The sequence below is a fragment of the Achroia grisella genome, unplaced genomic scaffold (assembly GCF_030625045.1).
Source record: "Achroia grisella isolate CSIRO2021 unplaced genomic scaffold, CSIRO_AGI_Agris_v1 utg821, whole genome shotgun sequence".
Lineage (NCBI taxonomy): Eukaryota > Metazoa > Arthropoda > Insecta > Lepidoptera > Pyralidae > Achroia > Achroia grisella.
Window position 1 is genome coordinate 3,627,854 of NW_026713035.1, and position 258,598 is coordinate 3,886,451.

The following is a 258,598-nucleotide window of genomic DNA, read 5'->3' on the forward strand; positions in this document are numbered from 1 at the left end:
TTACTTCTATTGGTGATAGTGTGATGTTATATAGCCTATATCGATAAATGGCCAGGCAGGAGTTAGCCTTCAGCCGCTCCATAATTCCTTCCGCGGGTTTGAAGTGCAATCTGCACACGTCCCGTATCGTCCGGTGAAGCTGTAAAAACCGGCTGCGACCAATAGCATTACAATATTTAAAAAAAAATATCAGGCGGGCCTTTAGCTAGGCTGTCATTAATGTTTCTTTTAATTCTAAATTTGTGCGCGTTTGGCAGCAATCTAACCTGATGTTAAATGATGCTATGGTCTGAGACACAGTTTCGAATAATGCCCATTCACTCTTGACTTGAAATTCCAATAAAAACCATAAATGGGCTATCCAACAGTAAATATTTTCTTCAATTCGCAACATTAGTTCGTGAGCATTCAACCAAACAAACAAACAAACTCTTCAGCTTTATATTAGTGTAGATTGTACGTCACAGTTACATTTTGTTACAATATATTCAGAGAAAATCATAAATGAGATTACATGTTATTACTATTAGTGCAACTGAAACTCGAACGCATTTTTCAACCTCCTTCAAAAGGAGAGATTTTTTATAAGTCCTTTATGTGTTACCTTTTCAACAATCAAAAGATCCTTTAGAGCAGTGTTTCCCAATCTTTTTAATGCCATGCCCCACCTTAGCCGTTCTAAATTTCTTATGCATTTTATTGCATGGAAATTGTTAATGAAATAGTGAGTAAATTTTAAAAACATACTGAACAACATTAGTAAACATTGCTTTAGAGGTTCTTCTTAAGAGGCCTTCACGGTCTCGGTGGTCTACTGGTTTAACACACTGCTTTACTCCCGATGGTCGCGGATTCAATTCCTCGTACAGTACGAACTATATATATTTATAAAAAAATATCTAAGTATTTATATAAGTTATCTAGTACCCATAACACAAGAACTGCTTAGCTTGGGTCTAAATGGCGCTGTGTGAATTGTTCAGGTATATTTTTTACATGTGTCTAAGAGTGAATTACTTGTTTCTACGTTAACCGATTTTGATAACATTTTTTTACTTCAAAACTTGTACTTCTCGTATATGTATGTAATCTCTCGGTCCCATATATATATATATGTAAATTATTTGAACAAGTCTGATGAACATTTCAATTATGTGTAATTGCTAAATTTCATGATAATTGTTTACGTTTTCATAGCATAACCGTTTTACTTATTATTTCTGACATTTAGCATATAGAATAGACAAAGACAGGCTACATACTGTTAATCCCAGTCAATCATAGTCGTAGGCAGAAGTTAGTAAACAAATACACATAAATGGTCCTGCGCAATAAAAAATATCTACATATCGTAAAAAGATACAAAAGCTTTATTTATTATGGACTCTGCCCACCCAACCTGGAACCCAGGCGCGTCCCTGAATGCCATCGGTTAACTTAAAAAACCAAAGGTTATAATTACAATACGAAATTAAAAGATTCGATAATTTGATAGCATTCTGACCTAGTGAGTAATGACCTATAAGATACAATGATCGTAAGTTCAAAGATGAAAGACATCAAAACTGTACCCCAAATTAAATTTCTGACCAATGTACTGAAGATGGTAAACAACATTGATAATTCTAATGTTCAGAATTGCACATTATTAGAATACGCAAATAAAAACTGCCTGATACTATCAAACATTGTAAGATCAAAATTACCATGTAGCAAGCAAATAAATAAATTATTATTATTATTATTATAAAAAAAGATCGATAAATTTAATTACTATTTTAATTTATTAAAGAAAAATTAACATAAATTAAATTATTAATATCGGTAAAATATTAACGAAATAAATATAGACACTACCCGTTTACTAACTGCAAGAAACCTGCTGAAAAAATATACTACCTGAAATTGGCAGAATATTAATTGGGTTAGTAGATGCAAGATTCTTTGAAATGAATACAAATTCAATTCAAAGAAGAATTTCACCAAGTTCCAACTATTAATGCAGATTCTGAGAATACCAAAACCAGAGTACCATACCGCTTTAGGTTGATATCTACCTCAGAATCATATCCATTTAAATTGATATTTTTTATGCATTTTATAATGAACTTTCACAAAAATAATCTTACAACAGTGTCATGAAGTAACAATGTAAATATTAATAATAATTGTGTTAGATGAGAATTGTGAAATAAAATAACAATAGCAATAAATTATATTATATATCTGTCACAAATAATGGAGCAGGATTGAAGTTTCTTAAATTAAAACCTTTGTTTTCTTTGTGTTGATAACACATTTTATAATGGATAGGTAGCCGATTTTAGTGATTATTTTCCAATTGTAAGAATTTTGTTCCTTATTGAAATATTCTGTTTGACGATTGAAACTCGGTTACTTAAATTTTTTATTTATAAGAGTATCGACAATGTTTTATTTTAAATTTACTAACATTTTTTTTCCTTTTAGAATCTTCACCACTCACCTAAAATATATGTATACTATATAACTTATTATATGTCATAAAAAATAACGAAACATTGTCTCATACTAACAGTATTAGTTAGTAGATTGTTTATCTAAGCGGTAGTGTGCCCTACCTACCATAGACAAGAGAACTCTAACTCGAACAAAACTCGTGATACAACTCATAAATACAGTTGCAATAAGTAAGACAGAAACAATGGTAATTCATAAAGTTAAACAATAAATACTTACATAAAAGAGAAGGCTGCATCGTTATCAACATACGGGTGACACCGTCACCTTGGCACGGTTCCACGGTTCCGATGAATCTTCCACAGACACGATGGTGGCTATCGGAGTTTAAAAAAAAAACAAAAACACAACCAAGGCCAAAATATGTTTGTCTAGACAATAGTAACACTATTTCGCTGGAATTTACCTCATATCTGACCCCTAATTCGATTAATCATATCTGGAAGTTTCCTAAGATAAGTTTAGAGATGTAAATAGGAAGTTGTTATCTTAGTTTTGCCCTTAAAATCAATGTTTGTTTGTTCGTCATTCACATCTCCGTCATTAGGCAAGGTCTAAGAAAAAGGTAATTAAATAAAAAATCTGATATTTGGACAGAGACAACATATTTTACTGATATAATGTCTGATTTAAAAATCAGAATATGTTTTTCAGTACATGTTTCAATGAATAAAATTCAAAACGATAAGAATCCTTTTTATTTACTATTGAAACAAAAGAACTATCACAAAAGGAAATAGGTAGTAATATGAAATTTATTTCCGAATAGTATCTATAATTGCCATATCGTATAAATTTTAACCTTGACTTTGAACTTAATAATATCTATTAAAAATTGAATAATTTCCTCATATTCGTATACATAATTACAGTCTCTTGCTGATATATGTAGGTCTAACAGGAAGTATGCCGAATAAATAGTTTCTACAACATTAAAAAAAGTATATTCAAAGTATATAGGTGTTAAGGTTAGTTGATTAAAGATTATTTCTATCTCTGTTAGCTCATCATCATTTTTCAACCACATAGCATTCCATTATTGAATATAGATCCCTTCATAGACTTGACAAAGAACGGTCAAGTATCTCTGCTATATATTTGAACGTTTTGCTCCACCTTGCTGCTTTCTCGCTTTGTAGTGGTTTTGCCCATAAAAATTGTAGCCCCAAAATCTTTTTTCTACATTACTTTAAAATTATTTTATATAAATGATGTCTCATCATTTTCTTCCCGTGAATCTATACATATAATAAAATTACAGAGGTAGAATGTATGTACATAGAAAAAAAACACAATAACCGAGTCTGAGGAATGGTAGAAGTGAAATTGTAATAATAATATCTGAATGTGCTAACCAGATTTTTATCATATATTTTGTTTCTCTATCTGTTTTTATGGGCTAATCTCCAAAATTGTTGGACCGATTTATATGAAATTTTGCGTGGTAGGTACATGAAATTTTGCTTCTTGCACTTCTAATAATCACGGATAATTAAAGAGTTCCCGTGGGATAGTTAAAAAAGTACAGTAATCTATACTTTTAAGGATGTAGATCAAGTTCACTACAATAAAGAGATTAAAAATGTTAATCGAAGGAATAACAAATACCACGCGGACAGAGTCACGAGCATCAACTAGTTCATAACTTACTGGTAGAATATTGGTACGGACCTCTCAGATTAATGCTAGTCGAATACGCTTATAAATAATGATCATGTTAATTGATGTGTTGCGCATGTAGTAATTTAAAAAAACTTATTACCTGCAGACGTTATAAAATAAGAAAGTAGAATGGCGCCGCGTTAAATTTACTGTGGCAGTCACTATTCCGGTAGGTCAGTTCAACTGCATTATGTTTGTTCCGAAACACAGAAAAATTGCAAAACATTAAGAGCGACATTTTAATCCTTGCGTTATGTAAACTGTTGGGCAACTATATCCAAATTTAACCGAATTAAAATTGTTCCATTCAGATCATCCGGTAACCGAAGAATTACACTTGTCGACATTGTATTATTAGTACATTTGGTATAGATTCACCATAAAGGTCCCATAGCGATTTACATTTGGAATTTGTGTAACTGATCGGTATTCATTTGAGTAATTAAGAAGCATGATTTCAAATAATTATATCCAAATATCAAACAGAAAAAAAGAATTAAGTAGAAGCAGATTAGAATGAAAATTTAAGACTCTTTTACATCCAAAAGAAATCATAAGAGACAGCTGAAACAAAACACAAACGCATCAGTAAAAACGATGGAAATTTCAAAATAAGCCTGGCCAACAGATTTTTAAATAAAATATACTCAATAGATATAACCTCGTCAAATTCTCAGTTTAGTAGAGAAAAGGTGTGCCCTTTTTTAGACTGTCTTTCGTCCTCATAATATTAGTATGGAAATAGATACGGGCCAAGGAGTGAAATGATAATGGTTTGTTATTGTTACGAATATAAAACTATAAAAAGAATGACACAGTTCGGTCACAACATATTATAAACATTTGCTATCACACCTCCCTTTCAATATTTAAATTCGGTAGTCAAATGTCGAATATCTTTGTTCACATTCCACGTTTGGGCGTGTTTCTGTTATATGTATGCTAATCTGTGAACCTAATGACATATCTAACTGCGGCAGCAATTTGCTATAGACGTGAATTCGTGGACACGTGGTAATATAATAATTTTACAATAAATTATGCAGATTTCACACTTCCTACTCTACTCATTGTAAAAAGTGTTATTTCTTCTTAAAAACTTTTTTTTATTTAATTATAATAACAAACAAACTTACGGCCTACTTGATGATAAATGGCAACCGTTTCCTATATACATGAACAATACTACATGTGTAGATGTGACCGTGGTACTTATGAATTTCCATTTCAGAGGATTAAGATGTCCTACCTCCTTACCGTGTATTTTTTTTACACTACCATATGTATATAATAGCATTATCAATATTATGAAAAGTGATATAAAGGAACGGGAACTAATTGTAACATCATTTCTAACAATCTTCTATCAAATTCTCCAATATGTGAACCCTATGTAAACCACCAAGAAAAATTCCTAGTCAGTTATAAGAAAGCTTTCAATTCAGACAATAATTACATTTCAATCAACTTACTCATAATTTTTTCTGCTTTTAATAAGTCTGTTTGCGTTTTGACAGAAGCCTCTCCCAACATTTTTCATTCTTGTCTTGTCCTTGTAATATTTTGTGCCATGTTTTATTTATTATCATATTTGTAAAATCGTAATCCCATCGTCTCAATACTCCTCTTTTACGTTTATCACCTCTTGGGAACATCCCACTATAGTTAGATTAGCCCATTTTAATGGTGGAATGGCACTATGGCGTAAATTACTCTATTGGTTTAGTGACTCAGATAGTTTCATATTGAGATTCATAAAATTTACGTAGGTACACGTAAATTTATTTAGGTACCTCCAGATGCACTTCTGTGTTAAAAAAATGACAATATCATTCACAGTTTAATAATAAACACATTGGTCCTCTATTCTTCAACCACCCCTTTCTCATTATTTCAAGTAAAAAAAATATAACTATATGAATTAAACAATTTACACAACTTACCTATACCGAATATAAGTAAGCAAGTATAACTTAAATTTATATATTTATATGTACTAAAAACATTCACTTTTCACAAAAAAATCCATTTAAATGGTCATGAAATTAATATGGGACTAATATGAGACTAATATAAACTCTAATGTAACCATTACAAAAAGAATGACCTAAATCGGTGCGATATTGTCGAAGATGTTGCATAACACAGCATATAGCCGAAACGAGAACATCCTTGTTTTTGATAAGACACATTCAAGGTCATTACCTAATCCCCCACATCCTCGCACAATCCCCAAATGCCGCTAAGCAGTGGGGTGAGGTGTGGCACTCCTACTACCGTCACTCGCTCCGTAGTCGCGTTGCCGTGAACTTGCCCTGCTCCGCCGTCACCCTGGCCCCGAGGCGTTATCGGAGGCGCCGCCGGCGGCCTATAATAGCTCAGCCGGCGTCTCCTCCTGCCTCCAGAATAGCCTGTACCTTCGCCAGACATGTTTCGCGTTTTGTGCATCCTCGCTCTCGTAGCCGCAGTCCACGCATGCAAGCCCTGCAGTGAGTGTGTTCTGAATTATGTTTGGTTACAGATCTTCGAATGAAGACCTTAATAGTGTACGTGTAGTGATCATTATTTACAATTTAAGTATTTATAAAAAATAAATCTTATTTGTGGTAAGTGATCTACATTTAGTGAAAAGTGTCTTAAACGTCATGACTTAAAGTTGTTAATAGCTTAAATAACACTAATTAGGTAAGTAGGTACACTTAAGAAGTATTCGCGACGAACGAACTTAAATTTTATTCGCGTTTCATTACTAATCATACAAATTTTGGTTATGTCATATAACTATTGCTAATAAATTTCAAGTGCTTTTAGAGAGCTAGAACGCATAACTCTTACAAGACAGTTGCAATAAGTTAGATACTCACAAGTATGTTAAGAGTATAGTTAAAGAAAACATACTCTATATGTCGAATTAATTATTAGTCGAACCAATTAATGGAATCAGAGAAAATGTTACAATGTTATGCTATTAATTTGTAAGAATCGAATCTAGAGCTCAAAACCAAAGTTACGATACACTCGTAGCTCTGGCAGACATTGACAGAAAGGTGGAAATTAGTACAAATAAAAAAGACAGTACATAGTAAAGTTCCCATAGAAATTGTTTATTCAGAATTCAGTATTAAGTAATTTCAGTTTCTATTAAGTTTTACAAAATTAAATGGTTTTTTATGTCTGTATATGAACTATATTTGACATATCAGTCAAAATTAAGTTAATAAGTAATATCAAATTAAGCAGTAAAATCAAGTATTAAAAACTTTCTTAAACCAAGTTTAAAAATAATTTATTATCGTTAGTAATGGATTGCAGGAAAGATTAATAAAGTAAGAATTTTATTTACAGTATCATACACATATAAATCTTTAGTTACACGCGAATATAGGGATATAAAAAGTTAAAATATTATATAGGAAGTTCTTATTAAGGATTTTCTCATTAAATCTATAAATCTTATGTATAAAATCCTCGTATCACGGTATTAGTTACCATACTCCTCCAATACAGCAGTTTCCTGCTTGACCGATTATTATGAAATTTTATATGCATATTCAGAGTAGGTCTGAGAATCGGCTACTATCTATTTTTCATACCCTTAACTGTGTTGTTCGCCCCCAAGATTTATGTTTTATTTTTTGGACAATGTATATTTTTTAATAATGTGGCATTAAAAAATACATACAACCCTAAATTTTCAACCCCTATTTTTATATGACAAAACAACGTTTAGTTTCTTATAATATTAATATTAGATATCTTCCTCAGATTACTCATCTAGAGTTTTCAGTTTGTGTTGTTGCGCACATATTATATTTGCATGTACATAGAGCTATCTTTATCGCATATAGATCGCCAGTTACTCTAGTTCTTTGACAATAAATTACAAAACACTAGTTACATAGATAATATTTTTAAACATACCCACGCACGTAGGAATATTACAGATATGTCTAAACAAATACATATTATAAAGAGGAAAAATTTATATTCTGTTTATAATGTTTCATACATCTTTTTTACGAAATAAGTAAAAAAGTTTCACATTTTTTGTTTTTTCACTCTTAAAATTTTGTTGTCTACATGACACGAATTTAATGCTTCATGATGTTATAATTCAAGATTATTGCACATACTATAAATCTTGAAAAACTGTCAAGTTTTTACGAAAAGTTGATGTTCTAAATATATATATATTAAATGGATATACAAGATATTTTTACATTTGTAAAATAACGTCAGATTAACGAGAGGAAGTTTAAGACATGCTGTGACAAACTCCAGAAATTAAATGAAACATCATTAAATTCTTGTAATAAGACAGTCCAACCTATCCAATTAAAAAAAATTGTCTGTAATTTTAAAATTTTACTAATTACATATGAAAGTATATAGGGTACTTAAATCACAAATTAGTTTTAAACATGTTGCAATCTGTTTGTTTTTCCTAATCTCTGAAAAGGCTGGACCGATTTTGACGGGACAGATACCTAATGTTATAAAGAGTAACTTAACCTACTTTTGTTTTAGAAGTTTTATTTGTTTACTAGCTTTTGCCAGCGGATTCGTCGCGTTAATTTATCCCCTTAGGGATGGAATTTATCAAAATCTTTTCTTAGGGGATGCCTACGTCATAGTAGCTTTATGCATGCAAAGTCTCAGCCCGATCGGTTTAAAATTAACAAACTTTCATCCCCTATTTTATTCCCTTGGGGGTAGAAATAATCAAAATCCTTTCATAGCGGATGCCTACGTCATAACATAACATCTACCTGCATGCCAAATTTCAGCCCGATCCGTCCAGTGGTTTGGGCTGTGCATTGATAGATCACTATGTCAGTCACCTTTAAGCTATATATATATAGATTTTAAAAAAAAGATCAAAACAAAGAGTCGGATACGTTTACATGATAGCCCTGGCATTTCAGGTGTCCATAGGCTATGGTAACTATATGGTTATCTGCCACCATTGCAATATAAATAAATAAGGTCTTGTGTTTCTGATGAACAGCATGTGGAGTGGCACGAGGTGGCAGAGTAGTCGGTGGGGTGGCAGTTTCCCCTGGCGAATTCCCCTGGCTGGCGGCCCTCCAGAGAGATGGCAAAGTAATCTGTGGGGCTACAGTTGTTGCGAGGGACCACTTAATCACCGCTACACATTGTATTTATGGGTAAGGTTTTTTTTATGAATTTAATATACCAAACAACCTAGGTCTACCCTAATGTTTTTTCTCTTTTTCTTTCTTTCATTTTTATGGAAAATAAATAAAGAAAAAAAATTTAGTGCTCTTATTTACATTAAAAACAAAGATATTGGGTGTACAGGTTTGTTTGAAACATCGTCTATATTTAATAAAATTACAGGATAATAGTCATGACACTTTAGTTCTCTGGAATGGCAACGCATGAGTGATATCACGGGTGTCACATGATAACGTGATATCCGTAGTGCTGCTCATGTTTATAAGCATATTTGTTATGCTATTCGATGAAAATTGGAGCAGGTACTATTTGTAATGAGAGCATAATATTGTAGAAGTATTATGTGTAGTAAAACTACATATATAATGGATATTAAGCGATCGGGCAATTTTAATCAAATAATAGAATAATAATATCTCTAGACAATGCACACAGCGCCATCTAGCCCTAAGCTACGCCGAGCTTATGTTATGGGTACTAGACAAATCGTATTTATGACTCTGACTAATATATTTCCTTTTGTAAAAACAACCCGTTCATAAATCATAAACAATCATACTTATGGATACTAACGTTGGCACGGAAATTTACCTGCGACCATTGTAAGTAAAGCAGTACGCTAAACCACTAGACCACCGAGACTATCAATGATTTTGGAGGCGGTACCTTAGTTTTTTAGTTAAATGTGTAAATAATATTATAGTTAAATAATATTTTTAGACAAAGTTAACTTTAAGATGTGTCATAATAAAAAAGAAAAGAACTTTTGCCCTATTTAATTGTTATATCAACTACAAATTAATGTACCCATTAGCGTTGCCAGACGTCCCGTATTTCCCGGGACGTCCTGTATATTAGGCTTAGTGTAAAATGTCCCGGCGCGGCGACCCTGACTCTGTCCCGTATTCGAATCGTGGTCAGTTTTTTTATTATCAAACCGATCGATCTACACTAGACAATTTGTCCCGAGTAAAAAACTAAATTCCCGTATTTTTTGCTATTTAAGCGTTTGCCCCTTATAGGCTGAAAAAATCTGGCAACTCTAGTACCCATACAGTTAGCAATAAAGATATATTCCATTCTATTCTATTAATAACATTCAATTTGCCGTCATGTAGGTACTTATTATATGTTATGTTATATGTTTTTCGGACGGTAAACAAAGCCATCCGATATACCTGTTTTAAAATTAAAAAATATTGCATATGAAAGTTTAAATTACCTCCAAAACTAACGCCAACACAAATATTAATTACGTAACCACAGACACATATACGAAACAAGAAGTATATTATGACACTCTAGGATATTTACTTTCTATATAGAAATAATAGGAATCAATGCCATACAATTAGATAACGAACTTCTGAGGCCTAGAAACACATAGTTATCCGTCACATCCTCATATTAATATCACCATACGAACCTCATTGAAGCTCGGGGCAAATGACGATGCCGAAATTCAACAACCACTTTCAAAGAATTGAACCCGGGACTAGGGGCCGTCGTTTGCCCCTAGTGCCGTCATTTGTCGAATTGAGAAACAATTTTAACCTAAGCAGATACTATATATATGTATACTTAATATTTGTATGTTTACGCATGTATATAGTGTATATTTATGTGTTGTATATCTTGTTAAAGAATAGTTTAAATCAAGCGTCATATAAAATATGTCAGAGGACTAGGTTACGTAAAAAAATAAACGGCCTCGGTGGTTTAGCGGTTTAACAAGCCGCTTTACTTCCGATGCTCGCGGGTTCGATTCCTCGCACGGTGCAAGCATTTATATTCATGAGTATGATTGTTTGTATCGGACTGGGTGATTTTTATGTATGTTATGTTTGTATTTACAAAAAATATATCTAAGTATTTAACAGATGTCTAGTAACTATAACACAAGTTCTACTTACCGTGGGATTTTTTTTTGTGGGTGTTAATGGAAAGGAATACCCGCCTACGCTAACGGTTTACGCTAGCGGGGCACCAGTGGAGGATGATAAGATGAACATGAAGTCAGATCAGTTAGCCCAAAGTGACAAATTCACCGGGAATTTATCACGACGGTTTCCAGGGGGAACCGCGTGGAGGTCGACCTGACATGTTACATTGCTAGCAATGGGATCATTAGTCCACATTACTAACAATTCCCTCCCCCCGCTTACCGTGGGTTTAGATGCTTCTGTGTTAATTATCCAGGGTTTTTTATTATTTATAATTATAGTTACGCAAACTACCATAATGAGAAGGTGATGGTGAAATTAAATTAAAGTATAGGCCAAAACCTAAACATAATTTCTTGAAAGACCGCGTGGGGGTCGACGTGACTATTTCTACCTAACATCCCCCGGACGTGATTCGTTGTACAATGACAGATAAACTGGGTCTATGTAATTGTTATCTAACCTTGGTAACCTCACGTGTTGACATTGATGCCTACACCTCATAAGGTCAAAGTCATATAAACAGAAACCATAACTAACACCATTGTGTAGATAAGACGAAATTATACCTAGTAGTTAGTCCCTTATTTTGTCTGTCATTGTGTCTACTGTACTATCTCCTACACGACATATTAGTACAATATTTATACTTTACTAGTGACGTGTCCCGGCTTCACACGGATGCATTATATATATTTGGATTTCTCTGCTTGTACTATACATGCATGTATAATATATATAAACCTTCCTCTTAAATTACTCTTTCTATTGCTGAAAACTACTAGATATATACGAACAGACAGCGGAGGTGACTTTGTTTTACAATATATAAAGATTCTGTACTAGATAAGTCGGCGGTTTTGTACCTGTATAACTTTTTTTATTCTAAATTGATTGAAATAAAACGCTTAGTGATAACCATTCTCAAATCGGTTTAGCCGTTTCTGGACTTAGAACCAATATTTTTTTAGGTATGTATTGTAGTCAATCTAATAATGTAAAAGGAACAATTATATTATATATATATATATACATATATACCTACATACTGTGCTCCAGAATAGGTATAATGTAACCTGTTTCCTTCTTCCAACCATTTGCTAAATATTTTCCAAATTTCATGATGAGAAATTAAGGCGGAATAACATAACAAACAAACAAACCTCTCTTTGCTTTGTCGTCGGTAGTATTAGTTAGAAAAAAAGAGAAGGACATCTGTTTATATTTTATTCTCTAATTCACGAGTCCTGAATGTGTGAATGAAAATTTGTCGTTTGATTTTATAACAGTCTGTATGTTTAGAAAGATCGCACACACAAAATATTGATTAAATATTTGATCGCTCCACATTTTACAAGGGGCGGTAGGAAATTTGTAATATACACAATGTAAACAAAGCCACGTCGGCTTAATGATATTTTAATATTTGCACACTTGCCAAATATCTAGGCACTAATAATTAGAGACGGACTGTCGCTTCGTACATCAGATAAGCAAACAGCGTATTATTTGTGGAACTATGTGGGTGAGGTGCGAACATTATACTTAAAGTGAAAGCTAATCATTATTTATCCTCTAAAGGTGTTATTAGATATACATATGTATATAACTATGTTGTACCGTCATAACTGCATACCATTTAGGATATGTTACACCTTTACAATTCTTTCTAAATTACAATAAAATAATTTACATAAATAGGGGGACAGACATTTTGAGTACTAGGCACTATAATAATAATAGTAATAATTGTATTTTAAAATATGTTATTGCTGGGAATGTAATGGTTTCCAGGGGGATATTAGTCACGTTGGGCTTGACCAACTGGGATCAACTGACTTAATTCATGCTAATCTTATCATCCTCCACTAAATATATCCTATAAAAGATTATATTTTAGTAAAATAGTACTTAATTTACTTTAGTAGTATAATAAGTACTTAAGAAAACACCTAGACCGATATTATTGAATACAAATGTTTTTGTGGTACAGGGAATTGAACCCGCAACCATCGGATAAGGCGGTGTGCTAAACCGCTTGGTCTAGCGAGGACGTCAAATAAAGTTGTTGTGTTCAAAGATAAAAGCAATATATGTATATATCTATTAATATTAAGTAATGTAAAATTATATTTAAGGTGATATTAATTATTGTTTGTTACAACACAGATAATTCATTTATCAGAATACTGCACACTATTTGCCGCGAAAATATCTGTCATAAACTGACCTACATTTTCGCGGCATTTCGCACTGTCTTTTTAAATTTTTATTTAATATATTTTACGGCTTTGGATAGATGACATTTTGAGCCCAACTGTAACAAGTACACTAAACTCGAAGTTTTGTAATACCAATTACAAAAACCTGAAGGTGTTATCTGCCTATTCAGAGAAACGAATTCTGTGCTAATGTCATGCATGGCTTTAAAAATCAGAAATATCCAAACGTGAGGTTGCAGTAAAGACGTCATAAAACGAGGTGAAATGAAATTATTTCTCAATCTCATTGTCAGTACCTATGCCCTTTGGGGTTGTGACCCAAATTTTTCATATTCGACCTTTTCGACACACTTTCGAGTTATGCAATGCGCATCTGCTCATTGGGAATGCAGATATTGCATATATGTGCATAGACCCTACAAATTAAACTAAAATGAGGCAACGACTTCAATAAGCTATAAGATGGCCTCGATTTGTCGTATGTACTGAATAGAAATTATTTAATTACCACCGATCTCAATACTCTACTATTCATATTAAATATTCAATATGTTAAAATAGAGCATAAATAAATGTGAGCGAGGCTATCACAACGCTATCTAGTCCCAACCAAAGTAACTACTACTACTAGTAGTATAATAATACTACTACATATGTTATCTGTGAATTGTACTACCTTACTTGATAACAGATAAATTCATTTTACTTAAATTGTGTCTTAAATATATATCTTTCCAATAACATATACATAGAGAAATCGCAAACCAATACTAATAAAGATATATAATAAATTTAAATGTTTGCATCGTACGGCGATCGAACCTACAATTATGTCCTGATATACGCGCAAGGTCATTATGATATGTTTGTGACGTAATAAATTAAATTGATGCAAACCGGTGGGGGCGTGGTCCACCGCCTGCGAATGGCAATCAATCGTCGACCCAAAAACTAACAACGAAAAAAGCTGAACAAACATATCGTCAGATGATTCCTTCCGTAATGCAACTGAACACAAACTCGGGGCGAATAATGAGGCAAGAAAAAATAAGAAATGAGGGTATAAATACTTGTACCTAATATTTCAAGAGGCACTAAAACGTCATAAAGTTAGAAGAATATAAAATATCTGCAAATATGCTAACCGTAATTCGTGGAAATTCGTTATTGATATTCCTAGACAAATATGTCTTATAATCTCATCCAGACGCAAATTTAATCACTTCTTTCTATACTAAGGTTGCTTAGAAGAGATCGCTATTTTGGCGAAAAAGCCGCTAATAGTCTTGCTAATAATAAAAAAATATTTTTATCTTCCTGTTTTTCTGTGAGAGAAGCAAATATGAGTTATTTATTAACTTATAGAACGTAATTAGCTATTGGATGATGTGCTTACATATCTTCGTATTGCTTTTCTGTTTATTATTACGAACTCATGTAACGCTGCTGGCCGCAAATGGTCAACTTTTGTAACCATGGGTATGATTGTTTGTATTAGTCATTTAATATATTATACATATTAAAAAAATGTAATTTGGTATTTCACTCAGATATTTAGTTCATGAAACAAGTCTTCCGCACCCTGCGCAGGGCGGTCGAGGTAGGGCATGTCGAGCCTCGACCCCCTTTGCCCTGGGATCGACTCAGGGGGCAAGAATGATTAGACATTTAGTTCATACAAACCAATGGTTTGGGAACTAACAAACTCTGCTTAGTTTGGGACTAGATGGCGCTTTATGCATTGGTCCAGAGTCCAGCGTCATTTTTATTAATCTACAAATGTTTAAATAAAGCAAAATCTTTTCTAACTACCCAATTACTTTCAACTTTACAGACTAAACTATTGTGATATTTATAGAAGCATAAAAAATATGAACTACAATATTTGCATGATCGAAAGCACTCAACAACTTATGATTGGTGATTATTAAACTTAGTTGAAGACCGTTAATCATATATTTAGTTACATTGTATTAGGTACACGAACTTGTCGACCTGACTTATTGAACCGGAGTATTGTTCTTGAAGCAATCCAACAAGTGTGTCAGTGGTCCATACGAGTCTTCAATTTCGTATCACTTACCCATCACTATTGCTAACGAACTATTGACCCCAAACCTCAAAAATTCGCGAGTCTCTCTACCTAAATAATCAATGCATAATACTAAAATAACTATGTAATTGAGGTTCCATTAGAATGGTGCATATTTATAGAATTTTAATTGACACAGTAAGTTTTTTAGTCTGCCATATTTGAACTCACGACCTTGATCAGTAAAAGTCCAGGGTAATAAGCCACTAGGTCACTATGTTCTCCTGTATATACATTCTTATCAGATGATATATGATATTTGAGCCCGTCATGGCCTAATGGCTTACTCCTCAGAGAACAAACACAATGGATAAGAAAAAACAGAACGGTCCTCGAAAAAGTTTGAATTAGGTCGACATTGGGTGAGAAAGTATGCCAATTTATATTTCTGACTGACATTCTAATAATAAAATATAATCCAAGATACACCCAGTAAAATGTGGGCAGCCCCGGGGGAACACGGGCGACAAGTTCTGGGAGCGCCAACTTAGCAGAAGAATACACAATCATCTTAACACACCTCTGATAACTTGACCACTGCGACGTCAAGCAAATTATTTTTCGCAGAGCACATACAATCTATTCGTATTTGTGGTCAGCTCCACCAACAAGACCGTGGCTCTTAAATTATGGATGAACAAATGGTTTATTCATATAAAACAATATAAATTAACAGCAATACTATTTCGACATATTATATGTTAATATATATATTGTAAAAATATTAGGCGGGAGTTAGGGAGGGCGGTATTTTACAGTTTTGGTTCCGTCTCGAAAAAAAAAGAATATTAAGGGCTGAATGTGGGCATGACCATGATTAAGTACATCACAACGTCGAAGAAGTCACTCTGAAGCTTTTTTATGAGTACAGAGAGAGAATACAACAAAGAGAGATACAATCTTTACGTAGTATAAACAAAATCCCGCCAAAGTTTGTTCGGTTATATCTTTTAAATAACGCAACGGATTTTAATGCAGTTTTCAGCAATAAATAGAGTGATTCAAGAGGAAAGTTCATATATAAATTACATACGTGTTATATTATAGAACGAGTCGAGAAATTCAAATATTTGTAATGCATCCGTGGTAAGCCGGGATGGGTCGCTACTATGTTATAATTTCTACTTCAAAGACCATCTCATTTACCGGCCTGCACCTTGGCCTAAATAAAAACGTATACATTCTAGATTCTAGATGTATGTATTCTCATTTAAATTACAATAACCTTTTCAAGTTGTATCGATTTAAAATTCATATCGTGGCGAATGAAACAATCGCATAATCGCGCGGCACGTAGCAGTGACGCGGGAACAAATGTAACAGAAGCGCATCTAACCAGTATGATCTTGACACATTCTAAATGACCTCTTGATTTGCATACCGCCACAATATGTTACTTTGTTGTTAATCTGTGACACTGCATGTTTTGTTTTCAATTATCTAATTATTCAATACGCATCGTCGGCAACAAGGGCGAGGTCAAAATAAGTAACAAAACATTGAATAACAATAATATTTACTGTGTAAGGTCATTAAGATGCTTTTATCAATGATGTAGCTAGCTCCAATAGATGCGGATTCGATTCTCGCGGTATTCAAATTAATTATATTTTTTTATAGAATTGTTTACCCAAGTACATAACAATGTTGTATTTTTGAACGTGAATATACTTTAAATATCAGCCCATATAGAAAATTTCTTCAACCAGATTAGTTTGAAGAAATTCTCTGACTATTCAGCATGAATTTAGCCTTCTGTACTTGGCTATATATATACTAAGTGGCAAGTTCAGGGTATTTATCGTTGTTGCATCTGTTTTGGTATGAAACCTGTAGTTGAGAGGTCGATTGGGACTATTATTACTATTTGTAAGTGCCAGAATCGGGTTATTTTATTATTATTATTATTATTTACAGAGTGGAAGCCACTCGTCTCACGGTGTTGGTCGGCGAGTACGACGTGAACAATACGCGCTCAGATGGCATCCAGGTGTCCCACGTGACCCAGCATCCGGACTTCAATCGGTACACATACGACAACGATATAGCAGTGCTGCGACTGGCTGAACCGCTGCCTGACAACTTGTACAGACCTGCTTGTCTACCTGGTGAGTGAATCTTGAATTGTGTATACTAATATTATAAATACATAGATGTGCTAACGTACTGGCCACATACTTTTATAATTCATATACTAGCTGTGCCAGCGATTACGCCCTCATGAAATTTATTGCCTATATATAAGTTTCATCAAAATCCGTTCCGTAGTTTTTGCGTGAAAGAGACAAACATCCATCCATACTCACAAACTTTGGCATTTATAATATTAACCAGGAGTGCCCGCAGTTTCACTCGCGTTAAATTTTAATATATAAATTTGAATAAAAAATATAGACTATGTGTTATTCTGATGCATAAGCTACTACTATAAAGTTTCATCAAAATCCATTAAGTAGTTCTTGCGTGAAAGAGTAACAAACATCCATACCTACTCACAAATTTTCGCGTTTATAATATTATATTAAGAAACAAAGGAACTACCTTCCTCGTACACTTGATAATGAAGTACTACCTGCTGAGGTTTTCCCTAGTTTTCAAGAAAAGTTCTTAAGAAGTTTCTTAAGAATCGGCAACGCGTAATAATATTAAAAATACGAAGGTGTATCTGTCTATTTATCAACCTTTCAAGATTAAACGAATGTTAATGAAAATAGACATAGGCTTCAGATTTATTATGTAACGTCACAATTTTACATCTATAAATCATAAAACTAACAAAAAAGTGCTTCTTAACAATTTAGTTTTATTTCCTTTTAAAATGTAAATCATTAAAGTAAAGTAAGTACATTTTGAAATGTGACGTCACTGAATGTATGATACCCTCCCTTAGCATACTTCGTCGATCTTCTCCCCGTCCCTATATATTGGACATCCCTAAAGAGCAAGAAATAGATATCCACCTGAACGACCAACCGTCGCCTATGGATAAACTGAAAAAAATATACCATATGACCGCATTACTAAACACACATATCATCATACATAATCACTCCAAATCTGTATAAAGGTATAAATGACACTGAACTTGAATACAAGTTCAGTGTCATTTATATGTTTTTCATTAATTGTTTCTAGATGATGACGATACACTTGAAGGCGAAGATGCTGTTGTATCAGGATGGGGAAGCACTGTCGAAAAGGGACCCGCATCAAATATACCAAATAAAGTAAGTGTTGTTTTTATATGTATTTTGAATATCGTACAAGCTGAATGTTGACCCACCTGATGATGGTACCTGTCATGTGTTGCCATTCGAGAGGATTATGGTATTATAGTTTGTAGTGTATGATTTTACTATATATACTTAATATGCCAAGACTATTTACCCAGTTAGGGTACAGAGAGATTCATTACCATCTTGTTTACGAGTAGTAGTTAAAATAAAAAAACAGAATTTTAGTGAAAATTGGCTTTAAAATAGGTTATCTTACGAGCTAGTAAATAGCCATTAAATTATTTTAAAATTACACTGCATGTTTTTAAAAATAGAATGTCGATCATACTATAGTTATGCGATATTCTTTTGCTTTTTTATCAAAATTAGACTTAACACCTTCTTTTTGTACATTCCACGGCGTCACCAATAAAGGTATCAAGTGTACAACATCCAAATATTCTATCTTTTATCTCTAAAAAAGCAGATATAGTCGCGAGTAACAGCTATTAAACTATACCAGTGGTCGCCTAATAGTCGACCATTCAGATCATAATTATCTTAAAATATAAATTTCAACAATGAATTAATTTCAATTCATAATTTTAAGGGTTCTATTGTCAAAGACTATCTATCTTCTATGTGTGTGTGTGTGTCTCAAATACATGACAGTATGTGTTTCTATACTACTATTATTTTGAAGTATTTTCTAAGCAATATCTATAAAAATATAAGTATTCTGCAGTATGCGAAATTTCAGACTCCTCCATTCGCGCACTTTGCGTAAAAAGGCTTACAAAGTTTTTGTTTTGTGTATTATATAATAATATTGATAAATAAAACTTGCATTTTACAGGCGAAGGTACAAATTTGGACCCAAGATGACTGTAGTGGGGCTGGTTATGGCCGCAGGAAAGTGACTCCCCGCATGCTGTGCGCTAACGCCCCAGACCGTGACGCTTGTACTGGTGACTCTGGTGGTCCCTTACTAGTTCCTCAGCCACACTTCACTATTGTAGGCAAGTTACTTCCTAATATATTAATTTTAACTAGATATCATTCTTATTTTATGTTACTGGAATGGCTTAAAAGCTGACGACCACCCTTATGGTAAGTGGTAGCAGTCGCTTATATGTAAGGGAAGCTATTATTTGTAATCGAAGCTAGTCATCTGCTAGCGATGTACCCTAACAGGTCATCCTCCATGCAGTTCCATCTTGTGCAGTATTTGATAAAAATCACAAAACAAAACCACTAGCAATTAGTTGCAGTATATACATTGATATGACAAAACATTGTGGAATTCTATAATCAATATTAATTTCGACATAAACATTCCTACTTACAATACTTGTATCAGTCTACTGTAGGTAGTGGCCATATTACATACACTATGAACATGACATGAAACTATACTAGACTAGCTAAATAATAATAATCATAGAAATAGCAATAATCATTATTCAAATAAACTAAATATAAGCACTTTAAAATAATACTTTTTTTTTAATTCTACCACTAATTCGGAAAGCAAACTCATCACAGGAGAACACAAAAAAACTTGCGTGTTGCTCTTTTAATAAATGCTGTTCAGAATTACATTTTTAGGAATTTTGCGTGAATACAAACTGCTAAATAGCGAAATATTTATAATATTTGCAAAATTATCACATACCAAATTCACATACATTTTAAAGAATATTGTGTGAAGTATTTGAGTAGAAAATATTTTAAAAAATTACTAATTGTCCCGGCAAACTTTATTTTGCCATATAAATAAATATTGCTATTAAAAGGTAGAAATTTTTACCTATCTAAAAAAATTAAAAAAAAATTGACGACCCACTCTTAACACTTAGGGGTATAAAAATTATTACAATTTCATCAAAATCGGTCAAGCCGTTTCGGAGGAGTATAAACACGAAAGCTGTGACACAAGAATTATATATTAGATTAGAGACGGATGTCGCGTCTGCATCTAGCATTCAATAGGTTTTTTTATAGGTGTTGTGTCATGGGGTCGAGGCTGCGCAAGACAAGGTTATCCGGGAGTTTACGCGCGTGTGGACCGTTTTCTGCCGTGGCTTCGAGCAGCACTCCGGCACGCGTGCATGTGCACTCCGCCTTCTATATTTTAACCATAGATTTCTCTTTCTTCCTCTTTCCCATCTCTTTCCCTTTCTTCCTAGCTATGTATCCCACATTATGATGGCATCAGCTTTCCTTGTTTTTCTCTGTCACATTTCCCTCTCCCAGACATCGTCTTCAGAAACCTCGCACTCCATCATGTCTCCAGCAATTACAACTTCCCATTCCTTTTTAAACATAGATAACTCATATAGATAATAATAACCTAAGAGAATTCACACAGGATCACTAGTCCTAAACAAAAATGGTTATCGAACATTGATAGAATTATTCAATTTTAGATACATAAATATTATGTAGTTACATATAAAAACACCGAGACAGATACAAGTATATTAAAGTACCAATAATAATATGGACTAATCTTTACAATTGTTATACTGTATATATAGGTACCCTAATTTTGTCGAAAGGGTTTTATGCATGTAAGCTAGATACAACATCGCCGAATAGATCATATTTAGAACTGAAATAGACTTTGTTATAGATGCTTATTCAACAGTATTAAGTGTATTAACATAAAACGTTACTGTGTACATTACTATTTATTTTATGTAGTAAATTGTATGTATAGAATAAGGTATAGAAATAAAAAAACTGGATCTTATTTATTCTTACGGTTTAGACTAAAGAACCGTTGTATAATGCTTTCCAAAAAAGTTACTAAAGTAAATATAATCAAGGCTGTGAATTTGTATAAATTAGAATAGTAGATAAAGTAGTTTGTACAATATATGTAGGTAAAATAAAATACGACACGGTATAACGGAAAGACAGAAAATAATAATGGCCCGTGACAAAACCACAGATTCTTTTGGAACATATTCCTCTGTTTGGGTCCTCGGGGACTATAAATTAACTAACTTTTCCCCTAATATAGCTCAAAATTTGAAAATGTTATATATATAATACATATTATATATTTGGTAATGTTTTTTTTTGTAATAACTTTGTTTTATATTCATTATAAAGATTATTTTCACATTTCGACTGATACACAGAAGAAGGATTTTTTTTTATTTTATTATTATTACTGGGCTTATTACCGTTAAAGCCATTTCGTTATGACTGTACCGTATGTAGTATTTATTTGTTACTGTAATTACATAAGCGAGTGGTATTGTTAGACTTATAATAAAGATATTAAAATATTGTTTTATTTTTATTTGTCTTATTGCCTAATGCATACTAGCTGAAGGCTCGCCTAATGGTAAGTAACAAGAATAACCGACACCTAGAATTATATGGATATCCGACAGCGAACAACAACAAAATACATTGTGATATCCTGATATCATCATATGGGCTATGTGCGCAGTGCCTAAAATGTAGTAAGTATTAATAACTAATTATTATGTATTTCATTTTTAATTTGATATGGGCATACTTAAATTAAGTTCTTTACGATATTCAATAATTTTGATTTCATTATGAACTCAAATTGATCTAAATTTCCAATTGATTACATCCATAACGGCAATTGTATTTAAATATGTGTGAAAGAGACAGAATGCTTGATGGACTCATAATCATAACACACATTTCCTTATATGGTAGACTGAGCTAAAATGAATTGACACTTAAAAGTATATATCAAATTTATCTTACATTCTGTACGTGTCATGTCTGTACTTATTTCGACTTAGAATTATTGTTTTTCTTTTTTATGGGTTGGCACTTCTGTGCATTTGCCAATATACAAAATTTGGGAAACAATGCTTAAGTTATAAAGAAATCTTGGACGATAGGTTTAAAGGATCAGTTAAGTTGACAAAATTATTAAATATGAGGATATAGGAAATAAAATGTTAGTATATTATTATTAGGTACTAATTAACTCTTAAATATCAGAAGTCATATTGTATTTTTATATTTACAATTTTATGGTATTACTGCGTAGAAAAATCGAAATACGTTTATACAATATCAATAAGATATCATTAAGATATAATAACATTGGAACATATTTTGTGCAGTCATGAAAGTCTATCGATGTCGATGTCAATTACTACCATTTCCCGCGAAAATGTTGACATTTGAACATTGACGTTTGAGACGCCACTGTCAGCTGATATGAATCGTTTAGTTCTAAATTAAATTAATTTACTTATGTTTTAAAATAGACTAATATTGTATGAAACTTACTGTACTATTTAGTTAAATTGTGACAATTTTCGTTTTTAGTAAGACTGAATATGAATTTTTCGGATAATGAAGCTGTAAGTTGAAATATAACCATGCTAAAAAAAGACCATGTGATCTGCCTTCGTATCATAATATACAAAAAACTGACACTAAAAAATAATAGCACAATTATTAAATAATCTAATATTATTATTACTGACGTAGGACGACACGTCGAGCGTTGAAAGCACCTCAAATACAGACAATACATCGCGTAGTGAAACTCCAACCAATTCCCGCGTGAAGAAGCGAAGACGAGGCAAGAAGAAAAGCACAAAACAAGTCAAACCTCCTTATAAATTTAAGTAAGTTTGAAGTGATGATTTCTTAGTGTTTTTAATTTGTTACTTTAATGAAACAAGAATATCCTTCATTTTTTTATTCGACTGTCAAGTCTTTGCTCTCTATTAAAGTTGCTTTTTACAATCACTAGTTGGTAGGGTATTAAAATTGATAAATTGTTTAGAGAAATTTAAATATGACATTAAATTTCCCTAGTAATACTGAACACCTTGTTTATCAGCATACTTAATTAGTATTTATTAATGTACAAAATAATAATGAATAGTGAATTACCTAGTGTATATTAGAAGTAATCTTTTCATCCCAAAGGCTGACTGGTGATAAATTCCTTTGAGCATTACATCCACCTTCTGTATATTCTTAGAATTTTGTGTGGATATAATCTAGCAAATAGGTCCAATTCATATAAGTAAAATAATAAATGTATATTAGTTACTTGAGTAACAGAATAGTAGTCATAACTGTTAGAGCAGACTTGGTACTGTCTGTATTTGTACTTTATCATCCATTCACAAGTATAATGGAAATTCTAAGCACAAGACTCTAGAATATTTTTTATTAAATGTTTTCAAGAGCAAAAGAGAGGAGATTCTTAAGTTCTCAAGGTAAATTAGCACATTTCAGTGACTGAAATGAATTACATTTATGGTTGCCATTCTATGATTTTTATGAAAACAATGATGATAAATGTCATATTTTAATAACACAACAAGAAACTGTATATAATATTATTACAAACAAATAAACTACATAATCCTACCTACAATTATAAGCTATTGGAAGTTCATTTAAAAAAGCCAATATTAATGACTGAATGAATGCCAATAATAACGCAATAATAAATGCTTTTTGTTGACTATCTTAACATAATTGCTAAGAATTAATGTTAAGATATTGAACAAAAACTCCATCCTGGATAGTATTGGGCTATATTCCCAACTAATCTACTCTGCTAACTAATTTCGATCCAATGATGAAATGCTCCAGCAACATATAAATTTCTTGTTCAATAAAACTATTAACCGACATTATTATCAACTTATTCTGTTCACTGTAAATTATATTTCTACATTTATATATATTTATGTATAAAAGTTATTGGAATCAAATTAATATTATAATTCAATGAATTATAAATTTTAGATGTAAAATAATTGATTAAGAAGTCAACATGGAGCTAACATGCTCACTATTGTGCTAAGCTCCTAAATATATAAACAGAAAAAAAATTATATTGAGATTAATTGTAGGATAAGCATGATATCAGAGTACTTAGAAATAGCGGAATCAGAATTAAATCATTGTAGGCATCATATGATATTGTTATGTACATAGTGCTGTTCATCAGTTTGTTTGCCATTCGAATTGCATAGAGAAAAAAGAGAGTCCTTGATTTTGGTATTAATTTTAATGTTCTTAAACCAGCGTGCACAAGGGAACATCAGAGACATGGGTCAAGGGACGTGAATATATAAGACTTCTGCATCTACCTGGTACTCCCTTTTATTTGATTTTAGTGCAGCATTGCAATACTTACTAAGAGTTTTTTCACAGTTGTAGTGCCAAAGAAGATCATGGACAACCATTATTTGGTTGCCAGTTCAACCACCACTTGGGTGAGGCTGAGCCATTAATATTTGCCGTTGTTGGCAGCAACAGGGTCTCTATATATGAGTGTCCAGAATCTGGAGGCTTCAAATTCTTGCAGTGCTATGCGGATCCTGATGTAAGTCGAATAGTAAATATTTATTTTTATCTTTATCATGCCATCAGTCATCCCATTAGTAGATTCACTAATAATAAATAATAAAATATTGATGTGAACATTATCCTTTATGTGGCAGTTATAGCAATTTTCTACATGACCAAATTGGATTAATTATTTTTCTGGATATAATTTAATACAATTTTGCGGAGGGCCAATTGAGGACCTGCAGTCTCTCCGATTAATATTTAATTTTTTATCAATGTTTCTTTCAGTAAAGAGATATATATATATAATAACTCTATTTGCACCATATCAAGCTACTGTTAATACTTTTTTATTTTTTGTGTCGTCAAATATAAGCCTCTTCACTAATAATAATTATATACAATAATTACAATTATTAAGAACAACCTAGACATGCCTAGGAATAGTGACTGTTTTTATAATATAAGGTCTGTAGATGATAATTATGGGTCTTCAGAAACTTAATAACTGTAATTTTTTTATACTGTCTCGGTGTTCCGCCGCCTTACTTCCGATATTACAATACTTCGCACGGTATAATATTGTACTCATGAGTATGATAACTAGACCATTATGTACATATGTATTTCAGTATTTCTACCAGTTCATTTTTTTTTTACAAATAATAGTACAAGCTTTGTGTATCGACATTTCTCAGGTTGACGAAATATTTTACACTTGCGCCTGGTCTTATGAAGAGGAATCGAATTTGCCACTATTAGCTGTTGCTGGATCTCGAGGAATTGTTCGGATATTCCAACCCGCCACACAGACCTGCATAAAACATTACATAGGTCATGGTCACGCCATCAATGAGGTCAAATTTCATCCCCGAGACCCAAACCTACTACTCTCGGCTAGCAAGGACCACGCACTGCGTTTATGGAACATCATGACTGATGTATGTATAGCAATCTTTGGAGGTGTCGAAGGACACAGAGATGAGGTGTTGAGCGCTGACTTCGATCTCAAAGGAGAGAGGATCATGTCGTGCGGCATGGACCATTCTCTCAAGTTATGGAGACTGGATAAACCATCTATGAATGAAGCCATCAAACAGAGTTATAATTACAATCCACATAGAGCGCTGAGGCCGTTTAACTCATTAAAAGAACATTTCCCGGATTTTTCGACGAGAGATATTCACAGAAACTACGTAGATTGTGTCAGATGGATGGGTGATCTTATTTTGTCAAAGGTTAGTTGGAATTCAAATTATAGCTTAAGAAAAAAATCTCTGTTTACCGCATCTGGGCTCATTTACCTCTAAAGAGCAATTCAATTTGACATTTTTTTTGTTGTGCCATATTATTAAGTGGTAAATCAATACCATCCAATTTTTCCGACCATAGCTACAATCAAAACGTGATTAGATATTTTCTACCATGCGTTTTTATAGCATTTTTTTAGAATTCACTTTTCACTTCACTTGAATGATCTTCCAGCAATATTATTTCCAAACTGATGATGATATTGATCACTTCAAGAAAAAGCTTATTCCTTCTTAAAAGGCCAGCAACAAACTTGCAATTCCAATTCTCCTGGTGTCTCGGGCAATCACTTACCATCAGGTGGCAAGGAATGGCAAGTTTGTTTATATTGCCTGTCCTTGCCACCAAATGTGTATATTATAACTATAAAAAAACAAAGTCTTGTTCTTTTTTCACACTTTTTCAATGTATTATTGTTGTGCAGTCTTGTGAAAACGCCATCATCTGCTGGAAGCCCGGCCGCCTGGAGGACACGGAGCTGCGGCCCGGTGACAACACCGTCACCATCGTACACAGATTCGATTACAAAGAGTGCGAAATTTGGTTCATTCGATTCGCAGTTGATTACAGCCAGAGAGTAAGTAAACGTTGGTTATTTTTAATATAATAATACTGAATACTTGTTGCCTAATAATTGGGTCTTAATAGAAATATCTTTATGGTAAATGAAGGTATTTATTTACCTCTGTCAACTAGCTTACACTAGCTATGGTCATGAATTGGTTAAGCTCGAAACCGCGCGTGAAAGAACAGGTTGTGTAAAGATAGCTAGTTGATGAGAAGACTAGTGTGATGATGATGGATGACGCAGGTGATCGCGTTGGGCAACCAGTGCGGTAAAACGATGGTGTGGGAGCTGGGCAGCGTGGCGGGAGGCTCGCGCGTCTCACAACTCGTGCACCCTCGCTGCGTGGCGGCCGTCAGACAGGTACTTACTTCATTTTCTTATAATACGTCTGTTGCGAGTCTATTTTCAGAGGACTTATTATCAGTGCGTATGAGACCTAAACAACTTCCTAAAAATCAGTGTTTTAAAAATGCTTGATTGATCTTTTTGTGAATTAGTCTATCTTTAGGGAGTAAAATTGTTAGTCCAATTGTTCCTTAAAATATATATATATTTATAATAGTTATGATATAATCCGAACCGATCAATTAATTTTAATTAATTGGTCAGTAGATTGTTCGGTCCGGATTGCTTTCGATTTTCCCATAATATTTACACAGTATTTATCTGGTGGAATATGGATTCTAAATAGAATAGATATCTAATTTATTTTTTTTGTACTCCATATTGCACCAGATAAAGAAAGTAATTAAAATAATATTGAATAAATTAATAATACAAAAATGGGTCTATCGCTAAGCAATCTCTTCCAGAGAAACTTTTATCGTGTTACGACCTAATTTCAAACACTTCTGTGGGAATGTGTCTCTTCCGGCAACATGTAACAGTATGATTATTTGTTTTCAAATATTTGTGTGTCCTACAATTATTAATTTACCACAGAGTCATAAAACTATTCTATATACCTCAAACGAACCAGTTACGGCCACAGATTAGATTATTGCCTTTCGACAAAATTGCAATAACATGTGCACTCTAGTCTTCCTAACTTGAATTTAAAAATGAATCTGTATTTTGTAAACATGTACAAGTTCATTTGAAAAAATAAGAGCGGAGTTTCATATCAGTTCTTAGCTCGAACGCTCTCCGAACTGACACTAGACTTTGACATATCATAAGAGTAATAAACCTGCATGAAAAAAGATATTTTGATATTGAATTAATCGTGAGAAAATATGTTTATAAATATATGTTTCGCAGGTGACGCTTTCACGGAACGGCAAAGTTTTGCTCGCTTGCTGCGATGATGGCACAATCTGGCGGTGGGACAGGGTCAACAATGTAAACATTTAGACGACTAGCATTCCTCGAACTGACTCTTATTAACCTTTAGTTATTTTTATGTAAGCCTTGCCATATTATACACAAATCCACTAGCTACCATTACACGATACGTTCTTTCGCGCGTGATCTAGATGCGCCATTGAACGGATGACAGTGCTCGTATAAAGGAAGTAAAGAAAAATATTAATACATAAAATTTGACGTTCATAAGCGACTAAAATGTTCTAGATAAATAAATTATTTTAGATCTGATTTTACTTTTTGTGTACTCATTTTCGAGCGCGATTATACGTGTCTTTCTCATTCAGAGAGGAAAGCGTGTAGTATGAAGGCCAACCGCGCGCGATATAGTACGGGAAACATCTTTAATGCACGATGGTCTTTATCTAACATTATATACACATTTTCTACATGTGCAATCGTAAGTGACTATTATATACTTTTTATGTGCTCAGTTTCACGCGCGATTGATTATATGTTTTCATTCAGAGATAAAAGCGTGTCATATAAAGGCTAACTGCGCGCGATACAGCACGCGAAATGTATTTAACGCACGATTGTCTTTTTCTAACTTTATATATACACATTTTTACAAAACAAAAAATTTACGTGAAAGAGTGTACGTGTAAAGGCAGCTTTTGAGAAATTGTAATCTCCCCATTAGAAGAGTATTTATATCTACCACTACACTTAGGTAACTTGGTGTAGGGTTTTATTTTGAATTATCCTTCATTCTGGTCTTATTCTCTCTGGTATTAATGCTTGGTCTCCCTAATTGATTTTTACAATACCTTGTTGTTGAAAAGGATTGTTGATGTAATGCCGTAACCACATGTAAAGTAGGTCATGGCAATAAGTATTTAGAAATAGAAGTTGATTTTGATGTGATTAGTCTGGGATAAGAAGAAAGAATGACGACCTCCAGAAATGTGTTCAGAAAATTGATCGATACAATGCTCAGAACTACTCCTTATGTCAGTGTATGAAGGGGTATATTGAATGGAACATAATAATATAATTAAATGTTTCATGTATAGACATCTCAATTGAATCAATTGTGTACAAAGAAAGAAAAAAAAAATCTGAGAATGGAATAAGAGATCTCGGTACGAATAGAATATGCGAGGGCACAATCTGTACTCTCTGGTTTAATTTTAAAATACTTAATGAAATCGATCTTATAAATACAAAAATATTTCTTTTATGAATATACTTTGGAGTCTAATAATAATCTAAACCACTTAGATACTGTTGTTTTGAAATGTAATAAAGACTAAACTAAATTCATTTAGGTCAGAAAAAGTCATGGTAGTGGCCTAATTAAGACAAGAAATTTTTGTTTTAAACTGAAGTGCTGTTGGCAAAACATTTTAATGCTCTGGAATAGCAATGTATACGTAGGGGACGGTTACCGTTTACCGTCAGCTTATTTGCCATTCCAATTACATAAAAAACTGTTATAATAGATATGAAATAAAGTGTTCTGAATGATTGAAATCAATAATTATGATATTGAGATGTTGAAGTAAATTTTATAATTTGGATAAAAGGATTCGGTTTATAGGAGAAATTAATGGTTAAACGAGTATACCAGAACCATATGTAAATACATTCCTTAACTGTATCTATACCCGATGTCAACTTTATCTTAAACGGTTGCTACTTACCATCAGGTGGACCCTGAACATGTTTGCCGTTCTAGTTACATAAAAAACTTTAATTTAATTAAAATAACCGCTGCACTAATTCAAATAAGATTCTAAAATATATATTTACTATTACGAAAAAACGTTATACTGCAAATAAACGGAAGAGATCTTTGTAACCTGCATACATCACGGAAGTGGAATATAATTCCATTACCATCTATTTTAAAATAGTAGGTTTAAGGTATCATCTGAACAGGCTTTTAGTCAGAGATTGTTCCAGAGAATCTTATTACGAATTAACAGTGGCTTTATTAGACCTAAAAAATAAAAGTGTTCTTTTTATTTAAGTAGTTACGTTTCAAGATGACATGTGAACTGAGTCTTGAAGGTCTGACTTTAGAATATTAATGACGTATAATAACCGATTAATTATAGATTATTAAAATAAATATATTATAATTCTGTATTTTTTATACAAATACAATAAAAGACTGCCTTTAGTCAAATTTCTATTTGTATTGTATTATTTATTCAATTTTATATCAACGAGAGTTGTGGATGGTCTTCAATTAGTATATACTGACTTATGACCACACAGAGAAAACATCACAACCTACTCGCAAACTGGTATATCGCCTTTATGGTTCCCAAAGACATCAACTTTAGAACGGGGTGTAAGCTGTAGGTCGCAGTGCTAAGTATCAAGATTTAGCTGATGATAATGATAATCAATAAGAATGACCCAAAAGGTCATCTTAACTATAATCTCAAGTTATAATCTTGCCGATGTTACCGTGATACACACCGAGATTACCAATTTGACATTAAAAAAACATTTGTGTAAAGCACTGCTTTGTAACCTGTCTTTCGGTTAAAGGGTTAAATATAGTAGTAGTTCCTGTTATGAAATCTTAGTCATCCAGAATGGCAATGCTTGAGAGCATCTTACTCGTTGAGATTTATATTTATAGTGTTATTAATTTATACACGCCACTTATCATGAAGAAGACAATCATCATGTTATTCCAAAAAAGTGTTCTTAAATATATTGTTTGTTAAATAAAAATACAGGTTTTTTTAAAAAATTTATTATGACCAACAATACATTCTACGTTTAACAAAATGAATCACAGGGGCGAAGGTGTTATCTCGTGTCACTACTCCAGCTAACGTACACTGTTGCTTCTAATTACGTGTCTAAAGTAACATTACAGCGTTCACATTTTTTAACAAACCAATGCTGCTTTTCCCCCCTTGACCAAACGAGAAAAATCTAAAAATGACTAATGTCAATGAAAAACTTACAAAATCTAAAGTGGTTTATAAAAAGAAACTTTAATGTGAATACGTTCATTATGGGCCATTCACAAACTACGTCACACCAATTTGAATGATTTGTACCACCCCTCTCCATCCTGTCACAGTTGGTTACACCTTAATAATTAAACTTTCGTTTTCTAACACTAAAATTGAAACGTGACGTCTTAGAGATTTTCACAATTTTTTACTCTAATTTTCTGACCCCAACCCCTTATACAATGTCACACTATTGCGGCCTCCTCTCTATGATGTAATTTATAGATGGCCCCTTATGGCATTATCACAGGTAAATATTTAACTATATTTTTTATGATAATACCTACTAGTATACATTTCGACCAATGTTTCTTGAGAATTTTGTCCTCATCCACGAACATATACGTCACGATGAGAGTACTAACCCCGAGTTTGACCAGACATACTTATCTACATTTTGTGATCCACCCCGAATACTAAGATGGTCAAAAATGTTTTATAGCACTTCAAAATTTAATTAATACTAACTATTTTGTACTTTATTCTCTGAACGAAACAGTTATATGGGAATACAACCCAAGAATCATTGGTCCAGCTATTTGCATGATAATTTTGGGTCACCGTAACTTTAAACGCCTTAAAAATGAAGATTGGGAGGAGCGACTAGTTAAAAACTGTCAACGCTGCATTATCCTAATATCTAACACCAATATCAACGACCCTATTCTTCACTACGGCGTAAATATATATTCAGTACCTATATACTAAATCTAACACCAATGACAGCGTAATTGAATTTCAATTATATTCAGTCTTTAAATTTTATAATTAAAACGAGCAATAAAGACTGGCGTAAAAAACAACCAATGTACAAAATTTTAACATTTAAATTTGAGTTTATTTATTACAAAAGACTTTTTTATATATTAATATTTATATCAGATTTACGTCATAATTGAGATACATGTAATACTTTACGTAAAGATAAACTTATTAATATAAAATAAACTATTAAATAGGGAAAGCGACTACACAAAACATATTCACAACATATACATTGAGCTAATGTTTAAACAAAGAAGATCCACAGATATTATAGACAAATAACATACAAAATTATTATAATTAAATGTAAAATATGTGTACATAATTAATATCTATCAGTCGCACGCCATAGAAATAAATTAATAAACATTACAAGAGTTCGTTGAAACATACATGCCTTGGTATAATAGGAGGTAGGACAAGTATTGGCATCATCACAATGGCATAACACAACATTCATATCCTATACCTAATTATATGCGACTGATCATAAGTGAATAATAATTAAGTAATAAAAAGTGAAATACTGAGATCTTTATAAATAAGGGGCCATCCATAAATTACGTCACACATGGGATAGGGAGGGGGTCGACGAAATCTTACATGTGACATGAGGTGGGAGTCGGTCTATGTGTGAATCCTACATGTGACATAAATGTCGTGATGTCACATTTTGAACTACGTATTATTTTCTTAAGCAACTTCGATTTGCTTGTTATGTCAATCTTTTCTAGATGTAAAATATGTGGCCGCACACTCTGGAAGTATAAAAGGACGAAGGAGGGGAGTTAATGTAATGTAATTTACAGACGGCACCCAAGAGAAAGCATTATAACACCAAAACATGGCAACAATCAACAATAAACGTTATTTCAACATTGTAAAGGCACATAACTATAAATAAACCATTCAAAACAATGGTGTATCAATAAATTTTATTACGTTCATCAGTTTATATATTACATTAATTGCTTGTCACATAACCGACGTGTTCTCAGTCGTTAATCCTAAACTAAGGTCCACCAACAATAATCTAATTACTACAATTTCAAAACCGGACGTTTCCGCACTAGGTAGAGAAATTGAAAATTACAATATACTTGCATATGAATGAATGATATGATAAACAGCAAGCAAGATATATTGACGATTTCTTGTTAGACCGCATAACTGGTAAGCTGGAATTGACTATTAAATCTTGTTTAATTTCTTTTAAAGAGTTCACTGTCCAATTATCTAATTACTTTAATAATCTAATATTACAGTTGTGCGACCATATTCACGTTAAATATCTTTAAGTTTTAGCATGTTTAGTTATTGATATGATTAGCAATTCTCCTACGGCTGGGTGACAAGAGAGACCATTCAGTATTATAGTAGCAACCATATTGTATGTATGTACCATACTGTATGGAGCTGCCAACCTAAATCGTTGAATGATTAAGAACAATATAAATTCTTAGAGTTTGACTGAGTAACACCATTTAAAACAAATATACAGAGCTAAAGGTGCTCGAATCGAGACTCCATACAGCCTAACACTGTTTAGACATTCTTTACGAAATGGATTTATGAAGAAACTATTTAGCAGCGGATGGAAATATAACTTTAACGTTAGTAATGAAACCATTATTTTAGTCCAACGTCTATTATAGACCACTATTACTATTATGGTATTGATGGGCACTAGCTTCTATGGTGCTTTTACATAAGTATGATGCGTTATTAATCAATTGTATTGTCATAACTATTGGTATTGGTAATCAGGCATTATCTGAATATTATATTTAAATGCAATATTATAATCATAACACAGATAAATAACACAAAGAAATAATATAGACGCCGCAACTACAAGAACTCAAATTGTAAGAAAATCAAACGTGTCAACGTTTGATTTAACAAATGACTTGCTTTGATTTTTTTTTTGTATCTAACTGGAAAGACATCCTATCTGCCAGTCCAGATGGTATATTGTAACTGTCGCCAACATACATAAAAACCTCTGCTGGTATTAATCTAATATTAATTCTGCTTTGCCATTTGAGGACTACTCAGATATTATGCCTTTGCAACTACTCTAGAATTGCATTTGATGTTAGACATTTAATTTATTAATTGCAAACCACTCTCTATCTGCCACTACAAAACCAAGTAGGCAATATAGTTTTTATCAATCATTCAAACTTTGAATATAGAATATTAGGTTCTAAAGATCCCAAAAAACAATCAAAATTGTAAGGCAAAGTACTTGTACGTGCGACATCTAAATATATCCGTGACAATCAACCTGACTAAGGATATAACGGATACAAACTACTTTTCTACCAGATTACAACTATACCATCACGTGTTTACGAATTACTACAATTGGGGCGGTTGATGCTTACATACTAAGTGCTAATCTTAAAGTGAAGAGACATGAGCATAATATCGTATACAAAATTAAATAACATAAAAAAATCACGTGGGTTTTGACAAATCATACGCACGCACGTTTATCGGGCACGTAATCTTGCGTGCGGACGCCAAGGGCCATTTCACACGAACGTACCGAAAGCTCAATGGGTATTTTAAATAATATTAACTTAACACGCCATATAGCAAGTGGTTAATGTTTCATCGTTAATGTACCTAATTATAGTGATTCTATTACTGTTGATATTATTTACAGAACGATAAACAGAATAATAGGTATCATTAATAGTTTAAACTGACTGCAGAAACATAGTACGTTCAACATATTAAATACATTTCTAAATAGTTAATAAGGTCGCAGTGTGTTTATGTGTGTAACTGGACCGTCAAACAAGCTGACCACCAATCTGCATGAACAACAGCATTACGTTACGCTATTGGTACATACTTCATGGGTTGCTTTTCATGAAAACTAAGGTCTCCGTACAATTGTTGTTCCGTTTAAAGTGTGCCATGAATTTTAATGCCATATTATAATCTATGGTATGGCACACAATTATAGGTAGTGGTTTTTAGATATGATTAATGGAAATTTTAATTTTGTACGTACTATAGTTATTTTTAATGTTGTGTAGGTATACATATATGTATATTGATTATAGAAAAGTATATTTCGAATATATCTTATTCAACCTGAATCGAGACACTATTTATAACAACCCTTTAATGAATGCGTCATTACCCAAGATTCGCGTTTACCCTAAAGTTGCTTGTGCGTGCGTTGCTTATGTTTAATAACGTTAAGACGACGAGATTATAAATTAATATATGGTAAATAGTACGAGATTTATACTATATTTACCCTGACTATAGAATTTGACTAGTTTCAGATCCTTGACTTAGAATCATAAGCATTCCTTACGAACCATTAAAGGTGTGAAATATATTATCTTTGACAGTAACATTTATACAGTATATATTTATTAATTGTTGCAATATTTTTTTTTCTTGATCGACTTATTTCCTTACGTCTTGCAAGAAGTCGATCAAGAAAAACAAACCTAACTTTTTTCATTCCGTTATCTCCACATACAAACATTTTCATATTTAAATAATCTATTATTTCACGACTCTCTTCGTCTAGAAATACCAAATACACATGGGATATTTAAACATAGTCGGATATTATTTCTTAAATTTATTTATATTTCCATACCTTTAAACATCCGTAAATACTACACTAACGCTCTACAAGAGTAACAACATCAAGAAGAAATAGCTTATACATACTATATATAGATAAGAGTGCAATATATTAGTGATATTTCATAAGAAAATAAAAATGATAATTGAAGATTATAATAGTAGAAGAAAGGAAAGAGATAGCACTAGTTTTTCTCTATCTACCCCATAAGAAATCTGGAATTAAAATACAGATATATAATTTGAATTGTAAATTTACAGACGTAGATTTGGACAAAGAGTTGAGGTCCCAAATAATTGTAGTCAGTCGAGTATGAGCATAAGAAATTGAAGTTATCTTAATGTTATATTACTCCATTTATATATTAGTACTATTTCCATATATACCTTTTCATTGAGCTAAAATATAGATAAATTTCAATAGTCGGTAATTTTAAACATAAAAATTTCATTAAAACATTCTCCTATTTAAATTTCTAACGAGATCGTAACAAAAAGTATTATAATATATAATTTAATTATACACATTTTATGACATACATTAACAACGTAATATGTGTTGATTATATTTATTTAAACATATTATAATTTATAAATTTTATACTATTTCTTTATTTCAGAATTTTTCGATTGATCTGCATTTATTTTTAAATACTTTATTACCGATAAATTAATATGATTTATATATTAATACATGTGTATACAATATATAATAAGAAAACATTTCATAGGAAACTAAGATCTACTAACACAAAATCTTTGGTATTTAATATCAACGAATTAAAACGGGCGGGCTGGTATAGTTGCGTGCAGTAATATAGTACCTACAGATATATTGCACGCAAGTATAGCGGGAATTATTTGAACACATTAAAAATTCCAACACAATGCAGGGAGATTCCATTTAACTAACTAACTGCACTTAACAGGCAACTCTCATCGCATGATGCGAGTCATATATGGTATGGTATACACATCACTAAATCATAAGTAAACTACCTATGATTACTGTAAAGAATATTAAATATATATAAACTATTGAATGTTGGTAAATGTTATTTTTAACACAATTCTTTTACAGATCGCCAAGAATAGTATACTCATTGTGGGAGATTTTAAATCATCTAGATAAACTAGCGTACCCAAGGCTAACATTTGCTTCTTGAAATTATTGTCGCTGAATTGTGTACAATTCAATAGCATCCAAAAGACTGCAATAATAACTAATATTACCCAATACGGTTCGTATAAACTAAATTACACCCAACTTTCAGAGTAAAGCAAATTAGACGAAATGCTACGCATAACTCGAGTATTGCAATTCCCTTGTATTATTAACAATTGCTTGAAATTCACGTTTATAATCTGTGCTAGTCTGCGGATAACTTACGCATATCGCCGCGGACAGACAACCGATGTGACTCTATGGTGCGTACTTCGATGTCTTCGGGCTCGCCTGGCGGTCACCTGACACGGCCCGACGGCGACCGTAGATGCGAGCGTATGTAACCCGTACGGTAATCCATTGCATCGCGGTTACGCCCTGAACCGTCGTTACCACGCTGACGGCGGCGACTCCATCTGTTTTGAAAATGGCAGTTTTTTCTACAAGGTCTTCTGTGGTACCGATGTTGTCTGCCGCCGAAATACTTGCTTGCAAGTTATACTCTAGTTTGCCAGGTGACATATGAGTGCGAAGGTAAAATAATGCTCAGGGTTCCATGTTGCTCTAAGCGATGGATATATTATAAGAAGTCGATACTTTTTTCTTTGAAAAATCGCAAAATGCAATTATACAAAAGACTGTTTCTTTTGTATACAATAAACAGATAAATTACAAAATTTAAATTTAAATTAGAATTGAGTATATAGTCGTCATAAAATAGTCTTGTGTAAAATAAAATAATAAAATATTTTTGTGATATAGCAAGCTTCCATGAAATATTCCATATTATTAATACATATAAGTAATATTTTTTATTTATCACTTAGTAAGGAAATATATATAATTCATTGGTTACATTGATATAAGTAACATACAAATCTTTACCTTAAAAGCCTCATGATATAATCAGGCCAGTTATCAGGAAACATCACCAGGAAAAAGCCTATGGTGATCAAAATAACGCCGGCCAACTTCATACCTTCAAACTTCGCGTCATACAGCACTACGTCTAAAGCTGAAAATTAAATTAATTAATATATTTTCTAGAATTACTAGACATATAGGCCTTATATTTAAGGCCCATATGTGTATGGCCCTTATATTTACTAAACAGATTCTGAAAATTATTTTACTTGTTACTATAGTCCCTTTATTGAAGAAAGTTATAAACTATTATAACATCACTCTAGGCCTAATAGAAATGGAGCTGTAATGAAAAATGTAGCTATAAGGTATGAAAACCGGAGAAATGCACGCAGACGAAGTTGTGCGGTTCAGCTAGTATGAAACACGTTTTGTGCTGAACCGCAGCAACTGTATGATGATGAAGAATGTACTATTTTATAAAGGAATCTGCAATATTCCATTTTCTTAGAAATTTAGGGAAATCAGTTACTCATATTTTGTACTTCATAAAATAAAGTAATCTTGTATTCAAAGTTCCAAGTGTCTTGATCCAATTATTTCAACTATACATTGAGACTAATCGGTCAATTGATACAAAGACTTAACAATACCATGGTACAACGCTAAGTATGATCCAACATCAAAACTTCACGACTGTAAGGCCCAATCGTCTAGTAAGAGATGTGAGTCTTGTAAGAATAGTATTATTGTATAGTTATTGGAATATATTAACTAAATAGTGTATTTACCTGCTGAAACTGGTACTGCAGTAATCAAGGCGAGTGAGATGAATATATTGTATGTCACCACATTGCCGAACTGGCATACAAGATGGAACACTGAAAACGAATAATAACATTAATTGTGATACATTAGTGTGAATACATATATATGAATACCATACAGTAGAAGTGGAAAAATGTTGAGGCACTTGATTCGACACGACGAGCTTATTAATATTATCGAAGGAAATATAGATGGCAAGAGAGGAAGGGAGGACCAAGACACAGATATATCAAGCAGATTAAGGAAAAAGTTAAGAGTCGTGTCGTATCAACAACTAAAAAGAATAATAGAAGGTAACGGGAGCTCCACCAACGAGAGCTCGGCTCTTAAATTATGTATGAACACAGTTGGACATATTCCATAAAAAACAATTAAAATAAATAGAAACACATTTTGTTTCGTTTATCATATTATAATTGTATATCGCCACGATGTTTGTCTGATTTAACCTCCGAAACTACTTAATCATTTTTTATGAAATTTGGGTCTCTGTGTAGAATAGATTAGAATAGGAAATCATTTATTCAAATAAATTTAATTTAAGCATTTTGGAATAGACATAGTTATCATTATTTTAATCTAACGCTCATTCGATAAGCTGTCTCATCACAAGAAAAATGGGCTAGAAATTTGCATGTTGCTCTTTTAAATAATCATTGTTGATTGACTTTACATTTTTAATTTGAAACGTTTGAAAACAAACTACCAACTAACACTAATTAAATATGGTTAGATATTAAATACATTAAGATTGAAACAGTCGTAATGATTAGAGTAGACCAATCCCTACAGCCAGCACTCGTTCACGAGTACGACGTATGAGCCAGCCGTCAGTGTAATTTAGTTCAACTTAAAATATATATGTTGTATCTATTAAGTTGAACTAAATTACACATTTATTGATACCAACATTAGGATCGCGTGACCCCCTTAACTAGTATTTTTTTCTAAAAAGTAATACAATACAAGTTTCACTAATATAATATAATATAAGAATATCTATCACAATTTTAAAATTTGAAATAATTAGCTACCAAATAGCTACTAATAATACCTAGAAGTGAGACGCTGGCAACAAGCAGGTGCACCCAAGGCATCCGGTGGGATGGCAACATCTCTGTGCCGGTGAGGTAGAGGGCCAGGCACACCGGCCACAGCAACGACGCACTTACAACGCCCAGAATCGAGAAAAACAAGGCCCGCTGGCCAGAGTTCATTTCTCCCATCACTTTTCTGAACAGCACCTGCATGATATATATATATATATATATATATTTTTCATAGTTGTAATTTTTTTATAAAATTATTATATGTACATTATATATTATTATTACAACATATACATACTCAAAATTGTGATTGATTTGCTGTCTCCGTTTTGTGTATGCTTTCTAAAAAACTTTGTATATGGTATTCACGGTTATTTAATCAGTGTTTACTATGCTAAAAGGAACATACCCTGAAGATAGCATATCCCGCAGCGGCGCACGCAGCAAGCACAACACCGCCGAGAGTGGAGCTGCCAGTGATACCGTCCATATACGCAAGCAATGCTATACCGGTGTCACATAATATCGCTGCCACGATCTACAATCATTACAATCAATTCAAATATATGATTGCATTAAGAAAGAGTACGTAGTGGTTTATTGTCGTATGACTTCTACTTATTAGTGTATATTTACTAAAATAACATTTATCAAAAAAGCAAATAGCAAGTTTCTTACTCTGTCTTCTTGTGACGAGTCAGTGTTTCGAATTAGTGGTAGAATAAAAAATATGACTATATATGTATAAGCGCTTATATTAACTTTATTTGAATAAATATTATTTCTATTTGTAATCAAATCAAAAATAATTTATTAATGTAGGACATTTTAGCAGTTTACGAACACAAAGTTGTATCATACAGTCACAGTGAATTGTTTAGTTATTAGTATTATTACTCACCCTTACACCAACGAACTGCTCATGCAGTATAACCCAAGAGAGCAGATAGACACAGTACACATTGGTGGCAAACAGTGTCACCACATCGGTGGACAGGAGTATCTTCAGTGAATATGTGTACATGTAGATGGTAACCACCCAGAGAAGGCAAAACAATCCACAGCGACTAATAAACCGTGCTAAAATATAATTAAGGATGTTACAGAAATTTATCATATATAAGTATATTTGGAAATGAATTTGAGACCTTTTTAATTTTCTGTCACTATTTTATATAGAATCAAAGTCTGGTAATGAACTATTGTCTTTTTCATAAAGCAGGATTTTTAAGGATTTTCTAATGTCTAAAAATCCAACCATCAATCCAATTTTTTTTATAGTTAATTTCTCTTTATATATTTGGTTTGTTCTCAATAAAGGTCACAATGTAAAGACATATTGTACATTGACTGTTATGAGTAATTCAAGGGGATTACAAAAAATTTGGTATATCAATGTTATTGTAAAAGTTACAATATTTGTAACTTTTACAATGACATTGATATACCAAATTTGCTTAGCACTAAAATGATTAAACAAGCTGACGGTACAGCTAATTAAAAGTAGTAACTATCATCAAGCAAGCAGTCAAGCAATAGATATAAACTGAATCACAACTATGCCAAACATACTGTGTTGTTCGTTATAAAATGTATGCACTGTGAGTCCTACTGAGGTACCTGTAGTGGCTATGCCTAGAAGCATATACCTCATGAATAACATGTGAGCATGTACAATATATTTAAGTTACTTACCAAAAGTAAACCCCTTTTCTCTAAAATCACTGAAGGCATCAAAAACAATATCATTTGGTGACTTGCATTTATTATGTATTAACATAACTATCACATACAATGGATAAAAAAATATTAACCAGTTGGTACAGAACCAAGCCGTGAAGAAAGGTGCGTTGTAGAGATTCTACAACAAAAATAACAACCATTAACATTATACTCTATAAGTAGACGATTAAGATTCAAATTTATATAATTTTCTAACTTACATGTGTATGAACTTTTGATGTTATATTATTGTAGACAGCAGAAGTTGATTCAGTACTGTAGATGTATCCATAGCCATTCAATGGATAATTCTGAACATACATATGCTTGATACAATGTGTAGCGGTGACCCAAGATGCAGTAAGAATAATAGTCATGCATATGCCATAGTAGATCTGGAAGCAACATTCAATTTATTTACTTTTGTATTTCTACTGATAATAATTCTATTAAGTATTCTAAATCAAAAAATATGAGTCATATCAACAATTTTTTAACAGCAATCATTTACTTCTTTGGTTAAGTGCCAATAAATATGCAGTGCTTGCCATGCACTTTTACGAAATAATTTAATTCTACTGTAGAAGACTGTGGCAAGCATTATACGGTAAGTTTTGTAAAATTAGAGTCTAAGATTGCAAACTTTTTTGTGAATAAAATATCAATGTGATGACACCTTCTTAGCAAATCTTGAGCAACAGGACCTAGGGCATTTCTTATCCCGTAACTGCCTCTCTTCATCCTGGCTGCTAGCTGCCGATTCGCTGAAAGCTTGCTGCAATGACGGTTGGGTAGTCAACGGAGGCGCTGAACACACTGACGACTGCGGTGTAAGAGGCGCCCGAGGACTCAGCGGCGTTGGGGGACCGTTTGGACGTTCTCTCTCAACATCACCACCAGTGCGCTCGCTTTCAACCACCTCTTCACTTGTTATTATCACAGAAGGCGCTCTGACACGCTTTGGATTAAAAATAGTAGGCAAGTCACCGTCTCTTGCCATTTTAGATGCCAACATAATTTAAGTGGTCATAACAAAACATATGCATTTAAACTTATTCCTGAATTAAGAATTTAAATTCTAACATCGATAAATGTGTTGCAAAAAATAAAAGTATCAGCTGATTTTTATTTGGATTAAACATATTGTTATTCTGTATACAAGAACACATTTGAAAAACAAAATAATTTCTTTTACATACAAATAACAAGCTTCACAATAACGAAGATAATTTAAAATCTAAAAAATAGGAAATGAAGATAATTATTTATAAAGAAGTGAAGATAATTATTTATAAATAATCAGCAAAGACAAGACAGATCAATTATCTATCAACAATCTATGGAAAATACATCTGAAAATAAAATAAAGTACTCTGCATAAACCATAGACAAAAAGGAAATGATAAGTATTATTGTATCTGTGTATATTGTTTCTTTATCTGTGATTTGTGAAATGTAATCTGTGGATAAATATCTGAATCTTATGCTACTCCACATAAGGAAATTTCTGATTAAAGGAAAGGAATAAAACATGATATTTCACTGTAAGTGATACTGTCCCTTTCACACATTGGTATAATTAAAAAAAGTACGAAAGTAATTTTACGAAAAATACAAGGGTACTGTACTAAAAAATCAAAGTAATTTAATATTAAATTATTAAATTACTTTGTTTTTTTTTTACTAAATTAAAAACTTGTTGAATACACAATATTCTTTGAAGCATTTTCCTTGTAATTATCAAAATATACTTTTTGTTTAGATAACATTTGTTCTTAGAAAATCATTTATTTTTTCAAATCAAATTAATTATATTTTTTGAACTATAGTTCTTTTCAAGTGTCGTTATTTGAAATAGTTTATCCTTAAATTGCGTGAAAATATATATTTTTTTGTTTAACCATATTGTTATATTCAATTTATTTCTCTGTTCTGAGATCTATACAATAATCTCAATTAAAACAAGTGCTTTATTCTATACATGATATATATTGTAGTTCTCAACTTAAATATTAAAAGAATTCTTTTTATCTAAATTTAATATAAAAAAAAAGTTAAGCATTGTGCTCTATTGCTTCTATGGCAAAATTGTACGTTTTTGGAAGTAGATGGTAGCACATGAAGTCACGAAGTTTAAAATTTCTTCGCTAGAGGGAGACTGAAGTAGTTAATTGGATAGGATAGCCTACTTGAAGCATCCGGGACAGGAACTCGCCATCCATAGTAGTAGACATGGCGGGCCACAATCTGGCTAAATGACGAAATAAATCTTGTTTGCTAATATAAAAACGTGTTAATTTCGTAGTAGAAGTGTTGATACTAAGAGACTAGTTAAGTTTTATTGGATTAGGACAAAAATGCAGAATGTTGGACAGTCTGAAAACCGAAATATCGATAAGGTGAATGTGCAACTTGATTTGGTAAAATCGTCCACTCCTCAGAGTTCGGCTTCGAGTCCGGCCAAATCTGAAACCGAAACTTATTCAGGAATACCTGCCAAATACATGACGGACTCATCGGAAAGCGAGGATGATTCTGTATCCGAGGTAAAACGTGTTTTGTTTTCAACAGAGGCGGTGGCAGTGAGGGAATGTGATTATCTGTACCGCTCTAAATACTGCAAGGGACATCTTGTACTTGTCTTGTTTGCCCGTATGATTTATTTCTAGACCTTATAATGATGATATTTAGCTATGTTTGATTAATATCACACAAAGCACACTACAAGAGGCTAATCTATTATACATTTCCATTGAAGTACGTTGCTTGCCAAATATTCCGTAAAACGTCAGAAAGTCATATGTACATACGTACTACTGAGTAATGCATGGAATTATTTATGTCAGCCTCCTCTAGACAGTATTTAATTGATTCTTTGTTATTTCACTATATTAACGGTCAATTTTGCCGTAAGATTCTTTTCATTGTCTATTTGTGTTTTGGTTAAAAGTTGAACCACGGCCATGTTTCTTGGATCACGCATTTTTTCAATGTATAGAGACGATTCATGCATTTAAGCGACGTTGTTTTATACTATATAGCTGATTTATGTAATTTTTGTGTACAATCGGCATAATCCACGACTATACGCTATTGCTTTGACGCGTAATAAGTCGAAATCCATCTACTAGTATTCGCGCAAAAATGATGATCATTGGTGAATTACAAGGACCATTAACAGATATGCCAGCCGTAAAATCGTCCTGATGCACCACATTGTCAGTAGATCTTATATATTTCTCGTTGGTGTTATAGATTTTGCTGGCTTGTTTGTGCCTAAGCAGGCCAGACCTGTTGGTAAGTTGAAGATAACCTTACTGAGTGCAGTGGGCTTCACCAACACCAATTGCTGTTTGAGTGACTTACTCTTAACCTAAATAATAATAATAAAAAATAATAATGTGTGTGCTATGGACAGTTTCAAACCACTCATTTTCTTAATGTTGAATAGTCCTTGTAATTCTAACCAAACCGAGTGCCCGTTCTTACCCGCTTGATCGTGTTTGAGTCTTCAAATGCTTGAATATTAACATGTAACTCGCTTCAAAAGATTTTGGTATGCAACATTTCCTAATTCAAAATTGTTTAATACAAACTAACTGAATTCCAATTAAAATAAACTGAATGTTTTAAGATTACATTGTTATGCCTAGTATAACCTAAATTAATTAAATAACAATTAGATAATGTATGACACTCCTGAATATATACTGATAACTTTATTTTGGCAATACATCAATACAGAATGCCATTGTGATATGTTTTTAACTGACATCTGACCTTCAACCTTTATTGCTTTTGTTTCCATTATATACCATATTTTTATTAGATTTTTGTATTTATCTATGTTAAAATTTAAATTTAGTAAAACCTAACCTCTAATTTAAATTAAGCAAGTTACCTGTTGTCTATCTAATGAATTAATTAGCTGAATAATAATTACTTTTAAGTCTGTTTTATAAAGATTTATTATTAACACAGGAGCATTTTTCAGTCAATTGAACTAAAATAAAATGAAATGGTATATATGAATAGTTAATTCAAATTCAAATATTACAAATAATATACAAACAACTACTACTGCTACTACTACTAAATGTAGTATTATATATAAGTATTTGATACTGATATGTTGATATAAAAATGAAATTGTTTATCATAATGTTATCCACTTTTTGAGATGAAAAATGGCTCACATCGAGAGATACATCCTTATGATACAATCATAATAATTAAATCTTAAATGAAATTTAAGAAATATATATTACGTCAATTTTTATTAGGATTCTTTAAGTTGTTCAGTCATGAAGAGATGACAAACAAACAGACAGACTTATAATGTTATTAGCCTGTTGACATTCACATTATATAATTGCTAAAGTTAAAATGGCAATTAATATTAGATATTTATTATAATTATTTGTTTATAATACTTTCTCATATTGGTTTCAGAATCTTTGTTGACTTGTAATACAAATTTTATTCAAACATTTCAATTGTAACAAACTATATTCGAGTAAACACTATTGATAAAAATGAGAATCATCTAAGTATGTTCGGAATATGAGAATATATTACATAATATGTAATATATTCTCAATGTATGGATGTATATATGATATTATATAATAAAATCATTTAAGTATGGGATCCTCCTTTTATCCTACTGATTAAAATAAAAGTAATAAAAGTTAGCTTAAAGCCCCAAATATTACTATAACGGCCATTTTTTCTTGTCCATATTTCTTATTTTATACATTGTATGGTTGATTTATTCTATCTTATTTATCTTGTTACTCAAGTGACTATTTATTTGTGTCAACTTTGCTATGTAACAATTTATACCACACAAAATTTTTAAAAATGTAGTTCTGAATGACATTTAAATAAAAGGCAATATACAAGTTTCTTGCTCTTTCTTGTGATGTATTCTTGCATTTGGAATGAGTAGTAGTATAAAAAAATATGATTGTTCTAAAGTCCCTATATTAAGTTATATGAATAAAAATTTATGTTTATTTCTATTAAAAATATGCTTTGTGCATATTAAAATTAATTTTAGCAAGCATATTAATTATTTATATTAAAATTGGTTAACATAATCACTTAATTAAATTGCATTCAAATGTAGGTATAGTATGTTTACAACAGTGTAAACAATACATTAATTAGTCACATCCATGCACTCTCCATTTCTGAGTCTAAGATAATAAACAATAATGTTTATACTTTGTAGAAGGCTTCTCATTAAATAAATGTTTGTTGTTTATTGATGAATCTGGTAAATTTGTATTGTATATTAAATCTATCTGAAAAGTAGAAACTGATTGATCAATTCATAGTTGAGGTTCTAGAAGCACTAAATTTTGATCAGATCTTTTTGTAATGCATGATAATAATGAAAGAGTATGTAATATTTTCGTTAGTACAGATAGGTCCACTAGTCTCATCATCTACCACTGGTATAACAATGAAATGCCGTCAGTTAGTTTTTGTGTTTTATTCACGAATTAACTGCTATTGTGTCTAGATGGGATAAAGTGGAGGTTGACCCGACATGGTACATTGCTAGTAATGGGCCCTCTCGACTACCATGTCAAGTCCACCTAGACTCGAAATCCCTACTGCTAACAAGCCCCACATTGTTCCATTTTGATCATATGATAAAGTTTGATGGTGATGATGGAGTATCAACATATAAAGTTATTGCTCCTCTTCATCACCAATATGTTCTACGTGTTAGGTTTACTAAGTACATACACTTATTATTTTGAAACTTTCTCAATTATTTAGATGATTGTTTACAATCACTAGGGTTTACTCTTATATTGGTCATGATTATTATAGTAGATATTTAAAACAAATGATAATGATTATTTAATACATAACTAGATATTCAACTCATAAATATTTTATTTCATTTTACCATGTAAATGGCATGAAAATCTAAATTAAAATATATTTTTGACCAGACTTTATCTTGATTGAAAATGAACAATACTCTCTTGTAATTAGTATTATATTAAGTTTGCAAAACTTATAATCCTATATAATCTATTTATATCTCAATTACAATTTAAGGTTTATATCTCAATGTCTGAATTTATTGTATACTAATATATATGTGCATTTATTATAGTGATAATAATCAATATTTTGTATTGGTAGGCGGAAATGGAAGAAGAAGGTGGTGCTGCAGAGTCATCCAAGTTCCTATTGTCTCATGATGATCCTGAGAGAGCCGTTGATCCTGAAATGCAGGCGAGACTGGAAGCCCTCTTGGAAGCAGCCGGTTAGTAATTGTTTTTATTTTAAAAAGTTTAGGATGTACTTATCAGATTTTTTTTAAATGTGCTACTTAAAACACTCACACTTACTCTTATTATTGAGTAAAAAATACCAACTGCTTAGTAGGATATTCTTAGGAAAATAATAACCTTAAGAATTCATACAGCGCAATCTAATTCCAAGCTAAACTGAATTTGTTTTATGGGTATTAAACAACTGATATAAATATTTTTTTTTGTAAATACATACATAATATACATAGAAAACACGCAGACCAATACAAAGTATCATATTCATGATACAATTATTTGGACAGAATAATCGAATCCGCGACCATCGATAGTAAGGCGGTGTGCGGCGGTGCCATAATAGAATATATCTTTAAATAATTGTTGATATTAATACCAATAATTTTAGTTTTCTTAGAAAACGCCTTAATACATATTCAAAAAGTAACAAACAATAATTTGCATTTGTCTTGCACTTGAATAACATGAATTCGTTATATGCATCAGTAAACTTAAATTAAACGGACCAACGGAACGGATGGATTTTTACTTACTTTGGGACACTATCTGCAAGTGATTGGACCCAATATATTTTTTTAAATAAATAGAATGTTAAACAAGCTTACGGTCCATCTGATGTTAAGTGTTAACCGTCGTCTATATGTATGAACAGCACCACGGACCTCAGTTTATCATGCCATAGCCGTGATACCACTCATGCGTTGTCATTTACAGAGAACTAAGATGGCATGCCTCTTATCCTGTAATTGAAATTTATTAAAGACTAGCTGTGCCCGCGACTTCGTTCGCAAGGAAAAGAGAACGAATGAGGATTTTCCATTTCATCTCCTATTTTATTTTACCCCCTTAAGAGTAAAATTCATACAAACTTTGAATGTAATATTGATAGTCAAAAGCTTAAAAAATAAGTTTCAAGCTTCTAGCTTTAAAAATGATTATACTTATAGAACGTTTCATCTCCCCTTTCAACCCCTTACAACACTTTTTTGGCATTAAAAAGTAGCCTATGTCCTTTCTCAGGATCTAGACTATCTGTATACCAAATTTTATTAAAACCAGTGCACTAGTTTTGGCGTGAAAACGAGACAGACAGACAGAGTTACTTTCGCATTTATTATATTAGTAAGGATTACATACACAGCGAGTGCCGAGAGTCCGTTAATTGTTATACCATTAATGGTAACAGTCTCAATAAATGGCACATTTCCTTGGCAATTCAAAACATAACCTGTTTAGTAATTATGCTTATATATGTATATATAAACTTTCTTAAAAGCTTCAAGAGATATTTTCAAAACCATTTTTTTAAATTTCGTCTTACGACATCTACTTATATTTTTATTGTCACCAATTGTTCCTTAAATTCATGTTGAATCCATCTTCAGTATTTAATGTTCTAATATTTCGGAATGTGGCTGAATAGAATAGATATTATGTTTATGTTAATTGGATAGACTTGTTTACAAACATATATAAGGTCATTTTTTCTATGATTTCTGTCACCGGGTCCGTAATGTAGATAACATTAAGAAAACATAATCAAATCAAAAATAAAAATATAATACAAACTAAATAAATGCTCTTTAGACACTGTTATTTCACATTTCACACTTTAATATCGAGGATATTTGTTCTTCTAGAAGAAAACAATACTACCATAACTTTAGTCACGGGTTCTCATTATTTTTTTCCCCGTGGGAATGTCAGGAAATCGTGTCTTAGTTCACTATTGGATACATACGTATAACGTAATAAGAAATACAAGATCAGACAGATACACCAGTAGGAATTGATAGAACAGCCAGTCAGTAGGCTCTTAGAGTGGGATCACTTTATCCAGTACAGGCTGGACGGCCACCAATTGAACGACGCGTTGGCTCTCAGATCTGAAATTAATAATGTGAACACACTCTTAGAGAATAATAAGACTATATGCATACATAAATTAATTGAATATGTTACTCGGTAGATTTATATTTATATTTGAGTATAGGGCAGTTTATTAATATATTTAAACAGGTTTTAACATGAATATTTCTATGGTACCACTCGCGACGGTAGTTGAACAAACTGCCGATACCTATCAACTTGACATTTAGTTGTTACTCCAGTCAGCTCGTGACCACGGCTAGTGCAACCTAGTCGAAACGTCGAGAGAGGTAGATACTTTTATTTACCCTAAAATGATTCGTGCTAAAACCCGTTTAACTATATTAACTATATATATAACCATACTATTAAACGTTAAAGTTGAAAAATATGTGTGTTGCAGTTAAAATCAAATTCACGTCTTGACCTTATTAACACAAATGCATTCACAAGCGTTTGTCTATGTATGTGAAACAAATCGATAAGTTGAACACGATAGTTCAATTTGCAGAGTGACGCGATACTGTGAGCTGCAGAACTGGAAATATAATCTAAAAACGGGAAAACGTTACGTAACAAAGATTTTTACGGGGTTCTACTTTGTACAAAGTTGCTTTGGTCTTACCTTTGTCTCACCTACTTAACCTGCCAAGCAAATTGATGTAATTTGCTTGGCAGCTTAATCTTAATAATATTATAAACGCGAAAGATTGTGAGTATGGTTGTTTGTTACTCTTTCACGCAAAAACTACTGCGATTTTTGGTGAAACATTACAGTAATATAGCTTATGCATCAGAATAACATATAGGCTATATTTTTTATTAAAATTTAACGCGCTGAAACCGCGGGCACAGCTAGCACTTTATAACAGGTGTTTAGCTTGAAAGAAAAAAAGGAAATTGTAGGACACAGAGGCATAACATCTTGTCCCTAGGAATGGAAACACATGAGTGGTATTACGGGCGTCCCATGATGACGTAATTTTGGTTGGGCTCGCTCATTTACCGTCAGATGGGCTGTCAGCTTGTTGCCCACTCCAATTACATAAAAATGATTGTGATATTGATAATATTAAAAAGAAGTAATTGCTTTTTATATAAAGCACATGTGATTTGTATAAAATAAAAGTTTAGTTTCGAACCTTAGCGTAGTAATTGGTATTCGGTACTGATACATGGCGAAAGTAAACTATATATTAGTCAGATTTAATTATAATAATAATAATTACATAGAATTGAAGTAATGAAAAAATTATTATTATAATTAATTACTTAATAAATAATCTCAGTACAATTCACAGAACACTATTTAAACCAAAGTTAACCTACATAGATTTTTTTCGTAAATACGTACATATTATACATAGAAAACGTCCAGACCGATACAAAGAATCATACTCATGAATACAAATGTTTGTGCCATGCGAGGAATTGAAGCCGCGACCATCGGAAGTAAGGCCGTGTGCTAAACCGCTAGACCACCGAGGCCGTCTAATTGATTTCGATTCCATTGCTTCAAAATCAGCCTGGTGCATGAAGCAGCAATGTGTACGTCGTTGTTTTGATCTGAAGGGTAAAGGTCGTTGTACATACCACTCAGATACACTAAACGACTTGTCATTCAAAATTGAACTTTATTAGTCCTGCTTTAATAATAGTTTTAACAATGGCATGCTATGTTTCCTAACGATGATGGTATTAGCGCAAGTGAGCCATTGGCTAATAATGCCTAGTTATTGTAAAATGTATTATGCTACATACAACTTAAAGATCACATGGAAATGTCAAGTTGCTTACAGTGTTCCCGCGGTTCTCTTATATCGCGTTTTCACTGAAATACATACAAAACATATGGTCACAATAAGTCTAACTGACAAATTTTTTAGTTCTATTAAAGAACTTGTAGAAATATTATTTGAGACAATTTTCATTTTTTAAACAATTCCCATTGCGTCATTTTATCACAAGCTAAGTAAATCTTATGTTATGGGTTCTAGACAATAAATAAGGATATATTTTTTTTTGCAAATACATACGTAATGTACATAAAAAACAACCAGATCAATAATAATCATACTCATGAATACAAATGTATGTACCGAGCGAGGAACCCGCGACGATCGGAAGTAAAGCGGTGCGCTAAACCGCTACCTTAATGTGAAGGCGAATTGAACCTTTCAATTTCATTATGATTTTTAGATATAGGATTTTTATAAAGGACTTGTTCGTTTATATTGGGCGATGATTGCCATTTCATATTATTCGGTCCATTTCCAATAGTGGAGAAAAGTTGCATTCGTGCTTTGAGATTCAGTATTCATTGATTGCATATTCTTAAAATTTTATACATACACACGTTTAAATATTTTATCCTTTCTTTTGAAGGTAAATTATAATCATAGGACCTAATACAGGTCGAGGTTAGGTCCGTTAGGTCGATAGTCTACATCACATTGCCTTGATTTCTTTACGAACGTTAATAAGTTTTGCAATTTCAAATTGTAGTCTTCTATATATATATATATATGTCATTTATTTCTGTACATATTTCACAAGCTTAATGTACTATGTATGTAATGCATTGACTAAAAAACATACTGCCATATTAAGTTTTATCCTTACAGTTGATTTATAAAAAATATTGTTAATAATTAACGTGCTATATATAGTTAATACGTTAATAAATAAATGCAAGTACATAATATCATTTGGTCAGCCATTATTTGAAATATAAAAATAGTTTTTGTTATTGACCGATAATGAAGCATTCGGCTTAAAGCTTTCGAGCTTACTAGGGATCGGCATTAAGCCCATTAAGAATTCATGGAAAAGTTCATAAGCGTAAATGTATATCTATCTCTTTTCACACCGTGGCCCTTATGATTAAATTCTTACTCGAAACGAAGTTTATCGTCATCCAGAAATTGAGACAGAAATATAAATTGACACAGTTTAGTAGACCTCACAGAGGTAGACTGTAAAAAGTCGTCTGGATATTTCAATCCAACCTATTTTAGGCGCCAAGCAGTTTGCCTTGTAAGCTAAAGGGTGAGGGTGGGGTTATAAGTATGAAATTACTGAAAATGGAGGCATGCTATCTTAGTAGTCCTCAATTTGAGCGTATGATCGTTAACACGTCTCTTGAAAACGTTATGATGTGCTGTTCATATAAAATAGGAGACGGTTATCACTACTAGTCTATCATCATATAAACTTGTTTTCTATTCTAATTACATGAAAACATGCAAGTCGAGATAGCAAATCACTAGACCTCAACTATATTTTTATAATAATTCTTAAGTATCTAAATTGTTCACCTAACTAAATTGGTTACATCAGGAGCGGTAGAGCTGGAAACCATCGTGGTAAATTCCTGGTGAATTTATCATTGTAACTAACGGACCTGATTCATCCTCATTTTATCATCTTCCACTGGTGCTCCACCAGTGTAAACCATTGGCATAGGCGGGTGCACCTTTTCATTATAAACCATAAAAAAAAACTTAAAATGTCCATACCAAATAAAGTGCATCCACACCTGACGTTCAAATAACAATTTGTCACAAATGTATCTAAAGAAACTAAATTAAAGCACTTGGCCACCGTGCTTCTAAATAAATAAACGACATTCCAAAGGGTACGTTCCCGGTAAAGCCTCCTCTCACACTTGACCGGATGTTATCTCTTCGTACTCCGACATTCACGCTTTCCTTGACGCGCCGCTCGGACGTTCTCACGGTACAGATTAATTCATTCACTCGACGAAACGAGGCACGATTGTGACATTCGCCCAACTAAATGTAGCCTGACACCGTGCCCTATTTCAGGGATATCTCTTGTCCATAACTAGACTATAGTATAGTGGAGTGACTGGAAAAACACCAGCGAACTAATCCATATGAATTGTGTCAGTGATTTATTGATGTACTTTAAATATATGTGCATATGTTTATACGCTCTGTGACAAAATAAATTTGTTCAAAGTAAACAATTGCATTTTTAAAGTGACAATATTTGTGACGTAGCTCATATCATTGTACAGCGGTGCCGTTATAATTATGTATGCTGTCCAAAGTGTATTTAGTTTTGTTGCTCAGTATCGGAAACTAAACCTAACAATAAACACCATAAGATTCGTTTTAGAAAAACAAAAACGTGTTACCATGCGTTAAATGCAATAATAAAAGTTCAGTCGTTTTTCTGCTTATGTACAAATAGATTTCATATGTATTTTCAATATGCAACTAAGAAAACATTACCTATTTATCAATTTGCCTGTATATTATCAGATTTCCCGCGACTTTACCAGCATATTACTTTAAAAGGTTTTCTTTGTAGCTATGGTTTATCTCTACGAAATTTATTTTAATCCTTTTAGCCATTTAGGTATCATTGATAAGAAATATTCATACATATTTACAAGCTTTCACATTTATAATATTAGTGGGATAAATAATATTTAATTTTACAAAGGAAATAAGATAGAATATACTATAAAAATATTTCTGCATTAATTCAAGTACTTAATTTTCTTGATGTTTGTGACGAAATTGTGAACCCGTAAATTCGTTCGTTTGAATAGATTCTTATATCTCTTTTCTAGAGGTTTTCCTTTTAGAAAATTTGGAACTATTCTATAAGTAATATGGTACAGTAAATATCACAATACTGATAGAATAATTTAACAAGCATTTAATATTGAACACTGTTGGTATGTGCGTCTTAGTATACGTAAATTTAGCCTTGAACTCCTCTAACAGCTGTATGTATGATACACTAAATATGCACAAGTTTTTATTTTTGTAATAAAAATAACATGTGATTTAGTACAATTATTATTTTATTCTACTACACTTATTAAACTCCTATTAATGTATATTGTCAAGTTTATGAGGATGAACTGATGGATATTTGATACTCTTTCATGTGAAAACTACTGGTTGCATTTGTGTGAAATTCGATACACTAACATATAATATCCTCAATTTACACGTAGGTGACGTAGGGTTTCCTTTTACACGAATACACGCTAGTAAAGCTATGCGCGATATACTAATAATAGATACTCTATACAAGTATTTGCTCTTATTAGGATAGCGCATTACGATAAAAAAATATTTTATAAACGCTATTTCACGCTGGATGCTCTCCATCTTCTAAACACTAGAATCCTGAATTTAAGATATTTCACCTGTAGAATATTACATAAACAATGAGTAACATAAGTTGTATGCTTTGTTTTCCGATAACCAAAAATCGAAATCCTTCCAATACTTTCACCAGTGTCGGATTATGTACCAAGAGTAGAAAATGTCTGTAACACACAACAGCAAAAAATAATACAACTTTAAAAATGCTTCTCCTCCACTCACCCCGCAGGGCAATAACAAAAACTAACTTGCCCCCCGCAGTGCCTGCAGGGCCTTGTCGATATTTGTATGTACTTTGCATGTACGAACACTAGTCAATTATTTTATTGTGCGTGTATGTACGGATTGTTTGTTGCATCTGGTTACACGATCACATGACTGCCCGTTGCCATCCTGATGTTCTTCGTGACGTAATGTAATGTAACCTTTGTACCATGCAATCGTAACCATTAAATTGTGTGCTAAACTCTAAACGTTTTTATATAGATAGATAATATACTAAATAAAGTTAGGTATATCTATGTTGAAATGATCGGTACAATAACTTTCGTGGGCCACCTTTGCGTAAGTGAGATTCTAGCTTCCATACTAGGTTAGCGATTTAGGAAATAAACTTTCTGATCTAACTCAGGGTATGCATTGTATGAGTTGCCGTATGCTAGTTGTTTGTTTCCTAATAACACAAAATGCGTAGTATAGTTCTGTGCCTCACAATAATATAATACCAGTTCCATATGTTGGGTTGGCAACTCTTGTTTCGTACATCACTGATTTATTTTTTAGAAAACCAACAGCTTACCAATGCAATACATAGCATCAGAAGTACATTTAAAAAAGCCAATAACAGGTTTTCATAGTTTTATCAAAGGAAAAAACAAAATGTCGTGACATTACGCTACTAAAAGTAAAGAAAATTGTTTCTTTGTATGTATTGTAACTGGAATCGCAAACAAGCTGACTGTCTTCCTGGTAGTAAATATCGCCTATATATATGAACATGAACGAATACAGACATCGGAATATCATGTGACGCCCATGATACCACTCATACTACCATTCCGGAGGATGATGATAATGATTAATGTACCGTACCTTCATAACCTTTTATTTACTGCATTATCTTACCCTTCAACCGAAACATCTTTCAATGCAAGCTCCTTGGTGATTGAAATAGCTGAAGCAGAGGTTGTCGCGAAAACGAATTTATACAAAATCTATCTCGGTCAAAATTATATAGTTGATTTAGTCTAATGACAAAGAGACACTACTACTTTCTGTTTTTTTTTACAAATAGAACATATTCTAAACAAAAAAATTGTCAATGTCAAAAGAAAAAAATTCAAAATGTTTGAAACCTTTGATTATTTTCAACATTCGTATATGGATTCGTCGTTCGAATATTGCCGTGGCGTATCACATTTTAGTACGAGTCACATAATCTGTTTGTTCGTATCATTATTGAGGCCGTTGTTTGATATCTTCACAGCATTTTTTTGCCTTTCATTTCTGATGGCTATATCGATTCTTTTGGCAAATTCGTATTAGATTGATTTCTATAACTCTGCCGATGAAAGTGCGTAAAAGTTATGTTGGAAATTCAACTTGAACTTGGCTAGTATTACAAATCTTAATATAATCTCCGAATAGTTCATGTAATATGTTTTTTTTAGATGATGATCGAATTGTGTTCCCGCTTGCACTAACGGTATACCATTAAAAGATTATACGATATGAAATCGGGAATTTAACACGACGATTTCAAAAGCGGAATGCGTGGAGTTCGAGATGACTTTGTACTTTGATAGAAATGGGGTCACTAATCCTTGCTACTCTATCAATAACCTCCCTTATAACATGTTTAAGTATCTCACTTGTTATAAATTTTACATATTACTTCTATCACATGGTCCATCCGTCTTTTATCCGAGTTGGTATAAACGTTGCAATTACCGGTAATGTATCCATTAACTTTGTCACGATCGCTGTTCACGATCTTAATTGTTAAATCGATCGATTCTGTAAATTTTAATGGATAAAGAGTACCTATACATTAAATTTACTACACTAAATTTCATTGACATTAATGATGTGTGTGAACATGTCATTTTTATATATTATATCGAATTAGGTGTTATTTTGTGGAAGTCCATTTAATTACTTAATTTATTTATATTATTTTGTTTAATTCTGCTACCATTATAGCATGTGTGAAAACACAAATATTCAGTACGGAAACGTACCCACTGCTACTAACGCCGCAAGAAAAAAATACAAAATGCATTAAGTAATAGTATTTCTTGCCTACCCTATATAGTTGATTTTTTAATCCAGGTATATGTTTTTTTATTAGGTTTTACTGTCTTATATTCTGTAATTGTAAAAGGGCAGTAAGATCTGTAAACTTCTCTAATTCTATATTTAAGAGCTTATTATATTACAAGTGTGTTCTTTGCCTTCTTTGTTTTTTTGTTATAACTTCATCTTTTAAGTTTTAATAAGGCCCAGCCTGCGGTTGCCTATTTTTCCCCAATTCCTCTATTTTTATTTAATTTGTTCTCATTTTCGTGCTTAGACTGCGCCTGCGATTTTTATCTGTTTTTCTTGTATTGTCTTTTTAGTCTAATTCACCTTTTAAGTATTTGTCTCTACAATTTATTTCAGTTCAGTTTTCATCTATCTCTTACGATTAGATAACAATAACGAACAACGACCAAGTCTTTTTACGACTATAATAATAGAACCACCCACTGACAAACGCGCCATTAAAGAGATATAAATGTTCAGTAAAAAGTGGCAAAATATTCTCGAAATATATAATACTACACAGATATGCACTATTATAATTCATGATTGCATTGTCCGGATTTTTGATGTACTTTAATTTTTAATAGATTTTTATTAAAATTAATATTTATTAAAAAACAAATTACACATATATTTTAGTAGCTGTGCCCGCGGTTTCACCCGCTTCTATTTTATAGCCTATATGTTATTCTGATGTATAAGCTACATTACTGTAAAATTTCATAAAAATCCGTTCTGTAGTTTTTGCGTGAAAGAGTAACAAACATCCATCCATAGTTACAAACTTTCGCGTTTATAATATTAATAATAAGATTACTATGAATAACCTTAAGTAGTCATTTGTACCCAAAATACTTAGATAAATAAACTACTTTAGCATTTTTAATATATATAAATAAATTATCTCTATTGGTGACTAAATAACCATCCCGAATATGAATAAGCCCTGATTGATTCACCACTATGGGGTCTATTCTCAATTCTATTTTTAAATAACATTAATTTTACGAAGGGCGGCCTGCGGGCCAATAGGCCGTATTACCCATCCGAATAAAACAGTCAGCTCACGCTTTGGTGTCATATTAACGAACTACTACAATTTCATTGGCGGATTATATAGACCTAATATAATAATTCGTGAAAAGAGGCCTTTTAACGCCCCTACTGGACGATAGCATGACAGTATACCCACATCATTATGCTCGTTATGGAATTAAAGTGAAATTGCAGTAACATAATGCTGCGAGTATGATAGATATTGAGCAGTTAATGCGTGCATAGACTTCGTGTCGCCATTCTCGATATAAGTAATGTAGCACATTTTCCATTTTATTTTGCCTCTTCTTAAAAGTACGTTTCAATATTATAATTTTTGCCACAATGGGCGCCAGTATTTTCTATAATGTCACGGACATTGTAGAAAATACTGCGGTTCATATGTAACGACTTTCTCTATCAGATGTACCCTCAGGTGTAATGATAAGTATTACGTTTAGTTTATATATATATATTTTTTTTTTTTTTTTTTTTTTTTTTTTTTTTTTTTTTTTTTTTTTTTTTTTTTTTTTTTTTTTTTTTTTTTTTTTTTTAGGACAATTCACACAGCGCCATCTAGACCCAAGTTAATCTAGCTAAAGCTTGTGTTATGGGTACCAGATAACTGATACAAATACATAGATATTTTTTTTTCTCGTAAATACATACATATTATATATAGAAAATACCTAGACCGATACAAACAATTATACTCACGAATACAAACGTGATTTAAAAAGGTCGTTAGTGGCTTTGATGATACGATTTAAAAATTATAATAGTTTTTTTTTAATACTTATAATGAAATATGGTATCCCATTCCTTATTTCTAAATTTAAACGTAGGCCACAAAATCTAGAAAGCTTAAATTTCGAACATAAATTTAATATGTATTTACGACCTCGGCGATCTATCTAAAAAATATGTAGTACCCATAAAACAGGCTTTAGCTAGCTTAACTTATGTCTAGATGGCGCTGTTTGAATTGTCTTGAAATTATTATTATTTAAGAATTTTAATGTAGTTTTACTGCATAACACAACGTATGCAAAACGGCGGGAAACAACTAGTTTTTATGACATACATCGTTTTGTATAAGATAGAAAATGTATAGCTGCCTATGTGTACAGAGTAGTCTTGATCTTAAGTATGTTTGATGATAGTCATTTGTGGTTGATGTTTTAACTTGCATCATGTATACTATTTCTCAATCGCCATTAAAATAGCTATCAAACATTATAATAAATAATATTCTACATGTGCATAAGTTGGCATAGTCATTACCGCAAATGGTAAAGCGGTTTATGAATTTGATGATCTCTTAGAATTTATTCATTACAAGTACATGTGTGTGTTTTTTTAATTAATGAATATGGAAATGCACGTCACTAGTGAAGAATGGTGTCATGAGCATGAAGTCAGGTCAGGTCGGTCAGCCGTCTACGATGTATTCACTACGGATTAACCACGATTATTTGCAGAGTAACCCGCGTGGCGGTTGTCTTGATATGGTACAGTGCAATAGATTCTATCACCACAAATTTACCACACCCCTCCCTTTGTTCTTATGGATGATAATAGAGTAGTGATATGGCAGGGCACCGGTGAAAGATGATAGATGAGCATAAGGTCAGTTGTTTTTTTTAATGGTTGATAATGGAATGGTGCACCCGCCTGCGCTGACGGTTTACGCTGGCGGGGCACCAGTGGAGGATGATAATATGAGCATGAGGTCAGGTCAGTTAGCCCATCATAACAAATTCAACAATAATTTATCACGATGGTTTCCAAGGGAACTACGTGGAGGTACATTACTAGCAGTGGGGTTATTAGTCCACATTACTAACAATCCCCTTCTTCTCCAACCCCTCCCTTTTTTAGTAGTGGGTATTTGAAGGTACGAGTACCTACATAGAAGAATGACCACTTCCTATTCAGAAGACTAATAACGTAAAACGCGCGCCTTGAATAATAAAGTTATCACAAATAGATAGAACGTGAAAATAGCACGGAAAAATCAATACATTACTTAGACATTTATTATGCAATCTACCTACACACCTAGCAGGCTGTTGCAGGTTTTACCGTAGTCAGTGGCCGGCTGTAACCCCAGGGGTCGTCGCGTTTGGTAGCAATGTACTATACTAATTCTAGTAAAGAATACTAGAACGGAGACACCGTTGCCATCATTGTGCCATGTCGAACTTTGTCCCGCGGTCCCCTTGTAAATCACCGTATTTAATTCGCAAAAATAAACTGACCACCATGTGATCTCCATTGGAAACAATTATATTTAATTTCTGGTGGATTCGTCACGATGGACTAACTGGCTTGTCTTCATGCTCACCCTATCATCTTCTACTGCAGCCGCGCAAGCGTATACCGTAAGCGTATATAGGATGAACTATCCTTAAATTGTCTATAAAAAAATACGTATATTTTGTACGTTACTAATACCCATTATTGGGGGAAAGGGGGTTATTAGTACCATGTCAGATTGACCTCCTCGCGGTTTTCTTTGGATAAATTTCTGGTGAATTTACCAATGGGTTAATTGACCTGATCTCATTCTCATCTTATTATCCTCTACTGGTGCGTATCTTATTATCCTCTACCGCCAGCGTAAACCGTCAGCGCAGACGGGTGCACCATTTTATTGTCAGCCATAAAAAATAAAACATAATGATGCGCCCGCCTGCTCTAACTCCTGGTTTAGACTGGCACCAGTGGAGGATGATAAGATGAGTATGAGATCAGGTCAGTTGGTCAATTTGTCACGATGGTTTCCAGGGCGAACCGCGTGGAGGTCGACCTGGCATAGTACAATGCTAGCAATAAGATCAACAATCCACATTACTAACAACCCCCCCCCCATATTCTGTTATCACCCATAAAAAAAATCTATATGGGGAAAATGGTGTTTATTAGTAATTAAAAGTATAATCTGGTACTTTGATACGATAGCTCAGCTCAGGTTTATCTTGTCATCTTCCACTGATGCCCTACTAGAAACCGCCAGCACAGAAGTTCCATTCCATAAAAATTCCCATTATTGACACTCACCTTCGACAGTCTACAAAACCAACTCCAGACTATATTAATTGCTCAATGTTTAACACAATTGACCCAATGTGTATTTTCTACAGGCATTGGCAAGCTATCCGGCGAAGGCAAACACCTGGCAGATCCTGAGGTGCTCCGGCGGCTGACGTCATCCGTGTCGAACGCGCTCGACGAGGCGGCCGCGGCGCTGACCCGCATGCGCAGCGAACAACCACCCTCGCACCACAGGCACCACCATCAAGACAAGCCGTCAGTATTGTTTTTTTTTTGTTGTTTTTTACTACAATATAACTACTAGCTGACCCTGCCAACGTTGTTTTGCCGTATAAATTAAAATCGCTAAATAGGGGTTGATAGTAGAACGGCGAAAATGTAATGTTGTATGTGTTTTTTAATGCCACATTATAAAAAATAAAAAAAATCTCCAATAAATAAAAAATAAATTTTAGGCGTAGATAACCCTAATCACTTAGGGGTATGAAAAATAGATAGTAGGCGATTCTTCGACCTACTGGATATGCATATAAAATTTCATAAAAAGCGGTCAAGCCGTTTCGGAGGAATATAGTAACTAACATTGTGACACTAGAATTTTGTATATAAATGGTGTGAACAAATGTGCTGTTTCCTCTAGACTTTGTTTTTAAGAATAGAACAATCTATATTGAGATGTAGATTAATAATATATGCGAAGTTGAAACTCATTTATAAAGATAATTAATCTGTGCAAAATTGGCGAAGATATCGCGTGACATTGACAGAAATTGCATTGAAAACCTCTTGTTTCTCGGCTAAAAGTTGAAGTCTCATTCTGCTCAAAAATAATTACATATTTGAATGTATGTACTTCTACTGTTTAGAGTTGATTGTTAGAATGCATCAATACTTATTGGCTCAGTATAGATGGTAAATATGAATAATTCATTCGAATGAATTCGGCATTCAACTGTATGTTGAATGAAAATGTTGTGTACAACATGTGTGTGTGTTGTGTTTTGTTTGTTTGTATGAATGACCATTCAAAGATTCGCTAGTCATTAAAGTAGTTCCATTAGATTTTTATTTTTATATCGCTCTAATGTACATATGTAGTTTAATATTAGCATATCATTTGTATAATTCAATTGTATTTCTATTCAATTAAACCAAACATTAATTGGCTGCGTTGTTGGTCTAACGGCTTAGCAAACTGCCTTCCGAAATTCGCAGGTTCGATTACGATACAGATACAGATACTCGCTCGACATCTGTATTCATGGGTATGATGATTTGTATTGTTCTAGATGTTTACTACATACATTGTGTGTATTTTTTCAAAAAAAGGGATTTTAGCATTTTAATCTGCTTTGAATTCCGCGGTATTGTTTGGTTCAGGAGTAGATTGGGTAACAAATCAGATCTATTGTACAATAGTCATCAATTAAAAAGTAACTCAAAAGAATATGACTTAAAGTAGAAAATAGTTGAATAGTTAAAATAGGTTTAATGAAGGTTTGCTGTTTTCATAAATAAAGGGATTAATAAATATTATATAGATGCAGTGATATCGTCAAAGAATACTGCTGAATAATGATGCTATGACGCACGCTTTGCTCTATAAATTCACATTTGACTATTAGATTTGAATAATACATAGGATTCGGTACACGTATAGACATTTTGTGTAGTTGGTGAACATTACATACGTTTTTCAAGTCGCTCTAATAATGATTTTAAATTTAGTGCGTTAAAATTAATTGACATTTATTTATTTGTAAACTAGACAAGAATAAATTTTTAATACTGTAAATATCATAGATGTCTAGACTATATAATCATGATTTAATGACTTTTAAAGTAAGGCCTGCAAAATCTTTGTTAATAAAGTTATATGGGTTGGTATATATGTACATGAGTACTATATTGCTGATACCACTAGTTAGTAATATGAATGTGGTGTATTTTATGGCTTTTGTAATTTTATTTATAATATAATTACGAAAGCTTGTGAGTATGGATGGATAAATGGATGTTTGTTACTCTTTCACGCAAAAAATACTGAACGGACATTGATGTAACTTCTTACAGTCTTTACAGTAATACAGCTTATACATCAGAATAAAATATAGGCTATATATTTAAAAGATATGTAAATTAGGCGAAGTATAATGATAAATGTCAAGTAAGTGTGATGCAGATGAAGTTGTCAGATAATAAATAAAACAATATTTTAGTATCCTGTTGGACACATACCTACAAGTTCAGTGCAATACTGAAATATAATTTATGCCTTATTGAATTTTGGTAAGGAGAATATGGTTACTTGTTTTGGATATAACATATGTTTAATGTCCAACATTTTAATTATCGTGCATTACAATGCATGTTAGTTTTGTTAATGAATCATTTTTAAACGCCTTCAACGATGGAAGAAATTGTATTATATTTTTTTTTTGTATGTTACTTCGCTAATTTAGTTAATCCCATCAGATAGTTCTTGTGTATGTCATATTTATGTATCTCTATATACCAGTAAAAAATAAATATGGTATCCGTAGTCCCGATAATATGCGATAATTATTTTTCTGTTAATCACTGAAGTTTTAACGATTGTTTTATACACGCTTAATGCTTTTTTTCTATAAATACAAATGCAGCAAATACTTGATTACTCCATTATAATTGAAATAAACTAGGCATAAAGTTTCTTAATGAATCGCTTTTAACTGCGCATATATAGCACTTTTGGGATTTGACCTAATTTCTGTTTCTGTACCTACCACGATTTAATTCCGCATTTTAGTACATATTATTATTATCATTTAAACACAGTTTATTATCGTAAATGCGTCTTTACTGTATTATTACGAATTGTTCGGTTAATAGCGGTCATTTTTATGGACATTGGCATACAATTCTCATGTTTTTAAGACCTTATTAAAATGTCATTATCAATTTTATTGATACTTGTTTTTTTGCGTTGAATTGTATAAATATGGTAGCAATATCTTTATTGGAATTATGTAAGGTCCATTCCGACCCAAAACATGATAAAATCCATTATTGGTCGCGGTCCACCTGGTGTTATGTACTACTAATTGAAGTATCTTCCGTGTTGAAATAGAATTATGTAAAACCTAAATAAACATAAATTGTGTTATCAATATTATTGCATACAATATATATTATCATGATTATATTGGAACGGAATTCTTACAGTGGTAAACTTACTTATTGGAGTTATATCATGTTTTTTTTGTTATTGGAACAGCAAGCTAACGACTAATTTGATGGAAATGGTACTTGTTGTTTATAAAAATACACACAACAAAATAAGTATAACTCCTTCAGACTTCACGCATTGTCATAACTGAGAACTAAGGTGTCATTTCGTTAATAACAAACTGATTTAACTAATATTTAACTAAATGTTTAACTAAAGTTAGTAATTCGTTTTATGGCAATTGCGTAAGGTATTACAACAAAATACCAGAGTCTGTTTTAAATCTGCCAGAAAAAAGATTTAAATGTTATATAAAATACTTCCTTTGCAAAAAAGCTTACTATAAAATTGAAGAATTCGTTAAGGACAATAATGTTTTTATAGAAAAACTTAAAATCCATAGCACTCTATTATCTGATTACACTAATAATGAGTGCGTAGCGTTCTATGTTGATTATCGCATGCCTCTTACTTGTTATACTGCAATTATTATATAAAAAATCATCTATTCAAAAGAGCAACACTCAAGTTTCTTGCTCATTCTTCTTGTGATGAATCTGCATTCCGAATGAGTGGTAGATTCAAAATATGACTATTCAAAAGTACTTGTAATGAGTTTATTTGAATAAAAATTATTTCTATTTCTATATATCAATTTTCACTCCAGTAGAGACAGAAGGTAGGGGAAATTAAAGAAGACAGAGGTGCACACGCAGACCTCTTTGTACAAAGTTTTACTCTGGTGAACATTTTATCTTATTCCTATTGTTTATACATCAATGGTAAAAAGAAAGTGTAGATATGTTTTCATAATGTACTATTTATTGTATTATAAAGGAAAAATAAAACTACAATAAGTAATCAACTGTGTAAATAACAAACCAACCATTTACTCTACCAATTTTATGTTTTTACGAATGATCAATAACACGTTTAAAACTGAACACTTCCTGCGATATTGTCATTCATGATTCAGTGAAAAAATGTTTATGTTATGTCACCTCTACATGATGAATATCCGAGATTGAGTCTTGTGCATCTAAGTCTCTCTTTCGATCGTGGTCGAGTCGCTCACGATTCCCCGTCGACTAGATCGAGCTGCGATGTACGACTGTGATTTTTGAAGCTTTGATCTTATCTGATTATAAATTACCTCTTTTTTTAAGAACCGTATCATTGGTTTTTGTTAATATATATCTTCTTTTTTTAGTACGCAATGCGGATCGACGGCAACGGGCACGACACCGACAGTGGCGTCTACAGTGGGCGCAGACGGTGCGCCGTCCTTAGCCGAGGCGTGCTCCGACGGAGATGTGGGCACAGTGCGGAAACTCCTCACGGAAGGGCGCTCTGTTCACGAGACAACGGAGGAGGGCGAGTCGTTGCTCTCATTGGCCTGCTCCGCGGGATATTACGAACTAGCTCAAGTGCTGCTAGCTATGCATGCAAGCGTCGAAGACCGCGGCATAAAGGTGAATACTTCATAAGTGACATGCGACGTTTCATTTTCATTTTTATAAAAAGTAGAATCTATTACGACATGACAAAGCCTAAGTTTCGAACATGTCTACTTCGATTGGTAACTAATTTTGATTCAGTTTAGTAAATTAAACTATAGTAACTATTTTTATTTCTGAAATGAACCAATGATGACCAAAAAAAGATGGATGGATTGTGTGAAAGATGACATGTATAAAAAGATAGTAAGTTCAAATATGACGGCTGATAGGGTTCAGTGGAAAAGGACATACTGCACTGACTCTAAACGTGATAAAGGCAGTGCAATGATGATGATGTTATTTTCGAAATAAAAATTTAGGTGAACACTATAAAATCCGTTACATTTGTAAATAATTAACAAGTGAACGTTGTAATAATAGGGCGACTGCACACCCCTGATGGAGGCTGCGAGCGCCGGTCACGTGGATATCGTCCGGTTACTGATCGCTCACGGCGCGGATGTGAACGCCGTGTCCGGGTCCGGGAACACGCCGCTGATGTACGCCTGCGCCGGCGGACACGAGGAGTGCGTGCGCGCGCTGCTCGAGAACGGCGCCAACGTCGAGGACCACAACGAGAACGGACACACGCCGCTCATGGAGGTTCGTCCAACATTAACATTGCTTATGACTGTATGACACAAACGAACTGTCTTCAATCGTAACAGTTGCAAATGTAATCATTGAAATCTGGTAGTTTTGACACATATTCTACTAAAATTTAGATTCTTTTTAATTTATTTCTTTTTTAATTTTTCATCATGCAAAATCAAGTCTGAAATATTTATTCAAATATAATGAACCATGGGATGAAAGTAACAATACTTTTATAATGTAAACAAATATATTTCAAACAAGAAACAAAGTTAAAACAACTTTTTAACTTTATTAAGCAAAAGTTTAAAAGCTATAAACATTATTTTGTCAATGTTAAAGGTTTTGTTAATATTAAAGTTAAAGTTAATCGGGTTTCAAAATTTTCTTTTGTTTAAACATATGCTAAATAAACCTTCTTCTATATTAATAATTCGTAGTAAAGACGAAAGTTTAAAAAAAACATTAATTTGAATATTTTTTTTTATGTAAAAATGTTGATATATCTGTATTTCTTATTAATTTAATAGTCATTAATTAATAAGAAATACACTATAGCTATACCTAACCGACTTAAACGTTTAAACCAGGCCGCATCCGCGGGACACGTGGGCGTGGCGAAAATCCTCCTCGAGCACGGCGCGGGCATCAACACCCACTCAAACGAGTTCAAGGAGTCGGCGCTGACGCTGGCGTGCTATAAAGGCCACCTGGACATGGTGCGGTTCCTGCTGGCGGCGGGCGCTGACCGAGAACACAAGACGGATGAGATGCACACGGCGCTCATGGAAGCCAGCATGGATGGACACGTGGAGGTCGCGAGGCTGCTACTCGACTCTGGTGCTCAAGTGAGTTACAATTGACAGTTGCTTCTCAATATATATACTCAAATATTCTATATCTTCGCAAAAATCTTCACGTCTTTTCAAAGAGAAGTCGTATTCATAATACTAGAATTAAATAAAAAAAAACAAAAGGAAAACCAGGACTAACTGTTCACATATTGAACCAATTTCACAAATTTCACAACATTAATTTTGTTAAATTTGACAAAATTACATATTAAGGTGACACAAATCGACTTTATAAAATTATTATGAAAAGAACAAAATTACTGTAACAAATATTGAATTTAAACAAAATATGTTACATATACATGTAAGTATTTTAGATATTGGTTAATTCTGAATGTCTCGACTCTTCGTCTTTATGTAACGGATCGTATCCAGTATAATATAAATTCGATTCTTTATTTGACTGTTTGATTTCAATTATATTTGCTTTAATGTGATTACACAATACGGCGTTAGTAATGGAAGAGAGCGAGCGGCGATGCTTCACTAGTAATGTATCCTGTAACAGTATTAGAAACTTTAATGAGAATATTCTTCAAATTATTATTATTATTATTTATTATTCAAAGATGGGCTAGGTTGTTATAGTAATGTGTTTGGTGCAGGTGAACATGCCGACGGACAGCTTCGAGTCGCCGCTGACGCTGGCGGCGTGCGGCGGCCACGTGGACCTGGCGCTGCTGCTGCTCGAGCGCGGCGCCAACATCGAGGAGGTCAACGACGAGGGCTACACGCCGCTCATGGAGGCCGCCAGAGAAGGTCCGTACTCAACAATTGTTTTAATATTAATCTACGTATACAATCAATCGGAAAGGAATGCGTCAAGCAGGTTCGCCTTCAACCGACCAGCGACGACTGTAACCAGCACTGTTAACCTGTAGGTCGAAGAAAATGTAGTACCGCCTTTAGTCCTTGGTATTTGCAAATGCAAAAAGCAATCACTACTTGTCGACTTTACAGCTCCTTATACCGTTTACTGTTTGCTACTCTTTCTCGTAAAAACTACTGCACGGATTTTGATGAAACATTATAGTAATATAACTTATACATCAGAATAACATGTAAGCTATAAATTTCACTAACCTATAGCCTATATGTTATTCTTGCTAACCGGGGTCACTGCATGATTGAATAAAAACAGATTCTTAAATTTTTTTGGCCAATTGTAGCCTTAATTTTACATTTGGTCTTAGGTCACGAAGAGATGGTGGCGCTACTGCTAGTGCAAGGAGCGTCAATTAATGCTCAGACTGACGAGACCCAGGAGACAGCGTTGACGTTAGCATGCTGCGGTGGTTTCCTTGAGGTGGCTGGCTTCCTCATCAAGTCAGGTGCTGATGTTGAACTCGGCGCGTCCACTCCTCTCATGGAAGCATCCCAAGAAGGTCACCTCGAACTCGTACGGTAAGTAATTAGTCATAAAAATAATCATTTTAGTATTTGTCTACTGATGGATCTAGTCTTTATAGATGAATTTGACGTTATACTGGTAGCGAATGACATCAGTCGTTAAATCCGCCATGTGTATATATTTTTTTATGTGTATATATTTTTTGTATCTGTTAGCTTTTTTATTCTATAAATTGAGTGTATTTTGTTGTAGATTTTAAAACTTTAATATTTTCTTTATTGAGTTTTAAAATACAGTACCAATAATGAGCTTATCCCTAAAAGACATCATTTCTAGTCACTTAGCATAATAACATGTGACCGGGAAGTGGTATTGAAAGTTATTAATTGAAATATTTCAACAACAAAGTAGTATAAATAATGAATGATGCACATTGAATGTAACGTAACGTGTAGGTTCCTGCTGAACAACGGCGCGGACGTACACGCGCAAACGCAGACGGGCGACACCGCGCTCACGTACGCCTGCGAGAACGGACACACGGACGTCGCCGACCTGCTGCTGCGGGCCGCCGCGCTCCTCGAGCACGAGAGCTCACTGTCGGCGGACGCACGCCGCTCATGAAGGCCTGCCGCGCCGGACACGTGTGCACCGTGCAGTTCCTCGTCGGCAAGGTACGCGCCCGTGCTCACTCTCACTGCTCACTGTCGGCGGACGCACGCCGCTCATGAAGGCCTGCCGCGCCAGAGACATCCACATTTCTGATTCTACAATATTGATTGATTTGATGCGTTGGCCGTACACAACATACTGCTTTCACATCGGCCTATTCCTATAGAGCAGTATCCCAGGACTGCCAAGACGTCAATTATTTTCTGATAAACAAAATTTTCAGTTCACGATCCAAAATAAGAAAAACAATGATGTGTGAATGTTTATGACCTAGTTAAGCATAGCAATGCCTGTGTCAGGTAAATCCCGCTCTCCATATCCATTACCATGTGTATGTTTTAAAAAGAAAAATTTTAAACAATCTTCAAATACACCTAAATAAAAATGTCATTCTAACATTGTATTCATATGTTTTAAAAATTTTAGGGTGCAGACGTGAACCGTATGACCGCCAACGGTGATCACACGCCGCTGTCACTGGCTTGCGCGGGAGGGCATGCTGACGTGGTCAAGTTCTTACTGGCCTGTGATGCTGACCCTTTCCGCAAGCTTAAAGACAATTCCACCACCCTCATCGAAGCAGCCAAGGGTGGTCACACCGCTGTAGTCCAATTGTTACTCGACTATCCTCACTCCGTGATGTTGCCCAGAGGTATGTATATTTGTTTTATAGTATAGTGTATCGAACACCATTGTATCATTCAGTATAGTGTATTGAAATTTCCAACACAGTTTTATACTTCTAAGAATGTTATCATTGTTTTGTAATTTTGTACATGTTTCAGTTTTCAAAAATATATAGGTGTTGGAATAGTAAATGATAATGTTAATGTTACAATAATAAATTTTATATCATTCTAATGTTGAAAATTAATAATTATTTCTTGTGTAAATATTATATGAACCCAGGTATGATTATACTTTATGTACGATAGATGTGCGTTCTCTTCATTATTGACTCTATAAATTAATGGAAAATAATTGTATTGTAGATAAACTAAAAAGTATTTGTATTTGAAAAACTGTTTAATTACCATCTATATATCGCCAAAATAGAATTATACCGTTTTCTACATGCTTTGCTATATTCCAAAGTTCGGTATGTGGGGGAAAAGCACTAAAAAGGAATTTCTGAATTTTGTGCGTGGTCATTGCTGCCTTTATACGTACGCTCCTTCACGTGCGAAACGTCTTACACGCAGGAAATATTGTATATGTAAACGTAGACAAAAAGAAAGAGAAAAACCGCAATAAAATCTGGAATAAAAAATTATATTTTAAAAGAAGTGACTTGATTATTGTACTTTTTTACTATACTATTCTACACTATTTGCGTTAATTATGGAAGCGTATTTTACGAGCTTTATATATCGCGCAAACCGGTGAAATAGATATACTTACGAGCGAGTGTGCTGAAAGGAGAGAGTTATAAGACTGCGCGTGTGCGGCAGGTAACGGCGGCGGTGCGGAAGAGAGCGGCGGACTGAGTGCGGCGCAGGCGGCGGCGTTGGGGCTCAGCCACGCGCCCGCGCCCGGCGCACAGGCACGCGCCCTGCTGCCCGCGCACCCCCACCCCGCGCACCCCGCGCACCCGCCGCACCCCGCCGCCGCGCACCCCCCGCACGCCCCGCCGCCAGCCGCGCCCGCGCCCGCACCCGCCCCCGCGCCCGCGCCCGCACCCGCGCCCGCGCCCGCCTCCGCGCCGCAGAAGGCGCCCCTCGACCTCCCGTCTAACTTCGCCAAGGTCTACCACGACGGTGAGTGTACGAGTGCTTTTACGATTTTTTTGTTTTATGATACTCTGTTAGGAATGTGTTATCTTTTCATTTTTACAAATGTATATAAAATTTCATACTTCGTTTCTTTACATGTGTGAATGTTAAATTTATACTGTTATTACTATGGGTATATACAACGGTAGTCCTTTGAAAAGATCGAGTATTGCGAAATATTTACTTACAACGACGTTTATTCAATTCAACACGCAAGTTTTTCGCTCATTCTTCTTGTTAAGAGTCGACGTTCCTAATGAATGGTAGAATTAAAGAAAAATACTTTATTCAAAAGAACTTTTATAAAGTTTATGGAAATAATGATTATTTCTATCTACTCTAGTGCGCAAGAAGTTAACGACGAACAACGGCGGGGCGAGTGCCAATACGGGCGATGCGAACAGCGCGGCGGCGGCGACTCGTGGCAGCGCGGGCCCCGCAACCGGCGGCAACGGCAGCGGCAACAGTAGCGGAAGCGGAAACGGAAGCGGGGGCGAACCGGACGCGAGCTACATCGCGGGGATGATCGCGAGCGCGATGGCAGTGGGAGCGACCACCCGTGATACCAAGCACAAGTGTCCTCGTAAGCAGCGAGCGCCCGCGCCCGCAGACCACCACTTGCCTCCGCCGCCTGATATACTCGACGACCAGGTGAGGAACACACGCACACTCACACATACGTACATGTATACGTCTAATATTTTTGATTTCTGTAATTTCATTGAATGTTAGACATAGACACTTACATAAGTATACACTGTAAATAAAATTGTTTAAAGAAAAATAAATTCAGTTGAATTTGTTGCCTATGTATATATGTGCAGTAATTGAGTTTGTATACTAAACTGGACGGTAGAGAAAAATATTCATGCAAAAAACTTCATAAGTGTCTAAAATGTTCTACATGAATTAATGATTTTTTATTTTATGTAGGTTTCAATCGCGTGAAATTTATATGTTATTCTTATTATTGTAAAGTTTCATTAAAATCCATTCAGTAGTTTTTGCGTGAGAGAGTAACAAATATCCATCCAAACAGACAAACTTTCACGTTTATAATATTGGTATGAATATACTTCTAATCTTCGCTTAGATTTAATCTTATTGACAGTATAGAGAAGACAATTTCTCGAATTGAAAGAACACACGAAAAACAACCTTCTAGCGATTGTCGGAGGTTCGATTCCTCGAATATTTCAATTAGTTTGTTAGCCTTAATAATCCGAAATTGTGCAAGGTCTGCATATCACTTTTATACAAAACGAATCTGTGCTTCTTTATTATAATAAAGAGAGTCATAATCTAGAAACGTGTAAATGTGTTTGCCGAGATGAATATATAATGTTCACTTGCCGTAGATGTCCCATGGGAGCATGGCTAAGTTATCTCTCCCGCCAGGATTCACGTGGAAAGATGTTAACAAGAGAAAGAAAAATAATAAAAAATGCAATGTTGAGAACGACTTCATTGAAGTGAGTTTTCTTCATTAAGTTAGTAAAATCTATGGTAGTCTAATATTAGAATCTGTACTCTGTTCCAATAGAAATAAAATGGTAAAAAACATGGTCATTAACAAGACCATAGACAGTATAGTGATGTCAAAATTAGTATCATTGATCCATTGAGTTTCGATTTGTCTCTACATTGATTATATATGTATATGATAGTATTGTTGAAAAAACAAAATCTAAGATTTGACAGACTAAGTAAAATTTCCTTACATACATATGTTATTACTACTTATTATCATATTTTTTAAAAGTTAATGCAATTAAAGAATTAAGACTATTTCGTATTTAGTATAATATAAACATTGGTTTTTGCTGTATGTCAATGTGAATAATGTTAGTATCACCCGAAATGAAATATTTATTTAACACATTTGAAATATTATTGAAAAAGGCGATTTAAAATTAATATTGTTTATAAAAATTATATGTATATGCAATTAAAATATATATTTTTTTGTATTATTTATTGTATTTATAGTTTCTGATAACTTCGACAAAACTAAACATAGTTTTGTCAAAATTATCAGAAACTTTGACCATTTTAAGAAATGTATTGAAACAGAGTACAGTAAAGTTAATTTTATCTGTAAAATAGATTATAGCTTATATTATTTTGTTTGCTATTGTTCTTTGTAGTTCTAAAGCAGATATTATAATGATTAGGTTCATGTTAATTGAACTCTAATTTATTAAACGATTCAGTTAATTATATGTTGTATGGATAATACTAGTTTGAAAATAATACTAGTCTTGTGCCGTAATAAGACAGATTACACAAAGGATTTTAGAATAAAAAAAAACGAATTTGTTGAAAGCACAAATAGTATCCAAATCATTGATTGATTGAAACTATTCTGATTTATAAAAACAAATAAGTTTCACGTATCAAATTTTACTATTGAAGGAATTATAAAAAAATATTTTAACAATACTAGAAATATTTAGAAAAGATAAAAATATTAATTGCTCCTAAAATAATATATTTTCTGTTGTATAGCATGCCCTATATGGTTACCAAACTTAAATCGAATGCTTGTTTAATTTATTTTGCGTTCATTAGTATTCAGTAATTTCGAGACAGTGCTAAAATTCCAGAAACTTCTGGATCTTTACGGACATCTACAGCAGCTGTCAGTTGATTATTATTTTTTCACATACTTACATTGTTGACTCGTTACAGAGAGTGGAGGCACTCGTGAGCCTTCGAAACGAAGCATTACCAGAGACTGAAAGAAACCTACTCGAATTGGCCGATACCTCAGGTAAGATATCCTATTATATGCAATCTAATATATGTATAAACACTTACATTGTTTTATTGGTGATGATAGAAAGAGAATGAATCTGGATTTATTACCCCACATAATGAATTTACCTGGACAGTGGTTGCTAGGGGGACTAGTTGAAGGGTGTTAAAGTGACTTTATTACTAGCAATGTGATGAATATTGCTAGTCGCTCTTTATTAGGGTCCCTACACCCCATTACTATGAATATTCTCCGATATATATTACTAATTTGATAAAAACAATACTATAAAATTCGGTGGAAGTCAAAGATATAAGTGAGGTGTTGTTGTATAAAGGTCCGCCGACGCTGGCCACGTCGGCTCTACACGCGCTCGACCTACAGTTCTGCGCGCAAGGCAAGTTGTCCTACGGCCCCGTCATTGCATCCCTTCATTTCGTCCCCTAACACCGCATTGGGTGGTACGGCAATATCCAGTTTTAAAATAAAAATGTTTTTATCGTGTTATAATATCAATGCTATTGAGTATTTAATGAATTATTACCCTAATATATATGTATATTGCCTTATCACCCAGTACTCACATCTATATGACATCAATTCGAGAATAATATTTTTATATAAAACTAATTACTATAACCGCTTATGTAAATTCTATATAATACTCACAAAAGGAAGCCAATACCCTTATTACATAATTCCTACTCACAAAAAAAAGTTTTTTTTAATCTAATTTAAATATTTTCAACTGAACTCATTGTTGATCTATGTTATCCTGCATTATCAATTATCTTTACTACTACTGAAACTCTCTTGATATTACTCTTAATACACTACATATCTCATTAATATAACTTCTAAATAATTACAATGTCATATTAAAAAAAAAGCATCATCATTAATAATACAAGGGTAGTGAACCATTTCCCTTAGTAATATCTCAATCACTTTTTATAAAGACATTATTAACTCTTATTAAAATTAAAAGCAAAATTAACGATACTACTACCACTAGTAAATGTGTTAAATTATTTACCATTGTGTTTATGTTTTCTATACAGGCGTAACGACGACCATCCACCCTCCTTCGACCCCACCCTACCCTCCACCGCAGCAGTTATTCCCTGTGCAGCAGCTTGCAAGCAATTTAAATCAGGTACGTGCTAAAGTAATACTATTTTTTGACGTTCTCGGTGGTCTAGCGGTTTAGCACACCGCTTTAGTTCCAATGGTCGCGGTTTCGATTCCTTGCACGGTACAAAATTTGTATTTAGGAATATTATTGTTTGTATCGGTCTGGATGTTTTCTATGTATATTATTTATTATTATATATATATACAAAAAAATAATAAGGTATTTATATCAATTGTTTAGTACCCATTACACAAGCTGTGCTTATATGTGGATCTACATGACGTTGTGGGAATTGTTCAGGATTACTATTATAATTTTTTAATTATATAGACTTTATTTATTTATTATTTCGAACACAAAATTATATTAATGACGGATTAATGCCTGTTGGCATTCTCTGCCAGCCGCGCAGATCAGAAGTAAGGCATATATAGACCGGGGTGTATTAGGATTCTTCTGTCTTGGAAAACGTTACCCTCGCGTGGAGGGGGTAGACGATATATCGCGTTACGAGAGAATGAGAAAGACTAGTTGCGGCGGAGAGAGGACAATGGCAGTTTGTTAAAGTTTCAGTTCTACTGTGTCCTAGCACACAGTCCTTTTTGTAATTTATGTATTAAATTAGCCGTCTCCCATTGCTATAACATAAACCAATAAACTGAGTAAGTAAGGATTTTGCACATATACAAATACAGTTACTTAAACATAAAAAAATAATATTAAAAAATATGTGTTACATATACTGTGTGTCCCCAGTGTTTATTCAGTAATATTTTTATTTGTTGAGTAAATTATTATATACATGAAGTAGATACGTACTTTGATAAAACTTAGAACAGGCTAATTATTATGTTCAGTGCAGACAAATCATATTAACAACGCTGATCTTTATAATCTTTCTCATTCAAGATATTTTGTTAATTGAAATCGTACTAAATCGCTTTTCGCATACAAAAATCAGAACGTTATTATACAAGACCGTGTGAGTGGTAGACCAACACGCAAATACAAGTTTCTGCTGCTGGAAGTGCTTCAGCGGCTCGGGCAGCACATTAGTGAAGTGGGTGCTGTCACGGTAAACTTCGTGACTGTATTAACGACCCATATAACTGTATTTTAGACTGATAGTTCCCATTTGTAATCGTTGAATTCATCGGATATGCTATTGTGATTACCGTCAATAATCGATTAATATCAATACTGGAATACGTGTTGGGGGGCGTGCTTTGAAAATTTTGGAAAAGTCCAATTCAAATATACTCATGAGTGGAATATATACATACTCTGTGCTGACATTCGTTTGTGCCTGGGTTTGGCAGGGTGTCCAGATTCGTCCCTGGAAACTCGACGTCTCCAGTACAAATTTGTTTGGCAGGGTGTACATATTAATAGATCAGAATTAAATATCCGGGTCCGGACTGGTCCAGTCCCACATTTCGATCGACGGTGCAACTACAACGTGTACTCAATATATTTATTTTTGTGTCCCGCTTCCAACAAAACAATCCTGCCTTTTTGTATTGAAAAGGTAGCAAAACCCTGCATTAGATTTAAATATAGCAACGTTGGACACAATATTTTTTAAATATTTTATCAATTTTAACACCGAGTTTATATTTCGAATGGCTTCAGATTATCGAATGGACTTGCATAGTAGACGGATATTGAATCGTATCAATGTCTATCATAGTGCTACAAGTCTTTTAAAATAGTCACACGATTGCTTATGCTAATAATAATCACGATAGCATGTTATATTATAGTCACATAATGTAGAGTAACTATCTTCATAGGCTATTGATGACTAACTAATAGCCCCGAATCCGACCCCGGCTGCGAGATAATCACGCCCAACTTTTTTTTTGTCGTAGATTTAATTTTTACCTATGTATTTATTGCTGAATATATTCATACCAGGTGTGCCTATCAAAATGTGACCGCGTATTTTTAATTAAAGGAATATATATTTATTTTCCGGATGAAAAATATAATACACTTAATGGCAATATAAGTAAAAACTTTATATAGACACCCAGTAAAAATATATTTCAGTATATATAAAGGAGCGTAAGAAATTATTTTTATTTAAATAAATAACTTGGTAATCTCTCGCAGCTATCTCTTACATTAGAATTTGTAAATATTACTGTACAAGATAAGAGATCTTTATCTCACATTTTTGTTTATACATATAATGAGATAAACGTAGGGGAACGTGGAGTACAGTGGTTACTTTTTATCTTCACATTTTCTACCCCAGATTGATTAGTGGATTAATGAAAACCTAGAGGATACATATAAGTTTGAAACAACATTGTAAAAATAGCCGTACAAATACTTAATAATAATATAATCTAGTTTTTTTATTTAAAAGAATATAAAATTTTTCGCTCTGAGTAATTTGGTGTATAATATATATATCTGTGCAGAGTCGTGTTCAGAATATTCATCAGTTTAGCTACAGGTATAATTTTTTACCCTAAGATATTTGAAATATTTGTTTTTCCGTATGCAGACCAATATTGGTCTTTCTTATCCTATATCGTGGCATTTTACCTACAAAAATGCTTTTAATCTGTCACTGTATCCCAACTCAAAACGATCAGCTATACCCCACTGATAGAAATCCGATTGAAAAAATCGCAATGTTTATTTTATTTGGTAAATAAACAAATCACAAATCCCTCTACATTAATCACAGACCATAACAAATAATTAAATCTTGCAAATCTTTGCACACAGAAAGGCAACAAGTTTTAGAAAAACATGTAAAAAATACAGCACATTAGTCGTCAAATAAGATAAAAAGATGTAAAAAAAATTTATCTGACTTGTCGACTAGTATGCTACGACGCAAACTCTATCTCTGAAATGAAGATAGCGACTAGTTAGAACGCGGAAGAAATGTAAAAGCGACAACGTGGCAAGTGTTTTTGTACACTCCATGCAAAGCTACGATGATCTCTCCACTGTACCCCACGCTCACCTAAATATAAAAGAATATTACCATCACGTCATCATAACGTATAGATCTCGACATTATAATTTGTAAATATACTATAGCTTAAAATATATTTATCTAGTCCTTTTCATAAAGTCGTACATAACGTGTATAGTTTTAGAGGCGTTGGGTTTAATATAACCATTTACTAAAATAAGCTTAATATTGCTTTGTAACATTGAAGTCATAGAAACTTTAATATCACAGCACCAACTTCAAGAGCTACAACAACAGCAGTACCAACAACTAGCTGTACAGCAACAGCAACAACAGAAGAAGCAACAACAACAGGCGGTGCAGTACGCACCAGAAATGCAACAGAGGCCCGAAGCATTTGTTCCGCAGGTATGTATTTATTAATACTGGAGTATTTTAAATTTGACGCGGTCATTATTTATACGTACAATTAAGAAAAATCACAGGATTTTACCACATTTTATTTTTATTGAGTTCCTGATATTTCGGCAGTATTACCACCTGACTGACTGAAGATGAGCTGGTGGATGGTAGGTAAAGTATTTTATGGGCAGGCATACTTGTGTCACACGTCATCGTTTGTGAAACTTTATTATTTAATATCTATTATTGAAACTTGCACTATATTTATCTCAGCAAACTATATCGTATACACTATTTTCACTTAATACTTAAACTTAATCTGATCGCGATTTTTGTTTTTGTTTAAAATTAAACCAATTATGGGATTCTAGTCATTATACAGCCATTATAGATACCAGCTAGAGCAATAACTCAGCTGCATCGGAAGCTGGCTCTGCCAATATGCCATGGAATACGTCTAACATATTTTACTTTAGATTTTGGATTATATATTCTCTTTGAATGCGTAAGAAATATATTCCATCTAAATAGGATGAAAAACATCAAATTTGTTATATGTGTATATTATATGTAAAAAAATGTATTGAATAGTGCAGAATAAAAGCTTCTTTATTTTTAAGCAAATTTATTTAATGGACAATAACCGGAACGCTATTTCGTCTATTAATTATTAGTGTGAACCAAGGAATACGAGGATTATATTGTATCGTTTTATACCATATGCTCTTTGACTTGGATACCCATCAAAATATTTTTTCACTCTTTTGTTTTTATACTTGCTTAGTATATCTGAATAATCTGGGTATAGAAGTATACAGTGGCGTTACCCCTTTATACTAGCTTAGTATCTCTGAATCTGGGTATAGAAACTATAATATAGAGAGTGGACGTGTGTAATGGTCAGGGCGGCGGCGTGGGCGTGGGCGTGGTGGACGAGTCGATGTTCACGGGCGCGGCGGAGGCCCGCGAGCTGAGCGCGGTGCTGGCCTACCTGCAGCGGGAGGTGCCCTCGCTGGTCGCGCTGCCGCCCAACGAGCTGCGCTCACTCGTGCTGCAGGTACGATTTTACTATTACTACCACAGCTACAGACTGTTTCTTATCTTCTCTATAGACAAATTTGATATTGTGTTGCCATGTTTTTGCGATTTGTAATTATATTCTAGTTTTTTTTTATTTCGGAGACAAATTTGATATTGTGTTGCCAGGTTTTTGCGATTTGTAATAGGATTGTGGCACTATCAGACATAAATATTAATGACTTATTTTTATAGGTTACTCAGAAATAATATGCGTGTGTATTCAAAACGCCCTTATTCAAATTACTTTCGTATGGTGTCATATTTCATAAATTACTTATTATTTATTATTATTAGTAGTAGATCTACTATCGCTTATTAAGAGTGACCTTAAAGTCCAGTTACATGAAAAAAAAAAATGGCTATGCGCCTCCTACATCTTCTTTTACGACACCATGTCTAGCGGCCAGACATGGAGTAAGCTTCTAGCATTTGTTTTTAATACTAAACCACGATTACTTTGGCAGGTGATGCAACAGAAATCCCACGAAATTCTATCAATGAAGTGCGATCAAGGTTCATGTGACATGGACTGTTGTGAGGACCTCGAGGAAAGACAGGCGCGGCGCCGCATGGCATCCGCCGAGCCAGCGCTTACCACGGACTGGTCTCCGCGACAGGACCATCACCATCATCTTCATCACCACCACCACATGGATCTAACGGTGATCACAGATTTAATATTTTTTCAATTCGATACAATTTCCAATTATGTCTTTAATGTGACTTGAAATTTTCAAAGTTAACCTTTAAATTTGACAGTTTTGCAAATATATTAGACAGTTTTTCTCTAATATATATATAATGTATTTTGGGGGATTACTCCTCGACTAAATCACGCCCGTACTAACGTCGATTGTTATACTAGAATATGGATTGGTGAAAGTTTAAGACCATATGGTTTGTCGCCATATAGGTTCCCAGTGCTTGCCAGTACCGCGTGAGGCCGACGTCGCCGGGCGCGGCCCCGGCGGCGGCGGGCCCCGCGGGCCCCGCGGCGGTCGTTGACCCCGGCGCGGGCCCGCACGCGCGCCCCGACGACCAACAGCCCACGCCTGACTTGCAGCCGTTTGCGTTGCCACCGCCGGGTGCCACCATACCTTTCGAAGACTACAGGTAAAACTACCGCTTCCAACCGACTCATATTTGCACTAACATAGTAAAGACATCTTAAACTTATAGGATTATAAGGAAGATATACAATTTGAACGTATCATGTTTAATTACTAGTACTTCTTAATAATATTTGTCACTGAGTAATTAGATAGAAACTTTTATAAATTATATACAATTACGAAACAATATTTCATAATGTTACAGTCCGTGATTTAAATGTAATACAAAATGACAAGAAATATTGTACATTTTTTCATTATGAATGTGAAGTTTCTTGTAATTAACTGTAATCAAGTGCAGCAGTGTACTCGATTTATGTGGTAGATTCTAGTAAAACTGTATTACATTTGGGCCAAATTAATACATCAACCTTGTCTTTGTAAGCAAAACAACATCCATGGCGTTTTACAGTTGGACCAAATTAATACCACAACCTTACGGTTGTTACGGTTCGGTTAATACTTATATTACTATAGTAAAAGGCAAAACGGCACAGTCTGCAAATGTTATAATGTAATATCACAATTACATATCAAATATTGATTTCACCATACATTGTTATTATATTGTCATTATATAATGCACTAGCTGACCCTCGTAATTTCGTTTGCGTTTCATTTACCCCTTTTGCAATATTTTTCATTACAGCTCCCCTCTCATTGGCCGGCCGTAGCGTATTGTTATATAGCAAGCTTTCCTCGACAAATGGACTATTCAACATAAAAATAATTTTTCAATTCAAACCAGTAGTCCCTGAAATTAGTGCGTCCAAACTCTTTAGCTTTATAATATTACTATAGATTGAACGAAGTAGACGTAGGGGAGTGTGGGCAGGTATGAGTAGAGATGAGGTAGTAACGTGAATGCTCGTCCGCAGGACGGGGGGTCCACTGCCGCAGCCGCCTGCGCCGGCGTTGGTGCCGCAGCCGCAATACAAGCGCGACCAGCACCACCACGCCGCCACCACCACCACCACCACCGCCACCAAGAAAAAGGTAACCGACCGTCTCTATTGAAATTATAATATTAGTAATTCTCAGATAAAGACCCGAGTTCATATTCACAATTAATAACGAGTTGAGCGATAGATGATATATATATTTTTTAAATACATAAACATACATAGAAATCACCCAGACCGATAGAAACAATTGTACTCACAAATACAAATATTATGGACACTAGTTAACTGACATACATAGTTATTTCCTTTTTTTAAATACATACGTAACATACACAAAACAGTCAGTATTACAAATAATTTACTCATTAATACAAATGTTTGTGCTTTATCAGCACTCTATAAACCTGAAGTCTATGATGATAGATAACAGAACATAGGAAACACCCAAACCTATATAAGTAATCGCACCCACGAATACGAATGTTCGTAACGGACCGGGCGGGAAATGTGTCGGAGGGTTACAAGTGCGCGTGTACAGGGCCGGTTCGCGGGCACGGGGCGCACGGCGCGGGGCGCGGCGGCGGCGGCGGCGGCCGCGCCCGACTCGGGCCCCGGCACGCCCGTGGCGCCCGCGCCCGCCGCCTACTCCGCCATGGACGTGGACGGCGAGACCGACTCCAACCACGACACCGCGCTCACGCTCGCCTGCGCCGGCGGACACGAGGACCTCGTCGAGCTGCTGCTCTCGCGCGGCGCCGACATCGAGCACAGGGACAAGAAGGTACGCTATTGTTGTATACTGTACCGCTCTGGCCACTATTTTATTTATTTATCCTTTATTGCACTATTTAATGTTATTGAATGTCGAGGTGGATGTGTGGTGTGACAAGAATGGATAAGATAAAGAATGAATAAATTACAGGAAGTATGAAAGTGGCGCCTGTGTCAGAGAGGTTGAAGAGTAATCGTCTATCACGGTATGGACATTACATTCTTATGCATCGCATATGCATGCATCGCATTACTTATGCGTAGGAATGAGGATAATATTTTAAGGAAAGTGTTACATATGAATGTGGATGGTTATAAGGGCAGAGGAAGGCCGAAAAAGAGATGGATGGACTGTGTGAAAGATGATAGGAAGGAAGGAAATAACGCGATGACTGCGAACAGGGATGAATGGAAGAGAAAAACATATTACGCCGACCCCAAATAAATGGGATAAGGAAGAAGCAGATGATAATATTGCGCTATTTAAAATAATGTACAATTGGCTAGCTTAATGTCATATGGCATTCTCTATCAGCTAACCATTGGTAAAAACAGAAAGCAGTTAAAGGGTAGTAATGGGAAAAGGCATACTATTATATTGCATATTTTGTAAGTACATAGTGTACTCTTTCATTGACAGACTACTCGCTGGCCGACCACAATATCTAGGATAGACAGAACAATTGACTATAGACTGATACGACAAATACAACGAATGATTGAGAATTTAATAAAATATGTATGGTTTTGTTATTAGACAAGATCTCGCTTTTATTTAATATCGATGATTCTATTGTATGGTCTTAAGTATCATTTTTTTATTATTTATGACAAAATTACTTAACTGTTAAGTAACTTATTGAAAGTTTTGTCTGTCACCTGTAATGAATACATGTCACAATATATGTAATGTTCTATTTTTATAATGTTATTAAGAGTTATGACTCAGATAATTACCACTATTTGTTTATTTTTAACATTTCGGAACAAATTTATATCTAATTATATAATTTCTGTTGACATAAAATATACTAAAGATTACTAAATCCTTTTTATCCTAATATTTGCATGTTTAGTATAAAATACATAGGGTTTTATCATTGTCATCATCTTTGAAATAACAATATTTTCAACAATATACGTACATGTTTATAGTGATTATTTAGTTAAGTCTTATCTACTTGCCAAATTTATCTTTCATCTACTGTACAATTATGCAAACAGCATAAAATTAGTGAATACATTTAACTAATTTGATGAACAATTTTATTGTCATGTAAACTGACGTCACTTCATGCTCATTCTATCATCCTGCACTGGTGCCCCGTCAATGAATACCGTTAGCGCAGACACGTGCTTTATTCTATTATATTACCTAAAATACGCTGGCAAGGACTGAAATGTGAAATGTAATCAGTTGGCATTACTAACGATCCCCTTCCCCGTGCGTTCGACAGGGTTTCACCCCGCTAATATTAGCGGCGACGGCGGGCCACGAGAAGATAGTCGAGATCCTCCTGAACCACGGCGCGGACATCGAGGCGCAGTCGGAGCGGACCAAGGACACGCCGCTGTCGCTGGCCTGCAGCGGCGGACGGTACGAGGTGGTCGAGCTCATCCTCAGCCGCGGAGCCAACAAGGAGCACCGCAACGTCTCCGACTACACGCCGCTCTCGCTCGCCGCGTCCGGCGGCTACGTCAACATCATCAGGCTGCTGCTACACCACCAGGTAACTCGCCGGACCACCACTACACGCACACCGAGGAATCGCGCAGCTATTAGCTAAATCAGATGGACCTTATTCTTATCTTTTTTTATACTGCAATGGTGGCAACATTTTAGTATAAAAAAAGCTGCATGTAAATGTAGCATTGTATACTGTCGACGTCGTGGTGAATGTTTGAATTTTAAAAGACAAATTGGTCTAAGGTTGTCGAACGGTAAAGTTAACAAGCCTATAATCGTAGCTTGAATTAATTTTGTTGTTATATGGAGTTATAAGTTTTCATCATCGACGATAGTCAGAAATTTATTATAAATTAATATACAATTTTTTGTAGGTGTAGATCGGATTTGAATTTAACCGATTTAAATTCAAATCCGATCTACTCCTACAAAAAAATTATATATTAATTACCTACCGTAACATACTCGTAATACTTTTTCTATAGTTTTACTGTAACATTTTAAATTTGTTCAAACCAAATTGGACTGGAAAGTTATGCAATGAACTTATATATTTTATAGGCTGAAATAAACTCCCGTACTGGATCCAAACTCGGCATCTCTCCGCTGATGTTGGCCGCCATGAACGGGCACACCGCCGCAGTGAGGTTGCTGCTCGACTGCGGCTCCGATATCAACGCGCAGATAGAAACCAACAGGAACACAGCACTCACACTCGCATGTTTCCAAGGTATGTATGATTTTTTAGACAACCACTAACAATACTTCTTTACAATTAGTCAAATTCCAAAAAAATTCGGTTATTCAATGTTGCATTTGCAATATTGCTTCCATCCAGACCATATTGTTCAATATTTTTCAACCAGATAATGATGTATAACTTCTACAAATGTATACGAGCAATATAAATTGTGCCCACGCTTTGCACTCTTCAATTTTGCAGTTTTTTATACCAGTGACTGCTATTGCTGCATACTGATACGATATTTTCATATTCTTAATTAGCAATGACTATCTGCAGTTACCAAACAGGTAGCTTTTGTGGTTAATAGACAATTACATTGCATTTAGAAATTTTAAAATAAAAATGCCTGTGCTAATGGTATATGCTGACTGTCTTCTTTAACCTCCTTAACCTTTCTTTGTGTATAAACCAGGATTTAACCATGCTTACATTTAGGATGATCCTTGTGTGGTGGAATGCGGCAATTTATAGGTAATTCATTGAATAAATTATCAAGTGTTATTGTTTTTGCATTTGCAGTAATGTACTATCAGTCACTAGTTAATTCTGTGTTATATTACTACAAATGCATAAACGTCTTTAAATCTGATTTGCCTGCATGTTGTAAGAATCCCAATCGGTCCTCTCGTTCACTTCTCGTAATTAAACTTTAAACGAATAGGATTTAGAGAGGGAATGTTCGTAAACTGCACGCAGGTCGGCACGAGGTGGTGAGCCTGCTGCTGGACCGGAAGGCGAACGTGGAGCACCGCGCCAAGACCGGCCTCACGCCGCTGATGGAGGCGGCCAGCGGCGGCTACGTGGAGGTCGGCCGCGTGCTGCTCGACAAGGGCGCAGACGTCAACGCGCCGCCCGTGCCCTCCTCCCGGGACACCGCGCTCACCATCGCCGCCGACAAGGGACACATCAAGTTCGTCGAGCTGCTGCTCTTCAGGTAAGTCACTGCTATCTTAATACCTGCCTTTACACCTATCGGCTTTCACGCAGGAAGCGACTGCAATGTGAAACGCAAACGCTCAACGATAGCGCGCTGGCTTTACTGAACGACGCGCGCTCCTGATCGCGCATGTAATATGTGTCGTGTAACAGCCGCCAACACTACTTTCGAAACAGCGATTCACTCGTTGTAAAGAACTCTAATCTATATATGTAAATAAATAAAACTTATGTAACTTAGGCTACTTCTATTTTAGAAATTTTCAACTGTCATAAAATTATGAGAATGTATTTAATTGATCGTATTTTTTATGTGAATAATAACACCTTTTATACACTTTTTATCTTATACTTATTAAGGAAACTTTGTCTCAAGCCATAATATTATCTAAATCTGTTTTTGTCTATAAAATGTGTTATTTTCTACGCAACTAATTCTCATTGGACTTTGATGAACACAGGCGAGCAGCGGTAGAAGTAAAAAACAAGAAAGGCAACTCTCCACTATGGTTGGCCGCAAACGGCGGACATCTGGCTGTCGTCGAAATGTTGTACGCCGCCGGTGCAGACATAGACTCACAAGACAATAGAAAGGTGGGCTATACATTTTTATGTGTGTATAAATATATATTTACAAATTCGAAGCACCTAGTAGTGCTGTCTTCAGACTAAAGTCATATCCGTCAAGCGAGAGTTAGCCTTCAGCCACTCCATAAGTCCTTCCGCGGGTGTGGAGGGCCATGTGCACTCGCTATCGATTGTCCGCTGCGGCCAACAGCATTACAATAGTTAGAAAAAAATGTACTTGTATTATTTATTCAATAAATCCGTTTTGCGTCTAAGCATAGGTCGATATGTCTCACCTACTTCTGCAGCAATTATGTTTATTAAAATTTGTACAGGTTCAGGAAACAGAGTGGATAAGGTCAATTTGTCTGAATGAGTTTTTTTTCTGTTACCCACGTCTTCTATTTTTTTAATACAATTGATAGAGACTTATAATAAGTAAAACATATTATTTATTTTTATATTAGAGTTGCATTTTTGTGTTTACATTTTTCTTTTCAAATTAAATGTTTGTTTCTTTGTATCACTTTATTGTACAGTAAAAACATTTAAATCTTAAGATATATTTTATAACAATGGCGGACTTATCCCAAGTGACAACTTTTTTGTTTCTTAATTGTAATATTATAGTTACTGAGTGGTTACTTAATTTTCAGGTTTCATGCTTAATGGCCGCTTTCCGGAAAGGTCACACTAAAGTGGTCAAATGGATGGTCGGTGTAGTTACGCAGTTTCCATCTGATCAGGAAATGACAAGGTATGTAACTATATTAATATTACCTGTTTTAAAATTGTCCTGATGTTTTTTTTATTTAGATATTCAACTAGTATCACTATTGTTACTCTTTACAGAAGATTACTGTACATTAATTCAACTTTAGAGATCTTGTCTGAAGTGTAAGTTGACTTTTTGCCATGGTATATTCATAAAAAAGCTATGGAGACGATATTGTTACTATATTTAATTTAAATAGTAATTTTAATGTACCTTACATTATTATATTATATTATTCATTTTGATAGTTAGACGAATTTTAAAGTTTTTTGAGATAATCCTTTTTATCACATTAATTAATACATGTCAAAGTCAAATTTAAATTTATCTTAATGTTAAAGTTTACTATTATATCGCAGGACCACCGGCGCCGTTTGTATAATCAGTTTGTTGTTACGTAGGTTTTTATTAACGTAGTCGCTAATTTATTTGATATAATAAAGAACTAGAAGTGCCCGCCGTTACACCTGCGTTAAATTTCAATAAAAAATGTAGCCTATGTGTTATTCTAAAGTGTAAGCTATATTACTGTAAAGTTTCATTAAAATCCGTTCCGTAGTTTTTACGTGAAACAGTAACAAATATCCATACTCACAAACTTTCGCGTTTATAATATTATTATATTAAGATTAAGATGTATGTAATGTTTGTCGGTGTACGCAGGTACATTTGCACGATATCGGACAAGGAGCTGCTGGAGAAGTGTCAGGAGTGCGTGCGCGTGATCCGAGCGGCCAAGGAGACGCAGGCCGCGCGCGCCAACCAGAACGCCACCATACTCCTCGAGGAACTCGACGCAGAGCGCTGCCGCGAGGAGACGCGCCGCCTCGCCGCCGCCAGGCGACGCGAGCGCAAGAAGAAGAAGAAGATGGAGAAGAAGGTCTCGCGGCTCCACACAGAGGTCGGACCACACATCACTATATATCTATAACCTGCATTTTATACGCGCCATCACGAATAAAGGGGCTTTCCAAGGCCGTAAAACTATTATATCGTAATAGAGTAGTGCGGGAAAGCAAAAATTTTTTTTGTCTGCTGTTTTGGACGTGATGACTGATTCATGTCATATTAGTTTTAAAAATATATATATTTTGAGAGACGTTTAAGATTATAAATAACAATACAATGCAATATAATTAAAAACTCTTTAAATCATTGCATGAAAGGTCCTAATCCACTGAATTGACAAGAACAATAATATAATACGTAGGAAAAATTGTCCCTCAATAAATTACCAATCAATTCTTGTTAAGGTGGAGATTTTATTATATATTTAATGTTATAAAAAATGTTGTTGCACTAACTGGTAGTTATTCGCACAGGAGGAAAGACGCAAGTTACAAGAGGAGAACGACAAGAACTCGATGTACTGCGAGAAAGCGTTAGGCGAATGCTCGGAGGGCGGCGAGCCGGACGACGAGCCCGCCGCTAAGGAGGAGGGAGACTCCGGCATCGATGCCAACTCGCAGGTGCGTATTGAAAGTTAACGCTGATTCAACACGCCTAAATGACGTCATGTATAGGGTCAGACTACTGACACTTGTATATTTTACTCTGTTATCCGCGTTTATCTGTGCCTATACTTGTAATATTTCTGTTAACACTCGACACTCTTCCATTAGTACTACTCCAGATAACAGATTTAAGTTAAGAGTAAACGAAAAAAGTCAGTCCACGTTACAACTCGACGTCGAATTTACGCGTTACTAATAAGCCATGTAGCACATAATCCAAAAAACGTACTAATCATTACATAGTATAAAACAAAGTAGCTGTCACTCCTTCCGTCCCTTGTATGCTTATGTCTTTAAAACTACGCAACGGATTTTGAAACGGTTTTTTTAAAATAGGAGAATGATTCTAGAGGATGGTTTATATATATATATAATACATGTACACCAGTGCGAAGCCGGGGCGAGTAGCTAGTGTACAATATTCTACCGTATACTCACTACTCTAAATACTACAATAAACAATATATTAAATAACTACACCTCATCACGTCATATATAACGCTACAGCGGTTACGTGATAACTACGCTACATACCCTCTCCTTTGGGCCGTTATGCGTGTAGAGCCTAGACTATGAAAACAACTTCTTATAACAGTTATAAAACAATAGATCAAATCTCATTAATTATTAACACAATTAGGGCTCCTGTTCATCTTCTGATGTGAAAGCACCGCCATCGCAGAGCGTCAAGAATAAAAAGAAAAAGAAAGAAGAAAAGACACCACCGCCTGCGCAGCTACCCCCCAAGAAACAACCAGACAAAGTAAATATTATCATTACATACAGTCGTGTCTAGTGTATTCTATATGTCTTTACAAAATATTATCTATGTATTTATAATGTTGTCTAGTAACTCATAACGCAAGAGCTACTTAGCTTAGGACTAGATGGCACTGCGTCAGTAGTCCTGAGTTATTATTAAAATATGTAAAAAGAAAAAAAAAATTACTGAGTGTACAGATTCGAAATTTTAAATAATAATATTAATGTTGCCGTTATCTGACAGTTAGTTCAACATGGCAGTATAACCGATCGGTGGTTGTTCTATGACTGGTTATTTTTTGTTATCAATGGTAAAACTAGAAATTAGTCAGAAATATAAATTACACAACAATTTCTTTGATGTCAGTCAGAATCGAACTCACGATCTTTGGCTGTTATAAACATGTTTTCATTGTAAACACGTTACAACCTCAAAATATGCAATTAACTTTTTATAGAATAAACAGAAGCTGGAGACGAAACCGGAAAAAGAGGCTAAGGTGGACCGGAAGCAGGAGAAGGAGAACGTGGCGCCGGCCTCCCCGCCCGCCGCGCCCGCCCGACCCCCCGCGGCCGCCACCGCGCCGCCCGCACCCGACCGCCGCCAGGCAGACAAGAAACATGACAAGTCAGTCCCATATCAGTACTGTCATTTTTTTTCCACATTGTATGCACTATTTATTTTGTTACATTCAGCCCTTTAGTAGTGAAACCTATCAAATAGGCAGACACACTTTTGCACTTATGAGAGTATAATTTGCATTTGTTTAGGAATTATGGTTTAAGGTTTTTCAAAAAGGCTTAAGTTTTCTTGAAATACACTCGTGACGCCAGATGTTTCAGGCCCTAAAAGCTTATGTAATATAAACAATAGTAACACTCCTTTCAAATTTCTTTCTTGTTAATACTAGTTAAGCCATATGCTTGGTTGTTGATATCACAATAATATAAAATATAGATAAATATAATATTAGCTTGCATTTCTCTAAAAATGCGTCAGACATACAAGACTGACACGGTTTGTCGAGTTCAAAAAAAGTTTTAATCTTGTGTATAGGGCATATAAGTCAGTTTATCGAGAAAAAAGTTTTAATATATGTCAGTAATATATGTGTTACATAAAAAAAAATTTGCTTTTCCGGGAATTTTGGCAAAAAAAATCTGTGATACATTAAGTTCCTTTATTTTTATTACATTATAAATTATGTAATAAAGTTACCATGGCCCATGTCAAATTTTTTCTGATATTATCGTGGCGATTAACGTGTTAAAGTTTCTTGAAGGACAGCAACGCGGATGTTTCAGGCGCCCAAAGACGATATTAACTGCTTACAATCAGTTAGGCCGGCAGTTTGTTTGTTGATATCATAGTGATATAAAATATATACGAATATAATACTAGAATACATTGGGAATCAATTACAATACCATATATTAATCGAATGTAAATGTTTCTAGTTCCTATCACTGGTTGTCTTTCTTGTTAATAGTTGACTCAAAATTTACCAACACTTCTTATGACATGTCAGAGCTATATTATTAACCATATATATTAGTTTTTAACCTACTTAATAATATGTGTATTTTATTTTAAATTATAATGTTGAAAATTACACAGAGATGTGAAGTTAAATATATCATAGAATGATGTTTATATAAAAGTATGTTTAAATATACACAAACCAACTGAATGAATGTGGGGCCAACTAGTTTTTCAGATCATAAATATTTTCGTATATCTTTAATTTGTTTGTAGTGAGTTCTGTGATGATGATGATGATGAGTTCTGTGTGTATACTATATCTGGGATTGGACATAATAAGCAAGCCCTTCATATTAATTGGTTTGGGTTAATTTTTAGTGCCTAATAAATGCATGCATTAATTGTATTTTGCAAGTATGATATGCTTGATTCCACTGTATTTTATTGTTATTTCTGTTTGTAGACATTCAAATAAATAGCGTTAACATCACAAACAACGGGTTAAGGGATAAATATTATTATTGCAGAAAACTTGAAGAGGATAACACTAAGATCATAAAAGTTTATGGCAACGGAATTAGTTTACCGCGCTTGATGCAATCTCGGCCAATTTGGTCGAAAAACGAAGTTGACACATCCGACAAAATTAAAAAGACACACAACAGCTATCAGTAAGTTCAGATCAATGTCAACATACCGTGGCGTCGTTATATCCGCGTGAATATGTCGAATGTGGAACATAATATGGAATCAGTGTCAAAGTTTTGTCCTCAATTGTTCGCTGTTTGCGCTAATGTAACTTATTTGTATTATACTATGTGTAAATAATTATATTCATATTGCATGTTTTAAAATTTTTGGTATGAATTCTTTGATGTAGCTGTTATTTGCATGTATGTATTTCAGTTACCTTAGATTTTTTTGTTTTATTTAAACTGCTATCACCTAAATTGCTGATGCATGACAAAGACTAAACTTGATGACCTGAGTAATGTTACATGATATAACTATATAGAATGAAATACATGAAAAAAAAATTTAGTTGTTATTGTGTGACAAAGTAATCTTGTAATGTAATGATTTTGAATAATTTTTATATTATGTTTATCTACCATTAAATAAATTGGTTTTTGTAATACAAAATATTCAACACTAAAAATTTCGTATCAAACCCACACCGAATTTAGTACAAAACTAATAATTTCAGGTGTATGGCAGCTGTATAAATGTCGCCTTATGTAGACAGCATAAACATATATGTTATATGTATATTTATATATGTACCACATCCATTTTACGAGTCCACTTTTTGTACTACATGGAGAAGCTTATATTTAGTATTTGTCTTATCTGTAGGGATATCTTTCATAAAATTATTTAAAAAGTAGAAATTGTAACACTACTGTCTGTCTAAGTATACCAACATGCACTACTGTTGGTATACTTTTATAGTATCAATTTTATTGTAGTTAAATAAAGAATACAAAACAAAGAAATGTTAAAAGGTGGATAAATGTTGGTATATTAAATTTGGATTAGGTACAAAAGTGGATTTTGCATTTAATATTTTTTATCATGAAACAGAACAGTATATATTATGTATTTGGTCAAAAATGTCTATATTGTATATATGTATACTCGGGATATATACAATGTCTGGAATAGACACTATAATTGCATTATTCATAATATGCTGTAGTGTTATTGGTACCGTCCGTATACTAGTTCCATGTTATAACATATTCTACACAAACATAAACACATTCAAAATTAAATTATTTTGTCTGACATTTATTTTATATATTATGTATTTGGTCAAAGCCATCAGACTAAACTATCTGTCAAGCAAAAGTTGACCTTCAGGCGCTCCATAAGTCCTTCGCAGGTTTGAAGTACCTTCTGTACTCGACCCCATTGTCATCCGGTGAAGTAGTAAAGGGTAGCTGTAGCTCCATTAGTTTAAAAAAGAAAAACATTGTTCACAATTGTGAAATCTTCGAGGCTTTGCTATGAAAATAACAGGGTCACTGTGTTCCCTGGTTAATCTAATACTCGTAAAGTAAACGTACTCGTAAAGTAGTCTCGCATTCTATTCAATGAGTTTATGTAATCAAATTTAATTTCTAAGGCTTTTTATGCTAAATTATTGATTTGTTTATACACAGATGGGAGATTGAAGGCAAAAGCACCTCGCCAAAAGGTGGCTGCGTGGGCGGCAGACGTGAGGAGGGATGGAAGGAAGTTGTACGCAAATCCAGCGTACAGACACTATCTACAGTGGAGCCAGGGTAAGTTACTTTTAATATTATAATCAGTTATCAATATATATAATTAAATTAATTGATAAAAAAAAGTAATATAAATATGTAAGTAAGAAAAAACAATACTAGATCAAACATTGTTCTTGATGTGACAAATGATTATGATTCAAAAATATATTATACAGTCATAATTTTACAGGCTTAGATCTACGGTTTTTTATGTTACATCTAGACTTTTATATCGAACACAGAGATGGAATATGAATGTTCAATAGGTTGTAATGTACATTTATTTAGTGCAACATTTTTTACTTGCCTGTGTATTTATTCAATGTTTTGTTTCATACAAAACTTATTCTGACATTTCTTATATAATATTTAAGTAAATTAGTACTACTGTTCTGAAGTGATATACATATGTACTTACATAGGTACTTTCGTCAATTATTTTTATTTATATTATGTAGATTAATTTTGAAATAAAGGTATTTGAAATACCTTATTAAATACATCTGAACTGGTTAATCTGTAAAACCTCATGTATTTCAGAAATTATTAAGTTTACTGTGACGAGGACTTTGTTTTATAATATCTACAGAAAATGATAATATTGAAGATACAGTATATCCGTTTACAAAACAGTTGTAAATTTACAGTTGCAAGAAAGTATCGGTGGCGTCCCACGCTATATCGCGCGTGATAGGCCGCGCTGGCAGCAACATCAACGCCATCCGCTCGGCAACCGGCGCACACATCGAGGTCGACAAGCAGAGCAAGGGCCAGGGCGAACGGATCATCACCATCAAGTCAGTATACGCACATAAATCACCCACTTGCCTATTGACTATACATTATAATGTAAAAAGATGCATGGGTACCTCAGTTTTACTTATTTTTGCCAGCACGCACCTTTCCTTTGTAACGGACCTTACGTGTTACGGATAAGGTGATGCCCATAGGTATAGTGATGTTTGACTATTGTCGTGTGGTCGGCAGGGGCTCCGCGGAGGCCACGAAGCAGGCGGGCGCGCTGATCGCGGCCATGATCCGCGACCCGGAGGCCGACCTGGCGCAGCTGCTGCCGCGGGCTGCTGCCGCCAAGCCGCCGCCTCCACCGCAGCCGCTGCAGCCCAAGGCGCCCAAGCAGCCGCCGGCCAAGGTAACCACAACCACACTCGGTGATATATATATATATATATATATAGCTCCCTTCAATTTATACAGTTCTTGTGTCACAGTGTTTATAATAAAACTCATCTGAAACGGGTTCTACAATTTTATTATGAAATTTTTGGTAAGTCTAAGTAGTAGTAGTCTCTTTTCTACACATCTAGGTTGTAAGATGGTACTATCAAGATATAATTTATAATACAGAACGACCGGGTTTGCCGAGTCATCTAGTTTTTTTTATAAAACAATTTGATAATTTTGTTTTATTACAACTTATAGTTTGGTTTACATTAAATTATTATTCTTCATTACATTAGCCTTGCGCTACAGTCTACAATATAAAATACAAATAGTAAATAAAGAAAACCAACATCAATATGGGGTATACGTACATCGCTCTAGAGCTTCTTTGCATTAATTATTTATATACAAAGCAAATACTCGCTTACTCATTTATATATGTTGTGCTAATAAAGTCTGTAACCGTATAACATTCGGTTATCACAGCAGGGTACGAGCGGCAACAGCGGTGGACGCGCTACTACGGCGGCGACTCGTACGACGGCTGCGAGCAAGCACGGCGCTTCGCCCGCCCCCGCACCCCCCGCACCAGCGCCCCCCGCACTTCTGGCCACCCCTGCGAGGCCCGCCTCCCGCTTGCACTCGCAAGGTAAGCTTTATATTCGTCCTATAATATGTTTATTTCCTCTTAGTTTTTTAAATTTCGAATATACGCTAAGAGTACTGGTAGACAGCTAAACAATATTTTCTTACAACTCTATATGACCCAGCCTATAGTTTACGAATACTGTTACAGTAATTTTTATTATAATGATGATTATTTATTTGCTGAAATCAGACTAAAAAGATGAAAATTTCGTAATAAAAATATATGTTGTGTAGTACATATATAACAGGGATTTTAAAAAGTTTGTTTTGCATTATTCTATAGGACTAATTTTAGGATTCATTTTAATCCTCCGATGATGTGCACACCCCTAAATGATGTATGGCAAACTCCATCTCGTTATGGGGTCCTATTTCGCCCAAAATGTAACCCACCGATGGTGTGCAGTGTCGACTGGCGACAAGCGGTCGGCGGCTTCTAGTCCGGCGGGTAACAGTGGAGGTAGTGGAGCGGGCGGTGGCGCGGTGAAGTCGTCGCTGTCGTACACGGGCGCCATCGTGTGCGGTCGCGCACACACTTTCGCCGCCAAGCTGACGGCGGCCACTGCCGCCACCCCCGTCCACGACAAGCCCAGACCTGCGCCCCAGGTACACTATATATGAATTATCTATCTATTTAACTAGATGTTTATTTAAGACCAATTTGTTATCCGCTAGAGGTATACTATATATTATTATACATAACTACATATTTATTTAAGACTATTGTTACTCTCGAGATTGTTTTTTTTATTAGTTTTGTTATATCTTCTCCCTCTCGTAATATCATTATCATTATTGTTCGTTTAATCCTGAAAAGGTAACAGGCAGATGAAAAATTATGTATATACGATATTATTCTGTTTTTCTGTCAGACATGTTTATAGTACAGTGAGACTGCACACATTTGTTGCTGCTTATAATTATTCACTATGAAATTTTCGATTGAAATAGAAAATGTACTAGTGTAATGTCGTTTGTGTTGCCATAAAAAAAAAGTTTACTGAAAAAAAATATCACTAATAACTTTTGCCGTATTCAATAGACTCGTTATAGTTAATCTCCATTTTTTTTATGGTATCACTAGTTTAGTATTCTATTAATGTTAGTTTACAAGAATATTGTCATTGACATTTAATTGAATTTTGTAACTGAAAATAAATAATTATTTGAAACAATTTACTATATTCATTCTATAGAGGTCTTTATGAACGTAAGCATAACATTGAATTAAAATGAAATCGGTGTATATAGTTGTGTACAACACAAACAAACTTTCCTGCAGCATTGTACAGTGTTATAGAAACTGAAATTGATGTGTTGTATGTAATATCGGAACAGCTGAGTGCCCCAAGTCCGGCACCGACAGCGGGCGCGAGCGTGTCTCCGCTGCGTGGTGCCCGCGAGCCGTCCCCGGCGCCGGTGTCCGGCGCGGCCGCCGGCCCGGCCCCCGGCCCGGCGACCGGTCCGGCCGCGCTGCCCCCGGGTGCTGCTCCCGACGACGACCTGCGTCCGCACGCAGACTGCACGCTGCAGGTACGCACTCGCGCCGCAATCAGAATACTTTCTGCCAAAGCTCTAAATTATATAATCTTCATACGATATAAAAAGAAAACTGTGTTAAAACAAGTATAATATTCGTCGAGTTGAAACACAGTTTAAGAATTTATAATAAAATAATTATCTTTGGGAAAAGTTGTTCAGTTTCCTGAATTGCAACACTATAACTAGTATTTGAAATAATGTCTAGTACGAATATAATATTAATAAATGTAATTTTATTTACTGTTTTTTTTCTGTTATATTGTGACTGTTTTTTCAGTATACTTATGGTGTTGTCAAGAAAAGATAAAATGTAATTTCTGCATTAGTTATAAATTAGAATGTTATTGGAGTGGATAAAATATTACGTGTTCTGATGTGTGATCAAGTATTGTACTAATAGTAAACATTAATTTGCAGCTAAGTCCTGATAATACAAATGCTTGGAGTTCGAATGAAGATAGCGCGCCCAATCCTACCTCGGCGCTGCATATTAATACCACGCCCCAGGTGAGTTAATATATTTTTTTTACTTTAAAGAACATTTTCCCTACGACTTCGCGTTTGTGTTTCATACATAGGTCTAAGTGCAATTGGCTTACAAGCAATTTCGTTATAAAGTATTATTGTTTCGGCCATATCACGGGTACGAAACCGCAGGTTCAGTTATATAATATAATAAGTAATGGACAATTCACACAGAATTATCTAGTACCTCGTTTTATCAATATCAGAATGTGCGTTGTGCATGTTGGGTTAGACTATTAGGTCTGTTTCTATTGGGGTATGTTTTGTACACATAAAATCTTAATATAGTCTCTATTGATATGTGTATAAAGCGAAGAAACTAGTATTAGGAATTAGGATACTGTTGGCGTCGTACTCGGAATCGAATCCGCGATCATCCGAAGAAAAGTTGTATAAGTTTTCAGTATCCGTGTAGCTAAGCAGTGGTTCGGTTTACAGCCTAGCGGTGGTGGAGCCGGAGGCGGAAGCGGTAGCGGCGGCGGTGCGCAGGAGTACTCTCTGTTCAAGGACCTGTCGGTGGGCGCGGCCGGCGCGGGCATGTGGGGCGGCGCCCCGCCCGCACCGGAGCCCCACCACAACGTGGACCTGCCGCCGCCGCAGGTAAACACTACTGCTGCTATAGATACGGGGCTGCCACTACTGGTCACATAACAACACATTACCTGCCTTTACACTGTTTCTTGAGGAAGTGCCTTTACACGACACATTCATTCACACGCGATCAGTAGAGTGGAAGCGGGAAAGCCATGAGTATTCGAATTGTATTATGTTTTGTGATCCACACTTTCTCACACATTTCGTTTTTGGTATTTTTTCTTTTTTTTATTTGACAGTTTTTATTAACCAACGATACTGTTAAGATTTATAAATTATTAATTAATAATATGTTTATAATTATGTTTTTGTTCCGTAGTCAAATATTCGCCATTTTGTAATGATAATTAATTGTTAAAAAGAAACGCTAATCGCGCGTGAACGACCACACGTGCAAAGGCAGCTTACCGTTGACGTTTGGAACAAATTATGGTCTATTCGACTAGCTTCTGGTTTTATAATAACACATTGTTACTGTTAACGTTGTTTACTTCATAAATATTTTATATGTAATTCATCAATTTTTAATGAGTTATAATATAATAACTGGTGTATCTTTCATGACATTATTATTTATTTGAGTTTTGCCCCTGACATTACAGGGGCATATTAAAGGGTGAGTTTTAGCAGTTAAGTGTATCAAAGCATGACACCTTAGTTCTTCAAAATGGCAATTCATGAAAGATATCACGAGTATCACATGATGACATGTCTGTAATAATGTTCATGTATATAGGCGACTATTATGTTTCTGACAACCTCAAGTTGTTTAAAAACATGTTTAATACACTTTTGTGAATGTATCTAAAATAATTACATATTTTGCTAATTATATTGTCTGATCATTGAAAACATGTTTGTTGACTTTTCTGAATGTATTTAAACATTTTTTTTGGTCGATTACGAGATGTGATCATCGTTGTAGTAACATAAGTGAAATTTTGATACGCTCAGCGAGATCGTAGTTTATACGTGATGGATACAGTGTGTATTCGGTGCACAACTACAGGGTGTTGGGTTGCGTGGCGCGCAGGTGGACGCGAGCAAGGCGCCCGGGTACCGCGGGGCCGGGGCCGGGGCCGGGGCCGGGGGCGGGGCCGGGGCCGGGGGCGCGGGCCCCGCGGGCGGGTGCTCGCCGTGCTCGCGCACGTCGTCGCACGGCAGCACGCCCCCGCCCGCGTACGCGCCGCCGCCGCACGCCGCGCACCAGTACCACCACCAGGTGCCCATAGGTCAGTACGCCGCACACTTGTTGCTTCTACTATGTACGGCTTTATTTATTGACGGCCTCGGTGGTCTGGCAGGTTAGCTCACTGTTTTACACAGTGTTTATTGTGACCACAGATATTATACATTACAAATTTATAATATAATATTTATTCATCATATCATTATTCTTACAGTCTATATTTATAATATGGATCATTGGTAGCCTGAAATAAATAAATTAAAAAAAAATATTCCGATTCGATTCCTTGTATCGGTCTGGGTGTTTTCTATATATAATGTGTATGTATTTATCCGTTACCTAGTACCCATAACACGAGCTTTAGGTAGCTTAACTTGGGACTAGATGGCGCTGTGTGAATTGTCCTGAGATTATTATTATTATTTAATTTCCTAGGCAACAATGTCAACACGATGGATATGAGTGGATTATCCCGGAATGGACCCGTCTATCAGGACAACTCACGGAATGGACATAATATAATGGTAATGTATCTAAAGATATTAATAGTATGCCTTACCGACTGTCGATTTAGCTTCCGAGATTAAAACACAGAATATACTAGAGAAAGATAGGACTAGGATTAAATCAGGTTATTTCCTTGATTTAATAGAAAAATAACATTTTTCAAAATTAGAAGCTTGAATTGTCTGATTTTATATAAGTCAATTAAATTAACCACGCCGTCTTAATCTTTATCTAAATACCTTTAAAATGATATATAATGTTTCTGTATAAATTTTTGTTAAAACTTTAAAGGAAAAAATATAAATTTAATAAGTTTAATTTTGATTTAGTTTAATAAGAAACTTTAAATGCTTGTCTTGTACAAAATGTATATTTTGAATAGTGCCATTTTTCTATTTAACCGATGATTTATCCTTACCTAACGAATACAGAGAAGGAGAGTATGTTAGCAATGAAGCCCTAGTTCCCATTACTAATCTCCTCTCAATATAATAATGACAAAGGCGGAAGGGGATTTATAAAAATAATATAACTCTTTATTGTGCACAGAATAAAGTTCACAATAGAAAGCACTTAAATATGTTAAATTCAAGGTTTTATCGTTTGCAGCAATCTCTTACAGACAACTTGGATTGATAGAAATGGGGACTAATAACACCACTGCTAGTTTTCTGAGTTTCTGCGTTTGACCGTATCCGATCGATCCCCCGTCCAATTAAACGGGGATCGAAATTACGATGGCCTGAGCCTAGGTTCGAACCCCTAGTGGTGCCCTCAGACTAAAGTCGTATCCGTCAGGCAGGAGGTGGCCTTCAGCCGCTCCATAAATCCTTCCGCGGATTTGGAGTGCCATCTACACTCGCCCCCTAACGTCCAGTGAAGCTGTAAAAGCCAGCTGCGACCAACAGCATTAGAGTAGTCCGAAAAAAAAAAAAATTGACCGCAATCCTGGCATGGCGTCAGCATAGGGGGGTATACCATATCATTATCATCTATAAATATATGTAATAATAATAATGACGATGATTGTGTGCAGGTATCTATGTCGAGCGGTGTGAACATGAGTACCACGTCATTGGGGCTCGGTTATGTGGGAAACGTGGGAAGCGTGGGCAACGTGGGCAGCGTGGGAAGCGTGGGAGTGGAGGCGGTCTCGCGCCTCAACCCGCGTGCACCCGACTTCTCGCAGCGGCATCCGCTGCTGCAGCACAAACATAACCCGCAGGCCCAGGTAATACTTATTTATTACTTTTTTTTTATTGAAGTTTGTACGATAGGCAGACTTAATGCAATTGTTATTCTCTACCAGCCTTAGAGAGTGTAGAGATACTCGAAGGCGGTTTAGTTAATTTAATAATGTTATAATGTAATCTATACTAGCTGTGACCGCTGTTTCACCCGTGTGAAATTTGTTATCCTAGTGTAGCCTAATAGATGTGATGAGCTTATATTTATTAGTATAACATGTGTTGATGTCAATTCCAGATGTTCACTACAAATGCAACCACTGCCGGCAACCTGAGCGCGCTGATGCTGTCATACCAACAACAGCAGCCGACCGCCAAAACGATCCAGCACGCGCAGACACCACAACATCCTTACCAAGTAAGTGTTCAATACTAATAAAGTGAGGGATGCACAAATAAATCAGTTTTTTTATGGCATAGTCTTAGGTAGATACGGATCTATTTAAAGGCATTTTGGGGTGCAGCCCAGGGCGTTGTGGATACAAAGACCCTACTGAAAACAATGGATGATATATTGAATTTAAAAAAACTATAATATTAAAACAACCTATCATAAGGTTGGCAACCCTGAGATCAATCAACCCATGCATGTACACGTCTATTGAACAGAATGGGGAATTCCCATATATAATTAGGTATGTAATATAATTAGGTTAGTTAGACTCCTAAGTAGGTTAGCCCAGGGCCCCATAAGTTTCATCCTAAGCTCCAAGGAGGAGAGTGATCAGAGGAGGGTGGGCGCGGATGGTCCCTGCGCCCACATCCGAGCGGCTCCTTCAGTGGAGACCCGCACGGCATGCGGACGAATGCTTCGGCGGACCCGCATGACGGCGCTTTCACGCGGTTGTAAGGAGGAACACCGGGGGGTTTTTTCTTCGTCCAGTCCCACAGTATTCGTCCGCTCCCCTACATAAAGGCGTACGTTTCGGTACTTAAACCTTTCCCCTCGAAAAAAAAAAAAAAAAAGGGCCCCATAAGTTCACGATCCGCCTCTGCACATTGGGAACAAACGAGCGTGCAGCTCACCTGATGGTAAGTGATTACCGCCGCCCGTGAGCACCCACAACATCAGAGGGGAATTGCAAGTGCATTGCCGGTCATTTAAGAAGGAATAAGTTCTTTTCTTGAAAGTTTCAAAGTTTGAAAAATATCGTATAGGAAAAATACCATTACTGGAAGGTGATTCCACAATGTGGTTGTGCGATGCACGACGGAGGACCGCCGTTTATACAGATGGCCACGATGGTATTTTAGTGTATGGATCTCCCCACATTGTATCTGGAATCTATACTAACAAACTTCCACGTTTATAATCCTGGTATGTAGGTGTTTTTTGTTTACAAAGTGTATAATTATGCTTATTATCCCCAGTTCCTACTGGAGCGCGGTATGGGCGTGGGCGGCACCGGCGGCAGCGGCGGCGGGTGGGGCGAGGAAGAAGAACGCAAGCCGCGCCCCATCGGAACAGAGCGCGCCTGGAAACTCACCGGCGGCGACGACTGGCCGCACCTGCACCACCCCTACCACGGGCCCCTGCCCGACCACGACCGGTACCAGGTACGAACACACCCCCGCCCCGCTCCCGACACGGGACACTGACTCACCGGCGGCACCACTGGCCGCACCTGCACCACCCCTACATTTAAATGTATACAAAGGAATTTTTCTCTGCATCACTTATGGTTGACTGGTAGAAAATGTTACATGGTGTTAAGACCGTCAAATGTAATGTACTACCTTTTTATTGCATTCAAGTTAAACAAAAAAACATTCGAAATTAGTTACAGCAGAGTTTCTTGTTACTTGTTCTTGTTAAAATTACCCAGAGACCATATTTATCATAGGGTGTGTAATGATTTGATTCTATGTATGTATGAATGTGTAGTGAATTATTTATGTGTAATTGTAAATGTTTTGTTTGTGAATGTGCAGGGAGTGAGCGGCATGAGCGGCGTGGGCGTGGGCCACGGCCTGGAGGGCGCGTACGGCGCGGTGGGCGCGGTGGGCGCGGTGGGCGCGGGCGGCGCGGGCGGCGCCACGGCGGCGGCGCTGTCGCTGATGTCGCAGGCGCTGCCGCTGCAGTACGTGCCGGCGCCCGCGCCCGCGCCCGACCCGCACCACCACCACTGGGACCAGCCGCACCACCACCCCGACAAGCAGGTCACCCACCACCCCTACACTCGCTCATACTTCCTCGACACGACCCCTTCATTCATAAAAACTTGAGCCTTCAACGAGACGGTTCTTACTTGATTATAGAATGATAACTGTGTGAATTGTCTTGAAATTATTATTTATTATATCTCCTCACAGAGAATGAGCGGTCGAATAAAAAACAATATTATAGGACTAAAGTGCTCATGTTAAGTTTATTTTTATTGTAGTTCACAGACTGATGTTGTGATCTCTTGTCCGCAGACTTGGAGCAAATGGACTCACTAGAGGCCGACCCGGCACTGACGATACTGCCTTAGTAACGCGCGCGACGCCCGTCGACTGCGCGCCTCAACTATCCGACGAGGATTATATATAATTGTAACCCTTGGAAACGGTGTAGATATTAGTGAGAAAGAATTATATTATAAAGATTATCTATATACATAATAGAAAAAATGTCCTATCGAGATGAAAACTACTTATACTGTACGAACGACTGAAGTGAGCATTAAACGATTCATTATAATGAAACTCGTGAGGGGAGTCGGTTGTAGTTTTATTTGTTGCTGCCGCTCGCCGACTCGACACGATTAGATAAATTATAGTAGTTAGTGAGCGTTCGTTTTCATCTGATGTAGATATACGTACGGTGTAATAGTAGGTAGCTTGGAATGTAATTCCGAAGTGCCGCTCGTGTGTTTTGCGTTGCCTTTAGCGCACTGCGCCCCGCCGCCGTTATAAATATTTTACACTATATTATGGCATAATACGATATTAATTTCTATAATTGATATGATTGTATGCTCGCAACTGAAACGGAATTACTATAAACGTGTATTAATAAATTTGCTTGTACATGAAGATTAAATATCATATATTGATGCACTGTATTCACTGGTGTTTTTAATACCACCTGTTTTTTTTTTCAATAATTCTTTTTTTTTAATAGGTTTATTTGGGTAATGTTTATATTTATAAGTAAATTATTATTGAGAACTTTGTCTCGAATATTAAAAGCAGCATATGCGGTAAGTTCTAGGCAAATAAACCGTTGTCAAAATATCATGCGTGTGTTCTTGAGTAGGGCCTTGAATTCAGCTGTTATAACAGCTCTACACAATCTAACATACATACCTATAGATCTTGTAAAATCTTTTTAAATATACTTGGAATTGTATGTACTTGTGCAAGCAAGTTTTTGGAATTATAACTTGTTATTAATATACATTATTTATATTGTTAACTGGGTCTTAACATGTATATATTTTCATTTATAAAAAGGTATTTACCTCTCGTGACGTTAAAACATGTAAGACCCAGTTAACAATATAAATTGTTATTAATAACTGATATAATAACAAGGCAATTCAAAACACTAGAATTGATTTGATGATGATACACCCGATATTTTGATATGTAAGCACCTGAACTCTCAAATTTGCTTTAATAGAGGCAAACTCGTACATATCCTAACGTACCATCAGACTTGTTTGCCACCATTGAAAAATACTAAACAATCTTTCATTTAAATCCTTGAACTGTTTAGTTTTTTTTTATGGGTCCTAACGTCAATATTGATTAATAATATGAGAGAAAGAAACATTAATTTGGCATATACGACAAAGGAGTTTAAATAATTATACAACACAACATTTATAAACATTTATAATTATACAACACTATTTAGACTTTGTTTGCTTTTTTAGATAAAAGAAGTCTACGTCCGCCATCGTGATTTATGGTCACGTCAAATTTCATCAAAACCTATTCAGCATACACACTAGCTTTAATATTAGCAACAATTAAAATAAAACCATTTTAAAAACATATTATATAATTTTAATATAAATTATTATCAATGGAGATTCGTCATTCATAATAATTTCAATAGATATGTAACAAAATATGTACGTTATATTATATAAAAAAAATACAATTTGACAACTAAACTGAGTCAAAAACTGGATACAACATTCATACTGAGACTGATTCTAATATCAATACACTAAAATCGAACTACTTATAGCACGCGTTAGACGTGAATCTTAACACAATTATGTTAATTTTAATTATTGGATTCATAGATTCTATAACCATACAAAACTTTCAATAATTCGTATATTGTTACTACTAATATTAGGAAAAACAAAACGTTTTTGTTTGGTCTCAATAAAATAGTAAACACATACACAGGATATAAATGTAATCTAATTACGAAGCATAACTCTTAGGTATTTTTTTTCCAGTTATGTCTAATCTTAAGTATAATTTCATTAGCTTATAACACTAGTAGATGGATCCAAACTATGGAATTGGCACAGTCAATATAGTTTGAATTGTACAAATGCTTGTTATGTAGAATGTTCCTAAAGTAACTAGTATATATGCATGTAATATAATAAATGCGTGTTGTAACTATAAATTTAAAAAATAAGGGTCTACACAGACGAGAAATAATGTAATGTTTCTGTATAACATCTGGTATTGTTGAAAAATATATATCGTCTGCCTAAGTCTTACCAAAAAGTATATTGAATACAGTAATTTCATAATAGCTGTCACTGAATTTCTTAACAACTATAATTATTTAAAATAGGTATAGTTATAATATATCTATTAGGTGTACAATTTACAATACAGCTCACAGCTCTGAATGACGCTGTAGTATTCTGCCTTCGAGGTCAGCGTGCATCTTCTCGACTTTGCGGGAATGTTTTTTGATCATCTGCTGTTGATCATCGAAGTGGTCCATCTTGTCGCCAGTTGCCGCCACCTAAAATTCATTGAATAAGTATAAAATATACATGGAGATATACAACAATAACAATACAATAATAATTCTTTTATTGGAACTAAAAAATATATAATATTTTACAATGTAGGGTAGTGTAACGATAACAGCCACATTAGTAAGTAATACTGTGTCGTGGCCGTCAACGCCCACCTCCTTAAGACAGAGGCGATAGCGTTCCAGTAGCAAATACAATAAATTTATATAATAAAAAATAATAAAAAGCAAAGCAAAGGCATGCATGATTATATAATGCTCTACTATTATTTATGTAACATGGTTGCAATAATTTCTTATTTTACACGTTAAAATTGATAGTCCGCAAAATTTGTATAAACTGACCACAGTTGGCGATCGCAATTATAAAATTCTACGTTTCATAATCAAAAATGTTTTAATTATAAATTTAAGAAATACCAATGGTGTTATATAATAATTAGGTACTACTACATTTTTTTTTTATTAGAAATATTAGTCCTTTAAAGGCATGTCAGCCTTAGTAGGATATGAGGTGATATTACAATTATAGTTTAGCAAAATTAACTATAAAATAGAGAATCTGTATACAACTAAATTGCCAGAATTTTAAAAACAAAAATTAAATTAGTAATTAAAAATATAATAAGATATATGTCCAAAGGTTATTTATTAGTCTTTCTCATCCAATTCTACCAGTAAGCAGCTTGCTTTGTAAGCTGTATTTTAGTTTACAAGTTCGAAAGTATAACAATTAGTCCTCAGGAAGCCAACACCTGAGATATACAGGCCTTACAATGTATTCTATAATGGGAGTACTAGTCTAGTAACTAATTATTTATCATCAGTAAGTGGGTCGTCAGCTTGATTTCGCTTCCAATTTTATAAAAAAAAAACGCAACAGGGCCATTCGGGTCTTTAAAAAAATAAAAAGAAAATAACCTTGCTCTTATATTTATCTACATTTCTTACATGATCAGCATGCAACGTGCGCAGTTTGAGCAGTCGTGATTCATAGTGCTGCAGCTCCACCTAGAAACAGTCAATTGCCAAATATTTATCCGATGGGTACATTTGGCAACAACAGGTGTATACAATTATATTTGGTTATCTTGCCAATATAAAATCACTATAGTCATTAAAAAAAAGAGTAACTTTTGTAGGAGTTACACCATAGGCATTTAGGCATTATGACATGCTTTATTTAAAAAAAAATGTATTCGTTTATTCCAATCCATATACAAAAATATACAGGTATCTTAGTCTCAGGCTCACATAGTATATTAAGTTTTACCTTCAATGACGCCAATTCATCCACAGTAAAGTTAGACGCAGCAGCCATTGTCCACAAGCCCTGCACCTTTGGTTCTACAAATTCTTTGTTGTTTGGACCTTTATAAAATAATACATTAATTAATACATGTTTATCAATTGTGACAATCTTCAAAACTTTATAGAAAATAGCATAATAATTTAATAATTTCTCCGATACTTGGATAGTAACAGATATGTGAGTATTTTTGGATAATTTAATAAAAAATTATTATGACAATTAATTGCTGTGAGGAGCTAATATAGGCATAATCTGTAATACAGGTCACCAGCCCTCAAACTAAAGTGCATATGATGGTTAGGTTAAATAAAATACGAGATGCTTATATTAAACCTGTTTGCTAATGACACTCATATATAGAAAATATATACAATGTACAAATGCTATTTTTTTTTTATGAATGTGATGTTCAATGCAAATTGTAACTAAACTGTCACTACTAATGATCACTACTACTAACTGTACTTAAATGTCAAACAAGCTTACGGCACACCTGATGGTAAATGGCTACGGTTATTTAACATACATAAATATAATAACAATAAGCAGGAGCTATGCTAAGGAAATTATATTAGCATTCTCTACCAGCCAACTATTAGAAGCGCAGAGATATTCAAAATACTATTTTAAATTATATAATAAGTTATTACCTCTTGCAGTAATTCTTTGCAACCTGTCCATTCCATCTCGGAGCCCTCTATGTTTCTCCCTCACTAAATTAGCTTTATCAAGGTAATCCTTTTTTATTTCATTTGTTTCTAATTGGTTATTAATTTCATTATACCGGTCTATCTCATCCTCATTTATAGCATCTGTAATTCATTATTATAACATGTTTAAACCTTGAATAGTATGTACAAAACTAGGCATGAAGAAACATATTATACATATTAAACGTTATATAATCATGAATAAAAATAATGGTAACAAAAATATATAAAAATCATTACTTTAGATTGAGAAAATAACTAAAAATATTATTAACTAAAGAATATATAGCAGTTATGGGCTATATAATTTTGCATAAAATAAAAGAAAAAGGATGGGTTTTTATTAATACAACATTGATATCTCAATAATAATAAACACAAAATCTTAAAAATTTATGATGGCTGAATGTGCATAACGGATGAATGATAGAATAAAAAAAAAAACTTAAACGAAAGTGAGTAACACCAGACAGTATATGGGTATCATTGCATATATACATGAAGAACATATAATGTTTAACTTTATTATATTAATTATTACACCTGTTTACTCTGCTCTACATTCATACTTCAAATACATTAAGTAGCGACACCTCATCACTTCATATGTAATGCTATAGTTGTGAGGTGATAACCATTGCGCTACAATAGTAGAACAGAATAGAAATATTTTTTATTAACTCAATACAAGCACTTTTGAATAGTCATATTATTTTATTCTACCACTCATTCGGAACGCAGACTCATCACAAGAAGAATGATCAAGAAACTTGAGTGTCTTGAGTAAATATTGTTGTTGAGTTTGCATTTGCATACATACTTTTATACTGATCTTTCTCACCAGCCTCTACGTCCGCCAGAAGGTCATAGTACTGATCAATTTTGTCCTGATGATGAGTGAATTCTTCCTTCAGAGCAGACAGCTCCTCACTTGTGAACCCAGAGGCCTCAGCTTTTGCCCACAGCTGATTCAATTTCTTATCTTTGAATAGACTTCTGTTGATATGATCATCTAGTGCTGAGTTGTAGGCCTAAAATTAATAATACAGATCCTAATAATTTTTATATAAATAGAAATAGAAATAATCTTTATTCAAATAAACTCATTACAAGCACTTTTGAATAGTCATATTTTGAATCTACCACTCATTCGGAATGCAGATTCATCAAAAGAAGAATGAGCAAGAAACTTGTGTTTTGATCTTTTTAATAGATGTTTTTTTTTTATATAATAATTACAGTATAACAAGTAAGAGGCATGCGATAATTAACATAGAAATCGCTACGCACTCATTATTAATGTAATTAGATAATATTGTCAGTGCTATGGATTTAAAGTTTTTCTATAAAAACATTATTATCGTTAACAAATTCTTCAATTTTATAGTAAGCTTTTTTGAAAAGGAACTGTTTTATTTGACATTTAAATCTTTTTTCTGGCAGATTTATAACAGACTGGTATTTTATGGTAAAACCTTACACAATTTCCATAAAACGAATTACTAACTTTAGCCAAACGACATTTAGGTAAAATCAGTTTGTTATTGTTATGTAAGCTTTTATTGGTGCAATCACTAACTCTTTTGAAACTGTCTGTATTTTTCCTGGTATAGATGATATTTTCATAAATGTATTGAGAAGCTTCTACTATACTTCATTAATCTAATATCTAACAACAACATATACAACACAAAAATATTGGGGTCAAAGAATGTTAGTAGTGTGGACTAACCATTGCACCAATACACTATGTCAGGCTGAACTCCATGCAGTTTCCCCTGGAAACCATCATAAATTACTGATAGATTTATCAACATGGGCTGACTGACTTCAACCATTATACTGCACAGGTGCCCTGGTGATTCCACTATTCCATTATCAACCATAAAAAAACACAAAAATATTACTACTATGCCCACTATACATTGCAAAGTACAAACATCAGTATTCAAGAGTATGATTATTTGTATTGGTCTGGATGCTATCTATGTATTTACAAATATTGTATTTAAGTATTTATATCATTTGTCTAATACCCATAACATAAGCTATGCTTTAGAAAACATAATATTGCTACTTTTTAGGCAGCTGATTTGGGTGTAACTACCCAATATTTAATATTTTGTTTTGGAGTTGAGAATCTCCTCTATTACTGTCAGCATATAAAGTTCTTAATGAATTTCCTCTGAATAATAAATGAAACAATAATATTGATATGAACTTGTGTAATAGTTTTACTGTCATAAACTTTTATCATGTAAACAAAGGATGATAAGTATAATTTATTGGTTCCATATGTTTTACATGAAATGTATCTTATCTACGCTTTCATTTGATAGTTAATTAGTGTGGTGTATTTTTCATTTAATAAGTCAATGACATAATAAATAATGTTAATTTTATACCTATAAATTAAAGTTTTGTTAATATATTTGACTTGGTGGTATAGCAGTATAGCCACCTTACTTCCGATATTTATGGGTTCCTACTATCCTATTCCTCCTATTAAAGAGTACGATTGTATGTTGTGGTGTGTGTGTTAAGTCTGTATATGCATTTAAGTATTTTTATCAGTTGTTTAGTACCCCTAAGCTCAGCTTAATTTGGGATTTAATGGCACTGTGTGAATTGTATAGGGTTTATTGATTTTTCTTACAAAGTAGGCATACAGAGACTACTTGTAAGAACAGCTTGTAAGGAATGGTCTACTCTAATGATTATGATGGATTTAATCTTATTGTGTATTTAATATTTTAACTCCAATAAATTAGTGTTAGTATAATTCACACATTTCAATTTAAAAATGTTACAACATTTTATTAGAAGACTAACATAGCAAGTTTCTTGTTCTTTTTTCTTGTCATGAAACAGCTTTTCGAATGAGTGGTAGATTAATAGAGCTTTAAGTTTATGACTTATATTATAATTATATTCTAAAAGCTACATCTAATACAATAAAAAATACATAAATAACATACTGCATACTCCTTTTGTCTGCCAACATTATCTTCAAAGTGTTCCCTCAGGCCATAGTTAGTCATAATGTTTGTCAGTTTGCGTCTCAAATCAGCCTCTTTGAGGCCTTCCTTATCACCGCCATCACTTTTCACTCTTTTGTATGTGATTTCCTCTTTATCTTGTATCATTAAGTCGCTATATAAAGACTTCAACTTTGGTTCTGTAAGTCGCTGTAAATTGGAATAACATTAGTTAGTTCTCCATCTATTTGTTGAGGAAAAAGATAGCCAAACTCCATCCTCTAATATAATTTCCTTGGCTATCTATCTTCAATTTTATATGAACATAGATTAGTCTAGAAAAAGTAACAAAAAAACAGACAGACACACTTTTCGCATTTAGAATGTTGGTATGAAATTTGGGATGTAAGTTGAAAACAAAATATTTTCCTTTTTACATGACGCATTCTATAAAAAATATTTTGAAAATACGCTTACTTGTTGAGCTTTCGTCCATAAGAGATTCAGTTTGTTCATCCTGAAAGGTTTATCCAAAGTTCGAAATTCTACATCATTTTTCTTCTTTTCATTAGCGCTTCGCGTATATTTGTTTTCACAAAACACAGAATTTATTATTAATAATACTAATAGGGGTAGTAAAAGGTTTTTATGAGAAACAAACATTTTAATAGCTTGGTACGTTCAAAGAAACTGTAAAAGTAATTTGATTTCCTTTTCATTCACTGAATTTCAATAAATAATTGTGATGTACGCTTGTCTACAAAATATCGATATATTTTTATATTTCAGTGTATCGATGTAACGACAAATGTCAGACACGTATAAACCAATACTTTCCTATTTAACACCGCTGTCACCAATGACTAATATTGATTAAAACAATTTGAATATACTTATATTAGGTAGATCATTCTTGGCTCTACTGATAGATTGTAAATTTGATTTGAATGATGATTTTAAGTTTAATTAAATCAATATTTCTTTATGGTTTTGTATGAGATGGTAAAAATTTTGTTTAAAATGTAGTTTATATTATAACGAATCTTAAGGAATCTATATTACATTTTGTACTATATTTAATGTATAGAAATAAAATAAAATGTTTGTCATTGTAGACAAACAGAATTTTTATAAGAAATATTTGAAACAAAATAGATTTTTAAAATATCGATATACTCGATTTGACATCCTTATTTTGAGGACATGAAAATGTTTCAGTCAATAAGTAAAAAAAATGAGAATGGTTATATTTGACAATTTGTTATCATTCAAGATATTCATACAACTGTGACTAATTATGCATTTTGCATAAATGTAGAAAATGTCTTAAGTATATCTATGTAATTCTGTTTTCGGTATGTTCCGATTTCGATATTTCATTCATTTATCAACAAGCCGTGCGAGTGAGAGAGAATTACTTATAGCTGAGTATGCTGAGAGAATTAAATTTAAAATTAGTGAATATAATGAAAAATATACTTTAAGCTTAAGTTTCAATAAAGTTTAAATTATTTATGTATTGTATCCTAAGAGCATATTGCAGTTCCACAATAAATAACTTCTGTTACTACATTAGTTTACCTGCGTTAATATTATCGACGTACTATGTCTAAGAATGAACTGTATATGTACATAGTTTATTCATTCAACTATAAGAACAAAATTCTTGTTCTGAGGCACTAATTCTATCCTTTTCTTCCTTTCCAGCAAAGTACTCTGTGTATAACAACCGTTTTGACAGCTGTTGTCTGTTGACCTCTCTGATTTTAGCTTCGCTCGTTCTTTCCTTCGTTGATCGTTCTGTTTAGTTTTATTTTGATAAAATAACACTCGTGTTTTAACCATTGTGTCAGACACTCGTTGTATTCTTATAATTGTACAATTAATCTATAGTTATATTGTCGTGGCGCGTATTTCATAAACCCTAGTTGTGTGATAAACAATGAAAGTTCGTTTTCGTTAACGTTGAACAGCTTTTCTTCCCCACTTGAGGCTGAATCTGTAACGTCTGCTGTAACTCGGCCGCGACCACGTACATACCGTCTGACCATCGGTACTTTCTCTCTGATGCGTTACGGGTCGGTTATTACTCAACACACCGCTGTGAAGTGTTGTGAGCAAATCGCCAATATTTCATAGCGATAATCTGTACGTAATTGGCAGGTGGTAATGTCGGTCGTGTACTCGTGTGACCGTAGTTGAATAGATCCTGCATAGTAGAACAGTGTTAGTGTGTAATGTGTAAGAATTGGTTGTTGTGATGGTGGAACGCGAAGGTATGCGGCGCGGAAGCGGCGGTGGTTGCGGATGGGGCGGCGGCCTGCTGGGCCGCTGGTCTATCCGACGGTTGCTTCTCGACAGTCCTCTGGTCGGCAGGAGGTTCGCCCACTCAGGTACTTGCACTTCCTCTATAAAGTCATCAACAGCTGATTATACATGTATGTCATTAAAGCTTCTGAGAGATAAGATATATTTTATCAACACCAACATTTGACTTGTGTGATCAGTTTTATATGTGGCAACTTTAATAAACAATATTTTTAAGTATTTTTAGTGAACTTTGTCTATTATACAAGATATGTAAGAGCACAATATATGATCATTGGACATAAGAACTATTGTATTCTATCTATGTATTAAACTTTACTATAGTATTATTTTAATAACAAAACTATACCATGATCGTTTAGTGATATGTCACTAATAGAAAATCAGAATATTAGTAATTTATATTATCTCTAACATAAAAATGTTTTTTTTATTGAGGGTCTGTATGATGTTAACACCTGTAGCACTACAACCTGCATATGTATCTATTGTGATATTAGGATGTCTACTGGTATTTCTTCTTCAAAATATGCAGATTGTTATTAAGTTCAGGTCTAAGTTTGCCATGTGTCTATGTAATTGAGTGTCCTCTGAGTATGAATCAAAAAGTTTAGTTAATTTTACAATTGTACAGTCTCTTAAATATTTGTCTATCTTCATATCAAACCTAGTAGAAGATAGGCAGGTACCAACCCATATAAAATGCCACTCATTGTAAATGGTATTATGCCAACCCTACTATTGTTCATATTGTGTTACCTCTTTTCATTATTTCCAATTTGTTCTCCTGTCATTCTGTGAATGGAGTTACTATATCATTATTTTTTTTAACTATATCACTGTCTCATGTTTATTATGTAGCTAACATTAGTAGTTATTCTTTAGGAATATAAAATATATTTAGTATATACATAATTTTCTTTTATTCTCATAGTGTTATTAATATTTTAACAATATATATTCTTCTATAAGGATCAATTTCAAGTTATAACTGTAACAAAGGCTGGAACCTGTGACTTCTCCTTTTAAAAATATCCTCACAATATAATCTATGTCCCCAGCAAATTTTATTAATATCTGTTCAGTCATATAGTTGTGAAAAGTAAACAAAAAGAGATACAGACATACTTTCACATTTATAAAATTAGTAGGACATGTTGAGTAGGATAATTGAAAACATTTGGAAAGTAGTTTTGCATAAATTCATATTATTGAATAAGCCTACTTATCAGGCTTGGCATAGCTTGTTGCAGCGATGATGAAACTGGATGAAATAATATCAAATATGTATATGAATGACTACTGCTTCTATATAATTAATTCACCCATAAATTGTAGTCATAAGTCTATTTTACCATTGCTCCTCTAAATTTGATATAATTAGAAAAACTTGTCTTATTTATCTATGATCATAATTAAGATCATAGATAAATAAGACATGTTTTTTTCAAATACAAATACCAATACAAAGTCATAATTTGTTCTAAAATTGTAGAATAAATTATTTTAAATTGGAACATGAATCTCATGATTACACATCATGACTGTGTACTGTAATCATTATTTTAATAAACAATAAAAATATAATGAAAACATTTACAATTTCTACCTTATATTAATAACTACAAGTCATATTATACCTTGTATTAATTAAATTAATGAAATGAGTTAATATATGTAAAATAAAAATGAAAAAACATAACATAAGATAATTTACATAATATACTTAACATAATGTTACCTACATCACATCTATTTGCTAGCTGCCAATTGTAAACATTAAATCAGTGTTGCCAATAATGTATGGGAGAGCCCACTAAGCAGAACATGAAGAATCCGCTAGTAACCAACCATGTGTTTTAAATATACAATAATTAAACTACTATATAATACTGAATTGATTGACTTGACTGATACCTATAATAATGAATAAATAGACATCCAAATTTTGAAGTAGTTATACTTTAGCTTCATCAATGTTATGTATGAATAATAATAAACATTCAAAAGTGTACTTGTAATTCTAAAAGTATATTTTCCTATCAAAATTATTAAATCTGATACGAAAATGTATTAAAGTTATTTTCACATAAATTTTTGCTATACTTAAGTAAATTATAATTTCATGAACATTTTAAAAAGAAATCTTTATATGTTTATGCCTTGCCGATAATAAGAAGTATATAAAAATGTATACAAGCCCAATATTTGGCTATTAAGAAATCCACCAACCAAAACAAAAAAAATTATTCCAACAAATATAATTCCATATTTGCTGGGAAAAATAAATTCTACCCAATTTAGTGGTGAAACCACTCAGGGGGCAACACTGCTTTTAGTATAAGTAACAAGGCTTCATGAAATATTTATGATCATTTCCAATTGTGAGACATTGAGGCAATATAGAACAGATGGTATCCAATCACAGAGGTCAATGCTGCTAACCTTTGCCGAATGAAGAGTTTATTTTTGCAATTCGAATTCACATCCATATTGTAATGAAATATATAAAGTCTGGATTTATTCTGATATGTTTTTCATAAACACTATTTTATACTTACTAGTCAAGTCGGATGGCCTTTCTAGCTTATAATAGTCACAGGTTTGATTCCATACAGGGTACAAACATTTGTATTTATAAGAATGATTGCTTGGATTGGTCTGGGTTTTTTCTGTGTATATATTTACAAAACATGTTTCTCATGTAGGTATTTACAACAGCATGTATGTATGCATTTATAACAGTTGTGTAGTACCTATAATACAAGGTTTAACTTAGGACTAGACAGAGCTAAATTAACTACTTACATCAAATAAATCACACCATTTAGTCAATCATGATGAATATATCAGAAATTATGCAGATCATGTAGGTCGTACTAATAATGTACAGTACATTATTAGTGTGGAATCAGTATTCATTAATGCTAATAAATTTGTTTTACAATACAATATTTTAAAGCTATTTATAGGCTAGTGTTTATTACATAGTATAAAATAAAGTTGCTACCGCAGTCTGTCCCTGTGTATGTTTAAATCTTTAAAACTATGCAACGGATTTTGAAGCTGTTTTTTAATAGATAGATTGATTCTGGAGGAAGGTTTATATGTATAATACATGTACACCTGTGCGAAGCCGGGGCGAGTAGCTAGTTGCTAATAAGTTCCTTTTACAATACAATATTGTAAGGAAACATACATACATTGTAAGGACAACTAACTTTATTACACCAAACAACAATATTTTCTATATTAATAATTCAACCACGAATATACTTTTGTAATATCATTTCCTTAAATTAAAGTTCATTTGACTGAGTTATTTACTATTCATGAGTACCTAAGAATTGTATGTAAAATGATGTCAATTAATTACAGAATTACTGATACTTTAATTACTGTAATATAATTAAAGTGCTTGTATTTTCCTCATTCATTATAAAGAATTTAAAGGTGAAATATATCAGCATAGATCTACATAATTTCTGCATCTGTTTATGTACCTTGTTTTGATAAATGAAAAAAAAACAACGTAAATGATAAACCTTATATTTGTTTTGAAATAACTGGGTTTTAATCAAACACTCCAATCAACGCAAGTTCTTAAACTAAAATAGGAAAAATATTGAATGTTAATATTTTTAATCCTTATTTTACCTCTTTTCTACTAAAGGTTTACTTCATTTTGTTATCGTATTTAAGAGTTACCATAATGAATATCAACGAAACTTTAGGATTAAGGAAAAGTAAAACATAACTAGAAATATAAGTTTCGTTGATTGGTTTCGACCCTCACAATAATCTGAAAAATCTACTGCCCCTCCACCTATATCTCAAGCGGTACATCATGAACATCCCGTGCCCAAGGAATGTGGTGTAAATGTAGATATAAGGTTTTAAGAAAGTCTTGTGTCTATCTTTATGCTATACTACATTCCTTTAGGACTATACGGAGAGATGTGAGAGAGCGCCGTAAAAACAAACAACTCCTAAATTGGCTTGGATGGTGTTCTGAGTTGTGATTTGCGTCTGCATAAGTTCCTTTTCCTGTATCTTACATAGTACATAGTATTTATAACACAAAGTCGTGGCTACTGTCTGTTAGCTTTATATCTTTTACATTACGCAACGGATTTTAATGTAGTTTTTAGCAATAGATAGAGTGATTGACTGAGAGGAAAAACCTATATAAACCATATGTAAAGTACTTGCACAAATATTAATACTTGTAGAATTTCAAATATTCCTATGCCTTACAAATATTTGATTAAAGAATTTATCGGTTTGTTCTTCCTTGCGAAGCTGGGACTAACGGCTGGTTATATAGTATAAAATGAAGTCGCTTCCGCCGTTTGTTTGCTTAGATAGACTTCGCGTCGGATTTTATTGCAATTTTTAGCAACATATATAGTGATTCAAGAGGAAGGTTTATACGTATCATGTATGTACACCAGTGCGAAGCCGTCGTTGTTAGCTAGTATATTGTATCTTCCACCAAAGCCGTTAATAATAATACACGCCGTTTTATTCCACTTTTATCATTCTCTTCATGAATATCATTTGCAATGCAGTATTGAAGGAATCAACTTTTGAATATGCTCCTGAGAGCGGTGGTCAAAGGTGCGGCTACCGCCGAACATTATATTTCCTTAAACAGCCATTACATACATTTACAATACAATTTTACTAATGCAGACTTAATTCCACACGTGAATTATTACTCGTCGCCAATTTGTACTGTATTTAAATATTTAAATAAATAAAATACTAATTTGCTCTTCACATTTAATTAGGCCGTTCCCGCCATTTTATACAATTCAGACTCTGTCAACTGCACAGAGTACGTTACAAACATCATAGACTATATTTATACTATGTGATATGATTATACCTTAGATTATACGTAAGACTATATATACTACAAAAGTAATAGCTGCACCAGCGACTTCGTCCACGTAACCCAAAAAAGCCGAATTTTCATAAAAACTTTCATCCCCTGTTTTATATAAAGGGTAAAATTCCCCCTATTCATATTAAGGGTAAAATTTTCAATCAACAGCTTAAAAAGTAAATTTCAAGCTCCTATATAGCATTAAAAAATAACGATTTAAAACGACGATACTTCTATACAATCTTGCATATCCCATTTCAACCTTTTTATTGCATCAAAAAGTAGCCTTTGTCCTGTCTCAGGGTCTAGACTATTTGCCATTAAAATCGATCCAATAGTGTTGCCGTGATAGCGAGACAGACAAACAGACACAGAGTTACTTTCGCATTTATAATATAATAATAATATTAGTAAGGATTGAGAGAAACTTCATGTTGCATCAGTTCAACAACAAGTGATGCAATGACCAGTGAGTTGCACATCTCCAATATGTAATGTTGTATTTCAAATAAATATGAATAATAACAATTAGCATTATTCCTAGTGACTCACTGTGTCTACTTATTTACAATTTTGTGGTTTCTTAACAATGGTTGAAGACTTTCTAGTTTAGACGGTTTGACTAAAATATGTTAATTAGGGTAAATGTGCGACCCTAATATTCATCGATAAATATCGACGGACAAAACTGTTCAGTATGTTAATATTAATAATGACCTATGCGTTTGTTATAGACGATTTATGGCATGACGGTCCGTGAACAGCTGTTTTCGTGGCTGTATAAAACGATACGAGAGCGGCATGGCCTACCACAGCCTCGATAAGAGAAATTAATGGCAGTAGTCGGTACTGAGCCGGCTGGAGTGGAGTGGAGAGTCGGAAAGTTTTTGATGATACCTGGCTTCAAAAACTTGCTGAGAAGAGACGGAAACCTCATCAGTATTTTAACTCTATATTATGTGTGCTAAAATGTATTGGATTGATGATTCGTATTGGTTTACCTACTTCTATAAAAAGCACAATTGCCACAAAATGCGGGGTTTATTGCGGTCGGTCTAGAATACACTTATTGATAAATTTATAAAACTTGCGTTCAAAATAGTAAATTAATGTTTTCGGTATTGAAAATAATTGAATTAGTTCTGTCTACATATATCTTTTACTATTTATAGACGCTTGGTGTTTCAGAAAAACTTATTTAGCGAGATAAATACATTGTCATGACTAAACGGAATTTACGCTGTCTTATCGATATTCGAGTCTCTCGAGTCTTGAGTGAGGAGCAGCTGTTTAGAAATACTTGGAGATTGTCTATTGCTTATATTTAACTTTATTAAATAAATGTGAAAAGATATTTATTAATATTGGTATATTTTAAGCCAGTTAACTCGACAGTACCTACTACAAAATTATTTACTTATTAATGTATATATAGGTATATATATGTATTAGTAATGCCAGCATATTACATTCCATATAATTAATTTTCTGTGCTATGTTGTGGGTGTAATGATAATGAATTTTACTGAAGTTTGATAAACGGGATATGCGTTCGAAATCGTTACTTATATTGTAAATATCTTTTTATGGGTTTAAGAAAATTATTTATTGTTTATACATAGGTATTCGTTTCTTTGTTTTTGTAACTCTTGAATCTATCATCATAATAGCATGTAGCATTTAAGATGGGGCAAGCTGTATATACGGTATTTACATCAAAAAATTAATATAAATAATTTTAGGCTGTCTGTCTCTTTAATTCTCTGAAATATCTAGATCGATGTTGACCGGGAATCTCACTCGCAGAGAGCTAATGTTATATGGAGTAACGTGCCTACTTATTTAAAAAAAATATGTACTTTAATAAAAAAGAGGGTTATATTCCACGACTACGAATTCCTGGATAATAGCAAGTATTGTATATACATGCTATTATCCAGGAATTCGTACCATCAAAGGGGCGACAGCCTGTTGGCTGTATATATCCCGCGGACAAAGTCGCAAGTAAAATCTTGTCTAAACTAAATCAATATTATCATCGTCTAATACGGTTAACATGTTCTGCAATACCTCATAAAAGTTAATTAGCTACATATATCACTATTTAATGTCTTCTGTAATACCTACCACCCATTAAATGGATAACGTATCGCTACTATATGCAATGAATCTGCTTATTAATTATCGCTTATTTACTGTTATTTATTAGGAAGTATTTTTTATACATGATACTGGAATGATGCCGCCTGCGCTAACAGTTTACGCTGGTAGGGCACCAGTGGAGGATGATAAAATGAGTATGAAGTCAGGTCAGTTAGCCCATCTTGGCAAATGACAGTTTACCACACGGTTCCCCGTATTACTTTGCTAGCAATGGGGTCATCAGTGCACATTACTAATATCCTCCGGTTTTCTCCAGAATCATAAGTGTAAAATTAATGTGGTAATCCTGTTCATATTTTTTATAGATGATAATGAAATGGTGCACCCACTCGCCTTTGCTAACGGTATACGCTGGCAGGGCACCAGTGGATTATAAAATGAACTGAAGCCAGGTCAGCTAGCACGTCTTGGTAAATGGCAATTTAACACGGTGGTTTCCAAGGAAATCCGTGGAGGTACCTGATATGGTACATTGCTAGCAATGGGGTCAATATTTCACTTTAGTAACAATCCCCTTTCCCCCATTATGAAAAATTAGTATCGGTGGATACTTTAAATGACCAGTGTCTATGTTATAGTATATGTATAAGCAGTGGTCATCACTTACCATCAGATGGGTCGTCAATTTATTTGTCATTTCAATTTTATACAATTTATGTATAAAACAAGAAGAAGCTAATGAACAAGAAGCTATTGGTTTCCACTTTTTACCTATGCATGCAAAATTTTTGGTTATAAAATTACTTTTTTGTTAGTAAATGTTTTTGTATCTTCTATTTTACTAACGATCCGTCCCGTCTTTGCTCGATTGCAATTTTGGATTAGGAATTATTAATTAAAAAAATAAAATGTAACTTACAACCTGACAACATAATAGGGTCTTTTTGAGTTTTAAAATCAAGTAAGCAATACCTGATCAATCAGTTCAATCAGTGATATACGAGTATAAACACTCGCTTTCTCTCGCATTTGCATGATTGGTAAGTAACAATGCCCTTCCTTAGGTTTTGAGTCACAAATTATCTCCCAGTCTATTTTATCTTAATTGGTTCAGTCATTAGCAGTGCAGACTGTAGACAGACATACAGACGCCCACTCTCGCATTTGTAATATTAGAGAGAATCTGGTGTTGTATCTGTAATATAAATAGGCAGTTGGATCTCCGACACGTTATAATATTATGTATTCCAGTTGGTTTTATGATTAATAAATATTTATCGAGAACATAAACGTAATTTTGTGTTATTGGAACAGTATTCAGAATTTAGATTGCCTAATTTGTTCAGTTACTAGAAATACAAGTATTATGTTTGAAATAAATTATGTAAATACCATAAACAAGGTATGGATGTTTTATAATAACTTTTACAAGGGAGAGCAAATAACAGAAGGCAATCGGTTTGATTTGAATTTAGAATGCCCATTGAATTGGACTCGAGTACAAATATGTTCGAGATATTATCTGTGGTTCAGGTATTTTTTTTAATGGACTGGAATGTTGCACCCGTCTGGGCTAATGGTTTACTCTAGCGGGGCACCAGTGGAGGATGATAAGGAACATGAGATTAGGTCAGTTAGGCGTGACAAATTCACCAGGAATTGATCACGATGGTTTCCAGGAGGAACCGCGTGGAGGATTGATGATATTAAATTAAAAGTCATTATTTAATTAATTTATCTTTATATAATTAGTAGATATGAAAAAGATTAATTTCTTTTATATAATTTCTATTGAAAACAAGAAAAGGTCATTATTCAAAATTTTCATATACTTATTTCTTAATTTTTATATAATCAAAACAAGTAGGTACTTAAACAGGTGATTGGTACTACTAAATTGGCCGTAACGTTATTTATAAGACACCATAAACGTCACATGAAGCCACGATATCCATAGTGCTGTTTATATAAACAACAGTTGTTAATTTTCATCAAGGAAATGCGTCCATAGGCTACGGCAGGGATGTTAGGGAGCTCTGTAACCGTAACCGAAACTATCGGATATCCGATATAAAAAAATATCGTAACCGAATCCGAAATAAAAGTTTCGGATAATATCGGATAGGGACGGAGCCTAATTGAGACACGTTATGTAAACATTTTATTAGCTATTTGTATTTTACTTTTGAAATTCCGTAAAAAATAATATCCGTAAGCGAAATTATCCGAAACTAACGGTTAATCCGAAATAATTTCATATCCGCATCCGTATCCGGTATAATAATCATTCCTATATCCGAAACCTATCCGTATCTGAAATTTCATATCCATAACATCCCTGGGCTACGGTAACCGTTGACCATCAGATGGGCTGTAAGCTTCATTGTCATCGTGGTATGAAAAGTAAGGTAGACCGTCAACTTGTTTCCCATTACAGTGACCTCCACGCGGTCCCCCTGGAAACCGTCGTGATAAATTTCTGGTGAATTTGTCACCATGGGCTGACTGATCTGACCTCATATTCATCGTATCGTCCTCTGGTGCCCCTAAACCGGTGCAGGTGGGTACCATGTCATTATCATCCATAAAAATAAAATAAAAAAAGCATATAAAACTGTGACGTCTACCAGAATTCCTTTAAAAGTATAAATATACTATCTGTGCCCGCGGTTTCACTGGCGTGAAATTTATAGCCAATGTGTTATTCTGATGTATGAGATATATTACTATAAAGTTTCATCAGAATCCGTTCAGTAGTTTTGTCGTGAAAGAGATAACAATCATCCATCACGCAAACTTCCGCGTTTATAATATTAGTGAGATGGAAAGAAATATATAATATAATAAAATAATATAAACGTTTGTTTTAAAACGTTTTTTGTAAAATCAATTTAGAAAGGTCGAGGTCGTAATAACATTCCAGTTTAATAAGTGTATGTATTTTATAATGTGACCTTTGCCTAATTTATTAGAATAGTAGAATGGTATACAACAAACAGATTTTTTACTACTAAAATGTACCTTACATTTTAGTAGTTTGTTTAACTAGAAAACACTGCATTAGTAAAAATATTTTACACTGATACTGATCAAAGATATATATATATATATATATATATATATATATATATACATACATATATAATAAAATCGGTCCGGAATTGAAGATCATCATATTTTTTTCTGGACAATTCACACAACGCTATCTAATCACAATCCCAATGTAAGCAGAACTTGTGTTATGGGTACTAGACAACTGATATAAATACTTTGATTTTTTATAAATATATAGTAATAACCCAGACCGATACAAATAATCATACTCATGTATACAAATATTTGTACCGTGCAAGGAATCGAACCCGCGATCATGGGAAGTTAGGCTGTGTGTAAAACCGCTCATCCAGCGAAGCCATCAATTCTGAATGGATTTTTCTGATTCTTCTTCCTATTGATTTTATTTACTTCCATGTTGATACCATATATATATAAATATATACTAATTACGTTTGACCATACGTAGTCCAGCGACTCAGCAAGGAGAGCAATAATCTCATTACTATCCATCCATCATCCATTTCCTATTCTGAAAATAAACCCTACAAATATATACAGCTATACTTTTACCTCTTGATGCTGTTAGAATAGATCTTGAGATATACTTTGAGAGTGCCAAAAGGGCTTGAAACTTTAAGAGAGTTGTCGTTGAGATCAATGAGTTGGCGTCCGTTCTATAAAGACGAGCCAACATCCATTCCCTATCACTATAGACTGCTTTATTAACATTGGGTCAGGGACAAACACTTTCTAACAATATATATTTTTAAAATAATTTCCTTATTTTATTCTCGGACCACTCTAACGCTGTTGACCACAGCAGACCTTTACAGCTTCACCGGACGATAGGGGGTGAGTGCAGATGACACTATAAACCCGCGGAGGGACTTATGGAGTTGCTGAATGCCAACTTCATAAGTCCCGCCAACTCCCGCCTGGCGGATACGACTTTAGTCTGAGGGTTCAGTCCGTCGTAATTTCTATCCCCGTTTGAATCGGGACGGGGGATCGATCAGAGGGGGATGTATAATATACTGGCGCCGATATATGTTTTTCTTCTTCCATTCATCTGTTCGCAGTCGTCTCGGTATTCACTTCCTTTCTCGCAATATCGTCTTTCACACTTATTCCTTTATAACCGTTCATATTCATATACCTGTAACAGTTTCTTTAGAACATTTTTAACATGCAGTAAATATAATAGTTGCAGTGTGAGAGTTTCTTTAATTCCTGTCGAACAGGGGTAATATTTTGCATCGTATTGGCTTCCTAGTTACCCATTTCAAGTGGCATAAATAATACCTATAAGTTACACTTCCTATCATATCTTAATCTCTACCTAAAGGTTATCGATGTAGTTAAATGGGTTTTATAACCAATAATTGTATGGCAAATAAAGCTATTTACCTCTCTCGACGTTTCGACTAGTTTGCACTAGCCGTGGTCACGAGCTGACTGAAGTAATAGCGAATGTCAATGTTGATAGGTGTCGGCAGTTTGTTCAACTTCGTCATTAGATTGTCCGACGAACCTAAAACCTACCTTCTACCTAAACCGATAACCTTCTAGACCGATTATGCGATGAAGTTACAAGAGGCATGGCATTTAGTGGAATGGCAACGTATGATTGATATCACGAGAGTCACATGATAACGGTCATATGAAGTCTAAAGTGCTGTTCAAGTATATAAGCGCTTACAATCAGGCGGGCCGTCAGCATGTTGACTATTCAAGTGACATAAAATAAATTACAATAAATGTTTTGTTAATGCGTTTTCATATGGCAACTGCACGACTCTTCTGCTGACTGCACACTTTTTATATCTTGTAATATTGTATTACAGTCTCGGTTTACATTCTTGTAATTACAACATATGTAATTTAATATTGTGTGCATGGCTACGTAGACATTTTCATTAAATTGCTGATTAGGTAGTTAGGTGGCTAATTTTGTGACTTCTGCTTACAACATGACAACAGCAATACATCCATCTGCTACTATACATCGTTTCCACTTAGTTGGTTCAGCAGTTTCGCTGAGCCGAAAAAAGTGGGGTGAGTCGAGTGAAAATCGAAACATCTATTGGCTGAACAAATTATATCTATTGGAGTATGAAGTTATAAACGGATTAAAAGAGAAGAATTTAAAGGAATATGATTTGATTTTTCTATGGATGCAAAACATAGGATGCACCTCCTGTGGTAATCGTATAACTCATAATGTTGGATTCACCAGGAATAAACCATGACTTCCAGGAACAACTTCGCAGTTGCTCTTGGTATATTGTTAGCATTGGGACATTTACTTTGTGCCTATTAGTAGCCCCTCTCACTTCCTGGAATCAGCCTGGAAATCAGATCATTTTACGTTCTACCGTCTCCAGTGTACCCTAATGAAATATAGGGGAAATTATATGTAATTATATCTGTGTAACAAACTTCTTGTTAGATTTTTATATTATTCTATTCTATTATTAATTATTTCTATTTTAATCATATAATTTTAACATTCTTTTTGTAACATTCTATTATATATCGCTATCGTATTAATCGCATTTTCTTTTATCACCGTATTTTTCTTCATAAAGCCCTCTCACTTATCAGGTAGATCAGATGATTCCACTTCAATCTAAATATCAAATTACTCTTATAAATGTTTACTTATATATAATATTAACAAATGCACTTATACCATCCTGATCAATCCGCTTCCAATTCAAACGGGGATCGAAGGTACGACGATCTGAGCCGAGATTCAAACCCCTAGCGGTGCCCTCAGACGAAAGTCATATCCGTCAGGCGGGAGTTGGCCTTCAGCTGCTCCATAAGTTCTTCTGCGGGTTTGGAGTGCCATCTGCACTCGTCCCCTATCGTTAAAGCTGTAAAGGTCAACTGCGGTCAACAGCATTACAATAGTTAAAAAAATAAACTAAATTTGACATGTGCAATTTTTGAGTATAAATTAGTTAATTCTATTGTACATTACTATAATAGTGCATGCCAAAACAATGGCGAAGTATGTAGGCTATTTTATTAATACTGACATTCTTTTAATATTTATACCAATTTTCATGCAAATAAATACGTTTCATTTCAGTTCCATCGTATATATCTTATAAAGAATTAGATGACATATTTGCATAATGTACCTTTTAGACGTAATATATAAATGATAAACAGACACGATAAATATGAGTATTAATATGTACATATTGAATAGAAATTAGTCGATATCGCAAAAACAAGAATAATCTTCCTTATAACAGATACATGATCACGTAACGAACAGTTATTAATATTAATATATTATATGTTATATATATTAATATAGTTCATGATGTTATTAGGGAGAAGCTTCAAAATAAATCTTCACGTACATACTAATATATATATATCGCTGAGAAAACGCTGAGGAAATTATTGACATTAGAGCAAAGTGATGTACTACAGTTTTATAGAGGACATCAATATTGAAGGGTGTATGTACTTAAAGATATGTGTGTGTGTGTTTGTAAAAAATTAAAATGTTTGTTAATTTTTTCATTCACAATCATAATCTTTCTATGGAAATGAATTATTTGGCTGCATGTAGATTTTGCATTGTTTATTAGCTATAGCTTAATTAGGTGCTGACCAAATACATGTTACTAGAATTGTGAGTCCATATATATAATACAGGTTAAATACTTACCGTCCGTTTAGCATCGACTTTGTTTTGCAGCTGAAGTATTCAATAGCAAACTATTTCAATATTGACACATACTAGTTGTTGCCTCGTAGTCGAAATTCGACCATAATAAAAAAGTGCTTTGAACCTGCAATAACGACAAATAAACAAATGAAAAACAAAATACATATACTTAAGTGTGTTAAATAGATAGTACATGTATGCATATATTTATTTTTAATGCATCATTAAAATAAAATAGCATATGCACTCTCTCCCTATAGAACTATAAATGTGTAAAATTTCATACTTCTCTGACCGCGCAATTTGTTAAAACTTTGAACCACAGTTTTGGCTTCACGTATTAACATAAATATATGTTTAACCCTGGTAAAATTGCTAAACATCAGACAGTACTATATTTTAATATAATTTTTTAAGCACTTGCTACTGAAAGGGAATTGGACACTTGCCGAATTCATTATATTTTATTTATTGTCTGTTACATTATTCGTAGTTCTGCAGCAGTTGTCGTAGTATAAAGCGTTATTTATAGTCATCCGCAAATTATATTAAATGATGAACTTTTTTGTGTCTGCAAAATATTTTTCATTGCATTAAGAATAGTACAGAGAAGGAACTGATTTGACGGCATGGTCTAGAAGTTTCATACCGCTTTACATACAATGGCAGCGGGTTCAGTTCTCGTTCTCTCACTGCACAACCATTTGAATTGATAATTGTTTGTATCGGACTAGTACATGTATATTATGTATGTATTTCAATAAAATAGTACAACCGTAACTTCATGTGGTACTAGATGGCATCGTGTGATTTGTCCTTGGTTATTATTAATAATAATAAGTAAATATAAAAAGTAATAGACAGAACAAAGGCAAAGATTACACACAGCCATATTTCAAGGCGGCGGTAATCCGCTTACATAATTGATTACAAGTATAACCAAGAACACGTATTATCGATTCACTTCCTGCCACGAAGGATATGGACGTGGTATTAAATAATCTAAGGAACCTAGTGTCTTCCTATACAGAAAGTATCACTGTAACTGAGGTGCTATCGTAGAGAAATTGGTATTATATTTTAATGTATTATTATTTTTTTTTATTAAGAACTGCAACGCTGACTATGCAGCTTGGTATAGGGTTTTTCAAGTTTTCTTACTAATTGTTTATAATGTTTCATTTTTACTTTCTGACCTTTATATATACTGATAAAAACTATAACAAGAACTCTATACTCGAAATATAGGTTACTTTTCACTCATTTTAAATTCGAACTCGCGATCTTTGGGGTAGGTTGGTGTAGTATACCACTAAACCACTACACTCTGATTTCGAGGAGATTATATTTTACCTGGTACTCGAAAACAATTTCCGCTTTGACCTCCATTGCGCGTTACGCGCGACATCGTAAATATATGGTTAGCAAACAAAGTTTCTACCTACTTACGACCAATATTGTGTAATTTATTGACATATTTGCCACTTGTTATAACAGCTACGTATCGGTATACTACTTTAAAGGAATCGTAATCTTCAGAGTCAGACAGACAGACAGACAGTACATAATTATTGTATTTAAGAGATGAAACTTAGTACAATGTTGTTTGCCTAAATATCACTGTCTTATCAATTTCTGCTACCAAGCAGTTTGCATTGTAAGGTGTGTTTTGTTTGAAGCGAGACATACAGCAGTCAATGTAATTATTATATTATAATTACGGTAAGGAAAATATTATAATATAAAAAAATTTACGTTCGTGAACGGCTAAAATGTCCTACATGAATAAATTTTAGAATTTAATTCGACACGAGTTTCCCTTTCGCTCAGGACCTTATAAATATAATTCTACATTTCGCTGCCAGATTTAACAAAAAAAGCAAATTATTAAATAATTGTTTTATCACTAAATTAAAATAAATTAATATAGAAAATTCTTAATTAAAGTTATTTGAATTTCATTTTTCATTAGTTTTGATAATTTACTTACTGTTTTTCGTTAATATTTATAAATTTTATAAATGATAATTTACTTGTGCGTGTTTTGTTTATGAAATTCTTAGAGATTTCTACTTAAATCTTGCTATTTAAGTTTATTGAATTCAAGTTTTTAAATTATGTATGTTACATCGGGCACTGGTCATAAGAATTTTAGGAAGACATAAGTGGTATGGCACAAAAAAGACTGGGAAACACCGTTGTTGAATAAGATGACAGTCGCTTTCTATCAGGTGGACCGTTTCATTGCACATTTCAGCACATTTGGGATTCTAGTTACATTAAAAAATATACGAATGCGAGAATATGGTCCAATGTTTTTATCAGTTGAGTAACTCGAGTAAAAGTAGCAGCATGAGTGTAATTAGTCATTATGTCTTATCGATTAATGTACTACGTATTAACGTAATAACTACGTATACAAAGGTTAAAACCATTTTGATATATTAGCATTAAGTAAATAATTTAATTAAAATCTTCAAATACGGATGAGTTTAATAATGTGTTTCCACTTGTACATTTCTGGAATGGCATATTGTGACGTAATTAAATTAACATTCCTAATTGTTGTCGTTTGTATTGAAAACTTTAAATTGATATACGTTTATTTAAATTAAAATATTTTATTGAATATATAATATATATACATAACTGAACTAAAGCTTATTCTTTTTTTACATTTTTAGTGAATAAAAAATATTTGTTAATAAGATTGTAGTTTAGCCACTTCTTACCAGAGTAAGCCTTTATATGTATGTGATAGGTATAAAACTGTATTCAAACTAAACCTGGCACAAAAATGTTTTAATAAATTACACCCGCATTGAAAAATGCCTTTAAAAAAATTTAAAAAATCTATTACTATTACGATATAACTGTTATATATATATATAAAATGTTTAAACAATAAAGAATTTATTTACCAAAATCTAGGTAGTACGTACAAGTGTTATTTACATGTTACTGAGACACGCACAATTACCTCATTAGATTCGTGCTAATATTCTATAAATAGGTGTGTTATTTATAATACGATTTCTGTATAAATTAAACAACTTTACATTAATGTATCAGACGGAATTGAGCAGTGTAGTACCTACTTGTAGTAGGCTTTTGTAATTAACATATTTTAATTATAATGCGTGTAATTAGACAGTTACCGATATTTTGCTGTATATATTTGGCCAGATATAAATAGTGTCAGAATTGTGGAGTACATTGGTACGGAAAATAGAATCTTGCTGATACCAAAATCTGTGTTTGTTTATATTTATGAGTATCTGTGCCCGCGGTTTCACCCGCGTGAAATTTATAGCCTATATGTTACTCTGATGCATAAGCTATATTACTGTAAAGTACCATCAAAATCCGTTCAGTAGTTTTTGCGTTCAGTAGTTTATAATGCGTGAATAGATAGATTCAACAGTATAGATAAATTCAACGTTACATTAATTTGCAGAAATACTACGAAATATGAACATGTTTAGTGTTAAATTTATCGTTATGTTAACACTTTTTTTTAATCATAAATGAGTTTGTGCGTTTATGGAAAATGATGGCGGAAATAAGATAACCACCTAGCAATGCAATCATCCCTCACGTGGTTTCCCCTGGAAACCATCCTGATAAATTCATAGTGAATTTACCACGATGGACTAACTGACCTGACCTCATACTCATTTTATCATCCTCCACTGGTGCCTCGCCAGCGTAAACCGTTATCTCAGGCGCGTGCACCATTTCATTATCATCCAAACGAATGCCTTTGACTGCCACATCTAGAACTGAAGTCGTCAGGACATTTCTAAACAATGCCATCCGGAGAAAGCGTTGTTATGATTCATAACAATTTGTTGGTCATATCTTGACCTTAATTTTCTCAAGTAATAACATAAACTTCTATTCGTAATATGGATGTAGGCCGCGCGTTTCGCGGAGGTGTCATTTGTCGAGTCTAGAAGACGTCCCCATTTACTGCTACTGAATTCGTGGAATTGTTTTCGTCTTAAACTCAACGAGCTTTCGCAATCAAATTCTGATTAGGCACTTCCATTTGTTACAAGTTACAAGCGAAATTGTTCCACGGAATTTTCCAAATGTTTTACTCGAACAAGACACTCGCCTTTTATCTTAAACTAGGGAATTGTCTGTGGGAATTGTGATTGTAACATGTTCCACGGGGAACACGTGTAATAACAAAAAAACAAGTCTGGAACTTTTTACTCTTCTTTACATAAGCTCCAGTTATGTTAAAAAATATCTCTCGAATTGGTACTTATTTTTATCAAGTATTATTGTGCCTGACAAAATGAAGCCAAAGATGTGCCGCTTGGCATACAACACACAGTGATGATATATGATTATTCTATATGTATAATGTATGTGTTAATTACAAAATATATGTAGTACATATAATATAAATATGTATGTGTCTTATGCCAATCGCATTTTCCTACTCCCGATCTGCAAAGTTAGATTTGGTCTTGAAAATTGTGGTGCGAGTATATACACAAGTTACCGTCAAGTAAATTCGATTGCACTATAACCGTTTAAGCGAATTGTTATCACATAAACAGAATAACTTCAATAACACCAACACACTGAATCAAAACAAACATTTTTACCGTATAATTTCATTATATGTATGTATGGTATATAATGAAATTATAGAAATTATAGATATATGTATGGAAGCTAATTTCACAGAGTTGCGACACTTAGTGATACGGTTATGCATTTGGAGTTGTATTATCATGGATTTTAAAGAGAGTAAGAGAGCAGAATTTATGACGTTGGTACATCTAGACCCGCAGCGAGGGTTTGAGATTTTTTTTTACAGTTTGAAAGGTTATTGACATGGGCTATATTTTTGTCAATATATACAAAACTATAAACCTATGATCATGTTTATCGGCAAAATCGATCAGCTCAAATTTAAACTACGTAACATATTTATTACTCATGTTTCAAGAGAATACTTTAGAACTTTTCTATAAAAGATTCCGCTACTAATGGAAAATTGTTGTAGTGAAACAAATTTGAAAACGTCCCTGCGCGTAACCATCTTAGAACCCTCAGCTGTCGCGAAGATAATTAAATCTATTAAGCGGGACAAAGATTTCGTCGCGTTCTTGATTTTCATTTAACTTGAATCGACGGGGCAGCCTTTGCTCTCAAAGTCTTCGGAGTCTTTGCACGTTCCCGCTTGACTGGTTGATTTTGTTGATAAAACCTTTCACTTTGTATTAAAGAGGTTAATTGTGTTTATCGTTGGGACTCTATTTAGGACATTCTTCCTAATATACAAGCGACCCGCCACGGCATCAACCAATTTACTCTAAATTTTTGATGAAATTGCTGGTTAATTTTTGGTACTTTGTTTTGATATTTTGGTTTTTTTACTTTACTTCTTGACAATCCTTCCAATAAATCTCTGATCTTCGAGTATTTTTTTTCTTTTTCTAATGGATACACAGATAAAGTAATTGACAGTACTACTACATACACTAATATGTATAAATATGTGTATGTAGGCAATGTGTGGCAAAAATCGGCAGCTATATCGTAAAATAAGTTATTTTCCTATACATAGCTTATATTATCAATGAGTAACATAAATTGAATTTCGCTCGGGCGTCGTTGCGGTATTCAGCTAGTATTCTATAAATTGATTCGTGGTAAGCATTTCTGAGGATTACCTACAACCTTTTTGATTGCTTTCTTTGCTTCCATTGATTGACGCTTTGTGATCAAAGATACGTGTGTTTAGAAAATTATTTCAGTTTTGTTTTTTACAAATCTGCACTTTATTCGCCTGGGTGCTTTACTTTTCATGACCAGTTTGTTCAGTGACAAACCGGACATAAAAAGTAAAGCCATCTAACTTTATGCCAAATATTTTATAATCCTGCCACGTAAACAGAATTGCGGTGAATTGACTAAGTAAACAAAGTTGGTACCGCTAAGTCACGGTCTAGTGGCTGAGACGCTATCCATAAATTGCGTCACACGTTAAGGAGATGGAAGGAGGTCGACGAAGCGTGACCTAGTGTGACAAGGGTTTTATTTACTTAGATTTCTTGTTTATTTTTCTAATTTTTAATTTATGACTATCTCTTGTCGCGTGGATTTTAACTTATTTTTTAATTTAAATAAAATGTCTAAAATATGAGTAGCCTAAGTCGATAATTATATACATAAACAATCACAAAAAAAAACAATTATTGTAATCCAACGCGGCACATCGAGGCAGCGTACCCAAGATACTGGCAGCGTTGCTTCTTTGAATGGCCAAATGGCCATAACTCCAATGGCAGTAGCCTGTTATTTCTTATAATATTAGCTATCAGCGAATGAAAAATCGGTCAAAATCGGTCTAGCCATTTCAGAGATTAGCAAGAACAAAGTGACAGACAGACAAACTAAAATAGTGGTACTGCTATAGTGTTACTGTAACATGTCGAACATCATAGCTCTATGCCCTCTGTGTCATCAAATTAAAGGCGAGTGAGTAAAAATTTAAATAAATTAACTAGGTATTGGTAAATAATCTATTTACCAATAGATTATCTTGTGAGAATCACGATGAGCGGGCAATTATTTGATTGATAAGTGTTTTACTTTTTTTTTATTTATAAAAGTTTTTATGAAGTTCAGCACATATTTACTATATAATTATAATTATTCATTAGATCTCACCTCTCTTGTTTACCTACTGTGAAGTTCTTTTCTACATATACGTCTATCTGAGAAAACCTAGAAGTAGCTTCTAAATGTAATAATAAACTCTTTATTGTGTACACAGAAGAAACATAATAAAAAAAAACAGTAAATGGAAAAGTAATAACAAAAGGATCACCTTTTGTTATTACTAGAGTTATTATTATCGCTAGAGAAATTGCTTAATTTCTTACATATAAATGTAAATGTTTATTATTGTGCCTGTAAATGGTCTTGGTTACTTGGTTCCAAATAAACATAATTTCCTTTGTCTTTCTTTCTTTCTTAAATATAAGTAAATAAAATAAATATGTGGTAAAATAAATTAGGTGTTTATTAATTTTGTAACAGCATACAGTTTTCTTGAGTAGGTACATTCTAATTGGCAGGCGACCTTTGCAAAATGAAATATGTGTTTTTAGTGTTCTTGAAAGCAAGTTCATATTGATAAAACTGGTAAGTGTCTGACGGCCTCGGTGATCTAGCGGTTTAGCATGTCACCTTACTTCCTATGGTCGCGGGTTCTATTCCTCACACGACACAAACATTTGTGTTCATGAGTATGATTGTTTGTATCGGTCTGGGTGGCTTATATGTATATTATGTATATATTTAAAAAAAAATATGATTACAGTTATTTGGTATCCATAACACAAGCTCTACTTTGCTCGGTGTATTTATTGATATCAGTTATCTAGTACCCATAACACTAGCTCTGCTTAGCCTGAGATATTATTTTAAAAAATGTCATGGCTGTCGAAGACAGTTCCGTGATGTTAATCTGTTTATCAACGTCATTGCTAGTATTATAAATGCGAAAGTATGTCTGTATTTCAGCCTAATACCATTTCGTGACGTAAACGGCTTTACAGGATCCTAATGAAATTTTACATAAAGATTGATTGTATCATAACGTCGGGCATAGGCTATTTTTATCTCAAAAATAGCAGACCTAAGTTACGGGTTAGAACTAGTTTGTAATGAAAATGTAAAATACTGCTTTACTTTACTATATAATGACTAGTCGATCTATCTACTGTGTTTATTAAATATGTATAAAATTAAATTAAAAATATATTTTTTCAGGTAGAACATTTTTAAACGTTTATGAATGTCAAGTTTTTTGTATTAATATTCGTTTTCCCTACCGTCCAATACGCTATGCGGGTTGAATTGAAAATAACGTATAAAAACTATGTATTTAGGTATATCTATCTAGTTATGTATGTATATAGAAATGAATTGAAGTATTTCTATAAGTTGTTTAGTGGCCATAGCCCTGAGTGAATTGTAAGGGGTTTTATTATTATTTATAAAATTGGGTATCGGATATTATTGTTATTTTATAAATAACAGTATTTAATTATAAGTGGTAATATAGTTCATTTAAGATTTTTATTAGGACAAAGCCAACTTTCAAATGAATGGTTCTCTATGCAACTTATTTAACCACAATCGCAATCTACACTCAAGGATAATACTGCCTCATGTGAATGACTAATGAGGTACCTACTTTGTCTGATTAGGCATTATTGAAGAATTTAAAGAATTTCATGTTTTCCTGTCTTACCTATGTTCAAAGAACCGTGGTTGAAATTGTTTGTTAGTGCCGTACAGTGTTGCCAACAGTTCTGTGTTTCAAGGGACCTTCTATATTTCAATGTCCCGCCGGGACTGGCGATGTCGCTATTACGAAAATCTATGGCCACAGACGGATACTTCGCGAGCTGTAAATAAGAACTTAGACTCAAAACTATACTCATCAAGATGTGAAATAAAACGGGTAATAAGCAAAATGCAGTAAAATTTCTTTGCACTGTATGAAATAGAGAAACTTCGTTATTTTTAAGGTCTTGCTAGTTCGTTTGTTACTTTAGCTTTAGAAAAAGTGTTGGCAAGGTTCGAGCAGCATAAATAAAAAACTCTTTAAAATTTATTTATTATACCTGCTGTAGCCGCATTCCCATCTTACTTTGATAAATTTTGCGGTTGATTTCTCTTCGTAACTAGATTATGTGGTCAGTACGGATGAAGGACCAACCACATTTACTCAATAGTAAATCACTTGATTGCAACTATACAGTATTGTAAATTGTACTTTGTAAAGTGAGGATAAAAATGATAAATCCTTTAATGAAGGATTTGCAGTGAGCATACATGTACAAATATGCCCTCACGACTGTTAATATGTCTGTATAACTACCCTATTTATGGTAGTTATACAGTGTAGTGGTGGAAGCTTTGACATGCCCACAATTTGCTGGGTGTATTTTTAATTATCTTATTCTAATGTATAAGCTATATTCCTGTAAAGTTTTATGAAAATCCGTTCAGTAGATTTTGCGCGAAAGAGCAACAAACAACAACAAACTTTCGCGTTTATAATATTAGTAAGATAATGTTCTAACATAATTTGCTTGTTCTATATTTGTCTGATAATAAATTAGTTTTTATTCTGAGAAAAATATATATGTATTTACTATTTGAGTATATAGTAATATTCAATCCTAAGTCATCACCTTTAATCCACTGTTTTGGAGAGTAATTGGGTCACAGCGTCCTACAACTGTTCCAAAAATTACTTTCTAACAAAACCGAGTCTGTAAGAAAAATGTCTGTAACAGACAGACGCAGATGTTCGTAATTGTTGCCTTTACCCCATTTGCTACGAAACTTCTATACAACATACCGTGTGTTTCGGAAACTTGGAGCTTCTTCATACGCGGCGCATTGAAACACTATGGTTAGGTTCCTTACATCGACACTGGCAATGCCTACTTTTGTCTTTAAAATTTAAGTTCTTATTTTGTTGCATTGATGTAACTACTTATATGTAAGATCAGTCAAAAGTTTTTAAGAGCATAGGGGGCACACGAGCTTGCGGCTCACCCGATGGTTTTCTGCTACCTAAATAAACATCATAAAATTAATCGATATCGGTGCAACGAATTGGATAGTTCTTTTAAACAGGACTTCAATTGCACTCGAACGGGTTTATTTGTTATTTTGATTGCATAATCATTATTACAATATGAAACTCAAACAAAATATTTTAACGTTATGAATAATAATGTTAATAAACACTAGAATAATGATTTCATTGTTATGTAGAGCGAATATAACTTTTTAATATATTTTTTTAAGAATAACGCTGTAAATTGTTCAGTCTACAGCGGTCTTTCCTCAAAAATGGATCCAAGGTTTATGAATTTGCATTGGAATTTTGAAACCACAAGTAAGGTCAAGCCGGTAAGCGGACATTATTGCATAACTCTATAAGCCGGTTGCTGTGGATACACACACACTATAATCGTCGTTTCCGTAGGAAAAATACATTTTTAATTGGTATAACGTCATTGAAAGGCATTCCATGATTTAGAACCTTTAATGCCTGACATTGACATATTAAGCAAAGACCTTGCAAAATAATAATAAAAAAATGTATAAACCCTTATAACCTGTTACAGAGTAGTACAAAGTTGATGAAACTTTTTTATTAACCCGCTAGAGAAGTGGAATTGTGAAGAGCAGAACTTCTGACCGCGTCACATTTCCCTGTATTTTTTTTTTATTTTTTTCTTCGTTACAGTTTTGTTCTTATTAGTCTAGGACTAGGAGAAAAAATTTAAATTGTATACCCTTCCTCGATAAATGGGCTATTCAACATTAAAAGATTTTACAAAATCGGATCAGTAGCAGCACCGGAGATTAATCCTAACATCCAAACTCACAAATGGTAATATTAGTATAAATATAAAATGAATGATTTCCTTCCATGTGAATCTGAAAATGAAAATAACAGTCTAAGTGTAGATATATGGAGAATTAAAAAAAAAAAGAGATACAGGAAAATTCTGTTGTTACCCATTAGCTAGATTGCCTGTCTGTCATTGGACAGAGTGTTACAAAACATGATTTGTCCATATGAAGGGATTTAGATAACATTAATAAAATAACTTTCTTTGACCAATCATCACCATTTTACATATCTAAGTATACATAACAATTTTCAAAATTGTATCCCGTGCAACAATTATGTAGTCGAAATCGCAATTAAAAGCTAGTATTTAAAAGACCTACTGGTCAATACGGCAAATGTAAAGTTCAATGACCTACTACTATCTTGTGTAACGCAACAAGCAGTACCAATTGGATTTTCACACAATTTTCTCCGGTGTTAGTGCATACATTGAAGTAATATGTACTTATGATTTGTTAATAATACCATTACGCATATGTGAATAAGGAGTATAAATCCATACATGTAAATATACATAAACAGCATCACGGACATGTTACGTGACCGGCTCGTGCTATTTCGGATGACTAAGATGACATGTTTCCTTACCCTTTAACTTCATGACTGTAATTTAAGGGTATTTCCTCATTCCTCATGAAATAAAGTAAGAAGACACCATATTGCGTTGTAATTTTGTGATATCCGTAATGCTGTACCAGGCTTTCTATAAGCATCGTATAACTCTTCATCTTCATCTCATTTCACGCATTCTAGAGTGGAGATCGCGAATGGGAAATCATAGCGTAAGGTGCCCCGCAGCTAGGTGGAGCGACGACGTAGGGTTGCGGGTAATAACTGGATGACAAAGGCTGAAGATCAAGCCCAGAAGCGTGCCTTGGGAGAGGCCTATGTCCAGCAGTAGCTGCAGTAGGCTGGTGATGATGATGTTGAAATCTTTTCATCAGATGGTCCATCAGTTTCTTTTGCTGTTACAGTTATATAAAGAAAAGTACGAACAACTTTGCTAGTGAAATCTAGTCGTGCATGTTCTCGGCACAGTCAGTGAGTAATACAGATCTATATCTAAACAAACGCGACGGATACTGGGCCAGGCCTGGCTGATTAGCTAACACGCGCAACGTTTTCGAAACGAAACGATGCTTGCTTAAAAGGAGTCACTTATGTGATTCATTATTAAATCATCGGGTTGCGTATACAGTATGCTGTATGACTCTTATTGGAATGGGTGGTTGCTAATGAGAAGTATAGTGATAGTATATGCTAGAAATTTGCTGTTCTATTTGAAATATTATATATTTAGAGCATGGGGGCATGCAAGTTCATTTGGCCCCCATGGCCAAATGAACTTGCACCTCACCTGATAAGGGTGACTATTTTTATTGATGATAATGGAATGGTGTACCCATCTGCGCTAACGGTGGTTAATAAGATGAATATGAGGTCAGAATGGTTTCTAGAGGAACAACTTCGAAATCATCCTGATATGGTACATTGCTAGTCATGGAGTCGACAGTCCGTATTACTAATAATCCCCTTCCCTCTATAGGTGACGATTTCCACTCCATCAGGTAAACCGTATTGTTTGCCATTCAAGTTACATTAAAAATATAAAAAAAAATAGATCAATATTCACGCGGCCCACTTGAAACCAACTTGCTTATTTCCTTGTGCATTCGCCACAATGGGTTAATTGACCTTATGTTATTCTTATCAATTTATAATTTTCTACTGATGTTCTACCAGCGTATACCACAAAATATAAACCCGTTCTTACTCCAAGATAAATGTCGCATATTACTTGCGTATGTGACACGTGTTACAATTTTTATTATTACCACAAATAGGTGGAAACAGGATGTAAAAAAAATATTTCATTATATATATTGCCTTTATCCCATTATTTGGGGTCGTCGCAATTGTCACCTTCTTCCACTGATCCCTATCGGCCGTCATATCTGAGCATACTCTCCTTTTATTCATACCGTCTTTCATATTTTATACATGTATGACAATATCTATTATTTTTCATACCCACCTTGTAGGAAACGTATAGTGTATCATCATCAACATTGCGTTACCTTTATCACATTATTAGGGATTCGGCTGTATATGTAGTTTTATTGTTAGCTTATTCTCCATTAATGTGTATCTTTGCATCTTTTAATATTAGTTTTTTTTTTAATTTTCAGGTACATAACAACACTACCAACCTACTTGTAAACAAAGGTACAATTCCTAATTATATAATTTCTATCTGATAGAAATAAAATTAAATGAATAGAATAGTTTCACAAGGTTTATTACATCGTTATTTTAGATTAGATGTTTATTGTTGCTTACGAGTATCTGCTCCTGGGAATATCGGTGAGGGAAAAATAGATAATGTTATTCAGTGATTCCAAAGCATTTTATTAGAACCAGGTCAGTTGTTCCAGAGACTACAGGCGCGATAAATGACGCACGAGAAGTGCCTGTTCAGCATAAAGTATCCTATGATGTGCATGATTTTAATGTCTAAAGACGACATTTGTTCACTCACAGTGAATAAATTAAATCCTTTTTGCTCTCATCTCGAATTATACTCGGCGGCCTCGGTGGTCATGCGATTTAGCACTCTGCTTTACTTCCGATGGTCGCGGATTCGATTCCTCGCACGGTACTAATATTTGTATTCATAAGTATGTCAGTTTGTATCAATCTGTGTTTTTTATGTATATTATGTATCATTTAATGTCCATTAAATACACGAAATCTGTTAATGTGTTTACTATTTAATTATCATGACTGTGTTAATGTTATCTGCAATCTTTTCCCGTAACACGCACGAAAGCGCAGATATTAATAATCTCCCATTGCAAAACTGCGATTACGTTTGCGCAAGTAAAATCGCGGACGGTCGTCAAACCACTATGTCCATATAAATACATGATTAATATTCCACGCATACATTTCCTAGTTGCAAGTCTTCTTGGTATTTCGATCAACAATGTTACTGTAGCAGCACACAAGAGTAGTGGAACACAGCTACGCGCCAACTGCCGGCGCAACGCGATCGCCGCGCTTATAAACCCGGTGCGAGCGGGAGCGCACTAGCATTGCCTTCTCACTTCATGAATAGAATCACCTGTTTGTATAGTATACTAATGACATGATTTTACGCACATAAGTTGTAAAGCATTCCAAATAAATCAATCCACGGATACTACTAAATTATTGGTTTCTCTTCATCCCATACGAGCCACTACACTGGTGACCCCTACTGGAACACAACCTCACCCGGGAAACTACTTGAAGATGACGAATCAAGAAGCCACTACAAACAGATCAACACTACAAGAAGTCGACGGCATTGCACTATCAATTGACCGTGTGAAACCTGCGTATATTATCAACAATGGAAACAGTGACGTATGTACGCAGCCTGCCGTGCCCGCCGACGCATCTCAGCCCGTCAGTTCAGTTCCGAAGACAACTCGATACGGTCGTGTAGTCAAGCCACCGGTACGCTTCGCTTGAGGGGAATACTGTAGAGCACACAAGAGTTGTGTAATACAGCTACGCGCCAACTGCCGGCGCAATGCGATCGCCCTGCTTATAAACCCGGTGCGAGCGGGAGCGCACTAGCATTGCTTTCTCGCTTCATGAATGGAATCACCTGTTTGTATAGTATACTAATGACATCATTTTACGCACATAAGTTGTAAAGCATTCCAAATAAATCAATCCACGGATACTACTAAATTAGTGGTTTCTCTTCATCCCATACGAGCCACTACATTTCTAAACACTGGGCCTTCAAAAGGGAATTGCTGTACTGCTTTGATTCTCAGCCAATACGCCCTCATAAATATTAAACAATGTGTCGCAGTGGAGTGCTCCCAAGATTTTGATGATCTCTTCCGAAAGTATAATAACAATAATAATAACTGTAGACAATGGACACAGTGCCATATGGACTATATGGCACTATACAAGCTAAGCAGAGCCTGAATTATGGGTACTAGACAACTGATAGAAATACTTAGATGCATTTTTATAAATCAAACAATTATACTCATGAATAAAAATATTTGCATCCTGCGAGGAATCAAACCCGTCATCATCAGAAATAAAGCGATGTGCTAAACTAGATCAACAAGGCCGTCACTGCCATATTTCACCTTTTAATCGAAACACAACTTACAAAACATATGAAAAAATTATATAAATGAACGCACACAGACGACTTTGTATAAAGTCGTATTTCAATTAACAATAGTTTTATATTTTTATTCATAGTTCTAACTAGAATTGCGAACAAGCTGACAGGCCACCCGATGGAAAGTGGGGTCAACTTGCTTCCGTTAATTTTATGTCGCCGTCGTGCAGTTTTCAAGCACAAATTGTTTTTACAAACTTTCACATTTGTAATATTAGTACATCAGTTATACAGATACACCGATAGTAAAACTTGATACTTCACGACTGCTACAGCTTACAAGAACGCTATGTGTCATATAAATATTGTTTTATTAACCGAAAGAAATGTCGATTATCGTCATCATCGTAAGAGTTCGTTGGGAGTTTATGCTTGGGAATCAGCACCATCATCTTTCCCACTCGACCTTTCTGAAATAAACATGGTAGCAGGTTCAGTAGTGGCTGGTAGAGAGAAAAGACATTATTTGTCGAACATTTCCTAGTTATAAGTTTTTAGATCTACAATGTTTCTCAACTTATCTTCAGAACTGACGGTAGATTTGTTATATAAGAGTCTGTAATAGATTTACATAAATAAAGATATTTTGACTGGTGTAAACGCTCATAAGGTGAACAAGTAAGTCTCATCAACCAATTTCTGGTAACTAAACGTAATACATAGGTATCAGGTGTAACCACTGCTTAGAAATAAGGTGTTATACCTTCATATTTAGCGATATTAATTCTATATATTTCAGTCTTGAAAAAAATTACATGCTAGAAAATCATTGAACAATAGCATACGTAGAATCTTTTGTTTTCATTATACCTACATTAGTTCGCGTATAATCAATAAGCGGGCAAGGCTAAGCGGACCTTGTTACAAGGTAGCCATGCAAATACTTGGCCGCAATTACCTCTAATTTATTATTACTTAATTGACAATTCTATTACTTTTCACGAAGACAATTAAAACTTAATGAGATTTGTTCAGCTCACGCTTCACGCAGCTGAGTCACCGTTGGTAAAATTAAACTAGGATAGCCCGGACACATGTTAGACTTCGACAGAAGAATAGTACGCAAAAACGGTGTCAAATATAGAATATAGTTCTACAAACCATCGATCACCAGCCACCACCAGCTGGTTACACGAAGTGCATGACAATGATACAGGATCGTAAGTCATATTGAAGTGGAGATGAGAGGAATTCGATACTAGAAGTCAATAGGTGATATGAAAATGCTTGAGTGGTGTTGGTGGCACGGGTGTCACATGCTAACGTAATGTTCATAGTGCTGTTCACATAAATTGCACTATATATTTGATTTATTTAATTCAGGGTACATGGCCCATATTATAAATATCTTACAGACTTTACAGACAATACATAAGAAATAATAATAAAATATGAATTTAAGTTTTTATGGCCACGGCACTGACGACATATACCATACCATAGACTTTAGATATACCATGTATAGATCATTTGTTGTACGTAATGCCCACGGCTAACCTTTTACCGCACCACTCGCCATCGACAGGGAATTCATCACTCGCTGGGACCTAAGTGGTTCCGGATACTGCGGTTTCTGAGGAGCTTCCTCCCGCGTACACTTAGATTGTCTAATGAACTATCTGCTGAGGTTTTATCGAGAGACAATAGCATGGAGTTTTTCTAGAAATCTAGTCTAGTTTTTAAGGGTCGGTCTGGCGTCCATAGTCTATGGTAACTGTTTACCATCAAATGGGACGTATGTTGGCTTGCCACTTACGTTGTATAAAAAATAAAAGTATATTTTTACACCTCATAATTTACAATTTCGCAGTTATTTGTGTGCTAGAAGATTTTCTGCACATGGTCGTGTAAATAAACTATTTTGAGTAACTCGGACACGCCCTCATTTTGTAAGTTTTCTAAACTTGCTTCATCTGTATGTCTGTCCAGATCAACATTTGTAATACACATTTAAAACACTTACTGGCAAACGATTGAGATGAAATTAAGTATACTACAGCTAAACATATATCTTATTTTGATGACATTGCAAGAAGGTGAAAGTCCGGCGTAGGAACTTACAGAGATGGTAATCAAAGTTTCATGGAGACTCCAGATTTTCACAAGATCTATCTAAAGTTTAATATGACCTACACTACAAATACGTACTATAAATATAATTAAAATACTTCCTGTATCTATGGAAGATATCTATGAGAAAAACGATTACTGGGTAATTTCATCAACGCAAAATCCTAAAAAATGATTGTTAGAATTTTTGTTTGTATGTATGTATGTTTATCTTTAGGTTTGTGCGCGCTCATCCCATAAACGGGTTAACCCAACACAAATAATTGCGGTTTCATTTAATTTCAATAGGTTTATAAACAAAAGGCTAATAAAATGTTATTCTGAATACCAGTGGTACGATGTCGCTAGGTAAGTACGTATATAAATTATGACCCCATTCAAAACCATTCCTCATTCGTTTTTATATTACAACTAGCTGTTCCAGCGACTTCGTCCGCGTGGTATATAACTTTATTTTTCTAAAATAAAAGTAGCCTAAGTTACTCCTTATTACATCAGATACCTGCCAAAAAAAGTCCCGTCAAAATCGGTTCAGCCATTTCAGAGATTAGCCGGAACAAACAGACCGACAGACAGACAGACAAAAATTATAAAAAATGATATTTTGGTATGTGAACCGTATATACATTCATATACATGTAGTAAAAAACGGTTATTTCAATATTACAAACAGACACTCCAATTTTATTTATATGTATAGATGTATAGATTACACAATAATTTATACGGCTTTGGATACTGCAATGTTCATGGACATGCATACGTGTGATAATCTGTGTATTATGTTGGACGTGTGACAAGAATTTTAATGTTACACTTTAATTTGTTATGGGACGTTTAATATGGAATGGCCATAATTTTATATTTCAGAATAAAACTTGTTTTTGTGATGGAGATGCTTATTAATATATTTAATCGGGTTTTAACACGTATAATTTTCCGGTAAATAAAGTTATTTATCTATCACGACGTTTCTATGAGCGACAGAACAGAATGTATGATTATTAGTTCAGTCCTAAATCGGTTAAGACGTGTCTGAGATAGATCTGAGATCTATACTTCTGTCGGTCGTGTATTCGATTCCTCGCACGCTACTAACTTTTGTATCCTTGAGTCTGGGCGTTTTCTATGTATAATAAGTATGTATTTACAAGAAAAGATGTCTATGTATCTATATTAGTTGTCTTAGTACCCATAACATAAGTTTTGCTTAGCTTGGGACTATATTGTCCCATAACTTATGCCATCTAGAACTCCATCTAGATGGCGCTGTGTGAATTGTCCTGAGATACAATTATTATTTCAGTAAAGTCCTATAAAAAAGAAATGCAACAAATACCTACTATTATTACGTTAATAAATATACATTAAATTAGCCTATTATGAATACTCAGGTATTCATAATAGGCAGTCAGACTGCAATAGCAGATTGTAGCTATTTAACTAAGGTCAAGTGCAATAAATCACGCAAAATACATATATATTTTCAAGTAATATAATATATAACAAGGTGTCCATATACATTATAAAATGTTTTTTTTTAATTTTCAGGGTCGTTTACAATTGCACATTTTATAAAATCTGAACCATCATGTAGTTAGTTTAAAAATGTCTGTTATAATTTCTAATTTATAATATTAAAGTATGGATATATAAACGAGTTATTCGTTGTGATTAAGTTGTTTATGGAATTCGATGATTTATATTCTATGATATTCAGTGTATATCTACTTAATTATTTTAATATTAGTGTATAAAAGTATTTAATAATTTAAATACAGAAAATCTGCACCTCATATCTGTTCCTATTGTGTTACCAAATCTTCCAGGAACCCACTGAAATATACGCACCTAGTCTCATCCAAATTTGTTCAGCGGTTTCAGAAAAGTTAGGTGACAAACGCACTTACAGATGAATTGTATATATTGAGATTGTTTTTATATTTAGATGCTACTACAGTCTACTAGTCTACTAGTCGATTGATTTCATGCATAAACGAAATATCTCTTTTGAAAAGTTTACACTATTATCCTGAGGAACCATCGTTCCTAAGAATATCCTTCATTTCTTGTCACTGACGGCTCTAGGTAGCGAACTCGGAAAAAGGGCGAATACAATAGATCAATGTAGATCATAGTACTACAGGTCTAAGCACCAGACAATAGCCCAAAATCCCCCATAAAAAAAATCAAGTGCATTAGGATGTTGGGAACAGCGTCAAACTATCGGTAGCGCAAAGACAACAAAATCACGTCAAATATCACGTTTATATAAAGTGTATCTGCAACAATTTTTTTGTTCAGATAGCAGCAATGACCCAAGTGTCAATGTATCTAGAGAGCGAACGTTGTGTGAACGAACTCCAGATTCTCACAAATTGCTCTGTGAATACAAATTTTATTCGTGTTTATTAAATACTAAAGAAAGAGGATAGAGGGATCTTTTTCTTGGCAATGATATCCAGCGGGAAACGCAGGGCTGTTAACATTATAAGATTCAAGTCATTTCGGGTTTGTTGTACTAATCTCGTCATTCACTACCTTTGGGTCTCGGTCTAGTGCAGACAATTTCAATAACTCTGCCCTATGCAATCAGAGGCAGAGAGCGTGAAGAAGGTTTGCTAAGCAACAGATTGTGCAAGCATTATCATTATTCTGGAACGGTCCTACCTTCTATAGGTTTAGTTAATTTCTTAACATACCTACGTCCTTAAGTTTTATAAAGATTGTGAGTGTCATGTCTCTATCACTCTTTTATTGGATAAATAATAATTTGTATATATAATATTGTTCCCATTCGATGGTCAGACCTGAATCCTGACAGCTAAATATAACTCTCAGTGCTGCATTACACTAGATGTCTGAGCGCAACTGTTGGCGACAGCTGGTCGAGAAGATCGTGTACAGTCGCGATCCTCAATAGTGGGAACGATCAAAAAGACAGAAGAGAATTGTTCAAACAATTTAATCAGAATCAATTTATAGTAACGAATCTTCTTTCTTTCCTCCAATAACATCAAATTGTTAGTTGCCATAAAACTTCGTCGTGTCATTACTTCATACCTTGAATTCAAGATAACGCCCACGAGCCGCCTGCACTTTTCCATGAACGACATCAATAAAAAAAATATGCTTTGTCTATAGGATCAAGTGACGTGTGCAAACAAACGACTCGCGTAACAAATTGCCGAAAATATGCGGCGTGTCATTGTAGTGTAGGTGTGGCGTGCCTTTTAAATCTCCTCAGTACACGCCGACGCTATCTCATTAACTGTAATTTGTATGAAGACGCGACGTCTGGCGATGCTTTTTTATTTTTTCGTTTGGGTGATAATGTTTACGCTGGCGGGCACCAGTGGAGGATAAAATGAGCATGAAGTCAGGCCAGTTAGGGAATCGGGGTAAATAGCAACCTACCACGATGGTTTTCAGAGGGAACCGCTTGAAGTTCAACCTGATATAGTATACATTGCAAGCAATGGGGCTATTAGGCCAGTCGAGGTTTTCTCGAGAGACTACAGCATGGGGTTTTACAAGGATACATGACACTCCCGGAGTATCAGGCGTCCATTGGCTACAGTACCATCAGATGAGCCGTATACTTGTTTGCCATCTTCGTACATAGTATATAAAAATACATTACTAACAATTCCCTACCACTCCCCTACTTTTTTTTTTGGATGGTGCACCCGCCTGCGCTATCTGTTTTCGCTGGCGGGGCACCTGTGGGGGATGATAATATGTGCATGATGTCAGATCAGTTAGCCCATCGTGACAAATTCACGAAGAATTTATCACGATGGTTTCCAGGGTAAACCGCGTGGAGGTCAACCTGACATGGTACATTGCTAGCAATAAGATCAATACACAACAAACAACCCTCCCCCTGCTTTGTCGCGACAGAATTGTAACAAAAGAAGGTTGTTTGCATTTGATGTAATAAAGTACCACCATAAGTCATGGCATTTATAGGGTAGAATGTAATTTGATGTGTTGTATTATTTATTATTCGCGGAGCGATGTAAACAAGTAAACAATAAATAGGTTTTATTCCATAAAAACTGACTTCATTTATTAACACAGATTAATCTGAATGTTAAATTATTGATGAATCAATCATGACATGCAGTTTTTGTAGAAGATAGATCTGTTACCTATTGTCATCATGACAACCCACTTATGTTTGACGACCACGATGGTCTAGCGATTTAGCACACCCTTTTACGTCTGATTGTTGCGGGTTCAATTTCTCGCACGGTACAAACATGTATTCATATCAAAAGTATCTAAGTATTATATCAGTTGTCTAGTAAGTACGTAAGTATTAGCTGAGCTAGGGATTTCGTATGTATCTGTAGAACCTTCTTTTTTTTAAACTTATTGGTATAAATTAAACATTATAATTTAAATGAAGCTCTCCATAATACAATAGGGAAAATCACACCGAAAGCGGTTAAGCCGTTTACTTAGATTAGCGCGCTTAAATGCACAAACAAAAAATCTAACAATCATTGTTTTTTATTCTATTACGTTAACAGAGTCCCCAATAATACTTTTTCCTCATATAGCTTCCGTGTACAGATAACGATCGACTTTATTTTACATACATATACGGGCGAGTATACCACTTCACTAACAATCAAAAGACCCTTTTAAGAGGGTAAGAAATTTTTCTCTATTCATGTACATAGGTCTTTGTGCGATGTCGAAGTATCTTACGTGAAGTTAAACTGAACCTTATTTATTAGCGTAATGGTTTCAAGTTCCGGAATCAGGTTCCAGACCTGTTTCTTAATGGGCGTAATACACAATATATTCTTAGAGATGAAAATGATCGTAGCTGAGAGTCACTCAATGATACCAATTACTAGATCCTCAAGGATGAGGTTTTATGACAAATTTGAATATACACGGGATTTTATCACGATTTGAGACTTGAGTTCCTGACATTTCAACCGCCATAATCACGGGTACACTGGTTGAGACACTGACGAACTCAATAAAAAAACGTGGTAAGATACCGTGATTTACTAATTGATATAAATACTTTTGAATGACCGCGTCAAAATTGAAACAGTATATAAATTTGAATATATATTGAAAAGTTGATACTTCTCTCTATCCTAAAAGATAGACAGGCATATTCGGCAGTTAGGCCACCCACTGTTAGCTCTTCGCCTTGATTATGATAATAGAACCGACGGTAGATTTGATATATCATAAGAGTCTGTAATAGACCTACATGAATAAAGATATTTTGAATTTGAAAATGAATTGAAAATTCTGATATTCTGAAAAAAGATTTAAATGTCATATAAAATACTTCCTATGCAAAAAAGCTTACTATAAAATTTAAGAATTCGTTTAACGTTAACGACAATAATGTTTTTATAGAAAAACTTAAAATCCATAGCACTGACAATATTATCTGATTACACTAATAATGAGTGCGTAGCGATTTCTATGTTGATTATCGCATGTCTCTTACTTGTTATGCAGTAATTATTATATAAAAAACATCTATTCAAAAGAGCAACACACAAGTTTCTTGCTCATTCTTCTTGTGACGAATCTGCATTCCGAATGAGTGATAGAATCAAAATATGACTATTCAAAAGTGTTGTAATGAGTTTTTTGAGGGGAAAAGTAAATAGTTCATTCATTGATTTGGAACCACAACCCTTCAATGAATGAGATGGAAGTTAGTTGATAAATATAACACATTGTCCTCGTACGTTGTAATTGAAATGATCAGTATATTTACGTATAAACCAGTTAAAATGATGTCATAACAACGGCCAAGCCGACACCAATCGGATCATCTATGAATTGTTTGACAATGATGAGCCTGTTTTTTGCACTAATATTGACGCAATACCTGTCGTATGGTACAGTGATTAATAAAAATAGCTATGTAGCTATTTTTATTAATCATTAACTGATCCCGCGACTTCATCCGCGTGGAAATAAACGTTATTTATCATGAATAAAAGTTTTTTTCTAAACTAAAAGTAGCCTAAGTTACTCCTTATTATATCAGCTACCTGCCGAAAAAAGTTCCGTCATAATCGGTCCAGCCATTTCAGAGATTAGCCGAAACAAACAGACAGACAGACAAAAATTGTAAAAAATGATAATTTGGTATATGTACCGTATTTATATTCATATGCATATAGTAAAAAACTGTTATTACAATATTACAAACAGGCACTCTAATTTTATTTATATGTATACAACACAATACTCTCTGACCGTGCAATTATTATATTAATACGTGCATCAAAAACTTTGTACCGCTTTTTGAAAAAAGTGCGCGTACCGAGGAGGCGTATGAAATTTCTAACATATAGTTTATATAAAGAAAGAGTACAGAATGCTAATATTATTTTATAATTATGCATAAAAATGCATTGAATCAATAAATAAAACATCATTACACTCACTACTATATGTGTTTAATAATAGCCAAACTTATAATTTAAATTAATTATATTCGAATTTCGACTAATTGGCGACCACTAGTATAGATAAAGATGTGACGTTGATTACTATATGTAAACTGTACTAATATCATAAAGAGGAAATATTTGTTTGTTTGCATTAAACAAGCGCCGAAACTACTGGGAGGATTTGAATAATTGTTTTACCATTAGAATACTAAATTGATGCTCCGGTCCGATTGATCCCAACGTAATGTTATATATGCCTATAGGTTTTCATCAATGCTCTATTAGATAATTTTTTTTTCAATCAATCATTTATCTATCTGCTTTAGTATATTATTCTAGATTTAAGACCTCAACCTACTAATTCAAACGACCGAAACTGTAACTAATCCTAACAATTGTTATGAAATTGAAATTGGGGTTTCATGAATTATCTATAGAAATAGTATCGTAATGTAAATTTATTTAATTAAATTAACAGTTTCTGTGGTGAAATCTGGTATATCGCTAAAATCCTTGCACTGTCAGCATTGAAGTCGTTGCTAGCCTAGTTTCACAATTACGTTTGCACGATGAAATTAAATACATGGCACTACTCGTGGAAAAATAACTGGTGAATCTGATACTTGTGTTGCGAAATTAAAGGAAATTGCGAAATTAATGAATTCACTAGAATTCATATCACTAGTTTCGTAATGCTTTATTTATGGCTTTGACTTGAATAGTAAGAAGACCATGATTGAAACGTAATCAAGTTCTAATATTGAGTAATTCTTACATTTATCGAGTGTCGTAGCTTAGTGATTTGCCAGCCCGACTTATGGAGCCCAAAGGTAAAAAATACGTATTCATTTACATTTCTCACTAACTCTTGGGTGAGGTAAACACCGATAACAAATAAAAGAGATCCAAGATTAACAACTACAACGTAGATAGATTCGCCCCTGTTACGTTGAATTCAAATATACTCAGCGAAATTTGGGCATGTCATCTCAACCTACATTTAACTATACCTGTATTATAATCGTTGTATATTATTTCATTTATACCAGTTACCCGCCTAGTTTCGTACGGGTGTACTGTACATGTATTATACATATAAACCTTCCTATTGAATCACTCTATCTGTTACTAAGATCTAGAATAAAATCCGTTGCCTAGTTTAAAAGATTTAAGCGAACAGACAGCAGAAGCGACTTACTTTTATAAAAATATTAAAAAATATTAATTACATATAATATTTTTTTTATAATATAATTATAACTTTAATGTAAAAGGTGTTGGAAACGTGATTATTTAATTAGTGGGTACACGAGTTCTATTTTAGGTGGGCACTACACATATAAGTTTTCCTCGTGTTTTGATGACCTTCTAATAATGATTATGTAATTTGCATTCTGCATATCTACACATACATACATTAAGCATTTCCGCGCAAGCACGAAGTAAACAAGTCATTTAGCTCTGTATTCATTTTTAAACAATCTGTGTTTATACACTTCATAGAGACGTCAAATGTAGAATAAAGTTGTTTATGCAATAATTCTATCTCTTTCTTTCAATTTTTTTATATAAATGGAATGGCAAACAATCTGACAACATACCTGATGGTCAGCGGTAACAATCGCCTATATTCTAGACGAAATCACAGTGCTTTCTATTCCCAAGCTAGGAATAGCTTGTGTTATGGGTACAAGCTGATATGAAAACTTAGTTAATTATTTTTGTAAATATATCCTAATATACATGGAAAATAACCGTAAAATAACTGTAATTTTGCAATGGTATATCACCCTTAAAGGAAAAAAACAGCTTACAAGTGGCATAGCATTTCAGTATGGGAACAGAGGCTATCACGCTGACGACTTTGTAAAAAGTACTGCAAAGTCGTCTTAGTCTGATGCTACTTAACAGCAGACAGACATAGCTGCATGCAAATACGTTTAAAGTCTTACGATTGTCTTAAATCTCGATTAATATGTTTGTAAACCGTTTTCCTAGTAGATAAAAAATAGTCTACGTTTAATAAATATTTGAAAGCTGTCCTCTACGCAAGATCAGCAGATGATTGTATCTGTATATGACTTTATACAAAGTCTTTCGACCGTTTAAATCAAAATTATTGTTTTCGTAACCATTTTTCCTGTAAGCTAAGAAAATTGTCTGTGTTTAATAAATATTTCAAAGCCGCGCACGACTGGGGAGTGTAAACAGCCATAAGGAAAATGATTTTATTATAATTAAAAAAAAACGAGAGCACATTTCATCTGGTTCAAATGACGGCTTTTAGTGTTAAAAAGTGATTTTCGCCTTTATTGTAATTCAACACGTCTCAAAATTATTCAATGAGTTTTGTTGGTGTTCGTATGTATTGGTTTTGAGTTGCGATATATCTTGATATCATGATACGACTAATGTATAAATCATTTGTGTATTTGAATAATTACTGCAAATTGCTGTATAATGGTAACCGATCACGAATGCTCGTCTGCTGTATTATGTGCCCTTGTGAATGACCACTCTTTTAGACTATTAAAGTTCTTATTTATATGACCGTAAAGCTGAAATTAGTGCAGTAATATTCAATGTGCAATATAATGAATTGAGCTCCTCTGTAAACTGCATGATTATCTATGTGGCTTGATAGTAGAATTGATCATATCATAAAGTTGTTTACTATTTCATATACCTATATACATACGAGTATAGTCATATATTATTGGCCATATAATATAGTGTCCATATTATTGTAAATAATTATAGTTATACGAATGCAATACAATGCCCTTAGTGGCTATTGGTTAGACTTATGTTCCGTTAATTGCGAATTCAATCTGTAGTACAATCTCTCTCCGATAGATCTTCAATACTATTACAATAATAATTTAATTCCAAAATACGGCCTCAGTCTAAATTCTAATCCCAAACTCTCAGAGTCATTCAAGCCGTTACGCATATGTATGCTTAAGTCGCTTCCTAAATCCATCCATTTTGTCCGGTGAAGCTGTAACGTTGCGATAACAGCATTAGAATAGTTCGAATAAAACATATTTGTAGCTTTACTTAGTTAACGAATGCATAGATATGGTGAAGGCGGGAGGAAATATATAAAAAAATCAAGTTTGTAGTTCAACTGATTCTTACAGATTCAAACTCCCAAGTTCTAAGACTCATTCTAGCAGTTAGGTAGATGTTAGCCTTAAGCCGCCTCATGAGTCCATTCAGTTTTGTCCAGTGACGCTGTAACCACCAACTCCGACTAAGACTACTCCGAATATCAGCTCTACTTAAAGAATGCATAAAAAGAAGGAGATATATAAAAATTTCGAGTTTAAAGTGATTCTTGGTAGATTAGTCCGGACAAGTCTCGTCGTGGATGGAGGAAAATCATTATTTATCATCACTTGATCATCAATGTCGATCGAAGTCAAGCAACCTTCATTGTGTATAGATAAACGTGTACTAGTATGTTACAGTAACGTTTTCCCGCTTCCTCTAATTTGGAGTTGTCATCCGTGTGAAACAATATATCCTGGTACATACTGCGTGCTTAATTATATGTAATGATTTTATCTTGATTAAGCTAGTACGGCTAGAATACTAGAAACACGATCTTTTCAACCGGTATCAAAAAGGAAAATGTTCTACATGTTGGTACATTTTTTATGTATTGCTGCTGATTTTGATGATTCTTATTACAGTCTAGAGTACCGAGACAATCGTGTTTTTTTACCCTATGATGGTGGCAAACAAGCATACAGCTCTTTGATGGTAAACAATTAGCGTAGCCTACAGACGACGAAACACCAGAGGGAGTCATGTATACTGACGGGGCACCAGTAAATGATAATAAATGTAGCAGGAAGTCAGGTCAGTTTGCACATCTTGACGAATTTATCAGAAATTGACCACGATGGTTTCCAGGGGGACCGCGTGGAGGACGACCTGACTATATTGCTAGCAATAAGGCTACTATTTTCTTTACTAACAGTCCCCTACCACCCAACGTAGCTTCCAGGCGGGAGTTGGCCTTCAGCCGCTCCATAAGTCCTTCGTTCCATAGGTTTGGAGCGCGATCTACACTCGCCCCCTATCGTCCGGTGAAGCTGTAAAGGCCAGCTACGGCCAACAGCATTAGAGTAATCCGAAAAAAAACCAACGCAGGTGTATTGAAATATGACGTAATAATCATTCTTCGAGATCGGTAATACGGCTTTGATGAATCTGCCTTTGGATTATATAATTCACTTCGCTAAACTGTCAATTTCAGAGTGCTTCAAATGGGATTTCTTAGTTCCAGATTTACGTAACATAAGCTCTGTTGCAGGCCCCTGTAGACTAGGGTCAGTGATATATTATTTTCTAAACTACTAGAGAAGACACTGGGTACAAAGAGCGTTATTGTGAAATATAAAAAATATATTAAAAATACGTGCAGCGCGTATGTGCGTGCTCCTTTATATTACGTTAATGGATTTTTATTAGAGAATCGACACCAGTAGATACGCAAAATGAATTCGTTTGCTAACTGGTTCTAATTAGACGCCACGTATCATACGATTGAAATAAATAGTAACAAGTAATTGACGGCTTCGGTGATATAGCGCACACCGCTTTATTTCTGATGGTTTCGAGTCGATTCCTCTCACAGTGCAAACATTTTGTATTCATGAGCATGATTGTTTGTACCGGTCTGAGTCTATTATGTGTGAATTATGTATGTAAATAAAAAAATCTTGTAAATACATACTTAATAGACATAGAATCTAATCTAAGTATTTTTATACGCATAGTCTAGTACCCATAACAAGCTCTGCTTACCGTGGGACTAGATGGCGCTAGGTTTATTGTCCAGGGATATTTATTTATTTCGTGAATTTCAGACTCAACAATGAGAGTAATAGAATCTACTTATAAAACGACGAACTATACACACCAATGTGCCGATTTGATATTAAACAAATGTATACTGTATGGCAATTAAAGTGTACAACAATCTTCAAAAAGAATTTTCGAAAACTGACTTCTGACTGATTCTTATCCTGTAATCGTCGTCCTTCTACTGCAACATATCTTACAAAGTAAGCAACTTGACGTTAAATAAGTCAGACTGCCCTCAGTTATATGCCCACGCATAGGTACGACATATCGTTTTAAGCTATTTGTTCATTACCAAAGTCACAACGTCCATAAATACCAATCAGTATGCAAATAACAAACAATTTTCAATATTTTTAAAAGATCACTTAAAAGGTTAGTATTGGAACGTGTAGCAAATAAATACTGTATTTATTTGCACCCATTTCGACTTTAAAATGTAAAGTTACCATGATTATTTAAAAGAGCAACACGCAAGTTTCTTGCTCGTTCTTCTTGTGATAAGATAGTTTTCCGAATGAGTGGTAGATTAAAAAAACTATAACTGTTTTAAAATGCTTAAATTAAGTTTATTTGAATAAAGGATTTCCTATTTCGTTATATTCCAAGGTATGAATGATTAACACAAATAACATATTTAGAACAACAAAAGAAATGATTTGGATATAATTAAATATTATAGTTACTACTGGGATTGCAGTTGAGTGACGAGGAATAAAAATTAACGTCATTCTATATGCTACCTATTTGTATAAGGGAAATTTTCGCATTTATTTTTTTGGGATGTAATAAAAATGTTGGTATTCATATGAACAAACGAATATTCGTTTCATCACAAGTAATACATTTAATTACAGTCAAACACAGTTAAAGGCCGTTACGCAATACAGCGGGAAAGGTCACCCTTTCTATCGTAGATACGACGCTACAAGACATATAAAACGAGAAACAACTTACAACACGTCTCTTTAAACCGGTGTTAAAAATTAACCTCGCATTAATATGACCTCGATTGAATGACGACTGACGATATCACAAAATAGTAATATGGCAATATTATTTCTATCTGAAACGTTTTTTAAATAGCGACCCAGTCTCTAGAGGACGTGTTTTTTTTAATGGTTGGTAATAGGAGGATGCTTCAGCCTGCGCTAACAGTATACGCTGGCGGGACTCAGTGAAGGATGATAAAATGAGAATGAGATCAGTCATCGTGATGAGACCTTGAAATTAATTACAATGGTTTCCAGGGGATCCGCGTGAACGTGAACCGCAATGGGGTCCTAGTCCTAGTTAACAATCTCCATTCCTCGTGAAAGTACAAAGTTAGGATATTTGATAATATACGGTTTACGAGAGAAAAAAATTAAGACGTGATAAATTGGTGTTCCTTGTAGGTAGTATATTTAATTAAGTAAAAAATTCGTAAAAAAATAAAAAGTAAATTACAGACATAAAGTTATGTAGAATAGTGTAGAAACGTACTTTCTTGGACTTTTTTTATTTTTCCGCGCAAACTTAATGCGTCACAGATGCACAATATTGCACAGCGCGCAGTCGCAGTAGGATGATAAGCGCATCACAGCTGTATGCGATGCTAATACTAGTGTGAGTGTATAGTCAAACTTGATTCACCATTAATGACTGAATATGGCGAGTGACGCGCGCAGTGCTATACGGAAACAAATCTTCGCTAGGCCTACATATGACGCAAGAGTTCCTATTTATTATGTATAGTACAATATAGGAAGAAAACTACACTTCCGATGCACAATTCAACAACGATACTTTCAAATTAATGTGTCTGTGTCTTTAAGTAGTTGCCAATGATCTGCCGTTAAGTTTTAATGAACTAAAAACTCAAAACACACTTACTGAACAAAACTATTTGCTCACTAAACGATTATTTAATGACTAACGTGCTTTAGAAGTTCATGTCCGGGATTTTTTAAGGAAAATTTAATATACCTAACATAGATAGCCAAATAAGTATATATATAATGTAAATAGAATGATATAAAAAGCAGTTGACTTTGTAATCAATTCTTTCAAAGAAACCTGAAAGCCTAGCCTGTATTGGATGGTAGGGAAACATAATACAATAAACGAAAAAGAAAGTATTCGTTATGAGTTTTGATCAATCTTAAATTTAAATTAATTAAAAAAATGTATAATTATTTTTAATAAAATTTGTTTTCAGTGGAAAGTTATTGCGTTGATCTAAAAGGAATGTATCGTTGAAATGCTTTATTCTAATTACTCATTACAAATATGTTTATTTACTACAATATGTTTACAAATATGTTTTTTTACTTCAACTATTACAACCATAATAATCTGAAAGGATTAAATTATTTAAATGACAAAATTGCAAGTTCTCATATAATATACACATATATGGCGTACATATTTCTTCATATATACTGGACATATACAATATTGTGTACCTATTTATGAAAATAGAGAACGAGGGTGGATTGTAGCGTCACGTAATTGTTATATATTAGGCAATTGACGTCAGTATCGCGCTTGTTAATGTTTGCTCTTTGTGAATTCGTTAATTAGAAAATTTGTAATTAGGTATATTATATACATATAAATATTGTAATTAGGTATATCCATTTTATATACTTATATCTAAAGTAATATAAACAAGATGATGATTTACTATCCTGACTATTACCGAAAACGTCGTGAATTAAAATCTGACAGTCAGAAAAGAATAGAAATAAAAATATATTTACTGGCAATGTATTCTGGAGAGAGACTCGCCCTCTGCCAATAAATACCTCAAATTGTCCCAGCGAAATGTAGGTAATGGATAAACTCAAAAAGTAAATCATTGATGTTCTTTGAAAATTCCTTTATCTAAGATATGTTGTCAGCTAGTTATATAAGTTATATTTTATTCAATATATGTATGTATACACACAACAGTACTCAAACCTTTTCCAAATATTTTTTTCTTATACACAAAAATTTACTTTTCACTTCATCTTAAATAAAAATATAAATGGTGTATAAAAGTTAGTCCAAACTTACGTTGAATGTTCTACAGGCTTCATCAGTTCTAGCACAAATTACACTTCCTACTTTGTCATTGGGAATTAATCAATTCGATTCAGTCATTGGCATCGATGGACAATAGAATCTAATCATCACCATGATTTGTTTTTCTCACGATTTTAATGACCATTCATAAGTACTTTTTTGTACGATTTCAAATTGTAAATCGGTCGGTATGCCTGATGAAAAGTATGTAGTAACCATCCGGCATCAGGCTCCTTCCGGATTTGGTTGGGATGGGAAAGTAACACGAGTGGTGAAGGCGAATGGTGACGTCCGTCGTCAAAGGCCCCTTAAAACTACATTCGGGTCACAAGTCCCGGAAACTATTCGGAGATTCCCCACTCTGCTATACGATGGACCCGACTCCCGCTAAATCAATGGAATGCTGAAAAGTTCAAATCAAATCATTTATTCATGTAAGACATTACAGTTCGTCTCAGACTTACGGTTTTATTTTTATGACTAAAGATGATAAACGCAGAAATACACAATTTTTTCATTAGAAATAAAGAAATATGGAAAGTGCATAGTTTTGGATGCTTCCTGCGTGAAAAGTTTTCACTCTGCATTTCTCTGTATATATGTATATGTTTTTATGTTATGAAAGTCTATGCGTCGATTATTTTCTGACAATCAAATGCCGTCGACCTCTACCGGCCTTGGTAGTTTTAACGGGCTCGTTGCGTGACGAATGACGATCGACACGTCTAAACATAGAAAGGAAATCCATGGAATTATTTGTCTGTCTGTACAATTGCAAATCTCAGAGGATTTTTATAGTCCAAGTGTCACGTTATTTCTTCAAATAGATCACCTGATTCTGTTCGGTCTTATCAATGAAACAAATTAGTAGTCAATGTTATGTATAATATAGTGCAATAAATGCAAACGACTGTATTTGTTTTTTACTTTTTCTTTGTGAAGATGGATTGTATCACTAGGACGGATATAGGTTATCTGTTATCTCAAAAAAGCAGACAAAATCTAAGGCAACAACTATACAACAGGCTTCAATAACAACAATTAATCTATTTTTGCCAACAATTACACAATTATACAAAGGTTATAGAAAAAATAATAGGTACAAACTCCGCTATTGCTGCTACATGTGAGTCCAACGCTGGTTTTCAGTTTGTACCTACGCAGGCGTATCTAATTAGTGGTGTCTATAATGCGTCACTATAGGCGCAAAGAAATATCCCGTCTACTGTTATTTTGTACCATTGCTTTATTAGCCCTTGGACCTTGTTATCCTTTTTTATTTATTTATTATCACACAAATTTGATTCATAATAAACAGTATTACCAACACGCAAAACTGCTTAGCAGTTTGTCTTCAGCAAAAGCACTTAATACTATGTTATAGTTTCTCTATTGCATAGATAAAATACTAGATTATTTTATTCTTCATTTGTATATTTCTTGCTACAGTTATAAATAACTCACACAAATGATTGATGATCTGCAAAACAAATTAATAAGAGTAGGTACTAATAAAGAGAATCATAACGTTATATATAACATTTACAATCTGACGTAAATACTCGTAATGTTATTAACAGCTCTTATATTTTTTTCTATATTTCTAATAAAATCTAGTCAAACAAAACTATTGTAATGTTTATTAATGTTGGTTTTCCCGGGGAATGTGAAAACGTGGTATGGCGCTGTTGTATTGACATACAATATCAGTATTCAAGCATTATGTAGAATGAAGATGTTTTTTTGGGTTCAGCGTTTATTTTATAGACTCGTTCGGCCTTATTACAAAAAGATAAACCTGGTTTAGCACTAGTAATAAACCATTCACCAATGTATTCCTTATTACAAAATGAAGTTTATCTCTAAATCGTGATTCGTCTATGGTCTAAAGTTAGACCTGCGATGCCCCTAGTTTAACAGTGGTCTAAATGCAAAAAGTCAAACTCCATTTTAAAAATTCTATTGTAAGTTGTAGTTTTTGGAAAAATATTTTAACTAAAATTAAAAATATATTAAATAAACATTTTTAAAGCAAATTTTACGACAATAAAAATATATAAAAGACGTTATTTGTTATTTTTTCACTCATTTGACTTTGAAATAGTCACCATTCGACGATCCAATGATCCAATAAAAATATCTCGCCGTTCCTTTTCTCCGTCCGGACTCCTACTTGTAATTTAAAACTGATTTTAAGCCTAATAGTACATTAATAAATATTATATATTAATGAAATAGTTATAATGAAGACATAGATATATAGAAATAAATTTATTTTTAGTTTATACATTTTTCTTTGAACTAATATTATTTTTGATCTTTTCAGTTTTCTGGTAAAATGGAACGTAATTGTACGGTGACAGACATGAGTGACTGATTTCTGTATGGAATACATAATGAACGATTTAACTGTAGTACTAAGTAGTCCTCTGTTAGATCTGGATTCGTAATAATGTTAGGTTTATTCCAAGCATTAACTTTAGGAATGGTTTAAACCACGACCATCTAGACCACGTTTCGTCCGAGTTTTAACAGATTTTTTGTAATAAGACCGGTTATGTTTTGGTTGACTGGTCAATGTTTTTTTTGTATATATGAATATTGAATAGTAATCAGTTTTGCTAACGATATAGGATGATGAGATCTACTTAAAATCAGACCATTAGCCTTCGTAGTAAATTCACCAGGAATTTGTTACGATGGTTTCCAAGGGGATCGCGTGGAGTTTAACCTTAGATTGTGCATTGTTATGGGGTCATTACTAACAATCCCCTTTTCACTTTAACAACCTGTTAACTGTTCACTAGTCTACCAACCCATTTTTTATCGTGTGGAAAAGTCTTCAATAGACCCTGCCAAGGAGTAGTGGGAGTCCTACCTCCTATAAAACTACACGACATATTTACGAGCGTCAATATCGCTAGGTCGATTCAACCTCGACTCCAGCGGAGTGGGTCCTCCCTTTAGATGGTGTAGCTCACACCTTATCTTGTTTTTGAGGCACCATGTTTCGACAAGTTGAATTGTCTTTCCCTTAACAACGCTCCCAATATCAGTATGCAAGTAGGTATTTTGCAGATCAAAAAGGTTCAGCGTTTATTTTTTGCCACGTCGTCATTTGTTCGGCCGGTCATGGTTTGCCTATTGTTATCGTCTCGAATATTTTTGTTGTAACAGCTGATATTGGGGTTTTCCAGAATTAATCTGGTTTAGAAGGAAGTGGATAAGGAAAATAACTTATAACGTATTTAAATATGCCACTCAATTTTATAGGACTGACTTACATCTTATTTTTGTTTTTTTTCTAATTGGTTTTAAAACTTATCGCACAAGTTTGGCAGTTAAATGAAATTGTACGGAGTTATAAGAACTTACTTCAATGAAACAGGAAGTACATAATGAATTATGGTAATTAGTATTTTTGAAAGTCTTCAGGCCGTTTATGTAATAGGCGATGGTTGTTTCCATCAGCTGGACCGACAGATTTTTTATATAGTGATTACTTAATTACGATGAAGACAATATGACCGCATGAAGTCTGGTTCGTCTTCACTGATCAATTTTTATATCTCGTTAGTTATCAGTTTAGAGGTAAAGCCAACCCCCTTAATTCCCCATTAATCAATGTAATGTGGACTAATGACCTCATAGCTAGCAATGTGCCATATCAGGTCGATCTCCGCTCCGATCTGCGGTATCCCTTGGTGGTTAATTTCTGATGAAACTGTTACGATGGGCTAACTGACCTGACCTTATACTCATACTATTATCCTTTACTGGTATCCCGTCAGGCTGTCGGTGGCGGTGAAGTCACCATACCTTTATCATCCATTAAAAAAGTTATCAGTTTTTTATAACAAAATGTACGTTTAAAATGTCTGATATAAATAAAAAGGAACGCACATTTACCCGTTTTATATGTTGACGTTTATAAACCCGATTGAATAAAAATAGCTCGTTTTATTATTGGAAATAAGCTTTATTCGCGACTTTATTTGCATTGATTTACAGGTATCTGTAATAGAAAACATGAATAATGGATGAGTCCCGTTGGAACTCTGGTGCCTGACAATCTCGAAACACGTAAATCTCATTGGAATTATATCAAAGGGAACGTGTTATGTTGTTTTGTTGATGGATGTTGACGTGTTTTTATGATGTATTAAAGCCACAAGATCGCATTATCTCTTTTTTTTATTGTTTTAAAATGAACTATTTATAGAAGAGAGAAATTAATATGGGTGTCAATAGTTTTGATAAATGTTTGAAGATTTATGATTCAGACTTATATTTGATCTATTTACAAGGAAATGCTGAATATACAATACAAAATATCTAACAAGTCATATCTTTATTTAGGTTGTTTATTTTCAGTACAACCATTATAGAAGAAGACAGATGTTTTAATTATTTTTGTTCACTATGCAGATGGGGTAGTCTAAGGAATACTCCATCTACGGTTATATACACTTGAGGGCATTTTTTGTAAGCATTTACGTTGTGGTTGGAATGAAACCTATAACATAACGTGCGTCCTTCACCTCATTAGACCTTTGGGACAGACCCACCCAGTTACGTGAGGGTCGATTCGTTTCCAATAAATGATATTCCCGAATTGACTTTTTATAGTCTTGCTTTTTATTTTCTTACACAACTTGAGAATTATTTACTTGATTGCAATAACAAATGTCGTATTACGTTGGTATATGGTTTGTTTTGGATTGTTAGCAATGTGTTTCTTCTGAAAACGATATTAACTAATTAACTAATTCATTCCCTAGGAGGGAACCGTGGTTTTTATGGATGATTGTGAAATGGTCCGCCCGCCTGCACCAACGGTTTACGCTGGCGGTGTACCAGTGGAGGATGATAAAATGTGCATGAGGTCAGGTCAGTTAGCCCGTCGTGTTAAATTCGCCATGAATGGGGTTATAAGTCCACATTACTAACAATCCCCTTCCCCCCTCCTAACCGTGGTCAACTCGCTTGTAGAAAAGACGTATGAAAGGACGACGGATATCTATAGTGAAAGTGAGAGGTTGCTTGGTACCATGGTCAACCTAGCTGACCTATCATTATCGGGAGATTGTTTATAACCAAGACAAACAAGACAACTACTATGTAATTACAATTACATAGTGGATGTTTGTTATTGCTCAAATAAATAAATAACGCATTCACAATATTTTGTTATTGAAATGTGTGTATAAATCTATTGACAATAATATGTACAAGCCGAGTTTTAAGATTCTTGACTGCATTCAAATATGATCTTTAATACGAGGTAGACTTAGTAAAAAGTCGTTTGCGTGGGTGTCTCTAGTCTCAACTACTTCAGCCGCCAAGTAGCTTATTTTGTAAACCGAGTTTCTCTTGTAGGGTGACATAAGGCAGTAAAATATATTTTAGTCCTTCGTCACCGGGCTTCACGTGATAACTTGATGTCTTCATCATATGTGTAAGAAACGATTACTGCTTACTAGTCGTATTGATTGTCATTCTAATTACATAAAAACTGCGTTATGTGATCAATCTTATGGGCATTTAAAACCCGATTAATAAGTTCTTTTATCCCAATGAGGATCGAGATTACAACGGCGCGAACCTACGTACAAACTCCCTAGTAGGGGAATCAGAAATGTATCCGACAAGCAAGAGTTGACCTTCAGCCACTCTATAGGTACTTCTGCAGGTTTAAAGTGTTTCTCCTCCACCATTTTCATAGCACATAGTAGCATTAATGTTCAATAGCGTTATAATAGTTTAAAAGGAATGGAGCATAAAGAACGCCGTTAAGATTTACTGCGTATAAGCCGCTGATAAGTGTAGTAGATCGTTAATATTACGCCCTAAATTAAATGGCTATATACTGTTATGTTTTCAATCATGTCACGTTTTCCATTTATGTGCTTGCAGTATATTAACATTTTATAGTGTTTGCGTTTGTTCTCGGAGCAGTTTGCAAAGCACGTAGCTATGAGTAACTTACATTTTTCCCTAAACATACTTACATAGAAAACAATTTCGCCGCCGTTGTCTGATCGCTAATATCTTTTGAATTACGCAATGGATTTTAATGCAGTTTTTAGAAATAGAGTGATTCAAGAGGAAGGTTTATATGTATAAGACATGGATGTTATAGTATAGAACAAGCTGAGAAATTCAAAGATTTGTAATGCATCAGTGCGAAGCTGGGACGCGTTGCTTAGTAGTATAAATACGAACACAGCATATCTGTAGTCTTAGAACACTAGCTTCATCACAATGGCTGTTAATATACAATGTTTTTTATAGTGATACTATACTAGTTTTATCACTCGTGTAGCATATAATATATAGTAGTGGTAGAGGTGATTTTTTAATGATATATTTTATAAATAATGGCTAATGCGTTGTTAAAATACTTCACAAAGTAAGCCAAGAAATAGACATACACGGCCAGTATTTTGTTGATAAAATAAAATTAAATATTTTTATTCTAATAGATGGTCAATGTAATCCTAAAATCAAGTATCTTATTAAATAGACGAGCCGTAATCCTACTGATATAAACGTGTACGCTAGCATTCACGCAAAGCTAGACGTACAATCTTAAACAACGGATTAATACAACCTTCACCACAGAATACCCAATACGAAATACTTACCTACACCATTCATGGTCGCAGTGCAACTCAAGACTCAACAAACAAACCCAAACTGTTATTGCGTAGTTCCGTTAGGGGCACATCTGCGTGTCTTCCGGATACAGCATTAGAGCTATACGATTGTGTCATCCAGAGTGTCGATAAATGCCATATTGGTGATTATGAATTAAGGTGATGGTGGTGATAAAAAATTAATTAACGCCACATGACATTCTGGGTAATTCGATACGGTCGGCTGTGTGACTAGAACGGCTAACATCCCTTTATCCGAATCACAAATTTTCTTTGAGGCAGAAATAGTTGAGACAGAGTTTTTTTTAATTGATAATTATGGAATTGTGCACTCACCTGTGCTAACGGCACACGCTGGCGTGGGACCAGTGCAGGTTAAGATGAGATGGCCCATCTTTTAGAGGGAACCGCTTTTCTTCCTGTCATAAATTACTGATTAGCCGTTCTCGGATACCGTTCACGCAGGCGGGAGAAATAAACTATCATTATCAATTTAAATAGTGTCGTATGAAAGATGTTTTGTAACAAAAATGCTGTTACATTGTTAAAGACCAGCGTTCTCTCTAACAAAAACAGTGTAAATGTGTACAAATGTGAGTCATATGCCACAACTAACAGTTCTGTAGAATGCACTTTGCGTACTTATCTAACACCAGTTTACATAATGATTAGAGAGTAGTCAGCGTTGTTTAGAATGTTTCATGTTATTGCAAGAGATTGTTAGGTTCCTGTAAAAAGAAATTAATTTTATTTACTTGAGTGCGTTCCGCCCTCGTTATTTTGTCTGTTTACAATGTTCGAATAATGATGAAATGGATACACTCATCATTTTGTGTATTGATTTCATCAGTTAACTTGTTTGCTTTTGTTTGAGCTATTTTTTTGTTCCTTATTAAAAATAAAGCAATAAAAATCAAGGTCAAATATGATTGTGACAGATAATAGTAATTATAAAGGTAATAATTATTATTACTTCAATGTTTGCAAACAACGGAATTCAAATTTATTAATGCGGTCTGATCACTAATGCAATCTCTTTCAGACCATTTTTGGAAAGTGAGCGTTTACAAAAAAAAATATAGTTTAATAAAGTGGCGCATGAATGTTGTTGGATTACGAACTTTATTCAGGAACGTCCCGATGTGTTTAGTGGCCACGCATTCTAGAGTGTACATTTTCATAAAACAATGATATTGTGTTGAATAAATCATTCATTATCTTGTTTTATATAGTTAAAAACACGGAGCGACCTTTTTATTCCAGTTCTTACTTTCAATTGTTTTTTTATTCTTAATTCGAAATTTAAGTGGCCACATGTATTTATTTATGGCCAGTATTACCAAGCGCCCTTTGCTTCAGTAAGCAAGCCGGTGATACAACCTGCTTAGACTAAGGAGGTTCGGTATACGGAACAAATGTAAGTAATGAAAATAAAATGAATCTAAATAAAATTTCATATACACTCTTGTAAATGTAACAAGTATCAGCGAACGAGCACTGGAATGGTTTAAAGAAATAAAGTATTAAGAAATAGTACGTAAATTCAATTGGACTATACAATATCTACACTTAAATTGCACAATATATCTGGCGACCAACTTTACAATCTTTGTCACCTTTCCATTAATACCTGAGCACTATATTTCGCAGTCTGTCTTACCATATAACGTTAGACCACATTCCTCCGCAAAATTAATACCGGTTTCTCAAGTAATAGTGTTGTTTATTCCCTGACATTTTTGGCAGCGCTACTCAGACTGGGCGATTACTAGACAAATAAATAACACTAAACGAGGAAAATAATATCTAAAGTAGTAACTAGTATTATAAACTAGTGGTTCTCATAATTTTCTCCGCTTTTACATTTGTAGATGCCATCTATTTTCATCTTCATGATAGTGGAGGTCTGAACTGAATTCCGATAGTCGCGGGTACGATTCCTCCCTCTAATTTGCTCCATTATCATGATTAACCTTCTCTTACTTGCTCCATTGCTCAGTATTATATTATTTTCTGAATGTTTTCTACAAAACTACCAAAGATTCAAGAACTATTTTCATACTAAACTTTATGCCGGGCTTCCTTCGCGTGACCAGAATAATCTATACTCTAGATATAAGATTCTTGATAAATAACACGTGTACGCAAAATTTTACTAAGTCTACGTAAAGGCGCCAAGAAGTAATAAACAAAGAATCTTTTATTATCTTTATCTTTACCTATAATAAAATCGTAAAAACATGACGAAGCGAAAACTGTATGTTTGTATGTTAAGATATGACGTAAAATCGGCTAAAAATTTTGTCTGAATATATTGGTAAACATATAGGCTAAAGAAATTTTTGAATAATATATAATTTTAAGGATATATATATTGATACAAACAATCACACTCGTGAATACAAGCGAGGAATCGATCCCGCGACCATCGGAATTAAGGCGGTGTGCTATACCACTAGAGCACCGAGGTCGTCGAATATTACCAGGCAAAACCTAGTATGACATTACATAATATTTTTTAAAGTACCAATAGAAAATCGTCCAATATTTTTTTTGGTCTGACTAAACATAAAAATATTTGGTAATGGCTACATTTTCTCGCAGATTTTTCGTATCAACGATCGTGATGTACGACAAGCAATCAGGCGGGCTGAATGGCCAATTTTAGGCGTTTAATTAAGGTCTTGTGATTAATTGTTTTTGCGCTGCGGGTCGATGTGATTACGGCGTCTAACTTAAATGCTTAAATACTAAATATTATTTTAGTGTCGAGACAATTCTGTATTTTATTATTTACTAGCTATACCCGCGGTGTCACCCGCATTTCATCAAAATCCGTTCAGTAGTTTTTGCGTGAGAAAGTAACAAACATCCATATTCACAAACTTTCGCGTTTACAATATAAATAATGAAGATATGTGGCTTATTTATTAAACAATGTTGCTGTGTGTTCATATTATTGGATTCATTAAATAATTTGTCCCAATGAATATGTTAAATTTATTAATGAAAACTTACTACAATCCTATGTGCCTAGCTGTCTTGTATTCTATCATTATCAGTTATCATAAAAAAACCCGTAAAATGAATATAATCTATCCATAAAAATAAAATTGGAGTGTCTGTTTGTTATATTGAAATAACCGTTTGTTACTACATGCTTATGAATATAAATACGGTACATTCACCAAAATAACATATTTTACAATTTTTGTCTGTCTGTTTGTTTCGCCTAATCTCTGAAATGGCTGGACCGATTTTCACTGGACTCTTTTTGCAGGCAGCTGATGTAATAAAGAGTAACTTAGGCTACTTTTAGTTTAGAAAAATAAAGTTAAATTCCACGCGGATGAAGTCGCGTGTACAGCTAGTTTATTATAAAGAGCGTTGATAAACTATGTTGATTGAATACTCAGCGAAGATATCACTTAACAAACAAAATGTTATCTAATTGTTTGATCTATCAACAGAAATGTTTTTTTTAGAAATGATTATCACTAGATATGTCATAGAACCGTAAAGTATATATTTTTTGTTTGTTACAGTACTAGATCAAGGCCAGGAGAGGCAGGTGAAGACAAATGTGGAGCAGTCACACAGTAGACAGCAGGCCGCCGTAGAATGTATAGCTGAAGACGAAGAGGTAATTTTTTATATACAATTGTTATAAGATCTCAATTTTTTATGAAAATAAAATATAGACCATGTCACTAATTGATAATGTAGCGTGATGTAGGTAAAATAATACTTAGAGACCGGCAATTATTTTTTTTATTTATCGATTACAAATAACACGATTAGTATGTCAACGCACGATTAGATATTTATTTATTTGAATTTATTTGATATTTTGAATCTATTTTAAAAGTTATTATACCGTTACTACTTAAAGAAAGGTAATGTCCTTTATTGCTTTTTTTAGTTCTATCGGTACTACTATTCTATATGTGTACATTATTTAAAGTATTAATCGGGTCTTAATATTATTTGCCATAAAATTATTCGTATTAAGACCCGGTTAATAATTTAAATAATCTATATGAAACACGAAAGTTTAAAATTATCTACATGTATATTTAGAAAAATCATAGGATCTTGTCACGTTTATTTTTTATTGAGTACACAATATTTGGGCAGTGTTTCAACCGCCACGATCATGGGTAAACTTGTACTATTACTATTCTGTATATTTAAGCCGAAAAAGGAGGAACAATGTTTTAGGACGTATGTTAACTTCCCGCGAATGCTGTTATTAGATTTGTCTTAAACATTGTAGCCATGTGCTGTAGTCCAGCTACAACTCTTATATATAACACATACCTACATGTGCTATGTATATATGATGGTTGTAGCTGAACGGCGACCCTCACCATGCGTTCAGTCAGCATTAGTTCTGTAATATACACCAGTATGCTACCAACTTAGCTTGTTACGTATATCAAATAGACAGCATGAAATTAATAGAAATTAAAATAGTTTTATTTTATTTATAGTACCTAATAAAATATATATAAGTAGTTGTTGACGACATAATAAAATAAGTATAGCTGCCATAAATTATAAAATAATCGTATATTTTGACTGCGTATATAGTATTCAATTCTTATCTATATTGCAAAGCATCTTGTTTAACATTATTATCTCCTTTTTATTGTACACGGTAAATAGTCTGATGTAGCAAGCCTATTATTATCTACATTCTAAATAGGTAATATGATTTTTTCTATTTAAAAACCTTTCCAAGGTGACAACTTTATTCGCACTGCGACTTTCCTCCCGATTATTTCTGCAACTAACATAACATGTGAAACATATAGACACTAAATGAAACAAAATCGTGTTATAATAGAGTATGTTTTCTGTGAGGGCCACTAGTGGTCAGAGCCGTGAAGTCCCTCGATATAAAATAAATAACAGCACAATACACAGAGCAATTTACAATTAAGAGCTGAAATAGCCTATTATAAATCTATGTAACAACATCTAAAAAAGAAAAGTTCGCATAGAATCAAACTAACAGCTAAGAGCTGGATAAGTTGCCAGTAAAACTTTCTAAATCTATACTGTATTACATTATCGCTAACTTCACCTATAGCACGAGATTACATTACATAAAATAAAAAAAACATTCCTTATACCAGCGTTGTATTCAAAATACTACAACAATCGTTCATGTCAATAGCCGAGGGAGCGTGCACGATACGGCCCATTTTCTATTTCGGCCAATGACACAAGTTACATTACAAACATGTAAACACATCGCATTGACGGGATGTCGGAAACATTATATTGTAGATTATGTTTTTATATAATAAAAGCAGTTCCTTAAGTGCAAGTAGGAATCGTAAAAATTACATGTGAAAAAAAATTTATAAAATAAAAGTCTTCTTTTACCGTCCATTTCAGTCTATATATATAATTGAGAAGAACTGATAGGAAACTAGATTGAATTACTTTTTTAAATGAAATAGTATATTAAAATCATTATATAAAGAGAGAGCGAGTTTTCTTATGAGATAAATAAACTCACAACAGACTACGACTTAAGAAACTCTTTCACTGTTTGTAAGAGGTAAATTATTCCAGAGTGACACAGTTAAGCTATATTATATTATGTTAATATATACAAAACTCACAAAGTTATGTCATCTGGCTTGGTACACGTATTTCGTCTTTGTGTAGATTTCAGTTACCATGAACCAACTTGGCAGTTCTGTTCGGTTTCAAAAGGTGAAGGTATCACACCTTCACTTTTTAAAGCGGATTTCAGACACTTACGTTTCAAGAGGTAAGGTAAAACAACTACAGGCCACCACAAGGTAAAACCACCAAGGCAGGTGTTACCGCCTTGGTGGTTTTACCTCGGCTGCTAATACGTGCAAAGGGTTGGTAAACCTGAATCTACCTGATACCCGCGATTTCATCCCCATGGGTTTAACATTTTTTTAATCAAAATTAATATATTGAATAAAAGTGGCCTAACTTACTCTTTGTTGTAAAAATAATGATGTGTTTTCAATTTTCCCGAGATTTTTCCTGTCTACTGCTGGAATTTAGCTTTCTACTGTTGATAAGCAATTCTTTTTATTATTCTATTTAATAAAGTATCAATCAATCAAGAATCGCTTGCTATTCATAATGTTATACAGTTTATAAATATAAAGAAGATATACGTAATTAAATATTGTACAATTTTATAACTATAAAACAACGAACTCGTCCTCCTCTTTTCTTCTCAACAGCAACAGGGTCCAAAATTAAATTAGATTAGCACAGACTAATCTAATCTAATTTTGGACCCCGTTGTGACCCAAAATTGATCTGCTGAATGTGAACTTAACACTTTAAAGAGCGCATGCCCGCCGGTGGGTCACTCCGCAACGGAAGTAAATTTACACGTTGGGACCGGGTACTTTAATTGACATAAATCTAGGGGTTAAATGATGTCTACCTAAAAGTATTATACAGTAAAAACATATTTAAAAAATTACATACGTAATTAACACTAAAATAATGCCGGTCCCTATGTGAGAATTAAGAATTTTCTATACGGTCTTCAGCGTGATAACTACCTACTATAAAATATTGAATGTAATGCATACATAAAAAATTTGCTTGAATAGCTTGACATTGATTCTTCAATTAACGAGTCTTTTTTATAAACAAAGCCGTAGCTCAATGTGAACGTTTTAAGACCTTGTCAAACATCGAACATCATCGCACATAACATTGACAACGTACGGTCGAAACCCAAAATACAAACAAACATTTCGATAATACTTACCTTGGCTTGATTGTAAATTAATACGAGCTCTGACCGCGACTGTACGCGTAGTATTCGAAATTACTTAACGTTTTTATTTGCCGATTGGAATGATTTATTTCATGTTACGGAAATCTTATTAAAATATTACATTAAAAACAGCATTCGAATCGGTTAAGTTTTAAAATTAATGTGCAGAAATGCACAGATTGAAGTATTGAATTGAAGCCAAACTAGACGGTAGGGATAAAAAATATGCCGTGCCCAAGAAATAATAGAAATAGAAATAATCTTTATTCAAATTCAACCACTGGTACAACCACTTTTGAATGTCATATTTTTTATTCTACCACTTACGCGCAACGCAGATTCATCACAAGAAGAATGTACAAGAAACTGTGTGTTGCTCTTTTGAATAGATGTTTTTTTTTAATGAGGCCGATAGGTCCTGTGCATACACTTTGGAAGAAGTAAACGTAGAAACACATAGACAAAGACAACTTCTCTCCTTTTACTATTTATAGAAATCGTTAGCCACGTATGGACGCTTGTTACATGCAGCATTAACACTTTCTACCGTACAGCGAGCAGCATGCAAATTACATTATCAGTTGTTACGTTACTATACTGTTCACTTTTGTATAAGCTGTCTAGAAATAGTAATCGCTGTAGGTCTGTTATGCTGACCGTACGTTGTACAAACTAAATGGGTATACATATATTAGGTTCTAGAAAATGTTTTGCATTAATTTGTTACATACTAGTTGCGGCTAGAGCGGGTTGGGTATACTTTATTTAAAAAAACAGGAATAATAAAAAGTTGATGTATATATATATATATATATATATATATATATATATATATATATATATATATATATATATATATATGTATGTATATGTAATTCGCGTGTAATGTAACATAATGCGCTGTCCCCAAATAATGTGATAAAGGCAAGGCAATGATGATGATGATGATATGTATATGTAATTTCTAAAAGTTCGCAACAAAAGTCAAAAGTGTCATATATAAAATAGTATCAAAATAATATAATAATCTTATATATAAACTTCTTGTGTCACAATGTTAGTTACCATACTGCTCTGAAATGGCTTGACCGATTTTTATGAAATTTTATATGCATATTCAGTAGGTCTGAGAATCGGCTACTATCTATTTTTCATACCCCTAAGTGATGACGGTTGTCCACCCCTAATATTATTTTTTTATTTTTTGGGCAACATTTTTATTTAAATTTTCATTGTGTCATTAAAAAATACATACAACCCTAAATTTTCACCCTTCTATTACCAATTTTAACCCTATTTTTAATAGCGATATTAGTACTTAATAATTTATATAGCAAAACAACGTTTGCCGGGACAGCTAGTTTTATATAAAAAGAATGGCGGCCAAGCTGCCAGCAACACTAGTGTCTCGCCATGGTTTCGACCCAGTGCTAATAACTTTGGGAGTTTTGTAAATATTAATATACCTATATGGTGAAGAGGTAAAGTTTGTGAGTTTAGATGTTTAGTTATAAACTCCGGTAGTATTGACACAATTTTGTAGATTCCTTTATTGTTGGATAACCCTATCCTATTGTAAGTATGTATGTATCTATCCTATTGTAGTATATAATATCACGTAGTGGAATTGGAAAGAAAAATGTTTCAATAACGGCAATGGTATAGACTAAGGTATAAAGTCTATGTTATTCCGGAATAATGTAACTTTCAAGTAGTGAAAGAATTTCCCAAATCGGTGCAGTGGTTCCGGAAATGGGTAGTAAAATTTAGACAAATGAGGCAGCGACATTTATATTACTTTCGGGAAGTATATATATATATATATATGTATTTAGATGATTTATTTCTTATTTATAACACTTTATTGTACCAATATAGAAAGAACATTAACAAAATTAAAACATTAAAAAATAAAACTAAGTACAAAAGGCGGTGCTGTTGCTAATGCAATTTCTTCCAGGCAATCTTTGGAGAGAGTATTTACAAAAAATAGAATAGGTGGCGCATGAGTGGAAATGATAGCCCTCTGAGACTGACCCTGCATAACATAAACTTGCATGAGGCTGTAATTACGCCGGCTAGTTGATAATGTTCCGCACTCAGCTACTGATTAGATACCATTGTAACATATGTTCAAATCAATATGCAAAATACGTCACGCCACGCCCACGCTATAACATAAAGGAAACTGGTTTGGTATTTTAACATTAGTGCTTGTTGATACTTTGTATTCAAACTGAATATAAAATGTGGTATTATTCCACGAAATCTATGTTATTACTAGCTGTGCCCGCGACTTCGTTTGCGTAAATTTTCCCCGTTTTTGCAACATTTTTCACAGATGCTTCGTTTCTATTGGTTGTAGCGTAATGTTATATAGCTTAAAGCCTTCCTTGACAAATGGACTATCCAACATATAAAGAATTTTTCAATTCGAACCAGTAGTTCATGAGATAAGCGCGTTCGAACAAACAAACTCTTCTGCTTTATTGTATAGAAGAAGATAGATTTGAATTTATTTGCGTAGTTATCTGTGTTTCCAGAGTAGTCCGAAAAAATTACCCTAATCAGAAATATAAATTGTCAAAGTTTTTCATTGTCAACCAGATTTTGACTCATGATTTTCGGTTTTTTTCGGACACAGATAACTACGCAAATAAATCGGAAGACAACGGTAGGTTCGTCCCCTTTCACGTTGTATTTCATATACCAAGCTAAATACTTTGACAATTTATATTTCTGATTAGGGTAATCAGAAATATAAATTGTCAAAGTTTTTCATTGTCAACCAGATTTTGACTGATGATTTTCGGTTTTTTTCGGACTACTCTAACGGTGTTGGCCGCAGCTGGCCTTTGTAGCTTCACCGGAAGATAGGGGACGAGTGCAGATGGCACTCGAAGCCCGCGAAAGGTCTTATGGAGCGGCCTGACGGATACGACATTAGTCTAAGGGCACCACTATAGGCCCGAACCTCGGTTCAGGCCGTCGACATTTCGATCACCATTTGAATTAAAAGGGGATCTATCGAGCATGAGTTCACGACGCTCTCGCACTCGTATTCGTCTTATTAAAGCACAAATACATATCCCCACGACTCCCCAAATGGGGCGGTTAGAGACAAGGTTAACTGTCGATGTTGTTGTCAAAAACTTGAAATGCTCACCTTCAACTGACAATATTTGAATCTAACCTAACAAACGAAGGCCTACTGCTATCTTTATTTAGGATGTTTTAGTGTCAATCAGATCTTACGACTGTTTTTTATTTATTTAATTCAAACTACATAGCACATGTTAAAAATACCTTATAGACTAATATACATATGAAATAATAATAAAATATAAATGATCTGTGTTGTCACGGCACTGACGACGGCAATCTGCCACGGTAGCGCCAGTACATAGCACCCTTCGGCCAGTAGTCCTCATTCATGAAGGTTGGCAGCATGTTGGTGTGATATTGTCTTTGAGTCTTATTGTAAACAACTAAGTCACAACACTCAAGTGTAGAAGGGTTTTGTTTATGTGTTCACTTATAATATATACATGTATTTCTCACAATTTCAAGTAGTTTGGCACAAAACTTGAATTCCGGCTTCAGATATTGAGTTCAAACTCTATACTATACTATACGAGACGCTTCTAGCAATGTATTGTGTATTTCACGATCGCGATCGTCATGTTTTTTTAAACAGAATCATAACTACGTCTATTATGATTACATTACATTGAGGATTAGGTTTTACCCAGCAGTGGTATTTAACTTTTTTTTATCATTTGATACTATTTTTATAGCTATATTTTGTTAATTTATGTATGTACTTATAACTATTCAATGAATAATATAATTATTATTATATTTTTTATTATAACTGCCGATGAATGTTCTTTGATAGGTTCGAAGTTTGAATTAATGAGAAGATACGTGAGAAAATTGTTAGTAATGTGCACAAGCAGCTTTATTACTAAAAGGTACTCTAATATGTTAATCTCCAGGCAGTCTCCCCTGGAAACCATTGTGGTTAATCCCACATTAATTAGTGTTGCAAAGGGTGCAGTTAATCAGCAATTTAGCATTTTAATTCAGCAATTTATGATGGCCAGATTTAAAGGTTTATGAGTTGATTTTGTTTCTAGGCAACAATCTCTATAATAAATATCTAATGATATCCATATTAGATGCGACCTCGAAAAATACGAGTAATTTATCATCCGCAATGAATAACAAGTCGCTTGTTTTGTTTCCAGCTACAGACATTGTGTCTCTTAGACTATAGTAAGCCATTTATTTCAAATATAGGTGGCTTTTGAAGTGGCATTTCAAGTTATAGACGGGGTGGAATTTAACATTTATACTATTATAAAAATATATATATCGATGTATTTGTATCAGTTCTCTAGTACCCATTACACAAGCTTTAGCTAGTTTAACTTGGGTCTAGATGGAGTTGTGTGAATTGAGATTATTATTATTATGTTAATTCTTCGTTATGCAAGATATTTTTCGTTCAAAAATCGACCTTGTGCGGTAAGTCAGCGGCTTACCTCCGATTGTTGGGTGTTTTTCGATTTTCACACAAGTATTATTTACATTTGTCTAAGTGCTCTATGTATATCGTTTTTGTGTTTGTTTAAAAAAAAATCTATTTCAAACAGTTATTTAGTATTCAGGGTACAACTTAGTTTGATACTAGACGACGCTGTGTGAATTGTAATGTAAGTAGAATTATTATTCATAAAATAACAACTTGTTCTAATCATAATGCTGTAAAATTTGATAATGTAATATATTCTCAACCCTGTTGTGAAAATATAATACAATATGATTGGTCTTAGTTGTGATTGATATACCCACGCAGACGACTTTGTGAGTAGTTTATAATATTAGTCTGGATACACCCTTGCTTTTCGTATACGCTTTGGGCTCATATATCAATCATCATATGTCATTTTTACCTTCCCCGCCTTTATATAAGGACCACTCCGAATGACGTCAAAGTATAAGAGAGCGATGGTTAAGTAGCAATTGTGACAAATATCAGAATATAGAAAAGGAGATCAGCATACCTATAACATTTTTGGAAGATAGATGTAGCAGCGCGTATGCTTTCTGTAATATAACATAAAACCCTAAGTTAATTTGACAATAATTTGCAACTATTTTCTTAATTTATTTATATTTATTTTTCCACACTTACATCTATTTTTACAGGTCTTAGCCTAATACAATAATGCAGCAAACATTATTTTTTAAATTAATTGTAACTTATAATAAATAAAGCGATCTTCGTGGACTCATTCAGAGAACAAGAAAATAGATCTATTTGTTCCGTTATATGCTTTAATGTACGCAGTGCTCTTATTTAAAACTGACAAAACACTCAGGCGGTAGTTTTTAAAACAGTATAGGTTTTTCTTTTTTGTATCTATACAACATTTCTTTGCAATCTATGTTCTGGTTTAAAGGCTGAGATATGGCAAAATCGGTGTTGCTATTGATCGTCTGGCCAATTGGTCTTTGCAGCTTCATGGGACGAAGTGACGAGGCTTAGTTTTCAGAAATCACAATATTTACCTATAAATATAGCTTCATAAATCTCATCTCAGATGTGTGGTTTTTTATATTATTATTATATTTTATATTTTGTGTACGCCGCGCTAACTCCGGCGTTATCGGTGTTTCTGAAATATAAATTGTCGCAGGAAATATTTCGTCCTTTTGTATTGGCTAGATATGGCATCGTATTTTGTATTATTCGTGGTGCTAATTTTTCTGTTGTCGTTGTGTAACCATATAAAAACAATATGTATATGCATTATTGATGGCCTTACAGTGGTCTAGTGGTTTAGCACACCGCTTACTTTTGATGATCGCGGGTTCCTATCCTCGCACGGTGCAGATATTTATATTCATGAGTCTGTTTCTAGCGTTTGGGTGTTTTCTTATTTATGTATTTACAAAAATCATCTAAGTATTTATATCACTTGTCTAGTACCCATAATAAACTTACCGTGGGATTAGATGGCGCTGTGTTAATTGTCTATGGTTATTTATTATTTATAGGTTAATTATATATAGGTACCTTCTGTGGTTATTTTTATCTTTATTATCGTGCGTGATTAATTATAATAATATAACAACAATGACAATCAATTTCTGCGGAAGTCTGTAATCAATTCATCATAATCAGCATACTAATGATTATTTAATTAATATGGATACATTGATCCTTCACATTATAAGTTATATTTATTTTAGACCAACTAACGTGCCCGCGTTAAATTTAAATAAAAATATAGCCTATATGTTATTCTGATGCATAAGCTATGTTACTGTAAAGTTTCATCAAAATCCGTTCAGTAGTTTCTGCGTGAAAGAGTAACAAATACCCATACTTACAAACTTTCGCGTTTATAATATTATTATTATTATTATTAAGATTAACCACATGTTACACCGCAATTTCGTACATATAGTATTAGTACCTATTCATCTGTCCCAGGTTCAATTCAGGTATTGAACTTCTTGTATGTAAGTTATAGATAAAATGGAATGGAATTCTCTGATTCATTAGTCCACAATCATGGGCTAACTGACCTGACCTCATACTCATCATATCACCCTCCACTGGTAACCTGCCAGCGTTAAACCTTTAGCGCTGGCAGTGCACCATTCCATTATCATCCATAAGAATCGTTTAAACTAAATTTTGACATATAGCAGGATGTTCTGCATATATGCCATTATAATGACCTACTAGAACACCAGTTACATTATGTAATGTTCAGACTTGTGTGACATAAAGAACACATCATAAACTTATACTGTGTACTGTGTTATTACAACAAAAAATTGTAATAACACACAAAGAAATATAATAATAATAATGTGTCTTTTATTCTTACTGTAGAGTATAATGTGTTGGTTTGTTTGTATGCAATAAATTTGATTTGAATATAGAATGCGTAATGACGCACGCGATCCTTGTAATCAAGGAGCCATGCAACTCTACAACTAACCAATAAGTCAACTGGCTTGCCTTTGTCAACTGCTGTAACACCTTTCTCTGATTGTTTACACACACTGGTACAAAGGTATCGGTGAGTTTTGTTATTTACCTTTAAAATAGATTAACTCCAATGATTTTTTTATATAATTGAAATGAAAATAAGCTGCAGTCCCATCTGATGGTAAGGGGTAACCGTCGTCTATATATATACATGAACATGCTGAACACTGTTACGTTATCATGTGACATCCGTAATACTATCTTTTAGCGTGATAATTGTGCGGCAGAATATTCTACTATAAAAATACTTTATTAGTAGAATATTATGCCATGCATCAATCATCAAGTCATTATAAATAAACTAATATACAAAATTCTCGTATCTGTGAGAATAGGGACTCTGAGACTCATCCGAAACAGAATCCGAAAGCCATTTATATGAAATTTTGTGTTTCAACCACATTCAGTAGATCTGAGAATATGTTTTAAACTATTTTTCATACAATCATATAAGAGTGGTTCCAAAAAAGTATTGCAAAAAAAAAATATGAATCGACATTAAAAATAATACAATCCTTAATGTCACCCTTCTACCATCAATCCCTATTTTAATACCTATATTAGTTCTTGAATTTATATAACGAAACAACGTTTCCCAGGTCAGCTAGTTACAATGGAAATAAATAAGTCTAATATTAGTACGGTGCCCTAAATGTTGATAGGTTATTGATTAAGTATTTATAACAGTTGTTGAGCAGGCGGTCTAATGAACACTAACTAACATACTTTGTATTAAATGAGATCTTAAATTTTTGTAGTGGAGTAATTGAGTTGGGAGATTTATATTTTTGGTGATTTAAACTATGAGGTAACCGGTTTCATTGTACAAACATTTGCTTTACAATGTGTCTTGTAGATGATGCATATGTAAGTATACGGATGATTGTGTAAAAATGATTCAGTTATGATTATAAGTGTACTCTTGACTCAAAAAAAAAATATTGCATAGCATTGTTTTATAATAATTCTAATTATAGTTCTAATAATTGATTATAATTCTCCACGCGGAGAATAATAATCATTATTTTTAACATAGTTTAATAGTTATAACAATCATTGTACTGTAAGTAATGTAATGTAAAGTTACAACAATTATTTAAAAGCGCAAGTTTCTTGATCTTCTAGAGAGCTGTACGAATTAGCAGTAGATTAAAAAAATATGACTGTTCAAGAGTTTAAAACTTAAATTTAAATTTATTTGAATAAAGAATTTTCTATTCTACTGACCTGTAATACACACACTATATATCTATAAACACACTTTACAGATTTTGTTTTGTTCCGATATTTGATAATAAATATAGCCTACCCCGCCGTACTTTACAGACTGAATAGAATAGAATAGAGTTTATTACATAACATATCACATAATTTACTTTATATTGTATGTTGAACTTTAAATTTATTTTGTGGTTCTGTACATATCGCAAAGTAAAGTTCTTTCTTTCTAATATTTATTTGTTTCAACCTTCATCAGTGTACAGTTTGATGCATTCCTGACACCCAGACTAGCGTGAACTGTATATCAGGAGAATATGATTTGACTAAGACTTTCAATAAAACTTATTTTGACTTCGTCTTATTTTTAGACTGAAAATATTTTATTACACTAAATTCATACTCTAAAAAGTACACTACGATAATATTTATCATCAATATAGGGTAAATGTCTGTATTATAGTTATATTTTTTTAAATAATTTCGTATTCCTAAAGGTGCGCCGCCCTAGTAATGCCACAAAGAGAAATAAATCCTTGACAATATCCTAATTCTCTTAATACAATGAAAGCTGGCAAGTCATAAATATCCGTGCCAAATCGATTTTGTTTCAGTCTAGTCAAATGAATGTAGTCTAGACTTGTTAATATAATAATGCATATAAGGCTGCGTCTAGACTAGTTTTTCGTCTGAGTACTAGGAACCATAGCTACCCTTGAATGCAATTAAATGTTACAAAAATTTAAAGAAGTTTTATTCATTTTCTTTTATTATTATGCATTGAAATGCAATAGAAATATTGTTTAAATGTGTGAAAATATTATAAAGCTGAAGAATTTGTTTGATTACATATAATAATCTCAGGGTCTACGAATTAATAATAATAATAATCTCAGGACAATTCACACAGCGCCATCTAGACCCAAGTTAAGCTAGCTAAAGCTTGTGTTAGGGGTACTAGATAACTGATACAAATACATAGATATTTTTTTTTTGTAAATACATACATATTATACATAGAAAACACCCAGACCGATACAAACAATCATACTCATGAATACAAATGTTTGTGCCGTGCGAGGAATCGAACCCGCGACCATCGGTCGTAAAGCGGTGTGCTAGACCACTAGACCACCGAGGTCGTCACGAATTCGAATACGAATTGAAATACGTACTTAAATTATCGTAAAGCGACAATTTATCAAGGAAGGTTGTAGGCTAAAATAATTATCCAGTTGCAATATTTTGAAGTTAAAGTAGTATTATAAGTATTTATGAGCTAAAGTAGTAGTAATAATAGGCCTAATTAGCAAGTGGGGATGATTTCATCTGTGTTGAAAGAATGACCAACTTAAATTTTTTTAGGGGTATTGTTTACGTAACAAATGTGTCCAGTGATAAAGGGATAAACATTACGAGTGATGAATACATGATGTGTTCCTAAGAATTTCCGTGTAGCTTTCATCAAAAACGAATGAGTCATTAAATTAATTTTATATACACTTATTAAATGTGCCCGTTTTAGAGTAAGTTAAATAACTTATATGGTGTGAATCTGAGCTTTTCAACAAAGCGTCTGCTTTGGGAGCTGTTATATTTTGGAGTAAAACGTAAAAAAATAATATTATAATAGAAATATTTAGATGTTTCTTTTGCTGAAGAAATGGACAGACACTAATAAAGTTAGAGATTATATATTTTTTCTATTTTGAGATAATAATGCTACATTATTGTAATAATAATTGTCAGATGAGTCGCTTGCATAGATTACGCAAACACATTTTCAATTTCTAGTCATACAAAAAAGATAGCTCTAAATTGCCTCCGCTTGAGTTGAACAAGCAGCCAGCAATAAGTGAAATTACTAAAATTGTCATGCCAGTTATCGTGTTCACAACAAGTTTATGAATTTGCTCTCGTTACGAAAATGTTTCGATTCGCAGAGCGTGGCCGCCAGCCGTAACAATCGATTCGATCCAATTCGTTTGCCCGTTGTGCGTTAACTCGCACACTATGTAACTAATAATTATATTAATTGACATCATCATAACAATATCTTATATGGTTCGAAATTTCTTTTGACTATGGTATTAATAACTAGCTATACCCGCAACTTTGTCTGCGTGGAATAATGACGTTGAACAAATAAAGAAAATATATTTAATAATCTAACCCAAAAAAAGTTTCATCATTCTACCTTAAATAATAACTTTCATCCCCTATTTTATTTTTCCCCCTTAAGGGTGAAATTTTTACATTTGAATATTTATTTATATTTAATCAACAGCCTAAAAATAAATTTCAAGCTTTAGCTTTTCAAGACATTTCAACTTCTTACAACCCTTTTTTCGCATTAAAAAGTAGCTTAATTCGTTTCTCAGGACTATCTGCGTACTAATGTGTGCCAAAAAACTACCGAGACTCATAAAGAGAAGATGAGAAACTTTGTTAAATAAATATTGTTCAGCATTCTTAAGATACCGCGTAATAATACAAACTGCCAAATTAGCAACTGACATGAATCCCAGAAAAGACGGTAGAAGATTACATTGTAATTTGCTTGTATTGTTTTAATTGCAGGGAGAAGTTCTAGAATGTCCACTATGTCTGTCATTAATGAACACGAGTGGCATGGTGCGGCTGGCGTGGTGTTCCCACCGATGCTGCGAACCCTGCCTCCGACAGTACCTAGCGATAGAGATATTCGAGGCAAGAGTGCCAGTTAATTGTCCAGTATGCCATGAAAATATGCATCCTTCAGGTAAATAGACATGTATCCTATTTATTATTCTCACTAAGTAATGTTATGAAAGTGAACGTGAGTTTCTTTCAATGGACGGTCCATTGAATGAAACGGTACATTTTGTTATTCCAGTATATAAAACTCTATTTAATTAATCAAAATACTTATTTGTAATAAGTATTTTAATTAGTAATTGTAATGAGAATATAAAACCTATCCTGTTTTTTAAGTTGAATTTACTCGGGATAGACTGTTTTTTTCTAAGCATATTTTCGAACTCCTTTTACTTCCTCGTTTGTGATTTCGAATTACGCTTGCTTTAACAGAGAATGTTGAATGTTTTTTGAAGTCTTTTGTTTGTTTAGTTTTGATTATACATTTTTTAATGCTAAGAGTTATGTGAGTATGCCGAGATATGCGTTTAAAAGTCATCTGCATGACTATCGCTCACCTATTTCATTCGCTAAGCTTGCTTTATAAGCAATGGTTTGGTTGTAAGGTTAGATTACACAGTGAAATTGTAGGATAAGACATATGACATCTTATTCCTTTGGAATGTTAACGCATGAGCGGTAACACGGGTGTTAGACACGCTTATACATTAATAATATTAGTATGTATAATCAGAATAAGCTAATTAGAGCTTGTGTTATGGGTACTAGACAACTGACAGAAATAATCTAATACATTTTTTTAAAATACATACATAATATAGACATACAAACAATCATACTCTTGAATACAAATGATTGCATCCTACGAGGAATCGAACCCGTGACCATCGAGACTACCAAGGCGTCATTATTTATGATGATCAATTTATAAGTACATTAACTATATAAACAATTTTCTCCTTTGCTGGCAAAGCAGCATTGGAAACTAGAAAGAGAAATATTAATATATTAAATAGTAATATCGTATACGTACATATAAGGTGTTTCGTAACACTTACGAAGAAAGATATAGCGTGAGCTCAATAAATAAGTGAATCATGAGTAATACCCAGTGTTGTATTACAGTTACCAATGCACATCGGTTATTCCAAGTCATCAGTTTATTTGTTGCCGACTTTCGTGTATTTCTTTAAGTAAATATTTGAGTTTTCTGCGTCAGCAAATATAATGAGAACACACACGTACTTAGCCAACGTTAAAAAAGGGGGATTACCACACATAGACCGTATAAAGACGTCTGCGTAGGTACATTAGTCTCGCCTATTTCAGTCGCTACACCGCTGTACCGCTCAACTAGCTTTTAAAACTGTTTCGGTTGTAGAAATTACAGGATGACGTGCCAGTTCTCTTAGAAGGGCAAGGCTTAAGTGGTATCAGGGTGTCACGTGATAACAGCCCCGGTTCTAGGGGAGGGGGGGAGCAACATGGGGCCCATGTCCCGGGCGGAAAATTCGAAAATAACTCGTTATTTTTGACGCTTCTTTAACAACTTGGTCATAGACAGACGAACGTCAAGTAAGTTGTTCGTGTTCAATGCATTTGAGGATGAAGATATAACTGTTAAAAAAGCCACAATAATTAACAGCAATAATATCGCATAAATGTTGGTCGAAAGAGAGGGACGCCATTTTTTAGTTTTTATAATAATAATTTTATTAATTCCGATAACAGAGATCTCATTTGTTAGTAACAATTATACTTAGCCTATGTTAGTATACCTAAAATTACATTTTTTTTTATATGTAAACATGACCCACCGTCATACCCTTAAATGATAATTTTACATATTATCATTTAAGGGCCCCATAACAATTTCGGTATTGGGCTGTCAAATTTATTGCACAACATTTGTAGAATGGTCTTACAGCTGCCACGCTGTCTGTGCAATAGTGAGGCGATCAGTTTGCATCTGATGGCACAGGTCATCAGTAGATGCTGCTGCAAACATAGTGGATGCACTACAGAAGCGCGGATAAAGCAAAAACACTCTGAAAACATTATTTTATTGAACTCTCAAAGCGCTATCTGCCTGCTGTATATAGTTAATCCACAAGCTGCTTGTGTAGAAAGTTTGTACTCCGCCTCGAAAAAAATTATCCGAGGCTGCATGATAACGTGATTGATATTTCATAAAATATATCTAGGCGGTTAACTAACCAACCGGTGGTCCGTTAACTTATTTGCCATTCTAATTACATAAAAAGAAGGTTCTCCATTCTGCTCCGAAGTATTTGCTTACGATCTTTACTTATAATGTATGTATATTCATATGTATGTCAGTGTGTTCTAAGATTATACACCGTTAGTCTCTGTATATTTTTTTATATGTAAACATGACCGACCGTCAATCAATCACGAACAATTCACAATTTGATAGTACAATATGGATAGACTACAGAGTTCACAATCCTACTGTAACATATGCATACACGTAAGTGTCATACAGAGATAAAAATGTAAAGTTTGTAAATGTGTGTATATACTTTTGGTATGTAGATTCACCATAAAACAACTGCACGAATTTGATTACAGTTTATTTTATAGATAAACCACGATTTTCATTTACACTATAGTGTGTAATTAATATGCTACATACGACCCTAACAGTTGTAGTTGATATTAATACGAAACTTGTAAGGAATATAAAATTTTTCAGACCACCGATTTCAATACAATATTTTTCTAAATGCAAAGTATATATAAAAAAAACGTAAACTATATACGAAAGTGGGCATCATACATAAAAAAAATATTAATATTTAATTGAACCCACCTATGTTAACGGTTTACGCTGATGGGGCACCGGTGGAAGTTAATAGGATGGGCATGAGGTCTGGCCAATTAGCTCATTGTGGATTTTTGTTGTTGTTCAAATGTCTTGGAGTTTATCTCCCCATTGTACCATGTTAGGGTAACATCTAATCGCTTTTCATTGGAGGGAATTGTTAGTAAAGTGGACTAATAACCCTATTGCTAACAATGTACCATGTTAGATTAACCTTCATACGGTTTCCACGGAAAAGATCGTGGTAAATTGCCATGTACCAAGATGGGCTAACGGACCTGACTTTCGTGCTCATTTCATCATCCTCCACTTGTGGCCCGCCAGCGAAAACGGTTAGCGCAGGCCAGTGAATCATTCCATTATAAACCTTAAAAAAAAGGCGTTATTAATCCACATTACTAAATCCCAGCTTACAGTTAGTAATCATAATTCTTAAAAATAATATTATAAACGCGAAAATTTATGAGTATGGATGTTTACTCTTTATGATTCCTCTTTCACGCAAAAACTACTGACCGGATTTTGATGAAAATTTACAGTAATATAGCTTATGCATCAGAATTAGGCTATATTTTTTATTGAAATGTATACATTGAAATTTAACGGGTGAAACCGCGGGTACAGCTAGTAGGTAATAATATGTCCTCTTTTGCAGACGTACGCCGAATCGTGGATAACCCAGTGTTGTACGACAAGTATGAGGAATTCTCAGTGAGACGCGCTCTCGCCGCGGACCCTGACACTAGGTGGTGCCCCGCGCCCGACTGCAGGTATTTTCATTTTTTTATACCACCTAGGTGGCAAACTGGTGGCAAACAAGGCTACCGTAGCCTATGGACGCCTGAAACCCCGGGGGTGTCACGTGCGCGTTACTGAACCTTAAGAAACCTTAACAATCTTGAAAAATCCCATACTATAGTCCTCGAGAAAAGTTACTTTTTTTTTATTCTATCTTATATATAATATTGAAATAACCGTTTTTTACTACATGCATATGAATATAAATACGGTCCGTCTCTCTGTCTGTTTATTCCGGCTAATCTCTGAAATGGCAGGACCGATGTAATAAAGAGTAACTTAGGCTATTTTTATTTTAGAAGTCGCGGGAACAGCTAGTTCTTAAATATATCTATAGATGTTATAACTAAACTGATTACATTTTTTTTTAATAGTTAGACCACAGATGTTGTAACTTACTCAATGACGGTTGCAGTTTCGCGGTGGTAGCGACGGGTTGCGCATCGTGCCCGAAGCTGACCTGCCTGGCGCCCGGGTGTGGCGCGTCCTTCTGCTACCACTGCAAGGCAGCCTGGCATCCAACACAGACGTGTGACGCCGCGAGACGGAGCCGCCAACCTCCACCACGGGCGCCCCAACCCTCCCACGCGGATCTCGATCATGGTATGTATAGTACAGTAGCAGTATTGTACTGTTATATTATTTGCCTTTCGAAATTTCATCCGAAAATATTATAAAAATACTAGCTGACCCCGTAAACGTTGTTTCACGATATAAATTAAAATCGCTGTTAATAAATAGGGGTTGGTAGTAGAAGGGTGAAAATTTAAGTTTGTATGTATTTTTAATGCCACATAGTAAAAAAAATTGTCGATAAATAAAAAGAAGTTTTTAGGGGTGAGCCACTCTTACTTAACACTTAGTGGTATAAAAATTAGTTATAAACCTATTCTCAGATCTATATATAGAATACAATATAAAATTTCATCAAAATCGGTCAAGCCGTTTCGGAGGGGTATAAACACGGAACCTGTGACACGATAATTATTTTTAAATTTCCATACTAAAATATTAATGTATATATGTAAGTTTTAAAAATAAAAAAAATAAAACATTTTTAATTTGCTTATCCAACAACTAAATATACAATTGTTCCATAATGTTAACATTTAGTACGTCTATTGTATGGTTTCCTATTCCCATAACAATACATAGTACTGTGAGAACTAAACTATGGGAACACTAGTAAAGCGTCCGACATTTGTGCCACATTTTATTGGTCAATGTATGAATACTACTTTTCAAAGAAAGAAAGAAAAACGTTATTGGTTATCCATAACAACAACAAAACGTTATATATATATATATACATATATAAATAATGTTTTGATGTATGTATATGGCTGACAGTCAGCATATGTCGTAACAGCTGACTGTCGCGGCGCTGGTATTCTACCTGTCATTTACCTTTTGCTAGAATCCAGATATCCTAAACATATATTAAATACACTCAATGGGTTTTTTTAAAGTGATCCTTTCTACCTTTATCTCCAATTGTATTTAATTTACCAGAAAAGTGAAATGTATCTTAAGCAAAAGTAATAAGCAACATGCTTTTCATTGTTGCAATATGATAGTGTAAGAAGGATGCATTATGATATTGCTATCTTATGCTCGTGATCTCGTCCATGTGACCCAGATTAACTAGGATAGAAATTGTACCTTTCCATTCCAAATACTAAGTACTTATATATATACAAAATTTCAAGATAAGATAGATTAAGACGTGAAAGCGTAATGCTCAAGCATTCAAACTCCTTTGTATACAAAAGAATAATATAATCACTATATGTCATTTATTATCATCATCATTACATAGTATAAAACAAAGTGGCTGTTGTTGTCTGTTCGTCCATATGTATGCTTAATCTTTAAAACTACGCAACGGATTTTGAAGCGGTTTTTTTAATAGAGTGATTCAAGAGGAAGGTTTATATATATAATACATGTACACCCGTGCAAAGCCCGGGCGAGTAGCTAGTTATTATTATATTATATTGTTGATTTTTGTTTGCGGTAGGTGAAGTGAAACCTTGTCCGCGATGTTCTGTCCTCATTGTGAAGGTGGAAGATGGCTCATGCAACCACATGGTGTGTTGCGTGTGCGGCGCCGAGTTCTGCTGGCTCTGCATGAAAGAAGTGTCAGATCTGCATTATCTAAGGTAAATTTACCTAACCTAGTATTTTACTTTTACTATTTATCTATTTTATTAGATGAAAATTTATTTTATCCGGACACATAGGACCAGAGATAAAACGAGACCTAATTATTTTTATATTTGTCTGTTGCATCTAATATAACTTATTGTGGATACTGCTCTTAATGTAAAACTAAATTTGGGTCCAAAATATTGTGTTTTTAATATTGTATTAAGTTTTATAAAGTCATTAACTTAGGAATTCTTATGTAATTGGAATGGCAAACTTGCAAACTCACTTGATGGTCGGTAAGTAGTAACCGTCGCCTAAAAAATGAACACCAACATTAGTGCTAGTTAGTAGTTTGAACTCACAGTAATTAAAAGTGCTTAAATTTAATATAGTGAAACTGGTTTTAACGTAAATAATTTTATGTTAAATAAAGGTTACCTTATAATAAAGGTTTACCTTTTAGGTATTTACTCTCGAAGTATAAACCCGTTTAACTATATTATTAATGTTTACTAAACGAGAAAGTTTTAAAATAAGTATAGCTTAAATTTAAATTATTTCAATAACTTTCTATTCTAATATGTACATCGTTCGGTCCTCAGCCCGAGCGGGTGCACGTTCTGGGGTAAGAAGCCGTGGTCGCGCAAGAAGAAGCTACTGTGGCAGCTCGGCACGCTGGCGGGTGCACCGCTCGGCATCGCCGTAGTGGCGGGCGTGGCGCTGCCCGCGCTGCTGGTCGGCCTGCCGCTGTGGGCCGGACGACGAGCACACCGCCGCCTGCGCCGCGCCAGGCCTGCACGCCGCCGCCTCGCCGTTGCTGCTGCTGTCGCCGCTGCTGTTAGTACACATTCGTACATACCTTCTCCAGCCGCCGTTAATACACATACACGCTGTTGCTAGTACATACACACACACAAATAGACGCGTTGCAGCAGCCGCTGTGAGCCGGCTACGCGTGATCTGCGAGCCGCTGCTTCGCTGTTGCTGTTGTCGTCGCCGCCGCTGTTAATACGCATTCGTACAAACACTATATAGCCGCCGTCAGTACACACGTACACACCTAGCATTAGTCGCTGCCTCGCTATCGCCACTGCACACAATTAGAAGCGTTGCACCCACCGGTGTGGGCCAGCTGCGCGCGGGCAGCCACCTTGCTGTCGTCGCTGTCGTTGCCCTGCTGTTAATACACACAATTATATTAATATGCGCACACACAAATAGACGCGTTGCAGCCGCTGCTGTGGACGACATGCACTCCGCCGTCTCGCCATACACACGTTGCACCCGCCGCTGGGAGCCGGCTACGCGCGATCTAACGGCCGCCGCCTCGGCGTCGTCGCCGCTTGTAGTACACATGCAGCCTCCACACACACATACACACAGTGTTCATCCGTCGCCAGTACACACACATAATCATAAGTATAGCTGCCATTGTGCGCCAGCCACCTTCGCTCCGCTGCCTCGCCGTCGCTGCCGCCGCTCCACAAGTACACACATAGAAGGTGTACAGATGTTGCTATTGGTCGGCCGCCGAGAGCATTGTTCCCTGTGCTCATTTGTCGAAACCGTCTTGATAAGTTCCTAGTGAATATGTCACGATGAGCTAACTGATCTGAGCTCATATTCATCGTATCATCGTCCACTGTCTTACTGCCTTAGATGCAGCCGCATCATTCTATTATCATCTAAAACTCTGCTGGACCACCAGGCCAATGCGTGTGCTCGTTAATACCAGATTGCCGGACCACTGAGACAGTCCATATATGCGCTCGTTATTAAGAAGCGGCTGTGTGTGCAGCTGATCGTGTCTCCGCTGGTGGCGGGGCTGGCGGTGGGCATCGGCGTGCCCATCCTGCTGTTCTACGTGTACGGCGTGGTGCCGGTGTCGCTGTGCCGCGCGGGGGGGTGCGCGGGGGGCGCGCCGCCGCCCGCCTACGACGACGACAGGGACCACGCGCTCGACACCGACGCCGCCTCGCGACGACTCGAGCCCAGCATCGGTACGTGGCGCGCCGGACTCACCCCGCACCGCACTATTTACTACACTTGTATTCATTTCATTAAACAATATTCCATAGGCTACGGTATCCATCAGACTCGAGCCTAGCATTGTTACGTAGCGCGATGGTATTACTCGTATGCTTAAACCATCTTCCATTGGCTACGGTAACAGATTTTTCCCATCAGATTATTACTTCAAAATATCTTACTTTTTTAAAGATATTTTTGTACTTATACTGCTATTCGAGGTGGAGATGAAACCTATAAATCACTTATTCATTTATAAAATGTTAGTAAAATGAAGAATTTAATTTTATGTATATGGAGGCACAGTTAAAAAAAATATTAAACAAAACCAACATTCCGAAGCGGTTAAAATATTCTACATGAATAAGTTATTTTTTAGTTTATTTTGATATATATATATGTATAATACCTACAGATTATAAAAATAGTTATCTGTGTGTAGGCGAGTTAAACCTATATACATACATAGATCATAAAACATGTGTGTGTTTGCAGGTGACGCGTCCCTGTCGGCGGGCTCCGCGCAGGCGGAGGTTCGAGCGCCGTCGCTGGCCGCGCTGGCTGGTTCTCTGGGCGGACACGAGGCCGCGTCGCCGGCAGCTCATCGCCTCGAGGTCACGGCCGACGTGGCGGACGTGGCGGACGCGGCGGACATGGCGGACCGCGCCAGCGCCGCGTCGTGGCCCGACGAGCCGCCGTCGAGCTCGTCTCGCGCCGCGCGGCTCCGCAGCCTGTTCCTGTACGGCGAGCCCGCGCCGCCCCCCGACCCGGAGGCGGGCCCGGCCGGCCCCGCCCCCGCGCCCGTCCCCGCCCCCGCGCTCCTCACCGCCGCCTGCGAGACCCGCGCCGGGCCCTCGTAACGGCGTCCGCCGCACCTCACCACCGGAAGCGCGCTCCCCACTCCGATCGGTCTCGAGGACGGTCCATCCCCGTCGTAGCTAGGAATGCGGAATAAATCGAGCGTGCACCCAAACTAATGTGATATGAGGGCAGACGTACCGCTTTTATTTAGCGGTTAATTTAAGAATGCTCGACGTCGTACCTTTATGCGTTAGCGTATAGTTACGAGCCCCAAAAAATTATTGGACTGAATATAAAGTATTAGAATTACGGACCCAAAATAAACATACTCATGGATTTTTTGATGTGGAATACTTTGTGCGTTCATCGCTCTCGTTTATTCCTTATCCTATATACTTACAATACGTATATCTCCTCATATTTGGATGGTACATTAATATTTTTTACATCTGTTCTCCTTTGCCGACGGTTGAAACTATGGTAACGGGACAGTTGGACGGGCTCGAACGTCGCTCTGTAAATTAGTGCGACCGTTCATGTTCCTGTTCCGGTTCCTGTCTGTGGTAGACGCCCGAAGTGCACCTACCGTCCTCGTATTCGGTCCCAGGGTATAGTTCAGTTGCACCGATATAATGTGCCAATGAGAAACATTTCGAAATAACCAATAAAACATTCTAAGTGCGTCCACAAGGTTTTGTTCTAGTAGTAGGGTCAAGAGAACTGCCAATTATTGAGATACTTAATTTTCATGGTGATGATGTAGTGGGACAAGTTTTTATTGTCGTTTTATACTGCAGTGGTTAATAACGAAATGGAGTTTTGTATTTGTAATAAAGATATGACTCGTAGATATATGATCATATAAATATTAGCGTATTAGCCGGGTTAGACGATAAGTCCTCTTGGCGCCACTAACGGAACAGTGTATACTGGTCCTCACAAGGCGATAAATTGTGGGTGATCATAGACAATCCAGATTTACACAGTCGATTGTATTATTGTACTACTCGTAACGTGTCATCGAATATTAGTGCGAGGCTGTGAACGTTCACGCCTTTGTTTTGTTAGACGAAGCATTGTATCAATGTGTATAGTGTACATAAAAAGGCGTCTCTGCAGCAATAAAATGCGATTAACACGTTCAATCATTGAGAAACTCGGTCACAGTTCCAATTAAGCTCAATGATTTCGTGTTCTACTGGCATTTTTAATGTTATATTTGTCGCTGTGGATATGTCTTAATGGGTTCCTGTGTTATGTGGTGGTTTGATTCGGTTGGTGGTTTATTTTTATCAAGTCGAAATTAATGAAACTTATTTGTACCGTAAATCTATGTGTGTAAATGAACATGATACACATTTACTACTAGGCTGGTACTAGGATAAGCGAGCTCTTATATGTCGCCTTGCCTACAGTATTCTTAGCGACTTGTGAATCATAAATAAAAAGGAACCCTATTGTAATGACTGGTGGATTAATTTGAGAATAAAGACTTGCGGGCGCTTATTACCACTATATAACATTTGGTCCCATTACGTGCACACGAAGTTGATTGTAACCAAATGTAGATTGCAATTATAACATCTTTGAAGGGAAATTTAATAAGGTCGAATAAACTTTCTGTTGTTTTTTATCTCGCTCACACTGATAATATACAGTAAATGGTTAAACATTTATTACGTGACACGAATTTCGTGATTTTTTAACCTCCAAATGTAACTAACAGTCACATTGTAAGACACCTTCCTATCTACTGTGATTTACGTCGTGAAACTTCGCCATACGTGAATATATTTTACAATTTTATTCAATGTTATTAGAAATATTCATTTGCTTTCCGAATAAGTTGTAGATAAAAAAAAAGTGATGACTAGAAAAAAGTGTTTCAATGTAAGTTTGAATAAATTGTTTTCTATTCTTTAGTTCCTCGTTGATATTATCAGGTATAATAGATTTTGGAATGTTACATTAGGACCCTCTCCTACCTCTTACACAGAATTACACTTTGACCTCAACGTATTACGTAATTTATGGTGGCCGCTAGGGTCAATTGTACTCTTTAATTTTATGATGAAATTGCAATCTTCGTTTGGTTTTGAGGTTGTTGTTGACTATAGACACAATGATGTAATATAATCAGCCGCGCACTGCGCAGTAGGTCGGCCGGCGCCGGTCGCCGCAGTCGGCAGCTCGAGCTACGACTGACGCTTCGCACGTTCATTGTTGACCACACCACTGACATATGTCTGACGGCCTTTGTCGATAGTCGCGGGTTCGATTTCTCGCACGTAGCATACATTTGTATTCATGAGTATGATTGTTTGTATCGATCTGGGTATATTGTGTATTTACAATATATCTAAGTATTTATATCAGTTGTCTAGTACCCATAACACAAGCTATACTTAGCTTGATGTCAGAGAATTATACACGTAACACCGCCGTAGCATCGCCAGTCTACATAATTCCACATTATTCCTGATTAAACAATTTAAAAATTTAATAAAACGTTTGACATTTTTATGAATATTGGGTAAATCTGTTGTATTAATAAAGATGAAGCTGTAACCTCGAATTTTCCGGGTAGTAATATAGCATTCCATGTAAATGGAAAATGATTGATTATTTGAAAAGAGTTCTTACACAATTATGTTAAAAAAACTACAATATACCGATAAGGGAGAGTTAGGAAGAGACAAGCTTGAAAGTTGTTACATTCTTTTTAAATTGCGCCTACAAAGTGCCTACACGTGACCGCGTAACTCTACTCTGTGAACTATGAGCAACCGCTCTGTCGCTGATGGAATTTAGCAAGAATACCAAGTTAGTGGCCTTAGTTTTAGCTTAAGAGATATTATACAATGTTGCTAAATATGCCCATAAATTATATACACTATACAAACAATGAAGGAATAAGGGAATAATGTGGACTCTTATTGTATACTACGTACATATATTGTATATAATATATATTGTATACATACAGTAATAGTATTACTAGCATCTATGACAATAATAAAAGACAAGTTTCATAATTGTATTCAGTTTCAAAAACACACGTGTTGGTTATAACTATAATATATACCAAATCTAAAACCAGTGTTAGTTGTTCATGCTTTAAAATCTTATACACACCGCGACCTCTTAACGTAGTATAAAAAGTAAAAAAGTTTTTCGTTTCTCAACTTTATATCTCGGTGGCTGTGGTACAATTTTAAGTGGTTATTAGTTTGGCTTATACCATTTACGATCATCTCTATGCATCTCGATTTTGCATTAATATGGTTAACGAAATCGTCCGGTGAAGCTGTAAAGGCTGCGGCCAACAGCATTAGAGTAGTCCGGAAAAAAAAATATCAGCGGTGTTGTCGACAGTGAACGGCTTCGCTTTCAGAGCAGTGTTACTCTATCAAATATTTGTGATACTTTGAATAATAATTACTATTAATGATCTAAATTATTTAATTTTTCACGTTTGTAGGCAAAACGTAATGTTAAGTGGTAATTAATGTTATGTGAACTTATGTAAACTATGATTAAAATGTCATTAAACATATTTGTACTTTTATTCTTATTATATTTAATCTTGCTATATTTTTTTATGTAGTTGTAATGATAAACAAGCGACCTATCTGATGGTAAACGGTAACCGTCGTCTATAGACATGAACAGGATAACGGCTATCACGTTATCATGCGGCATTCGTGATACCACACCAGAGAACTAAGATGTCATGCCTCTTATCCTGTAACTGCCTTATGTGCACCCTACAACAGAAAGCCTGGCGGCTGAAATAGGTGAGATGACTTTTTAGAAAGGCTGTCTGGAAGGAAGAAAGAAGGAATCTGGAATTGCAAAGCATGAGTGGTACCACGGTCCTTGCAGATGGTGTTCGATATGATATTCATGTATCGAGACGACGGTTATCGCTTACCTACATAAAAACGAAATTAGTTGTCGTTTGAAAGACTAAGATGTCATGCTTCTTATTCTGTAATTTCTCTTTCTAATGCGCCCTATAACCGAAACAGCTTAAAAGCTGCTTAGCGGCTGAAATAGACTGAGTTACACACTACGACTTTTTAGAAAGGCTACCTCTTAAATTAGAACGGTTGAGTTGAGTGGTATCACGAGCCTAACAGATAAAGTGATAATCATGTACATAGGCGATGATTACCGCTTACCCACATGTAAAACTTAGTGGTTCGATATTAGCCATGGCACAGTCGTTAACATACTTATAAACAACTTGTTCAGAAAACATCAGGTATTTCTGAACAAGTTGTTTATAAGTATGTTAACTTAAGGATATAATTTAATGAAAGGGTGAATCACATATTAAGTGTATTGTACTATTATTATATATTACACCATGACCTCTACTGCTAAATTCCTGGTGAATTTATCACGATGAGCTAATAGACCTCACGCTCATCTTATCATCCTCCACTGGTGTCCCGAACCGTTAGCACAAGCGATTGCACCATCCATCATCATTCATAAAAAAAGCCTCACATTGCACCATAACAACCTTACAAGAAAAAGGGGAAAGAGATTGTTAGAATGTGGAGTAATAACCCCATTGCTACCATATCAGGATTGTTAGATATATGAACTCTATGTACTAGTAAAGGTATGTATTATAATAAAATAACAACTATATAACATTAATTTAACTAAGTTTCTAACTCAATACACTTTAGCAATTAAAATACAACCAGCACATCCTGTGCTCAAAGACCGAATACCGCGGCCTACAAAAACCCTCCCTTTTATACAGAGAAGATATGAGTGGGGGTTACATGCAACTAGTTTAACGATACCGAGTAATAATGAAACTACCTTTTTTTAATATAAAATATCAGATTTTTCGACAATATCGATGTGAACCCTAACAGGATACTCATTTTATCATCCTCCGCTAGATCCCCGCCATCGTAAACCTATAGCGCTAGGAGCATCATTCCATTATCATCCATATAAAATAAGTTATATATAAGGTTTGTATTTTTTATATCTAATTTTGTTACAATTATTATTATTTTAAGTAGTCTCCTCTCTCTCTCTCTCTCTCTCCCCCCCCCCCCCCTCCCTTCCTCTTTTTTCATATTGTTTTTTTTATTTGGTGGTACTAAAAACTAGCGGTAGGTTCACAATTCACATAGGACACACAATAAAGTTAAGTTCAGGGAGCAATTTCAGTGACTATATATTAAATTAAGTTTATATATATATTTTATTCTATCTATTTTTTGTTTATATTGTAAACACAGTTGAAAAGCACTGATTGTGAGTATATATTTTTTTTTCTTTTTTTCTTCTTAAATATATATATTTAATATGCAAATACATACATAATAATCCAAAACAATACTAGATTTAAGTCATAAATCAACACAATCATCATCATCATCATCATCGCAGCCCGGAAGACGTCCACTTGGACATTTGAGTACGCCATCAATGCAGGTCGATTTCTCTAGTAAAATTTTTGGTAGGCACATAAAGTTTACATAATTAATAAATCAAACTAATTTTAAAAATACATTTAATCTCTTTACATTGAATTTTCTTACTATTAATAAATTCAATACATAATGGACTGACCTAGATAGAACAAGATGGTCTAAAATGTTTACAACCTGTAATTAGTCACCATTTTAGGACCCGAAATACAGGACAATGTTAAATACATAGATTAGGCATCCATTAAACGATACATTTTGACAAAGTCATCATATAATATTTTTATAGCTCATGGGAAAAACGAACTTTCGGCTCGCTTAAAGGTAAAGGATTACCGCCACTCAAGATCACCCGCAACATCAGAAGAATTGCAAGTGCGATGGCGATTTCAAGATACAAGCTCTTTTCTTGAATGTTTCAATACCGTATCGGTTAATATGAAAGTATTGTATAGTGTTATACAATTGATGAGAAAACGAATTACATAGGATAGAACTTTTATTTTATTCGTATTATTGGTTCATACCAACAATCGAAATATTAAGAAATGATATATGGGTGTGTCATGACTTATTGGTCATATTACAATGACCATTAATAATTGAACTGGTAGAATATGATGCAAAACTATCGTTGAGTGGGTGCCTCATTTTCCTTAGTCTAAATAGGCCAAGAGCGGAATTATGCATCGATTGGCAATATATTTATAATATTTAACACCAATTTTATCCTTATAACATTAAGAAGAAGTATACTTTACAATAATTCATATTTAATTATCAACAATTCATTCCTACATTTTTTAAGAACAGTCCATCAAATTGGGTAGAAATCGCTAACATGATTACCCGGCTAAGAGAAACACAAGGTATATTACTCATATGTAAATTTATATTATATTCTTTAGAATATAATTAATACATGGAATGTTCTTAGGGATTTCGAATAATACATTATTTTGAAACATCACAAAGCTTCTCAGATGAGTGCTTAGATTCCTAAGATCACAAATCTCCAATCTAGTTTAGGGTCCAGTCCAGTCTCCTACATATTATATATAATATTTTATGGAAAATTTGTAGAGAGCAAATGTATATTCAAAAACAATAAATCCATAAATATTCATAAATCACAATCTAATAATTTAGATTAAACGATTTTTACATATAGATTTAATAGAAATAACATCACATTTCTTGTAGCAGCATATTTGGTGAAAAGACAATAAATAATGTACCCAAGTTAACGTATTATGTATTATACAATATATATATATATACAAAGTTATCTAAGAAATGTCACATCTGCGATAGATATCCTATCGTTAAATTACAGAATTTACTGTTTGCAAATATTAAAAAAACAATATTGTCATTTCCTTTGAAAATTAAAGGTACAATAATACCAATACATTATTAAAACCTCTCTCTCTCTCTTCCTAGCTACATATCCCACATGGTTATGGGATCAACATTCCTTATTTTACTTCGCCACTTTATTCTACATGTCCTTAGCATCTACATCTTCCCACCCCAAAGGGTTAAAATTAAAAAATAACTAAAATATAAATTAATTAAAAACCTCGAAATATTTGGATAACGCAGACAAAATTTACAAAATTGATATATGTATAAATTATATAATAACAACATAATCATAAAATAGTAACACCCTTATTCATAAAATTCAAATCCATTGCAATGTTCTGGAAATTTCTTTCAGATGTAGAACAGTTCGAATTATATAAATAAAACTGTCCAAAGCTAAAATAAATTTATTACTCTATAGCATTTTAAATCGATAACATAGCATTGTGTACTGTATTATGATGCATCGTTATTTGGTTTACATTTTTATGAATAAGGAGTGCATACCACATCATCAAATAATTGAAATTACTAAATATTAAAAATAAACAGAATATATTTTTAACTTTGTTAATGTATCCTGATTTAAATAATAAGAACGTCCTATAAAGCATTGGTAAATTAATTAACAATAATGTTTGTATATTAACTCCAATATTGATAAACTACACTTGGCCAGACATTATCACATTACGCTTATAATATGCAATTTATGTAATAACCATTTTGTTTTATATACAACATGGAGTATTTGTTTCTAGGTAAATATTTTCTTTCCACTTAAGATTATTATATATCTTCACATCATACCCATAACGGGTCAGTCACTTTTTTACAAATTTTCAACTGGACCTTTATATATAATCTTTTATATAGATTATTGTATAGATAAGGATTTATATAACAACAATTTGCCTAAGAAGTGTTTTCAGTTACCTGAACAAGCAAGCGTAGAGCATTTTTTTAAGTTAATATAATTAATCTGAAAATTTCTATTACTTTTTGTATTTTATTTTATGTTTTATTAATCTCAATTTGAATATCCCAATATGTATAAATACAAGCAAAGTACAGTTTACGCGCCTTGTAACCTATTTACAAATATAAAGACAAGGCAGTCGGTAGCGACGCATTTTAAACAAAAACGATATTATAATCATTGTGTTATCTTTTGCATAGAGTGAATTTTTGGTTATTGCATTTGTTACATAATATATTCTTTTATTATTTCTTCTTATTATAATACTGCATTAGCTCAAAATTGATTGAACCTCGACTCTATACTTTAAATTTTAAAGTCTCGTTCCCAATAATTATAATTTGAAATTTAGTGCAGTATTTTATCAAGCGTGGAATGTATATATACATGACATGACGTATACTTTTATATTCAACAATACAACCAATACAAATTATTATCAAATTAATCCACACTCGGTCTACCCTAATCTTTATAGACTCGGCATACATTTCGATGACACAATTATAGTCTTTGAGACATAACTCATGCAGGTACACAAATTCCGTTAATTGTTTGACACAAAAAACCTTCGAAGACTAACATATTTGTTATAAATTATAATATATATAATTATTTACTTTATATACATTAAATTATGTACATCTGTACATATAATAAAATCATAAATAGACGAGGCGAAAATCTGTTTGTGCCTTAAGATTGCACGTAAAACGGCTGGAGTAATTAGTATGAAATTTCACTGAATCTGTTGTTCAACATGGATCAACATATAGATTTAAGTTTGAAGGAAGGTGAGAAAAAATTCCCACGAGGATAATATAATTAATTTAATGAATATTTTCAATACGCCACGCATATCACATAACTAGTTTAATTAGAATGCCTTTTTAGCAGCCGATTAAAAACTTACATTTCTCTGTTGATGTAACTATCATACCCTTTTCACTACACCATATAAGTTAACTTTATAAATTACTAATTTCGTTAATTAGTTAACAAAAGTAAAATATACACCGATTTAGTATTTACAACATACTAAATATATACCAATTAAAGATTCACATAGGCTTTCAAATAGATCACATTGTCTGTGCGAATAAAATACCTACCTGGAATAAATGCATAAAATATACTAACATAGACGGAAATGACCTCGCTACAGTGCAGAGAGAACAATAATTTAAAATGGCACATCATGGTCAATAGCCTTTACACGACCCATTCTTTCATGCGCGTTCTGAAGCGCGCGCGATTCAGTGCGGGAAAGCCAGCGCGCACAACCGCGAGCGATTGCATTTTTCTATTCTTTGTGTTTACTCCAAAGCGCGTATGTTCCATGTCATTTAAAAGATTATTTATTATTTTTTGATAGATTTTATTCTTCAAAGACAAGATTGAGATTTATGAATTTTCAATCTTGTAATAATATATATAAAACTCTCATGTTTATACTCCTCCGAAACGATTTGATCGAGTTTGATGAAATTTTAAATGTATATTTAATAGATCTGAGAATAGATTTATAATTATTTTTAAACACCTAAGGGTGGTTCACCCCAAAAATTTTATAGCATTAAAAATACATACAGCCGTAAATTTTCACCCTTCTACCACCAACCCCTATTTTTTAATAGCGATATAAGTACTTAAATTTATATGGCAAAACACGTTTGACAGCTAATTAGTAACTATATAATTATGTCTTTAATCTATAATCAAATATCGGCCTTTTTCAATTATAAATAATTAATAATTATAAATAGACGCTAAAGCACGCAGGACTGAAGGACGCGGGAATGCGCGAGCCGTCTTTCTCGTTCTTTTTGTTGTAGACAACTATTACTACTATAACGTGCTCGTTCTTTCCTGCGTGTAAGCCGATTCGCGCGTGAAAGAGTGTACGTGTAAAGGAGCTAATAGAAGGATGAAGGTGATGGAATGCATGCCTAAATGCAAACAATATATTAGTATGCACCAACACAACGTTATTACATGACTGGAATGGAATGATAAACATAACGGCCGGGGGAAAGGGATTGTTAGTAATGTGGACTGTTGACTCCATTGTTAACATGTCAGGTTGACCTGCACGCGGTTACCCCTTAAAACCATAATGATAAATTCCTTTTGAATTGGCACGATGAGCTAACTGACCGGACCTCATATTATCATCCTCAACTGGGGTCCCGCCAACGTAGACCGTTAACGCAGGCGGGTACACCATTCCATTAAAAAACATATCACGGTCCACCGTATAGAAAGTGGCACAGCACAACAGTCATCACGTCGTAATATGAACATCCGTGATATCCATCACACCATGCCATTCATCGTAAGTGTGACTTATTTGCACATAGACATGTATATTAAAATTCTACAAATGTTGGAATTGCATCCCCAATATGTTTGGATTTCATCCTCAATATCTTTGAATTGCATCGTCAATATGTTCAGATTGCAACCTCAATATCTTCGGATTGCATCCTCAATATCTTCGAATTGCATCCCAATATCTTCAAATTGACCAACGAGAATATGCCTATAAGTTCCATAGTTTCTGTTTAAGACTACACTGTGACCTCATCAATTTATATATTAACTTAGTACAATTGAAAGCTAAACGCAGTGGAACCGTCCCGCCAGGTGGGTTCCTCTGAGACCTTCGCCCTGCAGAGTGGGCAGGTGTGCTCGCGGTCCAACCAGGCAGAGATGCAGAGTTCGCAGAATATATGGCTGCAGTCGAGCCGCACCGGAGTTGTGTAGTCATCATGGCAGATGGGACAAGAGTCGCCGGCAGACAACAGTTGTTCCCCAGTTGGTTTCGTGCCGAGATTCTGTTAACAAAGCATATTTTATGTGTAATAAATTATATTTATATTACCCAGTAACAATTCATATTGTGTTATATCAAATTATTGTCGAGAACTCGAGAAATCATGACATATAGAAATTAAATTGCCCTTTGTTTTCTTACGTGGCGGCACAATATTTTAAGATATTAACGTTTTTGTTTTCATTCATGTTATTTTTTTTATTTTGTAGAAACTATTTTTGTTTACATTTGCTAAAGGTCCTAAAAAATTTAATTCAAAATTATCAAAATAAATAATATATAAAATATAATACTATAAAACATTTGCCTTAAAAAGTTCTAATTTTTTCATTCCAATTGAAGCTCTTCTAATTTGGTAACAGTCTGTTGTGCACTATGTGGTCAAGCGTTCTTGATGATTGACCAGCCTCGGTTGTTTAGCAGCTAGCTTTTCCATCATGGTTTCTCAATTGCTGACAATACACATTTGCCGTAATCGTCTGGCCAGATCTAAGAAAGCCGAAGTGAACAACATCGGAAATAGTCCACCAAACGTTCACAACTAACATATTTTGAGCCAATTTTCGCTTGGGGCAGGATTTGGTTGGTTCGCCAGGGTTTAGCCATTGCAATGAGCATTTCCGATTATCGTACAAGATCCACTTTCCACCACAGGAAATGATTTGTATTAGTTGATTAATTAAAAAGTTAATAATTTGTTTTTCCTAGGAAAATAACATAAATCGGTTGTTATATGGCGATTCGATTAAAAACGTCTATCGAATTCAAGAATTCCAAGTAATAATCCTGGACAATTCAAGTCAAGCTAAACAACTAATAGAAATACTAAAATGCATTTTTATGTAAATATAGAGAATATCAAAACTAATAAAAACAATCATACACATGCCTACAAATGTATCTTGAGAGGAATTGATCCCGCAACCAGCGAATTTAAGCGGTGCGCTAAACCGCTAGACTACCGCACCGTAGTCGTGTTAGTTAAAAAATAATACAAACTGTTTATATAATTACTATGACTTCCAAGTACATCTCAATTTGCAAAATAATAAATTATTTATAATGAAAAAAATATTTATATACTTTAAAAATTAATATTAATTGTATTCTTAAAACACAAATATTCAAAAGTATAACTTACCACACTTTGCAATAAAGTCCATGTTGCATATTTGAAGAGAACCAATCTAGTTATCACTTCAACAACTTTGGCAACTACATAAATTGAAGTCAGGAACATGCCCACCATCTTCTCGGATCCATCATAAGACTGCATCAGGAAAAATATCCACGGTTGTGTAGTGAGCAGAGAACGGTACAATTGGGATATCGCCTCAGTGAATAGGTACACCTTACCCTGGAATAATCAATTGCAAATTATTATCCAACAACATCCAACAATATATAGTTACTGAGATTTGTCGTTTTAGGTCTAAAGTATAGCGTTTCTATAACTCAAAATATAAAAGGCTGTAATACATCTGCGAGAATCAATAAGCAGTACAAGAAAATATTGATTTAAACCATGATATGACCAGTTTTGGCGCAATATATAAAAATAAAATCCGCAATTACATGAATAATAATATTAATATTAGTTACGAAATGAAAGAGTTGATAGAAATATTACAAGTGTAGACAAACTTTCATAATTGTATTAATGTGGTTGACAAGGGGATGGGGATTGTTAATGTGGACGGTTGTTCCCATTGCTTGCAATGCACCATCAGGTTGAACCTCATGCGGTTCCCCTGGAAACCATGATGAAATATTTCTGGTGAATTTGTCACGGATTATATCAGGCTAACTGACTTGCCCCATATTCATATTACAATCCATCAATAATGCCCCGCCAGCCTAAACCATTAGCCAGACGGGATACATTATCCAACAAAATTATTTAAAAGAGCAACACGCAAGTTTCTTGCTCATTCTTCTTGTGCTGAGACAGCTTTCCGAATGAGCGGGAGATTGAAACAATGTGATGACTATTCAAAAGTGCTCCAATGTAAGTTTATTTGAATAAATTACTTTCTATTCTATTCCATTAAAAATGTGGTTGCTAAAAATATGAAATATTATTACCCTTTTCTGAAACGGGAGCAAGAACGCGGGCATCATTGTGACAATTATTTTTATATCCACAGTAATAATCTTGACAATGAGATCAGTCAACACAACCAGCCAGATTAATTCCCAAGCATCAATGGAGTCGGTATATGTTGGGAACATCACCACGTTAGGCAGAAGTTTCTCATGGCCGAACAAGAAGTGAACCACAGCTATGCAACTGATTGTGAAGATAAGTTCACATAATAAAGCTGGTATACTTCTATTCATCTGCTTGCCATGTTCTCTGTAAGCATAAATATTTCAAAATTATAATTTCAAAATCCCTAGTCTCAGTTAGTTATTAGGTAGGCAAAAACCCTGTTTGCCATTCCAGTAATATTAAAAAAGTAACAGTTTTTTTACAGAATCTCTTCTATTGCCAGTTACCAGTAGGTAGGCTGAAAGCTTGTTTGCACTCCAATAATTATAAAAAAGATACGGTTTTGGGTCATAGATATGACCAGCAAATAAAGTATTATATTATATATTTTAACACACATATTTTAACCCGTTATAATATATTACCTTTAAATATAATAATAATAATATACAGTGGACAATTCACACAGCGCCATCTAGTCCCGAGTTAAACAACTGGTAGATATATGTAGATACATTTTTTTAAATACATACATAATATACATTAAAACACCCAGACCAAAACAAACAATCATACTCATGAATACAAATCTTTGTACCGTGCGAGGAATCGAACGTAATATAAGCTTCTTACCTCCTTACAAGACCGTTGCAGTGAGCAAATGTACAGAACAAGACAAGAAATGTGAACAATCCCTCTCTGCTGTCGTACATAAACTTTATAAACAGTATTACGTAGAATGGAGCATAGCGGAGGAGCAGATTTAAGGTCGCCCTGATATCCACCACCTGCAATATTTCAAATTGTAATATTTAAAAAGAAAGGTGACTGCATACACATGTACATTTGTAGACCCTACAGAAATACACGACGCCGTCCTCGCCGGCGAGGACGACGACCTTAACCATGCCATCCAGCGTTCCACACTAGTGCCCCTATGATCCATTCAAATGAGGATTGAAGCTACGACAACGTGAGGCAAGGTTAGAACCCCTAGCGGTGCCCCTCAGACTACAGTCGTATTTAGTTTGAAAATATAAAAAAAAATATGATTATTATTATAATAATCATTTTAGTAAATAATAATATTATTATATTATTTAATATATCTGATAGAATACGGGAAATAACTTTAGCAGCGCTACGTCTAAAGGGTCACTTGTGCAAATAGGTATACCGCAAGGATCTATTCTTGGTCCATATTTAATCCTAGCTTACATGATCTCCCGTATATAATGGATAGATGTTGCATAGTCTTATTTGCAGATACTTCATTGATTTTTAAAGTTAATAGAATGACTAATAATTATGACGATGTAAATAATGCTTTGCGGCGTCTCTTGCACTGGTCACAAATTTAAAGCCTTTCAGCGAAACTGAGTTCAGCAGGTTATGCCGTGCGTATGTTTAGACAGTACACTGATACTGCTAGATTAGTCTATTATAGTTATTTTCGTAGATTATTGTCTTATGGAATATTATTATAGGGAAAAGCGGCAGATGTTAAAATTATATTCATATTACAAAAACGTGCCATCCGAGCGATTTAGTGTATGAGGAGTCGTGACTCGATAGAGAAATTCAAAGAGGCAATATTCTGACTTTCAATATTCTCACTCTCCCTCACTCTCAATTCCTCAATATTCTTACCGTTACTTCTCAATTTATATATTCAAATAATCTATATGTATACAAAAATTGTCACTAACTAGATCTAAAGAAAAACTTGCTGTCCCCGAGTATCGTATAGAAAAAGTCAATAGGTCTTTTATGGGAATGGGTATAAAAATTTACAATAAGATACCAAAGGATATACTGGAATTACCCTCAAATAAATTCAAAACATCTGTTAAATTATATATATGATTATATAAATATATACTGAGCAAAACACGCTAAACAATTACTTGAATGACGAGTGTGCATGGCAATAGTTATTCATGCACCAGAACTTCATTTAATATTGGACATAGACACCTATACACATTGTAAATAATTCTATCCTAGTAAACATTGTACATAAACAGACTCTTTTAAAAAAAGTAATTTAATTGATTTTCTTGCCAGTTCTTCTCTTGAATCTGAATATGAATATGTAAAATATAAAAATTTTACGTTTATAACCGGTAAATTGTCCTTCATGAATAAATTATTTTTTAATTTGAATTCCAATAACATATAATATTAAATGAGCAAGAACAGGAAAATAATATAATAAAAGATTTAGTTATCGTTATAAATACGTTAGGTATATTAAAAAGAACCGTTCTACAAACTAAGTAGAGCTATGACTACAACATATACATACAAGATAGTATATATACTAAATGCCATTTTTTTGTATATTTAAATTTTTAAAAGGAACTTGACTAACACACAACACATAGTCATAATCATTTTCTAGTTGTGTTGGCTCAATACTAATGAAATTAAGCAGTGTTTTAAACTTGACCCATTCTCTCAACTGTTTTATTTAATCTTACTAACCATTACTTGAAGTAGATTAAATAAACAGATATGAATATTATACTGTTGTTTTACAAATTTGAGGTTTCATGTGTATACAAACTTTTTGTTAATTTGTTTTCACACAAAACGTGAAATAAAACGCTTCATCATCATTACATAGTATAAAATAATGTCGCTGTCTGTCCCTATGTATGCTTAAATCTTTAAAACTATGCAAAGGATTTGAAGTGATTTTTTTTTAAATAGATATAATACATGTATACCCGTGAGAAGCCAGGGCAAGTAGCTAGTAAATATATAAAAATCACAATATTTTAAACATACAATAATAGTTTGTAATCAGTTTTACCATACCAAAGTAGTAGTACATTGCAAATCGACTTACATATGAAATTGAAAACAAAAAGAGTGTATAAATGTTGTCTACAATTACACGCTGAGATATGCTGAGAAGAGAATAAGAAAGACCACACTCAGCGGCTTCAATCATGCGCGCTTTATTGCCTTATTGAATAAATAATAAACAGTCTCCCAAAAAGAGGAACAGTGTTAATACAAAAGATACTTATAGCATGTACGCTGTAGCATGGTGCGGTTATAATTACCTTTATTAGTAGAACAGAACAATCTGGCTGGGTTAAATTTAAGTTAAGTACTACAGTTAATAATGATTTAATACTTTACGCATGTGGTACAGCTAAAATCTAAGTCATAATTTGTAAATTTTCAACTGTGGCAGCAACTTTCAAGAGTGAAATGAAACCTTACTGAAACTGTCATCCGCACCATGCAACAGCACACATGGTATAAATGCGTTTTCTCTATAATAAATTAAAATTGAGGATTGCGCCATTTTCTCGCACTAAATCGCAAGCGCTCCTATTAGAACGCTCAGCTTTTAAAAATAATAAAAATGTAAATACATACCTGCTGTGTACCACCATCATCACTTTGACTTTCATTATCAGTATTATCATGAATGTTATTATTGTTGGCTGGATTCACTGACACATTGATATCTACATGCTCTTCATCAGACATGCTAGGTTCATGTAACATATTAAGGCTTAATTGAGTTCCCCTATCAGTGACCCCGTAAGTCTGACTGCCAACATGTGCAATTGAGCTTTGTGGTCTCTGGGATTCACTGGTTTGATGAGTTGCCGGTGTCTGTCTTGGTAGCCATGTTGGTAATGACAGTCTCCCATTATTGCCCTTGAAAAGGGTGGAATTATTTTAGTTGCTATTAAAGTAATTTGAAGTATTAACTGACCCAACAGATGTTGTCTTGTCATAACTATGAAACTAAAAGATGTAGTGCTGTTTACAAAATCTGCCACAGAATTTCAAAATATGTCACAGAACATAGACCAAAAAAGGAAAGAAGTGGGCCTCAGTATCAACTTACAAAAGACTCACTACTAATATATTAAGCAATTAATAAATAGACATAAAACTGAATAGGCTTTCAAACAATACTGGACCATCAAAGAAATAATGAAAATTAAAAAAATAATAACAAAGTAAAAGGCAAATACTTAACACATCTATACTCCTAATACTAACTTACGGATGCAAAACATAGGCTCTTAAAAAAGAACAAGAAATCAAACTAAGAACTTGTCAAAATACCTTGAAAAGAAGTATGACAGGAAAGAGAAAAAATAAACCACCAAACCATTAGAAATATAACTAAAACACAGAATATAAATGTCAAAACTAGAACTAGCAAGAACTAGCTGATATGGCTCAGGATTGGCCACACATGAAAGGACAAATGGAGCAAGGTCATAACTACTTAGTACCTAAGCCAAGGACAAAAAAAAAGAGGACAACCAAATAGATGGGAAGATGAAATAGTCAGAACAGCAGGGAAACTATGGACCTTCAATTTATTTTTCTAATGTTTGGACACCTTTTTTTTCTTTTATAACCACATAAAAAAAAATTAGTAAACTTGGTCTAATCATTCACATGTGATATATGACCAAGGGTTATATGATTTATATTTATGTAAATTAATTAAAAGTTAAAATTACTTTTTTGTGTTCCCTGTTATACCATATTTACTGAGCAAAGCCTATTACTCACTAAATTGTTACTTCAATTACGAGTGTGCATTGCAATAGTTGTTCATGCACGGAATTTTTATTCAATGACATAGACACCTAAGTATATAAATAAACTAACATTATAAATAAACTAACATTATAAATAAACTGGTTTTCAAAAAAAAAGTTATTCAATTAAGTTTCTTGCCAGTTCTTCTCAATTTATAGATTGTGTACTGGCCTGTGATAACAGGTATGTACAGGGAATTAGTTGAGAATGATATAGTGAAGATAAAGTCAAGTCAGTCAGCTCATTGTTGCACTATCCTCTTATACCTGCAGCGATCCATGCACTACACTAATAATCCACAATGGTTTCTAGAACTACTTGTAGATCGACTTAAAATGGTAAAAAAACAAAGAAGTAAAAGGTCTTTTATTGTATTTTTATTCTAAGTCTACTATTCCAAATTACTAAATGTAAATATGTTAGTCAGATCCTTGATATAGACTTTTATTTCGAATTTCCTCAATGACACAGAGAATGTGTATGTAAATAATGTGATAAGCTAATATATTCCTCTTACAATCAGAAACTCAGGCATGTATTATTGGGATATAGTTATGATACCTACATATATACCAAAATATGGTTTAATGTATATTTCATGTTCTTTATCTACAATATAGACTGTAGACATGAATCTTGTACCTAAAATGGAGATTAACAATTGCATCACAATATAAATTATATACCATTCGTGCATTTTCCACAAAAGGCCTGATTTCTCTGATGACATGATTTAAACGATCTCCCAGACCCAGGTTATTCCTATTTAAAAGCGCTGGTCTATTATTGGAGTCTAATCTATGCAAGGGGTTGTTACGTGAGGTGCCCTCGGTTGGGGATTCATCTTCAATATCCAAGTTCACTTGGTTCTGTTGAGCCATCACTATGCACTTAAAACGATAGCAATGTAGTTAAATTTTAATGTGTTAATAACATTTCCAAATAATTATTATTAATTATTTATATGTGATGAGCGCACAATATAATACGTTAGACATCACAAAACGAAGGTCAAGTGTTGACAATAACGATTTTGTTATTTGTTATGGTTTTGACTGTCAGTTCTGACTATGTCACTTGTCAATTTATTTGAATTTAAATCGTAGTGATAATTTGCTCCTCTGCTCAATTAATGTTTACAGCAAACTATATAACTTTGATCTAATAAAATTTGTTACAGTTATTTTTAGTTACTTTTCTAAATGAAAAATTGAATGTGTATAATTGTGTTATATACACGTAGAGTTAAGTTAAAGTTGTAAAAAAATATGGAACATATACTCTATGCGAAAGTATGTTTGTAGCTAACAACAGATTGTATCTCAGGTAGGTATGATTAGAATTAAATCTACAGTCTTATTGCTGTATTTAGTAACAAATATATGAAATGGTACTTTGATTTTAGAGATTTCTATATGCTCTCAGAATATACAACAACGTACATAATACTCATGAGTTGCATAATATGTTAGATGCTTTAGTACCCAATAAGCGTATTACACCTATCGCTTTTTAAGTCAATTACTGTGATATTAATTATAAGGCAATGAAAACCACGAAGTAGAACATTTGTGGATAACTTATTTTTAAATATTCTAAGATGAAGTAAAACACAGAGTTTAATGTAAGTAATTTAATTTTCAATTTAATTAAATAATAGTCAATAGACCGCAATGATTTCTAGCCTTGATATCATGAGCAATTAAATTATCTACAATAGGTATCCACATACAAACGTATATAGATGCACGATGTAGATATACGTAAATTCAGTCTTTGATTAGGCTTTACCTTTAGCCACCATTGGCCAAGGAATCCATCGAATTCAGTTGTAAATAAAATAAAACTAATGAGAAACAACACACCACTAAAATGTAATTTGTGCATGAAATAAATGCTATCTAAGGATATATCCTGGACTGTTTGCTTTCTGCATTACGATGAACGGTTAATAAGTATATTCAGCACACTCTTGGCACATGAATAATTTGCGCACAATTTTACGATTCTGTATCAGGACGCAATGAGAGTACGCCCTGCACATGCAGATCTTTCACAGCCTCAAGTAGTCTTTTCTCAGCTCTTGGTTCACCCAACGCGACATCGACACTTCCAGCGCAGAGTAGAAGCGCTCTTAGAGCTGCTCTAGGCCAGTCAGGTCTAAGTCCCCGTCTGACTGTAGCACCAGCCGCAGCTGCTCCTAATCTAGCACATTCGGCTTCTAAACGATCTCCATACTCTTCTATTAATGAATCACCTACGGCTCTTCTCATCTCAGGAGTGAGAGACGATAAAAGCAAAAGTGCAACATCATCCATTGGCCTCCCGAGTGACACCATCTGCCAATCTAAAGCTATACATTCAGTGACTCCATCTTTTTCTCTAAATAGAAGATTGCCGCTCCAAAAGTCTGCATGGGCTAGAGGTGCTGGTTCGGCTGGTCGCAATAGAGTACCAAGTAAAGAAGGAGCCCTGGCTACTAAGGCTGAGACAGCTGCGGCTTCTTCTACACAGTCAACTCGACCTTTCAGAAATGATTCTAGCTGTGGTAGGCCACGTCGGACGAGGCGAAGATATCCTGCGGCAGCCCTCTCGCAGGGAAACAAGAAGTCGAACCGTTGATCTAGTGGGCCCTCCCTCTCTCTGAGTGCCAAGGATAGAGCGTGGAGTCGTGCTGCAGAATGAAGAGCAGATCGCGCTCTCTCCTCACTCAAGCCTTCAGCGAAATCTGCAGCTTCAAAACCCATTGACGTCACATCTTCTAAAACTAGTTCACTGTCACCGCCAATTTCATCTGTAATTTTAAATTTTTGTGTTAGTTAACATTTAGATCTGTTCATGGCGAAAAATGGAGTAGTTAACTGGTATTGCATTTATGATTTATTTTTCTTGTAAGCGGTGCATATTGTGTGTTGTTCGCCTTATTACATGAATGTCGTATATTATGAAACTGAGTTGCAATATACCGTGTTATTAACTATATTCCGTTAATAACACCGTATAATATGTAACGTAAAATAATGTACATTATTATAAATTAAAAAAATATTCGTGTTAAGACGCTGTGTGACGAATAATTTTATGGCAAATAAAGGTATTTTCCTCTCTCGACGTTTCGATTAGATGGCACAAGCCGTGGTCTCGACCTGACTGGAATAACAGCAATGTCAATGTAGATCTCACGCAGCTCTCATGTAAATAATATAAATATAATAATATATGTACGTAAGAGAATGTGTTTGTTTGAATGCGCTATTCTCTGAACTACCACTAGGACTATACCATAAATGCTATAAACTCTACTTGAATAAATTTAGTATAGGACCGAGTAAACAGTAAAAAGTAAATAAATGCTAATTGAAGACGAAATAATAACGCGGGCGGGCAAATGATCCTGTGGACTTGGGGACCATTTCTTTTAAATTAGACTGCAGGTGAACCGTAGTTCACAAGAAATATACAAACCTGGCAATCTTGCTTTCACACATCGAGGTACAGGTAGCCCCATTCCTGGGCCCAAATCCTCTTCAGCCAATTTATTCAGTGCCGGCGCCAGTTCAGTATAGAAGAGTATCTCTCTAGTATCGAACTGAGCCTCGGCCACGAACAGTCGCCCAAATGGGTCCCTGGGAGGTAGCTTGACTACAAGGGGCAAAGATCTACATTCCCCATTGCTCTCATAGCATACAGTGACAGCTAACACTCGGCTGAGAGCACCAGCCACTCCTGCACGGGATTCCACTCGAACCTATAAATTATTAAAAAAAATTGTATTTATTTTAATCATTATCTTCTCAAAAATAGATAATTATTGTTTACGTTTTTTAAGTAGGTCTATTGTGATCAGGCTTAGTGGTTAGTTGAAAATCGATTATGATAGTTACTTTTCAATTAAAACGGTTTAGTACTGTGTTGTTTCTACATACATAATGCAGATACATTTTTTGCTTTCCTAACAGCAGCTCTTCTAAATCTTGAATGTATTATTATTTAGCAATACTGAATAAAAAATAATTCTTATTTAAATAAATTAAACTTAAGCATCGTAAAGGAAATAAAAATATTCCAAGTAATTTTTTTTTCAGCCATATTCATAATTCAGATTTAGCTATGAAGAATTGGCAATAAATAATATTATTTTAGAATATCGTTCATACAATACCATAAGTTCATACAATAGGTATACGACAGAAAGTAATTACTACTTATTAATAATATTAAATGTAAGATATTGTTTAAGAAAAAAATTCAATGGTAAAAAAATTACTGCGAGTAGGTATAACAGAAGCAGGTAGTCACCTAAATAATATTGATACTATTGATAAGAAAATAATCTATACAAATATTAATTGAAGATATTAAAAATTTCATAACTATACCTCGCTAGCGGCGACCACGCCCGCACTTGCCAGCAACTCTCTTGCCCATTCCTCTGTAAGGGCCGCATCCGCGTCCCCTTCAAGTCCTTGCTCGCAGTCCGAATCATCGCTGCCGCTGCTGGGGGCCTCTGAGACCGCTGCGCTATCCGGGCCCCCCGCTTGCATCCTATTGACTTGTGCTTACTTCTCAATATAGACCGCGCATATTAATTTACAAATATAAACACAAAACTAGCGCATATCAGCGCATGTTATTAATTATCGTCATTACATACAGCTATCATTTTTAGTTCTCCGATTAAGTAGTGGAATGTAATTCGTGTTAAGTGATCCTAATTGTCTTCGCGTACGTCCGGCGCATGCGTGCACCACCCTCAATTATTCATCGGAACTCCCGTGACGTGTCGCAGCTCAATCGTCAATCAAGTATAAGTGGCACAATGATATATAAAATGTTTATATAGGACAAAGGTTCAAAGAGGGTAGCTTTTAGCCGCAGTAAGGGTGTAAAACTATTCAGTTGCATATATTAAAGAAAAGGTGATCAGGTTTATTATGGTGTAGCGTGAATAGACATGTATTAATAATCAAAGTTTACTCTTCAGTCTGTTTAATGATGATAATATTAATATTAAAGAATATTGGCTTAGAAATGCCATGTGCCACTTATTACAGTTTCAGCATAGACAGTAAACCCATTAATATATTCAATTGAACATCTTATACATCTCAATATTTTATTAGCATTACATTTGATATTACAAATGCCAAGCAATTGTAACCTTTGCTTGCCTATCGATAACATTTTTTGCATATTAGAGCAAATAACCATTAAGTTATGCTAATGAAAAAGAACTATCGTCTAATAGGTAATAATAAATCTGTGGAATTAGATATCAAAGTGTCAAAAAAATGTCAGTCAAGTCGTCATTCTCATTGATTCAGACTACTTCAGACCAAATATCATAGATCAAACAAATTTTAAAGGTGACTGAACTTTATGATTTTTGCTTTGAAATTTCCATGGTATTGCTTGATTTTATTCCTTAGTTACATTTCTTTGTGTCTTTTACAAATATAAAATCAGCAATCTGTAGACGAGTTTGCTTGCAGGATTATTTGCTTAATTAATATCGTAAAACTCAGCAGTTTGGTTATCGACAGCTAAATATGTGACTAAAAATTAAATCGGGGGGTAATTTCAAGTAATATATATAGAATATAAATATAGAATAATTATTACCGAGTGGCTTAATAGTGAAATATAATTACAAATATCGATTGTTATTAATATTGGCAACAAATAAATGTATAAATATATTGTTACTAGGAGTCTTATAACCTATTAAAGTATGGGTAAAGAAAAACGAAAGAAAAGAAAAAGGTCCACATCGGATAATGATTCTAGTTCAAGCAGTTCGGATTCGTCCCAAGAAAAGAAGAAACTACGCAAACTAAAAAAGAAACTAAAGAAAGAACGAAAGAAAACTGAGAAAGCTTTAAAAAGGAAGCTAAAAGATGAGAGAAAGAAACTTAAAAAGAGACGTAGCATCAAGAGTCCAAGTAGGAGTCGCAGTGAGGACTTAAACAAAACAGATGAACCACCTGCTGACATTCCATTAGGTCAGAAATATACTTGTACTTATTTATTTTCACTCAAAATAATAAATGCAAAAGTGCATAATATGTTTTATAACAATCTATGCCACATTGAGAATTCTTGGCCAATGAACCACTACACCACTATGTCTCCCTAACCACGACTTTGGCAAAATCGTCTATCTTAGTTAGTGGAAGCCATTCAAATTAAATGAAGCAGTAGAATAATCTTCTATATTTAGTAGTAAACAATCTTTTATATCTCTTTGGAATATCAATCAATCTTCAATATCAATTTTACTTGTATTTTCCAATCAATGTTGTTATTATAGTAAATGTTAATGTTGCTTATATTTTATATGTATTCCAGAATTGATGGAAAAATCAAAAGCTATGGCTCCTATGACTAAAGAAGAGTGGGAACAGCGCCAGAGTGTTGTCCGTAGGGTACTGGATGAAGAAACAGGCAGACACAGGTTATCCTATCATTCTTATTCACAATTTAACATCATTCTTATTTTATTAAATAAAATAAAATTGATATTCTTTTTTCATGGCAATCAGATTCGAACTTGAGGCCATTTAGTTCTAAGTTGGGATAGGAAACCACTGTACTGATAAGGATGTTCAGTGTAGATACAGCAGTAAATATAATTTATTCTTTCAATGGTTGCATGATATTAGAGTTATATGTATGACATTACATTTGCTAGGGTACAATAGAATAAAAATGAATTTTAAATGTGACGGATTAAACTTTTACTTTTCAGTCAATGTAAATCTAAAGAGCATTATATTATTTTATTAATTAATAGGATTTTTGTAATAATATAATCCAATCTAATACTTATTATTATATGTATTAGACAGACCAATTACAGTAATAATGTATGAATAATATATAATTACTGAATTGTTTATGGCTCCTCATTGTGGAGATTATTTGCTGCCCCTCAGTTCTCTCTTCCTTTCAGGTTAATAAAAGGTGATGGAGAGGTTTTAGAAGAGATAGTGTCAAGGGACAGACACCGACAAATCAACAAACAGGCAACACAAGCAGATGGGGAATTCTTCCAGTCACAAACTGTTAAAAAAAGGTTTTAGTACCTTTATAATAGTCATTAACTATGGTATTTTATTATTAAGGTCACTCTAAAATAACCTTGCCGTCACTGTAATTCGATTGGCGCTTTTCAAAGGGGTGGGGCATAGATGGCAATGTATCAATTCAAAAATTTTGGGACACGCAAAAAGTGTGTTTTTTTTAAGTGAATAATGTTATGGTAAAATACTTAATTATAAGGAGCTTATTACATTATCTTATGTAGGGTATTATCTAGTCAATCTGATTGATTGCTTGAGGCTGATGAAAGACTTTTTATGGAAGCAAGAAGTTTTGCAGTTATTTTGTATAGGTTAAGATTAACCTGGAGTTATTTCTTTGTTTTGATTATATTTGCATCAAAAGTACATTTGTCAGCTATTGAACTATTTTTATAGCAAGTTGAAGTTTTACAAAAACATAGAAAAACATAGTATCATTGATTTTTGTTTCTATCTCATATATATGATTTAATAAATAATATTTCTTCCTTCTACAATATTAGGTTGAAAATTGAAGATAGCTTTACAGTATAGATATATAGCTTCAATTATTCTTATAGAGTTAAATAAAAAGTTCAAATTCAATAAAGTTCTGTATCATGGTTTAACATATGATTTTGGCTAATAAATATATAAATCCTGTTAGGATTTGATGTGAAGTTAAGAAATTATTTATTTAATCCTCACCTTCCAGGTGTTTTCTAAATTTCCATAATTTATATATTTATAATCTTGTAAACAAATGTACTACAAATGTATTCCATCATATATCTTTAATAAAAGGTAAAGGCATTAAAATGTTTTATTCTCATTCTTATCGTAACCCATAAAAATATATAGGCTTACTACTTTACTTGCCGAAAGAGGAAAGACCTATATTTCAGTACTACTTTTTATCTCCTGAATATCATAAGAGGCGACTCGGTCAATATAACATATTAGACGGGTAGGAATGAAATACCAAAAATAATCTATATTAAGCCGATTGGCCGTTATACTATCCTGTTCTGAAGGACCATTTAACTTGCGGTTGGACGATAATAGGTAATTAGATCCTACGTTACTCGCCGATATTACCACGAGGTTTTAGGCTCAGCAAAAGTACTTCTATACTTATGTAAAAGTTATATAAATAAATAATTTAGCTATTTAGTTGCTTTTATTTGAGATATTTTATTTATTTTCAAAAATGCTATAAGTAATATAAAATTTAATAGAAATTTAAAACCCAGACAACTATTTTTGAGTCTTTTTTATTATAAGAAAATATTTAATTTGTCGTATGTAACGAACATATAAAAACATTTTCTCTTCATATTTGTTTTCTTTTTATATAAGTAACAACTGTCGCCTATGTGTTCACGACGTCTGACTTTTATGGCTGTACACATGCGTTGCTAATCTAGGGGATTAAGATGTCATGCCCCTGTACTCTGTAATCACTAATTCACTGCCTATTCTCGCACCTTAACTAAAACTTATCATACATATCATGACAAGAAAGCCTCGGTGGTCTAGTGGTTTAGCATACCGCTTTACAATCCGAAGGTCACGGGTTCGATTCCTCGCACGGTATAAACATTTGTATTCATGAGTGCACAAACATGTTTTAAACATAATAAAACTGGTATTAGAAATAATAACCAAATTACAATATGAAGATTATTGGTTTGTGTGTTTTCTATGTATAATATGTATGCATTTACAAAAAAAATGCATCCATGTATTTATATCAGTTGTCTAGTACCCATAACACAAGATTTAGCTAGCTTAACTTGGGTCTAGATGGCGTTGTGTGAATTGTCCTGAGATTACTATTATTATTTATTATTAAATCAAACTGCTATACGGCTAAAAAAAGACAGAGGTAATCGTAAGATGGATAATAGAATAGATGAAGGGATAGGCAGAAATTTTCTCTTTCCCACTGCAGTAGTAGAATGTCCGCGTTGTGGATATCATAATACTGCTCCCGCCTGCGAAACTAGCGTGCTTCGTCGAGCATGACCTTGATATTGTAATTTATCAGAGTGACACTTCTAAAAGAGAGATAAATAAAAGATGCATTGTCAGTCATTTTTTTTAATCTATAGTTCATCTTTGGTTGTCTGTGACTTGTTTTCCTCGTTACTGATTGTATCCGAGGCCGGTGCATCCTCCGCGCTCTGTAGATGTTCGTTGACTAGTGTGATTAAACTTTCGAGTGGTCGGCCGCCATATTCAATACTTACTATCTTTTTATGTTTATACAGTATTAGAGTTGGAAGCCCATTAATCTAAAAAGAAATAATAATGATAATGTCAATATATTTCTATATGTATAGTGGTAAAGTTTCCAAATATTCCTTAGTATAAGTTTAAAAATGAATTAACTACATGGTGAGCAACTTAACTCGCATGAAACGGCATGGCGTACTTTTGATGGTCGCGGGTTCGATTTGTGATACTCATGAGTCATGAGTAATAATGTTTTCAGCGTGTAAGGTTTGCTTGTTTTCTATGTATGTATTTACAAAAATATATTTATATTTGAGTATTTATTATATAAGTTGTATATTCCCAGGGGCGCATCTACCTAAGATCTTTTTGGGCTGCAGTCCAGGGCCCCGTTGATATAAAAGGCCCCCAGCCCCCACTAAAAACAATAGACTATTCAATGAGAAATTAAAAAACAAATTTACGACATCATCGCCCATGTATATGGTCGCCCATAAAAAAATTCTGATAATAAAATAGCTTGACCTACGGTCCACAAATGAGTATATAGCATAACCGGCTATTCAAATTTCTAATCTAAATTCTAACAATTGGCTATTGCTAAGAAAAATAACAAGTATAAATACCTTTTCTGTTTCACAAATAGGTTTTGATCGCACACAATCCACGTCGGCAATCAAAACGCGACTTTCATTTTGGAATTTTTCTCCGAGCTTCAGCCATAGAGGGCTTAATTGCATACAATGTGCACACCTGAAATAATAAATATTTATTTACATAGTATAACATGAAGGCGCTGCCAATGTCTATTGGCTTAAATCTTTTAAACTACGCAACGTATTTTAATGCAGTTCTTTGCAATAGATAGAGTGCTTCAAGACGAAAGTTTATATGTATAATACATGTACACCCGTGCGAAGCCGGGGCGGGTAGCTAGTAAAAAATAAATCATAAACCCAGTTGTTAGAAGTTTGCGGAATCAACCTCCGTCATGCGTCGCGTGTTTCCGCGTTGGAGAAATCGTCATATTTGATTATTACAAAATTAATAAATGATATATGAAGATCAGAAGGGACCAGCAACTGCAAGAGCTTGCTGTGCTATAAGCCTACAACTCTCTATGAGTCACAACATTAAGGTGATCCATAATTTAATTTTTTGTTGTTACGAAAAAAATTTATACTTTTCGTATAACAATAGACGTGACCTAACAGCAGACGATATTTTTTAGCGTATGGGCTCTGCACACGCACTACTCACACGTTTTTTGTACCTACACATATTAACAAACAACATTACTCATACATTTTGGTTTGTATGGTATATATTGTTAACTAAGCAAGTTAGTTGTGTATTTACTTTGCATTTTTTCTTTACATTACTGTACCTTGTGTGAATGCCCTTTAACATAAAAAAGAAGTTTTATCTATCTATATTTTGAAAAAAGGAAACCAATAACATACCAAGGTGCAAAAAAGTTGACAAACACTAAATCCTTCTCAAGGAATGTTTCAAATGTCTCCTCTGATATCCTTGCAACAGGCAGTGCCTTCTTTTTCTTCATAAATTTCTCTGGGTCATGATTTTCAGCCAGTAACATCTTTTCTACATACATTTTAAGGTCATCCAATTCACCCACATCAGCTATACCCATCTGCAAATAAAAAAAAAAATATAATATGCCCTTTTTTAATATTGTAATTGGAATAGCAAAGTGTATTTAAATACAACAAATTTTACCCATGTACCACATAATAATAAATGTATTCAACCTAATTTTACCCGAGACAAAACTATAACAGTTCAACTGGTAAATTATTAAATAATTTCACAAATATATTCTGGGTACTTACAATTCTACCATTAACAATCCACAGAAGGTGTGGAAACTCTTTGATATCAAAGTTCTTGCATGTTATATCATTGTCCATGCAGTTCACCTTTCCTATTTGAATATACTCATTGTGAGCATATTCCACAGCCAGTTCTGCCCATATTGGTGCTACTTTCTGTAAAAGTAGTAAAATATTGTATTTTATAGTCAACTAGCTGTCACCCGCAACTTCCTCTGCATGGAATTTAACTTTATTTTTCTAAAATAAAAGTAGCCTAAGTTACCCCTTATTACATCAGCTAGCTGCCAATAAAAGTCCCATCAGAATCGGTCCAGCAATTTCAGAGATTAACCAGAACAGACAGACAAAAATTGTAATAAATGTTATTTTGGTGTATGTACCATATTTATAATAATAATATAATAATAATAATAATAATCTTAGGACAATTCACACAGCGCCATCTAGACCCAAGTTAAGCTAGCTAAAGCTTGTGTTATGGGTACTAGATAACTGATACAAATACATAGATATATTTTTTTTTTTTGTAAATATATACATATTATATATAGAAAACACCCAGACCGATACAAACAATCATACTCATGAATACAAATGTTTGTGCCGTGCGAGGAATCGAACCCGCGACCATCGGTCGTAAAGCGGTGTACTAGACCGCTGGACCACCGAGGTCGTCAAAATTATATTCATATGCATGTAGTAAAAAACGGTTATTTCAACATTACAAACAGACGCTCCAATTTTATTTATATGTATAGATAATAATAAAAAATTACACGCACAACGGCCCGAATGAGAGGCCAATTGCAGAAAATGGAGTCCAACCTACACCAATAATAAAAAATTACTAGTATATGATAATATAAAGATGTTTGTTAGATGATTTCTATATTTATACAGATGATAGTTATCACTTCAGCTGAGATAGCAATATAGATATAAAAAATATAATTTGTTTTGAATAATGTCTTAATACATTTACATATGACACAAAACCCGAAATTATATTTATTAATATCTATTCTGTGTTTAAGCAAAACATTCTTTAATTCTCTAATACAACTTTTGTATCGTTCTAATAAGATTTAATTGAAAATTTTATTACCTGTGAAGCTTTACACCATGGTGCATAAAACATAATGAAGTGTTGCCCCTTAGATACAAACTTCTCTATATTTTGATCTGTGAAGTATGCCATACCACTGTATATTTTTACTTCACTTGACTCCTTCACATTTTCTGGACTCTGAAACACAATGTCCAGATATTTTATTCATACAGAACATTTGTTCTAATAATGTTAATATATTTTATCATTATGCATACTGATAAAATATATTAACATGATGCATTATGGCTAGCTACATCAGCTGAGTAGAACTGGCTGGAAACTCAACTGATAGACTTTTTATATTTTTAAAGTATCACTAGTTAAATGCTATTAGACTGCTTTAGATTCACACAAAGTACTAGTGAAGAAAATAAGATCAAAATATGCTGTATATAATGATAATTAATTTTACTATGATTAAATAAGATGACAAATGGTAATATTTTAATTAAATAATAATATCTAATTAAAGGACAACATTAAACTCAATGTTTTCATTGTTCTGTAACATTGTTTTCAAATATTTTGTCTCATACATTGTTCTGACAATTCTAAACACAATAACATCAATTCAATTTATTTTTAGTTATATATATATAGAACAGTTGTGGAAATTCAATAATATTATTGTATAGATCTAAATAGTAATCAGCAATAAATCCCTCACAGAAAACTTACATCTGATTTCATAGTAAAGGCTTCACTTAAAAACAATGTCAGTGACGGTAGATCTCTTGTGCCTTTATATTCAACTGGTGTAAATGTATTTTTATGAAAATATAAAAGTGTTGGATATCCTGTAACAAAATCATTATTAATATATAACAGTATATATAATGAAATTTGTTATCTTTGTTTTATTAACTGTAGAACAGTTTAAGTCATGATACACAATTAATAATGATTAAATTAACCATAATTTATGATACTTAACCAATAAGCTAAAGTTTATTGCTATAACAAAAACACTAAAAATATAACAAGCCAATGTTTATTGTTATAATAAAAACACTAATAACTAAGTAAGTGCAATCAATGATATAAGTACCAAAAATGAAGCCTATACATATAAGCTCCCCTAGTATCCTCTCACTGGATACACACTTATTGAAGCACTTTTGAATAGTCATAACATTTTTTTTTTTTTTTTTATCACTCTAATATTATAGCAAACAAGCTATGTGTATGGTGGTACTGTATTTTTTGAGAAAACTGAAAGATCTAATATTGATTGTATATTTAGTTTGACTATGATCAGTGCTCCTACATAATACAGTGCATGCACCCTAATTTTCTTCAAACTTTTACATTAATCAACCTATATATGTACACCTATCACTTCTTCAAGCTGTAAAGAAAACTGACAAGCTTTAATCTCATACTTTGTACCTGTTATATCATTTTCATGACATAATCTGGGATGCAATGTGCAATCTACTTGAGCAATTGCAAATTTTGATCCCTTTGTATTTACAAGTTCGGCCAATTCGTTCCATATCGGATGGAAAATTGTACAATGTCGACACCTACAAGAAAGGACAAAATAAATACATATTATTCTCAAATTAGACTTCCAAAGATAAATTTTCTTAACTTAATTAAATCGGTTACCAAGGAGCATAGAACATGACGAAATTCCCATCCATTTCTTCAATTTGTTGTTTAAAGTTATTTGGGTTATATTCATAAACTGCATTTTCCTCAAGAGCCACAAAATATGGTAAAAATAGGAAACATAACGTTGCCAAAATATGCATTGTGTTATTTTAAAATTACACTGCGCTATTTATATATTTATATGCTCTTAACACTAATATCGCGAACTGTATGTAATTAATTAAATTAAAATCTCCTTTTTTTCATCTTATAATTAAACACAGTACCGGTAAGAATACAAAATTGAAATTTAAAATAATGTAATGAAGAAGACAAATAAGACTTTCTGGAATTAAATGAACTTCAATTCAAGTCATGACTGACAAAATTGTCTTGACAGTGATAATGACATTGACATTTCACTAAGTTGATTCTAGTTTGACTAAATATTTTTAATCAAAGTTACAATAATTTTATACACATACTCCACACGCATATTGTATATAAATAAAATAAAACTATCTTATTTTATAAAAAAAAACTATACAATCTACAGTAAGATAGAAAATAAAAATAAGAAACAAGTCTTTTTATTAGTTTTATTTTAATAAATTGATCCATATTAAAGTTGTGTTCAGAAATTATTTCCCATTAAATCGGAAACATAAATATATGTATAAGATAAACAATATTAAGTATTAAAGAATTTTTAGATTTTAATAATACGTTAGATATTTCTTTTATATCTTTCAGTCGTTTATTCAATCTCTATATCACAAGTTATAAATGTAAAAAAGTAAAATAGTTAATAAAACTCAGTCGCATGCTGTTTCTGAACATACAAAAGAATGTGGTAATTCTTCAAAATGGTCGCTTTGTATGGTTTGCCAACTTGCATGTCTGTGTTTCAGAGTTCTTTGTTTTCATAATTCTTTCATTATTGTATTATTTGGACGAAAGTACATCTAATTTCTCCGTTGTTTAATTTATGTATGAACATTAATAATTCAATCGTATATAGTGCTCTACAAGAAAGATGTCATCGGTAATGTGAGAGCTCTCGACTACAATTTTTATTTTACGTGATTATGACGTTTGTGATTCCCATTTGATTCCCCAAAACTCATAAAGCTTCAGGTAATTGAAATTTTTTATGTTTTAAAAACTAAAATCTTGAAATGAATTAGGCGTACAAAACAAAGCCGTCTCTAATTTTGGCATTCCACAGTTATATGTCATGATAGATTCATGTTGAATATTTTCGTGTATATAAACTGCACCAATGAAACAAGTCTCTTGTTTATTATTATAATAATAATATTATTCATCTACTGTTATTAAAAATACTTTTAGTTGACATGATCAATGTTTTTAGTGAGCAGTTTATATTTACTGACAATAACAATGTACATAAAAACTCGATTGTAAATTAACTTAATGACGATGTTTAATTTATTCTCATTTGCTTGCAGTGTTACCAAACTATTGTGAAAATAAACAATGTTGGCAAACAGTGGACTGTGAGAGATAGAAGAATTTGAACTGTACAATATCTGTACCAGCAGGGATCACAGTGAAATAGTATCCAAGTGTGTGTAAATGCAAACTATTACCGCGGGTATGTGTGGATGGTGGGGTGTGCTCATGTGATGGGAGGGGTGGGGTGAGAGGTGAGGCGCTCGGGCGCGGGCGCCATGAACCCGCCGGCGCCCGGCAAGACGGCTACGCGCTCCTCGGGCTACCACCAGAAGGCGCTCGCCGAAATTCGCAACTCCCTACTTCCATTTGCTAATATTGGAAACTCTGAGCCTCCTGGCTCTTCAGCAGCAAGCACCGTTAGCTCAGGAGTGAGTTCTGGTTTTAGTGCTTCATCAGTCAATGGGCTCGACAAAGATTTGAATGTGCCCTCACAGTCTGTCAATCATCTTCTCACCTTGGGATATGATGAGGTATGTATCTATCTGGATTTACACAGTTTATTGTAACAATAATAAAGTATAAATAGAAGTTTTATCGCTCACATAATCTTCCTGGCTTAAACGAAAAGAGAAAAAATGATTGTTATTTAATGTTTAAATTTGAGTTTTTTAGTGATGATTAAAAGTATGTAAGTGTTATATATCTTCAATCAATAAATAAATATATGGATTTGGTCTTGAGGACATAAACATAAACATATTTGGAGAATATTTTCTGTTATTCAATAACACTTGGAATAATGTACTCTATTTTTAACTAAACTACACAATAATAGTAGTATATGCAAACACCATATAAAATTCCAATTAGACTTGTGTTAGCATCTATATATCTCCATTCCATATCTTATATTTTGAAATCCTAATTTTGTCATCATTACTCAGTCTAAAAACCATACATATGTTTCTCTATAAACAGGAAAGGGATAGCCTTACTATGTTATTTTGTCTTTGCCCGAATATTTATTTATTAAAGGAAAACCAAGGCTGACAATACCTAAATAAAATCAATATAAACATCATACTAAGCCACTGACAGACTTTCACAAATAACAACAGACTAATTCTAAAAAATTTACATCATTATGTATAAAGGCACATTATAAAATTAACAAAGAATATGAAATTAATTAACAAGAGTACAGTAACAAATAGTGAATTTATACAAATGTATATATGATCTTCAATAATAATAATAAATACTCCATATTATTGGAGTACAGGGACAAGTTTTATGTTGATACCAATTTGTCTATTATACAGTCATTTGGTAGACTGTATCTAAAGTAAAACAAACCTACATTTTTTATTTCTATTTGTTGCTACTTCGCATCTGTTATTGTTATCGAATTAACAGTAATATTATTCATAACAATTTAATATTTTTATAATGTATGAATAATCTAGTAATTATTTTATTATTATAATTAATACTTTTTATAAATGATTTAGTGTTATAAAGATCTCTCCTTAACATGTTGAGGACATTGAAAAATCTTATTCTTACATGTGGCATTTTTTTCATTGTTAACTACCCAATATTATGTTTTAAATATGTTTTTAGTGGACAATAATTTGAGGTAGACATTATTTAACTCCTAGATTTGTTTCAATTAAAGTGCCCATGGCTGATAACCTGGTCCCAATGTATAAATTTACTTTCATTGCGGACTGACCCACCTGGTGTCAGTGTGTCGGTTAATACAAATTTTGAGCATAATAGGCTCATATTGATTAAAGAAGTGCTGGTTGCACATTACATTTGTTATTTTTAACCACCATAACATAGGTTTAGTTATAAATAATAGTTCTATATTCTATAGCTTTCTTTTTTTTATATGTAAAATTTGTCAACAATTGACAGAGACATTTACAATTGATATTACAATTTTGTTCACAATTGACTGAAATTCAATTGTGAACCAATTTTCAACACTATCATTTTGTTTTATATATATATTCAAGACATTGTAGTTGTCTAGTAAGTATAAATAAAATACTTAAAATAAATTCTCCAATTTTAAAGAAGATAACAGAATAGAATAGAATAGAATAGAAAATCATTTATTCAAATAAACTTACATTGAAGCACTTTTGAATAGTCATAACATTTTTTTTTTTTTTTAATCTACCGCTCATTCGGAATGCTGTCTCATCACAAGAAGAACAAGCAAGAAACTTGTGTGTTGCTCTTTTAAATAATTTATTCTTACTTACAATTTAAGTTTAAGTGTGTGAATACAAACCACCGATTAGCACTAATTCAATTAAATACTCAAAAAGAAAAAAATATTGAATACATAACCAACTGGTTAAACAATTAATAAGAGGAAATCAGTCATAGTGATTAGAGCAGACCAGTCCCTACAAGCAGCACCCGTTCACGAGTATGACGGATGAGCCAGCCATCACTGCGCTCGACCATATTTTAGGGAGCCCAATGACCCGGCCCACCACGCCGCCACAAGTCTGGACATTTTAGTGAGCATGACTACTCAAAACACCAGACCACGTCATAGCTACTCACAATTGCCATCTGATGTTTATAGTATTCACATTTCACATTCAACAGTTTCTCATAATGTTTAATAGTCACAGTTATTATTATAATCTATCTGTATCTGACTTCATCCATGTGGAAATTAACTTTAATTTCTAAAATAAAAGTATCCTAATAACTTACTTCTTATTATATTAGCTACCTGCCAAAAAAAGTCCCGTCCAAAATCGCTCCAGCAATTTCAGAGATTAGCTGGAACAAACTGACAGACAGACAGACAGTCCAAAATTGAAAAAATGTTATATTGGTGTATGTACCATATTTATATTCATATGCATGTAGTAAAAAACGGTTATTGCAATATTACAAACAGACACTTCAATTTTAATAATATGTAACAAAATAATTAGAACAATATCTTAATTAGAGATGAAATGGATAGCAATTTTGCCAGATAATCAGCCAACCATGTAACTGACTAGCCGGATATCCGTCGGATATACTTATCTAACTAATAAATTCATTTTCTTTCTATAACAGTCATTTACTATTGAGTGATTAAAAATTTAAAACTAAAACTAATTTTATTCCTTAAGTAATACTAAGACTACCTAAATAAAGCAAATAATTACTTAAGAAAAATATTTTGTTACCCAGATATTTTTTTTAATCTGGATTAAAATTGAATAGCAGTTCTCTGGTATTCTGCCGGATAGTTACCGGATATACATTTCATTTCTAATCTTAATGTATTGAATTGAAATTACCAAATATAAATCTTTTAAAAACAAAATATATAAGATTATTTTTAATAATAGTGCTAAAGAAACCTATTTGATATACATTGCATTTCCTTTGTCTTTATAGGACTTGGCATTAAGGGCTCTGAAGTATACTGGTGGACGTATAGATGCTGCCCTTGACCATTTATCAAAACAGCAGGAACCGCTGATTGGAGTTCTCAAGACAAGTAATCTTAGCGCATTCAGCACAAAACTTATAAGAAAACCAAGTTTAGAGCGCGAACCCAACCTTCATAGAGGAAGCCCTGCTCTAGATTCGGGGGCTGGAAGTTCGAGATCTGATAGTCCACGGCAACCTGATGCTCCGCCACTGCCACACGAGAAATTAAGTCGACAATACTCGCCATCTGGTTTCTCTGAACCTCCTCCACCGCCTCCGCCACGATGTCCTTCTACACCACCTGTACCAGCTGCGATGCAGCAATTAATGAAACGAATGTCTCCAGCACCACCATTGCCTCCAGCGAGAGGCACAAGTCCAGTGGCTGCTGGTGCACCCACTCCTCCAGCTCGACAACCTATGATAGTCCAAAATGGACCACAAGTACAACAACAGCTCAATCAACAGATACAAGCTTTGAGCATTTATCCTTCAGGGGCAGGAGGAGCAGAGTTGCCACCTCCTTATCCCCATTCTGGAGTACCGCCGCCACCACCTTATTCCGTATCCATGCAAAATCGACAAAGTCCGACACAGTCACAAGATTACAGAAAAAGTCCCTCTTCAGGTATCTACTCCGGAGGTACTTCTGCCGGTTCCCCGAGCCCGATTACAGTGACGCAATCAACTGGTTCGGCGTCGGGTATGACTCGCCCCACGCCTATTCAGGCGTGGACAGCGAGACAAGCGGTTCAACCTCCCATTATTATGCAATCGGTAAAGAGTACGCAGGTTCAAAAGCCTGTTCTACAGACGGCCATAGCGCCAGTTGCACCACCGCCTGTCGCGAGTTCTGCGGCGCAACCACCTCCACCCTCGTATGCTAGTTCTATACAACAGAAACAGCAGACTCAAACACCACCAAGTTATCCATTAGCACCTAAACCGTCTTCGCCTGGATCTACTCCGCCGGTCATAATGGCACCGACCACGCCCACCGTACCCACCACTGAACCTCCAAGTTACGCTATAACTATGCAGGCTCTCGCTGTGCAGAGAGGAATGCACCCGATACCCCCTCCACCGTATGGTAACCAAAACGATAACACAACGACAGTTAATTCCCACCATACATCACTACATAAAAAGTTTTCTAATAATTGCGACATTAAGGGTGAAACATCTCAGGGTCCATTAGAAATAAAGTGTCCCAATCAAAATTGCACCAATAATCTTCTGAAGGATACGACCGCTGCTTCCGGATCCGATAAGAGTTCCAATGGCTCTTCAGAACGAAGGCCAAAAGTTGAGAAGATACGACATCAATCACCTATTCCGGAACGTAAAAATATTAGTAAAGAAAAAGAAGACGAAAGAAGGGATTGTAAAGTAAGGAATTATTCACCTCAAGCCTTCAAGTTCTTTATGGAGCAACATGTGGAAAATATATTAAAGTCATACAAGCAGCGGACATTCCGAAGAATGCAGCTTGAAAAAGAAATGAACAAAATAGGCCTTAGCGCAGAAGCACAGTGCCAAATGAGGAAGATGCTTTCCCAGAAGGAGTCTAATTACATAAGATTGAAAAGGGCAAAAATGGATAAATCAATGTTTACAAAAATTAAGCCTATCGGTGTGGGTGCATTTGGGGAAGTGACTCTTGTAAAGAAGATTGATACTAGTCATCTATATGCCATGAAGACACTTAGGAAGGCTGATGTGCTGAAACGCAACCAAGTGGCGCATGTTAAAGCTGAAAGGGATATATTAGCAGAGGCCGACAATGAATGGGTGGTCAAGTTATACTATAGTTTTCAGGATAAGGATAACTTGTACTTCGTCATGGATTACATACCGGGCGGAGATTTAATGTCATTATTAATCAAGTTAGGTATATTTGAGGAGAATCTGGCGCGATTTTACATAGCAGAGCTGACATGTGCAGTGGAGAGTGTCCATAAAATGGGCTTCATCCATAGAGACATCAAGCCAGATAATATACTCATTGATCGGGACGGCCACATCAAGCTAACTGATTTCGGCTTGTGTACGGGCTTCCGGTGGACGCATAATTCTAAATACTACCAGCGAAATGGTAAGTTATTTTCATACTGTATTATTTTTTTGTAACTAAAACTTGGTATGTATAATTTTTGTTCTTACTCAGAATAAGATAAACATAGCCGCAATTACACTTTATTATTAGATTACTTTTATTATTGTATTGAAATAGCACTTTTTAAGTACATGTACAAAAAATAGGCAACACCATACTATTCTCCAATACTGAAGAATAATTTGTTTTATGTTGTCCTGGAATAACGTCGTCCTAACTGCATTCTAGTGTCGAAAATGGGGAAGGCGTTAGTATGTTTAAGTATACGTATTGGAAACAACTGTAATAGAATTATTTCTGTCTGAATACTGATAAGAGACGGTCATTTAGCGGATTTTAGCGTGTGACTTAAATCACAGGCCGTACTTTATTTTAAGGAAGAGTAAGGGAAGGTTATTTATAGATTAGTAAAGCAATAGAGTAGGCTTTATATCAACATTATACAATAAATATAGCAGCCACAAATTATTAAAAACAAATTAAATTCTGACTAGATAGGGGTTTAAATATGCTGTACAACTTCATGAAAGTAGACTACTGGCCTGGTTGGTGTACCGGAGCTACCGTGGCAGATTGCCATAATGAGTGTGGTGATCACAAAGATAATATTATTATTTTATTTTATATATTTGTTAGTCCTTAAGGTTATATATAATATGGTCCAATATATTATTGTTATATAAATGAATAATGTGTTGTTGCTTTCAGATCACGGGCGACAAGACTCAATGGACCCTGTAGACGGAGAGTGGGGCGCGATGGGTGAATGCCGGTGCCATCAGCTGAAGCCACTGGAGAGGCGACGCAAACGCGAGCACCAACGGTGTCTAGCGCACTCACTGGTCGGCACACCCAACTACATCGCGCCTGAGGTGCTCCAGCGGACCGGCTACACGCAACTGTGCGACTGGTGGTCTGTAGGTGTCATATTGTACGAGATGCTCGTGGGGTCTCCGCCCTTCTTGGCGGCAACACCTGCGGAGACGCAACTCAAGGTATGTTATACTTTATTATTAAATATTGCTATAGCCTCACAATAAACGCCTTACAGGATAGATACAGGGAAAACTATCACTATTGGAGAAAATTATTAATTTGCATAGGATAATTACAATATGATTAACAACATACCATCATATTCCTAAAACTTGTATAAAAACTTAATATTCTTACATTATTTATATAAAGTTAAAAGAATTTGAAGGAAAATTAATATTGATTTTCCAATATAAATTTTAATATAATTTCTGAATGCTGTAAAAATATTCCATCTTTTGAAGACTTTTTAATCAATATGTGTTACTTAAAATTATAACAAAATCAGTAGTTTTACACTCACCGGGCGTAATCATACAAACAAATAGACTCATATTAGAAAAATAAAATTATGGCAATGTACAATTACAATTTTGCATCTGCTTTTTTTATAGATTATCAATAAATATTTTTATTTTTCTAGGTGATTAACTGGGAGAGTACGCTTCGCATTCCGGACGCGGCGAAATTGTCTCGAGAGAGCAAGGATCTAATCCTCAAACTGTGTTCTGGTCAAGAGAAGAGAATCGGCAACCACGCCAATGAAGTGAAATCTCACCCATTCCTAAAAAGCATCGACTTCGAGAAAGGGTTAAGGAGACAACCTGCACCGCACATACCGAGAATCGATTACCCGACGGATACCTCGAACTTTGATCCAATAGATCCGGATAAGCTGCGAAATTCTGGTAGTGCCGATTCGAACAAGTCAGACAGTGAGCTCCTCGATAACGGGAAAACGTTCCATGGCTTCTTCGAGTTCACCTTCCGGAGGTTCTTTGACGATGGTTACAACAACAAAATCAATCTCGATGACAATGACAATCCAGGTGCTGTGTATGTGTGACCAGTATCAACACCCACAGTGATAAAGGACACTCGGACTAACATATAGTATTTCGATTAAAAGTGTGTGACTCTCTCTCTATTAAAACGTTAGTTTTCGTAACATAATGAACGTAACATATTTAAAATTTAATTAAAACATATTGTTAATAATCCCGGTGATAATGTTGTAATATTGTATCGTTATGTATTTATAAGGGTAAATCTTATTTCATTGTAATATATGTAGGAATGGAGCACGGTAATGCACGGCCGCGCGGGAGTTATGTCCGTACAGATATCCGTATAACTTGTAGGTAATCTCTGGATCTGAAAATTAATTAATTAAGTACACATCTGCATGGACTAGGATACTAAATTATTCTAGAGGAACGTTTTATATTTGTATATGCTGATTTATAGTTGTATATGCTGATTCTATGTGCCAAAATTTCGAATCTGTCCAATTGTTATCGAGTAGTAAATATAGAATTACCTTTAAACTTTTTACAATATATTTGTATAAATTATTGAGGATTATATATACGAGTAAATCTCACGACTGTGATCTCTGAAAAGGTAGTAAAAGATATTTTACTACACGCTTTAATACTATTGTGGGTATAATATTCATCTTCGTAATTCGACTAGCATGCTCCATTAGCGTGCTAGGGACGTTTTACTATTGTCTTTGATGAGTTGAGTTTGCCATGGTGTCTGCAACCACCCGAGTCAGGAATTTATATGCAGAATATTTAAATGTGGCCAGGTTTGATACCGATCACTGGCAACACATTAAATTATTGTGATTATAGGCTCCAGTGCTAAAATTCGTGGCGCTTGTGAAAAAGATTGGCATATAATGAAATTGAAGGTTTGTGGTGCAATGAAATTCAATCCTTAATAAATCATGTATGTAGTTTCAATCTAAATAGAACTTACTACGGGTAATATACATATATTTTTAATGAATTACGCCGAACAATGTAAGGCCGGTTACTCGTAAAAGAAATACTTATATATACATGTGGATTGAACTTGTAGCCTACTAAAGGCGAGGTTATGTTAAATCACAGCGCTTACACTTAAAACTACATTACTTTGAGGAAGATGGTCCTTTAGTTGAACTTTGCCTCCTCTTGTTGTATTTAATTTAGGTTGACTATATACTCAGTAACAATGAATGAATACTGAGGTTTCACTCAGTATTCATTCATTGTTCATTCACAAAACTCACTCACAAACATACACTGTATACAATATACAGTGTATGTTTGTGAGTGAGTTTTGTGATGATGATGTAGGTGTTGTAACGGTTTAACACTGGCGAAGATGATTCATAAAGTAGGTTTCATTTTCGCATAATACAAACATTTATGAATATGTCTATGTTGATCTGGGTATTTATTTTAACCTAGTTATTTTATTTATGTATTTAAGTATGTCTATCTGTTGCCTAGTATCCTCATTATAACTTCTACTTAGTTTGGGAATAAAACGCGATGTATGATATTAGTAAGTGAGAGTTGTTTATTATATTATGTATAAAAAGTATTTTTTTACGTGACACTGAGTAAATACTCAGCAGTAAGAACTCAGTATTTATTAATTATATACTGAGTATTTAGTCAGCTTAGGTTAAATGTATCTGTGCTTGCCCATCACTAGCTTCGCCCCTGTTCTGTATAGATCTGTATAGACATAGACTCACGCGAAGGCAGTGCAGCTAACTTGGTGCTGACGGGGCTTCCCCCGCGATATCTAGTGTTGTTCCATTCAGTGTATACTATTTTTGTAACTAGAGAAATTATTTATGAGATAAGAGAAGCTTACATGAATTAGTGAATGATTTGATATGGTCATGATATTTTCTTACGTATTTATCGAGGTAGGCCGCTTATGTGTGTTTGTTTATATACTTGTAAAACGTAATTTATAAAGTCATATACAGTAAAGTGTGCGCGGCGCCGCGCTTATGTCGCGGACAGCTCATAACGTGTGCCTTGATATAATGTAAACATTTTTTATACATTTACTGGTAGATAAATTGTGTAAATACAATACTAAATTGTAGATCAGGTTTTTGATATGTTATACACAGTGCAATAAATGCAATAAATATTTATTAAAATGAAACACATGTTTACATTGTTGAAGCATATTTAGGGCGGAGTCACACGAACGTAGTTTTGCGAGTCGAGAGTTGCGTTTGATTAATAAGAATGTCACCTTTTATATGAAATTTTAGTGGAAATGCAACGCAAATATTTGTTTTGTTTTGTACTAACACAACCACACTCGCGTTACGCTCGTATGTGTTCGCCCTTATTTTAATATTGACTGATGATTTATAGTTAGGCTCTGAACATATTTATAATTTATGTCACAGTTTCATTCAGTCATTTAATAATTGTAAAAAGAATTGTTTAGTATTTTTTTTCACTAACCAATGCCCATAGTAATGTGTAGTCAAAACTGTAACATGCTAATGAACAAAATGATGTGCGTGTGATTGTTCAGCCATACAGGAATGTCTGTTTGTAGCGTCCAAGACGCCAGTTCACAGTTGTACAGTACGGACAAACAAGTCATTATTCGTTTTACATTGAATTTGTGTTATTGTAAATTGTTTTGTTCAGAAATGAAACATGCTTAATAAGGAGTAAATGAAAATATGGGAATATTGTTACGTTCTTTTGTTTTCCCCGTTTTATATATTCATAATCTAAAACAGAATTAACATAGTTCCAGAAACAATATCCCTAATAAAAACAATGTCATGGTCTTTGTCCGGCTCAAAGGACCATTTCGAGACATTGAAGAAGTAATGTAAATAAACTTACAGTACAGTCGTCACAGAATTACAGCATACAGATGCGCCTTAGGTAACATTTTCTAATATTATTATTAGTTTGCCAATGGATTTCATTAACAACGAAAAATGAACATTTAGTTAGCTATAGATACGTTTAATAGAAAATTATGCGATTTAAAAAACATTTGTAACGAAACATTGAGTTATGTTTGTAACAAAAACTCTTGTACTCTTCTGTTGAAATCCTCGGCGTATTTTATATGAATGTTGTGTTTGCCATCCGGGTAGAGATATAATCTGAAATAGGAGTTTTATAATATAATAAAGGATAAATGAATGGGAAATATGTGAGGTGAGCTCACAGTCTCTCTACATGCCATTGTTATTGCAATTTTTTATATAAAATACAGAACATTGATGTCCCGTATTCTGGAAATTATGAAAGTTATTGCCAGCAGGAATTTGGGAAAGATTAGAGATATTATCGAAACTATAAAGACCAGTTCTTTTTTTAAATCAAAATTGAAATGGCCAAAAAGCTAACGGCCTGTTTGATAGAAAAAAATATTTTATATTATATATATTTACTAAGTCCACACTAATAGTAGTAGTATACATATATCTGATATATCGGAATGTATGTTTTTCTGTCTATTTGTTACCTTTTCACGATTCATTCACGATGATGGCTCGTACTAAAATTTGACATAGAATAGCTGGTCGTAACACCATCTATTATTTAGGCTGATCTTTATCCTAAAATATATCCAGAAGGGGTAATATATTTGGGGTTTGAAATTGGGGGTAAAGTTTGAAGTCAACTTAATAGCTAGTTTGTCTATATTTATCAGAGAAGAAATCCTCTGATGCTACGGTTAGCATCAGAGGATTTCAGTGACAGCTAAACTCGTAAGTAACCGTATCAAGTACTCACCGTGAATTATCAATGTGTGTGTGTAGATGTGAGGCATGCACACTATCCACCATTGGGTCCTTCTCTCCGTACAATATTAATGTGGGACATTTAATATCCTTCAGCCTTTCTGAACATATATTTCCATTGTTGGCTTTGAACACATTTATTACACCATCTACCCATTCAGCCCAGTAACTGGCGAACTTATCGCCGTATAATTCAATCATGGGTTCCTTCATTTTCTTGGACCATGCGCTGATGTCTTTGACCTCTGGAAATAGATGATTTTTTTTAATTAACAGTCTCGGCGGTCTAGCGGTTTAGCTCGCTGCTTTAATTCCGATGGTCCCACGGTGCAAACATTTGTATTTATGAGTATGATTGTTTGTGTCGGTCTTTAATTCCGATAGTAGCGGGCGTTTGTATTCATGTGTGTGATTGTTTTTATCGGTCTGGGTGTTTTCTATGTATTTTATGTACATATTTACAAAAAATATATACCTTATGTGTTTATACAGTTGTTTAGCACTAATAACACATGCTCTGCTAAGTTTGGGACTGGATGAAGCTATGTGAATTGTCCTCAGATATTAATATTATTATATTTTTTTATTTGCCAGTAATATCTACTTATCTATAGAGTGACATGACACCTTAGTTCTTCAGAACGACAAAGCAAATGACAATGTCATTTATTTGTCATTATATTAAAATGTTTTTATGTATTTAGTAATTAATAATAATATCTCAGGTTATGTGTGAGAATTGTCACACAGCTATCTAATCCCAAGCGAAGCAGAGCTTGTGTTATGGATACTGGATAACTCATATAATAATAAATACTTAGATTTTTTTTAGTAAATACATACCTAATATGTACACAGGAAACAGTCAGACCGATACAAACAATCATACTCCTGAATACAATTGTTTGTACCATGCGAGGAGTCGATCCCGCGACCATCGGACGTAAGAATGCTGTGGTAAACCACTTGACCACAGAGTCCATCATTAATGTACACTTTATTATAATAATTCTAACTTACTGTTATATAATTCAATTTCATTGGGTAGGATGAACGAATTACTGCCCCAAACGACCAGTTTGTCAACAGCATCTGGATGCTTGGCGGCGAGGATCATACCAACAATTCCGCCGTCACTCCATCCCAACACGGAGTACTTTGGCAGCTTTATGGCCTTCAAAATTGTTTGAAATCTTGTCAATTTAAAAAGGTACATATTATAAAATAGCTGTGACCGTGGTTTCACCCGCTTTAAATTTCAATAAAAAATATATAGCCTACGAGTTTATGGCGATAAAATGCTTAGGCGTATAAAAATTATGATTTACTAATAATCAGCCATTCGTCCGGCTTCGTAAGGATATGAATGCATTATACATATAATATAAACCTTCCTTTTGAATCACTATCTATTGCTAAAAATTTCATTGAAATCCGTTGCGTAGTAAACGAAGAGACAGCGATTTATACTATGTATAAAGCGGTCCATTGCCATTGATCTAGCAAGTGGTAAACTAGAGCACGCTAAATTATTTTACCAGGCTGCAGCTTCATCTGATCAAAATAATTTAATTAGCTCATTTATATCATGATATTTTATCACTATCCCTTCCGTACAGTTTGCTTAGGTACTTCACTTTAGATATTCGTAACATCGATAAATCCAATAATTCACAGATCCTAAAAATTGGTTTAGTCGTTTTTTTAGTTTTAAATAGTATACCAATAAACCCAATCTTTATGTATATAGATGCTACTAGTAATAAGTTATGGGCCCAGTTTGTACGGACCTTCATAAATTCATAAGCATAATCTGCGTCCTTTTCATAAAAATCAGTTGGGAAATTCCTGTCGGGAGGCCTGCTTTTTCCGTAACCTGGAGGGTCCCACGCAACCAACGTGAATTTCTCCCGGTCAAAACCTTGCACTTGTGGCTTGAAGTCGGTCCATATAGACCCAAGAGCTCCTGGCACGCACAGTACGTTGCGTGGCCCATTCCCGAGTTTTAGATAATTGATATCATAATCCCCAACTTTTATTTTCTCCTCCTGGAATAAATTAGACATGGAAATTGTTTGCTATAAAATCGTGCCATGGGCGAAGTGTAGTAGTGTAATTTACCTCGTATTGATTTTTCAAGTTTTTTTAACGTAACGCAAGCAACCTGACGGCCCTTCCGATGGTAAGCGAGAACCATTGCCTATATACGTTATCATGTAACACACGTGAAGGATATTTCATCTTATGTCGTCTAATAATTACTATATGTATTATTGAAGGTACTTAATTCATGTATATATAAATATGTACCATCCAAATTACTTTAAAATTAAATCCGGCGTTCGCTGGCGTGCAGTGTGCATACCGATGCATGATTCCATACAGATGTTTGAAATTTCTACTTATGTATGACATAAGGATTTCATATTCGCTTCGAATGCAGCGACCGATCTTTCTTTTACAATACAAAATCTAATTAAAAAATCTTAAATAGAAGAATTCCAAATTTAAAATCGATTGCATTCATAGGTATTATTCTGAGACGGAAAGATCATATTATATGAATACAAAATCACACCATAATGATCTAATTAAATTTTTTGGATGCAGATCACTAAAAATACGACCGAAATGTCACCTACTTCAACAATACGTTAATTAATTTACATAAAATATGGTTCTATTATTATAAACGCCTAAATAGGTATATACACAGTTATACAAAAACATATTAACATACAGCTTACTATTAAATTACCTTTAGAACAGCTGATGTTGACAAGAATGCCGACGTATGAAAATTAATTGTTTTGCGTAAACACTGTGCCTTGCATAAGGAGGAGTTATATGTAAAAATAATCTTTAGACCTCTAACTATCATTGTTACAAGGTATCATATCATATAAAACAACTGAATTAATTAAATAGAGTACTTTTGTTTATTGGTTAATACAATAATAATAAAAAATCACAGACAAGCACAGATACACAAACTACGTCCTCGAACTAAACAGACGATAGTATAAGGTACAGACAAAGCATTCAATGATAAAAATAGTAAATACAGATAACATACGGTAAACATAGGTAAGTATAAGTAGTAAACAACATAATAAATACACACATATGTACCTTGTTTATATACTAGAATATAAATACACATATGGACGATTACACCACGCTTGAATGATACGAATGACATTTTGGTATTTTATTTCCATTCAATGACATTTTATCACAATGAATTGTGAATTGTATTTGTATTTCTAAGTATAGTGATTATTTGTAAACTACAGCCCAGCCGCTCAGTTTGCGTTTCTAAGAGGTCGGGATCGAATGGGCGATGTTAGATGATACACAATTTTAAATAACCTTATTAACGAGTTATAACGTTAAAAAATTAATAATTATTCCAACAATAGTTTTTAAAAGTCAAACCACATCAATTTGCGCTGCTTAAAGGTTATGTCAACTGTTTCCTTATTTTGTAATGTGGCCAAATAACCTTGAGTTCAAAGTCATTTAGCCCATTCGATCCCGACCTGTCAGAAACGCAAACTCTGAGCGGTCGGACTGTAAGAATGTTTCACTGCATTGTGTCTCTATCATCTGCGTCATACAATAATGCTCAGAGTACGCATAGTAGGTCACCTAAGTCACCTTCAAAGGTTGAAAATTAGTCACTACCACAGTTAATTTCACAGTCACAGATCCTCCTAGAAATCACAGAGTACGTATGTATATTTATAAATATCGAATAATAAATATTGATGTTGGAAAATATAGTTGTTTCCTCTTGTACCTATACGTTTTTAGGATTTAAGTTCTATTCGTCATTGTTATCGTATTCTTAATATCAAATTATTAATTTATTCACTAAACGATGACGATTGTTAATCGAACATCCCTAAGTTACTAGTATTGTTGTTAATAGTCGTATCATATCTGAAAATAACGTAGTGATTACTTTCTCGGTGACCTAAGTGTACGTACAAAACACAACCACAAATTTTTCGTATGCAGCAAGCCTAATCATAGACATGTCTTGATCATATTTTGACTGAGTGACTGAGCTTAAATTATTAAAGTTTTTTTTAAGTATTCTCACGCTGCTGGCCTTTAGAGTTTCGTCAGAACAAAATGGTAGAGTCCAAATCCAGAGGAACTTATGGAAGGCAAATTGTTAGAAAATATGTTATTGTTAGATTCAAACTTCGGCTGAGGCCATTGTACTAATTTCAATCCTATTTGGAATGGAATAGGAGATATTGCGAGGCAAAATAATACATGCATGCATATATTTTTTTATTAAATTAATACTTATAAATATACATATTCTTCTACACAATTTCCTAATTAACATAATGACATTTGAAAATGTATCGCGTGTTGAATATGCCATTTAATCTTAATTTTACATACTATAGTAATTTTGGTAAAGAGACATATTAGGGTTGTAGTAAAAATTCTTGAACTCTTCTGTTGAAATCCTCTGCGTACTTGATGTGTATGTTATGCTTGCCCTTTGGGTACTTGTACAATCTGAAAATAAAATATATGCTAAGTACTATATTATCTATTTATATTATAGTAGAGAGCATCGTAGTTCAGTAGTTTAACCTCTTTAGATCGAAAAATTAAAGGTCTTAAATTATAGGCTATTCGACAACATTAAGAGAGTAATGTAACAGCAGCAACGATAAAAATGTCAAAAGCTAACGTTTTTTTTAAAGTACAGTCCGTTAAATCTTCTTGTATGTGTTTAAGAATGGCCTGAGGCGGACCACGTACGTGCTTTAATATACCACCCATAGTCTGCGGATCGCCGGTTGTTCTAAGTAGAACAGGAAAAGATAATATAATAGCCTCAGGACAATTCACACAACGCCATCTAGACCCAAGTTAAGCTAGCTAAAGCTTGTGTTATGGGTACTAGATAACTGATATAAACACATAGATACTTTTGTTTCGTAAATACATATATATATATATTATACATAGAAAACACCCAGACCGATACAAACAATCATACTCATGAATACAAATGATTGTGCCGTGCGAGGAATCGAACCCACCGAGGTCGTCTAGCGGTATAGCACACGAGGAGGAAAAGATATGGAGAGGATATCGTTCTATCTTTATGTTACCTTGAGTTTTCAATATGTGTCTGCAGATAAGATGCGTGCATAGTTTCCACTATCGGGTCTTTCTCTCCATATAGTATTAACGTGGGACATTTAATTTCCTTCAAACGATCAGAGCAAATGTTACCTTCTCTAGTTTTTAATACAGAGTATATTGCATTATCCGTCCATTTGGCCCAATAACTTCCGAATTTCTCTCCATACAATTCTAACATCGGATTTTTAAGATTGTCAGACCATACATCTAGATCTCTAAATTCTGGAAACGAGAAGCAGTATTGTAAGGTTTTTAATGGATTAACCATTTAATGCAGTATCCGTCTGCGCTACCGGTTAACTTTAATTCTGGAAACGAGGTGTTATTAGAACTATTGTAAGAGCTTTTTTAATGGATCATAATGTAATGGAGTACCCGCTTTCGCAAAAGGATTACGTTAGCGGTGTACTAGTAGAGGAGGGTGTATGGTGAGAAAGGGAGTAAATAACGACATGTCTACAAACAGAGATGAATGGAAGAGAAAAACATATTACGCCGACCCCAAATAAATGGGATAAGAAGAAGCAGATAATGATGATGATGTACTAGTAGAGGATGATAAGATGAGCATGAGGTAGGGTCAGTTTGGCCATCGTTGTAAATTCACAAGGAATTATTACGATTTAGAGAGGTCGTTCTCGTGGATGTCAAGCTGCATGGTACATTGCTAGCAATGGAGTCAGTAGTCCACATTACCAACAATCCCCTTCTCCAGTATTGTAAGCGTTATAATATATGATTGTTTCACAATTATGGAGACCATCAACTAAAGGGGTTTTTTTCTGATTTTAATGAAACTGCATAGTGGTGTACGCTACTTCGTTTCAATGTGGATACTTACTATCATATACCGCAATTTCATGTGGTAGGATGAACGCCTTGCTCCCCCAAATTACCAGTTTTTCAGTCACTTCTGGATGTTTCGAAGTAAGAATCATACTAACTATCCCGCCGTCACACCATCCCAAAATTGAGTATGTTGGAAGTTTTAAAGCCTTTAACAATTAATAAAGCCTTGAAACATATAGATACATATATATATAACTTCTTTTGTGGTAGGCCTTAACTTTGTAGAAGTCATCAGCGTGGGCACTCCTATCTCATATATGCAGACTACGCAAATCAATCAGTCAATGAAAAACTCTAGATCACTCTACTATATTAATTTAATTGCTATATCTTACCCTTCAAGCGGGTGATAGCTTACCAAGGAAATTGCTTGGCTGCACAGGCGAGGCAGAGGTACGCGCACACAATTTTATAAATAATTAAAATCTACCATGGTCGTAAATATAATTTCGCTGGATATTTAGCTGACTATCCTTAGTCATTAGCGCTGTAAAAAATTTACTGGTTAAAAAATATCGGTTGGATATAACACAACACTCTACGTTGTGGGGCATAAGAATTTTAGAAAGGCTGAGGTGAGGCACCGCAGAAAAAAGGTTGGCTTAAATCATACTGACCTTCATCAATTCATATGCACAATCAGCGTCCCTCTCATAAAAATCAGCCGGGAAATCTCTGTCGGGGGGTCTGCTATTCCCATAACCAGGGGGGTCCCACAGAACCAACGTGAATTTCTCCCGGTCAAACCCTTCCACTTGTAGTTTGAAATTTGTCCATATGGACCCATAAGCACCTGGCACGAACAGCAAGTTGCGTGGTCCATTCCCGACTTTTAAGTAATTGATATAATAATCCCCAATTTTTATTTTCTGCTCACGAAACATTGTAACGCTAGTTTCTTTTCTTACGTTTAAATTACTTTTTGGTTCTGAATTGACAGTGCGTTTCATGGAGTCAAGAGCAATTAGTAATAATGGAATAGTATATTAGACGTCATAGAGTTGTGAGTGTATTTGTTAGTATTTTGGGTATATTTATACTCATAAACCGATTACATCGCGTGATTAGTAATAAACAGAATCATCCTTATCTTTATATATAATATCGTGATGAGATAAAATTGTCTGTGTGTCAGGTGCCACATAAAAGTGTACCAAGTTAATCTATATATTATTTTTAATATTTAAATTTAGGCTTGTATGATGTAGTATTAAAATTTACATACATATTCACTTACATTTTCACCCTTCTACCACCCTATTATTTATAGAAACATAGTTCTTAAATTTATATAGCAAACAAACGTTCGGCTGGTCAGCTAATTTCTTTATAGAACAGATTGCATCATATGCTTTATTTATTGTTTTTTTAACAATCATCAAATATTGCGAGTAGCTACAATAGTACCAGAAGTCGCGGGTACAACTAGTCAAATAATATACTCTTTATTATTTCTACATACAATAAAAACGTAATGTTATTATCTTTGGCTTCACCAAATACAATAAAATAGTAAAATCTTCTATTTTATATCTTATCTCTAAAATATCTTATGTACATATAATGAAATCGTAAAGAGGCGATCTGTGTTAAAGCGCGTGGACGAATTAGAAACCAATTTTATAGAATACATTTTTCAATAATACCAATATGCAGGCAAAGTACCCTTTAAACCTACACCCAGGCCACAACTTCTAAGAACTGCTCGGAGTTTCCCTCTCTGTGCTAGGTCAATCTTCATATGGTCACTTGTAGAGGAAAATAGCGTGATTGATATCTGGTGAATGGAGGGAAGGAGATTGCCAGTAACGTGGATTAATAACTCCATTGGTAGCAATGTATGGTACAGTCAGGTTGCCCTGGGAGGGAGGGGGGGGGGCGGTTCCCATGAAACCATCATCTATAAATTTCTAGTGAATTTACCACGATGGACTAACTGACCTGTCCTCATGTTCATCTTCTCATCCTCCACTGGTGCCCCGCCAGCGTAAACTGTTAGTGCAGGAGGGTTTACGGAGGGGCGAATTCACTATGATAAGGTAAGAAACCTAATTTTAACTTCACGCTTTCATCCTTTATTGGTGTGAGTGGGATCACCACCTCAAATTAACAATAAAAAAAAAACAAGATATAAAGCGTATAACACAAATGTCACAACACTAGTTTTATTAAAACAAATTTAAATACTTTATAATAAAATTGATTTATAATTGATTTGTGTTTTAAGGTCAATGAGATAAGGTAGCAGAAGTCACAAGTAGGTATTTTGTTCTACATATTTATTAATTAATTATGTATTTAGAGAAACGCCCACGTGCTCAGAGGTGTGATAATAAAATGATGTTTTGATGATGATGAGTTTCATATATAATTACACCGATATTGTAATTTTCAAAAGATTATTAAAAAAATTAGATTTAAGAGTTTTATGAATATGATTATTCAGTTTTTTTTTATGGATAATAATGGAATGATGGCATATAAAGATTGAGCACCAGTGGAGGATAAGACGAGCGTTGTGACAAATTTATTAGGAATTCTGGAATGATCGTTTCTAAGCGGAACTGTATGGAGGTCAACCAGACATGCTACATTGGGGTCATCAGTCCAAAATTTTAGTAATGTGGACTACATTACTAACAATCCCATTTCTCCCCAGTTTTCTATGTTTTTAGCGTAAAGTCATTACCACTAATATAGATAAATAATGATTGGAGTTACTGTTACAATTTTTTATTGTTTTTCGTTTTTGGTTTACTACTATAATTCTGTTGGCCCCAGCTGGCCTTTACAGCTTCACCAGACGATAGAGGGCGAGTGCAGATACGATACGAGGGCTATAGCACTCTAAACTCGCGAAAGGAGTTATGGAGCGGCTAAAGGCCAAATCTAGCCTGTCGAAATCGACTTTACTCTGTGGACACCGCTAGGGGTTCAAACCTCGGTTCAGGCCGTCGTAATTTCGATCCCTGTTTGAATTAAACAGGGGATTGATCGGAACGGGTTTTAATTAAATGTAAAAATGTGGTCTTAAATAATTTCAATAAAAATATTGTACCACGTTTAAGAAGCTATGTTCTAACGGCTGTATAGTAGTATCGTAGATAAGATAAAATTACATAGTAATACTATGTAATATTATGTTATCTGTGGTAATACTATCATTGTTTGCTTATACTTTTAATAGTATCGCGTGCCGCGTGCGTTACGAAACTAGGAACTATCTTGACCGATTTCTCGTATATAGACTCTGAGAGATGAAAATAAGGAGTTAGATTTAAATAAATTTACAAATGAGTCCACATGCGATTTCATACAAGTCCTAACATATTTTGTCATAGTCTCCTAATAGAGTATACTAAATAAACAGTTTAGTATAATAGATTATTAGATTTCTTTCTGTTGAGTTGTGATGTTTTTTATTGCTTTGTATTATAGAAAAAAATCTGTTTAAAGAAAATTTTCAAAATAACATAATAGAATTAAAATGTATAATACATAATAAACATTTGAATTATTAAATGTTTATTAAGTTATACAAATCGTTGATGTGGTCCTCATAAGTTCATAAAAATAAAAAAATATCATTGAAAATATTTATTATATTCGAGTATTTCATAATACTGTGTACAAGCAAAAGTAAAGGTTATCATTATTAATAATAGAATTAAAAAAATATTAATCAGGTGTTGCCAATACAATGTTATTTCCAACAAAGCGTTTTCTAGGAAATATTTTATACATACAGTATGAAATATTCCTGCACTTACTGATAAATTGCACCGGCTTTTTCAGTGCATTTTCACATTTTAATACCCTGTGGTCAATGAACAGTTTCTATAAAACTAATTAGAATTAAAAATTTGTATTGGTGTTAAAGTTTTTTAATCTTATAAAATTCAATACATGAATTAAAATAAAATAATGAAGTTTTGCATAGAACTTTGTACACTAGCGCCATAGCATACTTGCTTCTTGTGTAATGTCATAGAATAACTATTAGAAGAATAACTAGAAGAATTAGAAATAGTTATTCTAAGGTAATGCTAATGCTGTGTTAGAATGCAAAATAGTAAATTATATGGTCGGCCCCTAAGTAGATGTACATGATATATGAAGTTTTATAAAACACTTTAAAAGAATAAGAACTCTTAAAAAAGTTCCCACAAATGGAAGTGTTTTTTATGGGTTTAACACTATAATTGCAAATGTTAAAAAATATAACTGTTTTAGCACCGGAGGGCAATCTGTCATTCAAACAGCAAATTTTTTTTCTGACCACTCTAATGCTGTTGGCCTCACCTGGCCTTAGGGGGCGAGTGCAGATAGCACTCCAAACCAAACGGAAGAACTTATAGAGCGGCTGAAGGCCAACTACCGCCTGACGGATACACCTTTAATCTGAGGGCATCTCAGCTTAGCCGTCATAATTTAGATCAAAAACTGGTAGGTATTCTATGTATATTATACCGATTTCATTATGTAACTTAACTTTACATATATTAGTACTTTGCTAGTAGTTTGTATAATCAAATTATATATAGTTATATATGAATGAGGCGGTTGTAAGATAAAAATTAACTATTGAAACTTATTCGAGTAAACGTCAATAGATATAAGCTATTCTATTCTACTTAGGGGCAGCCCTTATTTTTATAGTAAACTGAGCACCGACTTCACTACACTATAAGTTAGTCTAATTCCCCGGCGTTGCACGCATCTTCGTAGCTCTTGCCTCTCTGTTCCGGATCCAGTTTGATCATGTCATCGATGCGTAGGATGGTGATGGCAGCTTCTGTTGCGAACTTGAGGGACTTTATCTTGGAGATGGCCGGTTCTAGCACGCCAGCGGCTAAGTTATCGCGGAGTGACCCTTCCGCGAGATCTAGACCTACCCATTTGAGGTTCGCATGTTCAACCTGGAAACACAATTAATAGTATAACAGCTATGAAGTAAAACACTTAACAAAATTAATTTCGACGTCTTTGCGTAGCGAGTTACTATAACAAGGCCCCAAAAAGATGAAAGTTGAGATCTGGCAAACAATAAAATGTTTGTGTCAATTGAATTTCTGGTTATGAAATACCGATAAAAATCCTAAATTTAAACGACAGACGGCGCTGTCAATAACATCTACCACATTGGATTCCAATATCCACATTTCTATGTTCATTCTATGTTTCTGGTTAACGCAAAAGGTTGCGTTAACCAGAAAGTCGACAGTTGTAAATGCCACAGACTATTCCATCTGATATAATAGCCAGTGAATATGTATTATGGTCAAAATACTTTTTCTATACTACAATGGTGGCAAACAAGCATACGCCCCATCTGATTACCATAGCCTATGGACGCCTATGACATCAGGGGAATCGCATGCGCGATGCCAACCCTTAAAAAATCTTAATATACCCTTCTTGACAAAACCCCGTGCTGAGGTCTCGGGAGAAAACCTCGGCCAGTAGTTCATTCCACATTCTAAGAGTATACTGGAAGAAGCTCCTTTAAAACCGCACTGTCCGAGACCACTTAGGTTCCATAGTGTGGAGATGAATTACTTGTTGATGACGAGCGGCGCGATGGTAAAAGGTAGTCACGACGAGATTGAGCGAACATTTACCTTAGTTTGTGATGAATTGTGGTAGGCGCGTAGTTTCGCTACAAGGTCGGTGGCATCCCGAGCCGCGTTTACTGCTAGTGTCTTCGGTATCACCAGGAGAGATTGCGCGAATGCCGCAATGGCCAATTGTTCCCGGGAACTCTGTGGAATTTAATAATCGTTTTATACATTAACAAATATATGTAAAACAATGTATCTAACAATAGACAATTAAGGTATTTTGTTACGTGTTCCTGCTAAAATAAATAAGGTTGGATACCTTAAGGGGTAGTAGTATTAAGTACCATACTGTTTGAAATATAAGTATCTAACGAACTTGTTCTGCACTCCTTCCAACATAACATTGTATTTAGTTTCATGTGTAAGTCAAATAACTGCGTTATTTCCTTCTTACAAAATAATAATAGCGTTGATATTTGATACAAAATTGCGAATTCTTCTTAGAATGAACGGCGCACGGCGCGTCGTGTGCCGACCAATCCATTTCGTGCAGTGCAGTACGACTGCGTACTACGCACTACGTACTACGTACCAGCGTGGTGGCGAAGTTCTCCAGGTAGATGGAGAGCGCGGCCTCGACGGCGCCGCCGCCGGGCACCAGGCGGCCCGACTCGAGCACGCGCCGCACGGCGCACAGCGCGTCGTGCGCCGACCGCTCCATCTCGTGCAGTACGACTGCGTACTACGCACTACGTACTACGTACCAGCGTGGTGGCGAAGTTCTCCAGGTAGATGGAGAGCGCGGCCTCGACGGCGCCGCCGCCGGGCACCAGGCGGCCCGACTCGAGCACGCGCCGCACGGCGCACAGCGCGTCGTGCGCCGACCGCTCCATCTCGTGCAGTACGACTGCGTACTACGTACCAGCGTGGTGGCGAAGTTCTCCAGGTAGATGGAGAGCGCGGCCTCGACGGCGCCGCCGCCGGGCACCAGGCGGCCCGACTCGAGCACGCGCCGCACGGCGCACAGCGCGTCGTGCGCCGACCGCTCCATCTCGTGCAGTACGACTGCGTACTACGCACTACGTACTACGTACCAGCGTGGTGGCGAAGTTCTCCAGGTAGATGGAGAGCGCGGCCTCGACGGCGCCGCCGCCGGGCACCAGGCGGCCCGACTCGAGCACGCGCCGCACGGCGCACAGCGCGTCGTGCGCCGACCGCTCCATCTCGTGCAGTACGACTGCGTACTACGTACCAGCGTGGTGGCGAAGTTCTCCAGGTAGATGGAGAGCGCGGCCTCGACGGCGCCGCCGCCGGGCACCAGGCGGCCCGACTCGAGCACGCGCCGCACGGCGCACAGCGCGTCGTGCGCCGACCGCTCCATCTCGTCGCAGTACGCGTCCGTCGGCCCGCGCAGTATCAGCGATGCCGCCGTGCGAGCGGTAGGCCTATTGCATAATAACATCATAAGACAAGTTCCTAATCGACTGTAAATCTGGACGAGATAGAGACATAGATATTTGAATCCAAAATGGAAGGGTAACAATTTACCGCCGTTACTTATTTTGGTTTGTTAAAGGTTTTCCTGTGACTTGAGTCATGCTTCATAAGACAAGTCCGTAAACGACTGTAAACCCAAATGAGATTATAAGAGACAGGTAGGTTCTACCTACCTATTTGAATCCAAAATGGCAGGGCATCATTTTATCACCGTTAATTAATTTGGTTTTTTACCAATTTTTCTGTGACTGGAGTTTCATGAACAACCCTAAACGAGTGTAAACCTAGATGAAATAGTTAAAAGAATATTTGGTAGAATGGCAGATCGCCAATTTACCACCGTCCAATTAGTATGATTTGTCGGTGTTTCTATGACCGGAGATACATCACAACTTTAAACCCATCTTGCTGAATAATTGATATGGTTTCAGGGCAAGTTGTAGAAGAAAAGTGGTATGTTACTATGGATGTTTTCAAATCCTTGCAGCTAACTAAACCCTTTCCCACTAACCCTGTCATTACACTACATTGTCCTAGTTTGAACACTAAAGTATGAAAAGACTAAAGCCAGTTTTTGAAAACAAACAGATTTAAAATTTACTTTAGAAAAGCTCTCAATCCACAGAAAATAGATTCAGTACATGATAAGGTGCCACCGCCAATTGGCATACTCGTAGATATATAAAAAATTAATATAATTTCTGTAGGTTCTTATAAAAGCTACTAACAATAATGCTTCTCAGTTAATAGCATAAAAATTGTATGGTCACAAATGTAAAGAACAGTACTTTAATTAAGGCAAAGCCAGTCAAAACTAGTTAGTCAATTACAAAATATCTACAATTCTTTAACAAAAAAAAAAAAAAATATATATATATATATATATAAAGTAAAATTCAACATACCCCTTAATTAAGATGAGTTGATCATCACAAATCTGCTCTTGGACCACTTCAGCCGCCTCACCAATCATGCTTGCCTCGAAAACTTCCTCTCCTGAATTGAAATTTTGTTTTCAGAATATTATACATCTACACATAGTATAGAATAAAGTTGCTTCCGCTGTCTGATCGCTTAGATCTTATAAACTACGCAACGGATTTTAATGCAATTTTACTAATAGATAGTGATTCAAGAGGAAAGTTTATATGTATAACATTATATTCATGTACACCCGTGCGCTGAGCTTCTTGTCAGTTCTTCTAATCACGAAAACATTCCGAACTGACGGTAGATTTGAAATATCATAAGAGTCTGTAATAGACCTACATGAATAAAGATATTTTGAATTTGAATTTGAATGCGTTTTGTGAATGCTAATAATATTGTTATTCTATGGTTTTGTTACTTTATTGAGAAATAGCTGTGCTCACGGTTTTACCTTACCCTAATTATTATTGTGATGTATAAGCTTTATTATTGTAGTGTCATTAAAATCCATTCAGTAGTAAAAAAACAACCATCCATACACACTGACACACTTCCGCGTATATAACTTTTTTTAATGGATGATAATGGTATGGTTCACCCGCCTGCACTAAGGCTTTACGCAGGCGGGGAACAGAGGAGGAATAGAATAGAATAGAATAGAAAATCATTTATTCAAATAAAATTACATTGAAGCACTTTTGAATAGTCATTACATTTTTTAATCTACCGCTCGTTCGGAAAGCTGTCTCATCACAAGAAGAACGAGCAAGAAACTTGCGTGTTGCTCTTTTAAATAATTTTACGATTACTTTACATTTTTAAGTTTAAGTGTAAAGTTAAAGGATAGGATGAGCATGAGGTCAGGTCCAGTTAGCCCATCGTAAATCCACCAGGAATTTATTACGATGGTTTCCAGGGGAAACTCGTTTATACTATTAGTAGATACAACAACTTACCCTCCATGTTAGTAAGGGATGTCAAGAACGCAGCACCGGTAGCTTTCGCAATCCTTTTGAGGTCAGCCTTTTTGCATCGCCTGACGCCCATAGCGCCGGCTTCAACGAAATACTTGAGGCAGAGATCATCAATACCGCCACTGCAGAGTATGACGTTTACTCCTGTCGCCAGAATCTTTTGAAGACGCTCCTTGGTGATATCCAGTTCTCTGGCTCGAATAGCTTCTAGTTTTTCCGGGTCAGTGACCAGCACCTTTGCGAGTTATGTTGTAAAAGTAAGTAAGATATTATTCAAAGCCATATAAACTAATTTCCAATAATTAATAATTTGAAATTGGAAGAGAGGAGCATCGCGATGTTTTTAAAGTAAAAAATGGAAGTGTTTGGATTCTAATTTATTTATTAGCAAAAAATAATGTTTATAATTAAGCTACCTATTTGAATTATATTATTTTTTTACTAAGAAAATTGAAGGGGCGCCTAATTTCCAGCTGTCTCCAAGCGGGGATAGGCCATGCTACGCCACTGCATTTAGTAGTGGATAATGAGATTTACGAAGGAAATGTTACCATATTTTATGCACGCTTGTGTGAATAAAATATTTGTTTAGGGCATTGTTTTATGGTTGTATTTTTATTGTATTGCTATTGTTCTGTTTCATTGAGATAAGTACTTTTATTTTCTTTAGTAATTTACATTTAAAAAAAATATTTGTGAAATATCCTTCTATATTTATTATAAATTTGTATCTATCTAAATGCAAAAGTAACTCTGTCTCTCTATCGCGCTTTCACATCCAAATTACTGAACCGTTTTAAATAAAATTTGGTACACAGATACTCCGAGACCCTTTTTCGCATTAAAATGTAGCTACTTTTTAATGCGAAAAAAAGAGTTTAAAGAGGAGATATAAGGTTGTATGGAAGTATCGTCATTATCAAAGCTTGAAACTTATATATTACTTAATCAACGGCCTGAAAAAGACGGTTGATTAAATATAAATAAATATGACATTCAAATTTGTAAACATTTTATCTTTAAGGGGGTAAAATAAAATAGGGGATGTGAGTCGTTGCGTCTATACCACACGGACGAAGTCACACAGCTAGTATAAAATAAATACTCACTTGAACACCCATCTTCATCTTAGTTTTCTGTAATGAGAAGTCTAAACACGCTATCTTCGCGTTAAGAATCTTCTTCGGCATGGCTTGGGAAGCGACTGTGCAGTTGAGAGCATAACCCTTCACAAGTACACTCTCCCTTGCACTGCGACCGTGAGCTTTGAGTATATTCACGGCTTTGATTGGATATTGAGCATTCCCTTTGGAGTCTGTGATTTTTATAGCTTGTGCTGCATCTACTATCATTTCGGAGAAGAAATCTGCATCACTGATGTGGTGGTTAAGAAATTATTGCAATATTGAGTGACCAAAGTTATTATACATCTAAATGTAGAATTTGAATTATTAGATCAAAAAAAGATCATGGTTTAGTCATTATAAAATTCAGAAATTCTAAAATGTATTCAGAAAAATACTATAAAATAGTGCATATTGAAAACAACATTTTAAAACTAGATGGAAACTAGTTTGTCAAATAATACAAGACGCTTGTTTTAGCGGTATACGGCACATAAGTATTCGAAAAGGATACGCTCCAATAAGCTTAGATGACATTGTGGTCTTCGCAGCATTAATGATGGACGGTCTGCCAAGTGATTCTACAGTAACAGTGAGGTTGTCCTGAATGTATTTCACTGCCTCCTTGCAAGCTAGACGGTAGCCAGAAATAATACTGGTTGGATGAATTTTGTTCTTTACCAGTTCATCAGCACTCTAGAAATTAAAATAAATAATTCACTATTACATAAATCTTATTATTATTAATTAATATTATAAAAGCGAAAGTTTGTTAGTATGGATGGATGTTTGTTACTCTTTCACGCCAAAACAGAATGAACAGATCTTGATGAAACTTTCATAACATATAATTTCACGCGGGTGAAAGCATGGGCACAGCTAGTATAATATATATTGTTATTTAAAGGTCCTGTGTGTTGACTGCTCTATTTTATTCTTTATTATAGAAAAGGAGAGCTTAACAACATATGGCATTCTCTACCTACTAAGTCTACTACTCTCAACTACTCTACTATAAAGGTAGCTTCAGGTATAATTAGAAAGCATTGTAGGACTGTAAGGGTGAAAAACTGGCTTACTCAGCTTGCAGAAAGCAATCAGCTCAAAAATAGTTAGTTGGGAGTTCACTCTGGATAATTTTGCAAAGAAAATTTTGGTGATATAGCAGTATACCACATCACTGGGTTCAATTCCTTTCACAGTACATTAGTAGTAATTGGTATGATTAGACCACATCACAGATATATATGCAATCATTTTATATTTTCATACTGTCAACTATTTCAGTTAAATAAATAATATAATGATCATACCCAAGACAATTCACAGAATGTCATCTAGTCTTAATGTAAGCCCAGCTTGTGTTGTGGGTGCTAGATAACTGATTTGCATATAATTTTCTTTTGAAAATACATACATAATATACATAGATCACATCCAGATAGTTTCAAACAATTATACTCCTGACTACCTTGCGAGGAATCGAACCCACAACCATTGGGATAATAAACAAATTTCTGACATTGGATGCGAAATCATAACTCTGACGGTCATTGTAAACAATACCTTAAGGAGTTCAGCTGCAATTATAACAACTGATGTAGTACCATCACCAACTTCCTCATCCTGAAGCTGTGCCAGCTCTACCAGTACTTTGGCTGCGGGGTGTTCCACTTCCAGCATCCTGTAATAAATAAAATAATGTTTAATAGTACATATTTATTTATATTATTATACTCTTTATTGAACCAGATAAATAAAAGACGGCCTTGGTGGTCTAGCAGTCTAGCCCACCGCTTTATGACCGATGGTCGCGGGTTCGATTCCTCGCACAGCACAAACATTTATATTCATGAGTATGATTGTTTGTATCGGTCTGGGTGTTTTCTATGTATAATATGTTTTCTATGTATACATACATATTATACATAGAAAACACCCAGACCACAAATTACGAAAAAAAAACAATCTATATATTTGTATCAGTTGTCTAGGTACCCATAACACAAGCTTTAGCTAGCTTAACTTGGGTCTAGATGGCGCTGTGTGAATTGTCCTAAAAAGAAAATAAAAGTAAGATAAAAGGAATCAAATAGTAGTAATAGGGTACAAAAGATGGCCTTATTACATATAGTATCTCTTCTACAGAGAAGAAAATAATTTTGAGAGGTTATACCAAATAGTTTGTTATGTTTTGTACATAAATTTTATCACAAATTAACTCTCTAGCAACAGAAACACTTATACAAAACCAAATTTGATACAAATTTGATGGCAGCAGGTTTGCTCAATATCACTATGGATTTAAATATACCCAGCAAATTGGCAAACATAGCATAGGACGGGGCGTCTATCTAGGTAGTCACAACATACATAGGGTTGCTAATAAACATTGGACAAGAAGGGCTGATGATTGTGCCCAGTGGTGTGCCTTGGTAGAGGCCAATGTCCAGCAGTGGACTGCAGTGGGCTGATGACGATGTACCCAGCAAAATGTCAGTATATGAACTTACTACCCCATCCAAAATAACAATTGTGAAGGTACATTATTATGATATTGTGACCATCTTGCAATCAATCAGACTGTGAGCAGATGTGGTATAAGTTACATCAGGTAGAGTGTGATTCTCAGTACAATCATTGTTTCTTTGGATGGTACTGATTATTCATCAGGGATTAAAAGTTGGTTGGCCATTTTAATATTTTTGAAAGCATAGTAGTACACAAAATTAGTAATTGTTAAGTGATTTTGAATAAAATACTTACTTTAATATAGTGGCTCCATCATTTGTGACTGTGACTTCACCAATATCATCTACCAGCATCTTGTCCAAACCAACTGGACCAAGTGAGCTCTTTACTATGTTAGCTATCGCTGCTGCAGCCATCACTATAGGTGAATTACCTATGTTTATTTAAGTGATATATTTTATAAGTATATATTTATTTATTTATTTATTTACTTACACAACTATTTTAAGGCCTAAGCAATACAATAGTGTATCTAATTCTATATTATACATATTAGTACAATGTTGTTTTTGTGAATTACACACAAAAAATCCGTTGTTTCTGCTATGAGAGTGGCCAGTGCGAGTGTCATGGGCGCCTTGTTTAATAAATATTTTTGAAAGCATCGTCGCCCCAGGTAGTATAAGACAACACAAAATTAGTAATTGTTATATTGCCTCATATATATGATTTTGAATAAAATACTTACTTTAATATAGTGGCTCCATCATTTGTGACTGTGACTTCACCAATATCATCTACCAGCATCTTGTCCAAACCAACTGGACCAAGTGAGCTCTTTACTATGTTAGCTATCGCTGCTGCAGCCATCACTATAGGAAACAAATTTACATGAATTACAAGATCTATGTTTATTTAAGTGATATATTTTATAAGTATATATATAGTGTAAACGATAATTAAATAATGTTGATAAAAGAACGAAATAAACTATTGATGGAGATAGCATTCAGATCTCACTGTGATCTGCAAGGAAACTGTTGTAAGAATAACATATATCACAAGATCATCTACCAATTGTCAGCTTCTTATTGCCAGGATATTATATATATGTATTTATACAAAGGAATTAGGATAATCCATATTTATTAAGACCGTCATTGTAAGTTTGATTCATTACTGCATGATCCAAATGTGTATAACTATAAGATAATAATATAAATGAATGAATATTAAATTAATTTAGATATGGGTGAATGACAAATTATTACTAATAATCAGCCAACCGCAGGCCTAGGTTATTTCTCATGTAAACTAAAGTTATATACAGCAATGTGTACTAAAATACGAATTATATGCAATTTTTAATATATCCTTATCAATTTTGGTCACTTTTATGGGATTCTTTATTGATTTATTGAAATATTAACGAAAATAAAACCATGAGTATAGTTGCATGTGATCTACCGGAACAAGAACATAGCGTGACTTTTCACATAAAATACTTACCATTCTGAGTCCTAACTGGAGCTCCCGAAGATCGTGTTCCTGCAACGGACAATGGTGCTGCGAGTGTCGACATTTTTAATATATATTTTGAAAATTAAACACAATATCCCTTTAGCAATAGCAAGTCAGTCACACTTTTGTTTCTCGAATATAGTAGCAGTGTTGCCAAATAATAAAACTAGTGTGGGATCAGGGTAGCCAACCTAAAAATATTTATGGCTTTGTAACCTAAAGTAAAAAATCTGTTAAATTATTTTATTTACAGCAACATTTGGCTGTCAAACCTCCTATATCATGTTTGTTTCCCATGTCAAAATGTCGTATATGGTTTCCCTCCTACTACAATGCTACTTTAGTTAAGCAGCACATTTCTTTCGAAGAGTGGTTAAAATACTTATTTAAATACTTTTGTGTGGAATATAAGAAATCCTTTGTTTTGACAATATTTTATTTAGTTAATTGCATTAACTACAACTTTCTTTAAGTCGTTTTGTGGACAATAATGAAATCGCCTCAGTTAGAATTAGCTATTTCTTTAGTCGTTAGTTGGTAACACTGAACATTAATTTATTATGTCTAGGATGTAAATTCGTTTTTTAACATATCATATAGACATAGATGTTCAGTTTTTCAAACTCTTAAAAGCGTACGTTGAATTGAAAATAATACAAAATTATTTTTAGAAGTTATTAACATAAAATTTTTATTTGAACCAATAATTTTTCTGTATGTAATATAGAAGAGTTGACTTTGCATGTCTACAAATCCAAATTCGATTATTTTTAAATTAATATTAAAATTCTCATATACCAATTATTACTTTCGATTGCTAGTTACTACTAATATTAAAATAGGAACCGACAAGTGACATGTTTAGAACTTGCGAAGGCTACAGTATATTTCGTATATGAAAATAGCCAAGTTAGACCTTAGGCTACAGTATATTATCCTAAGTTATAAGAAGAAATGATATTTTATATTGTTATAAATATATTTCAGGACAGACCATTGAACTTGGCACCCATTTAGATCTCATCTCTTTTGTCGTAGAAGTCAACAATCAAGGTATATATCATAATATTAAACTCGGCTATCATTTCACATTTATGTTTTTGATGGGATATCATTACTTTTTGTACATAAATTATACGAGGTACTTATTTATAACTAAATTAATACCAAATTATTTTTGATAAATTACTGTATTTTCGTATATTTACGGGGTTTAATTGTCTTTTTTTTTAATTTTTTTGCTCCTAGTTATAAGTACGAGTATATTTTAGACAGAATCTAAATTATAGCAACTAGTGTTTACCGCTCAATGCAATATTTGAAGTTTGCTAGTTATCGACACTGATGTGAAGGGGTCAACGTAAATTGGTAATGATCGACGTTTTCATACAATATTACTTTCCGTCCAGTACAAGATGAGATATTTTCGCCAAGGATCAATGTCAATTGGTGGCTATCGACGTTTTCATAGAATTTTAGTATTTGTCCAGTATAAGTTGAAATAGAATCAATTAAAGTATAAAATTGTAGTAAAATGATAACAATTTACCAGTTTCAGATTTTTTCCTTTATATTCACCTAATTACCTATCTGCATGCCAAATTTGAACTTCCTAGGTCATCTGGAAGTGGGTTATAATTTTGATCTATAGTTGATCAGTGATAAAAATGACGATTTTTGGACATTAATATTTAAATAACCGTTTGAGATATGTTTATGAAATTTGGAACACATATTTATCTCGCAAGTCTCAATATATGAACCAAATTTGACAGGTTTGTGTGAAAGAGTTATGAGGGGGTCAAAAGTGGCTCCAAATGGTTCGTGTAAATATACACACGGTGCTGCTTGCCAGTTTACTTGAAACTCGGCTTGACACGTTACCGCGTGTCTAGATGGGGGGACATCAATATGTATGACTGCGTTTGTGGTAAATTAAAATTTTATGAATTTTTGTTGAATAGTGTCAATTGTAATATATAAATTTATACATATTTTTTGTTTAATCTGTAACATATAGAGATACATATAACAAGTAGTAATAAATTTTAATAAAACAACTCAAAATTCTAACCAATCCAAATACAATGAAATCATAGGTATCTATGAAAAATATACAGGAAGATTTTATACATTGTTATTATTATTAATTTCTGTAAACATTATACAAATTTCTTTTAAACTTACAGCAAGGACATTAAGGGAATGATACCCTTTTTTGTTAAAATATGCCTCTTCATACTCTATGGGCTGTATAATAGCAATATGGGTCCCATCAATGCATCCAACTACTCCTGGCATGCCATTAATATTCATAAATCTGTAATAGATTAAAATTATTATATATATACATTAGTCATACAAAATATAGTAACAACTTGTATATATTAATAATCAGAAAAAGAGGTGGGAGGATGACATAAGGGCCGTGGCTGGACCCACATTGAGAAAGAAAGTGTTGGACAGAGGAGTCCTATGTCATAGGACAAGCTGATGAACCTAGACAGAGAAGTAATAAATAAACAATACTAACTAACTTTACCATCAGCACAAAGGCTATAATAAAATAAATGCCTATGACATAATAGTAATAGATTATTATGTATAATATATATTTATGATGCTAGCATTGTGTATCTTTAAAGTGCAAATGAATTAAAATAACCAACTCCTTGTTATTTAAGATAGGTACTTTCAGATAACAAAACATTTGTTACTTACTCTGTCATAATATCTTCCCTTTTTCTCCTACTAGATGGGAATTTAATAATTTTTTTTAATATTTCTGGTGAATTTAGTGCATTGGTAACCTCATCTAAACAATTGCAAAAACTTGGTTGGGACATATTGTGCAGGTACGAACTTACAATGTTACGTTGATACGAACCACACGCAAAGAAGGACAAGGCAGCGAGGATCTAAACACGTAAAAATATATAAACATTAGATACACATCTATTTCAGAAATTTCATCAATTCAGAAAATTATAACCCCAATTTTCTCATTCTGTGCAATTGAGTAATTTTTAACAAATCAAAAGTTTAATCTGTATGGTGATAGCAGAGAACTTGTAATATATTATAACCTAATACAATTGATTACTATTTGAGCGAAAGAACAAGATAAAAAAGGAGAACATTATGTAAAATTTTAAAGCTTGTCACTATTTACAAATTGACAAAAATGGTATTCCAAGCCGTTGTAAAATGAAAATAAGATATGGGTAGGTACTTACTTTAAGTTCGTCGCGTATCATTGTGCTTCTTTTGCAGGTTCGTAAAAACGGCCTCAGTTCCTGGCACAATTCGCAAAACGCGTCTTTAGTTAGGCGGAATTGAGCCACAAACTCGCTCGACGGCAGTGCCAAGGGGTCACTAGCATCTCGCATGAGACGGCGACTCCTTTTTAATAAATTGTTTTACATTCTTCTTCAGCCCAAGCTAATAGTATGGCACGTGCCATTGTGTGCAATATATAAAATGATAAACTTCAAAAAAAAAAATTGAAAATTCGAAAATAAAACCTATATCACTTTTAAGAAACGAATTTTACGTAGCTAAGAAAAACCTTCTGACTTGTTTCTCTTATTGTAAAAACCGCTTCATTGCCAAGCTGTCATATCGGCAAAATAGCGATTACGTGACATTGCAACGAGGTTACCTAATCGACATTCGATACAAAAATTTTTTATCGATATGTAAAGTTGCGTTTACGTTGCAATGCTAGTTGACAGCGTCAAATGGCGTCAATATGATCGCATTATTGACAGATGACGTCATTTTCACTACGTTACATACGAAAATCGTTGCGAACGAAGTTAGATAATTAGCCCACAGTTATAACTACCGCCTATCGTTTCGTTGTTGCGCGGGTCAGTATTAATTGCAGAACGATCTAGTTTATTCTTACCTTGCTGGCCAGCCGGCATGGTAGAGAGTGGCAAGTATATTTCTAACAAGATGATAATTAATAAATCCACAACATGACTCCATACTTATCCTATCACTAGTGCCGTGACAGCGTACACCGTTAGCGCATTTTTTTATAGATGATAATTAAATGGTGCAC

The 258,598-nt window shown here is 34.1% G+C and overlaps 14 protein-coding genes across 17 annotated transcripts; 6 read left to right on the forward strand and 8 right to left on the reverse strand.

Moving 5' to 3' along the window:
• The first annotated feature begins 6,589 nt into the window (after positions 1-6,589).
• LOC131852070 (trypsin-4-like) lies at positions 6,590-20,970 on the forward strand. The gene is made up of 6 exons (XM_059202675.1): positions 6,590-6,650; positions 9,170-9,329; positions 17,535-17,725; positions 18,753-18,844; positions 19,689-19,851; positions 20,837-20,970. Exons 1-6 carry the CDS (start codon positions 6,590-6,592, stop codon positions 20,968-20,970), a joined length of 801 nt encoding a protein of 266 aa, XP_059058658.1.
• A 2,068-nt stretch (positions 20,971-23,038) lies between these two features.
• On the forward strand, positions 23,039-29,027 carry LOC131852068 (polycomb protein EED-like). Its single transcript, XM_059202673.1, has 7 exons — positions 23,039-23,199; positions 23,330-23,469; positions 25,022-25,193; positions 25,858-26,397; positions 26,895-27,047; positions 27,282-27,398; positions 28,299-29,027. The coding sequence occupies exons 1-7, from the start codon at positions 23,176-23,178 to the stop codon at positions 28,389-28,391; spliced, it is 1,239 nt and encodes a 412-aa protein (XP_059058656.1). The 5' UTR covers positions 23,039-23,175; the 3' UTR covers positions 28,392-29,027.
• An 8,021-nt stretch (positions 29,028-37,048) lies between these two features.
• On the reverse strand, positions 37,049-42,489 carry LOC131852037 (solute carrier family 35 member F3). Its single transcript, XM_059202616.1, has 9 exons — positions 42,078-42,489; positions 41,623-41,796; positions 41,375-41,540; positions 40,581-40,759; positions 40,089-40,217; positions 39,685-39,874; positions 38,594-38,683; positions 37,824-37,953; positions 37,049-37,354 (listed from the first exon to the last, which is right to left on the reverse strand). The coding sequence occupies exons 1-9, from the start codon at positions 42,414-42,416 to the stop codon at positions 37,237-37,239; spliced, it is 1,515 nt and encodes a 504-aa protein (XP_059058599.1). The 5' UTR covers positions 42,417-42,489; the 3' UTR covers positions 37,049-37,236.
• Positions 42,490-43,571: 1,082 nt separating this feature from the next.
• LOC131851984 (ankyrin repeat domain-containing protein 17) lies at positions 43,572-103,562 on the forward strand. The gene is given in 49 exon segments (XM_059202544.1): positions 43,572-43,947; positions 44,657-44,698; positions 47,570-47,693; positions 61,223-61,388; positions 65,552-65,813; positions 66,222-66,443; positions 67,025-67,282; positions 67,894-68,047; positions 68,482-68,692; positions 69,095-69,236; positions 69,239-69,313; positions 69,738-69,963; positions 70,763-71,068; positions 71,427-71,734; positions 72,442-72,555; positions 73,775-73,856; positions 74,179-74,238; positions 74,903-74,997; positions 78,185-78,322; positions 79,221-79,373; positions 79,861-80,058; positions 80,310-80,509; positions 81,387-81,504; positions 81,952-82,194; positions 83,642-83,914; positions 84,433-84,601; positions 85,313-85,550; positions 86,014-86,146; positions 86,776-86,876; positions 87,558-87,795; positions 88,217-88,363; positions 89,049-89,171; positions 89,629-89,798; positions 91,181-91,324; positions 92,819-92,941; positions 93,571-93,720; positions 93,911-94,073; positions 94,592-94,754; positions 95,160-95,359; positions 96,092-96,286; positions 96,713-96,802; positions 97,259-97,420; positions 98,424-98,646; positions 99,039-99,127; positions 100,147-100,341; positions 100,596-100,715; positions 101,729-101,914; positions 102,290-102,517; positions 102,776-103,562. Coding segments are annotated over 49 exon segments (8,133 nt in total). The 5' UTR covers positions 43,572-43,758; the 3' UTR covers positions 102,800-103,562.
• A 786-nt stretch (positions 103,563-104,348) lies between these two features.
• LOC131852012 (alpha-2-macroglobulin receptor-associated protein) lies at positions 104,349-111,095 on the reverse strand. 3 transcript variants are annotated; one of them, XM_059202581.1, is made up of 7 exons: positions 110,780-111,095; positions 110,303-110,512; positions 108,145-108,355; positions 107,265-107,426; positions 106,576-106,673; positions 106,254-106,313; positions 104,349-105,287 (listed from the first exon to the last, which is right to left on the reverse strand). In XM_059202581.1, the coding sequence occupies exons 1-7, from the start codon at positions 110,963-110,965 to the stop codon at positions 105,156-105,158; spliced, it is 1,059 nt and encodes a 352-aa protein (XP_059058564.1). In that variant the 5' UTR covers positions 110,966-111,095; the 3' UTR covers positions 104,349-105,155. The 3 variants fall into 3 exon arrangements, with proteins under 3 accessions (XP_059058564.1, XP_059058563.1, XP_059058562.1); XM_059202580.1 differs by having other exon boundaries at positions 106,224-106,313; positions 108,166-108,355; positions 110,780-111,093; XM_059202579.1 differs by having other exon boundaries at positions 106,224-106,313; positions 110,780-111,093.
• A 912-nt stretch (positions 111,096-112,007) lies between these two features.
• LOC131852011 (E3 ubiquitin-protein ligase RNF19B-like) lies at positions 112,008-191,660 on the forward strand. The gene is made up of 9 exons (XM_059202578.1): positions 112,008-112,695; positions 167,697-167,794; positions 181,815-181,995; positions 185,372-185,486; positions 185,930-186,117; positions 187,535-187,676; positions 188,268-188,502; positions 189,464-189,665; positions 190,189-191,660. The coding sequence occupies exons 1-9, from the start codon at positions 112,563-112,565 to the stop codon at positions 190,551-190,553; spliced, it is 1,659 nt and encodes a 552-aa protein (XP_059058561.1). The 5' UTR covers positions 112,008-112,562; the 3' UTR covers positions 190,554-191,660.
• Positions 191,661-200,121: 8,461 nt separating this feature from the next.
• Positions 200,122-208,945, reverse strand: LOC131852045 (RING finger and transmembrane domain-containing protein 2). Its single transcript, XM_059202625.1, has 6 exons — positions 208,631-208,945; positions 206,751-207,038; positions 203,988-204,142; positions 203,228-203,498; positions 202,284-202,499; positions 200,122-201,143 (listed from the first exon to the last, which is right to left on the reverse strand). The coding sequence occupies exons 1-6, from the start codon at positions 208,823-208,825 to the stop codon at positions 200,910-200,912; spliced, it is 1,359 nt and encodes a 452-aa protein (XP_059058608.1). The 5' UTR covers positions 208,826-208,945; the 3' UTR covers positions 200,122-200,909.
• Positions 208,946-209,615: 670 nt separating this feature from the next.
• On the reverse strand, positions 209,616-212,811 carry LOC131852047 (uncharacterized). The gene is made up of 3 exons (XM_059202630.1): positions 212,324-212,811; positions 211,410-211,692; positions 209,616-210,738 (listed from the first exon to the last, which is right to left on the reverse strand). The coding sequence occupies exons 1-3, from the start codon at positions 212,486-212,488 to the stop codon at positions 209,945-209,947; spliced, it is 1,242 nt and encodes a 413-aa protein (XP_059058613.1). The 5' UTR covers positions 212,489-212,811; the 3' UTR covers positions 209,616-209,944.
• A 493-nt stretch (positions 212,812-213,304) lies between these two features.
• LOC131852031 (ADP-ribosylation factor-like protein 6-interacting protein 4) lies at positions 213,305-215,434 on the forward strand. Of its 2 annotated transcripts, none has more exons than XM_059202608.1 (4): positions 213,305-213,528; positions 213,654-213,946; positions 214,293-214,398; positions 214,897-215,434. In XM_059202608.1, exons 2-4 carry the CDS (start codon positions 213,676-213,678, stop codon positions 215,024-215,026), a joined length of 507 nt encoding a protein of 168 aa, XP_059058591.1. In that variant the 5' UTR covers positions 213,305-213,528; positions 213,654-213,675; the 3' UTR covers positions 215,027-215,434. The 2 variants fall into 2 exon arrangements, with proteins under 2 accessions (XP_059058591.1, XP_059058590.1); XM_059202607.1 differs by having other exon boundaries at positions 213,305-213,518.
• Positions 215,435-217,099: 1,665 nt separating this feature from the next.
• On the reverse strand, positions 217,100-222,167 carry LOC131852051 (thioredoxin domain-containing protein 5 homolog). Its single transcript, XM_059202639.1, has 8 exons — positions 221,822-222,167; positions 221,600-221,736; positions 220,889-221,007; positions 220,205-220,345; positions 219,097-219,252; positions 218,707-218,897; positions 217,870-217,996; positions 217,100-217,302 (listed from the first exon to the last, which is right to left on the reverse strand). Exons 1-8 carry the CDS (start codon positions 221,965-221,967, stop codon positions 217,114-217,116), a joined length of 1,206 nt encoding a protein of 401 aa, XP_059058622.1. The 5' UTR covers positions 221,968-222,167; the 3' UTR covers positions 217,100-217,113.
• Positions 222,168-222,665: 498 nt separating this feature from the next.
• Positions 222,666-231,834, forward strand: LOC131852041 (serine/threonine-protein kinase Warts). Its single transcript, XM_059202621.1, has 5 exons — positions 222,666-222,943; positions 223,279-223,755; positions 226,652-228,782; positions 229,512-229,798; positions 230,263-231,834. Exons 2-5 carry the CDS (start codon positions 223,501-223,503, stop codon positions 230,683-230,685), a joined length of 3,096 nt encoding a protein of 1,031 aa, XP_059058604.1. The 5' UTR covers positions 222,666-222,943; positions 223,279-223,500; the 3' UTR covers positions 230,686-231,834.
• Positions 231,835-231,893: 59 nt separating this feature from the next.
• On the reverse strand, positions 231,894-237,561 carry LOC131851993 (valacyclovir hydrolase). Its single transcript, XM_059202556.1, has 5 exons — positions 237,179-237,561; positions 236,211-236,468; positions 235,441-235,594; positions 234,413-234,665; positions 231,894-233,775 (listed from the first exon to the last, which is right to left on the reverse strand). Exons 1-5 carry the CDS (start codon positions 237,299-237,301, stop codon positions 233,682-233,684), a joined length of 882 nt encoding a protein of 293 aa, XP_059058539.1. The 5' UTR covers positions 237,302-237,561; the 3' UTR covers positions 231,894-233,681.
• A 1,307-nt stretch (positions 237,562-238,868) lies between these two features.
• On the reverse strand, positions 238,869-241,334 carry LOC131852076 (valacyclovir hydrolase-like). Its single transcript, XM_059202697.1, has 4 exons — positions 241,068-241,334; positions 240,443-240,596; positions 239,568-239,823; positions 238,869-238,962 (listed from the first exon to the last, which is right to left on the reverse strand). Exons 1-4 carry the CDS (start codon positions 241,332-241,334, stop codon positions 238,869-238,871), a joined length of 771 nt encoding a protein of 256 aa, XP_059058680.1.
• A 3,478-nt stretch (positions 241,335-244,812) lies between these two features.
• LOC131851997 (T-complex protein 1 subunit alpha) lies at positions 244,813-254,694 on the reverse strand. The gene is made up of 10 exons (XM_059202561.1): positions 254,518-254,694; positions 253,757-253,880; positions 252,103-252,220; positions 251,051-251,232; positions 250,522-250,786; positions 249,395-249,647; positions 248,414-248,504; positions 247,264-247,456; positions 246,072-246,212; positions 244,813-245,369 (listed from the first exon to the last, which is right to left on the reverse strand). Exons 1-10 carry the CDS (start codon positions 254,588-254,590, stop codon positions 245,142-245,144), a joined length of 1,668 nt encoding a protein of 555 aa, XP_059058544.1. The 5' UTR covers positions 254,591-254,694; the 3' UTR covers positions 244,813-245,141.
• Positions 254,695-258,598: the final 3,904 nt, after the last annotated feature.

Excerpts from the sequence above, each read along its gene's own strand:
- LOC131852070 (XM_059202675.1), top strand. The coding sequence starts at position 6,590 with ATGTTTCGCGTTTTGTGCATCCTCGCTCTCGTAGCCGCAGTCCACGCA. Across the intron at positions 9,330-17,534 it reads GCTACACATTGTATTTATGG|AGTGGAAGCCACTCGTCTCA; the intron begins GTAAGGTTTTTT and ends TATTATTTACAG. Across the intron at positions 19,852-20,836 it reads GCCACACTTCACTATTGTAG|GTGTTGTGTCATGGGGTCGA; the intron begins GCAAGTTACTTC and ends GTTTTTTTATAG.
- LOC131852068 (XM_059202673.1), top strand. The coding sequence starts at position 23,176 with ATGAATTTTTCGGATAATGAAGCT. Across the intron at positions 23,200-23,329 it reads ATTTTTCGGATAATGAAGCT|GACGACACGTCGAGCGTTGA; the intron begins GTAAGTTGAAAT and ends TTACTGACGTAG. Across the intron at positions 25,194-25,857 it reads AGTGCTATGCGGATCCTGAT|GTTGACGAAATATTTTACAC; the intron begins GTAAGTCGAATA and ends GACATTTCTCAG.
- LOC131852037 (XM_059202616.1), bottom strand. The coding sequence starts at position 42,416 with ATGTTGGCATCTAAAATGGCAAGAGACGGTGACTTGCCTACTATTTTT. Across the intron at positions 41,541-41,622 it reads CATCAAAAGTTCATACACAT|AATCTCTACAACGCACCTTT; the intron begins GTAAGTTAGAAA and ends TTTTTGTTGTAG. Across the intron at positions 39,875-40,088 it reads CGGGATATGCTATCTTCAGG|GTGCTGTTCAGAAAAGTGAT; the intron begins GTATGTTCCTTT and ends TATATCATGCAG.
- LOC131852012 (XM_059202579.1), bottom strand. The coding sequence starts at position 110,965 with ATGTTTGTTTCTCATAAAAACCTTTTACTACCCCTATTAGTATTATTA. Across the intron at positions 108,356-110,302 it reads GCAGACAAAAGGAGTATGCA|GCCTACAACTCAGCACTAGA; the intron begins GTATGTTATTTA and ends TATTAATTTTAG. Across the intron at positions 107,427-108,144 it reads TGAGAAAGATCAGTATAAAA|ATGCTATAAATGAGGATGAG; the intron begins GTATGTATGCAA and ends AATGAATTACAG.
- LOC131852011 (XM_059202578.1), top strand. The coding sequence starts at position 112,563 with ATGGTGGAACGCGAAGGTATGCGGCGCGGAAGCGGCGGTGGTTGCGGA. Across the intron at positions 181,996-185,371 it reads TGAAAATATGCATCCTTCAG|ACGTACGCCGAATCGTGGAT; the intron begins GTAAATAGACAT and ends CCTCTTTTGCAG. Across the intron at positions 186,118-187,534 it reads CCACGCGGATCTCGATCATG|GTGAAGTGAAACCTTGTCCG; the intron begins GTATGTATAGTA and ends TGTTTGCGGTAG.
- LOC131852045 (XM_059202625.1), bottom strand. The coding sequence starts at position 208,825 with ATGGCTCAACAGAACCAAGTGAACTTGGATATTGAAGATGAATCCCCA. Across the intron at positions 204,143-206,750 it reads ATGATGGTGGTACACAGCAG|GTGGTGGATATCAGGGCGAC; the intron begins GTATGTATTTAC and ends GAAATATTGCAG. Across the intron at positions 201,144-202,283 it reads GGACTTTATTGCAAAGTGTG|AATCTCGGCACGAAACCAAC; the intron begins GTAAGTTATACT and ends CTTTGTTAACAG.
- LOC131852047 (XM_059202630.1), bottom strand. The coding sequence starts at position 212,488 with ATGCAAGCGGGGGGCCCGGATAGCGCAGCGGTCTCAGAGGCCCCCAGC. Across the intron at positions 211,693-212,323 it reads GCGTGGTCGCCGCTAGCGAG|GTTCGAGTGGAATCCCGTGC; the intron begins GTATAGTTATGA and ends AATAATTTATAG. Across the intron at positions 210,739-211,409 it reads TGTGAAAGCAAGATTGCCAG|ATGAAATTGGCGGTGACAGT; the intron begins GTTTGTATATTT and ends TTAAAATTACAG.
- LOC131852031 (XM_059202608.1), top strand. The coding sequence starts at position 213,676 with ATGGGTAAAGAAAAACGAAAGAAAAGAAAAAGGTCCACATCGGATAAT. Across the intron at positions 213,947-214,292 it reads ACCTGCTGACATTCCATTAG|AATTGATGGAAAAATCAAAA; the intron begins GTCAGAAATATA and ends TATGTATTCCAG. Across the intron at positions 214,399-214,896 it reads GAAGAAACAGGCAGACACAG|GTTAATAAAAGGTGATGGAG; the intron begins GTTATCCTATCA and ends TCTTCCTTTCAG.
- LOC131852051 (XM_059202639.1), bottom strand. The coding sequence starts at position 221,967 with ATGCATATTTTGGCAACGTTATGTTTCCTATTTTTACCATATTTTGTG. Across the intron at positions 221,737-221,821 it reads GTCATGTTCTATGCTCCTTG|GTGTCGACATTGTACAATTT; the intron begins GTAACCGATTTA and ends CCTTTCTTGTAG. Across the intron at positions 218,898-219,096 it reads GGATTGTTAATGGTAGAATT|ATGGGTATAGCTGATGTGGG; the intron begins GTAAGTACCCAG and ends TTTTATTTGCAG.
- LOC131852041 (XM_059202621.1), top strand. The coding sequence starts at position 223,501 with ATGAACCCGCCGGCGCCCGGCAAGACGGCTACGCGCTCCTCGGGCTAC. Across the intron at positions 228,783-229,511 it reads TAAATACTACCAGCGAAATG|ATCACGGGCGACAAGACTCA; the intron begins GTAAGTTATTTT and ends TGTTGCTTTCAG. Across the intron at positions 229,799-230,262 it reads CTGCGGAGACGCAACTCAAG|GTGATTAACTGGGAGAGTAC; the intron begins GTATGTTATACT and ends TTATTTTTCTAG.
- LOC131851993 (XM_059202556.1), bottom strand. The coding sequence starts at position 237,301 with ATGATAGTTAGAGGTCTAAAGATTATTTTTACATATAACTCCTCCTTA. Across the intron at positions 235,595-236,210 it reads ATGCTTATGAATTTATGAAG|GCCATAAAGCTGCCAAAGTA; the intron begins GTCCGTACAAAC and ends ACAATTTTGAAG. Across the intron at positions 233,776-234,412 it reads ACACACATTGATAATTCACG|ATTATATCTCTACCCGGATG; the intron begins GTGAGTACTTGA and ends CTCCTATTTCAG.
- LOC131852076 (XM_059202697.1), bottom strand. The coding sequence starts at position 241,334 with ATGTTTCGTGAGCAGAAAATAAAAATTGGGGATTATTATATCAATTAC. Across the intron at positions 240,597-241,067 it reads GTGCATATGAATTGATGAAG|GCTTTAAAACTTCCAACATA; the intron begins GTCAGTATGATT and ends TAATTGTTAAAG. Across the intron at positions 238,963-239,567 it reads ACACATATTGAAAACTCAAG|ATTGTACAAGTACCCAAAGG; the intron begins GTAACATAAAGA and ends TTTTATTTTCAG.
- LOC131851997 (XM_059202561.1), bottom strand. The coding sequence starts at position 254,590 with ATGTCGACACTCGCAGCACCATTGTCCGTTGCAGGAACACGATCTTCG. Across the intron at positions 247,457-248,413 it reads CAACTCATCTTAATTAAGGG|GCCTACCGCTCGCACGGCGG; the intron begins GTATGTTGAATT and ends ATTATGCAATAG. Across the intron at positions 245,370-246,071 it reads ACAATTCATCACAAACTAAG|GTTGAACATGCGAACCTCAA; the intron begins GTAAATGTTCGC and ends TTGTGTTTCCAG.